The following is a 217963-nucleotide window of genomic DNA, read 5'->3' on the forward strand; positions in this document are numbered from 1 at the left end:
TAGAATTTCTACTACTCTTTCATTCATCTTCTCGTTTTAAATTGGCTGCAACAAAAGAATTACAATTCAAGAATTCAACCTGTCAATTTCTATAAGTTACATATGTATAAATAGTACTCAAAGCAACCATAAAGGGTTAAATCAGTATAAATACTATGACCTCATCGTACCATATAAGAGCTAATGTCTAAATACTGTAAATGACTAGCCCACAAATCAATACTACATAAAAGCCTGTGACGAAGTAAGTACTTCTTTCAGTTTCTTCACCATTTTCATCCTCTCAACATCCCACCGCACAAAATCAAAATCTCCACCTGACCCTTCGACCGAACTCCCTCAAGTCGTCTCCCGCGACGAAGAAAAATTTATCCAACCAATTGGCTGCTCGTCGAGGAGACAATGGCTCGATTAATCGCCTCCGCGGCGAAGTTGCGAGTCGGGGGTGAACAAAAGGCAGCGATTCGCGTTGATTCGCGAGGAAGCAATAAAGCTCCCTGTTCCGAATGACACGGTAGCAGGAAATGTTGGTCACCGATGGCTGCGGGGGAAAGGTCAGGACAGAAACGAAATGTAATTGCATTATAAACGCCTCGATACGCCCTTGGTATAAGAGGCGCGCTTTAATCGAGGACTCTTTATCTCCGGCGCGTAAATCATCGTGGCCCGTCAAATCGGGCCGCTGTTCGCGCAACGAACGCAACGCGCTTCCCTGGCAATTACGACAAATTAACCGTGAAATGGGCCGTTAATAAGAACATTATTCTCGTTTACAATTATTGCGTCGAACCGGAGACTCGTGCATGGGCTGGTTGGCACGTGATCGACTGACTATGGGATACTAGGGAACCTGGGGAAGTAGAATTTCGGGAAAAGGAACTAGAAATGTGTCAAGTATTTTCTTACAGTTTTTACTGTTGACATGGGTGATGTGATTGAATTATTTAAATTATTAGAACTGCTTTTGTTCAGTTTCGTGAAAGGGTAGGATGTAATGGTAACTTAAGGCTTTGGTAAACAATATTTAAGTATCACTAATAAAGTTTTGGTTTTCATAGGTTTTCAGAGAACATTAATATATTTCTTTTTCGTTCAAGCGGTTAAAATCTTGAATATCCTAAAGACTTTTACTTAAATTAAGTGTGGTACTTACCCTTTCCCTGGCAAACAAACGCATACAATAAGGACAAGGGAAATAACCCAAAATGTTTTGGGCAACTTAAAAATTCAATGACTCGCAATGATAGTAGAATCTGGGAATGTGGGGTATCGATCGGTGGTGGAAGTATAAGTAGAACTAGGAAAATAGGAAGAGGTTTTAGCGAGAGTTATGAAAGAGCAAAAGTAGGGAAACTTAAAATAAAGTAACAAACTATTTCGAGAATTAATACCTAGGCATGGATGTAGTTCTTCCTTTCCACGATTATTATCTTCAGAATTGCTCTCTTCTCTGCGGTTTTCATTCCCCTTTTTCATTTTGATAACAATGAAATAAGTGGGGTTTTTAACGTGTAACATGAACGATGCTTACAATTAGGGTCCAATAGATAATTGCGTAACTCTTTCCCTACATTTGGTAACTTAAACTATAATTTACTATAATTTAGACAATTTTAAAAAATGATCTAGGTTCTTTTACAGGCCTTAATGCATTGCTCTGAATTAAGAGTTTTTGAGAACTTGATATTATATTTTTCTAACAAATACGTACTGATGAAAATTGATCTTTATATACCCGTGTATTTCTATTTTTATTGGTTTTTCTACAAAATCACTTGTGCCTTTTATGTATTTTTTTAAATATTGTTTTTAATATTTTACATACAAGAAAGGTGTTCTTCATAAACAGAGAGTATAAAGTGGACCTTTACGTTATTCTCCATAAAATAAAAAATCCCCATTTCACATACGTTCACATACTTCATTGAACATATTAAGAAGAAAATGAAAAATCTACGTGCTTACAAATTTTACACAAAAAGAGCCTGAGTGTCATCAACCCAATCTCACATCCGAAACTATAATTGTATCGCTAGCTGGAAGAAGAGAATAAAGATGAAAAACGAAAATCGGGATACTATTTCTCATAATATATTAAAACCTTACCCTAACTTAGCAGTGACAAAAAGATAAAGAAAATGATAAAAGCAGTCTCCAAGAAACATACATCTTCACATAAAATTGTCCACGCTTTGGAAAACGAAACAAAATTGATAATTATTATATTCCCTTCTTCCGACTATTATCGTTCTTACGAACGATAATTTCGTTCGAACTTAATCTCTTCTTAAAAGTAGCAATTCAATTATCTCATTAATTTCCAACGATCGCATGAACGGAAATGTTGAAATAATAAAGAAGGGGACAAAGGTCCCGCGATAAGTATCCAGTGTAAGCGAACCCAACGACGATTACCATGCGACAGGGGAGCGCGAGTGGACAGTAGATCCGCGCTAATTTGGTTTTACGTTACAGAGTGATTATACATGCCCCGACGACGTAACGCAATACGGATTTAGGCGGTTTTTTAATCCGAAACAAAGCGTCGGTTTCGGTAGGCGAACGTGGGTGTGGGGCAGACCTCACACATCGTTCCAACGCGAGTTTCACTCCTTTCCTCTCGTCGGAAGCGCGAAACGGAACCACCTAGACGGAGAGGCCTCTTTCGAGAAACTGGACGCCACACAGTATAATTACGTGCAGCCGCTTACGCGGCCTTCCTCCTCCCCTCCTTGAATCAGAAATCGATTACACTTCGAGGCCAGGATTTTTCCCTGAATTCCTCTGCCTCCCTGGAATTGACGTCGTAACAGGAACGCCGCGATGCAGAACGTCCTCTCTGCTTTCTAGGCCAGTCTTGTGGACCCTAGGTTTACTGCCTATACGTAGCTTTTATGTAACATTTCAGAGGAACCTGGAACTTTTTCTTTACGTATCGAGCTGAGGTAGAGAGTTTGGTAATTGCTTTTGTTTAATGCTTGTCGTACCAAGGGATCATTTAGGGTTTGCGCAGAAGTCTAAATATTGCAATATTAGAGGAACTGAAGATTTGTGTTTTAATTTTTGAGTTCAATTCCTAGTGTATGTTCCCGATCCCTCTATGTCAGCCATTAGATATCATATCGTTATTAATGTCATGGATTTGATGAAATTATTGTTTACATGTTGCTCGGCGATGATTGATAGGTATGATATTACATAAACGAGATAAATAAAAGAGGTTGAAATAATAAGTTAAATATTCTGAAATTGTATTTATTATTATCGTGTGTGATAAAGACAAATCCATATTTTAAAGTTTGATGTTTATCATTAGAATGCTTTGAATTCCGAAAAACAAGAGAATATGTTGCTTAACTCTTCTAAAGATTTATTTACAATATGTACGATATCCCTATATCCCTATTTAAGCCTTATATCACATTGATTCAATTATCAGCGATTACAATAGCGATAAACTATTTATAACTTATGATAATTATTAGAAAGCTGCTTGCCAAGGATAACAGATAAAGAGTATGCATGTACCTTACACGAAGGAAGATATCCATGCGAGAAGCATAAATAATGAGAAATATTATAAATTAGTACTGCTATCGATATTGTATTATTGTATGCTTCTTTGAAGATAAAAGGTGGAGATATAAATTATTATTATTACGAGGCCAATATGCTCCTTTTAACCTTATTTTGTGAAACTAAAAAGATTCCTATAATTAATGAATTACTGATTGGAAGCATCTTGAAAAAAATTTGTGTTACATGAAATTTCACATTAAAATACAAAACTAACTATCTAATTTATTTCAATATTAATATACTTTATTAACTAATCTATTCTAGCGCTATATATTTAATCCCTCCGTGACTGACATCATATTTTGACATTATATTTCCATTCTTTTTTGCATCAATATCAAATGCACATGACATGCACCGCACTATGTGTCCATTTAGGAGATTGTTTCTAAATGAGTCTTCACTGCTCATAAAATAAGTATGAACCACTTAATTTAAACACAAGCTTTGGCATAGTTCAATATCCATTTCCATTTGCCTAGTCCTTTTATAGGCAAAAATACTGATGCTGAAAGGTTCTATATATTCTACAGAAATAGATTCCTTCCTATTGTATATCGCAAAATACACACATAAATAGTGTATAAAATGCACCTTGGAAAACTCGTCATCGCTGGAAGAAATTACAGCCACAAGCTGGATGGTATACAGTTCTTCAGAGGCATGGGTACATACGCAACAGCAAGATTTAGAGTTCTAAGTTCAAGTGGCCGAGCAATGTTTCACGCGTGCCACGGAGCCGTGTATCCGCTCGTGGATATTACACGCAGCACGCGCATCTCTAATAGCACGTTCAAATACAACGGTAAATTAGCGCTGCCTCGAATTGGCCTCGACTCGAAACGCGGGTTTTCATCGTAATTAATAGCGCAAACACCGCATTGTGGTCGGGATTGCTTTCATCTTGATAAAAAATGCCGTCACGTAGAGTATCTAATGTATCCTGCCTAATCGTAGGATACCTACCTATGCCAATTTTACTCTTGCTAAAAGTGTGATGTTAGGAAAGATTGTCTCAGCAAAAGTCGTTCGTAATTTTGTATGTATTAATTAGTACAAGTGACAGACGATAAATTATTAAGGAAAAATGCATCACACGGATATTTTGGGTGATACGGTTTATTCATTAGTCTAATTATGAATGTCTATATTTGATATTTTAATCTTTTATATGATATGGTCGATAGATATCGAGTTAATTGAATGAAGCAGGAATAATTAAATTAGTCGATAAATTAATGTCATACAATTAACTCTATAAGGCTCAAAATTGAACTTAAAGTGAACAAACAAAGTGATAATCTATAGTGTGTTGTTTAAGCAATGATTAGGTAGGTATTTTTTTTCCTGTGATAATGTGATAGGCTTTGAATTCTTGACTAAAAGTCTAAAATTCGTCAAAATGGCTTCAGAAATGAAATATTATTTAGAAACCATATATAATTTTATTACTTTGTGACAAAGGATATAACTGTGCATAGCTTTTCAGTTCATGAAAAGGTATTTATTAATCACAGCCTTGGATAATATAGTTGAAATTTATATAACAAGCAGAGTTGATAAGATTAGCTTTTAAAAACCCTAGATAATAGGGATTTACATATTTTGCATAGAACTTCTACAAACCATATCGCTGAACTTTAGGCTTTTAGATCTGCAGATACAATAATTCACAGATTCGATCACACCTATTCAAAATACTTAATTATCAAAGCTACTGTATTTTTCTGTTACATATTCCTACGCATCATAAATAAAAACATACAAACATCTTCCATAAATATAGTTCACACAAAACTTCAACGAATAAAATGACACTTCTATAATTCCCCAAATAAGGACTGATTTACAAAAGTAGCATCTCCATCGCGAAAGTTCTCAACAACCTTGCCCCTATTTACGTAGAAACTATTAAGAGATCGAACCGTGCCTCACGATCAGCATAAAAGAATGTCACTAATGCAAACGATAAACCGACCATCGTTTGCCATAAAATAACGTAGTACGATAAAAAGCACACGACTTGGAGATGCCACGTATACAATACAGGTTCAAGATACAGTAAGCTCGCGTGGGAAGGTGGCATCGCAGGTAGGACGATAGGATTGGTAGGTATCGATAGGACGAGATTCGAGACAAGATCGTGGCGTTGATACGGCCATGTGTACCGTACGCAGGACCCATTAATACGGTGCGATACCGTCTCATAAATACGGTGGCCGATACGAAAAATCACGATCGGCTAACGCTGAGACGCAACGCGGTAAATCAATCCCCTTTTCAGCCTCTGGTCTTGCTGCCTCCCTAGTACAAATAAAACAGCATTTGTCAGACTTCCCAGAGAAAGGGGCGCTTCCACCTTTATTGCTCACCGCGGAAACCCAATCGTGAGATCGAAAGCTTTGCATGATATGATGTACAGTCGTTTTCTTCGAGTACTCTATGTCATGGATGCTGAGAGACAAGGATGCTTTTTGGGGGAAACAGGACGAGCTTGGGGAGTTGTCAATAAATTGAAGTGATGATTGAAAGGGTTGAATGGGTGATGAATTTGTTCAAAAGAATTTTGGATTAACTTCTTGCGGTCGAAGTAATCCTCCCAGGTGTAGACTATATTTGGCGTTGTACTTGAGTTGTGCCTCTCAGGTATTTTGATATATTGCAGTAAGGAGAAAATCTAAGTTGCTGCAAGATTTGACCGAGAAAAAGCTCGAGTGTGAAAGGTTCAATTTTCATGATATTTTGTGCTTCAAGTCGGAATTAAAGAAACTGGACTAGAGGTAACTTTCATTAAATGTGAATAGTCTAGTGTGAATAGAAAATCGATTATTACTTTGAAAGCATTAATATGTTGACTGTCAATAGAATGTAAATTATTACACTAAATTATTATAGTAAAAATAAAATATTAGAAATAAACTCTTTCATTCTAATTATAGTAAATGTTACATACGATTTAGTACTATATTCTCTACTTTCATGCTTGTGCGAGTCTTCAATTTACATTAAAAATAAATTGATTTCATATTAAAGATTTAAAAAGATGGAGAAGTGGTTTAGAGGGATGAAGAAGTGATTCGAATCGAAGTAACTACTAGTGCTACTATAAACAAAATAGTGTAAAAATAAGTCTCATTCCTATTAAAGTTATTCCGTGGATATAATAAACTTCTATCTCAAACCTTTCTTAACACTTGAAAATGACCATTTATGTCACTTTATATTTGCGCATATGATTATAGTAAAAAACTACATGGCTATAACATTTCTTTTACGTCTTAACTTTCAAGCAGAATTATCCTTAAAAATATAAAATTCCTAGTCACGGAGCCTGTATATAGTCACAATAATAAATACAGTAGTTTCACGTTTATCATCCCTTTACGATCGTCGTTGCTTTTAGACAATGCAACTTACCAGCTTTCAGCCGGGATTATCCATTTTTTCCAGCGGCCAGTGACGAGTCCGCTGCATAACATGCATATTTTACCACTCTGAGGTTTATTACACCGCGGACCATTACCGCTAGCATTGCGTGCTCACGCCACGTGCGACGAAACAACGTCTTTATTAAGCACGTCACACTGCAAATTTACCATACTTATACTGATGATTTTGCTAAATACCTCTGGACCAGTTGCGACGTATTAATGAAAGGGACAACATTTTTCACAACCTTTCACATTCGATCGTTTGTTTTTCGTTATAAACTTCATTTTTAAATTTTTACTTTAGAAAATTCATAGTTTATATGTGTTTGAAATGCAAATTAGATTTAATAGACAGTACTGTTGGACTTATTTAATGAAAATTACCTATTATTTGTTATTAGTCGAATAGATATATGAATCAGCTATCTAATAGTTGTAAAAGGTCGTGAATGTTATTAGAATACTGATATCAAATTGATTTCTTCTTAACTCCTAGTTTTTTCTTTGAGTTTATTTTTCTGGGAATAATATACTGATCTCCAGAAGAAAGACAAGAACACATAATTAAAAAACTAAAAATAGAATTTCAAGTTAAAGGTGGTTTCAGATGTCAACAGACCACTCTTTTATCTCCTAATCATATTTAATCCCACAGCTTCACCTACAATCCCCACCACCTTTAACAACAGAGTTCCCTCTACGAGCCTTCGAACCGCAGAAAAAAAAGCAAAAATGAAAACAGAAAAGGAGATCAGCGTTACCAAGACGGCGGACCAAAAGGATTGACCCGAGTCAATTTGAACCAGTTTCAGTTCCTCCAATGATTTGTAATTACCGCCGCTAATATGATACACTTGGCCCCAGTGGCTCCCATCCGAAACTGTCGGTCGATCGAGACCGAGACAAAGGGCACGGCGATTGTCGAATTGGGGGATCGCTGGCTCATGCGAATAGGCCCATCACGAACCCTCCAGCTTTACGATCCTCCACGGCGCCGTAGGTTAGTCATTCCTGCCTTCCATTTTGGTCCTGCTGCACCAAAGCGTCCTCCCTCGCTTCTTTTCTCCCCGCTTCCGTTCGAGGAGAGAGCGCTTCTGTTTCTTCCTGGATACCCCAGCTCCCGCTGATAGCTACTGTCCTCCGATGATTCAAGGGCCAAACCGGCGAGATCGATGGATGGCGAGCGGTCTTTGCCTTTCGCTCGGCGGACGTCGCCCGAAATTCCAGGAGCCCCAGGACCAGCTGCATACCCCTGAATCACCACCTACAGCCTGGCCACGATGTCGTATTCTTAAATCACGTCCCCATGAGGGAGGCAATTATCAACGGCCCCGACGTGGCTGAGCTGTTCATCGGTCGGACCTACTGATGCTTGAACGATGACGTTGATCCGCGTTATTTTATCGAACTGGTTAAATATTTGCCGCGGTGCAATGTTGGTCACCAGTGACTCAACATCCTGTTCGGCCAGGGTTTCCCTGGGCTTACGAAACAGGTACTAGGAAGGGAGAGATCTTCTTGTGTAATGGTAGAATCAGATTGTGAAACCCAATTCACGGTCTGAAAATCGAGTGTGGTTCCAGTGCTTATGTAGGGCAATAATTACCTACATATGTAGTACTAATTGTGGACTAATAATGATTGTACAGGTCCAGAGAGTGAAATTTATGGATACACGTGAACTATTGATGCTGTTAGATGTTATTAAACTTTTTTTATTAACACTTTGGATACAGTTTCATAACTGTTCTTTTAAATAATACTGTTTTATATTACTGCTTAAATTTTTATTTGCCCAAATTTGCTTCATTAGGAAAAAGTTAAAAATGTAATTCCTTAAACAAAGCCAAAATTTTCAAGAATTTGAAAGAATTGTTTTTAATTCCTTAAAAAAGTCTTCTTTAAATTCTATTTGTAACTAACTGTAAATACCACATTTATTTACTGTGTGTAAAATAAAGTTAAATTGAAGTCTGTTGTATTCATTAAACGATGTACCATACAACTGATTAGTGTTAGTGTGTATATCCATTCTCCCTACTTAAAGGGCTACAAGCTACACACACTATTATCTAACATTTATGTAACAACATTCCTAAAAGTCTAAAGAATCTCGATCCTTCAAAAGTCTTCACAAAATAACAAAACCTGTAATGCGACTCCAAACAATTCATAAAATTGCGTTTATTCAGTTGTAAACTATAAACGAACATAAAAATCATTCCTTAAAGTTATTCGTCTGATTCCTTGTTCACAATTATCCCGAGACTCTGTAACTAAAAAAATAAATTAAGTATATTATATTCCTACTCCCTCTTTGTTCAACTACTTCCAAAACCTGCAATAACATCGCAAATAGAAAGAACATAGCTACAAATAAATACGAGTCGAAGGATCACTATACACACAATAAAAAGGCGCCCATATTTCTCTACCTCCCTTTATGATTGCTTCCACCCTCCACAACTTTCACCCAAAATTTGTCCCTCGTTCGACGAACCCGTCAGACGCAGCTTGTCCCACATTCGTCCTGGGGTATCGCTCCATTCATCCCCGGTGCTGTGATCGCGATGACAGCGCAGCCAGCGCGGTTCCATCTCCTAGTCGTCTGTTTCAATCTTGCGAGGAAACAACGTGACGAGCCGCGGGCACGGCAGCCCAGGGGGAGAGGGACGTGCAAATTGATTTGCGGTTCGTCGTGTGCCGATATACGGTTCTGGCGCCACAACGGCATTCCGGCATTTCCGGAATGGCATAACTGCCTTCTCCCTATCCGACCAGACATTAACGTGGGCCTGTTAACGAGAGAGGAGAATCGGCTACAGAGACGCGCCGCGCTCGGCATCGCGTCCCCCCCCTTCCGCCCCCTTTTTTTCTCTCTCGCCGTTCCGCTCCTTCAGATGATAAAACTGTGACATCGTGAAAGCGCTCGGCCGATTAAATTGAGTTAAACGCAAAAAGAGGATCGCACAGAAGGATGAGGGTTGTGATTTTTATGTCGGGCTTTTTATCGCCTCGAATGAAACAGAATTAGCGGACGGCTTGAGGCGGCTCTTTTAAAATAACGCGGTTATCGGGGGGAGAGAGATATCGGGATAATATTAAGGCCGTGGTGATGTTTTATGAGAGTTTGATTCCCAGTTTTTCTTGATTTGTTACGTGAATGAAATTAGCCGGCCGAGATAGGTGAATGAGATGGATACACTGCTGGGTATATTTGATGTATTGTTTTTAAATTCTATGTGGTGGCTGCGTGTAGCTTTTGTAGAGAGGCAAGGTATGATGGTGTTGCTGGAAAATTTATTATATATTTCTACGGGCACTGTACTCAATTTAATATGAATTTTAAAATTGAAACGCCCTGTTAGTGACTAGTCTTTAGGGTTCCTGCAGACTATTATTAAATTAGATTTGAGTTTCAAGAAAGGCTGTAGTGGGACTTTTATTATTAATGCAAAGAATATGTGAGAATATGGATTAGAGATAATATCATTGGAACTTGGTTAACCAAGGTCCTATTACGTCTAACTCATGTAACTATGATCTGTATTTAACTCTTTGACACTCAAGCAATAAAATGTGTGAAAAATTTCTATATTATTAATACAAAGATTTAATAGTATTTTTCTAACAGTAACATGTAATAATAAGCGCTGCCTAAGTTAGCAGTATTAAATATTGAAGTATTGCAATAGATAGTTTGATAGAAGCAGGTACTTACCCTCTATACATGTGTAAAATAGTAATATACGGAAAAAGATAGTTTAAACGCCTCATACGAATATCGATATTTAAACATTTTATGCAGTCGTAATGAGGACTTTTCAATATTTTTTTATTTATTTGGGAATTAATGTTTCAAAAAGTTAGGAAAGTTTGTTTTGTAATAGGCAATACATTTACACAATAATATTTATATTATGGATTACGAATCATTTATCCATTGATAAATGGACCACAAACATGCATTTCTATTATTGCGTTTATAGTAATAACAGTATTCAGTCACATATGTTACATAGCGGATGCGTAATGGAAGTTGTTAAAGGACTGAACACACTTTTATTTGCAATTATAATGTCGAGTTATATTCAATAGGTATACTATCTTCACCGCATGGTATTCGAGGTCATTTTCCATTATCTTTTACGTATCCATTCTTTATTTTATCTATTCACGCTGCTTAGTCGATAGCATATTGAAAAAGCGGCTATCAAACATGGAATGCCAATTTTTTAAAGGATTGTTTGTTACAGATATCTTAATAAATTCTTTCATTTCTTAATCACAGAAATAAAAAAAACTAATCCTAAAAAATCAGACTTTTATCTAAAGACAGCGCCTGTAAGTATTCTCCACAGACATACAGAAAGAATTAAAAAAGGTGCAATATTATCTTCTCGAACTTAATTACATAACTGCACATTACTTCATACGATAATTCTATGTATGAATAATATTTAAAAATGTAAGTCCTAAACAGTATCTGTTTTATTAATTTAGCATCTGTGGGGCTCAAATCTAATCTCGATTCCAAAAAGGAACTTGCATGTCACACTTCCCCACAAATTATCCATCTCCCACCTTTCCTCGCGCCGAAACAGGGGTGGCAATCGTACATAACGACGACGAGAAATATTTGTCTCGTCGTAAAATTCCGCGACGATCTAACTTCCTCTGGAGGGCGCGAAGCGGCGGGTGGCTGCGCAGCACGGTGAAGTTCCGTTTGCACCCGAAACGCGAGTGGCCGTAAGCGGGGCCGAAATAATCTGTGGGAACCAGAACCGCGCGGCACAATGGCAGGCTTATTAAAATTCCTGACTGTATTTTATGTTCGCGAGATGGTGGGCAACGTCGCGAGAAGATACCGAACACCGTGGCGGTAGTAGGAATAAAATGGTGTAAGAGAAAGAAAAGAAGAGGGACCCGGTCTCACCCGTGAGGGGGGCAGATGTGGCAGGAGGAGGAGGAGGAGGGGAAGGGACAGAGAGATAGGACGGGAGAAACTGTAAGACCGAGAGGAAAAAAGACGAAGAGGGAAGGGAGGGGACAGAAATGTGTGGAGGGAGAGAAATCGAGGGAGAGCGAGATATGTGCACTGAGAAATGGAAAGAGTAACGCGAGAAAGAAGGAAAGGGATACTTGTCAGATTAAAAGGGAGGAGAAGGGAGAGGGCCACGCGACTCAGAGTTCAGACGTAATCTCGCTACATGTACACCCACGCTTCCTAACCGACCGCTATACCGCCTCGGCTCCACTGGAGAGTATTTCGCTGTGACCACTTCGGGTTCCATCCTTCTTTCGGCCTCATTCCTTCGCCTTCTCGATTGTCTTTCCGTTGCTTTCTCTTATTTTTCTCGGTATGGAGAATTAGTGAGGGTCCTCAGATTCGAAAGACACGAGGGTATTTGATTTTATGTAATTCTTGGGTTTGTTACGGATGGACGGGTAAGAATCGTCAGAATTAGGGTGGAACTCAAGTGATACTGATTGACTGTCATAAGTTTGATGCATGAGATTCGTAAGTAACCTGGAATCTGAGATATAATCCATGGAAACACATGAAAATAGCAACAACCCTCATTTCTCTATAGATATAGAATAAGAAGACAGTTACTACACAAAATTTCTAACGATAGTATCCCAGTCTTAGTAATCCTCAAGGGAATGATTAGACAAGGTAGTGATGATTGTTAATTGGTTGAAAAGTATTTGCGCCTAAAGTTGAAATAGACAAAGAAAAAGAATACAAAAAAAGAAGAGTACAGTGTTCCCATGGACCTAAAGTGTTTCTTTAATTTAAACTGGTTGCTTAATCATTCCCTTGAGTATCACTACACAGACTGTACATGTCTAGATGTATCATAATGCAAATGTCAATATTGTGATCAGATTTATCTCCTGAAGCTATCACTACTATTTTATCCCCAAAGCAAGGAGAACATACACCTTCACAACCCTCTTATACTTCATAGGTGGTCAGAAATTAAATCACGCCAGATTCACCAATCGCCTGACAATGAAATTATTCAACGATATCAGATAACAGCCAGCAGACATACGCAGGATGATAACGAGGCAACTTGCGACAGGTATCAAGCATACAGATTATGGAAATCCTTTGCTACTTCATCGCACACGTGCATATCTATAGAATGCGACAATCTTGCACGGTTTACGTATATTTGCGTGAAAGTTTCGCGAATGAAGCGACCTGTAGCACGTCCGCGAACCGAGTGCGTTACCCTCCGTGAATCGTTCCCTCTTATCGCCCGACAACCGCTTATCAAGCGCCAGTCTGGCAGACTCCCTCCGCAGGTGAATACAGGTATACATCTACCTATACTCGCGCCTATCTTCTGCAGGTCTTAGGGGAGGGAGAATGCTCTTTTTGTAGTTTCGTCGTTATCGCGAATTCCGGAGCGTCGAGCTTCCATGCGGCACGTTAAGTCAACGGTAATTGAATTCTCGGTACTCTCTGATACGTTTGCACGTGTTGGAGCCCACCTGTCTCCTCTGTCGCGCGGTGCTTCATCTATAAATTTCCTGTTTCTAAGCAGTTAGTCACTGGGAAGATGCGAGCCTTTTATACGTAGGTTTGGTTCGTTTCTGATTGCAATAGGATGGCACCCTCCATTGTTGTGAGTAGAGAGTGGGGTGTAGGTTGAATGCAGTTTGGTGAATCTTGAAGAACTGGAAGCATGGAGAAGTGTTAAAGGGTACAAATGTTTACTGATCATTTGTACAGTTTTGGAAAGCTATAACATCTGGCACAATTATTTATTAAAAATATATCAAGTCACAAATTAAAAATATAGAAATAAGAAAATTTGGAGAACGATAAAAAATGTCTATTTACATTAAATAATTAAGGTGGGTTTTCATGTGACAGTAAAAATTACAACTTTTGCTGACATGACACTGTACAATAATTAAATAATATTAAGCTTCACTGTCACATCAAGTTTTCATGACGACAAAAATCATAACATTTATTGTCATGACCGTAAAGGTTACGATTTACCATCGCGTAAAAACGTACTCTTGTAAAATGACAAAACATATTTTAGCTATAATTCACTCAAAAACCTATTGTTTAAAATGTTATTAAACTATAAATCTACGTTTTATACGGAATTAACTATCTATAATTGTACATCCTATTTACAGAACTGAGTTGGGTATTAAACAGATTAACGTATTACATTGAAAGTATTACAACAATGCAAACAATTCTCTTCACAAGAATATAGCATCTCTAATGTTATTTCTGTCATTCTTTTCGTAGCAGTCATTGACAATGTTGAAGTGCCTTATCAACAGATAGAAGAAGATTACTGACGTGCTTCCAATAATAGCAACATTGTATTAACACAATTTCTGCGAAATCTGAAGATTATTGGAATATAGAAAACAGATTTTCGTCAATTTTCTAATTTACTTGTATAGGAAGTTCGAACGGAATAATAACTGACTCTGTTCATACTTAGCAATAACAAATAGAAACGTGCTACTTAAATTCATCTGCACGCAGTTTCTGTGCTATTTAGCAATAAAGCTAATTCTTGCTTCAAATATAATACACTACTTATTACAAAATTACACATTCAAATTCAACCCAAACCAGCAAATTAATCTTCATCTCTACAAAAACTATACTACTCTCACAAGTCCTTAAGAGATAAACTTAAAGATATCAAAACATTAGAACCATTCCATTAGGGTACTTTTCTCTATTCTTGTGCCTTTGAAGATAAAGAACTTCTATTAAAAGTGTCACACCTTCTCTTAATTTTACATGTTAGCAAGTAAACTGAAATAATATAAGACAATTCCCTAACATATCCCTTAAAGCTCTTGTTGTAAATGATTTTAATTTGAAAACAGAAATACGAACAAGTATCCCACTGCTGACAAATATGATCAACAAACACATATCTCTATTCACAATATCATAAATTAATCACATCAAGATTCACCGTCACTGTTAGACCACCGTGCACCCTTCGACTGCAGAAAGAGCAAGTAAACGAAGAAAGTAGACTGAAATTCCTTTATTGGAAGGCAGACTCTTAACTCAAGGGCCTTCGTGAGCGCGTCGCCGAGAAATTCCCTGGAGGAAGGTTCCCGTCCGGTTGGTCGGGTGCCAAAAGCAAATTAACTTAACGAGGAAAAGAGGGGCAGTTTTCACCGGAAATCACGCGGCACAGGAACAAGAAGGGATCGGACGGATCGTTGAAGGAGAGGTTTCCCCTTGGCAAGCGACGGCCCCTGGCAGTAGAGCACTTTCAAGACAGCTAGCGCGCACGCATGCGCACTCGGCGATAAGCGAGCATGGACCGTGGAGGACTATGAAGGGGGGACCGAATTCAGTGGGACACCATTGTTATTTATTCCTCCTAGGCGTGACTGGCCCCGGTCCAACGGCCCACGTGGCCCCGCAATTATTTATAAAATTGGTGCCGAATAGGACGGCGTGCTGCGCGTTAACGAGCGGCGTATCGCGCTGTTGCGCAATCGGCAGCGAAACATTTTCCATAAATAAGGGAAAAGAAAGGAGAAGGGAGCTAGCCGCGGCGCCTCGGCAGCGATCGAGGCTGCCTAATACGATAGCGGTTTTCACGTCGATCGCGCGATGATTTGTACTGCTGTGTTACGCGCCGCGTAATTGGATGGTACTTTAAGGTCATGGCAACTGGAAGACGCGCGGGATTTAACGAGTACGTCATCGAAATAAATTTTAGATAGATTTATTGCCAACACTCTTGACTTTTGATTTATGGACGTCGTTAAATTTAATAATGCCACAATAAATGTTCGATTCTAGGGGCGCGAGAGGTAACTAGAAGAGGGAACAGGGGAATGTGGCTAATTGTAGGTGGACCCATTTTTTGGTCAGGTGTGGCACCTTTATCGAATGGTCTACTATCTGCATGGTTCATAAGTACATAGTTTCAAGAGGATATGTTAATGATAATGAAAATATGCATATTACTGACCAAGTTTGAAATCACTTAATAATTTTCAAGGAAATTAATTTAAAATTAATATATTTTTAGAGGCGTTTGCAATATTTTTTATTTCAGTGGAACTGAACAAGATAAATGTATGTATTTGCTTATACTTTTTTAAATAATTAGTTCCTTGGTGAAAGTATGGCAAAGCTGTTGCTATTTAGAAATATTGGAAAATGTGTTCACTTATGAAGATGAAATCTAAAAGATCGTGTTACGAGATAGAATCCTTTTGACGATATAATTCATAAATAATAAGATTCCTACGTATTAGAGCGTGAATATTTAATATTCTTGTTAAGCTCATCATGGATTTGATTTTTAACATTATTTAAGCTTTTAAGATTTATGAGCACAATCAAATGAAAAATAGTACTTTATCCTAATAAGTATTGATTTCTACTTCATTTTACAACGAATAAAAGATCGTAATATTATTTTATGATAATAAATTATGAAGATTGGTCTAAAGAATTACAAAAACCAAAAAACTGTAATTACAATGATTTTCCACTCTTTACAGTTCAAAATATGTACTTAAAAATAAGTCCTTTTCTTTGTTCTAAAGTAAAAATTCGATTCTTTATCTAAATATTCATTATAATACCTATAAGTTTAAAAATAGTGCTCAATGATTTAGCTTCTTATCATCCCAAAAAGTAATTCAAACGCATATAAGCACTCTCTTCCCAATTTCCTTACACATACACACACATCCATAAGAGCTCATATTAGTCATCCGCACAGACAAGGAACCGAGACAAAAAGCACCTCGAGATTAAGGCACCAGAAAGGCCAAACAAGTGGTAAGAGGCTGAAGGTAAGAAAGCCAGAAGAAAGTGAAAGACGTGCTCGGTGGAAAACATGGGGTGGGGGTGCAGAAGATGGAAGAAAGAATAAGGGAGAATAAGATTGGAGTACGCGAGCCGGTGCTTGAATTATTCATCGAAAAAATATGCACTTAAAAGGTAGGCCAGAGATAAGCAGTAGGCCCCTCGCGTTGCCCACAAAAGTGCATTAAAACCGCCAATAAACTTCGCGCTCGCGCGGAATGCTAATAAATTATTCGATGGCAATCCCCTTCCTGCGAGATATTGCTGAACGAAAACGAACGCGCTCGCTCGGACGCGGCGAGATGGAAGAAACGACTCTCCGCGTACGTAGCCACCGTCTAACGAGTTTACGTCTTAATCACTTGATCGATCGATCATAATCGATGTCTCTTTCTTTACCATAAATCTCTCGAGATCGTCGGTCTTCTTCCACGATCATGGAGGTCTCGGCATGCGCTCGATTCTGTCTTCTCTATAGCCTTTGCCAGTGATACGGTCACTGGGATTCCATGCATTCCGTCTTTTGGCCCCACGCTTCACAGGTGACCCCTTTGGAATCATTGTACCTCATAGATGTAGATAATTCGAATGAGATAACTTCATAAGTTAAATAGGATAGCTTTATAATTCGGTGACGTTCGACCGTAAGGTAAATGAAAGAAATTTGTGTAATTAATAGGAAATTAGATGGTAACTGGAGATCATCTTTTTTGGTACAAAGCCTTGGCTTTATCTGTCGATCTTGAAATTAGTGTGATTGTGTTGTAGTTATATTTAGATTGTCAGTGTTCTTGTATTTATGGAACGTTTAATACTGCAAGAATTTTTGTAACAAAAAAGTAACTTTATTTTATGGGGAAAATATCAGAGGCAATGTTAATTTTTAAATCATCAAATATTTTGATATCTCATTACTTACAAAGAAGACTGATTTTGTAGCATAATAAATTGCAAGAACTGTAGTTATTACTTTAAAGAATTAAGTAAGCTTCATTTTTAGGAAAATACAATATAGAATCTTTGCCAGTAGAAATATTGACAAGTCCTTCATTACTATTATAACATTTCTTATTATATCTTACATCCAATAAATTCCCTTGTAACTGATTATGTCCCTACATTCCTCCTTTTACTCACAAAATTTTCCATAACGCTTAATTCACAAGTATTATAGTTTCGCCTGGTTAAGTGTTTACGTCCACGTACTCTAGCGCAAACGTGCTCACAATGCCACACGGTTAAACACGATAATGATGAAAATGAATAGGTACACGAATACCTTCTGCGCTCATTGTGCATAAAGCTTGCAGCAGCAATACGAGCCGAACGTGAGGGGACTGAATTGAATTCCACGCGACTTTCTGCTATAAGTACCTTTGCCGTGTGCGTCTTCGAGGGCGTTGCAGCGCTCTCAAACAAGCTTTCCGTACGAGCCTAACGGAGGGAAATCGTTCGTTGCGCCTTACTCGCTATTGTGCATTGCTGAAAAATAACGGAAGGGTAAATATAACGAGGGAGATGAATATTTATGATACCACTTTCAATCGACCTACCCGCGATGGGGGTTTCCCCGCGTGCAACATGCCGATGCATCTTGATACAGGCGGATGAGAAAAATGAGACGAAATACGCGTGCTGGGGATGAATATTCACGAGAGTTGTTTGAGTAGAGTACTTTGGTATCGATGTTAAAGGGTTAAGTTTATTTATCTGTCACGTAATTGTGTAGAGTTTTATATAGAGTTTATGTTGAGTTTAAGACTTTGTTAGAATGGATTTTCCTAATTCTAATTCGACAGAAACTATCAAGAGGAGTTCAAATTAAAACAATAAAAGTGTTATTTTTTAAGTGACATTTGTTTTATGTATAAATTGCGCATTTTTATGCAGTTATGGGAATTTCAATGTGTAAAGAGTTACAGAAGTCGTATAATATGATAAGGTACAAATTATAGTATTTGAAAAGTGAAACAAATTTTCACTTAAATTTTATTCCCTTGACTGTATTTATAGAAATATACGCATGCATCGAGGAAATTTTGCGATAAATAGGTTATCATTTTGTAAAGTCTGTTTTATGATTTGTTTAAAACTCGGTATTAAAATTATTGCGATGGAAAGCGTGTATAAAATAATATTTTACGCTATAGCATTAACAGAGAAACTATAATTTTGTAAAAAGTGGTGGAGAACCAAAATCCATATTTTTACTACGTAATAATTTTGTGCTTTCAACCTCGAAATTTGTGGATCTAATGGACATACTTGGACAACCTTTTCATCATAGTGTCTCATCTGGACCCCACGACAATGGGAATAAGATAATATTCTCTGAAGAAGGTTATGGATATTTTTCGGAAGAGAAGAACAAAGGAAACCGCCGCTCAAGATAAGAATCACAAGATTGTGTCATTATTCGTTTGGGGGGAGAATGTCTTTGAATAAGCCTTCTATCTTCGTTTCGGGTGACTGGCAAAAATATCCGAGAAATGGGGTGAGGCTAGCAGGAAATTTCTTGGTGCTTATTGAATTTCTTCGTCTGCTACGATTCTATCCCTGTAATTTCCCCCTTAGAATTTAATCAATACTTTTCTCCCAGTCAATTTTATTGTTTTTGTAAAAACAGATCGAACGAAAGTGACCATTACTAATTCAATCCTCTTAAGAGTCAAGATGAAATAAAATGTTTATTATAATACTTTATGGATATTATTATTTCTGCGAACATGAAATGAAGCGCTTGTCATGTCGATAAGCTTGTGTCAATTATGAGTCCTCTCGCTGCAATTTATTATTTATGATTATAAATATGGAGGAAACGTGCATTGATGATACTGAATACAGCATGTATCAATAATAGTATCTATTATTTTAATAAATCTATTAAATATGTATGACAGTTTCTTATAGTATGCTTTAATGGGATCTTTGTTTCAAGAATCTAGTGATTACTTCAAAGCTAGAATATTGTAATCCCTAAGTAATAAACCATGTGAGTACCTACACCTATATACGCTAATGTAGAACGAGATATTTTTTATTCAAATTTAAGTCCTACTGGACTGTCCTATACAAAAAAGCAGATATAATTTTAAAACTACGTTCAGATCTATGAAAATTAATTGCATAGCAGTTTTGTCTACCACAAAAAACGCAACTTAGGAAGTGGATGCAACTCAACTAAAAGATGACTTCATACTTCTACTAAGTTTTTAATAAAGCAACAAAACCGCCTTTCCTTTACGCCACTAAACCATCTCACACTGTTACTCTTTCTGCCAAGGTACTCTAATAATCCTTTATCTTTATATTAAATACTCATTTATGACTAATGAACCAACTCAGGACGTTCAAAGTGAACTGGAACGTTGAAAGATCCCTTTTCCTTTTAAGCGTTTCTGAATTTCCCTCCCTCATAGGGCAAGATAACTCGCGCGCACGCTAGCTGCCCTGAGCGTACGCGGATACGTGGTAGCCCGAAGGTGTAAAACGAGCGAATGCATATATCATATAGCCATAATGCAATATCGGCCTGGGTCCCTCCTTGGCCCAGGGGCCCGACAACGTGTCCGTACGCCCGTGTAAGTATAAGTAATGCCTGTTATTTGCCGGGTATTAGTTTTTGCACGGGGCTAACTTATCGTCCTCGTAAACTGGCGCACAATTACCTGTCTCTACTGTGCGAGCAGCCACGGTCTGGCTCGCAACGATATTCCCGTGTCACTTCCGAGGGACTGCCTCTGTGAAATTACATTTACGTTCTACTGACAATAAAACGACGATAAGACGAATGGGCGAAGCGGCAGAAGGAATTGCATCAAGACGCGGCGCGGTAATACGTTACCTAGCGTATGGATTTATTCTTGCTGTTTACTTTCTGACGCTGATTTCGTCAGTCATAATTGAACCTCTGAATTTTCCGCGATTCAGAGAATGGTGAGATTGTTACTATTTTATTGAATTCCATGACAGCGGGAAGGTTTTTGAATTTGAAATTAAATTTTAAAAAATGGAATTAAGAGGATGTACATATTATACTAATATGTATATATGTGTATATGTATATTGATGTTCCTTTATTTAGATAGGTAGTAATAGGTAGGAACCAATTTTGATTCTGTTTGTGGTGACATTGCATAAACACTCAAAGTTTATAGTAAAACCTTTAACGTTTATAATAAATTGTATTTTTAAGTTGGATATACTACGAAGAATCTGATAGTAAGAATCTCCTATTGTCAACAAATTTATGTTGTGTAACTGGTAAATACTTTTTGTTATAAAATTAGTATATATATTATTATTTACATTTCGAAATAGCTATTTTCTGAGTAAAGTAAAAATTGTGAAACATGCATAGTGAACGTTGAAGACTCGTCTAATTGATTTAAGTATCCTATATTAAACTAAAAATATTTTTGTAATTAAAAAAATATGAGCGTCAATAATAGCAAATAATAATTTGAACAAATGTAAAAACATAATAGACTTACTATATAAGACTATTCTAGTAATAAGTTGGATGAGTCTATCTCCTTTAGTATTCTCATAATTAACAAACATTTTTTATAAAAGTAAATTAAAAGGAAATCACAAGCCTATCTCCATTCCTTGATAAATCTGTGCAATATTCTAATTTTAGTTACAGCAGTTTGCTATCATACTATTTTGCTCAATGAATTCTTATTTAATGCAATTCAATTAAGGTAATAGAATCGCGAACTGTGGTTAAATGATTAAAATTCGCGTCAGATTCGGTGTATCGTAATTGATCCTTTGATACGTCTATCTTCGCAAGCAGTTCGCACGCGCGTGTTTTACGAATGTCAGGAATTACGCCATGCTAGTCCCTACCGCCTAGATTAATGACGCGCGGCACAGTGATTTACTGGTTTTCACATTATTGTGCCCTGTAAATGTCCATCGTGACAAATGTCGCCCTGTTAGATGCATTCCAGGCAACTTCTATGATAATAATCAACAAATTATGCGGACGTCGCGCGCAAGGAGTAACGAACAATTTGTGTTATCGGGACGGAAAGTATGCGCATTATGCGAAATGATCATAAATCTTCAACGGGTTCGCCAATAAATCGTTATCATCGTCCACGTGAATAACCGATTGCATTACGATCTTTCCGATTCCAACGTTAAATGTTGCTCCATGTGACACGTTCAAACGGATTTCAATTGCATTTTTCCCTCTCTGAATGCTGATCGCATTAAAATAACAAATCGCGAGATTGTAACAGAATGCTTTGACGACCCAGATGAAAGCAATGCGCGGCAGTAAATTACTGCGGAATTAGATTCGACATATTATGCCCTTGAATTTAATCGAAGAGAAATTGAGGATTAATGGGTTTGGAGCTACTATAAATACAATGATTTATGTTTTTTCTATTTTTTTTTCAATGTGGTAAATTTCGTTTCCTGTAAAACAAGAAATGGAAATAGTATTTAGTAGGTTTAACTACTAGGGTTTAATTTTGATTAGATACGATTAGTATAGTTCTTAATTCTTAAGAAGTCCTTAAATTATTATTCCTTTTGAAAAAGAAATTCTTAGGTATACTATTATGTATTCACATACATTTTTTAAAATTACCAAATTACATCTATTACAACACTTACAGGTGTCTTTTAAGAAAGTAACAATAATAAGTATTTATAGTATGTGCCTATGTGTATGTACATACTTGTTAAAAGACTTCCACATTTTAACTTTCTTATCGATATGTACCACATTCTTTTGTTTTAAAATAAAAACATAATTAATATTATTTTCATTCTAATCTTAACGTGTTCCCCATGTTCCTGAAATCTTAGTTTAAATTTTACATAATTTTGTAATGCTATACGCTCCTTAAAAGCATCACACAAAATCTATACATAACCAGCACAGATTACAAATCACATACGTACAACCTGGACATCAATTTCACCTTACCAAAATATGCAGTCGAAGGAAAAGTCGAGATTAGATCTGTCCATTTGCGACTCTCCAACTCATGCACGCATTTCGACTCCTACACTGGCAACGGAATCAAGCAAGATGTGCTCTCGCGGGCCACCATTGTGGTAACTTCTAGCCAGTTTGTAGACTCGATAGTGTTATCGAATTTAACGAATCAACGGTTCCCATCGTTGTGCTTCCCTCGAAGTTATCAGATTCTCCTTTCCTCCTCCCCCATCCCCATTTCTTCGTTCCTCTCCTTCACATTGATTTCATCCTACCTTCTCCGCCAGCTCCTTCGTTTCACGGCACGACCGTTTAAGATCGACGACATTTCCGGTTACGAAATAACGGCTCGATAAGGAGGATCGCCGAAAGAGCGGAGTTTATGTGCGTGTGTGTGTACTCACGGTTGGTCCAATTAAGACGATCCGGTAGCACAAGATCCCAACGATTCCTTCAAGATTTATCCGTACCCGCTCGACGACCACACGCAAAATCAATAAGCGTCTCGACGGCTCGTTCCCTCGGTTGGAAGCAGTTGACTCTCCTTGGGTTAATTCTCTCAAAGACCCCCCAAAAGAATTTTGCATGTAACTATGGTTGGTATCGGATAGCATATTAATATGTTAGACGAATGCAGATCAGAAATCTAATTTTGGGAAATGAAGAATATGAAGATATTGGGAATGATTTCTTGATATATTTATTTGGAGATTTTTGACAAGCTTGCGATCAAAAATTTTATGAATATTTTTCATAGAATTAAGCCAGGGGTATCATTCTGTTATACTTAAAGGTAATATTTAAGAATTCGTTAAGGGATAGGACCTACAGGTCTGGAAGTAGTCTAAGTACACTAAATCTTTCTTTATTGTATGCTATATTAGTTAGTTAGAACTTAGAACTTTGCAAATAATTTGATTAAATTAAGAAAGGGAAGGTCAATAAATCTATTGATGAGTAGCGATGGACACTTCACAATGAAGAGTGGAGACATATGTCTTCTATCATTAGTGACAGGTATCTTCTTTGATTATTAACAATTTTCAATGACTATATTTGAAAAGATAAATGTAGGATCACTCAGAACTCAACTATACATTTCCAGAAATTACATATTAATTATTCAGAGAGTTGAAGTAAATACAAAAAATTTAAAAATTCTTAAATTTAGTACAGTAGGACCTCGATCATCTGAAACACCACGAGGTTCAAAATCTAAAGCATCCTTTTGATAACTAGCTTTATTTTCTTCAGCAAACTATTATATTTCATTATTTAAGTCTTAATCAATATTCTACTATACTCTTATTAATATCTACTACACTCAGTATACACAATCATAAATAACAAAACTTTTGAATATTCAAAGCTCAATTAATCAAAATTCTACTGTACATAGTTTAAATATTCAAAAATTTGAATTTTATCGTATCAAAATCAAAGAAACAGTGTTAAGGTCTTTAAGTAATCCAACTTTGATGCGTTAAGGACTAAGAACTGAGTACTTAAATTCTTCAACATCTCATCTCATTCAAATTTGACCTTTTAGCTGCGATAAAGTGCCAACATCAAATATTAACGCTCTAAAAAGTCCAATTAATTCACTCACCCGACACCTCCAGCCACCTGGAGAGGATCTGTACCGATTCGGAGAAAATTCTCGCGAGCAGGAAACGGCCGTTTCTATTTGCCACGGAGAGAGGCGAGGTCGTTCGTGTGAAAATGACTCTGAGGGTGAAAACGGAGTGAAAGTGCACCTGGCGCTTCCGTTACACGTAACGCGGAGGGGTGTTTGCGCGGGGCGGGGTGGTGCGCGAAAAATCCACATGGAATTCCCTCGAATTTTTTCCGACTGAAATCGGTGGTCGTGCGACCACCCAGAATGTCCTGCACATAAATTTCACCCATGACGGAATTTGTAACGATTAAAGGAGAAGGCGGTGACCACAATGCCGCGCGGACTGCCCATTCGATGTTTACCGAGGTCAACCTCTCATTGTCGTGGATGGTGACCACGTTGGTCAAACCGTGCCGACTTCTTATTATATGGATTTTAGGAAAAGCTGCTGCGAACCTTCCGTGAGATGCATTCAGGAGTCGCTATTTGAAAATAACGACGCTCCTCTGATGTTAGTTTAAAGCTCATTTCGTTTGGAATATGAATTTGAGTGAGAATTGTTCCTGGGGATAAAATTCTTGTTTATGGAATTCGAATGATTGGTTAGCATTGCAAGTTTATGTAATTTATGTCTAATTTTATAGAAAAATGAAGCTCTAGTTTTAACATAAATATTGTATCTAATTTTAATCTCAGTCTTTTATTTTTTTCGATTTTAATTCGTATGTAACATTCTATTTCAGATATTTATTTTTTATCGATTTTCTCTAGTTCCTCGTCTTTCAAAATGTCTCTGTTTGCTCCTTTCACTGTGAATCTTTTCTTAATCCAGTTATGGGACCATAGTGTGGTTGGGCAAAAAATCCCATGAATCGTCGCTAAACCGTAACTAATTCACCGACAAATGGGTGTATTGTGGCTGCCCGTATTACGTATTGAAATACCACTGGAACCTACATTTTTAAAGGCTCGTAAATATGAAGAAGGCCTACAATGTGTGCCCACCTGTCGAATTGAAATGTTAATCCAATTCAAATTACAAACTAAAATATAAAAACTTGCTATAAACTCATCCTTAATCCTGAGTCTCCAATAAAAAGTATACATAATTATATCAACATATAAAGCTAAAAACTAATGCGAAAATATACAGGATGAGGTACATAAAACCTACAACCTGTTTTCTCCAACATCACTGTAAATATCGTTATGTAGTTTTTTAATGCAACAGAACATGAAATTAATTATCTAGAATGCAACAAATTCTTCAGAAACAGCCTTTAAGGGACATAAGAGATCTCCTTTTATGAATCTGAAAGTTTTTTGCCAAGGGTCGAATCTTTAAAATATTCTCTGTGTAAAAAGGGTACAATATTATAGAAATTAATATTTTATGAGATTTCATCAAGATCAGGTTTTCAAACATACTTGCATAAAAAAAAGTTCAAACAGCTCGTCACGCTTTACATACCTCACCCTCCCCCAAGATAACTAAGTAATTATAAAAAAATAAAGATCGATAAACGACGAACATATCTCAACAATGACTGACGTAAATCCCTCAAATAATAAAAGCAGCCAATAACTGTCCCAAGAGTACCTCTGAAACGACTCGCCCCTATCAGATAAGGCTATCGGCGTGAAGGGATTAATTGCACAGCTCCCTTCAAACGTCTCTCACGAAACGTTATAAGTCCCGCAGCTGGTAGCGAGCAAACGGGGGCGGAAAATCGGGATGAAATCTCCTCTAATGATCGCTGACTTAATACACTCTGGACGTCGGTGCTCGATTTAACGAGGGCGGCACCGCTGCGTGCCACAAAGCGCGCGTGTGCACGCAGGTGAAGCAACGGCCGAGAAATAGACCAGACGCTCACGATTCGACTTGGACCTCGATCCAGAAACGTGGATCGCTGACGCCAGAGAGTCACAGCCGCCAAACGGGAGAAACGCGCGGGAACCTGTCCCGGACAGGTCGGCAGATAAGCAACTGCAAGATAAGATACGCTAATTGAGAGATCTTAATTGGAGGCTGCACGACCAAACCCTCCTGTGCCTCTGTTTCTCTCTCTCTCTGAATGTGCATCGAAGGCAATGTGGTCATTCTTTTGAGGCTTTTGTAAATCCCCCAAATTCGTAACGATTTTCCGCTAATCTGTTATACAGAGAGTTATATAATAAACAAAGATCTGGATTTTTGAAGGTTTATGTAGAATCTTTCAATAAGGCCAACAGGGAATTGATGATTGATTGTAGCTACTACTGCAAATATCTTGCTGTCGTTTTGTGAGATTTGTTATGTAGTTGCAAAAACGTACTATGGTATTTTCTACAAAATTCAAAATTAATTTGTAATGTATTTTTACTGTAAATACTAATGTATAATAGTACACTGACTGAGATTTGAACCAGGATTTAATAGTAGTCCACCAAAATTAGTAAAAAGAGCTAACAAGAGGATATTTGAGCTACTTTATCGATGTCCTACTCCAATTTATGTTATTTTAACCAAACAGCTAAATATTGTATAGCTTCAACTTTATTAGAATATTCTCTCTCATTGGACCTACCTCTTATAGATCTACCCCTAAAATTCAGTACGCATTTTCCACCACCCCACATATTCCCATACGAAATCAGCGGTCCCAAAAGCCTTACATCTAGAAACCCAATCAATCCACCAGTTCACACCAAACGAAAATTCCATTTTCTCAACTAGTCAAATCTCAAACTAGTCAACACGCCCGCTCCGAAACGCTTAACAACGCAAAAGGGTTAATCCACCATCAAGGGCGCGGAGGCAGGTCTCAGACAGACAGTCTCACGACACAGATCTCGTATTCTTCCAAGTTGATACCATCTGGCCGCGTATACGTTTCACGTGGATCTGTTCCTCGGGCGAAGAGACACTAGAGTACGCCCGGACGAAAGCGGATCGCAAAGCAGGTATTATCCCGTAAGATAAAGTTTCCGGTGGCGGGAGCACGAAAACGGCCGTCGGCGGAGGTAATCTTGGAATCTTGATGCGGGAACGTAGGGTACACGGGGGAGAGCCCAGTTCTGAATCCAGTGGCGCGTGAATCTATACGAGGTTAAGGGGGCACGGAGGCTCGAGGCGGCTGAGAGGGAAAAAGGGGGACAGAGGCGGGAGGGAAAAGGGGGTGAAACTTAACGGCCTCGCTGAGTCCCAGACGACGCGTGATTTCTAGATCAAACACTCGAGAGCGTTAAGAAGGAAGTTGGAAGGGGTGCTTATTTGAGTCGGTCGGGTCCTTGCGAGAAAGAGGTGTCAACGAGCCACTATGAGGGATCGAAATTGGGGGACCCACTTCTTTTTTTCTTTTTTTTGGTAGGGGGGGCCATTCTCTGTCTCATTTTTTGCCCCCCATCCCCACTCTTCGGCTTCGTTGTATTTCGATCTTTCTCGCGGGGATCCCCCGAGGAGGAGGGTTGTGGTGGGAGGGGTGCAGAGCAGGGGGAATTTTTGACATTATATTTAAGGAGCCCTTCAAAGCCCACTACCGAAGAAATCAACGGTCGGAATTGGAGTGGCGGCGGGAGTGAGCCCTGTATCTACACCTTCCACCCTTTTTTCTGTGTATAGAAGAACGTAATACCTTCTGAACCATCGCGGTAAATAGAAAACCGAGCGGCCGCCCTTGTTCGATCCAATCGCGACGCGACTTGTTTGATTTTGGCTTTCGACCTCGAGAGTGATTTGAACGGATTTGCGCGCCGATGGGCACGTAAGTGCTTTTCGAGCTGGCAAGTCCATTCTCAGGAAGATTACCGCGTTTCGTCGAATTTTTGAAGACGAAGTGCGAGGAGTTAAACCTGATTTTGATAAATCTATACTAAATATTAAATTTGTGCGCAATGTAGTATCATGTAAATAAAATACTATCTGTGAAAACTTTTATTTTTTATCTGCATAAGTAGAATAATTTCCACATTTACTGTATCTATGTAAGGATATGTACTTTGTTGAAATCTTAGAGAAATAATTAGTTTAATGAATGATGCGAAGAGTAATTTTGTTAATGTATTATTTTAAAATATATTTAAAACTAGTGTTAAAGTTGGAGATTTTATACAAGTTTCCTGAAAGTATTTTTGTATAGATACATTTTTAGTGAAGAAGACTGAACTGTTACCAAATACATAATATTATTTAGTTATGTTTGGCTTTAGATTTCACTCTGAACACCATTAGTGTAGGTTCGATTATAAATCATGTTTCCTTTCTCTAAGAGTGAGACATTTACAGTAGATATTGCAAAGATTCTTTAATTACCAGTATCAACTTACTAAACAAATAAATCTTTGACGAATGTTATTTTGTAATAAATTTGATCGACATTGCATAATTCGTCTAAATAAATCACATGATAACAGTTTTATCACCGTATACTGGTTTGACTACTATTTCTATCTACTACTGTTTTACTATGGTGCGTATTCGAACTAAGGATTGGTAGCTATAAATTTATCATCGAGCGTAACAACTCGAATACAAATGCACTTTATCGTATTAATCACAGAAACGGTTAAGTTAAATTTTCTGCTTGAAACAAGAAAATGTATTACTACCTTCCAACGATCTGTCATAAGGCAAACTGCCAAAAGACATGTACAAAGACTTAAAATTTAAAAAGAATATGATAAATGTATCGCATACATTTCCTAAATGTCATTTTACGAAACTTCCTAAAAAGCTCATACATATTTTATCTTCTCGTTACGACATTCATTTACTCTACCTTAAAAATATACATTTATTTAGTAAACTAGATCAAAACACTAATTGCACAGCGAAAGAGTAAATACTTGTTAACTTTCTTCACCTATAAAAATTGTTAATTAATATACTTCAACCTTTTACTTCTAATACCTTTATTAGTAGTCTGTATTAGTCTCCTTCAATTCTGTATTAGCTTTAATATTAACCCTAGAACAAACTAGAGGGAACGGAGAGTTATCCAGTCTTTAAACCGAAAATTTTTAAACTTGAGCTACTTTCTTAGCGTCAAGAATCCTTAATAAATAATTTTTTGGATACATTTCAAAGTTTAATACTCAAAAGTCTCCATTGAAAGAACTCTTTTAGGGGTGTTAGTGGCAGCTAAGGACTCGGTACTCCTAGAGTGAAACTATAAGACTAATATCTTCACATGCACAGTTACCACATATCTACAAAACTACTCAAAATAGCCTCCACCTCACCCCTTCCAATCCCTCAGAAACAATACGAGTTCCTCGGCGGAACAACCTGTCATTCATAGAGAACCAATGAATCGTAGTATCTGTCTCATTCTATCTTCAGCGTGCATATATCTCGGTCTCCTCTGGGAATCAGTTAAAAAAAACTGAGAACACTTTTTCCGCGGAAGATGGTCTAGTAGAAAAAACTGGTTTAGCTAGTAGCCTCGGGCAAGGCAGATTGACAGCTCGCGTGGACGGCGCGGCGTCAACAGATTCCTGGTGAGTCGCCACTTTTTTCCCGCGGCCAGCAAAACCGGGATCGAGCCACACTGCTGACTCCACACGGTTCCCAGAAATGCGGCGAGACTTCAACGTATCGTGGAAAGAACACTACACAAAGTGTATGCTTTGTATTATATATGCAAAATGTAGGTATATTATTTATCCACGAATTGTTTTAAATGTGAATTGGCAAGCTGTAGTCACTGAAAGTTTAGAAAAGAAATGGAATTGAAGAAGAGCTTCTAAATGCTTTAAGTTTCACTTTATGTTGAATGTACTTATTATTCTTTTGCATATTATATGTATTCTGTACTTTTTTGTAAATTTATATTTCCTATAAATGCATAAATATCTGCAGTCTACTTACTACAAATAGTGAAAATAAGTAATGTATGAAACCACTTTATGTCAAAAAGGTACAGAAACAGCATACTGTACCTAATTCCAAAAGTAGTGCTCCTCAAACCCAGAATATGTAGGTAAATAGAAAATGCACCTACTACTGTATCACCATATGTACCTCCTTTACTAGCAGCAGTACCACTGATTTTTTATCACCTACCACCATTTCCACTAGGTACGTTCGACCCCAAAAACCTCCTCTACTAGCATAGACACGCCTCGTCAATTTTACGAATTACATACAGTACGATTCTTATATTTCTACCTACCGATTTTATTATTGTTTAAATTTCGACCAATATATATTAATCAAACTAGTAACTTATTTATCCTACCAATAGCGCAGAATATTTGTTATCTGATGTATTATCAAAATTGCCTACTCACCTACTACAGACGTCACATTAAAAATTTGATATGAATTTTTTAGAAATATACGTTATTATCAAAACTAGAAAACTTTTGGAATTTTAATAGATATTAATGACTCTGAATATTAGTTACTAATCGTTACGAAAAATTTAAAAATGCAAAAAAAGTAATTGATTCTGTGATTAGCACTGTCTCATCTCGAAAACCTAGAAATATTAATAGGTAGAACCAATTTAAAAAAACAAAAACTACTCTGATCGAAATACATAGCTTCACCTTTCAAGTTCTCTCGATCAACAAGGAGAATAAGGATCACAGATAAGAAGGGGAAGATTGAAATAAATATTCCAGAATGTAGCAGTGTATGAGCGTGTATTTGACAGTGTTTTTTTCTCTCTCGTACGGCGGCACACATTATTAGTATTCGCAGTACGTATGCGATTTAAAGTGGAATGTTATATTATTGCTAATTGCTGCCGGGCGTACGACGCTCGTTGTGACCTGCTGTTGCGCAATGGAACCAACAATACTCATAGTCCCGTATCAAGTACCAAAAATTATATATAAATAATCGAGAAAAAGATCTCATGTTCAATTTGGATAACAGACTTAGTCGACAATATTAACCCAATTGACAATTGTTGCTCCGATAGAAAAAGTCCAAGTTCCGACTTACTGACCAGCGTCCGTCGTGCGTGAAGACTTAATGATCGACTGTTGAAAACGCGTGAAACGAGCGGGGCACGTCCGGGATACATCGACACATCGATTTAATGGGTAACGAGTGGGCCTCTATGTTACAACGCGCATTATAATGTAGAATATCATTATCATCCTCATCGTCGTCGTTCGTTATATAACAATCATCGTAATAATTATTATCATCGTTTCAATCGCGATCAATCACCGTGAAGTGTGCCTAAGACTCATCGGTATTAAATATCTTACAATACACATCATCTTCCATATATTTATTTATTTATTTATTTTTTTTATATATATTTATATATATAATATTTATACTTTACCTTTTTTCTTTATTCATTATGTATAACTATCTATTTATAGGGTAGTCAGATTCATCTCTTGAGTGTTCCATTCATTTCTTTTCTGCCGTTCTCGTTCGTCGATAATGAGAAAATTAAAAAAAAAAGGGGGTGGGGGAGAAAAACGAAGGAGTTGTGTGGTGTCTATGTGTGTGTGCGCGTGATGGTGTTTGATGCTCGAAGTCAGGTCACGCGTCGACGGCAGGACTTTTGGCGAGTCCAGTTGCCTGCTATTTCCGCGTTGCTTAAAAACACGATCCTGGACCTTTAAAATGATTTACGAAACGCTAAACGTAACTATAGGACACTGTTTCAAAATGTGTCGAACGATCGTAGAAAAAACGTGGGAGATCGGTAATGTACAGACGAAAACTAAAACGCAAAGTGACTTGACGTCGAGCAGAAACTGATGGCTGCGAGCAATCACGATTGGGCCGGGAATCGGTGTGTGCTGACATAATTACTGTGTTCTCTCGCTATAAGCTCGCTGTCGTCTTCCATTATGTAGAATGACTTTCTTAAATTTCTTCCAATATCGCCTTTTGTAAGATGGAACAAATACTACCAGTGCCTGTATTGATGTTGAAAGTCTCTTACGCTTTATAAGTTTGCAGATTGTACAAAGTACGAGTTTATAGCGAGCGAACACTCTCCGCGCGTTCTAGGTGGCACCACTGTTTCTTAATTGTCGCGGTGATTCCCGACGCCACCGCTACGTGACGCTGTGCTTACACATACAAAAAACGAGTAGGGTTAATCGTATTTGTTTGCTCATGTTTTAGAGACGGTGTTATAATATCATATTACAATACAATACATTACACGTTTACATTAGTTCTTTGTGTTACTCGATTTATAAGCGTCGATTCTTTTAGTTTCTCTTCTTTTCCACGATGGTCAGGGCTGCTGACACGTTTAAATTTCGGTTTCTCGCGCGCGCGCGACATTTGACTTTAGCTTCATAGCTTTTGTGGTTTCTTCTTTTTTATTTCTGCGCAAACGCCACGTGCCGATAGACGAAGCTGCAAGAGAGACGAAAAACTAGCGATTTCGCGGCTCCTATCTCGCTCAGAGGTAGTATCACAGAACTCGAGATGAAAGTAATTTACGAAACGACGCGTTTTGTTTGGATCACTTTCGAAAAGGTAAAAAATCGAAATAGGAAAAGGGTATCAAAAGCTACGCACACGAGAATCGATAAAATCATCTTTTGTGCAATCCTCTGTAATAGTATCTCCGATTCGTCGAATGGAACGTGGCATTCTCTACAAGTTTATTTGCTGCCTACTATATCTTTTATTCTCTCTCTCTTTCGCTCTCTTAGCGACACGTACAAACATCGTTTCAACGTGGGAATAGGGCCTCTACGCACTGCCACTCGTACGAAAACGATATCAACTAATCAGGTATTGAGTATTTTTTCTCTCGGATTCCACTGAAGACGCTAGGAAACGAATAAGTACAACGTAAAAGGAATGATAATTCGCGAGCATGAATTTATTAAAAAACCTTACGCGTCGAAATGAAATTTGGAGCGCGGGGAATGATGTGAGAAGTGAAGGGAGGTAAGGCGTGAGTTCGCTCGACTAATGGGAGAATGGCGGGGGGATGAATGAAAAGGTTAGAGATGAGGTGAGTCGAGGATGAATAACATAAAAAGAGAGCAGCGCACATTTCCGTACACGTATGAGGAAAAGGGTATTTTCTTATCGGGCGGTTCGGTTTCCCATAGTATCTAAACATGATTTCAATAAATAAGCTACCTAGGGAGCGATTTCTTCTTTTTCTTTCTTCTTAGGGAGAACAAGGGCCAGGCGCTCCTTACATGGCGAGTCCACGGGAACGGACGATCCAGGGGTGGCCTCCGCGGCGGCCATCTTGGTGGTTCCCTTCCATCGGAAAGGAATTGCGAAATAAAGCTACGTGAAACGGGTTCTCGGCCTGGCCAGGAGAACACACCCCTGAATCCCCTTCGTCGAGTCGCCACCGCGTCATATATCCGTGTACCTAACCTAGTAATACAGTCTGCGATGGCGTCCTAAGGATTAAATTCATTAACGACCATAGTAATATATTACACACATTCACACGCGTTCAGAGGCAATTATACGTACGCACGCGACGAACGCACACACAAATACTTTTCTTTTTTTATTTTTAAGCTCGTACACGAACACGCAGTTTAAGCCGATGACTCTCACGACCAGTAAACCATCTCACTCTCATTCCTATCAGAAAATAGACTTCTGTGTGAAACTCCCCAACATACGAGCTCGCGCAACGAGCGCCGTGTTAGAAAGTGGTTCCGAAGTATATCTCGAGTATAAAATATTCCGAAATTCCCGTTTATCATTTAAGCCCGTCCTAAACACGTTTCCCATCTGAATATGTATACTAAAAATATATACGCTATCGTATCTTGCTTTTGTCTGAAAGTGTATACCGATTCATTGTCGAAAAAACATTTGTCTGTATATGTGTACATGTGTGTGTGTCTTCTGTGTATATATGTGTGTGTACACGCGAATGCTTGTTTATTTTTTTTCTTTTTATTATTCTTCTGAACACGACGTTACAATACGTCGTACAACCCCCCTCCCCTCCCACCCTCTCTTTCTCGTCTTTCTTTATACATGTATATATAAATAAGATCTATCAGAAGGATTAAAAAGTTAGTTTCCTTGTTGAATGGAGCAACCATCGGTAAAATAGCCACTTGGGGGGAGGCAAACCGCACCGCGAGCTTCAAAATCGACGCGACGGTGAGAACTGCGTGTACGTCGCGAGCACGCACGCAAGCACGCACGGAACGCACGCACACATTACTCATACACGCAGGCAGGCAAGCAGGCAGGCACGCATGCACGCACGCACGCTACACATTAGGCGGCGTAATTAGCAGAGCGAGCGAGTATTACGCGACGCGGGCTCTACTGCGCAGGCGCGCGGGAGAGTTGCGCCGAATCAGCGCCCCCGAAAGATATTCCCATCTTCGGACCGAAATTTCGGTAGCGACCGAGGCAGCGGAACCGAAGTGTCCCGCGCTGGCGACGGATCCAGGCGACACGCGGGATTTTAAAAGTTCCTCATCGAATTCATCATTTTCTAGTCTCAAACTCGATCGCCGCCGAGATCGTCACGATCCGAAGGAGATAACTCGGCGCGCGCTGTTCCCGGTCTCTCCCCGCATTTATTGCGGTCTGTGACAGCGCTCGAAGCACACACTGTCCGATCGCGCAACGATTTAGGCCGATCGCGCGCAACTATATCTCCTCCATCGCTAAACGATCGACTGGTTTCTAGCTTTTTTTTTTTTTTTTTACTAATCCGGCGTTCCCCCGATGCTGGCGACGAGAGCGACCGATGACTCGTGAAAATGAAGGGATTAACGATCGATGACGCTAATCGAACGCAACGAAAGAATTCAGCGACGGGTAGGGAAATTATGATACATCGTACGGTACTTGCCTGAAAAGGATTCAGTCGGGGCAAGTGTGACATAGAATTCAACGACGCGTTACACAGAAGCTCCACCTAGCGAGAACTGTACCGTCCCTGCGAGTTCGTACGCTCCTTCCCCTTTCTCTGCGATGACTTACTGATTTTCGTTGTGTTTCCATCTCGGCCGAGTGTCGCTGTCAGGCGGAAGGACGTACGATCAGGGGTAGGATACGAGGCGAGCCAGCTTTGTTCGTTGCGATCAATCGAGGCGCCGTGCTTCGAGCCGCGTTTCAGGTGGTGCCGCGTAGTGGGTTCCTGACATCTCGACCGTACGTTCAACCAGCGTATTTGGCAGTCTGATCTCAGGTTCTCACCGGTGTGGAGGAGGCAGTCTTGATCGGCGAGCCAGTACGCGGCTCAATACTTGCTGGCCTCGACGAAGTGACGGCTATCGTGTCGTCTCCGCGGCACCGAGACCTTCTCGTCCTGGCGCATCTTCCAGCGATTCGAGTGCCGATAACGATGCGTCGTGTGGATCATCTCCCTCGTACTGTCGGCCTGCAACAGGGAGTTCTTCGTGGCCCTCATCGCCGGCGAGAGCTTCTTCGACCCAAAGTACGGGTCTCGGGGATCCATGCCACCCATGCCCGCGTTCACCAGGCTGTTGTGATGATTGATGTCGGCATGGGGGTTGTACTTGATGAAGTTGAAGCACTCTTGTCGACCGCGCTGGTTCTTCATTGGCTTGCCGAACTTGTTGAAGCCTACGTACCGCGTGTCGTCTGCCACGCTTCTGTACCTCAGGTACGACCCGTTGTAGATCTCGTAGAACTGGCACATGGGACCCTTGTGCTTCTTTTGCTGGAAACAAAATTCAAGGGGTTTCTGTTAGGTTTTGGGGGCGAAAAGTTGGTAGCAATTTTAACCCTACAGAGCGTAGTGATGCAGGTATACACCATCTAAGTTTTTTCTTAATATTTTCCTATTATAAGTTTAAAATAATTGCGAGCTGCTTTATGTATGCTTTTCATAACAATTAATATTGCTCTATTCTCTTATTTTTTGGCACAGTTTAAAGTAAAAACAATTATTTTATTTCAAAATAGAAAATTGATCAAGTATATGAGATTGATGTAATTTATCTTAGGTTATAGTTTGGGTTCGTATTCTTTGGTTCAACACTGAACCAAATACCCATGCGTTTTCTGAACATTTGTCACTGTATTTGTACTTTAATGCAATAAAATCGATCTAAATTCGTAAATTAATTATATAATAATAAGGCAAAATTATGACTAACAATAGAGATTTATCCATCAATGTAGATAGAGAGCAAAAGTTTCCTCGATATAAATTGCCTTCTTAATCATGCACCCGAACGCATTACAGAATTAAATTATAATCGTTCCGCTAATAAATTACAGTTACACGTGGAGAATGTTTTCTGGTTATTTTACTAGCAAAAGCGATAATGTGAGCGATGAATATAAAACTTTGTGGCAGTGCATTTTCCGACACGTGTATAAATTCACCCGCTCGCCCAGTATGATGAAATATGTCTACTAATTGGTAGGCAAGTAATTACCAGGCCGACGAGTTTCCACTGCTTGTTGAAGCAAATGTATCGCTGGCTCTTTTCCGCGAAGATGTATAACTTCCTACTGAAATCTTCGGACTGCGTCGTAAGTTTTTCTGCAACATAAAAGCAAAGAGACCTAATTAAATGGGATGAATATATTAAACGTGTTGGATGCATTGCAAAGACGTATGATGTAACACGATTAAAATTAAGTTGCAAAAGGTTTTTTCGTGTAATTCCTATATATTCTTATTTATGAGCCTATTTTAATTATGTACTCGTTTAAGGTTCTAAAGAAGTAAATCATACCAACGTGACTATAACGTGACTATGAAGTTTATTTATTATAATCTTGTTGGATAGTATAATTAACAGCAGATGGGTTGAATTATACAATTGGTATTGACATAAATTTGATAGTATGAGAATCATCTACACATTTTGCCTTATTAGTAACTGAATATTGAAGGAAGTCTTTACGATTAGAATTCATGAAGTCGTTGACTCATAATTTTCTACAGCCAAGTAATAAATTTCATAAAATAATAATATAAGATTTCATTATCATATACACACTTATTGGATTCAACTTTAATAACAAAAGAAAAATACCAGTTTCCCGCTCACATCATTTTGTCAAATGAAATAAAAATTAGTCCTAAACCCTAATAAAAATTATGCTGCAATCTAATATGACTCAAGTTCAGTATATTAATATTTTAAAACCTGCTCAATTACATACAGTTTCAAGTTATGTATTTCTTTAAACATTTCAGAAGCTAACGAACTCCTCACTTCCTCAAACTTCCTGCTGCGCCATAAGAAGCATCACCCGCCCGATCCACGAAGAGGAAACACTTCTTACGAGCGATTGAACCCACCCAGCGTCAACGTATTTCCCTAATTAACATTTTTCCTCGACGCGAGCCGTGCTCGAGGCTGGAACCAGTTACCAAAAGGAAAAGAAACGCCAACGCGGTTTACAAAACTCTCGCAGCTGAAGTCAGTTGTCGCACGAGGACGACAGAACGGAGGAGGGAAAATCGTTTTGTGGTTCAGCGTGTGCGAGCTGGCATATTTCCGAGAAGAGACCTCGTCGAGGTTTATGACGCGACTTGTACCTACATCGATGCTCGAAGGCCCTCTTCCAGCCGCTGTTCGGCACCGAGAAAGGAAGAAAAGACTGGCTAAGCCTACCGCCGAGGCTAGGTGGTGCTAATGAAGGTGGTACAGACCGACCAGTGTGTACTTTGCCACTTAGCGGATCCTGTCGTGCCTCGACCCCGAGGTGCACGTTGCGCCTGTGTTCAGTGCAACGCCGTGTCTCCCCCCCTTTTTCCTTTCGCACCAGCTATTACGAAATTCTACCGACTGAGAAGCAGGCGTCTTTTGTTCCGGATATAACGAAAAAAAGGAGAAAAAGGACCGACGCTTACAGGTGCACCATTGAGGTTTCCGCACTCGCCATCGGGAAGGACGAGATGTTTATGGAGCGAGCATGCCGCGGATACCGTGCTCTTAGCGGGACCACTTTCCTCGAGGGGCTGCTCGACACGTGGACGCTTTGAAGGCTTCCATTTTTTGGTATCCCCAGTTCTGTTTTACTCTCTACGATATTGTTCTCTACGTGCAACAAAGGGAAAGTTGTATGATGGTGAAATAATAAACGGTGCTCGTTGCATAAGAGTTTATGATTAAGTTGTACTTTCGGGCGAGTTAATGTAGAATAAGGAGATGCATTCAATGGCTTGAGAATGTTGGACTCAGAAATTGTTTTGAAGTAAGTAGTATTACAGTATATGTGTAGAGTCTAGGGAACATGTTTCTGCACTAGTTTTCTATTTATACGGAAATAAGAATCCTTTTGGGATTTTTATTTGTAGATCCGAGAACAGTGGAGTCAAAGTACCAGAATATTAATTTCTTGTTTCAGAGGTATCGCCTGCTAAATCCATGATCGTGGTTTCCGTAAAACCACAAGTCAGTGGTTTCAAGTCAGTGGACATGATACCTCGAGAAACATTTGACCGATTTACTTGAAACTTTCGAACAATATTCTATGAAGATATTCCAAGTTAGCCAAGTTTGCGGTTCCTTAACAAGTCTTTTTACATCTTTTTTTCATAGAATAGAAGTGATTCTATTTTAACTGAAGAAACTAGGGTACTGAGATTCACACATTTGTTTGGTTTTCGTTTTCTAAATTTGTTAAAATTACCTACTTGAGGAATATCTATTATCAAAGACACATGATTTACAGTATCTATATAATAGCTACAGGTCTGACATTTCTAAACACATTCTTAATGGAAAGCGAGAAATCTAGCTTCCACCCCTCAATGATGTATTAGTATTTATTATTTAACAAGATTGTATTTGAACTTTAAATGCTAAACAGTACATGACCCACAAAACAATGAGAATTTTCAATTTCAGTACAAGATAAAAAGAAAGAATGATAAGAGTTTTATCTGATTCTCCAGTCGCAACGTTGTCGAAACGAGATCCAGAGGGGGAGTGAAAAAGAAGAAATTCCACGCGCCGTTTAGTCGCTTAAATTTCGTTCACCGACGTCGAAAAGTAGCACAAAGTAATTAATTTTCGTCCAGGTTGCGATAGACGGTTGACGGTAAAAGGTACGATGTCACGATCGTGAGTTTTTCTACCTTTGTTTGCCGGCCACACGAGCGTGGGTATACAGCGTCGCGCGTAGAGAAAAGGAAGGAGGTAAGTCTGCAGGGTGGCCCATTTGCTGGAGCCTCGTTAAATTCAAGTGGTTCTCGTCGGATGCCTTCACAACATCGAAATCAAGAATGTCCCCGAACTGCCTCGTAAAGTTCCCTCTCGCTCCCTCGTGGCTCGCCGCCTCTTTTCCTCCTTCGTTTTTCTTTTACGTTTCGTTTTCTCTTACCGCCTCCTACCAACCTTCGGCGACGAGAAAAAGCAAGAAAGGACTTAATCCGAGGCTGCTCTCTCTGACAAACTCACCGTGCTCTATACCCCGCGCCAATTAATCGCGCCACTTTCCTTAATTAATTGGATTCGCCTTTCAGCAGACGTCTATCGCAAGGACATCCCTCGCGGTCAACCGACTGATTCTTTTCTCTTCTCTAGCTAGTAGCTACCAACATTCGTCTTGTTCGTGGGCATCGGAATTAATCGATCTGAGATCCGATTCGATGGGTAATATCAATCGTACCACCGATCGGGTATTGATTAATTAGGAATTTAAGTTAATGATAGAATCTTTTAAAGTTAAGTCCCAAGGATAGATAAGTTAATGCGAATTATCTAATTCGTATGATACCAACGATTTATGTTAAGCAAAATTTTGCAAAATAACATCACGAATACTATACAAATACTATCACTAATTTTTGCTCTAAAAATGAGACAATATTCCTGCGTAGCCGTATAAATGTGTTACAGAATCGTACAGGTAATCAATTTTTTAAAACACTAGAACTTTGTATTCTGCAATTAACAAAAATTTTAATTACTTTCTTAAAAACAAACAACTAAAAGTACCTTCAGCTGTGTATTAAACTTCATTATCAATATACCAAACAAATTAAGATTAATAATTAATTATTAATTTCTTTTAATAATAAAATTAATAATAACACTCTCATTACAAGTTCTATTATCGTAAATATTGAACTCAATTAAAGTTCTTCATTCTCCAATAAACCTACCGAGCTTCACCCACGACACGTAAGTAATAAAGTTCGACATCATTTTTCTTGGTAAAATTTTATGGAATCGTCCCAAGCACCGTTTTAGCCGTCACCGAGTTAGAAGTCACATACGAGTTAGAAGCAGTTTTGGGATGGCCTCAGCGACTGAATAAGAAGATATAATGGACATTATCAACGACGAAGTTTCCGTCACTAATACCACAGCGCAAGTTCGAAACTATCGTCAGTGAATTTTTCCTTTTCCGCTCCGCGACGTTCACCCGACCAGCATGAGGCACGATGTACCTGCGAACCAAGGTCGATAGGAAAGTACGACGATAACAGCCCCGGCACACCGATACCACGAACGCATAGGACGATACGTAGACGCTGTTTGTTCGTTCCAGTTACCCATTACCGAACTCCTATACTTCCGATACTTAGTTGCCGTCGAGGCAATCGCGGCGAAACTTCGACGGTTCGCTCCGAAACGAGATGGTTATCGTTATCAAATAAGGGAAGCGAGCTCGTTCCGGCACGGCAATCGGAACAGTGACGGGTGCAGGTTTGCTCGGACGTAGGATACGCCTTTCGAGACAGGCGACACCGCTGTGGTGATTTCAATGTTTTGTCCGACTGACTGCTACTCGGTCTTCTTCATCAGTTAGCTGGAGGTTGAGGTAGTTGGGCACTTGTCACTGAGTACGGAGCGTGGAATTTCCCCCTATTGGGTGATATTCTATTATGAGAGAGTTACAGTGGCTAGATTGGGATGATTGTTGGAACGCTGTATGTACTTTCTTGTCTTATTGAAAGTTGGTCTACAGTTGTTTCGAGTTGCAGTTGGGGAAATTGGAGTGCCGAGGGGTTTGTAAAATTGGGGATAACGTAGAGTTGCTTGTGAAAGCATAGAAGACGTTTGTGAGTTTTTAATATTTTAGAGAATGGGTTCAGCCATTGATGTTTTCATCATATGTGTTTTTTGTTATTTTTTAGGATACTGCAAATTTGTAAGACCTAAATTCACCTAGTGGATAACTAATTCTATAATAGTAATACATTGAAGAAAGCCATTTTATTGTACATGGTTTTCAAATTATTTATAAGTGTAAAGAAGAATTAATGTTAGTGTTTAAGTATTTCACTATACAACAAATGCATTTTGTACTCAGAGATTGTAAAATGAACCAATTAAAACAAAATATTTGTATACATTATTTTTCTTTCATTTCTGCTATATATAAAGTTGTCTTGATATATATGAAAAGTGCAATTATTTCAGTACCCACCAATTTCCTTATTTCAGCAATTATTTCTTTTTGCTATCTAAGTACAATACATTGGAATAATAGTGGAGCCCTTTAAAATTCACAATAAAGTCTTTATACAGTTTGAAATGTTCATAATTTATGTTCTATAATTCTATATAAGACAACAGCGACATAGAAACAAATACAATATTCTTCTTCGCACGAAAACAACGAAATAATTATCAGAAGACTCCAAACTGCTATTCTGCTTTAAATTTGATGAACACATTCAAATTTAAAGACTTTGGGCGACCAAAAGACTAAAAATGACATAAATTACCATTTTGTATATCTAATCTAAAAAATTATTTCTACCTTCTGCAGAACAGTAATACTCTAAATTGGAGAATCACATTATTAAATTCTCCGTACGATGTTACAGCATTGTATCTACATATTACCGCAACAATGAACTGCAATAAACACTCAAACACACCCAACTCGAGTAATAAATAAAGTATAAACGCAACTCCGATCGTTCACTGGCAAATGAACCTTTTCACTGCAATAGAAAGGCGTTTATTCATGATATATTCTCATAATGGACGGCTGATCCCAGGGGGATGAAGAAGAAGCAACTAAATTTTTCGCCTCGTACCTCTGTCTTCCGTTCCCCAAATTTCTCCACCCCTTTCGCCCTCGTTCCCTCTGATCGAAGCCGCCACGAGATTAGAGGCTGCCAAATGAATTAAAAGCCAATTTTAATCAAAAGCGGGCACCGGCTTTTAGGCACGATTACCCCCGATAATAACTGGTAGGATGGGCCCGCGCGCAAGTAGGGAAGAGCGAGACAGAGGGAAAGAAGAATGGATCCCATATATTACTTCTACGTGCTCCTCGCGATACAGGAACCGATTCCTCGCTCGTTACAGGTTCGCAACTAATAGCTTTTTCTCTTCGACCCAACTAAATACTCTCAACTCTTCTCCTCGCCTCCTTTCTTCCATCATTTCAACGCAAGAAAACTCTCAGAGAATACTTTCTATCGAATGTCGAATCTCTGAAAATTACACGACAAAAAGAAAGTAGCTGAAATATATAAAAATCGAATATTGGTTTCAAATATGGTATCGATGCTTTTTATAATATCGCAAGGGACGCGTGAGAACCACTGGAGCGCCACAATTTCGCGGCGTCGGCGTTATGAAAGCTATAATACGACGCGAAAGCGAGCGAACCGGTGCCGACCACGTAAGCAGAGGAACAAGAGAAAAGAGGGCAAAAGAAGCAGGAAAAGACGCGTATAACCGCGGCTCTTGTTATAAGTCCGGCACCGTATAATAGCGATCCTGTTGTTAACACCTGAACGTACGATTGGCTGGTGCACCGGAGACGTCCTCCGTCCTGCAACAGATTACCGAGGAGAGCGAATGGCTGGAATGCACCCTGCTGTCCCAGGATCAAACCTGCGACGGCTGGGGCCCTGGTTTGCCCGTCTGACGCGATAATCACGGCCCTCTGCGAATAGAATAATTAAATTCCGAGGAGAATGGATATCTGGTGCTACAGATGCCATTTCTTTCTTCGTTTCTCGGTTATGAATTCCATTGTCCCTTTTTTGGTGGTTTCGATGCCTCGCACGGGGCAGCAGGATGTTACGTAGTGAGCGTATCGTGATTCACAGAGATACTTATTTGAAGATGAGACCCTATGAAGGATGATTAAGGGCGTTTAAGTAGATAAAAATGACTCGATCGAGGTATGTAATTGCTGGTGTGATGACGACTAGTTAGGCCTCTTCAGATGTCTTTTCTAAGATGGTAGGTTGCATGATTATGGTTTGGCTGGGTCACTGATAATAGTTATTGTTGGATTATAAATAATTGTAAATAAAGATGTATGTTATTCAGTTGAGAAGGATATTAATATTGTGAACATGTTGATTAATGAACAAAGTTACTACAATATTGCATTGCAAGATTCTACACCCTGGCTGTTTTGCAATAATTCACATGTAATAGTAAAATTGATTTTTCCTATGAATTCCGTAGATTGCTCTAATATTGTTTAAGATTAATATTTTGATATCTTCCGAAACAATTTTTTACTCGTTATATTATAAGTGGAAAAAGAATGTCTATTTATTATATTAATAAATATCTATTAATAATTATCGAATTTGTCTCAGCAGCCTTTTTAACTACATACACTGATTTTTCTTCAGTTTCATACATCAAAGTAATACAGGCAGAACAAAGTACCTAGTCATCAATAAATAAGTTTATGAATGAATAGATGTCCGAGAAGTTCTCCAAGGTCTTTTAATTCACTAAATTCAACGATATAACAGTGCTTACTTGAGGTATTCAGACTACGATTTATAGAACGAGTATGACTTGCCATTGTGAAGGATTAAATCGTAAAAGGGATTTACTGCATTGCGATCTATATCATCATTTTCGACATATAACCAAGATTACGTGAGAATGTAATTTACTGAATCCAATTAATTTGGCTAATCAAAGATATAGGCGAACTGAGCTATTTAAAACTTACGCATGTATTTTTATCTTGTATTGTGACTTGCGACCAAAAATTTGATAAAAATATTATACAATATCTATACCTATAGCTATAAGGAATAAAAGTGTTTCAGATAAGAATTGTCACTGTAGTAGATATGTATGTAGTGGACAATGTATCATAACATTCTTTACAGTCTTAGAATTTTGTAGTTTGCATTAGCTAGGTATTTCCTACAATTATAACATGATATAATGTAATAATAAATCCTATGATAACTGTAAAACTTAGATACAGAATATTAGAAACTTAATATAGCCTAGGTAAAAACCGAATTCTTAAAAAACACCAAACTACTCTTCAATTTGTAAAGCTAGTTTCTCAGAGCCGCTAATAGTTAATGTGACAGTACCCCCTCCCTCAAAAATATAAATATAAAATCTTATATTGGAATACTCAACATTAGTACCACCAGTTACCATCCACTCGAAAATTAAATCCTCTCTTTCCACTCATAAAAACAATATAATCAACAATTTGAAACGCGCCAAGAGAAACCACCGCAGCACCATCATCCCTTCATAAATTAGTCATCCGAATACCACACGCGCGAATCCTCCCGCCGAAACGATCGTAAACTCGCGGCGACTAATTAGCGGCGAGTAACCAAACAAACAATTTCCCTGGCGAGGCTAATTATCTGGCGGGGGCGGCGAAGAATTCACGGGGCCGCGTGCGCTCGAGAGGCAGAGAGCACGCCGAGTTAGAAATTCGAAAAGCTTCAAGGACGCTCTCACGGTGTCTGAAACCCTCGCGCAGAGTCGGTCCGTTTCGCGGATGGAGCTTGAGTAATCGCCGGTCAGAAGAGGCTTGTTGTCTGGAGTGAAACGCCGCCAAGAGAGGTAGGAGACGCGAGTGGCAGAAGGAAAAGGTGGAGGCAGTGGCGACGGCGGCGGCGGCGGCGGCACCGCGAGACGCCAGAGGAGGAGGAGGAGGTGGAAAAAGAGGAGGAAGAGGTGGACGAAGGTGATGGATCTCGGGGAGGTGCAGACGCGGCGCAGCGTGCGGCGCGAAAACTGGCTCCTCTGTTTGCACAAGCCTTCTTCCCTCCTTTCAGACCTTCCTTTTCTCCCCTTCCTCGCTCGCGGGAACCAGAAGAGGAGCCGCCTCGATCTCGCGCCGCGGATAGGGCGGACAGCTCGTTGCTGGCACTGACTCCGAACGCGGTCGAAAATTCGATGGTACCGCGGGGATCGGGATGGTGTGGCCAGTTCGCTTGATTATTATAGCTGCGTATTTCATATTTATTATCAAGACTCAGCTTGCACGTGGGAAAGTGACGTACAGAATCAATTTCGGATGCTTTCAGTAGAATACGGTCGGAATCGCTTAGGCAAAGCTGACCGTAGAATGTTACTTGAGAATCTTTGGCGAAAACAATTACATAGATTAGCAGTTAGGCGTTCTGAACGCAAATAAGGGTCTTTCAATCCTAGGACATTGCTGTAGGGGAGTTTAAGATGAATAGATATTCGAAAAAATAAGGTATTTAATTCGTTTCTACGAAACCATTAAACGTGATTACTCCATGAGACAGAAACTGATTATTCGAGTTATTTTATGATAGAAGGTTTTCTAAAAGTTTGTGGATATTTAATTCAGTTTGAGCTTCCTAGAATTAACGTAGTATCAATGAATTCCAAGTATATTTAAATATTAACAAGAACTTTACAGTGTTCTTAAAGTTAGCAATAAGGTATTTGTCGAAGTGAGAATCACAAATCATAGTTAGCTTAAGAAAGACCTGAAAATCGCTATAGAATTAATCAGACGTAATGAAAGTAGCAGTGATTGAATGTGACGATACGGAAATAAATGAAGTATGTAACTGATGATATTAGCAATGTTATCAAAAATAAATATGTAGAAGTATATAGATATAAAACTTTAGCCCAGATAAAATTGCATTAAAACAAACTAAAATCACGACTACTTAATAAGGATCCTTAAAACATACAAATACACTACCATTTTGTAAGATAGTAACTTTAATTGACTGTAGTTAATTTCCTTATCTGCACGTACACATAGTATACAATATCTAGTATGTAGCACTTTCGCATGTCCATATTTAAATATCCTTATCGTTTCATCAAAATTAACAAGACACTCAATCAACGGCTCACAAACTACTCTCATCTAAATTTCGATATGCAAATCCGCTAATCTGCATAATCTATGAATACATATTTCGCTACTTGTCACTTTCCCACTAAACCATTTGTACAATTCATTATGTTAATTCAACCCTCCCAATGTTCACGATAAATTTCCTAATATTTCGATTGAAATCGAAAAGATCCATGGGTAATTAACCATAGAGACAACCCACGAATCGCTAAAAAATGGGAATATATAGTAAGCTTTCTCCGCAACTCCCATTAATATCATAGATTCGATTTCTAGAGGAACGACCGTGAACCCAACTCGCGACGATCCTAATAAATAAAAATCAGCGCTAGGCTCGTTCGAGCAGAGCCGAATGGTGAGATAGACACTGTCTAGTCGAAAACAATCGCAACTGACGCTGTAATTCACTCCAACTCTTCGACGGTTGCTTTCTTCTGCTCCTCTTGTTCCTTTCTCTGCCAGCTCCGCGGAAATAGAGCTAGGTTATTAGTTCGTGAAGATAAAACTCCATGGGTCTCGGGAAAGTGGCCCACGGTGGCGCTTGGTAGCGAAAGGGAACAAGAGATAAGGCCCTGACCCTAGGTCAATCGATAAGGATCGCTATAAATTAAGATCTTTAGTGCCCTAGACCGGGACGTTTATATCTCTGTGGAGTGCGCCACCCTTTCGCCCAGAATCCTTATTAGTCTACGAAACTATCGATTGGGGAAGATAACGTCACGGTCGAGTGGCCTGTGTCGGCCGACTACCCGATGCGATTCAATTAACCAATCGACCTGTCCTGCACGATGACCGCACACGTTGCGTCCACAGACTTATTCGGAGGCTGTCTAAATGACGACGTCGCGTGGTTGACCTTATTTCCAGGCTGTATTGGTAAATTGGGCTTCAGAACTCTATTAATAATACTTCGTATATATTCTGAACGTGTACACTATCTTCCAGAAGTTTTGAGCATTTGGTGGAACCTGATTAAAACACTTGTAACTTTATTTCAATGGAAATCTCTGCAAGTGGATTGTCATCAACGAATATTATTGATGTCCAGAAGAATCAATGTGAGTTATATGCTCAATCCTACCAGCAATTGGAAAACTAACAGTGAACTTTACATTATGGAGTGATTACTATAATTACTTGAGTTCAATTGATATATTATTTACATAGCTTAAGATAAATATCTATATTTTAACACCTAGAGTTTTTAGTTATTTTCAGTCTATAATTTATAAATAGATCTTGAGATATTATAATTGTGAACGTTTGTTGACTGTTCTGAAAGTCACTATGAACTGACTTGCTTTTAAACAAACTTAAATAAAATTTTATAAATTGTAAAGAGATGTTACGTATATAATATTACAAATATGTTACACCATTTCTTGTTTTTAGTAACATTAGGAAGCCTTTCAAATATTCCATATGTTCCGCTACTCCAAACTTTCGATTTCTAATTGAAAGGAGCAAAGGCAGGCCTAACGATAAAGGATTTACTAGTTTCGACAACGTGATTGATTACAGTCTTACTTACGGTAGGGTGCATTGTGATCATCGCGTCCTATGGCCTTGATTGAGCGGCCAATTACGGTAACGTTCCCGCTGCTGCAAGTCGAGTAGAGACTCACGGAGCGCACCATTGCCGGCACCGCCCCGCACATCACCACCTGTAATCACAAGCAATTTCGTGTTGTACATGTTTCGTCAAAGCGAGCCGTAAACGTTTGTGAAACTGCTGTATTTTATATGGGATGTCCCGAAATCACAGAATGTGCTTGACTCTTGTATCTGTATGGTTCCTGAAATGATCAAAAGGACTCCAAGCAATGCTTCTTAGATAAAACTGGCACTGGTGCTACAGCTGAATTGAGAGCTATTTAAAGATTGTCATCACGAAAGATTACAGGTGTGAATTATACATCACAATAGATGCTGAAAAACTCATTTAGAGGTTGCAATTCGAAGTTGTGTTATGAAAATAGAAGTAACTAAACATTGGAAATTTTGTGATTCACAAAAGATGAGTTCCAACTAATGGAAGCTACAAACTCGATACACATTAAATCACTCAAAATATAAATTTTCCATTGCTATTAAGATCTTTAAAAACTTGTTTTAGAGAACAAGTATATTTCTTGTTTTTTAACTATAATTTACAATTTTTATATCTAGTATTTACACTTCCTCTCACATCTCGTTCCGCAATTACATCTTTCATTCAAAAATAACGTTACATACAAACCACAACACACATAAACAGCGTTCTACCTCAAACTTCATTAACGTTTACTACTTTCCAACAATCCCAGGATTTCCATGAAGCTAACGACATAACGTTCCCTATTTTACCACCGACAACTTAATTACTGTCCGCTTATTGTCAGGAGAAATCACTTAATACTCGGCATATTCGTGAAAGGACGAAAAGAAAAATAGGAATTTGCGAGGCAGGTATCCAGTTTGACGACCGAATTGTTAATGACAGTCACGTCTCTTTCACGACACCGGGCAAGAACATTTTTACGGTCGATTCGCATATCACAGCACCGAATTATTCGCGGAGTTGTTCGCGGTGATCCCTTTTTACCGAAGTGAAACCGAAAGACGTTGAAGAAGGACAGGGTTGACGTCGTTACAGCGAGGGCCACAAAGGACATACTGACGGCCAGATTTGTTAACGAGGGAACACGAGCTGTCCATTAATGGCCGTAGAATCTGACACTTCTTTTATTTCAGAAGTGACGCCGTAACAATGTTATGACTGCCAGACGGCTCTCTTTATATTACCAAATCAACTCGCTGCTTCGACGTTTAATGCGGCTAAGGTGTTGTAAAATATTCTTCTTGGTTTCTTTGTTCCAGACGCACTATAAAATAATTTCGGAGTTGATTAAGGGATAATATACATATCCAAGATATGTTCCGTCAGTTTCCGACGAATATCCTGTTCTTTTGAAAATTATTCTAAAAATCTTGAATTTTATTACACTTGATTGAAAGATATTTATGGGCCTCTAGTTATGGAACATGTGTTCCTTTGATCCAGAACTTTCTAAACTGGTTGTCATAAAGTAATTTGGAGGGTATTGTGAAAGTAATTTTCTACTTTTTTATTCTTTAGGATACAGTGCTTTATCTAATGTTAATATTAGATTTCTGAATAAAATTGGAAAACGATACTAACAACTCATGAGTCAGTGATACGTGTAGCAATTTCAAATATTGTCAAATATTTAGTTTCATTTAATTGGCATGTATAATTACTTTTACAAATCTGTGTAGAAAGTAAAATATAGTAGAATTATTCTACTTTAAGATACATATTATTAAGACATTAACAAAATAATCAAATTAAATTTTAAAAATTATGAAATATATAACCATTTCTGTGGATGACTTTAAGACAGATCAATATCAAAATTGAAACTTCTTCCTAATTGACGTAAGGAGTTCTGTAAATATTTTATATCACAGGCACATTTTTTATTCTCTAAATCATTTGTTCTCAAAGCTTCTGAAATCCAATTCTTTTAAAATTTTTCTATTCATTAATTCTATACAAATAATTACTCTTCACGTTATCAACAATACATTACCCTATTCTGTGGCTCAAATTGTGACAATTCCAAGTTACAATTTCCCTACTCTGACTAATAATCGATACTCACTTTGCTACAATTTCTCTCGGAAACCGAGCACGGTTGAAACTGCGGACAAATCTGACCGCTGCGCGAACCACCGCTTTCCTATCCTCTAAACACTAAATATACGAAGTTGCGGTTAACACTTTTCCAACCAACGAGGTTGCTGCACGCGACGCATTTTTCGCCTAGCCGCAATGCAGCGTTGCATATACATATATGCAACGGACGGAGTTTGATCTCTAATTAATTCCACGTCATCGTTACGACAGCCGCGTTTCGTCGCGATAAAAATCTGACAAGAAGGACACGAGCGACAACACAGACCTGCGACATAGTCAGCGAAACAGTTTTGCAATTTTATACGCGATGGCCATTCATTAAATTCTCGCTCGACCGTCGTACAATCAAGGTAATGGCTCTTCGTTTACGCTCGCCTTGCGGTTTATTCAGCGATCACGAGAAACGTCTAAATTCATCCTCTGCCGACCGTTTAATTATTTATTGGACCGTTTACTGCGCAACCGGTATTGAGAACGCGGGAGCTTCATTTGAATGCGATTCGAATCTGAATCTCGAATCTGAACACGGTAGTCCCGTCCCAGCAATCGCCGTTTATCTGATCGATCGTCGTGTGGTATCGATCGTTGATCTCAATCGAAATACATGAGGCTCGTCTCGTGATTGATGTTACGTGATGTTTGATACATTGTATTGAAATTACTATAATTTTTCGTCAGTTTTTTATTATATTCGTTTCTTGATCATTTCGAGGGGGAAATTAATGTTAAGAAATTTTAGCTTTGATATGAAAGGTATCCATGAATGATATACAGAAATTGGGTATTAAAATATAGTGATTGACCGAAAAATGTGAATCTGAACACTACAGAACTAATAGTGTAGAAGTAAAATATACATGTTTGTAAAAGTGATGAAAAACAAATGTAGTTGCAAGAATGTTCAAGTAGAATAATTTATTAGTTAACTGCATCATGTTCAAATAAAAGCTCACACGAATAATCGTCAACAATTATACATGGAGAAAAAATGTTTGAATTATTATTTGAATAGTAATGTATATGAATAATGATCAACCGCGTTCTAACGACATTAACATAGCGACATGTTCCCTGACATCATCGGAGAAGATATTTGCTTGCAGTAGTGCTTAAAAATTCGATGCTTTATGTAGTTACTAAATTTCAGTTTATGAACGATCAAATAATGATGAAAAAGAAATTCAATTTCTACTTCAAAAAGGGCAATTCAAGGAAATATTACAACCCAAAAACTTCGAACTTGAAGCACAGTTTTTCAAAAAAGTGAAACCATATGCCACTGGAATGAGGTAATGAATCCAAGAATCCTTTCCTTCTGGAAAAAGTATTTCATGCTGCGCATACCTAGCGCCAATAAGGCTACCTAGTGTTCTACTAACCAATCAATCTAAAAAAAGCAATGACCTGTGTTCACCGTGTCTTACAGCAAAACAGTTCGAGGAAAGGATCACGGCCCACTTGGTTAATCGTGTCCAGGAACTGATAATCGACTCGTGTATGTAGATAACTCGCTTTTATGTGGAACCCGAGAAAAATACATATCGCGACGCGGCGCCAACTGAAAAATGTGTTCACATTAAATTGCATAATTCCACGTCTGGTGCAAGACGGAGCATTAAATGTACAGGGGTAGGAGTCAAAGAGCTCGAAGCCAACGACGAATGGCATCGACCCTGTAAATTGTTGGCCCTATAAAACGTGTAGGAGTGGAAGCACCGATCATTAATCTACGACTAGCAGAGTGCAGGTCAGTATAAGGTAAATGTCCCAATACCTGAACGCTCCAGATTTCACTTATCCCAGTAAGTGAACAATCCTAAAGACGTACATCCTGACACTTGAATTGCGTCTCAGTAACTAAATATACTATTTCACGGTACTATCTTTTGTGCTTTAAAATAAATATCCCGATATCTGGACGCTTCAGATATCAAATGTTCCAATAAGTGGACAACCTAAAAATACATGTCCCGCTATTTGAATTGCGTCCCAGTGCTTATGCAATTTTTGTTCTTTATTATGTGCATCAGAATTTAAGCCTAAAACTAAATAAAATTAGCATTACTAGGTATCGGGACCTAGTCGACTACAGGAACATTTACCTTAATAGGTATATGAAAATTTATGCTTGAAATGAAATTGGTTTAGCGCTCAGGTACTGGGACATGGACGGCTACTGGGATATTTACCTTAATTGCCGATTCGCCAAGTCCTAGATCGACTTTCGGCACGCGATTCCGTCGAACCCTTCCCAACAAACTGCACACGGGAGTATCTTTGATCTGACCTAGTCACCGCTACTGCACGAAGAGATCTGGCACGTATTCACGCTCTCGCCCTATCCATCGAGTAAAGTATGCAAGTTTACGGATTCCGCACGAACGCGGCCAAAGCCCTCGTTCAAATCTTACACGGCTCGTTAAAGGCTACGTAACTGGGTCGCTAGTATTTCCTTTAACCTATGGCCGCGAAAACAATACAGATACGAGCGATTCTTTTTTCGGATGCGGTTCTGGGTAACTGGGGTGATACTATTTTTCGTGGCTATGTATGGCAAGTTGGAGGATATATTTAATATTCCTATTGTTAGCTCTCGTATACGAGAAAAGTCTGTACAAAAGTCGAATTCAACTCATCGGTTGAATTTTATGTTTCTATGCTGAGCACTGAAGTTTCGGGAAACTATCGTTGATAATTAGTGGGGTTGCATTTCGAAGAAAGTTAATTTCATGTAGAAAATTTAGAAATATATATGTAGGAATTTAAATGAGACTGAATTATGTTTATTTAGGAAATTTATTTCAATTTAATTGTACCCTATATTTGCAGTTTACCCTGATATTGATTAATAGGTTAGCTCTACTCAAACTTAATTATTGTTACTTGTTAATTTTTTTAATTAATATCTAATAAATAGATTTATGTGATCACTCACCATCAGGAGGCACAAAATCTTCGCTAAAACGGCAAGCTGTGGTAACCTGTAACAAACAAATACATGTATGTTAGTAACATTCGCCTAAAAAATTCTACATCTGGGAAAATATTAAAATATTTCATAAAACAGCAAGAATTCTTAACTAGTAGCAAGTGGATTTATCATAATCCACAAGAAATAAAATTCAATATCATATTATAAATCAATTCAAACCTTTTGCTGCATATTGTAATTAAAAATATATTTAATAGTTATTTTTTTTCAATATATAAAAAACTTTTCTATTCTATTATTTCTTATTGCCTCATCATACATTTGCAATATTATTTATTTTAATCAAGCATATGAATTCTGTATATCACTGTTCAAAATAATGTTTCTAATATCTCGATCAGAAATTTTCCCAGTCCTGCGCGTACCAAAGAAAGCATCCTAACTAGTATTTGCCGCTACATCCGCGGGATTTCAATTTGCGGCACGCAACCTAATCACTCGCGATCTCCGCATGATTTATGGTATGCAAATAAATTTCGCACGATTACGGAGTACGGCGGCACACGACGGAGGTTACTATTAGCAAGCGGCACAAAATGAAAGCACGAGACGCAGTGGATCCCTTCTGACAGATAAGGGAAACATATACAAGATAATTAGCGGTGGAAACAAATTACGAGGAACAGATTGTACCGTATAACTAGTTCACGATTCTATCTTCCTTCCGATACGGTAATAATATTCCTTTAAGTGATGCAACGTCAAAATATTGCCCCGTGTTATTATCTTTTTCGTCTCATGGATGAGAAAAAAGATATTGCACACTTTTTACTGTAAACCAGTTTGCTCGTGTAATTCCATTAGAGTTAACGAATAAGTAGTTGCGTTAGTATCTTCGGATCAAAGGTGAACAAATTGTGTGATGTGATTAAGGACAATTTTCATTAGACGATATTTAATTTTCTGTGGTGTAAGCAGTAAACTGCTTGCCTTGTTAACCTACACTAGGCTAAGAAGTGAAGATAAATGGGATTGAAGAGGGAGGGAGTTTTATACTAGCTTTGTATTTCTCACATAATGAAGTGTAGTTAATTTTTTAATAATTTTAATACTGTCACACTTCATAAATACACGCATAAGCTACACAGTACAACGATTATTTATAATAATCTTTTTAGAAATTTTAAGGGATGACTCTACGTGTCAAAATAGGATGAAAATCAAGACTGACATTATTTCATTCAAAGCTTCGTTTCAGAGTTATTAGTTGTTGAGGAAACGCCTAAAATTTGCATGAAATGTGACTAACTTGGGACTTATTCTACTGATTTCACCGTGTCTGACCTGGCTAATGCACGTCGGCAGTAGAACAAGTTGTGAATCAGACGAATTTCACACTTAGGCGGTTTTTCAATAATTAATAACTCAGAAACGAAGCCCCAAACACAATTTCATCTATCTTCATTTTCATCTTATTTTAGGATGTAAAATCACACCTTACAATTTCCAACAACTGTCGTCGAACAACCTGTATACATATGTACAAGTCTAGATACTATTTTGTTAATTTCTGACTTACTATTCTCCTTGCCAATACACAAAAACGTCCTCATTTAAACTAAAAATTGGCTTGAGAATATATATTTCATTTCCAACTTACTTCGTTTCTATTTACATACAGAATCACAAACTTCCTAATTACACCACCTGGTACGAGACAATCCAGAATAATTTCAAAGTTAAAGCAAATGAAATGTAACAAGTACCTAAGAATGACATGATTGATATACCTGCTCTGAAAATTACATAACCGTTATTCAAACAAATTCCAAGATCCCCATCACCATATATTAACTCAACCGTCTCCATGTTCCCCTTATCATCACGAAATATAAATGTTGATGTTAAAATCAAACTAAAATAATATCCCTACAAAATTCAGCTTCCTACTAAAAGCTATGATTACCAGCCCACTAAAAACCTCACTTTCTACCGTCTGCGTTCCAGGCTCCGCGGTCCCCTAGTGTCACTGTCTGCCGTGAGTCATTGATTCATGCTCCAGCTGAAAACGCAACTGTTCTTATCTTCCTCCATCAGTGTCGCAGATTTACGACGATGGAAGGAGGAAATCGGGAAACGGTGGAATTAAGAGCAACAACGACGGGGAGCACCGTGGCTTGTAAATAATAACCCAGTTGCGTAGGAGCTGCGTGCGGTGAGCCGCTGCAACGAGTTGCGTAATGCGAATGCATCTCGTGTTACAAGAACACAGGTGAACAGCGTACGGTGCTGCTGGCACCAATGACACGAGGAACGAACGTTCGTTGCTCGTTCACTTTAATTCGACTGGGTTATTGGCTCGCCGCTGGATCAGCGGGGTGGACCAAAGCTTTCCTTTCTTTCGCATCATCCCGCCTACCTCGTTCGAGTGCACTCCGATGTGCGTCGCAAGGAATCCCGTTGGCACAGCGATGCTCTTAAAACGTTCGCTTTATTTCGCCCGTGTCAACTGAATCTTTGTAGGAAATGATAGTAAAACCAGCTATCGAACTACCTCGCGACTGTTACTTTCGGATACAATGTAATTTAATTTTGCAACGCGGTCGTTCGATTTTCAAGTGTTCTTAGTTTGCAACCTGCTACCATCAGCGGTAAAATTTTGTGGGATAGTGACACCTGTGTATCGTCATTTTTAAGTGAAGACTTGGAATATTGTTGTTTGAAGGAAGCTTGCCAATTAGAGTTTTATAATTTGTTGTGATGATGGTACATGGGGTGGAGCTGTATAAGCAATTTTGTTTGAAATTTTTAAATTAAGGATACTTTCTGGTTTTTATCTTGGAATGCTATGGGATCTTTTATGAGGGGGTTTCTTGTTGCATCCCTACCAGAAACTGGGAATGCAAATCCTTTATTTTTACTGACACACATTGATGGTATGTAAATTTCACTATGGAGATATGACTACAAATATTCTGTTTTAAAATGGAGCTATCTATACTAAACAGAATTTTTTTAATTTGTTAGGTTTACTTAAATAGACTTATCGATTTTTGCATTGATACTATAAAGACGAAAAAAATAAGAAAATAGTTATACTCTATGTTGCAAGAACTTTTGTACATAGAAGTGAAATAAAAAATACAATTAGTTTATAAATATATTACAATTCCTTACGACATTTTTTCAAGTATCTTATACTACTATTAAACGTTTCTCATATAGAAAATCCTTGTGCATAGATTTAAAATTATATACGTTAACAGTCTATTAAATTCCCAAATATATTTCAATTTTAAGATGGCATAAATTACTTCTTTCTACTTACAGACTCAAATTGATCCGAAGAGTACTCAAGGGCTAAAATAACAGTACTTTCAAAGATATGCACAGTAGTGTAAAAGGGTGAGTGTCCTAGACGAATCATTTACCATTAAATATACGCATGTTTCACTCTAAAAGCGTGTTCGTGACCCAGGTTTCCACTGAACATAAGTATCTCATGAAAATGCTATCTGGCTATCGCCTTCGATTCACTGTACTACTCACGACTCGAATCTCGCGACGTACGTCATGGAAATCCTCGGAATAGCAGAGTTGCCCCCGAGGACCCACCTTCGCGTCCGTCCTCGAGGAGAACTCTCCTCATCGATAGTAGAAATACTGGAAATACTGGATTTTTCACGGAGATCGTACTGTCGTTTATTGCGACCGGGGCCACGTAGTCTACGCCGCTAGAGGTTTTTCTCGTCGCCCCTCCCTCCTCGCTTCGATACGAGCGAAACACTGGCAGTTTAACATTTTCTTAGTTGCGCAACGGGGATTGCCGAGAAATTCAAATTTTCACGTATCCCACGCCTCTCGACGCCATGAACGGCTTCGTATCGAAGGACGAAGCGTATTCCTCCGTCCGATTTGATACACGATCGTTAACGAGACGGCTGACAAGCGCTGTCAGCGAATCGTCTGTCTGACTAACTTTGCAATTATGTAAACTGACATTGCGGTGAATAAAATTCTCGTAAACGCGTTTACCGAGCTCGGTTGGAAGCCAATGGCCTGAGCCTCCCGCGACACTTGGAAATTACCTATTGTATATAGACGCGTATAAACAATGTGATTCACGGATAATTTTAGGTTTAGGATGAGACTAACGTGTCGAGTTAAGATAACGTATATTATAAATGCACTGACGTAACATGACTCTCGTACGCACGAATTGGGATGGAATTGACGTGTGAGATTCCTCTGAGAGTAAGTAGGCATGTACCTCCACAATCGATTGCTGTTTGATTCTGCAGTATGGTTCGTTTAAAGATAGTAAAAGCGCCAAGCACTCTTGTTTTCTTTTTTGTTATTAAATAAAAGTGTTTAGTATGAACAATTTTTTTTATAGGAGGTTATCAAGTGTACTATATAGTGTGTTAGAAGTACGTATAAATTGTTCATAAGCTTAAATGATTGACTCCACTATTTGAATTGTTTAAAATTGTTGTGTTAAAACGCTTGATTGATACTTAGTCCTTTATATTTAATGTAACTATGAATATTTCTGTTTTGTGCAGTTCGATTTGGCAAATGAGCGGCTCACATGTATCTCCTTGCTTTTTTGTAGTCAAGTTAGCTGTGTATCTAGTGATTCATCGTCGTAAGAGCCTGCATATAATTTAGGTCTGCATTCCAAATGGTGAACCAAATGAAACTGCAAGAACTAAAAACCGTAGTAACAACCTTTCTCGATACAACTCCTTACTTTTTTGAGTTTCCATAATTTTTTAACTTTTGGCATGAATAAAATTGTACAGTATTTTTATATTATACAGAGCTTAAAAATAACTATATTATAATATAAAAGCCCTGCTTAGAAGTATTACATTATACCGATAAACTAAAAAATTTCTTAGAAAAAATCGTCACAATTTTAATAAGTTACCAATAGCGTGAAAAGTAACGATCCAGTTAAAATAATTCTTCGTTACAAATCTATAGCACATTGCACAAAGGTGTCATTAACATCGGTAACTCACCAAAACGCCGTAAACATATCTGCACGTCACCGCCACTTTGAAGTGTCATCTCAATCCATGTATCGCACGTTGGAGAAATCGTGACACTGATCCGGCTTAACGACTGAAATATTTCGTTCTATTCACGCGTTCAACGCCTCGATTCCGACTGACTTTTCATTAGAATCACAAGGGGAGCGATACAAGAGGCAATAAATGTCACACAGTAGAACGCGTACGTTAGATCAATGGGATTTCGAGCAGCAACGCAGTCCAAACACTTCCAAACAACAAATATTTGATCGTGAACCCAAAGCACACGTATCGTTTGGCTAATTCGTGGGGAACTGATTGTCGTCGTGTAGGTGCGGCGATATCAGAGGTAAACGTATTGTCTACAGTCGACAAAACTCAAAGGGATTCCACTATGATTAGGTATCGGAAGTCCCCAAGAAATTTTGCCCTGATCACCTGGGATTATTATCGTATCGTTAATCACCGCGTAATGCTGACGTAAGGGACAAATTGGAACACGAGCAACGTCAGAAGTGGGTCCTGCTGACACTATCAGTCTCTGAGTGACCTCTCAATAATTCACGTCCACTGTCACGTTAGGACTGATATATTAGACACTATTCTACGAAAATGTAGTACAGGCTAGACATAGACTAAACTAAGTTAATTGCGCGAATAATCATGTATGAAAAAGTAATTTGATCCTCAAATCACTCCAATTTACACTCCGCGAAGTCGTGTGAAATGTTGGACTAGGTCGAGGTTAATCTCCGAAAGAGGATCTAATGAAAACTAGACTCACATCAACTTAACTACATACGTCAATAGGTCAACACGTAAAATATTCTCAACAACAAGTTGGTCCTCAAATTTGAATATTAGTATTCACTCAATTGGAGTCAAAGAACTTAGAGCTTAGAACTTCTTCCTTCATGGCAAGTGTCACGCGAAATGTTGGACTAGGTCATCACTCGAAATTCGAAGACATCCAAAAAAGACTAATCTCGTATTAAATGAATTATATCAAGAATTCACACGTGGAACGCTGTACCAAGTCGATCCTCGAATCACGATATTCTATATTCACTCTCGTTTGATCTGAACTTCGTCCCCTTGGCGAGTGTCGCGCAAAATGTTGACTAGGTCGCGGAGTCGAGGCTCGAAAAAGGAGCACGAGTCGCAAATGCGGCTTGTTGTCGCCGGTGCGAGATCAACACGGTGAATGCCGAGGATACAATCCGGCGTAACATCCCCAGCCACGTGGGGACTCATCTAAAGGGGATTTTAGTGGGGATATTTGTCGCCTGCCGCGTGAAAAACTGCCAACACTTGAATAGGTCCCGACACGCCAAAGAAAAACGCGGCTACCGATCCGACGCCGATGCCTCTCAGCTGGACACCGCCTGTCGGCCCGCGTGTATGTCGTGGACGACCATTTCTTCGTTTGATCTAATGAGTCACGTCGTTTTGGTCACCGTTCTTGGGACGATTAGGTTTCATGGCGCTTTGGTGTATAATCAATTTCAATTTTATTATAACTGGCTAGGGAATTCTTTTTATTTTAGTAGACATTTTGTTAATATACCGTATGCTGGTTTCAAAAGTGACACAACTTGAAAAAATAAGTTCACTATGATACATCTTATATCACAAGGCTTTAGAATCGTGATTTCGAAATCGTAATTAGTGATTTCTTGGTACCTATGTGTTGCTTGAGAGTAAGTATGCGATATAATGACTGAATCAGGGCTCTGGGATTAGGTCATGAGTAATGTAGGTTTTTGTTTAATGGTTTCGATTGAAGAAGTAGAGGTTTCAGTTTGAACAAGGGACTCAAACATATTTGAGAAATAAAAGGCGGCTTTAGAATGGATTAAGTAGGTAATTGTTATTGTTGTTTAGTTTGAATATTTGTCCAATTCAAATATGTATATTTAACCAGTTTAAATTTTCGATTATTCATTCACTATAAGAAAATGTTCATTGGCCTAAATCTTCAAGTTTATTTGCAGTTTACTTGAATTACCTTTCTTAAATAAACAACCTACATTTTATCAGCGACAAAATAGTATTACCAAATAACGCAACGCTAAATATTTTCCAACGAGGCAAACTGCTTGCACCATGAAAAGTCACGATGGTCACGGAGGAGGGAAGACGTGGACGTCTCTATTGAGGAAACCACGAAATTTACTACCTTTCTAGAGACCCAGAGCACGAGCCAACTGTCCCAGCGGAGCGTTCAGCCCACGAAAAAGTCACCTGGTGTTGCGTCGACAATGGCAAACCCCGAGATGTACCCTAAGTAAGCGTGGCAAATCGCGACAAATCACGCGTGTCAATGAGCCTCGAACGACAGTGGCAAATTGTCGTGTCCAATCGCGAGGGTGATGCACCGTATCGACATACAGCGGTGGGTTCGAGATTAACGAGCAACGTGTGCGATGAACCTCCTATAAATTTGACCGCGAAAAGCCCACAACAAATCATGCTACCGACTCAATTTACCACCAGATCGACGATCTCAGCAATGTGTTGGCGTGCGTGGAAAGCGTGACGGATAAGTTAATCCTGGATGCTGCGGCTTTTGCCGTATCCATCAATTACTGATTCAGCTGTGCATGCAATTGCGGACGATTGAAATTATTGAGTATACGAATGAATTGTTTTGAGTATTTGAATGAATTGTTTTTTTAATGTATTGATCGAAGTAAATTTTTATATCATTTAAGAAATTGTTGTGCTTCCTAATATCTATATGTATATAATTTTGAAATGTAATTGTATAATATCGTACTTGTGTATCTAATAACACTTTCGGATTTTTTTGTTATAGTAGATGCCAAGTGAACCTAAAATTTTAATAGAAATTTAAAAAAAGAATTAATTATCATATTTATTATAACTGCATCTTTATAAATATTTTCTCCAAATTGTCTTATAAATTATATTTAAAACATTCACGATTTACATTTTTGGATATTCTATTCTAAATCAAAGGGCTCAGACTTATTAGTAGAATATAATATTAGAAATAATTGTAAAGTATTTGATTATTCAATAGAAATAAGATTTAATTGGAAGAATGAATTTCGTTGGAAATGTAAATTTTGTATTAGTAATTTCAAATCATGAAGAATTTATTATTATGAAAAATAAAAACTTGCACGAAACTGTAATTTTATTTCAAATTTACGTTTATTTTTATCACTGTGATCTGTAATATTTTATAGCGTTTACACGTCTAAAGATACTGCCGGATTAAACGTTTATAGTTCATGACTCTCATCAGAAGCCATACTTGTCGAAGCGTAAAGGTAGCTTTACGTCAACAGAGAAGCACGTTATCGCGGCAACTTGTTGTGGTTGTCGTAAAACCCTAATCTCCTGCTTAAAGGAGCCTTACCGTATTCGAAGCTCGCATCTACCCCTACCATTTCACCATAAACCAGTCCATCTCATGATCGACTGGTCATTCCATCGGTTAGAGGTCAAATACGATAAGACCGAGGAGAAACAATATTTCCAGATTTAATTTGAAATTAGTGGATGGCAAAGCACTTATAAGATCACCTGACATTCCAGCTCGAATAGATAACAGTCTAAATTTGTATTCGTCGCAATTGCAAATAATCAGTGTTACAAAGTACATATGACCAAATAAGCACTTATCTTGGGCAAATACGAACTAGACGTTGCATCATTGCTATTTCCCTCACAAGAAGCTACTTTCAAGTACATCAATTCGTTTACCTTACGCTATGATTACGTTTCGTCACTGCATTTAGTCACTTCGTTTAGTCTAGTTAATTAGTTCCCCGAAATGGCAAAGTAATCTCGTCATAATCCTTCTGCGAATGCATCCACCGACTCATGCATTTTGGATTCCCATGTTCCGTGAAACCAGCAGTAACGGTAGCAGCATCACTGTATTCTCCAAATGTCTCATTTTTTACTCGAATCTGCAATTTGCCAGTAATGTGAGAGGCCTGGTTACGTCGAACCGAGTCGCTGAGCTTTTTTATGCTCGGCGCGTACGTGCGGCATGCAAATTATCTCGTTGATTGAGTCGACCATTTTTTCTGCGTGCACGACAAGTACACTCGTAACGGAAGGCTGGTGGCAAACGTGAAGTGTCAGATAGTAGTCGCCAGCGTGGTCCCCTTACCAGGAACGATTGAGGAGTAGAAATGAATGTTTCTTCCATTGACTCACAAAATTTTAATTGGTCTTAATTAGTTTTCTGCTGTATGCAACTTGAACATTTCGAATTGTGAGAGTGTGAAAATAATTGATTGCCTGGAAAATTTTGTAAGTCTTAACGCAGTCTTGATGAATTCTTTTTCATTCAAAGATGAACTTTTATGCATTCTATGTTTACTGAACTATGTTCAATTACAAAAATTGTAAATTTAATTGAAACTGAAATTGAAACAAATATTCCACTTTTAATATATCACTTTAAAAATGTTATCCATTCCCCAATTTCACAAAGTCGAAAACGTACGTAAACTTTTTTATTAACTTCACGTAGATATTAGCTTCAAGCTACTTCCAATTTGCATATTATTCGCGCATTACTATTAATACTAATCCATCATCATTTGTCAACATTTGATCTGTTAAATGACATACACGAGCCTCATCAGAAGTTCTAAGCTCGTCAAGATGTTTCAACGCTTTCAAGACCAATCGAAAACTTTGAATATTTTCCTGATTAGACTGGCATTTGAAGTAATCTAAGACTCACGTCACTTGTTCAATATGTCGCGAAGCTGGTCGCTACCAAGAAGAATAACGACTGAGCGCGTCCTGGAACGTTACATACATAGAGGACCGTCGTCGTGTGTCAAGTGTTCCACGGTTGAGAAGACAACCTGGGGCGGGTGGAAAGAAGAGCCAGAGATGAGGAAGAAGAAGAAGGCGCCCAAGAAAAGGAGCCACGCGAGAGGAGTACGCGACGACGTTTTTGCTTTGAAGCCGCGACGTTCCGCCGGCGTCACATTCATTCTGACACGCTCCTCGTCATTCCTTTCTTCTACCTCTTTAAATAAAAAAAACTGTAACTACTGAATGCTTATGATAACACAGGGAAACGAATGGTTCGCGTCTGTTAATGCAAAATTGATCGCGATGCGGATCTAATGGAGGTTTGGCTTTAATAAGGTATTAATTTGTTTGGAATGTCATGCAGATTCTGTGTACTCCAATGGTGACTTTATTTTTGAAATAAGTATAACTAATAGAAACTGACTGACACAATATTTTTACTATTTTTCTAATTTACTGTAAAATTTTAAAAAAAGGAGACTATTCATTTAGTAGAATATGTACAAACTTATTTTTAGTTTTTGCTGACTATTATTTGTTTAAGTTTGTGTAATAATTGATAATAGTAATTTATTTTCCGCTTGTAAAATACAGCTCCATTTTTTTTAAAATTATTATAACCTTCGTAATTATTTTCAAATTTAACTCAAACAAAGATTGTATTTTAATGTTTGCATATTTAGCTATATCCTTTGTTTCATTTCTGGAAAATTGTATTACGAGATTTTAGCGGTGAGATCTAGATATCAAGCCAAAGTTTAGAAGACAGGTTTTACGAACTTTTCCGAATGGAATACAAATGAATGTCATAATGCTGACACGAACAATATTGCTCCAAATAACAGTAAAAATGGAAAGTGTAAAACTTCCCTCGTTCATTTACATGCTCCGAATCCTTGGATTCTTTAGAAACTTCGTACTTAAGATGAAGTTGCAAGAATTTCCCTCCGTTGAAAGAAGTATAATTTCTTAGAAAAGTGCTTAAAAGAAGAAATGGGTGACAATAGTTTTCTGCTCCATTTCGGTTCAAAAAACTCGTATTATTTAAGTGATATTTTCTGTCTCAATAAATATACCTATTACCAAGCATGTAAATTTGGTTACGCAAACTACATCTGGTCTACAACATTAAATAAATAAGTGAATAAATCAACAGTTTGTAATCCAGAAGTCCTAATAAAAGTACATGTGAACAGAATTACCATATTGTACCTACCTACACAATATACTCATCGTTACCAAATATTAAAATATACCAACTTTCATATTAAACCACAACTGACTCGGTGAGTTCAAGAACAGTATAAGTTCAAAATTAGTAATTTTTAAATAATTTCAAAACTATATGTAAAATGTGATTGTTAGACTTGTACTGTTCAATTGTATAGATGGATTCAATTAGAGAAATATAATTATAATCCATGGATATCTGGACTCGAGTGACTCGATGGCCTAAAACATTAAATACCCCTTCTTATTTAGTCTTTCGCCTTCATTAACATATCCCGTCATTTACGTCGCGCCCAAGGTGTCTAAAAACAAAATGATCCGCGACTTTCACCACGCTGCATTTTTAACACCTGCGCCAATCGAGACCATACGCTCCTCCATTTCCCGGAACAATCGACCGAGCAAAGCCTTTAAAAGCAAGACTTTATTACTCACGAGGACCTCGCGCCGCTTCCTTTAATCTTGGCCGTATAGATTTTCATGCTCGGTGTCACCAGAAATAGCTGGCGATGAATCACCAGAGAAACGGATCTCTTCTACCCCGTCGATCGAGCACCATCGAGAGCTGTATCCCCGCATTCCTGGCGTTTTACTTAAGGTCTACTTAAAAGGGTTGGATCGCCTGGAGGCTCTTAGGGCGGATATCGGGTTCGAGCGAGAGAGTCCTCGGCCCGGGCCAAACTACTAAACAAGGCGCATCCTGCGGGACCATTCATTACTCGGCTCGTCCCGTTCGTTAAGCGAGCGTCAGTTAAGAAGGCCACAGTTAATTGAGTTTTAGGAATTCATTTCGTCGCCGATAACCCGCCCGGTGGCCTCTGCCCAAAAAACCACCGCGATCGAACGCCCCTCGCCCATCGAAATCCGAGCCTCGTTACCGTTTTATGTTGCTCTTCATCGAATGGCCACAATGTTGAAATCTGTCGATTAGATTTCGGAGAAAGCAGTGGTGTGGTCTTTCGCGTGGCGATCGATGACAGTGATGATAGGAGGATAGTTGAGTGAAATGTGTTAATGTATTTTCAGATAGGGTAGAAGCTGGAGTATTTGCTTTGGTACACCGATTTGTTGGAACAATCGTGTGATTGTGATTAGGGAGCACAATTCGTGTAGTATGCTACTAAATATCACATCCATAAATTAGAAAAGAAATGTATGGAGCTTTTGAAGTGGATCTTGAGCATTTGCCTTTTTTTGAAAGGAACGTCTCATAATGGTAGTTGTCTTTGTGGAATTTGTACTGACTTAAATCGTTACTGAAGACATGAAATTATTACTACTGAGAGCGTAGTCCCTTCTTAACATTTTTTAATGTATACTATTTATGTATTTTATAAATAGGTACTATTTTTCTGTATTAATGCTACCTTTACCATTTTCCAACAGGATTATTCATTGAAATGGCAAAAGAGTTATTAAAAATATAACTTGAAACCTTATTAACAATTTCGAAATTGTTTAAAATTTACAGCTAACCTTATATATTCAGGAAGATCCGAAATGTTTGAAAGTCCGCCTCTATCTTATTTATGTTTCATACGTATTTGCATAATATAACGAAGTTTTACAGAATTCTGAAGCCATCGTGAAGATCTCAAAATATTCCCCATAAATTCTCCAAAAAACTCCAGGCATGTCATAAACACATTCAAGAGATTCTACAGTATTTATTTTTTATAAGCTTGTACATGAAGACTGTACTTCAGACAAATGCTAACAGAACATCTGCACGTGACCTTATGAATCTTCGTGTTATTCACCCACAGGTGACGAAGCGCGGTCAGCATTACATAACTCAGTGTACCTAGAAAAAGTGGAGTAATTCGTGCAACAGCACATCGCTCGAATTCATTAGCTAGTTAGTAAGAACATGATTCATCTATCATCGCAATAAAAACATAAAGTGTCGCAAAGATGATATCAACGTTCAACTCAAATATTGTTTGATTATATAGGTATGGGACAATACAGATCTATATTGTATATAAAAGTATGTACAGTTTCACTAAGTAAATTATAATTTATGTATTTCGTTGATTATGTTTACTACAATTATACCAATTTTGCAGCAGAAAATAATGTGTACCATTTTCGAAAGACGTTGCTCCATTTTCGAGAATATTTTTTCATTAGTTCTGAAGAAGTTTTAGTGCTGGTTGTTTGGGTATTTATAAAGAAAGATCTAAAATTATACGAAGATCGTTAGCAAAGTAAGTGGTTCCTTAGTTTACTTGCTCAAAAAAATAATACATGCATATATCTTGGGACAAACGCGATTTATCTCGTTCGCCGACCCCACTGTTTGTTCTGAGCATCACGTAGAGTGTTTTCGGCGTGAATTATCGAATGCTGTATTTTTTCTTATCGTAAACAAATTAGACACGTTCCTGCATGAATCAATTCGCGAATATTACGACGGAATAAAAAAGTTCGATCTATCTTTTTGATATATGTACGCTTCAAAATTCATACTTTTGTATTTCAAAGCTCCAATTAGTCACATTTAATCAAATACTTCACATAAATAATTACTGTATATGATTGTGTCGAGTAAATCATTCGAATAAAGAGAATTTGCCACACTTAATTAATGATAAATACAAACGCATAAAAAATTTTTTAAATATTGAATATAAGCAGTTGGTGTAATATTAATCTCTGAATAAACAAAAAGAAAAGAAAAATGAGAAAAAATTAAAAAACTTTCGTCTTTCCACCTTTTTCACCGAAATTCCACGCTTTTAAAACTTTCTTCTCCTACTTCAGAATAAACGCCCTCTCCGTCCCCATTTTCCTTGTACATCGTTATTTATTGGTCTGCGTAACATTACCGGCATTATTCCCGCGAACAGCAACAATACTGAAGCAATCATTGGAACATTGTCCACGGATCAAAGTGGGAGCCGTTTGGCGTCGCTCGTGGCAAAAAGGAAAGTTTTATTTTGAAAGGTATCGCCGTTCGTTCTGGCTCATCCACGCGGACAGTTGTTGTTCGACCTGTAATCTCTAATGGATTCTATAGGCATTTAAATAACCATCTCGCCCACCCACCTTCACTTAACTCTCTCCGTCTTTTCCCCGAACCCTCGCGCTATCTGTGGACGGCGTACGCTCTCTGACGACAAGAAGACAACTGCTCTTCTCCCAGCCTTCTCCCATTTTTTTTACCGTTACGATCAGCCAAGCACCGTGTGGTTACCATTATTTGCCTTCGTCCTACGTGTCCACACGAACCGCTTCACGCAATTGGCGCGACAGTACCGCGTGTCGCTACGAGGAGGAATGCTTCAAGAGGGTAATGCGATGTGGACACCGAAAATAAGAATTATTTAGAATTTTGAGCCGAGAATTTAATGCATTGAAGTCGATGTTTATATGATTTACTTTAAGATCTACTAGATTTATTGACTAATACTTTACCAATTTAGACGAATTTTGTTTAGATTTGTATGAGGGTTGGGTTTAACTAGATTTGAGCTAGAAAATGGACCTTGCATCTTGTACTAACTTTGTTATATATTAATTGACTGAGAATTGATGCAGTGAAGGCGCCAGAATACTGAAAATATATAAAATGTATTTTTGGAAATGTAAGCTACTTCAAATTTATTAAATAATTTTAACATTATAATTTTGTAGGGTTTTGAAGTCCTAAAGAATGACTTCAACATGACTAAATATAACAAAGCATTAAAATAACTTGCTCTTATGTAAATTATTTTTTATTTTTCACGTATTTCAGAAACTTTAATTTCTTTTCAGTACCTTTTTACGATAGGTATGTTCATTATTTGAAAAAATAAAGAGGAATTCAACTACCTTTATTATCTTTGGTTACTCATGGCACTTTTGCCACCTTCTTGTTGTGTCCTTAACAAGTGACTTAAAATCTTCAATTTTTAAAATTTCCAAATAGGAAAATTAGTTGCTTTTCAAATATTCAATCTTTTAAAAAGTCAATATTTTTCATCATTCTGATTCTTAAATTCAATACAATTTCTTCCCACATTTTATTCCATAATCTCGAAATTGTAATGTTAAAGCTACACATTGCATTGTGTAAATATTTCTAATCTCTGGGATTGGTAAAATAATTTAGCAAACGCATGAAAATCGATTGAAAGAGACAGTCGTCCTGAAGCTGGAGACCGCGCAAGACTTCCGCGTTTCCATCAATCGTGCAATTCAATTTTCTTCTCGATGGGATTCCCTAAGTGTACGTAATCGGTGTGATCGTCCAGTGGATCGATCGTTCGACGAGGTTCGGTTTGTTGGCTCGGGTTGCCAGCCGAGTTCCCTAAAAGTGCAACGGCTCTTGTGCGGATTCGTCGGCTCCTGGTTTCGTGTGACTAACTTCGCTGACTCATCGTCAAACGTTACACACGAGGAGGAATCGCAACTTTCTCAGCTTGAACTTTATCGATTTGCTTGTTATCGATCGGCCTCGCATCGGTAACGCGATCGAGATCGAGACTGATAGTTGTCGATTTAATATCGTACTACCGAGGCTGTCAAAAATTGAAGCGGTATGATTACGTATCGTGCAGGGTTTCTTAAGAGTAAAGGTCAATATTCTGGGAAGTCATAAGCTATAGGTCTGCGTAACATGACACTTCGACAAGCACGGCTTATCTAGAATTTCGTAAGGTTGCAAATCATGGTTGTCTTTGTTTGTATTCATTTTATCTGAATGTGTTTCATTCAACTGCTAGAATATTTAGCTAAGCTTAGTGTTTCATGAAGATCTCATTGACGTCAATTTTGACCTCAGTTTAATTCGGAGATTAAATCTGTCTATGAAATCGAGAATAATCTAAGTCCTGAATTCTCAAAAATAATTAAAATTAGAGACTTCATAGAAAGTAATTATGTAGATATTATGTTGGGAATATTAAATTTGCTGCATTTTCCTGCATTTTACTTCTGTAACCTGTACCCCTTTCACCCTTTTACGTTCCTTGGTCCTACAATAAAACAAAATGAAAATAAGATACTACATGAAAGAACTCACCCCCGTTCACTCAGCAAGAAAACTCAATTTTAACAAAAATGCCACCTAAGCCCTTTATTCTTTGAAACCTCCACTCAAATTTTCCTCTCGCCCTAAAAATTCAATTACAACATACTCCTCTCTCATTTTCCCTCGCACCCTAATAGTCAAAGCTCCTCTCTGACAAAAAGTAACAACATCCTCTCGCAAACTCCGTAGCAGCGAAACTGCATCAAATTCACAGTAAGATCAAAATTCACGAGCCCATAAAACCGCATTAGTACTGAAGTAACATCCCATTGAAACAAAGCAGCGAAGAAAGTAACGACGAAGGCATCGACGCGGGACAAGCACCGGGGTGGTATCGCGATAAAAATTAATTCGCGTTGATGAAGCGCGTCATAAATCTCGTCCACCTGGCGAATATTATTTTCGGCACGGTTGCGCGTCAAGGAAGGTGCGCGTGTGTGGTAACGAGCGTTTACGAATCGGCCGATAACGAAAGCGTGGGAGTGTGCGGAGATAAGCGCGCAAAGTGGACTCGCTGGAATTTGTGTAATCGTTCTTAGGAATTTCGTGGAATCGGTCGCGTGGAGCGGGCCCGAAAAAAGAAATATTACGTCGACGACTTAACGTGCATCAGAGGCATGCCTGATGCTGACGTTGCTCAACGTGACCGGTGCAGATAATACCGTATTTACTTACCCCAGAAAAGGGACACGATACGAACGCGTTATCGACGCCAGTTGATGAACGATCGTGAATGATAATCCCCGTTAACGATTTCGCTGGGTGACAACTATGACCGTGTTTCTGGGCACGAGTAACTATGGTATTGATAGAGGCATGATCTCGCGTCACATGATGTCACTTACGGTGGTTATGTGTCATCATCGAAATTGGAAGTTGCGTGGCACCACTGACCGATCGAAGAGGTGGCGTTATCAAATTGGAGCAGGTTCGGACTTCTGCTGACAATTCGGAAGTAGTTGAAAGTGTTCTTTAGGGTACTTTTGTGTAACAGTTTTTGGCTTTAGGAATCGAGAGTTTGGAGAGATGTTTCTACGTTGAAGAATGAAGGGAATTTTTTTTGTGGATTTTTTAAATATGTCACATTGATGGCACGTTTAGATGGTAGAACTTCTGTTGCTCAATCAGTGTGGCTGTTGCACTGTCACGTTTTCTTAAGAAAATGTGAGCCTGAATATCGCCTTTTAGCGGGACTTAAATATTTATGCAGCTGTAGGAGAGAAAATGCTTGTCTGACTAAATACCCAACATGATTGCAAAGACACCACTAATGGTTTAAACATCATATGCGTATTATTCTAATTGTTAGTACTCAAATGCAAAGAATTTATACCTATTATAAATAAAAATGTGTAATTAATTATTTGGGAATTGCATTAAGTTGGTCAATTGTCGATATTCTTTACCATAAAAAAAGAATATTTGCTTTAGAGTCGGAAAAAGTTCCTGAACACAAGATTAAGAAATAAATTAGCTTTAATAATAGGAAATGACCAAAATGTCTATCAGAAACAGATATTCAAGATTTCTATAAGCATTACGGACAACAATAATTCAACATATTTTATATTCCTTCTTTGCATCATTAGATAACGTCTCGTATCTCCATTGGAAAAGTACCTCCTCGTAACAGAAAATAATGGATTAACGTATCTTTTTGACTAATTGGTACAGGTGTATGTATCTAGATTATTATTCAAACTGGTTATTAAATGTCGATTAGGTTTAATATCCGAAACGGTGAAAATGGAGCAGTCGTGCGTACGGAGAGAAGATTGACAAGAGCGTCAAAACAATTTACACGCACAGAGGCACGATGCACGATATCAACGCGAGGAATCGATTTCAGAGCACCGTGAAATGAAAGACAGAAGCCGCTCGGCTTTAATGACTTCTCCATCGAAAGAAGCCGCAACGATAATCGTGAATTCGTGGGTCACTTGTCCTTCCCTTCTATCTTCCCCTTCTTCGACCTAATTAAAATGTCGCCAAACGAGTAACAACGTCATACGTCGTAACAAGCACAGGTTGCACGTGCATGCTTGGCTCGAAGCGAAATCTTAATAACTACAGTTTGATGCAGCCAGTAAAATAAAAAAACCAGCTAATTATTACATTGTAGAATGATCATCAAAATATACAGAATCTATCAAGCAAAATAGTTTATGAAAGTGAAGAGTACACTGTATAGAGGATAGATGGTATCTATAGGTAATATATACATAGGATTTAGTAACTATTTCAGATAATCAGATAGTATGTTCTATAAAAATTCCAGGCTTGTTATTTTGACTGCTTCGATGCTATCAGTTTTGATGACCTTCCATGTAAGTGACAACTACATTTTCTCTATGATAACAGAACTATTGTCACTGATGACTGGCACCGCCAATTTTGTACGAAATGTTTATAATATATTATTACTTGCATTTGCGAAACTACTGTTATATCTGATAGTAAGAAGGCAATCTATCCAGTTATGCAATCTATTGTGTGGTTACGTAGGGCAACTTACGTTAGCAATGTAGGCGTCTACCATGGCAGTGGAAGAGTACTCTAAGCAGCTAGAGTAATCTTCCAATGGAATTCTAATTCTTTTTCAGACCTGTACAATTACTTCGGTTCTGCATAAAACTACTTCTAGTCAATTACTTTATTTTTTTTTAAGTGTGGAAATTAATATTTATAGGGACATTCAATCCACTTAGTTTGAACATCAGATAATTCATAACTTTCAAGAAATAAAGGGAAGTCACCTTTTTCGTGATAACGATCTACATTTATAGGTACTTTCATCAGTAGATAATTAGGTCATCGACATTCTGAACTCTAAATATTGTCATTGAAATAGCCAATGCAGCTTGCCTGTCTTCAACATTCCTCAAATTACGCGATAATCAAACGACCGTGTAACTCTGCTCCGATTAAATCGAGGATTTTAATTAAAAGGAACAAGTAACGTACCGTTAACTATTCTCTAGCTTCATTTAATTTTACATCAAACGAAGAAGCTGTTTTCGATGCAATTAGTAAGCCATTTGCACTGGTTAGTGATAACAGTGTTAAGAGGAGGGTGCAGAGGAGGAACTAGAAGGTTGCTAGAGCAAAACCTGTTCAGAGGCAGATGTATGTACATGCGCCGAGTGAAACGATCGGTCCTTTCTCGAGGCAGGAGGGACTTCGTCGTGGCCGAGTGATATCCAATCGGGAATACAGACAGCGAGAACGCAATATCCAATTGGCGGTATGCGCTGGAGCTAATTAGCTCGATAGCTCTGATAGTTCGACGACGAATTAACCACGTCTAGGTGGTCTGATGTTGCATCACTTCATTGGAGTGAATAGCAATTATAATTTGCAGGAGTAGGACTGTTAGGAATTGGGATTGGTCCTCTGAGCACAGTACCTATTCACGATTTAAGTATTTATGGTTTATTTAGGCTGCTTATTACTGTTTCCTGTGTCAGCGTCACTTTTATAATCGAAACTCCTTGAATAACCCAATGAAAGTTTCATAAGTTTACGATTTTACTTTGTCGTAAATATAATATTTTAGTTTTTATTCAGCAAGTATGCTGCTTCTGCTTTTTTGGTGTATTTTAAAAAGTGAATGATGTGGCGTTTTATATTTTGATTTTTATCTAGGATTTTGGACTTTCATGAATTGATCCTCAGTAGTTTCAGTAATTTATAAAAATTCTATAAATATTAAAGTTATAGGATAACGTAGGTACTTTATTTCTTGTCCTCTTTTAAAATGATCTCAGAAATAACGATTAAGTGTCTATATTAATGCTTCTGTTATTCTACATGACGATATCACGGCCAATAACTGTAATTTTTGGAAATACTTTTAATATTCAAAACAAAATATAGTAGAAGCCTCAAATAATTGATACTTTCAATATTTAGAATGAACATGTTAATAGCTCCATACATACAACAACGACAATGTTAATTTTTCTATGAATTACAGCCATTTAAATCCTACACTTTCGTTGCAATGTGATACTGCAACAACGATGTAACACTTTGTCTAATCTATGCGTTAGGGTACGGAGATTAGGTTACTATGTTGGTGGTCCCACTTACTTCTTAATTAGTCGAATTTGCCTCAGGCTGGGAGGGCTAACTAAATGAGAGAATTGTCTTGTTGTTTCTTTTTCATCGATTCGCAAACACCTTTATTCCTCAAGGGATCCTACGCATCATCGAATAACAAGACACCGTAATAGCAATTCATTTGCACTGTAATATTTTCCCACGTGTTCAACCTTTATCGATTTTTCTCTATTTTGTGACAGTCCTTACTATTTTGAATAATTTCAATGTTTTCTTTTACTCTTTTCTTCTAAAAACAGATGTGCTAAAACGCGGGGATTTTATGTCATCGTATTGATATTTCATTAGTGTGTCGAAAATATTTGTGAAAATCATCTCTCTTGAAAGCAGTCGTAAAGACGCTCGAGTACTTACTAATTGAAACACGTCGTCACCATCAAAAATGGGAATTCCGTCCAAATAAAGAGGAATTAAAAATTAAATAAAGTGTCGAAAATAATCTGTCTATGTATCTACCAGGGAGATTCGATTAAATTTTTCTGGGAAAGGATAAAATTTGCTTTTATGATATTACTTGTCAATCTAGCGAGCTTAAGAAACGTTTGTATATAGAGGCAAGAGTAAAATGAAGGCAAGTTTCTTAAATTGCAAAGAAATGCAGCTCGAACTACAGCATAGGCTTCGAAAAGGAGCACAAGTAGATAACGCCAGCACTAGTCAGACATGCCAGTCAGACACATGTATTCTCTTCTTTCATTAGAAGATCCCTTTCATACATGGAATCAAATTATGATGGTTAAAGAGTTAATTCTAAACTTGTTATGCTTGCTAAATTTAATAAAATATATTTTATTAATTAATATGTCTATCTATTTTAAATTCATACTTACAAAGGACATTATAATTTTCTATTACATAGGTTTAAGTTATGTCTCCATATCAATTTAGTAACTATTTGTAAATACTATAAAACTTCGTTAATTTGGTACTTTATTATTATGTAAAAACGAAATTAAAATAGTATCTAAATAAGTACATCTTTCGAACCATGCAAACGTAGAATTTTCAATGTAATTTCAAACTGAGATAGGAATATTCATTATAAGTATTTGTCACACCAAAATTAATGTTTCCCTCGACTGCCACCCTCTCCATAAAAAGAACCAACAGAATTATTCATCTCGTAATGGCAAAAGCCACAAGAACGTCAGTTTCAGTCTGCGAATACTCTTACTATCGCTAACCATTGTCCAAGATCCATCCATACGCCGAATACGTCCAGCTGTACCAACCGTCAACGCCTTTCGATGACGCGAGTTTGTTACGTAAACCCCAAGGGAAACAGGGATATTTTGGTTAGCACTGTCCACGGTCGCGTTTTTTCCTCGTATCCCCGAGGAGCTTGCAGTTAGGTGGACTTTTATTCGTGTTTGTTACCGCGACTGTACGCCGTGCGTGTTCGTACCCTCAAGGGGTAGTGTGTCGAGAAGTAGACACCCACACAAACGCCAGGAGCCGTTCAGTCGAGATACTTTTGTTTTTACGACTTTACGAGCCGTATCACCGATTGCTCCGTTTGTTCAGGTTCAACGATCCGCACCCGGATTCCAAAGGCGGTTCATCGTCATCCCCAAACTCCGCGAGAGATCCCCCGTCTCGCTTCAACCGCCGTTCTCCTCCCTTATCCCTCCGCGATCCCCTTTTTCTCCCTATGATTCTCATTTCTTCCCGTTGGAAGCTTCGGCGGCGTACGAGAAAACTTAAGCCATTAGGGTCCACGATAAAGTTCGATAAAACGGTCCGTCTTCGAAGCTTTCTTACGCAGTCGACGAATTTACGAATCGGCCGCTTTTCGAAGGAAGTCACGAGATCGGACAAGATATTAAATGGAAGTAACGGAAATCATCGACGTCGGTGTTTTGGAACGGAGTCGCTCGTTCTCGACGCATTTAAACGTTATCGTGCTTTCGAGACAGACAGGTCGTGGGGTAAGGGTGAACGCTGGCGTTAGATAGTGGGAATCTTTTATAAGGTTTACGGTTGCTCTGTCAAATGTGGAGTAGGGTTGGATAGTTTTTGTTGAAAATGATAATAAAGAACGTGGATGATGGTTGGATAACTTATGTTGGTCATATTTGTTGAAATTTTTATAGACATGTTGTATTTGACTGAATTCTAATGTGTCACTTGAAATGTGAATTGCCTTTTAAATTAATATTATTTCAAATAATTTTATGAATTTTAATTTTTGAATTACGCTACAGTAGAATGTAAGAACTGAATAAATAATTTAAAAAGGAAACACTCAACGTCTGTAATAAAATAAAATAATAGATTCTTACATACTAGGATATTTCCATTCAAAACTCTGATTGCTACGCTGTATTCACTAAAAATTATATAACAAATATAAAATTATACAATACAAATTGATATTTATTTTAAATAACATTGATTATTATAGTGTTATTAGTTAAAGAAATAACGTTAAATTCGATTTGCTTTTCTTGGATGTATTTTTTCATTTTTTTTTACTTTTATATGTGGCAGTACAAACATGTTATCAAAGCACAAATTAATTAGAATAAGATCTAAAATTATAAGTATTATCTTCTATTATTCATCAACTCATTACTTGAACCAAGTTGAGAATTTTAAGAAAGTACATACTGTAGTTGTCAATGATAAAAATATAGTAATGTGGCAAAATCTAAAATATTTATACAACTGTTCAAGAATTAAATATTGAACATACTGAGATCTATCATTATACATTTTTCTGTTTCCTTAGCGTGAGCAGTTTCAATTTTTCAAAATTTCATCTTTCCAAATTTCAAATCATCAATCATATTCAAATTTTCAAATTGTAAAAACCTCTAAATATTCAAATTTCTTAATTTTCAGATATTCAAAATTACAGATCTTCAAATACACAAGTTTTCAATTTTTAAAAATCCGTCTATTAGTTTCAAATCTGTCAGCGTTAATTCCAAGAACAAAATCCCCTACCTCCTCGCAAACAATTTCACTTACGTATTAGATACACGTAATTACACACAATTGCGCTACTTAATCCTTCATAACACCAAAATTGAAACACTTTCACTCCAAAAAGAACACGCGAGATGCTTCAACGCCGGCGTCCCCCAAAAATCGTCAACTCCTTCCACGCTAACTCCCCCGTCAGTCGATCTTAATCCGAGGATCCCCCATATCTCCTCCGCGAATTTGTACGTACACCGTTCAAGCTTTGTCCAAGCTTTCCCGTGTTATGTCCCGCGAACACAGACACAGGGTCGGCCGCGCGAGCGTATCGGCACACACCCTCCGGTAACCACAAACATTGTGTCATTGTCACGGGAGCACGCGTAGTATCGCGTGTAGGCAGACGCCAGCCAGTCCACACGATGAATTATACATCGTGAATGTTTTCGGGCTCGAATTTGCATCGGCCGAACGGCTACCGCCTGCTATTCTTAGCCACGGAACACCCTTTCTCCATCCCTCGCCATCGCGCTCGCCTCCTCTGTTATTGGATGTCGACAAAAGGAAGAGAGGCCCGATCCCGCGCGCTCCCCTTCCCTGCTTCGACGACGAAAAAGAACCGAGCAAGATGTACGACCTCAGGGATCGCCTCTATAGGAATCATTTCTAGCCTGTGCTGCTGTATACATGCACGCGGCGCTGGCGCTACGCGCGGACCCCGATGGGATCTCGCTGAAACTAGAAATTAATTATCCCGCGGTCGCGTGTCTACTAGCCTGAATTAACGAGCCGAATTTCCAGGGGGCCTAGCCCAAGGACGGACGCCGCGGCTCTGGTTGCCGCTCGCGAGAGAAGTGCCATGGTAAAATTAGAGCCGTACCGAATAGCACTCCGTGTGTGACGATACGGTGAATTATGGATACTGATGAAGGACGAACGCTGATTTATTTATGCCGCGGAGGTGATACTGACTGCTGGGGTGTCCTTCGTTCTCGAGTTGGGATTGGTGCTATTTTGGATGGGGGTGGCGAAAAGGCGATTGTAGTTGGGGGTTTTGAATGATCGATTGCGTTAGATTGATTTGTTAAATAGAGTTGGATTGTTTTGGGTTTTATTGTGGTGTATGGGGTTTGAAGGATGGTATTTTGTTTTTGTTGAATTGTGGTGGGGTATTTGGAAATATTGTTTCGATATTGTTAATCTTTTAAACAACAATTAAGTATTCTTAAATAAAATGGAAACATTTTTGTCCCCTTCTTATGTTTATATACATAATGACACATATGCAGGCATCTGTTATACATACAGTTCTCTCTTTTTGTCCTCGGAACGTATCTCAAAAAGTCAATAATTGAACGTGAAAAATATAAAATCTTTTCATTTGCACGCTCGTTATTTGGACACATTATTCATTGTGTATGAAGAGTTGTTTTTATGTAAACATTTACAAAATTACTACCTTTCTTATTCAAGTTTCTTCTAAAAGTTCAATATTATTGAAGTTCAGTCTACCAAAAAAAGAACGACTGAAGATACCTATAACGTCATACGACAATGACGCTTTCTACGCAGTAGAAAGTCCCATGATTTACACAGACACATCACAAAACATGATCTATTATTGGAAACAAGAATTTTTACGCCCTTTAACTTTTCCTATCAACCGAAATAAAAAATTTAACCAACAATTTCGTTGAGTAGGGTGTTTAATATCATACACATGAATGAGTAACAACGTGTATTATATGAAAATATTTTCTATAGTGAAATTGAGAAACTTACTCTCATCAGAACTTCTTCAAATTACAATTTATCTAGTTTTAATAATATACTTGTCAAATTCGCAAAACATATTCTAACTTTCATATATAATATTTGAAAACTTGAATATTTAAAAATTTTTAAATTTGAATATTTAAAAATAGAATATTTGAAAATTAGAATATTATAGAAATCTATAAATAAAAAATTTCTAAGTTCCAAATCACTCAAGGAAATAAAAGCACATAGCAATTTAAATGACTAATAACGACAAGGTCTAATTATCAAGTGAATATTACACTCGACAAACTTTCGTAACGTAAACTTACGAAAGTAAGTTCTCTGCTACTATTCACTACCAGCTCCCACACCCGTCGTAATCTATATTCCCTCTCTCCCTCAAATTCAATTGCCCGGTGGAACTCACGTAACAACTTGCCAACATTTTGCTGACGCGAATAGCGTCCGTACGAATGATAACGTTTATGACGCATTGTGCGGGGTTCTTGCGTGAAACCTCGCCACACCGAAGTGTCTGCACGCGCGCAGACGGGAGTTTTAGCAATGGGACTCCCTTGTTCTGGCGCGGTGCTCGTGGACAACGAACGGAGAGGAACTGGCATCAGGAGAGAGCGCGCTTATCGCAAGACACGCGCGATAATAAACGTCTGGTTTACGAGCGTGGAAGGTAGATACGTCGCGGCAACTGTATCGTGCAAACGAAGGGACCAACGCAGTCGAAGAGAAAAACGGGCTACGAGGGTTGGAGACGGAGGAGAGGCTGGGAGGAAAGGGAAAAGTGGAAGGAACAGAGAGAACTGGGAAAAGGGATCGTGGACAGGACCTCCCGTGCAACGAAACATCGCCGTTTGTTTTGCACGCGCCGGCGGAAACGGGGCTTCCCCGATAAAAGGCGGAGTTACGATCGAGCAGGACTGGAAAAGAGATCGCCAGCGTAATGGCAACCGCGTTCACTGGCTGTGTAACGCGATTCGGATCGATATCGCATTAATTGCATGCCTTACCGATTGTGCACTCGTGGTTTTAGTAGAGTCATTGATGACGCAAACCCTTCGCGCCAGTTCGATGGTTCTCTCAGTGAGATCCTTCGGCTTTGAGATTTACTACAATGTGATATTGAAGCGATTTATTGGTACAAATGGATGGATTCTTCAGTTTTTGAATGGGTTTTCAGTAGACTGTGGATGTTTATGCAAATGTTCCTTTTTCATACACAAAATTGAAGAAATGGTATTTAATTAAAGACTTCTTTCATTCTTTAAATGTTATAAACTGTTCACCTTACAATATTTGCTACACTTTTCCATGTTACATTGATTCTGACCTTTTCTGCATATTGAAATTTCCCAGAAATGCATAAAGATCTCCAGTCTAGGTACATGAATAAACTTCACACACACCTTTCTCCTGTACTTCTCTATTAAGTATATTCTTGGCAACAGGTAGATAACCAAATACCAATAAACTCCTAAAACACATATAGGTACAACAATCATCCTTAATGAATCACTAACAGAGTGGTTCATCGCAAAAACGGCATCCCTGGACCACTGAACAAAGAGCGAATAAAGAAAGTGGAAAAAAAGTAACAAAAAGTACATCGAAAGGCTGTGCGTCAAACACGCAATAACGACGCCCCCGTTGTAAATTACCTCGTAGAAGGTGAGCAGGACACGGGTAATTCATGCTACGCAAACAAACCGGAGAAAAGGAAGAATCGACGCGGCGGAGTGAGGCGCAAAAACGAGAAGATCAGAGAGAAGCACTGCGATCAGCGAGTGTAATTGTACGTGTGTCGTCTCCGTGGAGCCTGCCGAGCCGACTAATTAAGAGCTCAGCCTAATTTAATTATAATTTATATCTCTGAGGCGAGCCCCAGGAGAGGATCCTCTCTTCTCGCCAGGCCCTAGGTACCAGCAATCAATTATCCATTGCTAAACGCCACATGCTCGCGGGGCAATAATTTACAGCGATTTCGACCTTTCGTCGAAGTTGGCTGTTGCGCACGAACAAGTGGACGAGCGTTCACCACGGGGAAGGAACGATCGTAACCGAGGGAGGAGACAAGTCTGCTACTCGCCAGGATCGAGACGTCCTAGGTTATTTGTTTTGAGTGCAACGCGCTCCGCCCAGATCGTCTCAGAATCTTCTTTTGGCCTCGTCTCGCGTTTTCGTTTCCCGCTCCTCGACTTATCGCTTTCTTTTCAATCCACCGACGGCACGTTTTTGCCCTCGGCCCTGTTTTCACGAGAAAATAGCGAACAAGATCGTATACGCGAGCTAACCGCGTGTGGGCGATGCACTTAGGGTGACATGTCCTTGGGATACTGTAGGCTAGACAGCGGCTGCTAACAGAGATCGTTACAATGAGACGCAATGAAGATTCTGATAAAAGGATATTCTGATATTTTAACGTTTGGGTAGCTTTTATTGTTTATTAGCAAATTTATGTATCTTGTGTACATATAGGATGTTCAGATAGAGGTGACACGTTTCTTGGGATCGATTGCACTATTTGTGCAATGATGGTCTAGTAGTGCTTTTAGTGCTTTTATTGATTTATAAATTGAAACTTTTGTTTAGTACAGTAACGATGCTAATTCGTGTACAGTAGGACCTCGATTAGTCGAATCTCAGGTATTTGCAGCCTTGGTTAGTCAAAATTACACTTATTTGATGTAATGGCAATTAGAGTTAAGTAGAATATGGATTGAGGTCTGACTATGATTAAAAAGTGAACCGAAAATAAATCAAATTAATCATTAAGAAGGTACTTTTGGTTTCAATTTGCTCCTAAGTCGGTTCATCAAGCTTCAACTTATATGTATATAAAAATTAATTATAATTATATGAGTATATAAATTCGTCAATTGGATTGCTCAGATTTAGAATAACTTTAATTATCTCTTCATTCTGAAAGAATTAAATACAGAGTTTGAAAAATTTTTGTTAACACGTTACATAGTAAAATTCCTTGTAAGATAGGGTATCTTGTTATTGTGACGATAGTAGTCGTGAAACGCGTAAGACTTGTCTTCCAAAGATGGTTATCGTCGTCAAATAAAGAAAGTGAGCTGGTTCTGCCAATAGTCGAGAGAGTGTCAGTTGTACGCCAGACGCGCGATATGGTTGCGGTGGACGTCACTAACTCAACCATTTCAATATTTTGTCTGACCAACTGGTACGCCCAGTCTTCGTTTGAAAATACATATGTATTTTGGTACACAGGGAAAATCGTATAGAATCGATGACATCTTTACCGAAAACATCTTTTTTTCCCGTAAAGATTTTTATAATTATCGACAACTGAGAAATGGTGGAACGATCGTTAAATTAGCGAGGATGTATGGGTAGTAGAAAAGTTATTATTACTTACATTGAAAGTATCTTTATGAGTAGTTTTGAAGTACTTTTGCTATTAAAGAAGGAAGGTTTATGTTATATGAGTTACACGAAAAACGATACTTCAGCAGATTCTGCAACTAATTCTGAGTGAAATATGTGAATATGTATTCTATTCATATGGGACACTAAAATGAGCATATAGGTAACATAGGGATCTAATTCACAGAGCTGCAGAAGTACCATCGTACCATTAACTTCAGACAAAATTAAAGTGGAAGAAACGGTCTGTCATATGGTTGGCTCGTTCTCCTGAACTAAATGCACTGTTTCGTCGTCTGAAGTTACATCAAGAGTATAGTTTTCTGAAAACACAGTACCTAACTGCAAAAAAATGTTCCTAAGGCTCAGCTTATTTTTCATATGAGGTAATCATTTTGAGAAGATTCCCTGTCACTGTACATTGCCTCAACAAATTTCTTTCTTTAAATAAAATGAGCAATAATTTTAGAAGGCCCACGCAAAAATACTGGCTTCAATAATTACTAGAAATTGAGATAAATGAAATTAGTTAAAAATAATTTATCTGAAGATATCTTGTACAATAATAAATTAACCACTTTTCTGAAAACATAATGTACCACGTTATCAAAAATCTCTTACGAAGACATTCTCAATCAAAAATATGTCCACATCACCAATTGCCTTCATTTCGAAATAGAACATAACTATCACCTACAAGCTATATCTCACATCTAAAACTGCGTTAATTATTTATATCTATACATATCTACCCAAATGATTTTGTCCCCGGTATGAGAAACACCTCAATTAAAAACGACAGAAATCCAGCACGGCAGGCCAGCCGAATCATCCAATAAAAATTTTCCCGTGACGTCCCGAAAGAGTACCGTTTCGTAACAATCGATTAAAATTCCACGTTAAGAACAGTCGTCATTAGAGAATCAATCTCGAGTGTCAAGCCGCGTATCTAATTCTGCCACCTCTAACCTTCTCTCTCGCTCTCCCGACTCCTGTTATTTTTTATCGCCTTCACCCGCTAATTTAGCTAGCAGCCGCGGCGCAACGACCCAATCAATGTTTTCCTCGAACAGCTCGGGATGCCTTCCTAAAGAGACACAGGCAAACGATTGCCCGAGCTCTAATCGTCAGGGCAAATATCGGAGCGACCGCCACCGCAGTCGTCGCTGCCGACGCGACCGCGGCTCCCGTCCAAATGCAAATTAGGTGAAAGCTTTGCCCGTGCACGAAACAGGGATTTACCGAAATCCTCGTTCGCCTCGCGTGACGCACGTGCATCCATCAACGATTCCGGGTTCCTTTAAACGCGCCGCGGATAAATACGTTTGCTGTCCGTCGGGATCTGGATCCTCCCGCGACAGAGTGATCAATGTCTTTATAAACCCTAGCTATTGAGGTTTAAAGAGGATTTATTGCACTTTAGGTGAAGTGTAAGAGTATATTATGTTAATGAACATAGAAATTGATATGATTCGATGGGAATTGATTTGATGAGCAATACAAGAGTAATTCAGAATGTTAACTATAATAATAATAAATTTAGTGACGAATTTTAGTATGCTTATTTGGAAAGAAAATAAGTATGCTTATTTGGAAGAGTATATTATGGTAATGAACATAGAAATTGATATGACTCGATGGGAATTGATTTGATGAGCAATACAAGAGTAATTCAGAATGTTAACTATAATAATAATAAATTTAGTGGCGAGTTTTAGTATGCTTATTTGGAAAATTTTAAGCAGTTAACAATGAGACCTTTTGAGTTAATTAAGAATTTTGCATTACTTTAAGTACCTGTCTTAAATTATTGTATAGATAAATTACAAATTTGATGGCTTTAGAAAAATATTTGTAAAGAGAGAATATTGTCTTTGCACTGTACTATGTGAATTTTTTCAATTTTTGTGTACCTTTTTATGGAAATTTTTAACACTCATTGTATTTAACAACTTTAAAGCTGTGTCACCGTCTTAAGGTTTTTAATAAGAATTTTCTTCCTTCCTAACATTTTTGTCTGTCGATTAATTGTTTATTCATCTTTCGTTAATTCATAGCAATATAATGAAAATTTTGTTTTAATTATTATCTTACATAATGTGTATTACCATAATGTATACCATATTAATTAATCATCTCTGTTTCCCGAAACAAATGAATATGCTTCTTTGCTACTATCAAGGTTCAAGGCTTCAAATATAACAGAGAAAGATTAATGCACCGAGCAGTAAGTATTCAACAGATTAAATAATGTACGTTTCCATCGAATGGATTTCCATAAATTTACGATGCTGAAAGACTTGTTTGTATCGAATTCGTTCTTAAAAGAGAAGAGAAGAAGCTTAAGGATTCTGTCATATTTCCACCAAATTTATGTTTCATAAATACGTAACCATGGCAAACATAGTGGGAATGTTGTGTTATTATTGAAACAATTTCACGCATTCAAAAATATATTTAAAATATATGAATGTAGAAATGAAGTAGAAATATGTGGCGCTAGTTATAGTAGTAAAATACTAGCTAATCGAAAATTTGTTTAAATATTATTAATATATTATTTCGTGATTTCTAAATAAAAGAAAAATATCTCTTGCATGTTTCACCAAGCAAACTATGAAGTCCATAAATTAGAGAAACTCCTTTATGGACATTATTTAAAATAAAGAATAATTAATATTAAAAGAATGAAGATGTTATGAATTGTATCATTATATTTCATTGTTATTCTAACTTTCATTAATAATAGCTCTACTGCATTTTCAAAAATATGTACTTCACAATGGAAGTATCGAATCACGATTTTGATACGCCCAGAAGCCTCTCGGTTGCTGTAATTTTTCAGAGTCATCCCGTAATAAACCGTAGTGCTGAACTGTCGGCAGCTTTCCATCGAAATTATGCGATATACGCGAATGGCTATCTTTACGAGACTGTTTACCGACTGAAAGGAACATGACGATCAGTCTGATGCTCTTAGATCATTACGCTTGATTCGATGCGAGGGAAGCTTCAAGTGAAATGCATTTGCAAGCTTTACTTCCATAAATACTATCTTCGTTTCTTCAAAAAGAAAAATATGATATAAGACGAATACATAAGTTAATATCATTTTTACAGTATCTCAGTTTAGATAAATATGAAATAGTATATAAAAAGAATATTTTTAAATACATTACGATGTTATTAAAAATATTAAAATCCTGAAAATATTTACGAGAAAATTAAATTTATCTAAACTGTTTTTTAAGTGAAATTCTTATCACAATAGACCTCTTTAGTAAAGAATTATTCCTATTGAAAAAAGACATTTATGTAAAAGTTAGTTTCAAAGAAAGGTTGCTTTTCATTGACTAAACAGAATAGAATAATTATACTATTTTTAATAAGCTTCTCATTCAAAACATTGTTCAACAAATTTACTGATTCCTCTTCTCCATCGAGAGAATTCAAATAGAAGAATATTTCCCAAGAATAATAAATAAATTTCCGTACCAATTAGTCACTTCAGCAAGAGCGAGGCAGCAATATTCAATCGCAACATCTCAGTTGAAGACATGAATTCAAATCAGCTTAAAAGGAAGCCAATCATGCGGTGGCAGGGGAAGCGGAAATGCAACGATGAAACTGTCATCCTTTCGAAAGGATCAGTAAGTGACAAAGACTCCGAACTCGCGGTGATCGCGGGTCTAGACGTTGACAAGAGGAGAAGCAAAGAGAACGGGAAAGATGTGCTTTGTGTTCCCTCTATAAATACATTTACCTTGTTTGCGGAGCACTTGTAGTTGGCGGCCTGTATTCGTGGAATGCGACTCTCCTCCTGTTTCGATCGGTTTCCTCTGAGGGACACACGGTAAAATTCAGCCGAGAAGAACGTCAGTCAAGGGTCTGAGGACACAGGCGACGCTTGCGACATATCGCTCGCCGTCTCTCCGTTCGAAAGTTAACTCGATTCGAGGCTTCGTGCAGGGCGAGCATAAACGTTTGTCGCACCCTGTTGTGTTCGATTAATGTCACATTTTTACGTCTCAGGTTGCATGAATATACCGTGAGCAGAGGGAACTAGACGTGGCGGGGGTTGAGTTCTTGGCAAGTTGCATTTCCGAGAAAATATAACTTGAAAATTGAAGGACTCGTAAGAGAAATAACCCTTGCTAAGTTTTGCCTTTTTTGTAGAAGCACATTCTAGTAATTGGAAGCAAGACTCACTGTTATATAATAGAACCTGTATCATTAAAAACGATACATATTCTATATGCAATGTGATAAATATTTTGTTAAAAAAGATTGTACTCTATTTAACAAGAACTAAAAAGCCTAAAGTGTTATTTTTGCTCTGTTATAAAAAGAGAAAACTTGACAAGGGTCGTTTTTCTGAGCCCCTCGACTGGTACTTATGAATTGAGTGGCACTCAATCTGGAGTAGTAAAATAGCTTAGATCTATAAACAGAAAGATATAAAAAAGAGGATTTAATTTAGGAACTTCGATGTAGGTATAAAATATTTCAGAATTATAAGTGTTCGTAATGTTAATTTTAATTATTTATGAATTTATCTGTTATTCGACAAATTATGCATTTCTAGAGATAAAGCGTAACAGTGTCCAGTAAACAAATTTTATATTTTTATTTACTCGAGACAAGAGTGTCACAGAACGAATGCATATTTTACAGTACGTACTTATCTTTGTATTAAAAGTTGTGTCTACCTTTAATGCCCCATTTATCAATATGCTGATATTAATGTTTCCCAAAACGAAGTATAATTACTGTTTACACTGTCTTAGCAATATTTTTCCATTTGCCATGCGTCAATTGATTATCGGTAATATAAGATACCGATAGCCGTCTTTTTAATTATTAATATAATCTTAATCGTTACGTGGACGTTTAGATAACATCATGTGATAATGACTCTCTACTGTGCCATGGACAGACAAGATCGTGCTGTCTATTTCGTTCTCGAGTAACGTGACTATGCACGCTAGATCAGGGAACAGCGGTGCAACAGCATTAATTAGTACTGATTGATCGCGCAGTAGTACGACAAATTTTATCGGTTTGCGTATCTTTACGATCCATAAATGGCATGCTACATCCACGCTGGCAGAGTTTAAGGAACCTGTAAGTACGCGTCAGTGAGACGTTGTACTGGTTCACGATTGCAATCATTATTAAACTTGTCTTTATGGAATGGAATAATTATAATAAGTTTTTAACGTTTCGATGACAGGTAATTTAATGTTTACTGATTAAATTAGTCCCTTTTTCTACTGTGATATATTCTATTAATCCAAGTTAAATTACAATGGATGAATCTGATACACCATAATTTTATAGCATTGATTGCAATAAAATTAAATGTTTTAGATTTATAAATGTGTAATCGAGGTATTATGTTCCACGAGAGATCTGTTTTTAATAATCTTTCAGTGAATAAGAGTAGATATTTTTAACTCCTGTAGGAAGAAATGTATTAAACCGGTTTTTTTTCAAAATAGAGAACTGTGTAATATATATACATCAATTTGCTAGAATGATATTCGTACAATATTATAACATTAGTACAACAGGTTCTGAAGCAAATAAGTTATTATTTAATTCGTTGCCTATAAAATGTTCTTAAAAAGTGGACCAAATACCATTGCAATTTGATATACTTATCACTGATTTCGGTACAAATTATCAGTGTAATAAGGTTAAGATAAAACCAAAAAAATTGCAAGAATTTTTAAATAGTACTATATTACCAATAATTGGGAACGAAGTTTATGTGTTTATCACATTGTAATTCAAACAATAATTCACAATTTCTGTATAGAGCAATATAGGGCACTGACACTGCTCGAGTCTCGTGTTTACTCTGACTGATAATACCAGGAGACATCGAAACGATATGACCGACGTTGCAGCTAATAATACATAAAATTAAAACATTTTATCAGTACAACGTTTTAATGAGTCTAATTTTAAGAGTCATAGCAAGTGATACTCGGTTCTTCTGGCTAAACATATTTTTTTAAATTACAACATTATAATGTATAGGAAAAACACAATGTTCAAGCGAAATGATATCAACACCAAATATAATATAATATAATATAATTATATATATTATATAATATATATATTTATATGTATTAATATATTACTTTAATATATTTAGAATTATATTACTAATTATCATTGCTGCAACTTATTATTGTTTCCATAAATTTTAATTGTTTAACTTATTTAAATAATAAACAGACTTCTTTGCAATAAATTCTATTGCCGTGCTGTTCATCGTTAAAATCCTCTATTTAGTGGCATAGTGTCTAAATTTGTTAATTACTTTAAAATACAATAGTTTTTTACGAGTACCTCATCCTTTTTCCTTTAACGTTCGCAAAAAGAAACAAAAATATTAAAGACAATTTTATGCAAGCAAATTGATATACATTCGACAAAAGTTAAAGATCCCTATCTAATCTCGCTAATGCATATGTAGATACTAATACCTTATTTTATCAAACGTATCAAGCTTTACATTTTATCAAAATGTCATAACTAAGAAATACCTATCCTAAACTACATAAATATAAATTTTCATATTTTTTACTGTTATCAATGCTACTGTACCATAAAAATACATTGGCTGTGACTAATATTAAGATTAAAATTGTTAACTGACTCTTAGTATTTAGCTTTCGATCTTCTTAACAAAATTTCACGCCATTGTTTCTCAATTCACTACTTATATTTCTCGAACACGTTACAAGGTATCCAGGCGAGCAAATAATCGAACGCTTCTCGAATTTGTTCGATTGTCGTTAAGGGAACACGCGGGATCTTTTTTCGTTCACAAAGTTATATGAATAATTTATATTCAACAAACCATCTCTGTGCTGCAGCGACATATTATACGTTCTTCTGGCGATAATGCCTTTGGTCAATAGTCGTTAAGCTCGCGCGACACGCACGTAGACGCACTCAGGAGAGGGCATACGAGAGTCCGCAGCCTTCGCGCAATGCTAACAGGCCTTTGCGGAAAAAGTTGGCGCCAAAAATATTTACCATCCGACGGCCACTATGCGTGAAAGTACTTCGGCGCGGATAGACACGCAGAGTGCCATCGAAACTGCTGGTTACATCGATCTTTTTCGTTACACTGATAACGAGGAACAAGATCGATCACAGGTGATTTCTTGGTATGTTATCATCATTGTCACAATTTTTTGAATTTTTAATTTGAGACAGTTTCCCTCAGAAAAGTACGAGAAGAAGTTTCCCACGTTTAATGACACAAAAAGAAGCTAGCAATGTACGAATTGTTAGCAAAATGCACTTCCCAGCTTTTACTAGTTTCTTGCTGATAATGAATCGTGAATATGTATACTGTGTTCTCTCGATGGTACACTCACATTTTCTTGGAACTATTCCTTCACTTTACTCCTTTGCTCCTTTCATTTTGGTCCTCACCTTGGAGAAGGCAAATTCAAGTTGTTATTTAGCGTGCAAACTGATCTTAAAAACAAGTTTGTAACATCCTCTAGGCTCTTTACCTGTTTTACATTTTAAGTTTGAAACAAGAGTGAAAAGGTGATGAGATTATATGAAGAATTAAATCGAAAATGTTGCACAAAGTTTCTTGTGTGCTTCGATTTCAAGAAAGTAGGCTCTGAATTTTGGTCAATGTTTTCAATGCAAGCTCAGAATTTGGACTCAGGAGCTCAAAGACGAAGGTCACGTGAAATAAGAAAATAGTTCTAAGTAAACTTATGTGTCTTGTAGAACTTGTACTGAAACGACACTTTACAGTTTTAAATGTCTGAGGGCTGCGCGAAAGGAACGCATCTACTTTACAGTAGGTAGAGTCAATGGTCAGACTATGACTGTTCCTGTTACTCTGTATATCACTCAAATATCTCAAACTATACTTACACGTACAAAACGAAAACACAAATTTCCATAAAAATAAAAGGCGATATTATACATTTCAATCCACATTTTCAATTTCTATTTTCATATAAAATATCCAATTTTCCACTGTAAAATGGAACATCTTAAACACTCCATATAATGAGAGTATACTATCAATCGTAGATGATATTTTGTTACTACATCGAAATATTCGTGTTTACGAAGAAGGAGAGACATTTTATAGTCATCTTGCAATATATCGTAACGCTCGTGAGAAGTCTCTATACGATATTTATGCTCTGAAAGGTCAATACTTTATCGTGATATCTGCCAGTCTGTGCTTCACACTTGCAAAAATACCAATGAAGGAGTTTGATCGAGTGGTTTTGAATTTTTCTGAATTTTTCAACTTTTATGAATTCTAGAACAATAGTGCATGCAACGTAATTATAAGAGAAGAAGAGCAGATAAAACGTGTTACTCGATTGTATAAAATAAATTGCCACTGTCGGTAAATTTCCACGGATCTGATATAGTGGCTAGTCATGAACGGCATAATCTACTGAACATCATTTCCCTGTTCTTACTCTTTTCATTGAATTGAACCTTAACTACTACTTTTTAGCAGCTGCACAATGAAGTCACAAGTTTTCCACTTACAAAACGCTACACTTTATTATGATTCGTCGTTTTATTTAAAAACTTTATTATAATCATTAGTTAATGTCAAACTGCAAATTCATAAGTTAATGTATGGACAAAAAGTTAACCAGCTCGCCTAGAAAATGATTATAATTATCATGTATCAATATACTATTTTCTTGTCGTAGGTTTGCAGCTCAAGATTGCTGAGCTTACAGCATGCTATAGGCACTAAGTTTTCAATCGCTGGTGATCTGCCTACTTTTTTTAAAATACATTTTCAAAACGAGAAGCCAGTAAATAGGCATTGAAGCAGATGGTACTAAATTATTATTAAATTATATGAGCCTGCAGCAAGAAACTATAGTACAATTAGAAAAATTGCAAATAGTAGAAGGGAAGGTACAGCAACAAAAAACTAAATCCTCAAGAAATCCATCAAAATTATCAATACAAATCTCGAACCACGTGCAAGCTTTCCTAAAGCAAATACTGGACCACTAGAAAAAGAAAAAGTACATAGCAAATGTTTCGAGCAAAGCATTGTCGATCTCCGCATTATTTTCATTTTCCCCGACACGTAGACGCCATTATTCTCAGCGTCGATAATCTAATCTCGTGATAATACGTTGCCGTATGTTTTCACGTGGGTGTGGATCATACGCGCAGCGAGGAAACGAGGAGCAAAAGGGGGGCGACGGTAAATCCCGCGAAGCTGCAAACCCAACGAAAACAATGACGCCGAGTGGATTCAGAGTGGAACGAGAATAGACTGTAGGAAGATGGGACAGAATTTCGTCGGACGAAATCGTTACAGAATCACGCGGCTATCGATTAACAGTTATGTAAGCGCGACGTTATACTACATTCCAGATCTCGAAATATCTAAAGCTCGATCGAGATCGCTATCACCTTTGTTACGGATAAGTGTACCTATAGCTGCTTAGATGAGAGGGATCATTGCCCCCTTGAAATAAAATCTGCGACTTAGAAATTGCTAGCGAATATGTATTACAGGTTTTCTTGGCATTTTTTACTTTTATACCATCGTTTCATACAGATGAATTTATAATTAGAATTTAAATAATAATTTTAACACTTATTTTAAAAATGTTATTTCACGAAGAAACAATTTTGAGTTTCAAGAGAGAAAACGTACAAGGGTAATGATATAGGAACAAATTCTATATGCACCTCATGAATTTTGAAAATTTTAGAAAATGTAAAAGCTTTTCTTATAATATCTAATATATTTAAAATCAATTGATTATCCACTATTCATTATACTGTATAGTATCTTTTTAAAATCTGATTTGAAACACGTCCAACTATTTCATATTTTCTAAAATATTCCAATTCATAGAATTTTGCGATTGACTGTGTCAAACTTGTCGACTGTTCCAAAGTCACTACGTCATAAGTCACCCTTCTCACCAAAGATCTTAGACAGAAATGAATGTAAAAAGTTGTTTTATGAAATGTAGATCAATATTCGAAGGCCAATTGCGTCAGTTTGAGAATAATCTTAAAAATACTTCGAGTTTAATCGTTTACGGGTGCATTAGCAACGTATCTTGACGAGCAGTTATATCGAATATCGAGCAACGTTTGTTTACCCGCTGATCCGCAGATGAATCTGTTTCGGTAATATCGCGAAAGAGTGGCTTCTGCGTACACGTATACATATACACAGTCGGTTATGTTGGCACGAAAGGTATATCACCGTGCTTTATCACGGCCATTAAGGAGACATTAAGTTGGTCTGCCAAGGGGGAACCAGCTTGACGGAAAAGGGTAAAAATGGCTCGGTGGTTTCCGCTTCGAGCAACCCTCGATGCTCGTCTATTACATCAACGATATGATTCGATGGTACGCTTGACAACGAAGAAACTATTTCTTACGGCGGTATCTATCTTATCGTTATCGGCATTCTACCGAGAATCGTATTAATGTCGTGTGATTCTCCTCGAATAACAATCAGTTTCTAGGTATATACCTCTGTACGTGGATTTTAGAGAACACGAGTAAATTGTGGCAGGTACATTCGTTATATTTTTGTACTCTTTTTGTGTAGATAAATGAGCGAAGAAAAACATGTTTCATGAAAAAATGTTATAATATTAACAACAAGATAAGATGATCCATATGATTAGCAAATCAAGTACGAATAGTCCTGGAAACATTTAACAACTCTAATACTCTAAAGATGACTATTAAATGATGATTATTAAATTACAAATTGTTAAATTTTATAATGTTTATAAACAAAAGGAATATAAACATTTCTACTACACAGTGCAAGTACAATATATTTCAATGGTAATAATATTATTCCAAACAATTCTAAAAACTATTCATAAGTACTCCTAACAGTGTCAACTAACAGAAATATCAAACAAAGTTATCAATGAGAATATATAACTACAAAATTAAATCTAATATCCCAAGTGGGTCCTAATATTCATATAATCCAAATAAAAAGAAGATACAATACCCTATAGATATAGCTTAACAAACGAATAGCCTTTAAACCACCAGCACCAAACTAATATTTCCTTCCTCGCAGAAGTCAACTACAGCCCACAAAAATTGTCACCCACATACCCTAATTCAACCAGTAAAGCACCAGTATCTCCACTGGAACAGTTTCATCATCCGAATGACGACAATTCCAAGAAAACCGTTCGACTTTGCACCGACCGAGTGCAACGACGATGCGCCTGTATCCTTTCATACTGCAATTAACAAGGAATCGTAAAGTGTTCCGTCGCGCAAAGGAGACGTCCACGCGAGCGCGCATGAAAGAAGCTCGGATGGAGCCCGCCCGCTTCAAGGGTCCAGCTGGAAAAATTGAGCGGTAAGAGCGAGCCAAAAGAGAGAACGGGGATAGCCAAGGGGCGCATTAACATTCTCAGCGTAATTCTGACATAAATATCGGCTCGTAAGATATGCAAAGTGTGATCAGCAGAAAATATCCGGCAATTACATTTACTTCGGACGCCGCCTGTCCTCGGGGCGGTCGATGCAACCGCGTATCGATCCAGACTCTTCCGTTAAACGGATCGTTACGAACCGTGTCGCGAACACGTCATTTGCGAGACGCTGATCGTGTTCTATAGTATCGTCGCTGCTGTAAAAATAACTGTCGGCTTGGGTTTACGTAAGAATACAGTGGAAATGGGAAATACCTTCTGGCGAGGAAGTAACGAGGACGTTAAGCTACGTTTACATTAGGCAACTTTTGGCTGGACACTCGAGTTTATGGACCTAAAGTCGATCAAAGTTGACGTTTCAACTTGGTTCAAATTGAGTTTACATGGACAACTTTGATTAACTTCAGGTTGATCAACTCAGTTGCTTGACCAAAAGATATCTGATGTAAACGTAGCTTTAGTCTCGGCGCAGGTTGACTTCTAGTTACAATTAGATCGATTATCGTTTTCGGGCTGGCTATGTGTTAACTCGAAAACGTAGACAAGATAAATGATATTCCGAAGACAGGTGATTGATCGGGTAAACAAAATATCGGTAGAACGCTAATTCCACGTCAATTTTGACGTTATGTGGAAGCAGTTAGAACTTACAGTGACAGTTACGCAATATTTTTGATTGTTTGAATGATGTTAGATCGTACGAGGGATCGTTAGGTGCTGCGTGTGATGGAGTGGATATGAAAGTGAGTATGAATGTTAGGTATATTTTCTTGAGGAGCTTCTGTCTGTTATTGTTCAAGTTTGACTGAAGCCTTGTTTGAACTCAGCAGTCCTTACGTGCAATTGGTAATGTGGACTTTATATATTTCTAAATTTGATTCTGCTACTGTAGTATTTATTACTATTGAGAAATTGAAAACTAGAAATTCTACTGTGATTGAATGGGTGAGTTAAAGAACAGTTCAAAATTAGCTATTTTCATATAATCTATAACTAAAGTCTCTTAAGCCCACTTATTTTCTATGTGACTTAATGCACTTTAGCTAGGCTACAGTCCTGACATATAGAGTACACAGAACTACACATCAAGATGAAAAATCTCAAAACATGGTTTTTGGACTTGTGCTGCTCTTCAATTCACCGATTCAATTATAGAGTCTTTTCTCTTATAGGCCTATTCTTCCAATTTTGATCCAAGAATGCTATAACTTACTGTTAAATATAGTTAGAGCTTACAAAATGTAAGAAATTCGTTTCGAACATCAATTTATGCACTAACAACTTGAATTTCTCTTCTCAATCGTGAGAACCAGATAAAATGGAAGAAATTCCAAGTTCCAAGTACCATCGAGCTAATATTCAGACAACATTGTAATATCAATTACTAATATCATTCTTTGAATTTCATAATTTTATAATTTACTCCAAATTACTAATTCGCCAACAACGCACAATGATTCCTAAATACTATTGTGCCCAATGTAACTTAACGTTTGTGATTTGACGAGATCCAGTGTTTTCTGCATGGCAATAGTGGTTAGCGTTTATTTTCATGTTACTTAGTGAAAAGAAAAAATTATTGAGAATATCACACACGTGAATCGGTAACAAAGTTTCTATCTGAGTTTGACCCAGATTAAAACCATAAACAATCTAGCCGTAATGAGCACAGCCACTTTACACCAGAGGTATATGTTACGTCCACAATGTCTACGTTCAAGGAGTGTCGTAAGGTAGCCGATAATAGGAGAGGGTTTCTAGCTTTTCGCGTGTTAGAAATTATGTTGGGACTCGGGAGATTCTACTGTGAAATCGGATATTGGGACACGGAAGTTCCCCCAATAAGTAACCGTTATGTTATTAACATAGCTAATTATCATCTAGCTGCTACGAATACATTTATTTCGTTTTTGATCTTTCCGCAGAAACCTTACGTCCTTCTACCTTACCTATTTCTGTTTGTCAACTTTCCTCTTCTACCATTTCCTGAATATCCTTCCTTCATTATTCATATTACCGCTTTGGCTAGTAAGTGAATTATCCATTAAGAAAATTTATTTCTTAGAATGTACAGTAACTCAAATTCTGTATTTAAAAAATTAACAGACATACGATGACTTTAATTTTAACTACGGTTATTTTTAATCAGTTACTTCACTTGACAAGTCTTTCTTTGGTTTACGAGATTTCATTAAGAATTCTTGCTAATTTGACTCATACTTGTGTAAATATAAGACAGCCACGTGTCACTCTTATGAATGAATGGAGTAAAGCTAAGTAGAGGAAGGAAGAAGTAGAAAATTATTTTAATATTCTACGTGACTTCAATTTGTTACGTTTGGAAGAAGGAAGCAATTTAACGATAGGGAAGAGAAACGGAGAAGCTTGGACGTAGAAAAGGAAAGGCTGTATCGAGCGCATAAATAACGAACCGAATGTCACGCGTGACAATTCCAGTGGATGCTGCATCGTTCTCTGGACCACAGACGACGCAACAATTTTCACCGTCGATGTAACACTGTGATTATCAGTTATAGTACTGATATATCGTCGCGAGAGTTATTACTCTCTGATTGAATATGTAATTGCAAGCTGGTCGGCACGAAATAACAGCCCATTAAAGTCGATCCCAGGCGAGAAACTGGGCGACCATGTATGGGATGCGAGATCTTCTGTGCCGACTCTTTAGGCGATAGGATTATTAGATTTCACAAACAATGCATCACAGGAATACTTTTGCCCCGACAGACGACGCAAAATGATGGTCGGTGATTTCGTTAAATATTCATGGCTTCCTTGAGGTGAATAATTTGAATTTAAAATGCATTGCGAAGCGAATCAGTGAAACTGACAGAAAAATTTTAAGAATGCTTCTGTTATAGTTGCAATGTATACACAATGGCTTATAGAATTCTCAAACAATAAAGTACTGCTTTGTTTTTACTAAACTAAATACTTTAAGGCTTTTGTCTTTTCATTGACACAATAGATTATGTAAATAAATTGCATCAATTAGAGTAAACAAAATTCAGAAATTTGTAAGATGAACAACTTATAATATTTTTATATACTTATTTTCAAAATGCATAAAAATGATTGAAATGTATATTTTGTTCGTGCCAAAAACAATTGAAATCGATATGTACCTATACAATAGAGGTCAGTGTTCTTAAATGTTGGTTAGAACTAATGACTGAATCATTATTAAACAGGCAGGAAATATTGAAATGAAGTGTAACTAAAAAATAAATGGAATAAATACTGATATAGAAATAATAAATGCTCGATTTGAGACTAAAGGATTAGGACCAGAATGCTAAACCAGAAATAGAAAACGTACAGTGGTGGCATTATCTCTTGAGAGTTGATGGTGCACCTCGCGTCCTGGTCAATCTAAAATAACAGCCCATTAAAGTGATCGCGCACGAGGGGAAGGTGCGAGATCTGTTCCTCAGGCCTAATCGATCGAGCTATTAAACTTGCTGAACAACAGGTCCTCGAAAATCCCCGAAACGTAACCTCGAATTTACGGAGCATGTCGATGTAGAAGCGCGAACATAAGACCTCGACCTAGGTGGTCCTCGTAACGACATGTAGGTGATGCCACGAAATCATTTAAAAGACTTCTGCGACGACATGAGCCTAACAATGGTGCTGGTTAATGCTTCCTCGTTCTATTTTTTGCTTCTTCTGGCTCCACCCTATATTTATTTATCGACCGACTAATTGGTTTGGATATCACGTTTTACTCATTACAGTCGAGATAACTGTTAATTTATAAGCCGGGAAAACCATGTATGTACATGGCATGTTGACTGCTCACAAAAATAGTGTATTTATAACTTACAGTGTGTAATAAGATTATTATAGATATTTATAGAATATCAAAAAAAATATTGAAATTCTAGTCAGCACTTATGCATAACTTTCATAAATTCTATTCTTTATTAGGACTTGGAAGTTCGAATTATAGCATCTTTAGACTTTTAGAAAAATATTCTTTTAGACAATTTCAAATGGAAAGTCAATATAGAGAATGTTTCAAAGTTAAAAATATAAATTTGATTGTAAATAGAATTTAAAAAGAAAGATCAATAGAAACATAAGTTGTTCGTAAAATACAGTTTCAATTCGTTGTAGCCTCACAACTCAAGTTCAGTATCATGAACGAACTTACGGGGTATAAATCGCAGTCTCTGACTCACTTTGTATAGCATATACCATAACAAGTTGCAATCAACGAACATGTCGCATAAAAAGTATGTGCTCTACTATTCATCTGGTCAGTTCTCGATTGATATCTATTGATATGTACGAATATAACGGACGATATACCGTAAATACTTCACGAGGCATTCTGTAACTACAAGTCGAGGCCGCCCGCGTCGTGAACTCAAGATGTTTATTTGGTTTTCCCACGAAGAATGTCATGAAGCACACTCGAAACTCAGGCAACCGTGCACGTCAAGCATCTGAGAGTTTCCGAGACTGAATGCTTCGATCGTCATCGTCATCATTGTCAGCGACTCAGGACGAAGGTGCAACGGACAAGATGTAGAGCCCAGTACCGTAACCAGGTTTCCAACTTCGATGAGGAATGCAAGGTGTACGTTATCTATGAACAATATCTTGCCATTGCATTTTCTTGGAAATAATTGCACTTATTTCATTTCATATCAAATGTAAAACATCGTCATCTATGTACATAGGCACTTAGTGTAGTTCCTAGTTTCGTATGTACGTACATTTTTTCCTTAAAATGCTTATAAATTTATTATTTATTGTTATTGTATATCAGTTACTCATTGCACCTTTCTACTAGTAGAAAGTAGAATAACAAGAAGTATTTTTTAATTGATTTCAAGAAAAGATACCTAGTTTTTATAAAAGACAAAAATCGGAGAAAATGTGCTCAGTATACACTACCCCTTTTAAGGTCATTCAATTTTTATGACATCATTTATGTACATTATATTCTTAAGAATCCGTAGAATTTTGTTTAAGGTATGATATAACAGCACAAATCTCATATTTTCACGTATTATTTAGAGTTCCTATTGTTCAACCAATTAAACTATAACATGAGTATAGCTATCTTTAAAGTAAGTGCGAACTACATTAACATCATGACATATTCTGTCATATGGAGTTAACAGTACGTGATGAGGAAGTACGTATCAATGTTATCTTACGCCAAATAATTATAGCTACGCACTACTAACAAACTGAATAAATAATTATAGTTGGGTATTGAGTTACTTGAAAATAATACCCTTTATTAACAACTTGCGCTTACACCAAAATCATATCATTATTGTTTTCTAAACATGAAATCATGTCCCACCAGTAAATCATTAAATATACAAAGAAGCTTGTAAAATATAAGATACTTGGAAACCCAAGTTTAGACTGCACATGACGAACACGGTCAAGTTCCAAGTATTGCTCTGGTCACCCCATAATCGATAAGGGATCGTTAACAGAAACTAATCCGCATAGACGCAAACTCGTGCATTTTTTAAGACCCTGTAGGCCCTATGTAGGGGGTCGACGTCACCGTAAGTCGATATCTGCAGCTCAAATGTCTTGGTTTGATCCGTGTTTCGCGCTAGCTCTACTTCGAAGTGTGTACCTTGTGATTCCATATTGCAACAAAAATAAAACATTTCGTGCCTTTATTACTGTCACTTTCTCGTAAAACTCGAAGAATTACATTACACAACTTTTCTATTTTAAATTAAATTTGTATGAAGTAATTTGATTTTTAAAGAATATTATATTTATTTTAAAATAATACTGAATGAAAAGAAAAATGAAAACATGATAACCATTAGTAATTCTAACGTTGACAGATAACAAATCTAGCTCCAAGAATATCTGCTCTATCGAAAGTAAAACAGTATAAAAACAGAACAGATGTTCAAGTACTTTTTAATCCCTCATTTCATAATTTAAAGACACGTAGGATTATTCATTATTTTCCCCAAATCTTCGAAATAAGAGTAAAATATCACGATCATAAAGCAAAACGACAGCAGGTGCAAACGAAAGTCTGCAGACGAGTGTCCAGATGATAGTTCAACACTGCTGTCTGCTGAGATAACCGAAGTCAGGTCAATCGTCTCGCTGCCAATGTGACGCTGCACGATTCTCGATAATACTGATAGGACTGAATTCCGACATCGATCTTCCTTTAAATATTTAGCTTCCCGATCACTGACCCGTCTCAACCGAGCCGTCATTGTGAACGCGACATTCTGATCACGTGGGCTCAGCTCCAGCACCGCGATGCAATAGCTGCAGCAGCAACAACTGCAGCAGGAGCAGCGGTTCTGTGTAGCTGACTAAGTCATGCCTGGCTTTACCACCGAAAGAATACGATAACGTGTACGCCGCGTTATCGCGGCCATATCGCATTTCCAATCGAGACGATTCGTGATACCAGCGCGTGTCTGCGTGCGACGAAATTCCAGCTTCCCTTCTGGGTTATTTCGTCTCTGCGTTGGAGTTACAAGTTTACACTTCAGATAATGTTTCTGCATATTTGATAATACCTTTTGTTAGAGTATAGAAGACATTAGGCTTTTTCATTTATTTATTGGGGGTTTAAAACTGACGTTTCGTTTGATAGAGTTAATGATTGGTGACTTTAGTTTAGTGACTACTTTGATGAATTGTTGATTCTACCTTATTGAGTTGCGAAAAATATTTGATTATGGTGCTAACCAAATTATAGAATATTTCACTACTGTTTTTGAAGTAAGTCTCTTTTATTTCAGAAATAAATTTCCTTCTGATAAATTGGATAAGTACAATATACAATTTTCTTTATTATATTATTATAATATAGAATTCCACAACTCTCTAGCTTCCTTAATTTTCTCTAAACATTTAATTCATTAATCTTTATGTTTACTTAGAATCAATTTGACTTAACTCATAACTGCAATCTTTTATGTTTTTTCTTCATAAGAATTCAAATTATATAAAACTTGCTAACTTTTAGTAGTAATATTCAAAACAGATTTTCATATAAAAATTCACATGAATGGAATCATACTCACATGTAATAGTTACTTGAGCAGGACACAAATGTTAAAAATGTAAATTATTTTACCAACATAAATTTTCAATAAGCGAAAAATGTACAGAAAAAGTTATTCAGCTAGAACAAAAAGCAGTTACTAATTGAGATACTTCAGAGTCAGACACTTCAATTGAAGCACAATTTCTTCCTAGCACCCAATATTTACGACCAATCTCAAACGTCAATTCTCCTAACATGTCCACAGCACAAAAAAGAAAATTCCTTACACCAACATAACACTAAAAGTTACCAGAACGCATAGAAATTGCGATCAGCAGACAATTTTCCGCTTGCGTTGCAGAGTTGCGACAAGAGCCAGCATAAGTTTCGATTCCTCCAGCGTGCACGAGCCAGGAAGCACAGAACTAAAAGCACAACTTTCCACACGGCCGAAGTACCGCGCGGAATGCGCATTTACATGCGCGGTTAAAACTGTTCGGACGTAAGGGGTCTGTCTCGCGGCATTTTTCTCTTACACCAAGGAAGCGGTAGCAGTATCAACAACCGCGCCAACGACTGGAATCTCTCTCGGTAGGACCGTTCTACCACGAGTTACGTGACACGGCGACCAGAGTTCGACGCCCCGCTTTCGGGGGCGGCGATCGAAACGCGGACAAAACAAGATGCGAGGTGCTTGCGACAAGTCAGCAGAATAAAGTTTTCCCGGTGGCGGCGGTGGCGCCCGAAAACTTGGTGAAATTGTGAGTATACCCTGGATTCAGGTTGAGAAGGGGTTACTGCCACGATTGCCCAACGCGGGGGTGGCTCTGAGGGGGCGAGAGGTGGACATCAGCCGAAGCAATACTCTAAACTAAAGTCGATGGTTGCGCCCCATCCAGACAAGAGCACTTGGGAGGAAGGAAGAATAGCGAAAGGAGATCGATTCGGTAAGTTCAATTTGTAAACAGAACTCTCAATAATGGAAAATTGTTACACCCCGAAGAGCAACTTCTACCCATCTCCGGCAGAAGTGGAATGGACCAATGTGTCTGGCAAGTAGATATCTGATCACGAAGTATGACGACCTTCTACGAAGTAGTTACTGACACTATTACGTGGATGCTGCTTCTAAAGGGTGTTCATTGTGGATAAACCTGAGGAGTGGAAAAGTTTGTTGCTTACTCGTGAGGTTGAGTGAAGGATCGTTTATACTACAATGCTGGGGTTATTGAATTCTTGAAGTGATTATTTCTTGACTGTTTTTCCTTCGTGGGCGTGATTATTATATTTTAATATGGATATTTAGCATATTATGACAGTTATTATGAAATGGCTTAATTTGTTATAAGTTTTTAGCTACATCCCCTTAAAAGGGTTAATTGAAGTATTCAGCTCGATGAATTCTACAAATTACACAGATTTTTCAAAAATTAAAAATGATTTGTCAGTACATAGATGCGTATTTAACGATGGAGAAAGTGGCATGGATCACTTGCTATGATGAAAAGAAATGTCTACAACTTGTTCTGTAACACAGATTGTGTCTTATACTCTAACAAAGATCTATTACCAGTTCGATGAGTCCCTGACTTGAAAGAAGCATGTAGGCCCAATCGTTGGTTGTATTACTAACAATGCATCAGTGTTACAGTGCAAGGTACTTTTCACTTCTCTGTACTAATAATCCTTATTCACTTGCTTCGAAGAATCATACTGAAATATTCAGTAGTCAATTCTGAAACAGCTTGTAAAGCTTCTATTACTACAATTTGATATCATCCATCGTGTAGTAGACGCTTTAATTAGTCGACATGAAACGATTTTAATAATCAACGGTATAATTAAATATGGGAACGAAGAAAAAGGGCAAAATCATGGATAAAGAGTAGAGAGAGTTTTATGACATCATATATTACTAAATTAACCGCTAATCTCAGCTTATCTCGTCTTTCTTATTTTATCTTCGACGTGGCTGTCATCACTCTTGGCATCCCATTAAACTTTCACGACGTAAAAATTAATTGCCACCAGGGCAGTTTCTGCAGAAGACACTCGTTAGAGGGTCCCGAGATCACAGTGACGTCAGGCATAGTAACGAGGATATGGGGGCCGACTTTCATGTCCTGTCCTCTACCCTTATAGCACGCTGTCATGCATGGTGGTAGTCGATTCATCGAGCCTCTTCCACGACTCTTCCCGTCCCGTTCGTGTTACATGACCGTTCATTGTGATTTACACGATCATTAACGATACCGACCACCGGAGAATGAAAGATTTACGCCGTTTCGGGGGAAACACAGCTGTCTCTCCGAGGATTCTATCGGTCGCCTTGGTGAATGGGGCCCCGCGTATACGAATATTCACAGACCGAGCCATTTTACGATTTTGTCTAGCTCGTTATTCCCCAGGTCCAAAATGGAACTCAAGCTCATCACCGACTTTTTTACCTAGCTCGAATATCGGACGGTTTTCGGATAGTAATAAACCCGCTGCCTCCAACAATTTTATTCCCAGGCATAAATCTATCTTTATGATGGCCTTTCATATAACCTTAATTGAGATATCTTTACAAGAGACGCTTAGCACCAGAGGGAATCTGTAACAGCTGATCGCTGCTGGGACTTCTAGGAGGAGAACGTTTACCTAGGCAACTTAATTGAACTTTTCTCCTCGGGAGGCTTAGAGAGAATGTAATTACAGATGTTTCTACGCAACGAGGATAATTTCTGTCCGCGACGGAATAATAACTGTAAATCGAGAGGAAGACGAGGACGCCGACGGAAGGTGTAACGTGTCACCGTGGTACTCTCTCTTTTCCCACTCTGCGGGCCCACTCTTTTCACTGCTGTCCCTCTCAGTGGATCGTCTCGCGTCCATGGACCAGGCTGATTGACTTTTTAATTGAACCACCGCGCATGGCAATTACTTGCCTCCCCTCTGTCCCTCGAACGCGTGCTTTGCCCGCACGAAACATCGTTCGTTCTCTCCGTGGCATTATTCAATACGCTTTGCCACAATCATCCACTTTGCGCGTCTGATGCTACCAGAGAACTTGCTCGTTGGGATGTGTCGTAGAAGGAACGAACAAACGGTTCAGCTGAGAATTATTGGGGTCGATGGATGTCGAAAATTAAATAGTTTTGCGAAACTTTAACGACACAAGCAGATGAGAAATTTAGTGGATCCTTTGAGGATCCTAAAGAAGGCGAAAGTGGCGCTTTAGTTGGTTATTAAGGACTCGTGGCGTGCTGTGGATTATAATATACGGCTGAGAAGATAAATCATTTGGCTGTATACGATACCTTCTCGTAAGTATAATGAAATGTATAGAGCATAATTTTATACACAGTTAAACTATAATTATGTGATGTACCCTGGTATTAAAACTATTCGCTCTAAGGAATTCCTTTCGTTTTTTGCGTGCGTTGTTTTCATATTTTATGTGCTAATTTTATGTGTCAAATTTTTGCTTCCGAAGAAACATATATTGGTTTGGAAGCTTAATTTAAGGTTATTTAATGTTGATTTCGATTTCAATTAATTGTTTAAAAAATGGATATTAATTTTCAAGAAGACATCATTTCAGAATACTGATGGAAAAAATAGAGAATAATTAGTATTAAGTGTTAAACGAAAACTCGATTATTTAAACATTTTTATATTTGGATTTCCTGAATGTAACTCTCAACTCATACACTGCCAACATCATAACATAAATCATTTACAATAATATAGAATATTCACAACCTTTTAATTCATAAAGCTCTGTAAATTCATAGATATTTTTCATAGTAAACATTACAAATTAAATTAATATAAAAATAGTAAACTCACCCATACAGCAAATAGTGAATCACTAAAAATATATTTCAATTTGAGAACTAACTTGAAATTAAACAATCAACGACCTTATCGTCTTTAAATTTTTAATTACACTAATCTTCCTCTCTCGTCATATCCAAACTTAACACCACCGCTCTCAAAGCAACAGAGCAAAAGATCGATACCAAAGGCAGCGGCAAAACATGACGTACACGACACCGAGCCCCGTGCAAAAAGTTTGCATGAGAAGCACAGTGGCGACGGCAAACGAGCCATTCCACGATTCCGCTTTGGAAAAAAAAGGGGTGGTACATGATCGATTATAAGAAGAGGTTCACGTATTTCTCTGTCGTCTGTCGGGGGAACAATGAGCGGTGCCACGCGAGCGCGTGGGCAGAAAAGGCGAACACGAACGATCCCTATTATTTCGCGAGGGTGGGAACAACGCGGGAGCGTGCGTGCGTGCGAACCCAAGCGCCTCGCATCATCCCCGCTCTCCTGTGCATCCTTTATGCTTTATACGCGTGCAGCCCCCACCCACGCCTCTCCATATGTTTCTTTGCGGCGAAATCTTGGATATTTCCCAGGGAGGCGACATTAAAAGTGCAATAGCCCGATCTCAATGCGGCCTGGTCGCTCGGTTAACGACCGTCAGAAATGGCCGCGTCTTGGCTCGTTTATGCCGACTCGGGGCTAATAATACGAAAAAAAAAGAGACAAAAAAATGGGAAAAGATGCGAAATGGAGGCTGCCATACCGCGCGCGGCGTTCGTGGATCGTTCCGCCACTTCCGGAGCGTGCCACCGAGATCCATCACAATGTGGATCCTAGATGTCGTCGTTCTCTGGAAACCACATTGCAAGATCTGCGATGGTGGTTCATCCTTCCCTCGTACTTTGTGCCTACTGGCGATGCCACCGAATGCATCGATGCTAGCTGTATGGCTTCCGTTGCTCGAGATTTATTCCCCCAGGTTGATAATGTCCTTTACTCGATCCTATAGAATGTTGTTCGAAGTGCTTTGAGCTTTGAAATGTCTGTGGGTGGTTGCTGCTTAGGGGGTGATACTTATCTGTGGAACGTTGTAGAGGAAGTGTGTCTCTGCGTGGGAAGTTTAAATGATGTTGTATCAAATTATGTTTAAGCTATTTAAAAGCTGAGACATACCGTATGTATGGTACGCTATCTATCTAATGTAACCGATGACGCACCATGTGAGGCTTATGAAGAATTTGATATTATCGGACACCACTCAAAAAGCTGTGTCAGAGATAAGCCTGAGTAAAAGTAAAACAACAGAAAAGAAGTAGGTGAAAATAAGACTGTGTTGGGTTAAAGATGGCATAAAAATGTGTGATAATGTCTAGGATTATTTCTTATATTTTTTAGTATTTTTGGAAAATGAATTCGAGGTTCTGGTGATCATTTGACATGCGTGAAAGAACACAGAAGTAAAATGGAATCTTATTCATGGGCTATAAATAGTTCATAGTTTTAGTAGAATTAAGACATTCTATAGATCAGTGTTCATATATTTCACTTGTGACGTATTTTAGTAATAAAATACTGCATTTTTATGGCAGTCAGTGGCTATTCCTTTTTATACCATGCGAAAAGGATCAATTACATATTCACTTTTCACAGCGTGGGCACGAGCCGTTTCATATAGAGTCTATAAATAACAGGTATAATTGAGCGTGTGACACAAGACAAACTATAATTACGAACATTATGTAATAGTGCAAATAACCGATGAAAAAGTAAATATCGCATAGTGTTGAAGAATTTCTAGGGAAAATGTGAGAGGTGAGAAGTAGGTTCGGACAGTAACTTGCAAATTAATTAAAAAAATTGTACGAGTTCGTCGGAATGATTATCTCAAAATAGCCGTTTGTTGCAAGGACTCAGCTATGTCAGCGCAAAATCATATGTGAATGTTCTTTAATACATCACCCCAGAATTACTAAATTTAACACGAATCCATTTTGATTAACCACTAATTGTATTTGAAATTAATCACTTACATATTGCAATAAAAATCACAAACAGGTATATAGGTAACTGTAGTGTAGTATTTCCTACTCCAAAGTAGAATATCGCCTCAAGGCATACCTGATAGTTTCCCAATTAATTTTCCTCATTCAGCGAGGCCACCCTGTACAAGTTAATTACACTTTCCCCGTGAAAACGATAGATTCCGTGAAACGCGAATGCAGCGTCGACTTCCGTTCGAGGAACACCAGATGCAAATATCCCCCGAGCGAGCACATTACTTTATACACCGCTACCTGATAGCAGTGGAAGCATTCAGCCCGCTAGCACACGCCAAGCGCCTCCGACGTTTGCCTCGAGGTCAAAACTCAATCTGACTCGAGAGCCCTGGCGCCCGGCTGCCACGTACCAACGCGAATAAGTTAACTACCGTGAACAGCCAATTGCTCTCTTGCGTACTCCTCGACTACCACCACACGTCAGGCATGCTACCAGTCGCGAAATCGTCAGATAATATTGTCAAAATTATTTGCAGATGTTATCCCTTCGACTATGGTATGCGATTATAAATTTCGATAAAGCACGTAGTTAGGTTCAAGTAGTATTACTGGATTTCAAGATACAACTTTACAGCAATTTTTGACTCGTTCGGGAACTTTTTCCATTACGACACTTGTAGATTATTGGTTCACTGAATTATAGATTTTTGTTGCAGTAGGTAAATGGCATAGCTTCGATCATTAATTAAAAATCAATAGTTTTAACTATCAAAGCACTACATGATTAAGGTAAATTATAAAATAGTTAAGGTAAATAGATTCACATAAGTTAACCTTGGATAACTGTATTCTTCACCATGCCATGCAGTTTATTTAGGAGTTACTTTGATTAAATCATTCGATATGTAGAGAGGTACTCGTTAACTAAGACTGAATTTGGCTCAAGGTGTTGCACATGTTATTGTCGGCTGTATTGAAATCTACAACCTGAACCAACGCGTTCGATTGTGTCACTCTCTCGATTGCTCCCCCAAGCAGCTTGGAAACGGGTGTTTGTACGTATGAAGGGAGCACAAGTGAGTGATACGCAGTGTTAAGTTACTTCCATGCTGTGTTTGCTACGGAACCGTATTCTTTCAAACTGACTGGGATTTTTTCTTTGACATTAAGTCGTTGTTAGAACCATTTACTCCGAATTAATTGAAGAGGAAGAAGACTAATCATGGGGTAATATTATCACATTTATGAGCCAAAAATTCTTAAGTCAAATTGGTAGTTTGTAGTGGTTTGAAGAGGAAACGTGAGATCATTTTTAAAAAATATTTCAAAATTGTAGGACTCAAGTACCTAGCATACTTAATTTAAATAGGTAGGTATGTGCATACCTACATGGAATTCCTTAGAGTGTTTAGATCCACTGTACATAATGGACTCAGGAAAAGAAAGAAAATGCTGAAATACAATGAAAAAAGCGGATCTACTGGTATTAAAGATTCAAAACATTTCATGAGCAGTTTAAGTGAACTAGAGGAAGAAGGTAGACCAAGAGAGACCAACTTTGACCAACAATTTTCTAATACGTGATAAGCTTGGGAAAACACACCTGTGGAATGTTGTATCACTAAATGCTTAAAGATTCCACAGCTATAAACACGGAATATTCCATGGTCAGATGATAAATTATCACTGACTTAGACCAGAATCTTAGACTCGTATCGTGGAGTCCTAATAGAAGCCCTCCTCGATAGTCTTAAATCTCGAAGTCCTAGTTGGACGGATGTAGTTTAAAGCATTGAAGGATCGGGCATTTGGAATTCTGGGATCAGCAGCGAAAGAATAGCGGCAACGGAGGCTCTATCAGGCAATAGGTCGATCGGATGAGCACTTCTACACGTTTAATGTCCCCGAGCAGATAAGTCAGGTAAAGGCGCTCGTTTGTACACCTGCTACAGCCTCGAGAAATACCGATGTCTGTGAACGAGAGCCTTCACTTAGCACATTATCGAGTCTAGTAATTGACCAAATTACTGATAAGAAATTGCCGGTCGATTTCTACGAAAATCACTCCTGTACGCTCGTACCTTGCCTAAGCGAGAAGGCAGCGACAAAGTGCTCGACTACGGAGTCGAAGGCTCAGACGACGATAATGGTAATGGATCTTCTATTAGAACACCGAATATGCCCGAGAGCCTTCTACTCTCTCAGCACTTTCAGTCTAATCGGGGATTCAAGGGACAGTACTCCACGATATTTCCAGTTAAGTGACACCTAAGTGAATTAGGGGCTTATTAAATTGAGGAGATACACATTTCGAAAGAGTTGGTGGAATTTCCTCGTGTCTCACGTTCTCAGATTCGAGGAACGTTAGTGAATGAAGTTTGTCGAAGGGTTAAATTATTGTGAGCTTCTCGTAACTTTATTTTGATTTTTTCAATTGCGAAGTTTTAGTACTATAGAACTGAATCTGTAGTATCTAGTACTATAATTTGAAGTATCACACTTTTTCATCTGTTGTTGAGAAAGACATAGAAATAACTCATATTTATACTATTACATATTATAGGATATTATATTCATACTCATATTTAATACCTTTTCATTAGTTAGACAAATAATATTTGCGTGGAAAATCTGTTCCTTGAATTCAGCTATTTCCTTGAAATTCTAGTAATTCTGTGGGTATAAAGAGAGCATTTCAATGGCGTTTGATTTCAATGTTCTCGTACCAGCACAGTATTCGATATCAATCCGTGACACGAGGCGGATAGTATCGTTACCGCGACCTTGTTTCTCCGATTGGATTGCCCTCGTACTTCTATCGATACTACCTACAGTTTGATATTGTACTATGCTCCAAAAAGGAAATGCTAACATGCCAATTCACTTTTACTAAATATCTTAGAAATTTTTCCATATCTTGGAAAATTCAATCGTATTACAGTAGCAGACTACTACTACTCTCTGGTCGTGTCTGCTTCATTTACGACAATAATAATGCAATAATTAAATATTTTGCATATTCCTTAATATTCTTATGTTCCAATGTATTTCCTGTCAAAAATACTTTCGAGATGTTCGTTAAATCAGAGCTATCAGTATTTTTATAATTTTCTGACAAAAGAATGCAACGCTACTGTAAATTTGCATAACTAGATAAGTGGGCGTACGAAAATGTGAATGCGTATATAAAAACTCGATATCTATAGCAAAATCCAAGTAGCGTGTAGGCTGGCACCACTGAGAATTTCTTTCCTGGACCGGTCTTTCGTCCATCTATGCCAATGGCAATAATTGCACTCGTTTTCTAAAAATCGACCTACATGTATTACTAAAATGAAGACATTCAGCGTTCGTTGCACAGAGTTCCTTAATAAGAGAAATCAAACGACGATATTTATTATCACTGTTTTGTATTCGCCGTTTTGCGATGCTGTATTTTTATAGAAAACATACTGGAACCTTTTAAATATTTTTAATAATCATTTTTAGTTTTCAAAGGTTTCATATTCATGTGTAAACCCCAATTATCCTAAAAAGTAATTAGATTAGAAAGCTTCTGAGTGAAAAAATACTAGATTATCATAGAAGAATTTGAAGGATGTCTTCGTCAGTTTAAGATTTTACTATATGCTTTCAACACTTTCGTCGCTGGTATCGATTAGAAAATTTGTGAAACGGAAAAAAGAGATTCAACAGAAGCGCGAAAGGAGGTTCGGAGTGTTCTCTTTGCGCATTCCTGCAACGTATGTACGTCAATAATGGATCGAAGTGCATCATCGATCGGTACAACCGGATCCATGTCCGCTAAAATCTTTCCTGTGTTCGCTTGTTATTCATATTAGCACACGACGTCGTCGGGATTTGAAATGTTTACGCGCTTTGTAGCGTAGGCCGAGCTTCATCAAATTCATCGCGTCATATTCGAAGAACACTCGCTATCCAGGCCAGTACACAAAAGGAATTTCGTAAGAATTCCTCGGAAATAACGCGACTTCGATATGGGTTAGGATCCATTGAGCGCTTGCGAAGCTTTACTCTCGACCCCAGACAGCTTACTGACTGCTGAAAATTTCAATTACCTAGGAAATCGTTAAAAGTAATCAAGGATTACTCCAAGCGAATATAATTTTCCCATTTGTTATTATCGGTTTGAGCGAGGTAAAGACTGATTACATTATCAGAACATGTGTTTGATACGTATAAAAATAGCCATTGGCCACTCGCTGTCGGAAAACACAAAATCTGGTGACACGTGAAAGGTGGTCGCCCTTTTGTCACAACTGACCTTATTATAGAAAAAAGGGATGACAAAGGTGGACGAAATTTTCAGAAAACTTGAAGGCCTTATTTGTCCAGAAAAAAGATTATTATATAAACCGAAGATTATAAAAGTTAAAGAAGAGAAAAAGGAACCGAAATACTTTTCACTTGTAGTGAAAGTTTATCGACACCAATTTGTTCGACAGAGCACGCTTATCGTTGTCAGAAAAAAAATACAATTAATTCTTCTCGATAATTGATGGAGTATAAAAAATTATCAAGTATACGTAATGAAATAAAAATACAGTTCCATAAAGCTGTCCCAGATAAGTAGAAGGCGATCGAATCTCACTGTTTTTCTGCCATCATCGTCGGTGCTTCTTCGAGCAACCGAGATGAAATTAACCATGAAGAATCCGGAAATCGATAATAGATCGTGCACAAAGACGAGCACTCAGCTTACCCGGACAAAAGAAAGCAGTCACGGCAATTGTATCTCTGATTTATTATCATGGCAGGGGGGAAAGAAAGAAAGAAAGAGATCACAAACGCTTCGCGTCAATTAATTAAACGCTGTTTGGGCCCAAAGAAGGAGGATGACAACGAAAGGGACGAAAAGAAGAAACGAGGAAGAAAGTGGAACAGAAACAAGCGTGGGAGTGAAACGGTCTATGCGATCGTTGCTTAATCGAGCAACGCTCATCCAGAAAGTATTTTAATTGCGCGTTTCACTTATCTGAAATATGTCGGCTTATCGACGACGTATCATCTGATTTTCCATCGTTTCGATAACCACCAGAGCCACGGAAACTCTATCGGTCGGACGTTCCGCATCTCCTCGAGAATCTCTCGCGCTCGCTGACCGTCGCTCGCGTGAAAACGGTCTTATGTTCGTCCTACGTAAAAAAGAGCCGATTAGATCCGAATAAATCGAAAATCCATCCACGTGGCGAGACCATAATTTAGATACGAGCATCGTGCTCGAGTGACACCGTATCGATGCTTCGAAAGTCTGTAGATATATTTATACAACCTTGTCTAAAAATACGCGGGCGAATATTGCTGTTGGGAGGCTCTCATACTTGAGGTTCACTTTGTCACTGAATTTTTATACCTCGCGTTTCAGACAGTATGTAGAGCCTTACATGACCAGTTTTTGTTGCATACAGATTACTCAGTGATTTATTTAAAGAAGAATAAGCATTGGATATTGTCAACGGTGACGACTTCTTCGGCAATCTGAGAAGTGGGATTTAAAAGTGGCAGATTTTCAAAAAAATACGTGATTTGAGGACTAAATATAGTATTTCTCACAAAAGTCATATGTAATGAATGATATTACTATATAGTGATTGATAGTTTGGTACTTTGAATGTTGAAAAACAAGGCGAGTCTAATTTTATCTGAATATGATTATGTTGTGAGAAACACAACATTCTATATCGTATGTATAGATACTTGGAATTTTTATAGATGTATTTATATACAAATTTAATTTTCGCTATTCTAATGCGATAAATCGTTTTACAGCGAATCAATTCCTTTAGACTTTAGACCTATTTAAAAATTAAATAGCTCTTAGAAATAATATTTTTACCAAATTTCCAGTGCAGAGTCTAACAACGAATGTATCAATAGACATAACGAAGACACCAAGCATTGAGGAATAAATTTCAATCTTCATATTTTAGAACGTTTATACTTATTCCTCAATCGAAGCACAATCATTAGGTCGAAGGAAGGTTCTTTTGTCGAGCCATTGCGAAAGCACGATAACGACGCTTTCATCAGTTTCATTCACCAACACCGTAACCGTAAAAGCGTTCCAAGAAATACGAATTGCTCATAAAACATTGACTACAGAAACTACTAAGTATTTCTACTAAACGCAACAGAAATTCCTGTTTTACATAACGCGATTTCCTCGCGGCGTATGCAGCGAGCAACATTAATTTCACATTAAAACGTTTCTTTGCACGGTTTGTAGAATGTATTACCGTAGAGTCCCCAACACTTCACCCCCTGCTAGCTCGAGTACCGTTACCCAAGTATGTACAACTCGGCCGAGTTTTCTCTCGACTCGAACACGCTTTTCGTGTCAACGTTTCAAGGTGATTCCTCTTTTCCCGAGCCAAGGTAGCGTCACTATTTAACCGTGCAAAATTTCAGGTTAAGATAGACTCGGTGAGGACGCGATCGGAGTTGTCTAGAGTAGATCTGCGCGACTGGGCGCTCAAGAGCAAGAGCACTCGTAACCGCTCATGAGGAGAGCCAACACAAAGAATAAGTGACGTCGCGATGTCAGGGCCATGAAAGAGGGTGGTTGAATTGTTTCATGGATCCTACATAGTTCATTATATTCATGAGTTGCACTCATCCTAAAATCCTTACTTTTAAAGAAGCACAGGTGGAAGTAGATGAGTTTTGACTTGAGTACCATGAAACGAGGAAGGAGCTTCTCGATTTTAACTGTACCTGTTTCTACGTGATATATAATTACTCAAGTCTAAGCGTGATACTAGATGACACATTAACCAAAGAGTGACCAGAGTATGTATTTTGATGAGTACAGTACGTCCAAACTCAACTGCTTTCATCTGTAAATCCTGTGTTCCCGATCATTCTCGATACATCTCGATAGTTCTCTGCTCTCCATGAGCCCCCAGTCGCCCAGGACTGACCCAGAGTCTGCGACTACATGCGTGTAAGAGCACTTACATTTGGTTCCGCGTTAGACGATGTAGATAGACGAGATCGTGAAGGGAGCGCGTAATCCGAAGCGGACGTCATCCCAGTATTCGTATGCGAAAACTTTTGTCAACCCGGAGTCAGGATCATTCACCACCGGTCGTCGCGTGCGCACTCGCGACCACTACCACCAATAGCAGCACCGCTTCCACAGCACGGCTATCACCACCGACCGTGTAGAAGAGGCGATCGACAATGGATAACTCCGAGCGATCAACTGAGACGCGCACGTGTAGATCACGAGCCACACGAACGAACCATTCAAGTGTCCGAATATCGTGGCGGAGATGCCGACACCGTGCTCCTATCCGATCCCCTTCGGATCATTTTACTGGGATCGCCGGTTAAATGAACCGATCGAGAAGCAAACACCCTTTCGACGAACCCAAGCCGATCGAGGGACGAAGCTAAGACGGGGTCACTGAAACTTCGCGACTAGCCTCGAAATTAAGAGAAACAACACTCACGTGCTTAAAGTGAGACGCATCCAGGCGCGTTGCGTCAGCAGCGTCGACGCATTGCGTCGGGCTGGCCTTCCGAAGCTACTTTCAAAATCCTTGCATCTAGCGACCCCTCTTTGCGTTAGCGTGCAATTTCCCTCCGTCGAAGTCACTGTCTCACCCACTGATACTTCTCACGCGGATTTCACTCAGCAATTCTTTTATCCACTAATTCGCGTACACACAGCGAATGTTACTCCTCCGACAATGTACGAAACGTGTACTCAATTGAACGGGATCCGTGGAGTACGATTCGCGTCACATCTTTCGTCTAGACACCCTGGTCGATTGGATAACAGTTGGCGGGAGATGTTCGTGCACTAACCCGCGCACTGACAGACGTAAACACTGTGCTACGTTCGATTTCCTCAAACCCACCACCGATCGAGTACACCAGCACGCAATGGAACAGACTCCTCGTTTGCATCGAACACTCGAGCGCGTGGACACGGTCGTTCACCCCCCTAAAAACTTTTCGACGCACTCCCTCACTTGCACGTGATCAGATCCTAAACGGCGACAGTGAGAACGTTGGGGCAGCACAGGTAGTACGAAACCACTGGATGCACTTGGATTCGCGCCAGCATCGTTGCGACGAGCTGGTCGGTGCGTCGCTGGGGATCGTTGGCACCCGTCCAAAGTGGCGTGTCACGATGCTGCGCGAGGGTGAGTTTCGAAAAACAGTAGAAGCGGAGGGACAGAGCTGGGTGAAAGGCGATTTCCCTTGGGCTGGAGGTGAGACACGCACCTCTGGGTGCTTTGCCCGCTGGATTTCCTTCCTCCTCGACTCGAGACGGAGCAAGAGGGTCGCGATCGTTGGTGTGACCGCCTGCAGGCCGGAGCTTGGTGCAGCACGTTGTCGTTCGATCGTCGACGATCAACCACGTACGGGCGGCACGGCGTTGTCACTGCACGGGCACAACTACGACGTAGCCGCGATGGCAGCAGCACAACAACACAACCGTAGCACGACGATATACAATCGCTGCTTGTGAGAGTCCCGGAGGCTCGGAGTCGCGCGAGTCAGTCCCACTAGTGTTCGCTCCTCGCTTACCTGGCCGCTGCCCTGCTGCCGTTGCTTGCCTAGACCGTACCCCCACGCCTCTCATGCCACCCCTCCACTCGTTGCGTACACGAGGCTGCCCCTCCATCGCCGTTACTTTACCCCCCTCTCTTACTACCCCCTCCTCCTTCTCTTCTTTCTACCTCCTACCCCTTTTGTATCGTTTTCTCACTTGCTCTTCAAATCTTTCCTACCTCACCCTCGACCCCTCGCAGGCAAATACCCTCGCAACCCTACCGATAGTGTCTCCCGCTCGAAGGTGCTCGGCACCCGAGAACACGCCGAGGGGTTCGCATGCCTTCCCGATCGAGGTAGTTTTGTTCTAGCATTCTGCGAGTCCAAAAGTACCTGGGTAAAGGGTAGAGGAGAACAGCAACGTTTGGCAACTTTCTCGAAGCTGGTTCAATCCATCATTCCACTGTGACACGTTCGAGATCGAGAGTGTCGATGCTTCTTTTGTTTATGCGTTCATTGACGGTTGCACTTTAGACAGCAGAAGTAATGTGCTTCTGATATTTTCTGAGCGATAAATTGGATTTTTTTTTATCGTGATCAGATTTCCCGCGATAAGTGAGTTGAAAATAACTCTCTGAACGGCTGGATCATTTGTACTGGGATTTCTCCGCGGTCCGTAAAGTATACGATCGAGTTTAATAGTTTTAAGTTGCGATGGCTCAGTAGAATTCAATTTTCGCAACACCTTCATATTCCATCGAGCCCCACCATCGCCATTTTCTTATTGCTTCAGTTTGAACACTAATACATGATCACCCTCGCCAGTTTTCTCGCGATGCTCCGAAAATCGTCAGAGTTGACAGTCAGGCGCTTCGGGAGACCAAAGGCTGCGTCGACGTCATTATCGCGCATTACTTATTCTTGCGTTTGGATTTTTCTTCATCTCGCCGATGTTCGTTATTTTTTTCTTCCATAGAGGATGACGGGCACACGATATAAATTACAGTACACACCTATTGGACATACGCTTCTTCATCGTATTAACTCGAAGTATGACGTGTCAGCGTTACGCAAGTCCAGCCAGTCGAGGTTTATTTTCTCGGGAGAGTCAACCGCACAGTTATTTTAAATATATTTCAATAAATGTTAATGCTGCACCGTTCTCACGCGACAATTCGGCGGATCCGTCGTCGGAAGAGAAGACGGAGGAAAGGAGACGGCAACGAAGTGTTCCACGGAGAGCTGGCTCATCTCGCACGAGCGAGAATGAAACACTGGCTGAAAAAACGTGCCGCCGCCGAGAACGATCGTCGGCCCAACAACGAGATAATTAATTATCAATCGAACCGCGATTATGAGCGACGGGCGTGCGATCGCCAGAATGCCCCCCAGAATATCGCAGGTTTACGCTCGTTCCGTGCAGTCTGTCACTGCGTCGGCGTTGCCAGTGGTGGAGAATTACATTACGCGAGCGACCAGGCAATTCCCTTCTGGACGTGTTGGATTATCACAACGAGAGATTAATCCATTTGTATTGTCAGAGGATGTGAACATATATCTACACATATCTGATTGAATATTTTTTATTCTGGAATTTTTTCAATTTTGGATACTAAATCTGCTGGTGATAACAAAATGGTCCAAGTTTTTGTGTTCTATGTTTGGGAATATTTTGGCTTACGTTTATGCGTGTTAAAAATTATTTCGTTGCTACGTATTGAGAGATTGCAGATTGTGTATTTTATAATATCAATGTTTTTGTTTAAAGTTTTATAATTTTAATCGGTATGTATTATTAGAATAATGGTAATTCTTCAAAGTTATCGATTTCGTCATGCAATTGACATATAAAAAATGGAAGATTTTTATTTTTCCAAAATTAATCTTTTTAAAATAAGACAGAATATTTTAATTAAATTAATATTTTCACTTCTACTTAGATTAGAAACTCAACAAAACGTTGAATATTGATTTGTTAATATTTTCTATTATCAAAATTTTTATATTTTATTAACTTCAAAAATACTAGTTACGTAATCCTCCCCGTTCTCAGTTTGAATTTATAAAATTTTTAACTAACTTTATGAATTACGTATTTATTTAAGCATTATTTGAAAATACTAAATATTATATTATAGATATCGACGAAAAGATACATATTAATATTTTTTTGCGTACAACAGCTCATTTTACGAAAAATTTTCTTTCTCATGCAAGAAAATTTGTTCTTATACGTAAAAAGATTATAAAATCTGTAATAAAAATATATATATTTTTTAACAAGAACTCTTACATATTCAAAGCTTTCAGAAGTTTTAATATTCTTAGTATTTTGCAAGACTAAAAATATTCTTAAACATTTCTCCTACAAAATTTTCTTTTGTTATATAATGCATAGCTTATTTGTGACAGAATACGAAGCACATTCTTCATCATTTTAGTGAAAAAATCTATGGAATAGATACACTTTGCTTACATTAAAGAAATGTGATAGTACGCAAGGTAATGATAATACGCAATCTTGTATGCGATTTAAATTTACGTGCTGCATCAAATTTGAAATCTGATGCAAGTTATAGTTCAGGCAGCGTGATACAGTTTCATCAATTGAACTGAAATAAAGTAGTACGTACTTCTAGATAAAGAAATTGTTAGATAATAAGATATCGTTTATTGTGTTGATTACTGTATCACTCAGAAACTGTATTTATAACTTAAATATAAGAATGCCTTTAAAATAATGAGCTTCACTATTCTTACTTGATAGAAAATAACAATCTTCACAATAAAAAGGAAACTTTTGCTAATTATCAATAGTGTTATTAAATGGAGCTTTTGTATGCATTATACAAATATAGTATATTTAAATTAACTTCATACTGTTTTTATTGCATCGCAATGTTAACTGACTGAAAATTTAAATAGAAAAAAAGAAGTATTTTGTTCCACGGTTATCAATTAAATAAAGCAGATACAACTAATAGAAGTACCAATGTGTATAAGACCAGATACTTGCTAAATTCCACAAGTAGGTACCTATCCCTAAAAATTCTAAAAATCCCTCCTCCACTAAACACACTCCTTCAATCGATGCAAGATAATTGTATTCCAGGAAAGTCAATATTTACGCTTGTGTATCCTTAATTAGTCTCTGTCGGTGCCTCCAACAGCTTTGTCGCCAGACTCATGGAAATTGGCCGAGTCGAAGTTTCTCTCGTTCGAACCTTGTCAAAGATCCTACTGATCATCGCCAAATTCCACTCCAAATGGACTAATTTTTCCTTCGACTGAGGAAGGCTGTTGTGTGAGAAAAATAGAAGGCCTCACAGGATCGTATCTCACGAACACTCTTCTGTCTGCCTTCTCTATCCCATTTTGTGTAACTCACGTGAAATTTTGACATCTTCTCAATAAAATTCGTTTGCTCGAATGTCTATGATTTATTCATTGCCCTAGAGCTACATTAAATAAATAAATAAAAGCTTTGTTAAGTCGAACATGATCTGGCCGAACTTTTGCGAGTGTTCGTACATCCCTGAAGATCGGTACGTTTGATCATTACGAGACATGATTCGTTATCTAGGCTATCTGGCCCATTGGTGTCGAGCTACCTAACGACACGTTACACCGTTTCCGAGCTGCCTCGGAAGAAGCAGAACAAGCAGTTTAGTTTACTGCTGAAGACGGGAAGCCTGGCCGACAGAGAACTGGGCAGAGGTCTCGGCCAGACGGAGACTAAGGGTGAATTGGGGTGCACACTTAATTGCCGAAGGTGACAAGTACCGGTGCCCATAGCACAGGTCGAATTTAGGAAAGTATCTGGGAACCTGTGACGGTGTAAATCATCGAACAATGGGACAGGATCCTTTGTCTTACGTATCAGTTGGAGCCAAAACGCCTGGCAGCCCGGAAATCGTCGTTTTCGTTTTCGCTTTTACAAAGAAAAACCATCTCGATTGAATAGGAGCGTTGGTCCATGCCTTAACGTTGTGTGCAACACTACTACACGTTTAGCCTGCATCCAGTGAATTTTTTTCCTTTGACAGTTATGGTTTTGATTTTACTTGTATTTGCGACCTGCAGTAGTGTGATAAAGGAAGTTACGTAATGCAGAAGATAATTAAGACATAGTAGGTATAATATTTAGTACTAAAAATTTTGATGGTTCCAAGTTTTGGAAGGATTAGTTATAAAATTTAGTTATGAATATTGTAATAAGAAAAGGACATAATTTTTAGAATAATAGATACCTATATCAAGTAATTGTAAAATAGAATTAATTGTTGAATTTGAATAATTTCGTTTAGTACACTATCAAAACAAAATTGTGTAGGTAATTAAAGTTCTTCTTCGATTACCTCTCAGAGTCACAAACCAAGTCACTGTATCAACTTTCATGTTTTACCAAGAGTCTTTCCTACACGTGCTATTACATTGGTCACTCATATCACTGACTGATATCTTATACGACCTTCGACAAGGAGTATTCGAAACACGAAGAAAGACAATAGCTATTTTCAGGGTCCCTGATAATCGCTTGAAGTAGAGTCTTAAATATCACGAAGAGCGTTGATTAAACGTGTTATGTTGAAGAAAGGAACCGTGACTTTTGAATCGAGAAAAGGCTGCGAATTAAGTAGATTAATGATCGTAGGACAGAGCAGAGACTGACTGAATAACGAATCATTCTGCTCGTATTTTCTCTCTGCCACACTGACTAATCGACGACACATTTTTTCTTCTATTTTTGGTTACTAAATAACTAAATTCTGCCTCTGGTGTGGGTGACTCATTAGCGAGCTTCAGCTTCCTAAAGAGGCGCACATTGTCAATCTTATTAGAGGACGTTGAATGGAAAGTTACATTATCACCTCTCTGCCTAAGGGAATTTCTGTCGAGGGAGATACTAAAATTAAATGCATTTCCCTTCAAGAACAATTACTTATGAATTTATTATCGAACTTATAACAAATAATTCTAATAAATATAGGATAAATCATATTACCTTTCACAAAATCGCAAAGGAATCATGATTACCTTATATTAATATTCTGGATAGAATTTTACCTTGAACGTTATTTATCAAGAGCAACTCTTCAGATATTAACGTGTAACTAATATAAAAATGCTTGAGTTCAAAATATATAATACTAATTATGAATACGAGATTGCAACTTCCCAATTGAATTACTAGAGTACCTATGCACAAGCTTCATGACACCTGTAAGATAACAGACAGCTGCATGAAGACTCTTTTTGTCTGTTATTACTAACTTAACTTAATAATCCAAAATAGCCTGTATTGTTCTTACATAAAAACTATATTCTAAAATTGTTTCTGAATTATTCAAAAAATATCCTCATGTAAATGAAAACAAAGGAAACGTTTGTAAAACTACTTTCCAAGTAACAAGAATGCACGAAAGGGTTAATAAGGAAAAGTATAACGTACTGCAGGTGAAACTGTAAAGAATAGCGTATGTGCGTCGTAAGTGCATACGTCATACGGAGTCTCCTTCGAGTCGTGTAGCTTACACGGGTCCGGTACCGAGCCCTGTGGCGCACCGTCATAGCCTGGGCAGACCGCATTTAATCAGTTTGCGGTCGCGGTTCGCTCTCTTATATCCTTTTAATACGTTTTCTCCTTTCTTCTCTTCCTTTGCTCTCGCGCGACACCGCGACATAACTCAACTCCCGCACATAAGCTCGCTGCGCAATACCGCGGCATTGCGCGTTCCTTTCGCTAGATTGATCGCTAACATACCGTCAATATGGACCCCGCGCAATGTTTTTCAATATGTTTTCTTTTTTCATTTGAAGACGTTAACGCTTCCAGCGGTTTGGAGTGCAATACGCGACACCTCTCAGGAAGCCTAAAGCTTTTAAGGCTATATAGGTTTTACGAGTATTGAGATTTGATTGCATTTATTTTTTTTTGGCTAATAGTTTGTTTAATTTTGTGTTTTTTTGTAACAGTTGTTTAGTCTTTTGGGAATGATGCAGGGATTAATATAAAAATTTCATTGTTTCGATAAGACCATAGGTCATTCGATACTAAAGTTTAGCTATTTGATAGCCTGATAAAAAATTTTCTAAATTAGACTTTGACCATTCAGTGTAAGAAAAAGATACTGTCTCTGTTAACTTGTATGCCCTTTATCCGTATACATGTCTCAGTCGCAAGAAGTTAATATTCTGTACTGTGATCGAATTTCGTGTAGGCACCAATAATGTGTATATAAGAAATAAAATAAGTCTATGGATGTTTACCGAATACTCTAAACTTGTAAATAAAAAAAGAAGAATATAGGTACATATACACTGATATGATCTAGCCTACATTACCATTAAACAAAATTTTAAACTTCAAACATATTTATCTATACCACTTTAAGCAACATCCTCAGTATCTTAAAAAGATATCCACTTATAACCACTTCAAATATCAAAATTCAAGAATCTGTTACTTTATTACAACTCAATCCTCAGATCTTCAATTAACTTTTATGCTCCATTGACATTTATATCCTCTATTCCAGGGATTCACATTATTTCCCAAATATTCCTTTCATGTCCCCTAAAATAGAGAAATCAAGTTGTCGCGGATATCAACAAAAGAATGCGTTAATTATTCGACCGTTTCCATAAATTAATAAAATAGTTATCGTTATTGACGAAAAACGGAAACGGGTCGCGTTCTATCTTATTCTCTCGCCTACGTTTGCTTTTCGTAGAATTCGGGAGTAAGAAAGTCCCGCGGCGATTTTTAAGAGGTTTTACGCCTGTTTCGGGGGCCGAGCGGCAATTTAGTGGAATTAAATAATAGTCCGTCCCATTAACGGAACGACGCGGCCGAGGATGTCCCGCAGGATCCACGAGAGGATTTTGAAAGTGGATGGAGGCATGCCAGGTACGTTCACGTTTTATTTCATCGTAACGTGCCACGAGGTATATGTATACCTTCATCTCAGAAGTCAGGACCCTCCAAGGATATATCCTCGATCCTGTGTGGTCCCCGATGCCTCCTCGAATTATTACCAACGATTTCGGGGATTCCTACGTCAATCTTAAAATTTGTCAAGAATCCCTACCTCGCGATATCCCGCTCCCGTTGACATACTCCAGAACGAATCGTCTGAGTCATCAAGGTAGCCTACAAATTTTCGTTCTCACGATGTAATCGCTTCCAACTACTGTCCTTTTTTAATATTCACTTTTCGGTGGTTTTATAATGTAGTATATATAGAGACCCGAGTTAGACAATTGAATTCGAATTAAATCTTAATTTTTCAATTTCTAGTATTGGATTTTTCATGGAATTGTTTAAACTTAATATTTCAAATGCATACAAAATTGTATTTGAAAATAATATAATTGGTAAAATAAAAATGATAAAACATGATTAGATAAATGTAGATTTTAAAAATTTGTTTAAAAACTTTAATATAAATAGTTTGTAAAATTTATTAAACTGAATACTGTAATATTAATATTTATACGCAAATGGTCATTAATTTATGAAATATTAATAATTATTACAGTTGCTCTTTATGCTTAATCTCCTTTTAAAAATTTCAAAATTGGAACGCCCTGTGACTCACTTGTCTCTGTATGCCCATAAACAACAAAATTCATTAACAAACAATAAATTATTTCCCAAATATAACAATTTTAAACCGAATATAATAAAGCTACAAACACGAAATTGCTTATCTAAACAAAGGCTCTGCGACGATTCGACCCGAATGAAAATTCGATTCGATACCAATTTAAGCTCATCTCAACGTATCCATTTATCCTCTCGTGATCCCCGCCTAAGTGATAACTGAACATTTTCCTTCCTTAAAACTCATCAAAACACGTCTACGGATATTAACTAACGTCAACAATAAATTTCCGAAAACCGTGTCGATATCTTGCCCGCATTAAACGAATTAACTAAAACACACCCGTGACATACGTCACTTGATACTCAAGAGAGAAAATAAAAAGGCGAATGAGAAAGCGCAGTGAAGCTGATAAACAGCGCGAACTTTGATGCATGGTAGTGCACTTTAGGTGGATCGCTGGTGAAAATCGAGCCGTCACATCCGCGAGAATGCAACGTGAAACGTTGCAACTTGTCACATATTACGGCACCTCTCGCGGCAAATTTACAGACGGTTCGTTAATGATTTTTCAGGAACGTGAAAGAGACATATTTACCAGCGACGATACCTTTAGGTGATCCGCGCAACGGACGGAATGCCGCGGAGACCCACCGCAGCTTTGTGACACCACAACTTTCCGCTGCAATAACATTCGCGCCTGTACAACAACAGCTCGTCTTCTGAGACGAGAGATCCACTCTGCAACAATAATACTGCATGTGTGGCCGTCTCAGTGATGCTCAAACTTTTCGCGTGTCCCGTTGCTCGCTACGAAACAACGTTGGCATTAACAAATCGAAGGGTTCCTAACGAAAATGACCCTTGTCGATTTTTGCCTTTTTTCGGGAGAGCGAAAGATACTCTAGCATCTTTAGGTCTTGTTCAGTTGAGTACAATCTTTTTAATCAAATGTTTATCGTATTGCATATAGATGATGCAATAAGATTTTGGTGGTATAGATTTCAATGTGTTGTGAGTCTTGTTTATGAATACGAGAACTGTGTTTTTATAAAATAAAAAAATATGTATAAAAGTTTTACTTTTAATCTGATGACTAATTTGCTGAAAAATTGTTCTAATATAAAGTTAGTTAAGTTGCTTGGTTGAGAAGAGGAACATTCCACATTTTTGAGAATATTTTGTTCTTTGGGCTCGATACAGACGATTTTTACCTAATTCAGTTTAGAATAGTAGGTATACTGCAAATTTTCAATATGTTATATGCTCGAATTTGAACTACGTTTGGATCATATTTTCCAAAATTGTATTCATTATTCTGTGACGAGTGATAATATTAACAAAAAATTGACACACACAAAACGATGTGTACTTGTTTAATCATTTTCTATTCACGAATTATTGACTATATCATTAAATGTTTGAATAACTTAATTTTTTCTTTTAAAAATAATACAAAATTTATGATCTTCATATCCATACATATTATATTACAATGATGTTAAATTATAATATTTGCGACGAACTCTTTGAAACAATTAAACAGGCAAGAAGTTTGTGACGATTAAGGAATCCTGCATCGAAGCCCAATTCTTTGGAATAAATGTAGTTTGTTCTTAGCTCATTGTTCAGACTGCTGAGATAGTCAGAGGACAAAGCCCGTGCGATGCAAGACCTCCTAACGTTGACAGTGACTTTTCTCGCGCACAACAAATATTTGCCAAATCATATATTTTACGTGTTACCAACAATTAGTATCTTCAATACCACGTGTCACAAAAATCCTCCATTATGCATCGTACAACTCGCTTAATTGAATGAATCAAGACAAGATATATTATCAAAGTGTTTATACACAGCTACGACTTCTGATAAATTTATTTTTGTTTTCAAATCTGTAGGAATCCTCCAATCTCAAGTAATTTCCTTTTTATGTAAATACATTCAGCGTGCATTTATGAAAATGTTCGAAAGAATTCTAATAAATACCGAATATCACGGTTGTCGGATGGTTATCAATTGTGGAATGTTTAATTTAGTATGATGACGGTTTGAGTGTTCGTTGCAATAGTTAATACTGCCTATCGGTTAACGCATGGGAATTAGTTTCTATAATGGTGGACTAGCAATCACGCGTGCGATTTCGAAACTTCTATCGTGACCGATGTTAGAATATTTCTGTGAAATTGTATGAAGGAGCCATAATCTTGGGGGAATGCAGACGAAACGAGAGTCGGAAGAAACGATGCTGGAACGCCGTGTCAAGGAAACGTTCTAAACTACGAAGGTAATATTTGCAAACAGGTAATAGACGCGTTAGGACGGCGCCTCGATAAGTGGCGGACTGTCCCCTTGTTGTTCAAACAGACGCAAATGTGTGAATGGATTTTCTGTTCGCAGAAAGTCCCGAGAGTTCCATAAGATTTCCATTCACAGCAATTCCCGTCGCGCCCCCTTGGATCCTTTACCATCAATCACTCGAGGGGAATACCGTGAAACAGTTTAAAGTCACCACAGAATCCATTCGACACTAGTCTTCGAATACCTCGTTATTTCGAAGTGATGAGAGGATAAAAATCATGGCTGTTTGAATTTACTGTTACTTGTCCTGTTAACCATAAGAATGGTATTAAGAAAGTGAATATAAGGTAGAATTTTTGGAGGCTTCTCAATTTTTCAGATTCTGTTATCATAAAGTAGGAATAAATGGACAGAAGAGGTAGCAGAGAAGTCAAACGTCTGCGACTATAAAACTTGGAGGACTACAGAGTTATAGAGGACTGAAAAGTTTCTAAATTTGACTATCTTCCTAAGAATCCTTTTTTAATTTAATTATTTCCCAATATCAAAATTTTAAGATTTTATTAATTCTCTATCAAAATAATAAAGTAATAGTTAAAACCCTATTAAACTCATAAAATTGAAGCCACTTCTAATCTACTATCCTCTATTAAATTTTACGCTCAAATTTACTAAACTTTCAAAATTGAATTATTACCTCGACACTTTTAAGACGTATCATAAATCATAGCGTATAAATTCAACTAGAACTTTTTCGAATACCCTGCTCTTCACACTCATCGATCCAACAATTTCCTCATCGTTACAATTATTTTTTTATTTCATGTAGTACTAACGATGAACAAGCATGTTCACGAAAATGCATCCCACTTTCATAAGAACACGAACATGTAAGCTGTAATCGGCACGTATAATAGAAACACTGCCGCTGATTGGAAAATAAATTCGAGACATCGGTATGCCTTCGATAAGATTGCACTTCGCTCGCTATAGTTACTCTCTCGTTATCACGTCTTATTTATTGTCTGCAGATACACTTATGCCAGTACCGAACTTCGACTAGGCGATCGCGTGCCTCGTTTCTACTAGATCTACGCTAACATCGATTCATTTGACCAGTCCTGTGATTATAATATCTACTTCCTTTCCCTTTCTTTGCTGGGATGAATTTATGCTGCACGTTACACCGAGGAAACGGAAGGCGTGAATCCGATTATTAAAAATAAACCTCGTTCGAGGAATCAGACGCGAGAAGGTCGAGCTATACGACTTACTGTCTCGTCGTGTTCCGTGATATCAGCGGAAATAGCCGAAAGTGATGACTGATTATTGGTGAATTGTAAGCCCGAATGCAAGCGGAACATACCGGCTGATAATAAAAACAAAGCAGTTCGTGTGATAAGAGATACAGAATTTTTGCTCAATTTGTAATGTTAATGTATTTGCAATGTCGGATTAGTCCATTGTAATGCTTGCGATAATGAGAACGCTGTGGAAGTTTGTGTGTTGTTTATCGAGAGTAAGAATTTGTTGTATATATTTGTATGCATGTGTTTGTTGCATGTATTTTTGAGATACAGATTGAAACCTGAATGCAAAAATGTACATACAGGTTAATGAGAGTTTAACTTCGATGATTATATTATTAAATATGCGATTATTGGAAGAATTATATTGTACACAAACTGCCTACATTTATAACAATAAGTATCTTTCATTTCGAATCTAAAAGACAGTTTTTATCTTTATTTAAGCATTATATTTGTAATGTTCTCTTTATTCTTAAATTGTGTGTTGGCACCTGTTTTCGGCAAGAAATAATTAATAACTAAATGAAAATAATAAATACTGAAAGTATCAATTTAAAATAGCTTCGGTCACGATTGTCTTACCATCCATTTTCCTGGCGTTAAGATAGCTGAAAACTTGCGCAAGTGTCAAGGTTTCAAGCTATTTCAAAATTGAAATCTGCTTCACCCATTCTACCATTAGATTTTATGCGTTTCGTGTGTCCTTGCAATTTAGTACAGTTTTTATTCGCAGAAATACGCTTTTGACATCAATTTGAACATTGACAACATCTATTTACTTATCATTATTAGATCAAACTATAACAGAAAACAATAGATGCACTACTTTCAAGAAATAATGAAAATAATCATTTAATATAAAATACAGCCATTTATGCATTTGCAGGAAATTTAAATATGCGAAGAAAGAGTATAGCTTAGAGCATGTTATCGAAATAAGTGGTCTGAGTTTGGTAGCGTATTCTACTGCAAAGAAGACGTATAGACTTGGATCTGAAGAATCTTTCTTTTCGATAGACAGAGTGCTCGTCAACAGGTATCACAAAATTGAAGGGATGATTTTATGTGTCAAAATGAGACGAAAACCAAAATAAACTTCATTTGCAGTTTCGTTGTAAAGTTATTAATTATTGCAAAACCATCCTTTCGCGTAAAATGTGTCTGGCTAGGAACTTAGTCTACTAGTGGAGTGCATTAGTCAAGCCAGACACTGTCAGTAGAATAAGTCCCGAGTCAGACATATATCACGCGTATTTATAATTTCTCAACAATTAATAACTCGAAAATGAGGCCTAAACCACAATTTCGTCTATCTTCATTTTCATCTTATTTTAGCATGTAGAATCGCCCATTAAAATTTCTGATACTTGTCATCAAACATGTTGAACAAACAAGGTTTATGTTCATCGAAATATTTCACGAATAGCTGTTGCACATAGAATAACAAGTACTGTCAGCATTTCTATCTGGTAGAAATACCTAAATAATATAGTAGAGTAGACAATAGAGCATACCATCCTGACATTGAAGACAAGAATAGTAGTAAACTAAGGCAATCTATGCTTAAACGATTCATAGTTAGGACAGTCATAACCATTGTAACCATAAAATACGATCACGTCTCCTGTTTCTCAACTCTAATGTTGAAATATGCAATAAACGAAATTCACCCACAAACACTCATTTTCGACAGCACAGTGAATCCTGATCGGAGGACTACATAACTCTACAAATGCCTGATAATCGTCATCAAGGTGTCAAGAATGCTCGCGTCAGGAATAGCATGTTTGCAGCTATTCGTCCCAGTACCTCGCAGATTGAAATAAAACTGACGGCGTAGTAATAAAAGACAAGGCAAACAAACATTACGAATAACAGCGTCGCCGGCAAACATTTCCTCGAAATAACGCGCGAACGTTCATTATCGAAGGTAAGGGAATAACAATGATTCGACCGCGGGGAATACACGCACCGTACCAAGAACGAACGTGTCCGAGAGGATGGAACAAAAGACCCCCTGACTCTTTTCGTGGAGCGAACGGCCTCCTCGCTGACAAAGAGGAGGTGGCAGAACCACGTGGTCAGGCTGAACGAAGGTTACCAGGTCCACGTGTCGACGTGCCGTGGCCCACGTGTCGATGAGCCTGGCCCACGCGAATGCGTGCGCGGTTAATCGGGAAGACTTCACACGGCCCTTTACGCAAGCGCCAAGTACCCGTCGTACGGGCACAAAACCGCCTTATCGAACCGCCTCGCATAAGCCGTGCCTAAGAATCATTTAATTGAGGATCAGCCAGATCTTACTGCCCATAAAACTGAGCGGCCGAGTACACGTACTAAATGGAAGAAGCTGTCGGTTGACTTCCGACTTCGCTCGGAAGTGCATTCCCCCGCGACGCGTTAATGGAACGGCTGTGTTGCGGGGCTGCTGGGAGAATGGACGAAAATGGAAAGGTGGAAATGAATGACGTGTGAGGCCTGAAGAGTTGCGAGTAATTTGCATGGTAGTTGAGATTAAACCCTCGGCGGCTTCCAGGTTTTCTTGGAGGTAACATCATTGAGTACCATGGTTCGGTTTAGAAGTTCTTTAAAATAATTTTTCAGAAAATTGTTAGGTGTAAAGTGTGTCGTCGCGGAAGGGTTAATTGATGGGAGAGTGGTATTTGAAGCAGAGATCGATTCGACTCACGTTGATGGAATAAATGAATTGTTTATTGGGTTATTATGGGTACACGTTTTTGGACAGCTGGGACTCTTAAGAATGAAAGGAATAGAAAAAGACGTCAGTTTAATTTGGGTTACCTGTATGTATAAAGTGAAAGAATTGTATGTAGTCTGAGCACAGTAAGATAATAATTGAATATCTTAAATAGTTATGAACTCATTCGATTAAATAATTATTGATTAACTATCAGACACTAATGTACGAGCGAGGTAAAACTATCAACTTCTTACATTTCTTTGAGGTTTAAAATTTCAGAATTATGCTTTAAAATACTATCATACTTAATAATTAAATTCGTATAAAAGATACTTGGGAATCTTAACATTCTTTCGCATAATTTTATTGCAATTTTCTAAACAAGATCAGAACTTAAGTTATTCATTTTTCGTACTTTCTTCGCTAATTTTCGTAATAACTCTTGTCCTCAAAATAATTATCAATTTTGAAACAAAAAATGATTTGCGATATTAGCGACAATTATCGATACGCAATTGAACCAGGTCAAATAAATAATTATAATTGTCCTTATTTCAAAATAAAATAGCCTTCGGTTAAACAATAACAGCCCAGCAATGAATAATAATAATTCAAAGTTCAATGTTACACAGTGGCAAAGCGTTATCTAGATTGCACCGTATCAATAATGTCGTAGTAGTTTCACTTAATTATTTGTAACTAATTTTTAAAAACTGTAGAAAAGGAAGCGATGATAAATGATAAGGATTATGAATGAACAGTAGACACGTGATTCATTTATAACACCTATAGATACATAAATATCTATTCTTTCTTTAAAAACTCATTTATCGTTGTCTTTTCAACGCGCAAAAAGATATAAGTTTAAACTTGTAAATAAACACGTAATATTTGGTTTTTGTAAAACATTCTGTACTTAATCACATTTTATAAGTAATAATCAATCAAAATATTTCTTTACTTTTATTATTGTAGCTTTCTGTTCTTCAATTCTATAATATCTCAATTTAAAAAATCTATAACAAATTCATTGAATTATATTCCCAAAATTACATAAGAATCTTCAAAAAAAGAATTAAAAAAATTATTTGATAATTTCTTATTAATATAAAATCAGTTGCACGTGGTGTTGTTGAGCCTTTCAATGAATATTCAAGAGTTTCTAATTAATAACCACTTGATATATCATTATCTATTAACCTCTTTTGTCAGTTTTTCTAAAAATTATCGATACAGATTTGTTACAAATAAATCTGTATTATTAACTTCTTTGAAATACCCAATGGAAGTTAAATACACACATCTTAATCACTTGTAAGCTACACTGGAATTTTACAATAATAATTACATGTTAGATACAAGTGATTTATCGATGGACTTGCTTATCAGACAATTGAATTATTTTTATTATCTCCTATGTAAACGATTCAGCTGATTATTTTAAATGCCCTCCGAATATTTCACACAGTTGATAAATAACGTAATACCTACTTAGACAATATCGCCCATGTCTTATCACTGGTATTACTTCAAATTAATCCCTATGTTTTTTTTATTGATGAAATATCATCTTCACACAGAATCTACAATTATCGATTACAAAATAGTCACCTTTTATTTTCATTGTTACCACATAACGAAATATTTTCAAAATTGATAATTAACTTGAGAGCCATTACCCTATTTCATAAATTGCAGTATATGTGCAGGAAAATAAATATTTAGTGTATGTAAGACAATTTAATAATTCATAATCATACAATTGAGAGTGACTTCAGAAATCGAGAGCATACTACTCCATCCACTAAAAGCAATATTAACTGAAAAATATGAACTTCAATCTCTACATTCCTTTTTCATTAAACAAAACTGATTTAACAATAGTATACCAAAAAGAATTATTCTTTTACAAGCAGCTAGAAATTTCATTACCCTATTTCAATGACTGTAATTTTACTTATTTCATCCACTGCACCTACTATCTATTAATCACTACTAATAATTTAGGATACTACCTAACACAAGAATGAAATTCAAATTTATTATTATCACTCATTTAAATTCAAATAATTTATAAACTATCTAGTTTCCACAACTTTACAACTTCTTAATTCTTAAAGAGAGATCTTATATAAATGTTTCGTACATCAGTAAAAATTTGATTCAACATCTTCACTCCAAATCTAAGGACATATTTGACATTTTTCACAAAATCAAGGAGAAATGGTCCAATCACTCGAAAATAATTACAAGAGACCAAGAGTCTCGTGCATCCAACAAGTTGTTCGAAGGAGCAAAGCGTTTCGCAATACTGGGTGATCGAAGAAACGTCTGTATACAGTTTCGTCACCGATTGCACGTGTGTAAGGTTGTTTGGTAAAGTTTCCGGAACCGAAGGCAATCCGTCTTGCGAATATTATCGCGACTGAATGAATCGCGACAGTGACAAATCTCGGGACATCTTTCTTTTGGTCCTCGCACACACGCAAGCGGCGCTACGCCTTTTCACGCGCGTTGCCAACATTTGCGGCGTTGCTGCCTGATAAAGACGGTAGAGATCTTTGCTTTCCTTGACACTTGATCGATTACGTTTCTGATTTTTATTGCTGTTCAAGTGTACGAATTAATCAATGCGTGTATTATACTAAAAGACGGTGAAATGGTCATTTTCGCTGTCGAATATATAAGTGAACAGGTTTTCTGTTTGAGCAACACTTCAAGTGTTATGCTAGGTACTGGTTTTGGAGACTACTGTCGCAAGATGGGCGCTATTGTACTGTAGAAGGTGGGTGAGAGTGTTTAGAAGTAGGGTTTTGAAAGATATAGCTTTTAGTAAGATTGGCAAAGTTAAGAAAACAGGAATTAAACATTTCTTCTGAAGAAGTGTTTGTTTTTATACCTATTAGAAAATTTTATCTTGTTAGTTTCTGATTAAAGAACTAAAAATTCTGGAAATATATATCTATCAATTTTTTTTACATATTTATGTAAATATATTCATTTTATTTATCATTGGAGAAATTTCATAACTCGAAAACGAGTAATGTTTCTTTTGGAGCTTTTTGGAGAAAATAAAAATCTTCTCTAAATTTGTTACTATTTATCAAGTTTTCGCAATCAAATAGTTCGGTTATTTTTTCATATGATATTACCTCTTCAAAAGCTTTAACGTAACAGTTAATCCAAGCCTAGGAATATACAATTAAAAATACTATGTTACGATTTATAGATAGGCAATATCCTGTTTGATACTGTTTCAAATCAAAGAAAGAATAGAGATAAACACTATCTCGGACTGCAATTTACAGGAAGTAGCGACGAAAAAAAGACTCACTGTTCTTCCCCGATTGCATAAGACACGAGTGACAATTGATATCTCGCAAGAACGATGCTGCTTTTCCAGGATTCCTTGGCGGTTTAAATTTCAATCGAGCGAGTCAAGCGCCTACTTCAACTTGCTTGCTTTTCGATAAAGATGATGCACTCCCCCTTAGGTATTACTAATAACGAAATGCCACGTGACACGTCGGTATCTCTTCTCGAGGGGAAGTATTTTCATGGTCTGCACACAACTTTAAATTAGCAGCAAACGAATTCACCGAAAGTCAATCGCGACTCTTCGAACGTGGAATTTCGCTTTTCTAACTTACTAACTGCGACGACGCGATTCGAGCGATAGTGGAATGCGTCGGACAAATACAAGCGTAGACAAACACAAAGAGGCTACAACGAGGAGGTCGAGAGAAATGGTCTCCGCGGGGATACAGCTTGACTGGTCCCAGAATGTCCGGTTAAAAGTGTTTGCATAAGGGCCCCGTCGGACTTCTTCGCTGTAGCTCGGCACGAGAAGTCATCTGGCGAGGGAACATCCTCATCAATCGTTATCGATGCAGTTATCATCGATATCATACGTGGAAAATGCTTGAGTAAAACTGTTTCCATAGTTAGACATTTTTAAAGACTTTCTATCATGTGTGAAATTCTAGAATTTGGAACATTAAGTGATGAAGATACATAGAGTAGTTAACAGAAGTTTAGCTATTCGAGTAGTAGCGAGCACTAAGTTCTATTATGAAAATTAAAATTTTAAATTGTTTGCTATTTATTGCTATATGCATACACTAATGTTTCCCCCAAAAATTTGTAACAACTTAAGAAACGAGTAATTAAACAGCAAACCTATTATTTCCTTATTAAAATGTGTATACTAACTTGAGATTCACTGTACGTATTAAAAGTCTCGAGTAAAAGCCTGATCTCAATGATCATGGTCTCAAGTAAGTAACTTCTAAATAATATCGATTACTAAGAGTTACATAAAAGTGCATTCGATGCAACAGAGTATTTCTGTTCATTGACAACGGATCATTAGCTCACACGCGAAGAAATATGCAAGTACGAGAAATGCGCGAGACACGGACAAGTCGTCGACACAAGGCAGCTTCCGGTGGGGTGGCACCAATCGACATTCCATTCCCTCGTTTTCACGGAAAAAGAGCGCATTCCTATTTGCCGATCACAGATAACCATTGCAATCGTCGTGCCAATAAAACATTAATCCCTCAGTTATTTGCTAAACTCGCTCGCGCACTTATTTTTCCCCCACTTCACATTCTTTCCTTCAGCGCAGCCTTACGCCGCCATCGATAAAGATTGTATACTCCCAGATACGCATGATCTTTGCATCATTGAAACGATTTGAATGCTCTGCAATTGCAAATCCTTGCTGATCTCGATATCTTTTTGCTAGTTATTGTTACTGCTAATCCTCCGCTTTACTTTCGAGTAATATATTAAAGGATTTTGCGTTATGCCTTGGAGACCATAAAATTACTGTTTAATAGCAGGTGTTGTGTATGTGAGATACTAATATTTACTTATTAGTATTGCTAGTAAAATAATTGATACGTTTATATTTTTAGAGTCTTTCTTTCTCTTTTTGGAGTTTCGTGTTTATTTTATTTTATTTCGAATTTGAGATTCGTTCAATATTTAATTTAGATTATTTATCAAGTAACAATTTCCTGTTGATTCGCAAAATGATTTATATTAACCGATTATATGGACAACTGTACTTAAAAAATAACAATCGACAGTATTAGCAATTTTTAATTTTCCATTATTCAGAAGTTTATTTATAAATATATATTAAGACAGACTGTAAAATCCTGAGATATATTTTACATAACATTCTTTTATTACCGAAAAATACTTAAAATTGTGAATACATTTGAATCAAGGACTATACTTTTATTTCGTTTTATACCTAGATACTAAAACGAAGATATATTGAAACATTATACAATAAAACAATTTCCAAATTAATTCTTTCAGCCCAAAAAATAAACCAATCAGAGTATAGTAAGAAACCAGAACTCCAAATTTCATCTAAATTAAAAAAAATTAATGTATTAATCTGTTATTTCATTAAAATTAAATAAAAAATAATAAATACTCCCCACGAAAATCGACTAAACTAATCCGCCGAAGACAATAATTTCCCACAAAGAAAAAGATTATACAATTTATAGCCTATTACGAAAAAGGAGGAACGAAACAACGTTGCTACTATCGCAAAAATATTCACCGAAGTCGCGCTTTCGAGAAATCCACGCAAAGTTTATTTGTCGTAGCACAACCATCGTGCAACCAACGACCTATTATTCTGGGATTAACGTCCAAGCGCGAGCATGAACACGAAGACAGATTAAGATTGTGCAGGTCGAGCGTCGATAACGAACCACCACTCGGGGATGCGATCCAGGCGATCGAGGCGGCGAGAAATCGGAAAACAAGGAGCGGAGGAGGAAACAGGGGATCGATCGATCGGAGGAAGGCGTACGTTTTTCCGTCGGATGCTCGCCCACAAAGGTGGCCGCATTGTCGACGCTTGGCGCCGCGTGGCCGTCGCACCGAGTTCGGTAAACACGGACCAGAGTGAATAAGTCATAAAATCCGACACCTAAGCAGCAGCCACTCACGTATCCGCGCATCGTTCCGAGATCGATCTCCCTCGTTACACTAAAATTTATATTCGGCTGTTAGCACCGTCACACGACTGCATTAGAGGGAAATAAATGAGGATGCAATGGAGCTTAAAGAGGTACGGTCAGATATGCCAGGGCAGCGACATTACCGACAAAATTAGGCAAAAATATGGGTTTACGGGAATCGACTTTTCGTTCTTACATGAGACGATTTTGAGCTGGGAAAGGGTTCATTCGATAGAAGAGAATTCAATGCAGCGCTGATATTTAATCCTGCTGATATTTAATAATACAAGCGCTACAAGGTAGAGAAAAAATTGACCATTCATAGCTGCGGGATTTAAGCATTTTTATGTAATCTAGAAAACGTTCTAAACGAAATCATGAACAGACCTGCACTGAACTTTTTTCTCTCGAATGAACCCTTTCCCAGCTTGAAATATTCTCATATAAGGACGAAAAGTCGATTCGCGTAAATCCATGTCTCAGTATTGCTTTTTGCTGAGTTATCGATAAAACAGAATCAAAAATGTGACAAACTTAGTTGGGCTTTTGCGAACTAGGCGGTGCCTAATTTGGAAGGCCACCGAAATCTGTGATACCGATACACAAATTGGCGATGCGAGTTACTGAAAGTTACTGGCTACAACATCAGACATGCTATTTTAATTCTCTATCAATACATCTACATGTATATGCATACATATGTACATATGCAATATATACTTATTCCAGAGATAGTTCAAACATTTATCAGATATGTACTTACGAATGAAAATTTGTATACCAAAATTGCAGTATTTGTGAAGTAATGTTACATACTCTTTGAATATTTAAAAGAAAACAGAGAAGTTCTTTCCATATTGGGTATCGAATACAAGATCTGTCATTTAGAAAGAAATCATCATCCCCACCTACCCAACAGCCTTCCTTGAGACTATTTTTATTTTCTGAGTATATATATACCGACAATGTTTTAATTGTTCATAAAAAATGCACATAGAGATATTCCCCAGAAAGTTGTCACTTGTTCTCAATACTCATCCCTCAAAATTCCATAGAAATCTCTAGGAACAGCATCAGTAGCGGATTTACGCACAGACGCTACACAGACAGAATAGTATTAGCAACCACAGCCATAAATTTCAATTAAATCGGATAATTAATATTACGCCAGTTTACGGAGTTATTGTTAGCTTTTAACATCTAGGGTTTGGATTATATAGCTACATCATTATCGCGATAATGATAATTATACTATTCCTATAACGAAAACTGTCACAGCAGATACCGCCCTGTCAATCTCGAAAAGTCACGTAACTACCATACCTTATTAACTCTGTGATCATTTGCGATTTGTACACAGGGTGTTCGAGAAAGAAGAGTGTATGTATTATATAGCAAAAATATTAATAATCACGTCGAGCTAATCGTTAAATCAGTCTGCTTTGTTTCGAAATTTAAATCACGATAGAGAAGTTGTTTTAATTAAATAATTTTGATAACACTTTTCAAGAGGCAATAAATCATTTACTTCGAATATGATACCATCGGTTAAAAATTCGGTGGTCGATAGCGAAAGGGCTATGTTAGGTTAGACGTGTAACGATAGACGCTCAGTTTTACATCAAATATAAAGAATTTAATTTAAAACGTACAAACAGAAGCATATTAATTTTTCATTTCATTACTAAACCACTTATAGACATACTCCATTATCCTAATATAAAACAAGATAATTCGTATAAGATCTTTAATACAAGTGCCCCTTTCTTAAACCGATTTTCAAGTCAAGTAACACAAATATTAACAGCTCAGATAAGATAATAATTGAAAACATAAGGTATACCTTTTATGCGTTAATTATGTACTTGTGATGCAAATTTTGCGGATGTCGTCCTGTCGAAGCGTCTCAGACACAGTAGTCTCTCGGTAAAAAATTTTCCTTGTACACTACCTGCACACAGGTTATCCTTGCTACAAACTTTTTTCCTTCACGCGAGCAACCTATCAACTCGAAATCGACGACCGTTTGTCACGAGTAGCAATTTAAAACTGAAGAATTTTAAGCTAAAATAGTGCCACCTAAACTTCAAAATTCACCCTACTCTGACTCTGTCACCAAGTGTGCGTAGGATTATTCGACGCCACCTGTGTGCGCACGCTTCACTTAAAACAAAAGAGTGAAATTCCCGCGAAAAAAGGCGCGAAAGACGCTAATTGTGCTTGGAAAACACTGGCGCTAGTATTCTTGTTTTTATTCTATTATTCTGCGAGATTATTTAATGGATAATTGTTTTGTAAAAATAAAAAGATTAATGGACATACTGTATTTTCTTTCAATTAATATTTCCTTCGGAATGAGCTTAACGAATGCTGTCATGTCCTAAATACTTCTAACTTTTAATAGTAAATGATTTATTATCTCTATTAACGAAATTTCTATATTTTTGAAATAAATATAACCGTCTTTAGAGTGTACGTAAGCTTTGTAATTGAGTAGGTATGGTATAAAAAGAGTATTAGTGACTTATCTTTGGCGATTTTTGAATCATACGATTTCTTATACACAGCCACTTGCTTCTCATTAACCTAGTATCGTATGCTTTTTCCTCTTGCAGTTTAAAGGAATGATCTGTTACCGTTAGTGAACTGAATTCTTTTCGACGTTCGAAAACTTCGAACGAAATTCTACGTGAATGGAAATTCAAATTTACTGAAGCTATGTTTGGAAAAGTTCCGTTTATCTTACTCATGGATTCGGGGTAAATGATATGTCCAAGAAATGGAGTGCCTGCTCAAAGTTCAGAAATATCACAATTCTTTATCTAACAGAAGAATATCCTTTGAAAGATTCAGAGTATGAATGTCATTTCACATAGAACTCATACGTAAGTTATAACACAGAAAGCACTATTTCATTATTTGCGATTTTTGGGATTAAATTAGGTAGGTAACTTGTATACAAATTTATTTTCTCTTTTAACTTAGAAACATCTATTAATTCTAATAGAGAAAATAATTCTAATAATTTAGTCTCAAGTTGATACCTAAAAATTGCATTTGGGATATGTGAGCAATATTTTACCAAATAATATTTAATTATTCAAATTTTTTGTAAAAAGAAATAGGAGGATTTTAGAAGTGTATCCCAATAGAACAAACAAAAGTTAATCGATAGGATTTTGACAGGGAAAATGATGGGTCACGATACTTGATTCTCGAGAAAGCGTTGATTCTTTAGCAAATTGTGGACCACACACAAAAGGAACCCATGAAATTGGCTGATATCTCGCCGCAGGGAAATATTTAGCTTTCCTTTCATCCTGTATATTATTTCAGTTAAATCCTCTCTACCAGTGATCCTCGAGAAAAAGCAAAATCATCTCTCACCTGATACATGTTCCTTTCATCTTTTTTCTCTTCCAAAAATTCTCTGAATTCTTGCTCAGGAATTTAAAATTTAAATGAATCTCTCGGAAATCTAAATGAAAAATGATGCACACTAATAGCATTACTATGACGCGTTAAACTATAACAAAAATTCTGAATACTATTCTGTACGAATCTTTACCCTATAGCTTTTAAGTTTCAATCGTTGAAATTTAAACCTAGAAAAATAAAAATTTCAACAGACCCTTTTCTGAAATTTTGTCCTAAATTTGAAATGTCTAAAATCACAATTCCATTATATCAGTGGCGGATTTACGCACAGATTGTAGAAGCGATCGCCTCGGGCCCCATAAGACAGAAGGCGTCACACGACAATAAAAATATATATTATTCAATCAAAAATCTGAATCGTTAGTCATTATCTCATCCACTTGATCCAAAATATTAGAATTAATTTTAATAAGGTCCCAAGAATTTGTGATGCCTTGAGCATCTCGATAACTAAACCCGCCATTGCATTGCGTTACCCTAGAAACTCGAACCCCGCAAAATGATCTCATTTCATTAAAAACCAAAAACGTTGCTTCACTTAAAACTAAATACGTCACAGTTATTTTCACCGAAAACATTGAAAACATCGTAAAAATGACCGTTATAGAATTCGGCGAATGTGGAGTACATGAGCCATGTCGGGGGATGAACAACACATTAGTCAAAGGCAGTTTACGTGATCGTCGAGTGCGAGAGCGCGAGATAACCGACGCGTTGGTGTTTGTGAGCTGTCTACCAATTTGTTTCACCGTTTGACAAATGCATTCGGGACCAGGATGGGCAAGTAGTTCGGCAAACTCGTCTGACGGAACGAAACGGCGGAGGGAAAAGTGGGGAAAAATAAAGTGGCACGAGCACACGGGTGACGATGCTCGCGGCTCGATGGTGGTGGTGCTGGTTCCATGCACGGCCATGGATACCAGAGCCGACGTTGGTACTTGCGTCATCGTCGGTGTTGGTTTTACCTTCGGTGTGGTCGCCGTGTCTGTGACACTGGTGAACCCGCGACGATGGTAGTATCGAAGATGACGCTGGAGGAATGGAGGCGTTTGTGTTGGTCGGAGGCGACGCGACGATGGTTGGTCCGCCGATAGGGGAATGGGACGCGAAAGGGTGGAGGGATGGTAGAGGGTGGCGAACTGCCGCCGCTCTGATTTGGGTTACTAAACTGTAAACAAATTCCAACTTTTTGTTCCATCGATTATCGATCGGCGCAGAGTGCAGGGACCTCCTGAGTACACTGGCACGGTACGCGCGGCGTACACGCTATGAATAATACGAGAGTGGATGATAGCTGTTTCTAGGGTTCTTAGTTACCGAATCGATAGTATCGATGCAGTTTGAGGGATGATCTTGCTTGATCGACGGCGAACATATGAGATGTATCGAACCATTGGAAATTCTGTGAATAAAGTGGAGAAAATGTATTGTACTATAAATATGTATAGGGTTATCGATAGTTTTGTAGGAATTTGTAATGAAAATATAAACTACAATTTGAATATAAGCTGAATTTGTTATGAGCAAACTACGAATGAATCGGCTTTTAAGTTGTGAAAATAATATTGTTAGAGTAAAATAAAAATTAATAGACATTGTAACATAATTTCTTTGTTGTTAGATAAATTTGATTGACAATTTATTTGTAACTATAATAACCTGCATGTAATAGTTACTATTCTCTTAATTCGTATAGTTAAACCGAATTTTCTGCTGAAAATAGGTACCTTTTCTATGAAATTATAGTTTTTGTTCTGAAAAAGTTATGTATCTACAAATATGGTCATGATATAAATTTTCAATTTGGAGATGCGTACCCTGTATGATTACATATATTTTACAAAATTGAATTTCCTATGAAATATTTGGGAAATAAACTAGCACTGCTACGTCACTGATAACCAAGTGAGATAGTTCAGTTCAGAACACAAATTTCGACTGCAGAATCGTCTCCTTCATAAAGTTACTGATTTTCTTGTGAAAAATCGATGTATTACTCGAAATAAGTAGATAGTATTACCTAAACCTAAATGAACATACAAAGACTATTCCATTATACTGTAGAAAGTTATCAATTACTTTTTATTATTGAACCAAGAAAAAGTGAACTACTTAAAAGTAATGGAACACTAACATAGTAAACCGTGTAGAATGCACCTTTAAGCTTCAGAAAGAACTTAATTTTAACAGCATCAAATTAAAACATTAAAAAATTCAAAAATGAGATTTTTGCATCAACTTAATATTTGATTATATTTTTACGGATCATATCACAGAAATCTACTAAAAAATCAAGACCAGATACTTTCAATACAAAATCGACTAAATTCTTTTGCTATCTTCATGACTGCATTGCCTCCTTTATCAATTTCTTAGCAATTAACATGACTGTTCAGTTTTTCGACTTCCCGTCATCAAAGTTATTTTTATCACGACGCAGCGTATCATCACCATCGTGTAATCGATTACAATGTGCAAGACCGTGTGTACAAGGAAATGTTTCCCAAGATCCGTTTCCTTTTCTGAAATTCCCCGTCTGAAACTTTCTTGCGATATCGAGAAGAGACGAGGTGTTGCCGAGCGTCATCGCGGAAGAATTTTTATCGTGCACGAGACCTACGACGATTCATCGATGACAATCGAGAACGAGGAAGACCGAGACGTAGCCCTCTCGTTCGTGATAAATATAAAAATGCAAATGCGAATGGCAGAGGCGAGCTGGAGCGCAGAGGTGCCCGCGATCGTAAACCGCTGTGACGCCGGCGGAGACACGCGAGAATTGCAACTCAAACATAATACGACTCGAAGAAGGTCGAGAAACTGCTGCTCGGTTCCGCAAAATGCTTCACGCTACCGCGTAATCGAACTTCAAACTAAACTGAGGGCTTAAAGACAGCATTAAGCATACTTATGCCAAGGAATACTTTATGTGGTCGACAGGACATGCCTATACAAGGAAATGTTTTCTTTGTTAAGATGGTAAGAATATTCTTTTAAATCACACAATTTCATTACCTTATGTCGTTAGGTCTGCTTAAAGAAGTTACGAGAATGATAAACCAGAGAAGATTCTTAAAGTAAAATTTGTTAAAGCAATTCCTGGACAAATAGTATTATAGAGATCATCTTAGCATTACTATTTATTTAGATTCTTTTATTTCTAATAAAATAAAACAAGGTTAATCTTTAAACTCGTTTTTTAGAATATTTTTACTTTTTCGAATCAAAATGTAAATAAGTAATATGTACCTAAGTATTATGTCTAGGTATGTACTGTTAGGAGCAGAGTCTGAATAGAAATTTAATCTGAATCTATCAGGTGAAATACACAATTTGGATAATATTACTGTTTATTAAATAATGCATTATTTAAAATATATAAAATACTGCATGCAAGTAATAATGATATAGACATTGCTTGGAAATATTGTCTATAGCAATATTGAGAAACATTCCCCTCCTCCTATGACAGCCTGCAAGTTAAAACTCATCTACTCTTAAAAGTAGTTCTTTATCACATCATAGCATCTTCGTCATCGTTTAATTTTCGTACTCTCTTTCAACCAGAACTGATGTCTGTCTAGGTTAGATTACATCTCTCAAAAGTCTACAAATTTCAAATTTCTAATAAATTCCTGGTACTTTATACAAAAAAAGGATAAACAATAAAATTGTTTTCTGATGGTAGTTGGATAAAAAATTACACAGCATTTAAGCCACTTTATGATATATCTCGCAACGCAGTGGATATGGTGGCACGGAGCAAGGTTCCCATACAGTGGTTGCATCCTTTAACTCAGCATGAGGTACATTGTGATGCATTCGAGGTTCCATCGGTCACTTTCGCTCTCTTTGAGGGTTAACCCATTCTCGCGGCCCGAGAACTCTCAGCTCTTTCTCTCTCGTTGAATACGACGATGTCTAAATGACCATTCAAATGAGTCTCACGATCGCGCGACCATGACGTTTGTTTTTTATCCGGCTTAGATCAGAATGGCGGTCTCAGTCGAGCAAGGAGGATTAACGAGTGCCTCTTTTTCCAAATGGTGCGCGAGCAGGCGAAAAGAGAGGATGAAATGTCGTCAGTCTTTTCCTTCTGCATTGTACCATTTGCACGAAAATCCTTTCCCTTCGCGAGAGCCAATAGACCACAATTGCACGCCAGTCACTGTGAATGTGCCACTTGGACGTCTATTAGGATTCTGAGAAATTGCTTTTCTAATTCTACGACTCATTATTATAAGAACTTTCGAAAGCGAGGCATTCTATTTGGGATTGTGGAATCAGTTGAAAGAAGTCTTTGAGATTATGTTCTGCTTGTGAAATTAAACTGCAGAGAAATTTAATTATTTATTAGTCACTATAGCTGATAAGTATTCTATAATTTTCTACTAACAGTATACACTCTAGGAATATATTTTACTTTTAGTATTAAAATGAAGAAAAGTATCTACATTTATCTATTTATTGTTCCGTGGGACTTTGCTTCTTCTACAGAATGTATTTCATTTATTGTTAAAAAAACTGAAATGGTATAAGTATCGACTCGAATTTCTACAAATATCCAAACACTTTGAACTGCCTAATACAATTATAGAATTATTACTGCCCTCAGCTATACAAAGCAAATTAACCATGAAAAATTGCTTTATGGAAGGCGCGAGAAAGGAATCTCTGAATGCGACTTTAACCGACAACTGGCCCATTATTGCTAAATCCCCAACAAACGGTCATTGTCGGGAGCTTCAACGGCTTCTCGAACGCATAATCGGGCCAGGATGAACTGCAACGAGCAAGAAAGAAGGGAGGAGAGATTTCGTCGAGGTAAGCTGATTAACTCGACCGCCGTTTAGCAGCCGGTGATTGAGACTAGTCCTGGACACATATCTACGTTAACATAAAGGACCGTATGCCGTCTGGTTTGCGCAGCTGTGAACAAACCTGCACAAGCCACAACCGTCTCACTATTTTGCATTTTAATGTATTATTTTTCTATTATAATAGGACCTCTTCGAGTCACGCTAAAATGGTATTAAGTGTAACTATTTTGAAGTTATGTTTGAGGAATTTTCAGTAGTAACTATCTAGAGATGCAACAGTTTTTATTGAAATTTTGAAGAACTGTTTTAAAAAGACTAGTTTATTATAAATATACGATAATATTAGTTAGATATTACTTTCCTAAGAGATTTAATACATACATTGCTCTAGGAGAAGACCAATGTCATGGAAGACAAGACAACAATAATAAAAAGGGAATTTGTCAAAAAGAATATTTTACGAAAATTTGAGTTGATCTTTGTTAGAAATCTCGAAATTGACATATTTGGTAAAAAGCTTTAATGGGCGTTAATAGTACCTGCATGTACTGAATAACTGCAACTGAAAAAAGTAGTAAAGCAAGTGAAAAGGGAAACGCTTGACACTACATCCTGTTAATGCAATTTATCTACGAATTATATTTATTACTCATAGAAAATTTTATTTTATTTTTCAAAGAAATTTGCTTAAATCACGTAAGCTTACAACAATCAGTAAAATTCTGTCGACAACCATTTATTTTCCAATACTCCCCCAAAAGAACTGTTCTTAAATCTTCCTAATATCTATACCAAAACCACTTCAATTTTCTGCATCTCTTATTAAACATCCTTCCAAATATAAAATTTTTCTGAAAGAAAGAGCAAAAATGCAACTCCCCATTAACAAAATCAGTTTACTCCGAACATTAAACTCCCAAACAGTTTAATCCATAAATACTTTGTAGCGGTCTCGATAATTCCCCGAAAATTAATTATAAGTCGACTAGCAGGGTAATTATAATATCGTCCTCTATTATAGGTACCTACGCGCATGGGCGTCAGCCAATAAACGAGACTTCGAGACTGCTTGCTAGTCGAGAGCTATCAAATAGCCGATCCTCATGGAACCGAATCTCCGTTGCATTACGAGCGGGCATCAACAATCGTCCACGAGCAGCTAAATTGAAAATAAATACGTTCCCCGAGGAATTATAATTACTCGTTAAAAATCTTTCACCGCTCCCGTCGCCCCGAGCAGAAAAATATTTTTGTCGAGTTCGAAAGGGAGGGTAGGGGGAGCGTCGAAAGATATTAGCGAGCCATACGCCGCCCTTTTCTGCCTGCCTAATATACGAAGAGCTGCGAGGCGACGAATATAAAACCCGCCGCCTGCGGTCGTTTCTTCTTTCGGTCGGCACGACTAATGGCCGGCACGGTTTTGCAACTGAAAGGAACAGCGACGCGGTTGAATCCGCCAACGTCAGTCCGCGTAAATTGCCTAATTTAGTCGCGGGGCCAGATGGGTCACCATTTCTTAGCGTGGGCAATCAAGAAGTATGTGTGCCAAGGGGTTGCCTAGCTCATTAGGCTACCGCGGGACGACGGATCGTGTGGCTCCTGCCTTTTGGGAACTTTGCTCTCGGTTTTTAGCTCAAGGGGTACACGCGTCTAAACGTTTTAGAGAAATTAGTTCCACGTTTTTAATTAGGCTTTTAAGGTCTCTCGAAGGAGGCAGACATAAAGTTCTGGGAGATCTACTTAAATTACGGAATGACGCTCGTATTTAGTCTAGAATGGGAAATATAATTAAGTACTTATTATAGAATTTTTTACTTCGATTTGTAGAACAAACTTCTTTTAGTTTTAAAATGTGATCGCTAGATATCATAGAGTGGTATTTTATTATTCTGTATTCTAAACAAGTTTTTTTTAATATCATTGTTTTGCATGTAAGATTTCGGGGATCAGCATATGATACATTCTATTACATTTTATGTTTTGAAAAAAATGTTTGGAATTGTTATGAGATTATACAAATTTTCTGGGAGAAAGTTTCACATTTTTTTCATAGTGTGGAAAACTGAATATACTGCAAGATTCATGCAGAATGTAATACGTCGAGTGAAATGCAGAGTAAGTACTTACTTATTTTGATCTACTGCTATACATTTCTTTCAGACGTGATAAAGTGTTTTAAATTCTACATACACCGCTTTATACGAGAATTCTAGATTTATTTATGAGAAGAGAATCTTTACAAAAATATAAAGCACAAACTATATCTGAATTTAATGTAGTATATAGACATTTTAACTTAAATATGTTATACATTTTTCTACATTGTATGCGTTTTTGCAATCTTATAAATTATATTTTCTTAGACATTTAAATCACCCATAAATGCACAAGTATCTACTTACAACATTTAATGCTTTCAACAAACCATATTATTTCTATAAACTGAAAGACTAAAATCCCTATCAACTATTGCCTCCAGAATAATCAAAATTTTCACTAAACTTACACATATAGAGAATCTTACCTACGATTAAAAAATCTTTTATCCCATAAAAAAATACCTACAATGATGGACCCATTATCCATAACCCTAAACTCTAAACATATCTCTGTTCCAAAATCGTTTCATAAACCCCTTTCAAAGTCCAAGAAGACAGACAACAAAGTCTTATCATCGAAATAGATGCTCATGCAGCAAGAAGGGAAAGATACCTTGAAGCAGGAAGATCGTGGACAGTAAATTTGCTCCAAAGAAATACTGGTTTCTGTTATTACGTCGTGGTAGCGGGTAACAGGGCCCCGTGCCGGTAGTTGTGCACAGTGTAAAGTCGATGTATTACTACGTTCCAAAGCGAGCAAGTAAATAAGTAAGCGTGCGAATGCCTCTTGCTGCTGTACCTACTGAACGTCGACGAGGCAAAGCAATTTGTGACACGCGAGGCTTGCACCGTGCGCCTCGGGCCCTCGCCACGCGCCGCTCTTCTTCTATGTATATGGGACACCTTCGTGATTCAAATCGCCGAATCCTTATCGCTTCTATTAGGTAACTAAGAAGGTTCTGTCGCTTTTGAAATTAAAAGATTGATTATATTACAATAAAAACACAGTTTTAGGCAAATAAAATTTGTAAGCAATCTTCCCTGAGGAGGAAGGGGTAGTTCAATGTGAATTGGAAACCAGAATTATTTCATTTAAAAAATACATACGATCTTACTGTGAGTTCAAGAGCAGCAGAATTTTCTTATTTACCCGATAGTTCGCGCTATTTCTAATACCTTTGTTCCCATTTACCTTGGTACGCGATTAAACATTGTCCTGATAAGTCATTATAAAATCAGTGTCTTTCGGATGTTAATTTTTGTACTCCAGGAGAAGGATTGTAGCAAGATATGTTGTAAGTGCAGCGATTTTACTCTACGTTGGAACGAAATTGTGCTCCACGCTTGATTTGGTCGGTTTAATGCAAAGATCTTATTATCGGAACTATTGCCAAACGCTCCAGTTAAGTGGACACTTGCGTAACAAACAGTTGTGTAAATATTGCTCTGGGTTGTGCGATTGTTTTCGTTGTGAAATAAATAAATGACTTATTAATCGAAAATATGTTGCAATTCTTTCTGTAGATTGTTCTAATTTTCACTTTGTATTATGCACGTGTAAGTTGCTTGCGATTTTTCAGGAGTAAGAAGTTACACAGATAGTTATAAAATTCGAAGCTCTAAAAAAGGAGTAGATATTATTATTAGTCCTATGTCGAATATTTAAAATGAAAATAAGGAATTTTGTACACTAATTTGTACAAAAAAATTTTTTAAAGTTGAACCCCAAAGGAAAATATATATGTACTAATAAAATAAAAAATAATTTGAACTACCCCTCACAGTGCACAGCATTTTACAGAATTAATTATCTTTGGAAATAATCTAATTAAATGTTTCGTCCCTTTTTGTAAATACATGTCATCACGAAATCAATATTACCTATAAACACAGTAGATTATATGTCCTTAAATTCTCCAACCACCCTTCGAGATTATCCTACAGACCATAAATATTTATTGCTAAGCGGAAAAAGGATCTAATCCACGACAGTGTCAATGAAGCCTGGAATAAGGGGGACGTCGAAGCATAAGGCTTCTGTAAGTAAACAATTTGACAGAGTATTATGCTATTTTTATAAGAACCTCAAAGCAACTGAAAAGCTGCTGGCCAGTCGGCTACCTTATAAATATGTATTACAAGCGCCATGTGAGCGTTTATATCAAATGGAAAGGGTTGAAAGTCTGTCGGTCCTTTCGAAGGAAGCCCGATAAACCGTCTATCGATCAATGGACCTCGTAAATGCGGCTTTATTCATGTCTGTTTATTGCTTCATGGTATAAATAACTGTCATTCTTTCGTAAGCAGTGGTAGTGAACTGATTTAAATGCCAAATAAAATCTTTCACAAAACTAGGATTTTGCATGAAATGTCTATGAAATTTAAGAAAAATCATTTAGAGAAAAGCTTAATTTAGAATGAATTATTTATTTGTATGATTGTTAATAGTTTTTTTCTTAAGTTAATAATAAATAATACTACAAAAAATTTCTTGATATCCAGAATAACTGAATTATGAATAAACTTTGTAAACTCTAGTTGGATGGAAAATTATATTGTTTTACATTGCAGTCGTTTGAAATCAACTGAATTTTAAAGGCTCAATAGTAATTAACTCAATAATCCTTAATAATTGAATAAATTTACCTCCAATTGATGAAAATACTCTCCACCAATACTGTTATATTTCCCACTCATCTAAAGTGCAATAAAGGATTAATTGTGGAAGTCGAAAAATGCTTGATAATTTCACTGAATATATACAATTAATTAAAAACATTAAAAACAATCACTGAGTATGTAGTAACGAATTCATAATATTACACATAGTTCTAGTTGCTCAAGACATTTTAGATAACAGAACCGAACCACTCGAATGCTCAAACTAAACTGACCTTGTTTCCAAATAGTAACTAAATAATAAAGCTGAAGTGGAGATGGTCATGCCAGGTATAAAGGATTTTAACATTTAATTGGTGAAGGCGAATCTCAAACCGCAGGATAATACTCCGAAGCAGAATATTCTATAGTTAGAAATGACTATATAAATTAGTATATTATATAACTATATAGCATTGGATGGTGGTACATGGTGTTTACGAGTGGGGTGTGTAGTCGCTAACCCTCGTATATCCCTTTCCAGGTTACTTTATATTATGTGTGTACAATATCAGACAATAAAACTCTAAACGACAGATTATTAGACATGCTAACCCATTCAAGAATTCTTCACAAATGTTTTATACACATAAATTTAAGTTTGTGACTACGTACTCTAAAAATTGAATTTTTTTAGTTTAAGATAATTTCAATTATATGTATAATTCTTATTTTGAAGATTCAATAATTTTATGTTTAGGAATAAACTTGAAGTTCATAATTTTAGATTTACTAATAAAACCAGCAAACAAAGCCTAAATATTTTCAAGTGCAATTAAATATTGCTTTAATTTCCTTATTCATTTATCCATAGAATGCATAATAATAATATACCCTAAAGTACTCTTTGCATTTCAGAAACAGCAAACTTCCTCCCTAACAGTTTCGCAGTCCGTCAAAAAATATCGATCCTAAAGAAGTTCTAGACAGTTCACAACTATATAAAACCGGTTGACGTAAAGCGCCGAAGAACAATGTTTCCAAGTGGATACCAGGCTTAAAAGCTGGCACAATGTAACAATAGAAAAGGCTAAATGAGAACCGCTGGGCTTGGACGAGCCGCGTGGCCGCGTGGCCGCGAAAGATAACCAAGAGCTTAATTGTTCTGGTCTGGCAACTCTCTATGCAGTCTGCAATACGTAGCAGCCGAAGGTGCGCCTTTGTTCATCGGATCGAACGCAAAATTTGCATGCACGGCCGAACGTGAACCGCCCTCTGAACTTTGAACCATTTCAGACGCGAAAAACAGCCACCACACCTTCCTCCACCCCATATGCGGATTCATTTATGCATCGTACTTGATCTCTAGCCATTTTCCAACTATTGAAATTGAAGCTCGTCCGGAGTACACGCTTCCGATTTAGAGCGCATTTTTATCATCCTTGATATCACGATACTTGGATTTCTTTGGCTGTATTTCAAGAAGCAAACGAAGCTTGGAAGCAAGAATACTCGTTCTACGAGATCGAATCTCGATACAGCTAACACAGGGTTTATGGTATTTTTACTGAAAATTGGGGATCGTGAAAAGAATGATGATGTAAGGGGTAAGTTGTTCCGAGTAATTTTGAAAGAGAACACTATCTATACACGCAGTATTCCATTCAATATCCTTGGGATAAAGTATCTCAGGGATATAGCTCAATACTTAAATAACTGAGAGAAGTCGTAAGAAGAAATGAAATGGTTTTGATAAATATGCGTTCATAGTCTTGCCATTTTAAAGAAATTTATTTCTATTCACAATAAACCAATAATTTTGGCTATCGTTTCGTGTTTTATACAGTTAGATTAATGTAACAAGTGCTAATTGTCATTCAATGTCGAATTCATTTTTGTACATTATAAGAAAGGTGAAGGTTAAGATTTCTACTCAAAATAGTGGTGATTTTTCCTTTTTGTATTGAAAATAATTCTTTGCATATTGTTATGGATTTCTTCCACTTTTCTAGTCTCAGTGCCCAGATAACACCTTATGATTTTCCAAATGAGACATCATAAAAATTTCTTCCTTGCATAGATATGCAACATTTCAATAATATTTTCTGACCCTTTTCATATTTTTTTAGACCTATAATAGTAATATTTCATTGCTACAAGCTTCATCTGCTCAAACCCTTTCTTAATAAACAACGTAACATCCAATCATAATAAAAATCCATTAATATAATATTCGCGTCAAATAAATTACAGTATGCATTTACCTCAACAGCCTCGACCATCAGACTTAACGAACCAAGTGCACATTCCTCAAAAATATCTCCGCTCCAAACAGGCAGTCAAATTTAAATAACAATGCAATAAAAAATTCAGTGACAAGTAAATATTATACAGTTACACGCTGAAATTCCTGTAAAGACATCACTCGTGACAAGTCCCAAAAATGCATCACATTCCGTGCCCAAATTTTTACCCGAAACGTCCACTCGAACGGCGCAAAAAACGAAAGTAACATTTTATATTTACACTAACGCGCCGTTTTATTTACCATAAATTTCCGAATGAACATCGAGAACAGAGGCCCCAGTGGATAATCAGATGCGTGTACGCACGTATCAACTGATCTCCAAATGACGGGGAAAGTACCATCGCCAGGAACCATGAACGAGTAGAGTCTATTATAGGCGATTATCACCAGTAAATTCGTGGCGAACGTTATCATTACCTCGCGTTAATTCGCGACATAATAAAGACGTTTGACCGCGTATTATTTAGTTCCGCAGATCCTGGCCTAATTACTATATAAAACGCCGAAACACGGCTGTTACGAGGGAATAATAAAGAAAGAAAAAGGAAAGAAAAGAGCCAAAGACGAAACTGGCCGAACGTTTCGGCGTCTATAATGGCCAGCCGTATCCTTTTACGCCGCGTTCCATCGACTTTCCATCGCGCTATCGAGGCCGACCGTGTGGAGACCAAGGCGTGCAGTGAATTTCAGGAAATTTCTTTTTGGGAATACCGACGCCGTCTCCCGCCATATTTATCGATCGCCTTTAGCTTTACAGCGTCGATCTATCGATGCCTCCGAGTTTGTGTTTGACGTTTTATTATCGTGAAAAAAAAAACGAGGAAGAGGAGGAAAGAAACGACGGCATAAGAATGTACGCGCTTCATAAGTCCTCCATAAACATAGGCATAGTATAATATACGATGCGACGCTTTACGATTTCGCGCGTGCGTGTGTTTGTTTACGCGCGAGCGCGCAAAAAAGGAGAAAAAGCGCGTATATGTGTGTCAGCGCGTGTACGTGGCGCTTATTTAGTGGCGCGTCGGCGCCTTTTTTCCCCCATGGGCCCCGAGGTCGTGGGGTCAGTTGGGCGGGGATGGAGGAGTCCTCTTCGCCTGCCCTTCTGGTATATACCCTACCCAGATCGCGTGTCTTTAGGAGGAATGAATACGTATGGGCTCTTCCGAGTAAACCGACGCAAGCGCACCGACTCACCGCGGTTACGGTAAAAAATGATGAGTAAGCTCACGTGAGAAACTATTGCATGAGAAGTGACATGGGGATGGTGGATCAATGGTAGCGTGAAAGTGAAGAAGATGAGTATTGAGGCTGTGGGCAAGCTGAGTCACGGTTACTTCGAAGCGACGTTATTTTGAGAATATTTAGCATTTCTCGAATATTTTACAGAGTTTCAATGTTTTTTTTTTCTCATGAAGTAATAGTCTGGATAGACGTATGAATTATTTTATGTTGGGTAAGCAGAGGCGATGAAATTGTATTCTTTAGATAGAAAGAATGTTTTTTTTAGTAAACTTTTTATATCGTTAGAATTATAGTCCAGTTTGATCTGAAACAATTTTTTGGTAATGGTAATATTACCATGGAAATATTAATATTATATGATTGAAATTGCAGACACATATTATTGACATATTTTCACTAATATAATTCCTAAGATAAAACTTCATATTATGACAAACATTCTTCAACGTCCAACACAGGAAGAGCGATCGAACCTTCTATCTAAATTCACCATTTAACCAGTTTTACTGCGAGATCAATAAAACTATCGACACAAAACTCATAAAGGGACTTAAGAACTATTATATATCCAGTAAACAATAAATTCGTAGAAACTAAAAACTTTTACGTTCACGTGTCAAACACGTTTTATTTCGCAGTCGGGAAAGGCCATTGGACCGTTGAGGTATGAAAATCAAAAATACTGGAAAACATACGATAATGCAGCAGCTATGTTTAACAAAAATTCGAAACGGCCATTCTCTATCTTCGGTTATATCAACGCGATAAGACAATGTGTAGAACGTCAGTGAGGCTCGCGGGAGGGTTCATAAATCGGTACTTTGTTCAGCTGTATGGGAGGGCCGGTAGCCATGGAGATCCGACAATAATGTCGCAAATTTACAGTCGATAAAGTCGAAAGGAGTGCGCGAATGTGAAGGAGGACGACAATGCGTAAATGCTGAAGAACGGTGCGAAAAAGAGTACGCTACTATTGCCCATAAATAAAGAAGGAGTAAGGTAACCATGGTCCGTGAACGTGGCTTTCCTCGGGAGGAGCGTCCTTCTTTAGTTCACTCGTAACTAATCGGGGCCAGATATCTTCTTCTTCTTCTTCTTTTCTTGCACCCCTACCCCTTGCTTTGGTCCATTTCTACGTCTACTTTATTCTACGATAACGCTCGAGTTCTATATTTTACAACCACTCTCGATCTTGTGCTTTTTTCTACTCAGTACTCCTTAACGTTGTTTACTTGTTTCCTTTCTTCCTATTTCCTTCAACGTTTCTTCTTAAGTCTTCTCTGTATCTTCTAGCCTTTAGTCACCCACCTGCTTGGACTGTTTTTCACTCCATAAATCTCTTACAATTTGTATATTTTGTTGTTATTTAATTCGTAAATGATGATTTATTTTGTTTTTTCTTGTGGTAAGAAATAAAAAACATATAGATAATTCAACTATTTACAAGGTTATGTTTCCATTATCTTTGGCAATATTTCTCTTCATTGAATGGTACGATAAAACAGATAAGTAGAAACACCTGGTATGCGATCAGACACGCCGTAACAGCTCTAGTTACCATTAGGATTCATGTTAATTTTTTAGTTACTTTACAAATGTTAATTACTGTTAATAGAAAAGAACACTTTTATGCAAATCTGTTGCTTTTCTCCCCTAACAAAAGTGACTTTAATTAATTGTAAGTATTCTAACAGTGGGACCATTCGTATTATTCGAGCAATATATTTATTTCAGTTGTCAAGTAATGAATTAGAAATGCATACATTTGAAACAACTTGCTGCTATTGTTATAAGTTAATACCTTTTTCGACACTGAATCATTGTAAAAAAAGATAGTAAATATAAAGTGTATTTTAATATGTTTGACAAAGCTAGTTCTGCCGGTCACCTTGCTCAATTGTTGCAAATTTTTAACAGCTTATCAATTGTTTTATTTCGACACCCTCAAAAATATTCTACTGTGTAGCAGATACTTCATCTCTGAGAGTGTAAGAATAAAACAATTGATAAACCGTCAAAAATTAACAACAATCCACAAAGGTGACCGGTAAAACCAACAAAAATTTCTCATTTTCCCTGCAACTTTCCAAAGATCCTCTAAAACTTCACATTTATTACACGCCTAATAAAATATATTCACGTACTTTTACTCACCCAAAGCAATCGAAACTTTCGAACTTTAGTTCCGAAAACCACCAGCCAAACCACTTCTCAACTTCACCACGAATTCATACGGCTCAAGCCTTAGCACTCGTGTCTCTGCCCAGAGGATATACCGGCACGTATCGACTGAAAAATCCCACAACATTGCGCGAACAGTCACGCTACAAATGCGACACAAGTGTTCCAGAGCGCGTGCTAGGCTTTACAGTAAATATTAACCTCCTCGACCGTTTTTTCTCCTCTTTCCACGGGTCCCGTCCGCTCGGTCTGTAAGCATACCTTCCGCGCGCAAAGGCTGTAAACATTTTGGCACCGCGACACAAGAACAATAATTTAGTGTTCGCAAGGGGTCCGGCGAGTGCGGCGGGACCTTTTTTGCGGCACGCTCGGCCACGGCGGTATACGCACGGCGCGCTTGTAACACGGCACGAACGAGCGCCGCACGACGTCGAGTTGTCGATTTTTGCGAAACGCCGCGTATCCGTCTTCCCCGTGCTGCTTGGACCGTTCCACTTGCCGATTCTCGCTACGCGGCCACGAGCGGATTCACACGGGACGATAATTAGCAGTAAATCACCGAGGCCCAATATACAGAGCTTGGTTCGGTACTGCGTAAAGCACAGGGGTGACGAGTGATTATAATAATCGCACGCTCGGCTGTGGGAGTTGAATTCTTGGAAATATTGCCAAAGTCGCTGGATATGCGTTATTTCTTTCTGTGCTCCTGAAGGAAGGGGAATTTAATTGTATTAATTCTGCTGGATAGTTCTGTCTGAGTTTTGTAGTTTGTCTTTATCTACTTAAAGTGTGACTGAACATTTGTCTTCTTTCGTTCTTCACTCGGTACACTTTTTTTAAAATCGTTCTAAGAATATTTTCATCCTCACTTGCAGAAATTCTTGTTATTGATGTATTATTGTTTTGGTTATGGCTACATTAATTGTAAATAATGTAGTAATGGAGGGACAAGTGTTTGTAGAGTAGAATCTAAAAAGTTGGCTTCGAAAATGTATCTACATGTATCTATCTCGTCACAAGTTCATCTACGCAGCTTGAATCCATCACACAAAAGCAGGATAATTTCTCCCATTCCTAATAATTAAGATTCAAGCTTTCCTTTAGCCAGTACTATAAATTCTAATTCAAACACAATCGATTCGGCGACGCAACGGTTACGTGTTAATTGCAGCGCCGTAAATCGAAATGCATTTACTGAGCATAATCGACGGCGTGGAAGAGGAGGAAGACTGCTGGAAACCACAGAGATCAGACATACCTACACGCGCAGACGTACAGATACTCAGGATGGGTTATACCGTGTAGGCTAGCGCCACGTTATTATTTTTAAGACTGGTCGGATTGAATTTTTATAGGTCTGTTGGCATACTCGCGGCGGCTCAGTGGCACTCAAACTGGCGGATGAATTCCGATTTTTATGGTACCGTTAACGAGCCACGGCGACGCTTGAACACCATCGGTACGGTAACAAGGCCCACGGACAACACCATGAGTCGCGTTAGCATATGAATGCCAGGGTGGCGGAGCTACAAGGAACGAAATACAGCTAATAAAAGGAAGAAGTTTTGAAAGGGGCGCCGCGGTGGATCGGTTTCGTATAATAAGCCCCTTCCTCTGCTACCCGAAGGGTGTTAAGGTCCCCGCAAAAAAAGGGTTGAATCTGACCCCTTTGAACCCCGCTACCATTGTCAGGAATACAAACGACTTCGGAACTCATAATTTCGGATCGACTACCGGCCGAGGAAATATTTTATGTTCCCGAAGAAATCCTCGCATTTGTGTCCTCGCTCCGTGACTAATCGTAAACGAAGGCGTCTTTGTACGACGTTGAGATGAACTTGTCAGCAGAGATGTCGTAAATATTCGTCGCCTCTGAGCTCGTCTTTCTTGGAGAAACGTGGTGAATGACTCCACGACGACTGTTGAATGAGCGTCGAATTTATGCAGTCATATATGTATTGGTGAAATAATGATTTGTGTTTATAAGCGTGATAAATGTCTTTCTTTCAGCTCTTCAATCCTTTTCTTTCAAAACTATCGGACATTTATTCGAGTTTAAATACTTATTTTGTTAGTTTGTTTCTTCGCGGTTCTTATAGTTTTAAAAAGATTTACGTTCGGGAGTAAATAGTATGTATTACAAAAATTTTAGTGCAACTGTGATGTCGATTTTCGAGTTTAGGATACAATATTTATGTCTGCAGGTACTTTACTAAGTAACTAAACTTATTTAACTAAGTAATAAATTTAATGAAAAACTGTGAAGAAAGTCTCATAAAAATATCCGCTATGTAGTTAGTTTCTCAGCGATTTTACTATTTTTTGTGTAATAATTAGTTAGAATAGGCGAACTAAAGTAGTATTGCGAAAATTTGTTTATTTAGTTCCTATTATGTGTTAAAGCTTTTCATATTTCCTATAGTGTTCAGACTCACTTTCATAGAAAACTATAAATTCATATTTCAAATAGAAATTAATTTCTATTTATTAAGACTTCATTAGTTTATCTATAAAATGTCTTGTCTAACCTAGCTAAAAAGATTTCTGCAGACAGTGAGTCACAGACGATAATCCCCGCATTCTTCCACCCATCGTAGGTTAAAGTTCATATGGGTCACGGACGTCTTAATTGTCATATTTAGATATCAACTATCTTCAATACACTTGCTTGCCAATTTTAAGGCAAGTCCAGAAAATAGAGGTTATCTTGAGATTAAATGGGCTTAATGATCTTGAAGGAGTGTAACTCTTTAAAAATCTCAAATATACCAAAAATTTTAAAAATACTTCGAATAGATATTAAAAAAAAATACTTGCAAAATTTATACGTACAATCTATTAAATACTTTTATTGTGCATTTCTTATATCAAAACAGGCCAATATGTTTACAAAATAGAGCAACTGGAAAATAGGAAGATTAGTGATATTCTATTTCCTCCTAAACATGTCCTTCCTTAAATTGAATAATAATAATTTGAAGTTAAAGAATCAAAAAATAATTTTTGTCTGTATTTTATTTACTAACATTTTAAACTCGTTATTGGAAACATACTGACCCAGTCTTATATCTGAACTCCAGTGCCATAGTGAATTAAGTCATACTGAAAAACAGTAGACTCAATATACTCTGGCTCTGGGATTTTAGATATTAAGTTTCTTGTAGTATGTATCATTATTTCACCAAGACTTTTTATTTCAAAATACACAAATCCTTTGAAATCAAGATTCCAAAGAAAATTTCGTAAAATCTTTTAAAAATGTACCGAATCTCTGTCTGCATAGAAATAAATGAAACGCTGAAACATATAAATTTAATTTAATTAATCTACAATACTTCCAGTTTTCTCTTTCAATCTAGATGCTTCAGCTAATTTCCCAAGTCAAGTCGTGGCTCTACATACCTAATTGAAGTCTGGTGGAACACATCCTACTCCCGCCCAAGTGTCGCTGGCCCATAACGAAGAATCACAATAAAATAAATTACGCGACGGACACATGTCAATGAAATCTTCCTCCATTCTTATCGTTTTACGTCGCCGTAAATTGTCCGCGCAAGCAGCCGTTACGAAACACGGTGTTTCTCGCGTGGTTCGGACACGGACGCCCTGGATCGTTTCTCAGGAATCTCTGATTGATTTAAACCGTGAAAGGTTTAGCCCTCGCAGCCAGAAAAATGAAGAAAGAAATGGAGAAAGGGTGGCTGTGCTCGCCTCATCCCCGTTTCTGGAGCGGGTAGATACGTAGTCGTTGCAATGGGGGAAAAAAGAAAGGGAGAGTCGTTGCCGACGCTGTCGAGGCACGAAATATACACCAGGTACCGAGTCACGTCCTAGGACAAAAGGAAGAGGAAGGTGAACGGGACAGGGGAACTGGAAGGAAAAGAAGAAAAATAATGGAGAGCGAGTCTCGACAGTAATAACATCAGCGGGTCTTAATGGAGGCATCAGCCAATACTTGTGGCACAATTTCATGGGGTTTACGATGGCGTATATCAGGGGTCCCGCGGAGCGGATCAGCCCCCGGGGTACCCACCTATGTCCCACCAGGGCATTCGTACATTTGCTCCTCGTCTCGCACTTTCACCCCTTCAATCAATCGTCCTTTTCTTGCTCAAGTTTCGTTCACCGGTCCCGATCACCTCAGTTCCAATAGAAACGCCACTAAAGGTGCTCTTGATATCGCCATAAAAATACGTTTATGGCATACTACACGGTTTCAGAGAACAGCACTCGATTCTAGTTCAATACGTGTTGAATGAAGGACCTACAAATCTGTTCTCGCACTTTGGATTGATCTTTTTTTTAAAGCTCTTCGATGCTTATGGCTGAAAGAATTTTTCGTTGTTGGCAAGTGTTGCTTTCTTTATTATTTCTTGGTAGTCGGAGAAAATGAATTTTCCTTCTGTGATCTTTCACATTTTCGAATGCAAAGAAGTTTTCATTATGATTCAGTAGCGTATTAGTTGACTGTATAGGAAATCTATTTAAATTTCTAATTAGCAAAAATATTTTCGTTTCCCTTGTCTATGCTATTTCGCCAAATATATTTAGATCATACGTGATTTTATTAAAGCACGCGTACACAAGAATAACAGATCATATTGAGAATTCTGAAATCTCCATCACGACGTTCAGTCGAAGACAAGGTTTTACGAGTGAACTGGCGAATATTTCAACCTTCCACCCGATGACCTCTTTCCTTCAGCCTTTGACTGTCTTCAAGATAGTGAACCGAGCGTCATTTGGCAAGATCTATTCAGAAGCACTGAACCATGCAGCACACTCTTGCAAATTTCTCTCTCAGAATGATTATGATAGATGCTCACTTGAAGTTTCAAAACTGATAAGCGATAGGATTTTACGTGTATATTAGAAGTAATACGAGTATTGAATTCTTCTAACATATTCAAGAATTTATGACTGAAGCTTATGAAGTTCGAAATTATCTATTAATTTAATCATACAATACTAGATTAAAATATGGATACTTGGAAATAGAATTATAAAAATAAAATTATTCTAAATCATTCGTATCTTATGTATAAAATAATAAAGAACTTAAATCACAGTTTTTATAAATATTATTCAATAAATGTATATTCAAAATTAAGTTTGAACAAATTAGAAAAATTCTTGCTTTTGGTTGCGGCAAATAATTCTACTTCTGTTTGTTTCACGAAGCAATTATCTTCAACATTCTTGTACACTTCGATATCTGCAAAAGCATTCCACATGCCCTCATTTGATTTCTACCTTGATGTTATTCGAATCGCTTAACAGCTATTCTGGATTCGTAAATTATCTTTTGCAAACATAGAAGTAGGAAAGCTGAAGATAGATCTTTCTTTTCAAATCTACTTGATAAATACATATAGGCAAATAAATCACTTATGTTATTAATCTTAATAATCATTTCTAATTTTAAAGGATTATTTCGTAATAATCTGACGTCCTCTTTTCATAAGAATTTTCATCTTTCATCAAGAAATGTTTCATTAGTATTGTAGAATTATCTCCAGTAAATTTAAGAAGTTCTCCTTCATTTTATTCATAATTTATAACTCAATATTTTTCATAATTGCATAAGTAAAAGTGTAAATACAAATATTAGCACTAATTTATAATTAAGGAAGATTAATTGTATTGCGATGATTTTCCCAATAGCTAAGAATAGCCATAAAAAACGAACTGGCTCGCGATATGGGCTTGATTGACAGGCCGGCATATTGAAACACATTAAGTCAACACCAACCAATTAAGAGGAGCCGTCGAAGCTGATAGGAGAGATACGATCGAAGTCGAGTGGGAGAGCATACGCTCTCTGAGCTAGCAGGTGATAGACACCATTGTCTCGAGTCATTCTTGGCTCCAGCAGCGGCTTATAATTTCTTCGAGATGCCGGATAACATTGACGTAGCGCCGATTGAGATCGATACGTGAGCACGAGGACACAGCCGCTGACAGCTTGACCTGAGAGTCCAGTAGGGTCGAATTGGGAGAGGTCAAGATCTCCTGGACAAATGCCACGAAGTCTCATGACGAAGAATCTGAAGAGATTCGCTTTCGAGTATCATTACTTGGCCACTTGGAATTAAGTTCAAGGAAACTGTATTATTTAGTGGGCAATTTTTTATTGGCAATTATTGTTTCATTAATATTAGTAATAAATTTAAGAGGTCCTGTATTCACATCAATCCTTAAAGTGAGTATTTAGGTACAAGGATGTGGTGAAATGAAAAATAAATCTAGTTACTCCTTAATTTAGGAAGCATTTAAGTCTCTACATCACTCGCAAACACTAATGCTTTATCTATCACGCTAGTCAAATATGCGAAACAATTTTACTTACACAACTGTAGCAATCTTAATTGACATGATCACAAACACAAATAATAAAACTACCTCGCAGAATCCATGTACAAAATGAAGAAACCCGCTGTAATATCAACGAAAATAGATGACTCACATAGACCAGTTGCATTCTGAACATGGATCAGAGTCTGATAGAAATTCTGACGAATGTAGGGTATCAGTGAACATGTTGAAGGGAAAGCAATATTTCAAGTACATTGGAAAAGAAAGCAGGACGAGATATATGTTCGACGATGTAGGGACAGCATTGCTCGCGATATTTGTTTTCTGACATAGCTCGGATGTGTCGAGTAATTCTGACTGGGCTTAAAGGCTGGACGGACACCGGTGGACAGAGAATGGACTCTGATCGACCATGCCTGACATATTTTCGATGATCGATGCCCGGCGATCCGACGATTCCAGGGGAGGTTCGGGATGTCAGGTGCTTATGGGACACCATGTATGCCCACGGGACAGTAGAGAAGCAAGAATGAAGGAATCTTGTTTCTTAAGGACAGTCGGCGCTATCTCGCCGCCCTCTATTAATCATTGCTCGATGACGGGTACTCGCTCGGTTTCTCACGCACTCGATCCATCGAACTTACATTTCGTGCGCGTCAACAGCTCCCTTATCTGCTATCGAAAGCTCGAAGCTACCTTAATCCTCCTTTGACTCGATGGCGCTACCGCTGTCAAATTTCTCGCGGACAGTCTCGAGTGTGATTGCACATTCGTGATATAATTGGATGGATTATTAGATCGAAAGTTCGGTACTTTTAATACTATTGGGAACGTGATTGATTAAGTATCGGTAATTATATGTGCCCTAGCTGCACGTAGTGTGATAACTGAGATTGAGAGATCTTGAATAGACAGAGAGTGAGAATTACTTTTTCGAATGACAAATTGTTGAGTAGAAAGTTTCTCAGGTTTTGTCAACTTTGATTAAGGTTATGATACACTCAGAATAGCTGTATTTTGTATTTTAATATGATTTAAAAAATGAATATAGTTGTTTAGGATTGTTTAAAGTTCTTCGTTTAATAGTACCTCTGTATTAGGTATCTCTGTAATTGAATGAATTTATAATTCTATGTACAGTTTATTCAAGTTGTCTATTATTTCTTCAAAAGTAACTCATACTTATACCAAATCTCTCAACAATTAGTACCTAATTATTTCTACTTTTTGTTATATTTAAATAAATTATAGAAACATCTCCAAAAAGCAAGAAAAACAAGAAAATAAATTAGTGTAATTAATCCTATACAAACTGCTTCAAAAATACGAAAAGTGTCATTAAAAATTTGATATTATAAAATTCAGATTTTCTAACAAATATTTCAAAAAAGCATATCAACTCAACTTCTTTGAAATCTTCTAATTTTAATATTCTTAACAATATAAATTCTATTACATATTTCTGCCTGAAGAAGCTGATACATCAGAAGTCCCTACGCCTATGCCGCAACAAGTAGAAAAAGAAGAAACAGCAGGCACCAAAGGTCTCGCGATGACGAGTCCACGAAAATACGTAGATGAAGCTTAATTTACAACTTCAGAAGTGGCGTAAGAACAGGCTGTCGGGACGCGGCTGTGGGGTCTGGCCTGTCACCCCTCTGAACGAGCAACCCCCATGAAACACGCGACTCATACGATAAAACCAAGTGCCACGTGTACGTGCACGCGTGTGTACCCCCAAGCCAACCCATGTTCCGTCGGCTGGCAGCCATGGGAGTCTTCCAAGGGATCCGAATTCAATTTCACAGCTCGTGAACGGACGTCAGCTTTGTCGACGAACTAGACGCCGCCAACGTCTTCCTCTCTATGCTTGTTATGCGGAGGATGCTCACGGGCCTTCTTCTCACTGTCAGGGAAGTATATTAATTACGAGGAAACGCATCAGAAATGTAATCTTCCGTGGACGTTTATGGGAAGTGATTCTTTCAAATCATTGCGATCGCATGCTTTTGATGTTCTTTAGCGAGGGGAGGCTGCGATTGATTTCTTTTTTTTTAAATGTGTGGGATGCTTCGAAGTTCGGCCGTCTGCGTTTAATCACTCTTCCTTTCCATTTTATCTTGTTTGGTTGATGTTCCTTTATTTTGATGGAGAAATTATGAAGTACGGCGCTTTTGATTCCCTTGTTTCATGTAATCTATTTCGTAAAAGATGAGTACCTTGGTTTGAGTTGTAAGTTTATAGGAAAGACATAGTGTAATCAAATTTTCACAATATTTCTTCAAGATTGTCTATACTTATATAATTTTGTATATGCTAGCATTGAAATTTAAATTGTGTTGAGGAAAATTCACCTGAGTGATAAATTACGTCACGCAACAGACATGTTTCAATATTAGTTACTGTTCTACACTACTTTTGTCTGTTCACAGTCCCATCACTCTCATCCAATTAACGCAGAAGCCATTAATTAACATGAACCACTAAACATTCCGCAAACCACTTTCACCCACTCCTTATCATTTCCTCCCAAAACAAAGTCACCGAATGAAAGTAAATTGACCTCGGCTGAACCCAGAGAATCCTCAGAACCTTTTCGGTAAATGACCAGCTCATTACATTGTCTTAAGTTTCAAGTTCTACGAGATCTCGGACAGGAGGTGGGTCCGCGGCTGAATATGACGAGGGTGAGGGTGGGCAGGGTACCAGAAGGAGCTGATATACAAGAAGGAAAAGAGGAACCGACGAAAAGAAGAGAATATGGGAAAAGAGCGGCGGGGGAGGATCTCTGAGCAAAGGGGTCCGAGTGTCGTATTATTTCAGGTTTGCATACGTTTCGTGTTTCAGTCCATTATGTTCGCGAGAGGCTCTCTGACAATCAGCGCCGACGCGATCCAAAGGGGCACAGACACCGGGCTGCCCAAAAGGGACGGGAGAAAGCGAGTGAAGAGCGTTCGAAGACGACGCGAGGAATAAAAGGGGGGCAGGGCGAACCGAGTTTCATGGATAACTATCTGGAATCGTAATATCCTGTTATTATCGCATGCCGGGTATCAACTGGAAATATGCTACGGCTGTTACCGATAAAGTTGTCGTCGCGATGAAAAACCGGCGAGCATCGTCGTCGAACGCGTGCAAGCCCACACGCGAAAAGAATCCTTCACTCTGTCTCTCTTCCCCTCTACTCGTCGTTTCTCTCTCTCTCTCGTGTTTTCCTCGAAAGGAATTAAAGGTAAACGATCGAAAGGATTGCGACAGACGCCGCACGAACCCGCCTGTCGCCGAAGCGTGCGACCAGTTTGGCTGCCTATCGTACATTCCGATCGACAGAAAGCCCGACGGTGAAATACGCGAAACAATTTCGCGATCGTTTCCTTTTTCTTATTCGCCACGGTTATTCCTCCCCCTTTCGACCATTATTTTCTTCTTGCCGCGTCGACTCGTCGGCTTCCTTGCTCTTTTCTTTCCACCGTTAACGAGCGATATTCGATTTTCCAGCGACAACGAGCTTGGGAGACGGGCGATGAATATTCCTTACGGTTCCCCCTTTTTCTACCGGCATTTGTTTGCAAGGATAACGGGCCAGGAGACACTATATTACCGCGGCCAGAAGAAAGGAGTTTTACGACCGCGCTTTAAATAGTAACAAAGATCGTTGTGAGTGAAACGATCCCAAGAAGTTTTCTGGAAATCTTTCGTGTAGGTATGTGTAATCTTGTACAGCACAGAAATGTCTTAAAAATGTCTTAAAGATATCCAGTGAAGTTCTAAAAATGTCCAAAAGGCGTCTTTGAAATGTTCGAAATTAATCGGAAGTTCAGTATGTCTTCAAGACATCTTAAAGACATCCAAATTATGTCTACAAGACGTTCAGACAAAAAATAGACGTCTTTAAGATGTCCAAAAGCGTATGTTTTTAAGACGTACGTTGTCGTATGTTTTTAAGACATTCAAAGTATTTCGTAAGACGTTCAGATATAAAATAGACATACAAATTAAGTTTCATAATTAGTAGAGAAATAAAAATGTATAAAAATATTTAGTATTTAGTAAGATATCCGAAATAAGAAAGTAAGATGTTTGACAAATACGTCGAAGAGTAACTCTATTAACAAATTAAATGCCTGACGATTTTAGCAGCCTTAAAAATAGAGTTTTATTTATATCAAATTACTAAATGGCATTTTATCACACGACATATGTTATAGTAAAGATAATAATATAATCTTATCTAGAATATCAAGAAATCAATAAATTTCATAATTAGTTATATTTTTAGAAACCGAAATTGAGAATATAAAAAATGAATCAAAATTGCATAACAAAATTATTACCTAACAATATTAGTCCAAAATTAGGACTAGTATAGCACTTAAATAAAAATGTAAGAAAACATGATTCTTTACACGTAACACAGTAACTCAATAGTCTGTGCTACTAAAAGGATATTCTACTTCAACAAAGATTCTATCCACTTCAACAGAATCCACTTTCAACTTTACTTCTACATTTCTGTTTGTCCCTTTCTTTCTTCTTGAAACCTACTTTATAATACTAATAAACATTATTCCGAAGCTTACTTAGGATTATCTTCAATACAAACGATGACTTCAGTTTTTTATCAGCTCAGACTCTCACCTTGCACCACTGTCTTCGCACGTATCTTTCCATTTTTGTTTCATACACCATTATACAGTTGTAATAAAATCGTTTTATTATTATAATCTCATGTACCCAAAACTCCGCCTAACACAGATCCGTAATCCCCCCATTGCTTAGAATCAGACTCTCCTGCCCCAGTAATACCAACGAGATAAGTAGGGTTTAGTATTAAAGTTACTTATACGCCTGGATAAAAATATTATCTCTGAGCACTTCATCGGCCGTTGTCTGCCGCGTTTCAGCGAAATTCTGCGGTTTAGCTGATTAGAAAATATCGTTTGGCGGAAAGCGTTAGGATGATCAGCATATGTAAACTGATCAAAGTGCACGCTGCTTTAACGGAGGAGATAACGATAGAAGGGACGAGAATGGGGTGGCACCGTTACACGCTAACACGATTATCGGACACCAAACGTTTCCGATGCCTTGCTCTCCTATAACATGCTGCTCTACAAGCTCGTGTCCGAGGCTCAGCATGACATAGGGTTATTGCCATACCACAGGCTACTATCTGCTCTCAGGGATCAGCTCGTAATTGTTACAAATCGTTCGATGTCCTCGCAAACATTGATCCGATCCGCGAGCTCACGAGGAGCCTGGTCGAGCACGCCCACGCGTCCGAGCGATCGGTATTTTTTAATGTACCACCGCTGTTAACGGGGAGATTATTGTGGATATTATAGTCGCTGATGGACGGTAACAATGACAGAGAAATAAATGAAGCTGTGAAGGATTCGCTTGTTGTCGCGGTTAACTCCCTGGGAAGGTACCCGCGACGAAAGCAACAGGTGAGAAATTGTAATTGAGCGACGCTAGTTAATTATAACTCGGATCGATAAGTTTGCGTACGATGCGATGGAGCGATGGAGATGGCAAATTAAGATTTATTTATAAATTTTGCCTGTATTCAACTACACTTTAGGATTAATCGTTGGGAGAAAATAATTGAATTCAGTACCACTGAATGAAATTAAATTTTTGATATGATATAGATCATTCCCTTTTGACTTATTTCTTGTCTCTTTCAATGTTACATCACTTTATGTAATTCTGTACGCTTAAATTCCGAGTTTTTCGTTTACAAATATGAAAATAAATCATTTTATATCCGCGTAGGCAATTAAAATATTACGAGATGAAAGGTTGAAATTTTATTCCATTATTTCTCTTTATTCTTGCTTTTGCTTCCATTTCACTGTTGTCAAATGCAATAAGTATTCATAACTGTTATAAGTTATTGCAGGGAAGTGGAGGTAACTTTATACTATACTGTTTGCATAAACACATTTACACGTAACTGTAACGGGTTACTGTACACGCAAACGAGATACACTTCAATGTAACAGAGTATACTCTCCTGTTGAAAATATTGCATAGCAAACAACGTTGAACAGTAGCATACAAGAGAGTCTATTGGATGGAAGACTTGCTATTTTGAAAACAACAATTATATCAATTAATCGAATAACATTTAAGGAAACACAAAAATAAGAAGTCGATACTAAAGAAGTGGTTGATAAGAATTTCTGACATTTAATTTTGCTCACTATGTAGTCATTGCAAAATTTTTAATCTACGAATTTAATGTGAATTATATATTTTTATAAATATTTGAGTTACTTCTACTTGAAAAGAAAATGATGTGAAAAATGTATAAGTTACTATTTTAATTTTATTTGATAGTAAATTATTGTACAAAACCTCCAAATATTTTATATTTATTCTTCTTCAATCTTAAATATGTAGTTGACAATAATTAGCAATATTCCTAAAGTATTTTATTTATTTCTAAAGAAATAAAGTTATTAGAAGTGATTGAACAAATTTTTGAATACTTAAAGTATATAAAAAAAAAGAAAAAAGGAAAAGCCAAAACACCTTTTACAACACAAGAATAACTAAGATTTGCAAAGTTCGGTTGCTAAGCTGCGTAATCAGTAGCGCGTGTGATTATGTCAAACTTATTAAAATGACCGAGAGGAGAGCAGCAAAAGGGGACTCTAAAGCTATTACCGTGGCGTAGTAATAAGGAGGTGTCGTCGTTGTAGTTATTACTTGAGAACACGTAGGAGCTGGCGAAAGCAAGGAACGATTCCGCGTACAAAAGGGACGGGACGTGAAAGAGTTGAAAATCAACGCGCACCTAATTCCATTACGCGAAGCGGTTATAAAGATACTCTTCCCATTATAAATACTACTGACAAGTGGCAATAAACATGCATTATTATTATTACCACTGACTTGCTCTTCTAGTGTTTCATCTTGAGTCATGTTCGCGACTCTACGATTGGGCCTAATTTTACTTATACAGTTTTCAATGTAGGTATGTTTACAGATGTAAATGTTTAAAAAGCAAAAAGTGTATCTAATCTAATGCTCTTCACCAGATGAGGACTATGATGATCCAATTTATTATGAGCAAAGGGTTGGTATACAGATAATGGATATAAGTTAGAAGAAAAGTAAATTTCAATAAATGTATCCTAATTACAATGAATTGTGAAAAAAAAGAAATGATGCCTTTGAAGAATTACTTTCTATAATCTATAACTATAAACTATAAATTGATTATTTTCTAAATATCTATTTATTAGATCGTTGAGCAAGATTAAATTTTGTAATGCTTCGACGCTCTGGTGTTCTTTATTGATGCCTTGAAAGATGTTCACTGTTGATACTGATTCATGAACTAATTGCAAAGCACAGTAAAGATTCCCATGCTTAAAAACATTCAAATTGAGAAATTGTTTTTATACAATTTTTGCATCGAAATAGAAAAGTAAAATAAAATTACATTCTTCTTTAAATAGAACCATACGTTTTTATGTGCAGTAGTCCATGTAGCTTTCAATATTAAGAAAGGTTATTCAATATTTAAGAAAGGTTATTAAAAAGTTGCACTTGAACAGCGCTTAATTTTAAGTACAGTCATTTCAATTTTTCATTTGCATCGTAGCATTTTCTATCAGCAAATGTATTTCACCTTCCTCATCTGCAAAATCTCATGCATGCTTTCTAACAACTTCATTTTTCAACTTCCTCGCTTATATCGCCACTTTCAAGACATTCTACTATATAAATTACAAAATCTTCATTCCTCATCTCTGCGCAGGACAACTTAAAGGACACCCACCGCTCGTAATTGCCATTCCACATGAAAGACTCTGTACTGTACACGCGTCCATGTTAAGGATACTATTACTTTTACAACCGAAAACCTGGCGCATAGTAATATAATTTTTTGGAAGACGCCTTAAAGACCGCTATTTCGATACGATACGTTAACCACATTCTTTGACCACATCTCGCGGGAGAAATTGCAGGAGCTTGTGCCTGGGGTACCGGTTTCCGTCTTACAGATGTTATCGGGCGCCACTGCAGCGCACGCCACGTCTACCTTCGCGATTGTAAAGCAGATGCTTCTGGTTGTACTTCTGGTCTTAGGAGATCGGAAATGCTCGGCGCGTTTCTCCGCTGTCCCTTAAGGAAACCCAATCGAGCACTCCCATTCCACCTTACACACAGGGTGTTCGCAAATTTATGCTACTGTGCACTTGTGCAATATTTGTGGAAGGGAACAGAAAAATGTGTTCTGTGTTAGCAAAGGAGAGTCGAGTGTAATTGTTCATTAACATACGCTATATTAAGGGAGTACCAGGAATTCCTGGATATAATGTACAAAGGTATTCTTGTCAGATATTAGATAAAGTATCTTAAAATTTTGTAATTTTCAAATTCTTAAATTTTCCAATTGACAAAGTTTTAGTTTTTCATATCAGGAATTTTAATTTATCTCAATTGTTGGTTATTGTATTTAAGCACGTAACTATGATACAACTCATATCTATATATGAAACTATTATTTGAATGAAAAAATTTTGATGATAAAATCTGAATATTGTAATGTTTTTATTTTATTAAAATATTTAGATATATCTACGTTCTGGTAGGTACTACCCCATAAAAATTAACAGTGAACAGTAATATTATTAAAGAAAAGTTGGTGTTTCTAAATAAAAATAAAAATATATATATTTAGTATCTGAAGCAACTTATTATTATTATTATATTGGATAGTTCCTTAACCTACACGAATTTCTTATCTTTCCAACGCAAGATACTTAAATTTCCATAATCCTTTCTGACAAAAAAAGACCACGAAGGATTAAGGATACCCGTTTTTCCCCATGCCAAAGTAAAGAAAAGTCGAATCTGCTGGTTACCAGTGTACACGATCCCAGCGAGACCTAAAAACTCAAGAACCCCATCCCTCAAGCGTTCCCTAAACGTCACGGAAAAACCCATCATTTATTTTCCACGGCGCGGATGCACTTGCAAATCACGATTTTCTGCGTTGCACCGTGCATACAAATCGCGACGATGGCGCCTTGAAAGAGATTCCAACCGAAGATGCTGTCTGTGATCACGGGCCAGCCCTCGAAGAGGTCGCAATTTCTTCGTCGTCGCGAGGAAGGCGAGGCCCGACGGGAACGCGGAGATCACACGGATAATGATGATGACGGCGATTACGAGATGACGAGAGAACGATGAGGGCGCGAAATATGGCAAAACGGCTCGTAAAACAAATCGACGAGGTTCTCGTTCGATGTTGGCCAAGTTACAAAGGTGCGCCACGGCCGTTTACGATCCTCGGCCGCGATCGTATCTCGACAGGCCGTTGACAGACAGGCTTAATATCGTTAGACCGTTTCATTTGAGATTCGTTTAAAGCCCGGTTACAGGCATCGCCAGCGACGAACGATGCAAATAACATCGTCTCCGCTCCCGGGTGAACTGGATGACCATTTCGTCTGCGCGAGAGGAAACGGTCGCGAACGCTTTTCACCTGTCGCGCACTCGAATCTAATTGCGTTGGTTATACTTGGATTTCCACGTCGTCCGCGTGATCGGGGCACCCTAATTGGAAGCCAGAGGCGAAAGAGATTCTTTGTTATCGTGTTGGCGAAGATTGGGAGTTGAAAGTAAGAGTACACGTTCTACTTATTGTTAGTTCTGGCATCGTGCTGGTATGCACGAAATGCTTGTTATTTCCGTCTTGGTTTAGGATTGAGATCTCAACACGTTGATGACAGGTTGGTTTGAGTGTTATAATATATTTCTTATTTCTTGCCAGTTTTGTGTTAAATTTAATTAAGATTGAATTCGTAAAAATGAAACTTAATATAGATTCTACTTAGAAATAAGGTAGATTTACATATTTGTATGTGCCAAGTAGAGGAACGTTAAATAAATTGCAATTGGTCAATGATGCACTAATATTTTTTCAAGCTTAGAAAGGCTAATCTGATTTATCGTGTACATTATTTTCATAATATGTAAATTTTCCATTTTAGCAATATTTAATACACCTATATCCTTTCAACATGCTTCTGTTTCCCTTTTTCTTTCACTTCAAAGTGTTCCTGATCTTATTGACAACTTTACACTAAACTAAGCAAAAGCTTGAAGTTATCTATAATAAAATAAGAACCATAATGTTCTTTCTCCTCCCACAAATATTTACTATGAAAAGTACACACATAAGTATACAATAATTCACATGCTAATTAATAGTAGCTTGTACACGAAGTCTTCAAAAGTTCAACCAACATGAAACTAAATTACATACTACATACCGATTACTACAGCTTGCGCATCAAAGATAATTTAATACAGTTAAGCATGATTGATCAGCATTAAAGCTAGCCGTTTCACACTGATACATGTAAACACATTTTAATGCGTACTGGACCATTCAAAGAGTTTAACTCAATTTACACGACATTAACGCTTCAGTTAAAACCCCCATTCTTAATCGATCACTGTCACCAATAGTGTTTATTTACTCATCCATGCAGTAACCTCGAATATTGGAATATTGTAAGCTGAAAATAAACCCTCAGTTTGTTATCAAAGGTCGTAAGCGGTGCAATTTGGCTACCACCCGATCGTCGACTCTCGCGAAGATAAAGAGCCGAGACAACTCGTTCCTCTTTCCATCTCAATCGCTCATCCCGTGGAAGAGCGCGTACAAATCCCTCAGGTCCTTGATATTCGCGGCCCATTTTGTTCGTACACGCGTGCAGTCATATCGCGAAGTTGAAGACACGAGTCGGCTGACGTGTCGGCCTGCTTTTAATAAAAAGGAAGGCGACTCAAAGGGCTGGGGTCCGCCTCGAAAGCTTTCGAAACGCTTGTGTACGTGTAATGGCACGCGTAAAGGGCGTGGAAAGGTGAGAACGGAATGCGAAGACGTTGCTCATTAGCCATCGAGCGACTTCAATCTGATTATAGGAGCTGTCTCGGCAAGGCCGGTGGCAGGCTGTTCTGACTGGCCTGATTGGCCTACGTCGATACGTATTCCTCGCGGGACCGACCGCTTTCCTAAGTATTTCACCCAGGACCACGATCGCCGAGCGTCTTGACGAGGTGATTTTATCATTTGGCGCCTTCACCATCACAGCGTCATTATGCAACGGTTCTTAAGGATAATCAACCCTTCGTCAACTGCGCGATTACGTTCGATCGAGCTTCAAGTGCTTGCTCCAGCGTATTACTTGACTAGTTAATGCAGTTGTTACGTCTCGCCTCGTTTGCAGCAAAAGGAATATTTGCGAACTGTTTTGTAACGAGTCTTTGATGGGTGAAGTAGCCTGGCACCCTGTTTGTCGTTTTTAAAGTATTTCATCTATGTGTGAAAATTGGATATTAAGAAAGAGTATTTCAGAATCAACGATCGAGATTTAAGTAGCAAATGACGGATACTGTGGAAATAATATTGTGTCAGAAGATTCACAAAATCCTCAATGATTCCTACATTGTATAGTTTATTTTTAGTACCTTTTTAAATTCTAATATGGGATGTATGTATGGATATTCTGAAATGATTAGTTTTTCGCAATGTAATATTTATTAATGATAATATACAGTGGCAAAGGTCATTTTTGAAATAGTTGTGCCTTACTATATGAAATATCAGATTATTTCCTATTTTTTCGAACGAGATATACATACGCCTCTAGTACATTTCAATCGTTGGTAATTCCATATGAAATCTAATGGAATTCAGTTAGGGTAACGAAATGTAGTACTGTTACAGAAGTATATTATTTGTTTCGAATCTACTCGTTTCAGGAACCAAGCAAAGTGAGTTCTAATTATTGCAGTATCTTTCATTCTTCATCACGGATAACAATCAATTACAAAACCAAATACCCAATATATTTAATCACTCCAATAAGCTTTCAGAAACACCATCAGTTAACACCCCAAGAAGATCCCTCATTAATTGACTCCATTACAAGCAATAACAGAAGGGTCCAAATAAAGACGAGGTCACAAGTTTGTTTTAATACCCACAAATGAATATGGTCCGATATTTTACAAGCTAATTAACTCCTAGTTTCTATAGCAATCATCGAACGTTACTACAACAAGATTTACAAGGTGTTAGGTAGATTTAAGAGCGTCTTAATGTATCGACATCGTGACGCGGAGCATGATCATGGGGATTATCTCGCCTTTCGCTGTTCGCCCCTGGGCTTCGCCATAAACTGTCTCTCTTCGGCGCAAGTTTACGGTTCTGTCACGCTGCCAGAGTACCATAGCACCCGATAATCTGGACGCGTTGTCGCACCTACGCTTTTACCCATTGCCGCCAGACGCGAACCGCAGATCGAAGCCAACTTGCACAGGTACACCTGTAAATGATCCTGATCGTCGTTCTCACGGTCAAACGACAAAACGCCGCGCTTATCGACAGTGCGACATCAATATAAGTTCATTCCAAATTCAGTGTCGCTTTAAACAACAATTAAACTGGTTTATGGAGAACCTAAGCTGAGCTTGTGTCAGTCACCTGAAGAATAGACTTTTGTGAATGATAGCAAAGATATACGTATGTATACGTAGGTGCATGAGAAGCGTTGGAACACTTATCAATGGACTTTACGATGACATAGTAGCTAATAGCTATAGTGTGGTTATTACGCTGCATGGTCTACTGTTGTATGAATGCAGTACACATACGTATAAGGCAGATCATGTTAAATGTTAATTAAAGTACAGAATTAAAATACAGAATATTTAAAAATTTGAAAATTTGAATATTAGATTTAAAAATTGTAAATTTAAAATGGTACTGACGAAACAAGGTAAATAATTAGGGGGATTTCTACGTAATCATAGATCTATCAAATTATTGAACCATTAAACTTTTAATACCACTTTCATCTATCGTTACGAACACTTCACTAAAAATTTTTACTCCCACTCGTAACTTTCATTTATTCACCAGACACGAGACATTTTGTCCGTAATCCCTAACACCTAGCCTGTGCCCAAGACAAGGCGACAAGTTCCCCATCAGTTCGCTCGATTTCCATCGATACGTCTTCCAACGATCTAACCGAGCCAGCTCACAGTCACGCTTTAGGACGTTATAATTAAATCATTACGACACTTGACGCGCCGTGGAACCGTTACACTTACATACACCGAGCGTTACAGTGTACGCTGAAAGGTATAATTATATTGTTCAACCGAAATTGATCGTCCCCGAGTTAGGCAGCCTTTCGTATATCAAATTAGTGAATCAACACGGACGCGTCGGGTGCGGGACGCGTACGTGTGTAAGCGAAACGACGATAAAGGGTACAAGCACGACGAAGGCGGTGAGAATGCCTTCTTACGAAAGATAGACCACGGTGAGAGCGAGAGACGCGCGCGAGGAGAATGGAAAGGGAGAAGGAAGAGAGATCGGGACGCGAAGCGAGAACCGATCAATCGAGGCCGAGTGACAGGCGGTCGGTGGTATCGCAAGCATCGACATCACGACAAGTGCCTTGCACACCGTTCGGAGTTACCTACGGGCCTTGGAGCATATCTTCGCCTCGATGACGTAGGTATACCCGTAACAGTCGAACACCGAACATGCTCGACAAACGCAACGTTCCCGTCTTTCAATTCGATGATACTAACAAAAGGGAAGTAAGCTAATGAGCGGGTTATAAAAATATCCTCCTACCAATGGGTCACCACGTTGTATGTACTACATTTAATAATAATTCAGATGTACCTTGCTTTCTATGTATGTCAGTGGTTCTTTGATGGTCACCTCATTCAGGGCCATTGTGACCAAGTAATTCAATTTCGGTGATCTGGCGAGCATTTTTCAATACCTTTCTTGTCATCAATACAAACTAGCTCTTCCAAAATTTCCTAAACCTTTTGTACAGTACACTATTATTTTTCTAAGATATTAAGGAACTACGTTTGGTAGAAAAATGCTGTTAAGTGGCGGCAGCACTCGAGCGTGCCAAGAAACGATACTGGACAAAATATGAGTCTTGCTATTTAATGTGTTTACGAAGTTGTTGCCTAACACAGTAATAAGCAGAGGGAGTATTTATTTTAATGTGTATGATGGATGTAATGGAGAAACCAAATAAAAAGTAGCTCTAGAAAGCTTAAGTTGGGGAAACAAACATTCACTAACTTTTATGAAACCTTTTTGCTGGAAAATATCTTAGGCCTACAATCATTTCTTTTTTTGTCAGAAAATAATCACATATGTAGTGAAGGGTCTATGATATAGCAAATCAGTTATAGCACTTACGTTTTTTAAATTTCTTTTAATCTTTACAATAGATTGGACTCCCCGGGGTTAATCAAGTAATTGAATGTATAGTCACTGTCAGTTCTTCATTCTATGATTATTATCTATAAATCATTTCCAAAATCGAAGAGTTATCCAACGACCTCTTTCATTCCAGTTCAACGACTCCACAATAGCGCTATTTTCGTGTATTATACATGTCCCAGCATTGCTTCTAATGTTTTCCAGGAGACATGACTAGTACAAGTACTATCGAAATAAGCATCGAGGTTCCAGATTCAAATAAATCAATTTTAGCAAAGTTTATCATACACTTCATATCTCCCACTTGTTTCAAAAGCCTCTGTTCTTGTCAGCATAATTTATCACTCCAAAAGCAAGACATCTAGCAATCAAATATCTATCAAAATAATCCCCAAGATAGCACTGGCGGCTGCGCTCCTTAAAAAGTGATACTTCAAAGAAAATCTGTTAAGCTAACCATCTATAACTTTATTTACTACAAAATTTGGAAATACCTGATCAGGATTAAATTATCAGTCCTCCAAAGCAAAAGCACTCCACTTGCAGCCATCTCATAAACTCAACGCAAGTAGAGCGTTGTACTAAAACCGTGTGTCATTATTGCATCACAGAGCATGTTCATAAAATCAGGAAAAGAAGTCGTCGGAAGGCAAAGGAGCGGGAATAGATGTAACCGCGGCTAAATTGAGACTGCAATTTTTCGTCGGTGAGCGCGACGTCGCAAAGGACCCTCTGTCGTCGTACTCACGCGCAAAAGAGGCGGTTACAAGAAAGACTGGGAGTAGATGGATTAATGTAAAGGCGTACGACCCTAACAAGCGAATTATCTCCGAGATATATTGTGCCGCTTCACGGGTGGTTAACTCCGCGCGAGCAGCACCCAAGAGAAACAGTGAGATGAGAGAGAACGGCGTGAGAGGGGCAAGGGGGTGGCGCGCGAAGGGGACAGAGGTAGAAGTACCAAGGCGAGAGTACTGGGTAAAGAGACACGAGGAGGAGGAGGAAAGAAAGCGAAAGAGGAAGCGGCGGCTGCAACGAGGACGAAGGGGCGAAGAAGGAAAAAGATGAAGCGAGGTCAGTCGGCTTCCAAGTTAAGATGACTGTGGCCTGCCTTCTTCCGCCTCGTCCCGTCGTAATGCCTGGTAAGCTCTACTAATCTCCTTACGGGTCTTCTCTCCTGATTTACCGAGATGTTTTCATTGTCTCTGCTGACTTTAGCAACCAGCCATAAAAAGTCACGGCGCTCCTTTCGCCGAATCTTATCCGTATCTATGTGTTATCGGCCGAACGGTCCTCAGGAGAAGCTGATCTGATTCGCGAACACGCCTCGGCTTGGTGGTTCGCGTTTTCACTCCCTTCCCCTTAGATGCAAGGAGTTTCTGACGGTCTCGGGGAGAGTTTTCTCTCGAAATGGCTTGGAGGACCATTATGGTGGAGAATGGGGTGATCAAGGGAGTTACTTCATCGTAGCAAACTTTGGCGAAATGAGCAGAGTACTGCTTAGGAAAGGGTGATGTTAATACTGTATGGTATGGCTATTTTATATTGACACAAAGAATACTAATTTTATAATGTAAAAATATTGAATTCTTTGTAATTGATGTAATTAAGTTATTACTTTCTTAAGAGATATGTATTTAATTTTTAATGCAATAACCTATGCAAAATTATCTAGAAAATATAAAGTATACTTGGCTAACATATGTAACTTGTGTAGTATTTACCTTTTGTTTTATTTTCAACAAATTATTTACTATGTGCGTAAAAATAAATTTTGTTTTGGAATATTTTATAAAATAATGAAATCTAGTTTTAAAGTTTTTAATGGCAATAAAATTTTCAACCATTATCTCTACTTTCTTTCTATTACCTGTTAAGATTTCGGTATAATTTCATCATTAATTAAGGCATTTAATTATAAGTTAATAACATATTTCTAATTCCAGAAAAACTACTTGAGCCTCTCTCTAGTTCATAGATTAAAATCGTAATCCCATATAATTGAAAATGATTGTATCAGAAAATTCAAGTAGTTGAAGCGTGGAATTAGGCCCGATGCACACGAGCGATATTTTGACGCACGATTTCGTTACTGCGTGTGCTTGTCACGCAACCTATATTCCAAATAATGCAGTTTTACTTTATTTACACCCACATTGAAGTAAAAAATAACAAGTTTTAGAATTTTTGATCATGTAATAATTTTGTGTATTTATTTTACGGTAGATGGACATTTACCTACTAACTACTCCCAATTCTTAATTTATAAGTAGATATATGCATTTTCCATTTGTTTCAATTAGCTCTAATGCACTCAGCCTAAGAAAGATCGAAAGCCATAATGTTAAAAAGCTCAAAATAATTGTTAAGTTCACCTTTAGAAATATCATCCTTATCTCATGATAAATATATGATAACCTTCATAACAGTTACTACATCTATCCTGATAATGTATCGTCCAATAACCACAACACCATCCTTTCTTTAAGCACCACACCCTAGGCTAAAGCCTCATATAGCTCCTTCACCAATGAAGAATATCGATGCTCCACCACCCAGCGTCAACTCTTAGACGAAAGCAGAGCAACCGCCACAGTGATCGACGTGAACGATATCAGCGGTCCAATTACTGCCGGACCACTTTAGGAGGAGTTCAGTGATTCTTTCCTCTGCAGAAAATCTCCCGAAGGAGCTGTCTAGCATCGGCCGCGGGAGCTCAGAATCTCTCGGTGGAGCGGCGGACTTTTTCTTGGAAGAATAATATTTTCTTATGACGAGCGGAGAGAGGAAACAACTCTCTCCTCGTGTCCCAACCTACCGCGCCGATCAATGGGGGAAACCGAATCCGCCTCCGCGTCTCCACGATGAATTTTTCCACGGCACGCACCGACGAGCACAGAATATAATGGCGGTACATTGCACCCCGAACATAAATTCTGCGATCAAAGTGCATCGCGTCGCACCAGGGCGAGCTTTAAGGATTTTATGTGATTAAGTTCCTCCATGACTTTCACCCGCCCTCTCCCAACCCTTGAGCCGACGCGTTTTCTTCCTCACTTCTTCCTTCACTCGTTCCACGAATGATCCAACTGCTTCGCTTTTTCACCTCCTCGCATCCTCCATTTCTCTATCTTATTCTTCATCTCGAAACGTCCCCGTATCGATTGGTCACCTCGTCCCTCCTCGTGTCAGTTTCCCTCGAGTCTGTAACGCGTCGCGATGGATTCTAGCACTTTATCGACTTCGACTCGAACACTCCGACGACAAATCGTCGAAGTTTTAAGTATTTTCGAAAAGAATCCATCCTGCGAAAATATCCCAGACGCGGTCTGCACGACTCTGCCTCCGCTGTTGCTGATAACGTCGCGTCGCTGGGACGGGGTGGTTTTCGCGGAAAAAGGAAGCCACGGGGAGGAAGTCGACGAAACGAGCGAGAAAGAGGGAGTCGGGAGGGGAAGGGAGACGGAAAGCTGAGAAAGCTAGCCATAAAATACGTGTGCATGGATGCATTTACGAACTCTCGGGCCCGTGGCAACCGGGCCGAGCCGCGGAGGATGAGGGATGAGGGCGCAGCTAGAGGGGTGGCGGAGTTGTTGCCAGTTGTTTTCCCGAGGGATAAATTTATAACTTTGTCTTCGTCGAGAAGTTCCTCGAGTACAAACGAAAAATCGCCACACCGAGAGATCCAGTATTCGTTTTTCGTCCACGAATCTACGTGGAATGCTTATCCTGGGATACATACGGTCCGTTCAATTAGCACACGCGAAATGACTGCCATTTATCTCGACCTACTTCGAGCTATTTCGACTAAGTTCCTTGTCATTTGGGAGTTTTGGAAATTCTGTTTACGTTGGAGGAAATGGATACGATAAGTGGAGGTTTTCAGATGAAAATTTGTGGAAAAATGTCTAATTATTGGATGCACTTATGAGCTTGTAATACGGTAACATGATTCATAGAATTTTTACTGATTGATACAATTACTATTTTAATTAGAGTTTTGAACATCATTTCCCTATTTTCATCTATATCTACCGCGTAAATTATTTGAAATTTTTCTATGTACGTAAATTCATTATTTGTATGAATAAAATTTACAATAAAGTTACAGATGAAATTAAATTAAATCTGTGGAGCTTGATATACCTAATGGTTTTAACGTGCTTAAGACAATTGTTATTTGCATGAATAATGCAAGCGAAATACAGCTAAAATTCACATGAAAAAATTCATTTCTAGGTATAATTTTATTATATGCAAACTTATCATCCTATTTTAAATCCTATTTTAAATCATTCTGTATCATGGAGAACCTTCCGTGATTGTGTTCTTGCAAAATACAGTTTGCTACGCGGGCTAAGATGTGTATCCGCGAACAAATACTACTAATAATAAAATGTACATACATAGAATAAAAATATACATTTAAAAAACAATAAATAAATTCAAGAAAATGTATTTCTTTTCAGAAAACAATGTTAAAGTAATTAAATGCTTTCTGAAAAAATACAAAATGATACCTACAACATTTTTCAACAACCCCATAAGAAAATGGCTATTCGATAATTTTCTTTTTATGGAAAATAATATTCTAAAATGTTGTACTAAGTATACAGTTAGCAAAAGTACAAAATAAATAGAAATTAAAAGTAATACACCAACTGACAATCACTTGATTTCACTTTCATTAAAAAATTGTGGAATTATAACTTTTCTAAACAGTTTCAACTACTAACAACACTGTAAGTAGCATGTGTTGCGAATAAACATTAAAATTCATCTCGTCGTTACTGCCACGAGTTACACGCCATTTAACTGTAACCGATTGATCGGTTTAATCCCACTAGACGATAAATTGAATTGATACAGCGGTGAAAGGTTCGTGTAAACAGTCGACAATTCCACGGGATATAATTTAAAGCGTTTTCCCGATACTAAATATCCACCACTGTCACCCACTCTCTTTACCGACGATGTTATGCAAATGGAGACGGCGACAAAAAGCAATCTACATCGATCCTTTCGTATATCAATCTCCTTACATCTGCAAACAGCGTAGACCATCGATACCGCTTCCCGAGAAGACGGATGGCTGGTTCCACGTATACTGTTTTCGAACGTAACGTTTCAAGCGAAAAATTCGAGGGTCTGGAAATTAGTACGTCATCCATTCGGCGACTCGAGCGAGCCACGTCCGAGATTTTCTCGGGACACGGTCGGAGCCCTGTAATTTTCTCACGTTTGAAGACCGTGACGCGACGTTATTTTCACTTGGCCACGAGTGACTGGGCTTCACACGGGCGTCTGGAGTCCAAGTCGAAAATTGTGCTAATCCCTTTAAAGTGACCCGTGTCCCGAATGATCGGCCGCCGAGGCGCAAGTAACACACAACAGGTAGGTAGAGGAGCAGAGGGCCACCGGGACACACCAGAGAGGACGGGAGAAAGACAGAGGCTGAAAGAACAAAAGCAACGCCCGAGCTCCACAGGTGCTCTCGTGAGTGGCTTTCCGTTCGTTTGGATAACCGCGGACGAGTCGCCGAGGCATTAGAGCAAACACCGAGATGAACTTTCTAACGCTACGCGCTGACGCCGCTGGTTGGACCCCTTCCTTCTCCAAGCCCCTTCAAGGTCCTCAGCCTCTTAACCTACCTGTCCATTTCCCTAGTGCAAAACTGTCTGTTGTCTACAACAGCGCACTTTTGTTTGAGAAACGAACTCGCTTCGTGGAAACATTCGAGTATTCTTTGGAGGCTTAATAAAATTGATTTATACTTTCTTAATCTGTGGCAACGAATTTGTGTTGTGATTTTGTGAAAGAATGTGAACTTTCTATTATGTATGTGTGGATATGGAATGAAGTGCTGAGAATTGAAGTGCTTCAGAAATGACGTGCTTATTGATTCTTTTCTTCAATGGTAATTATTAGGACATTTTATTGGATTGTAATGATTAGTTTAACAAGCACTAAAGGAGAGAATTTTTTGGATATACAAGGTTTAATTTAAAATTTGACTTAAAAGAAAGAACTACAGAATTGTGAATGACTCCAAAGCTATGGAAATTTTGAGTGTCTTCGACCAGCTATACATAACTGACTTTACTATTTTCTGATCTTACTGATTTCGGAAAAAACCACTGTATCTATCAAATATTCCCTTATTTTTTATCCTTAACCTAATCGCCTTGGATTAAAATGCTTCGTAACTACTGATCTGAGTCAAAAGATGGTACTTGAAAATAATGCAGATATGATTGGTTCTAGGGACTATCGCATGAGCTTCGAGTAATACTCTGAAAATCGGAATTATTTATTTTATATGTGGACAGTTCAAGCTGTGGTTGTCATTGGAATTTATGGCCTCGCAACGACATAATGTTAGTTAATTTATAAGAACTTTATATTATGGAACTTTTTTAACTTCTTCAATGAACACTGACAAACTTAAATATTAAAAATCTGAAGATTTGAATACCTGAATATTCAAATAAGTATTTCAACCTCACCCAGTATGAAAATTGTACCTACTACGAAGCACCTTTCTAACACCAAAAACACAAATAAATTCTAAAACGAAACTGTCGTTCCACGTGAAAAACAATATCCAAAGTTAAATCTTTTTCTTGCACCACCGCACGTTTCAGCAGAGATCCTAAAAGCCCTCGAGCTGACAACTCGCGGCTCGATCTCCCAGAGTCAAGGAACTCCTCCAAGTCCCAGCGGGTCGTTTATGAAATATTATCGTCGCCTGGTCGCAAGGCGCGCTTCCTCTGAAGCGGCGCGAGGAAGGAAGCAATTACGTTCTTTCGCGTGAAAACGTCGAGAGAACTATTGGGGGCAAAGACGCAACGAGCCCCGTCGAGGGGGCACGCGGTGTTAGGCGAGCCATTGTGAACTCGATAGCGGAACGAGGCGAGCTCGGAGCCGCTGGGTCCATGGGGATCGTCGAGGGCCGTTTTACGATCGCCGATGAACACAGATCAACAATCGGCCGGGCGATACCCGTCTCAATGAGCCGCAGTAAACTGACTTTATTGTGGGATCTAAAGTGCGGAATAACCGACCTGCTCGAAGAAGTGCGAACGCGCCTCGGTAACGGCACCTGCCCGCCTCAGCTCCCGCTGGATGCACTTTAAATACTGGTACCGAACAATGCTCGGGACCGCGCGACGCCGGAATTTGATTTACAGCGCGATTCCTGCGACACGGGACGTAAACAGGTACAGGCAGAACGCGCGCGCGCCCGCGCCCACCGCCTCTCGCTCCCGTGTCGATATATAAATCGTGAGATGTCGCAAGTTTCGGAACGAAAATGGTAATGGCAGTTGCACAACCGCCGCACGGGGGAGACCCCCGTCGACGCGTGTACACGCGAATGCTATCGCGCCAGCTCCACTAGTTACCACGCCTTTGTAAGCGATCCACATGTTTTATGAGCTTAACCGTCCAATAAAAGCGGAGGATTCCGTGCGCTAGCTGACGAGGACCCCTTTGATGGAACGAACACGGCTGGCCAAAGGAGGTTAATAGTACGGAGCGATGAATGCACCGATCAAGCATTCACCCTTGCCTCTTGGGATATATAATTCCGCCGCTTCAGGATTTATTTTCTGGATGTCGGTCAACGACCATTTCGAATAATACCCGAGACGATGATAAATAAAGTACGAGATGCTTATTGTATTCCGATACTTATTATTGGGTTCATCTGCATGGTATTCGGGATGATGTTCAAGGGACGGGCTTTGTTTCGCTTTTGTGAAGAGGATCGCGATTGGTAGGATGAGAAATTGGATGGGAGGTAGCTGTGGAGGAAGGTAGTAGTGTAAGTGTATTATGTAGTAGGTCAGTCTAAGAGTTTATACCGTTTTGTGATATTTCGAGGCTATTACGGTAATGAGGCTTTTCATGAGAATTGTATTTATGAAATAATAAAATGGGGGAAGATTAGAAGAAGGAATATTAACTTTATGAACTAACACTTGCGATGTATCTGTGGCTGTAAGGTAAAATAACCTATGTGATAGTTTCAACAAATTTGAATCACGTTTTTAATTGAGTTCTAGACTATAGAATTTATATTTTTACCAAGAAAGAAAGGGTATCAAAAGAATGTTGTCAGTCAAAAACAGGAGTTCAAGAAGATACAAGTTCATAAGACAGTACCTATTTAAATTGAAAATTCTAAACGCCAATATCTCAAAAACAAAAACATGTGACTTATTTTGCCTTACAATCGCGCATGTCTGCCACTTAAAAAGTGTTTGTAGATGAATCCTCCGTACCAAATAACGTTTATATTAATCAGCAAACTAGCTGTTACATGAAAAGTATTGACTTCAATCAGAAGACCGACGGAAGGAATACGAACGTCATTGGTCAGCGATATAACTTCGAATGTTTCCTCTGTGACGAAGTCCATATACTTAAATAACGGGTCAGCGCGATTCTCCTTCCATTTGTTTTCCGTGGACTGGCATCCAGTCCCGAGTTTTAAATTCGGTGAACTTACTACCGTCAATGACGCGTGCTGTATGAACGTCGTACTGCGCCGAGCGCAAAGGGCGAACGTCACGATACTTTACATTCCTTGCCGAATTTTACGACGTGGCTACACGTTGTAAAAATCAATAGGGGGACCGCATGTGTGGCGGGGAAGCAACGGTGCAATAGCTTTCGTGAGCGTAAGATTCTGCTTAGGGAAACAGTTTTTTATTACTTTTTCTATTCATTTGATAGCGAATCGTGCTCAAGGTTGTTCTGGTAATTCAAATATTGTAATGAAATGGTTTTCGATCAGAAAATATTTCATGTTTTTTGGAATGCTTGAAACTTGAAATTATTCAAATACAATTTAACTAGAAGATACTGAAGCATGACGAACTTTTAATATTGATAATTGAGAAAATTATTTGGATGATGTGAATTTTTTAATATTCGAGTTACTTTAAAAAACATAATGCTCAGTAGCCGAACTCACTTCTAGAAATGATTCGTTTCTTAACTGTGTAAAGTTTAAGTCAGCTTGACGTAATACCCAGCTTCGATTTCTAATATCTTATCAAAACTTTCAGTTCACATAAAAAACGCTCATTTTTAATATCATTATTCCAAGAACATGAACACGTCCTGTATAGAAGCGCAAATATTGAAGTTCTACTAAAATTGAAAAATAACGACAGAATACATCGCATAAAATGTACAAACTACAACTATAAAATAATTGTAAAAATCTTTTTCCCACTTACCCCAAAATCCTAAAGTGACTATATAGGTATATTCCAGGAACATAAAATCGCTTTCCACAAACAATATCAATATTAAAATAGCACCTGAAGAATGCCAACTATACATATTTCACTCAATTCAATATGCACTATAACTCCGCAAACATTTGAACACCCTGTATGCCTTCGATCAAGACGACCGTGCATCGACGTGTCGAAAAACGCTTCTCGTGGTTACGAGCGTGTCAAGGAATCCACTTTATGCAAAGACACGATCTCAACGGTGCTCGAAGATTTCAGGGTGACCAAGTCAAGGCACCTGACACTTCCGCGCTGCCCTTTATCCTCCATGCTCTCGGCGCGGCGCCTTGTGGCTCCCAACGACCCACTTTTGCTCGTCCCCGATACACAGACATGATTACGAGCACAAATAGGAAGAGGAAGATAAAGGGAGCGGGGACGAGGGGGGCCAGAAAGAGAAGAAGAAAAAACGAAAAGGAGGATCCAGGAAACAGAGGGAGCGCAGGCAGGTAAGCGTGGAATCGCGACTGGATCGGTGCCAATTCCTCCCGGGAGATACGCCGATTTGAAATTCAACGCGATGAAAGGTTTGCCTCCTCTTCTCTTCTCTTTCCGCCCCTGCCTGCCCTCTTCTACAGCGTCTTCTAACGCGCGCTTTCGACTGCGTCCAACTCGCTAAGCTATATAGTTCGACCCTGTAATATACGCGGATTCTAAAGTATACATCTCGATTCGCTAACCCAGAGACCGGAAGCACTGGCAACCTTTCAAGTTTGGCAGGTTCGGAATCCTTTTAATTCAGATTGAACTTTTAATCGGGATAAGTATCCCTTTTTCTCCCTCTCGTGTTTGCTAATCTTGTCAACTCGGTGGTAATGGAGTTTCGGTAACGGCTCCTAGCGTTCCGTCGCGACGGATTTTATGGTGCAAACGTCACTTGTTGGCGGAAATTAATGCACGCTGGCGTAATTGCGATTTTGAAACTGGTGGACTGTGTTGAGAGAGTATGTTATGACGAGGATATGTCAAACAGCGGAATTCGAGGAACATCCAATACTTTGATATAGGAGAACTTTTATGGCTGAGTATTTGGAACACTGATGGAAACTGAACACTTGTACTTTCTGGTCTTGTTAAATGAGTTTGAGAAGATAAATTTGACGACGTAATTATGCTTCACCAATTGGTATATTTATTCTATATACGCCACTTCTAACAAATTTATGTACAGAAGTTATGTTAAGTGCCTATAAGATTCTTCCACTCTTTCGAAACACATTTTTTCTAATTTCCACATATGTGAAGTTTTTAATAGAGTAACAGTTCAAAGCACTTGCATTCTGGTGTAGGATTAAAAATCGCATACGAGTTTAAAACATATATCTGATGCTAAAACTACACAGAACTTTCAAAATTTGTTAACCTATCCGACCTCGTTTAGTAATGTGAATCTAGCAGGAATAGGTATGCTGTCCTATTTAAAAACCTGGAGATACTAGATATTGAAAACTCAACAATTTAGAATTTCACAAACAAAATTTCCTGTAATGTTAAATTAATTTTTTTAAATAAAACAGTTTTTACTTAAACAGAATTCTTCTGTCTTTAATAGTTTATGTTTGTTTACGTAAATGCTTAAATCAGATAAACGAACGTTCTGTCAATTAAAATTACAGAACGTATTAAAAAACATCTATGAAAAATTAAACTCTAAGATAAAGATTTAACATTGCTTAAAAGATCTTGCTAACACATATTACGTCATGTTTTCAGAAAATTTTCATTTTGAAAATGAGAACAATATTATACTAGGTCCGTCCTTGTAAAGATGTACAAAATCTACATACGCAGTCTACGAAACAATTTTACCACAGTAACTAAACACAATAGTTAATAAAGTTTTTTATTTTCGTCCCAGAAAGTCAAAAAAACTTATAAAGTATCCACTGTAGAAATTTGTATTAAAATATCACCGTAAAAAGAGACAACGAACATTACGTAAAATCCTCGAAAAAAGTACTTTCTCTCACAAAGACCTGTAAATCTCACTCCACCACATTCACTCAAAAAATCTCACCAAACGACTTAACCCCATAATAAAAAAAAAACAATTCTTCAAGTTACATAAAACGTCGAAAAAACCGAAGCGAGAGTAGAAGAAAAGATACTGTATATCAGTCTCTGCAAAAAGCAGCAAGTTCCAGCGGGTCTAGTGTAACGTATAGGGGTCATGGAACGGAAGCAGATTAACTTGGAGCGGGTCGTCGATCACGGATTCTTTTGGAAATTTGCCCCTCACAAAGTCGCGCGCTACACCGGCTCTTTGTGCCGGAGAACAACAAAATGAGGGGCAGCCGAGAACGTCGTTGACTCGGAAATATCGCGGAGGGTCTCGCTTTTGACGAATCTTCACTAACCGTAAGAGCCGTCATCGCGCGTAAGTGTGCGCCGCGGCTATTCGAGATGCTTTCGTCCGTACGAAAATTCCCTGTTCCGCCAACATTCACGACGACTACGCGAAACTATGTACTAAAAAGTATGACGCCATTTCCGCGAAAACAAGCTGGGAATTTGTTACGTCAACGGGTCGTTCCGCCTGGAACACTCATCCACTGCTATTCACGAATTAAGGTAAAGCGCTCATTGCGTTATTGCGTTTGTGCATTTTTGGAGCAGCGGACAACAGTACTTTTCCGATTTAATTCCATGCACTCTGGGTGTAATCGTTGTTGGTTTCGGATAGTTAGTCATGCGGAAAATAAAGCGATTACCGAGAGATAGAGGGACAGACGCGAGGGAAATACGGAAGTAGGAGAAAAGTACGATACGAGTCTATCTCTTTAATTCAGCCTTGGAACAAATAGTATCTGTATCTTCCGAGTCTCGCTCTTTTCCTTTTTATTTCGCGACGTCGCTACGACGGGAAGAGATTTTGTCTCTTTAGAGGGAGATTTTGCTGAGAACATGGGAACATTTGATTCTATGAATCATCGTCCAGCATTGGCACGCACTTTACTACAAAACTTATGATAGCAATAGCAACTCATGACTACTCACCAGCGTGTGCAGACGTTTTACGAAAAAATTGCATGATAGCAGGTTTAAATTAACAAGACGCGAATACTGAACGAGGCAAGCACAGAGTTTTTCAGAGTGACATAACCAACATAAATTGCAAGCAACCGCTACGAACCAGCGCGAACCAGCGGGTTTGTCGAGCAGAAGTTCGCGCAAGGAGCACAGACTCTTCGTCTCGCTGAGAGATTCACAACAGGCCGGACAACTAAAAATTCTCGACATCGAAAGCGTGAAGGTGAAATCCTTTTACCGTTTGAAAACAACATCGGCAGTCCTCGCTCGCGTCCACATTTTGTAATACAAGTGTCTTCCTCGTAGGGTCCGCTCGCGGTGTGTCGCGTGAGAAATTAAGACGAGAACTAAGGGAAGCAACGCCTGCCGCGGCAACTAAGAAGACACTATCAACAGATTTCTCGTGCACTGACCTTATAACGAACATGTGTCTCCCGTGGTCCCTGGATGGACAGTCATTGGGTCTCACACGGGGTGGCTCGTGGTAGTCAGAGGACGCCGGTTTAAGTATGTATTCACACACGCACGCACGGTGCCGGCACGACCTTGACGTGGCGGGTACTTGGCGACGGACACGCGTGCGAACGACACGCGTGCACGCAACGCGCCGCCGTGCGATCCTCGTGGCGCGATCCACCAGCGATCGAGCGCGATCGAGTCCTTCCCGCAGGACCACCACCTCGCCGGTATTTTATCCTCTCACGGCGACTAATTCCCTCGTGTCTCGAAATCCCTCGAGCTCGGTCTGTTGAAACCGACGGTCACGGTGCCGAAGACGCGAGAGAACACCAGGAAGGATGGCGAGGAAGACGATGACGAAGACGACGAGGACGACGACGGTGTCTCGTGGCGGTGGTCGATAGCGCGGCGCTCTACTGACGTCGCGACGCTTCGTCATGTCGTGGCTCGCGGCTCCTACACGCCCTCCCTCCGCCACCCCCCACGACGACCCACGACGCCCTCAACTCACTCCGGAACAACCCGGAAACTGACGAACCTCCGCCCCCACCTCTGAAAACTACCCTTATTTCGTGCCCCCACCGCCGCCGCCGATACCGCCACTACCGCCATCGACACCCCACCAACGCGCCGCCACCGCCACCGTCGCCTCCACCGCCGCCTCCATCGCCTCCCTCCCACCAAGGACGAAGGACGACGGTTCGACTCTATCACGCGGACAACTTTTGCTCCTAGACTACCCTCGTGCCTCCTCTTCTTTCGGTTTTCTCCCTCCTCGAAAGATGAGCTCTTGGTGTCCACTCGTTCCCTCTTGCCCTCACTGACACCGCGAACCTAGGGTCTACGTCACTGACGAGAGCTACTTTCAATCAGGAAATTTCTGGCTCGCTGGACACGTCACGTCCACTACGTCTTCGACTTCGCTGACGCAACTGGGATTAAGGAGGGAGGGGTTCTGGAGGTTTCCAAATACAGTAGTCCCTTGCTGTAGGCTCACTGAGCACTCACGTGGTTAGCGAGGGACACTTTTCAGAGGTTATACTGATGGTAACAGACTTCAATCTTGTGAAGGATGTGAGTGACAGAAAAAGGAATGCTGAGTCGAATATGACAGGATTTGTGAAATATATGAAATAGCGTGTAACAAGAGAGTATTACACAAATTAGAAAATAATTGTAATGTCAATGTTGATCTCGCATCTGTAATGATTTTAGTTCAGTTATGAGAGAAGGTTTCATATTTATTGGAGATATAATCGAGTTTCCTCCAGTCCGCGGAAGTAACTAGTTCCGTCTTGGCTGGCGAGAAAGAGCACGCGAGCAAAACCGACCACTGACGATATTTCTGGACCACAGGATGCGTGACATTTTAAATTTCATTGTTGGAGTGAACGTCGCGCCGGATAAGAGACGCCAGATTTTCATTGAGTGGGTTTCTACGATGTATAAATCTCCCAGCTATAGTCCTCGACCCGTTTACTCCGAAGACATAAAGACTTGGACGGTAGTAAGCGAAAGTCGGGGAATAGTTGGGATTCCGCGGCACCGTGGCTCGTTCTCTTATCACAGACGAATCGCCGTCTCATTCGTTCTCTTGTTTACAATTTGTCGAATTTATTCCTTCTTTCCTGTACGATCATTCCTGTTTAGTCATGTTTAATCTTATTTTCGCGTTCGTCGGGACCCCTACACGAACGGGTTTTATTTTTCACGCGAAACTGGCGAACTTCCCCCTTCCACCCCCTCAGCGCCCTTCCCTGTTCACCTCTTAGAATAATTCATCCGTGTCACTCTCAGACAATTCCGATTCAAATCCAGCTCCACGGGAGAAGGATGCGTGACGCAATCGACCGACTTCCTGCAACAATATCCTGAACTCGGCGCGATTTATGACATCACTGACGATTTGGATTTCGTTGCACCGGATGAGAGTCGCGAGCTTTTCAAGGAAAGAGAGCTTCGACGATGTATAAATCAGCGGGACGCAGTCCTCGACCCATTTATTTCGCGGAGTTAGAAAGCTTTCAGACAATAAGTGAGCATCAGAGACACTGTGCGTTCGAGCTATGCGATTCCTCTTTTTTAATCGTCGAAAGAAGCACTTAAAACGTTCGTCGAGAGGAAAATATGACGAGCTCTGGTGTGTAACAGTTTCGGTGAATGAGAAAGAATTGCTTTTCGCGGATTTCGTGGTATCGTGACAGGTAGCCTTTTCAGGGACATGGACCTCTCTCTGGTTCTCTCCTTCGGGCGTTTCGTTGCGTGCGCGCGAGTGGTACGCAGGGCACGCGACCACGTGTGAGAAGGATAGGAGTGAGAGAGGAAAGAGAGGCGAGGGACAGGAGGAGAGGAGAGAAGGAAAGGGACAGAGCAAATCCCGCGGGCAGTTGGCCGACCACGTGGGTGCCGCCCCCATTGCCCCCGGCGTGGCCACGTGCCAAATAACTCACTTGGCACGCGTAAACAATTACTCCGAAACTCATGTTATCGCGCTACATTACGCGTATATATCTCACGTTGCCCGTCCGCGAGGCGTGCGTTTCACGTCATCTTATGAGTACTCAAGCCTTGGACTCCCGCTTGCCCCACACAGGAATGTTTCCCACTGGGACTCAGCCCCGAGGGGAGCGACCGCTGTTTCGTGGATTCTATTAGCGAAATCAGAGGGTTTTTGTGGCAAGTCTATCCTTAAGAGGTTTACTCGCAGAGGAGATACATGCTTTAGAGTAGCAAACTTTGTATCTCTGTTGGAACATGTCACAAAGTGAAATTGGTGATATGTGTGTTTGTGTATCTATGTTGGTTCGTGAAGATTAAGAAGTTGAGAAAATACAGGGTTCTTTAGATACAGCAAAAGTAGTTGTACGTACTGATCAGTTTCATTGAACGCTAAAATTAAATTTAAACTAAACTCCAATTAAAAGATATCTATAAGATATAGATGTCACAATTTTATGAATCATACAAATAGAATTTAAATGTACATCAATATTATATGAGATAAGATCGTTTCAAACATTTCCTGAAAGCTCGTTTTAGTAATCAACCGAAATGTCTAGTGTCGAATCAATGTCTTACTATTTTATCTAATAACAATTGGAAGGTTCGAGGTAGTCCCCATTGCATTACATCTCCATGGGGAAGACAAGTGGTGAATTGTAACATGACAGCGATATGGGGTGGATACTTTACTGGGGGAAACTCGATTTAGGCCGTTCTTTTAGTGGAAATATCGAATTCCGAACATAGAACAGGCGTGTTACCACGGATCTCGACCCTCGATATCGGGAATCGACGTTGGCCAATGCCCAAAACGATCTGCAGATGCAGAACTCCAACCACTGATCCGCGAACACGGAGAAGAGGCTGCCCGAGAAACGTCCAGTTCCTGCTATAGGCCTGATTGAGTATCATAATACGGTACTCGTGTACACTGATATCGAAGTGACTTGCAGCCAAAATAATTAATCACGGGAATTATATAGAACGAATAAAAACAACGCGTGGTAACATTTTTTGTTAGTTTCCCTGACTGCAACCTAGAAAATTTCAAGTCACAAATGTTCAATTCAATACAATTAATTTTTAAGTTTAATTTCAATTATTGCAATATCAATTTAACTTAAGTTCGATGTTTTGAAACTTATAATTCCATTTTAATTAATATCACTTTTGAACTAATCCAAATTCAAATTTTTCGAATTTAAAAATTAATTTTCTACGTTAGTAGAGTGGATTATTTTGTCGCTGACATCTTTTACTTTTAATTTTTTTAGACTCGCCGTTTTATTTAGCTTTGACTACTTCAGTATTTATTTAAACTCTGTCAAAATATAGCAGTGACTTTAATTTTAAACAAAATTATTTAAACTCCAAATTTACTAAAAAAAATAGACTATATTAAGAACAACAATACATGTAAAATGTCAACTACAAAAGCATAGGAATGTTTACGACTCAGAAACCGTGTTCAGTCACATTAAATACAGAATCCCAAAGTAGTATTCTACTTTCAGTAGTCAAATTCTGTCATAATCAGACATCTGAGTTTACTCCGAATTTAATCTCCACTTCGAATGTCCCCCACCGTTTCAACTTTCAGTCACCCAAAATGCGTGCCGATTACATAATAAACAATTACTGGCTGGTCCAATGATTATGCAAATTGATGCCTCGGACAATTTAAATGACAAACTGGACCACCAAGGAGGCTCGCGCCTCTTCCTTGAAACTGTACGTCCCCCGAGCGAAACTGTTCCTCGAAGTAGATCCGTTCAACCGTTGGTCGATGATTTACGGATCCACCGATGATACGCCGTAAAGTCGATTAAAATCCACGCAGCAACCTTAAAACCAGAGATGCGACGATGCGGCATCGTGGTTCGATAAATTACAACGACCGCGCCAGCAATGGAAAAGCTTGTATAACGCAACGTCAAAGATAGAAACAAGCGTCGTAAAGGAATAAACGATGTTGCTGTATAAGTAATGTGGTTGGTTGTACCGGCAGTCTCAAATAAAACCACCCGCCGACAAGGATGCTGGGCTTGTTAGAGCCGCGAGAGCCACGGTTACGAGGGTCTTACAGTGGTGGTTTATGGGCCCAGGGAAAGTAGATTTGAAGAAGTTTCAGGTAAAATCGCTGTAAAGAGAACTTTGATTTTATATCTTGCTGCGAAAGAGCTGTCAAGGATCTGATTGTTTTACTGAAATTCGTCGTAAACGATGTTGGATCAAATAACGAACGATCTGTGGGTTTATAGACATTGAATGGTTACAGATTCTGAAGTGTAAAGCGACTGCTTAATTTGCTGAAACTGATCGAGATTATGAGTTTCATTGAAGAAATGTGTCTTTCTTGCTCGCAAACTCTATATGAGCAGGATTGTTCGAGGAAACGAAACTGATTTTTCTGTTGGATCGATGGGTCATTTCATAAAAGTGGGATATTGATAAAGAAAGGTATAGATGTATAGAGATAGTGGTTCCTGTTAGAAAATACTAACTTGTGTGGAAAATTGGATTTATTAATAGACTTGCAGCAAAAAAATGGCGTAAATGAAATCAAAAATATATTTTGAATAAATAATATATAATGACTAAACGAGTTTATCGAGTAAAATTTGCGAGGAATGAAACTGATAAAGTCATGATGTTCAAAGGAACTCAAAAATTGAAAATAAAAATTGCATTTAAAATGAAAGATTTCTATCTCGAATAAAATACGTAATAAATAAAATAAAAATGAATACGGGAACGTTCTACTCGAATCACTACATGCAATCCTAATATGCAAAGGTACTTGCTAAATACGAACCACAAGTGACAAACACGTCAGCATCTAACGTCTATGAAATATAAAATTCATTCAATTGCAGCATTAAACTGCACCAACGCCAAGTGATCGCGATCGTCTGAAAGCTATGAGAAGCATAAATCCCGTTCAACCCAAATTTTACGATCTCTCGGCCCACCAATCATAGCAGTATTCATTCAATGACTCGATGCGAAGGATTCTCGGAATTTTATACCATTCGAGCACATACTCGTCGAATTCTTTTTATTTCGATTCGCGTCGCGGCATTGTGATCAGCGGCTTATTTTCAGCCGGGGGAAGTCTAATTCTGGAAGGGCACCGGCTGCGATCGCGAAATGGGAACGATCGCGTGGGCAGCCGATTCCTTCGCTTTTGTTCGTCCTCCCTTTGTCCCCTTTTGGTCCTCGTTGCAAATTGACCGAGCGCGTGCAACGGGCACGGACACGAGCGACGTGGAGGCCCGCGGGCAAACTGGCTTCTCCACCTTCTTTGAATTTTGCGTGGATGAATACTGATTTGTTGACACGCGACGCGTTTAGGCGCCACGGCGGAGCGACCAAATTCCAAACGGCGCCATCGTGATATTTATTCAACGAGATTCCTGCAATTAAGACGCTCTAGACATATTCTTTATGCTTTTTAGCTTCCGATGCTCGCGCGCGGCTTTATTATTAACCCGCCCGTGTCAGCTCGTGCTAAATACCTTCGAAATATTCCTAGGGGAAAAATATGTTTATCCTATACCTATCATTTTTTACCCTAAGAATGTTTTGAAGGCTCGTCAATTGTAAAGACTGATAAATTAATCGATATTCCTCAGGTAAGCGGTATCACGTGTATTTTTTCAAGATTCCAATTTTTACATCTTTGACTTTTTCTGTCACCATTAAAAACCTATATAATATAAAGAATTGCTTTTTCAAACCTCAAATTACTTATGTATAAAATTATCGATTACCTTTTAAGTGACAATAACGACTTCAATTCGAGTAGGCAATAAGTAGGTGCATAAGTACACTCAATTACTAAATTCAATTATGGTATACCACATCGTACTACAATATAACATATTACAATTCAACATAAGCTATTTTATAAAAGAAAAAAACTAGATTTTTATATGTTCTGGATCTACATTGGTTCCATTAACCAAGATAATCTGTCAAATATAATTTCCAGAAAAAAGTTTGAATTATCAATTCCCAGAGCACAGTGTTCAGCACGAATTCCACTCGAAAGCCGAGGACCCCTATCCACGCTTCCCTCTTCTCTTCAAGAGACACTCTCGCGTGGGTTTCGTTGGCCGACGCTACGCCAAAAATTGCGTGGTCCGTGATATTTACTAGCATTACACTTTTTACCCTTATTTGCTATACGCTTCCATTAACCGTGAAGCTCGCCACGGCGACCTTCAACCTTCCCCCGTCGCCGTAGAACCGCACGAATTTCGACCGATTTCACGAACCGTCGACGACAGACGGCAGCAGGGATTCTGGTAGCAGCCCGCAGACGGAATTCCTATCTTGGTACTCCCATCATCGGGTCGACAATGCAAAGGTTATCGACAATGGCGCACGGCCAGAAATAGCAGACGGTGCATTGTGTTTAGCAGCGTATAGGATATCCGGATAGAGGACGTCCACGAGTGCCTCGGTGCTTCGGGAGAGAAAAAAAAGAAAAAAAAGAGAGGAGAACATTCGGCGGTTGCAAATCCACGACCGCGGAACAGAGTCTACCCAGCTCGCATCGTTTCGCGGTTCCAGCCCAAATATTTCTGGCTTATGCAACCCGCTAATTGCGATCAGAAAGTAGGACTCTCGTTAGGCCGATTTCGGTCACGATGTTTCGTCGATCTCTTCCACTGCTTTCTGCGGAAGTCGGTTTGGGTTCGTGGAACCCAGGAACGTGAAACGGAGCGAAAGAGATATGTTGATACGTTTTGGTTGGTAGAGGAATCTAGATTATCTAAATGTTTTACTGTAGATATAAATGGTCTTCTATTCGAAGGAATTACCTCCTTTCAAAACTGAAAATGATAGACTTATTCTAGTTTGGTGAAATTGAGAAGATGAATGAAATTCGAAAAGAAGAATTTGTGTGTTAAAATTCGAGCATCAGCATGGAATATAATGAAGAGGAAGTGAATTTAATGATAGAAAAGGAGAGTGATAGGGAGAATGTTATAAAATTGAGTAAAGTATCGTACAATTCTAGATGAAGATTTATGGTGTATTTAGTATACTAAAAGATTCTAATTCAAGTGACATAGATAGTTTAAAAACTTGACTTAATCCAATTCAAAAGAGGAATTCTCGAAGATATGGATGTATAATATTAGATACTAATATTTTTATCTGTTCCATGCTTTTATTTTCATCGATAGCTAAGATTTTATTACTTTCGGAAAAATACATAAGAACTTGTACGAAAATCGCTATATCTGTGATGCAATGATCCCTTAATAAAGAATGAGTCATAATTCAATCAAGTTACAATCCTCGCACGCGCGTCGTCGAAGTTGCGTCAGATGAAAAACAGATCGATGGAATTCGCTTGAAGAAGCGGTTTAGAAACGATCGTGCAACGACAAAGTCAGCATCTGTACCTTCCCAATGTTATTTGCACAAAATTGTTTTAGCATTGTGAATTTATTATATTAACCCCCAATTGTAATAGGTATTTGTAAAGACTTTCTGGCATTCTAACATATAAACTGATGCAAAGTGATTGCATACACTATGTAAATATACCATATTTCAGTAAATAACTTCATATCTCTCGTAAAAACCAATTTAAAATAATATTGTTACGTTTCAACATTTTTCTAAATATTACAGTCTTTAAAATGTAGATAAATTCCTTCAACGTGGCTTAAGACCCATTTTTTAATTAGTATAGCTTGTAACATCTAAAGAACTGTTACAAACACTCTACGCGTAATATTAAAGAAACGGAACTGAATTGTAGCAAATACCTCACAAAAAATGAATGAAGTTATTCCTGAATGAATAGCTAAACTATAAAGGTCGGTATAATTAAAGGAGAAAGCTACACTATCAAACATTACATTCATTTAAAGCAGATCCCACACGCTCCATTACTTCCCATACATTTTTCTATCAACGAGACAACTGGTCTCCCATTGTCCAAGTGTAATTTCAGCGACAGATCTACGCGCATCTTCTGATTTGCGACACTATTTCCGCGACCTACGCATCGACAACCCCGAAAAGTCACGTACGCGTCATCGAAAGAGGGAAGGAAGATACAGTAGCCCACACTGTCGAGGAAATTCCCTAAAACAGTCCCTCGGCATCGATCCGCTCGTGGATTGAGAGGGAAAGAGGCTGCTCCGTACGTAGAGAAGACAATACACGCCAGCGACGATAGCGGTTTCGTTCGACCCCTTGTACCCCTACGCCCACTCTCTTATGAATCAGTGGATGAATGAGCCGACTTTGCCCCACTTTTCCACGCGTGGGTGTACCGTATCAGCCGGCCAGTCTGACATTTTCGCGCCGCAGCCACCCCTGGCCAAGTCAGCACCGCGGCGACATCGTGGGCGTTGCTGACTCTATACCCTACCAACGTAGTAGACACCAGTCTGGGTATACGACCACGCAAAAATCCATTCCTACGATCGCTAGCTTTCGGTGGAAAAACAAAATCATATCGTCGCTGATGCCAAACCGCGGCAACCATCGCCGCCTGTGCACACATGCACTCATGCCAGCTCTGGTTCACCCTACGCCTTCGGGGACCCTCGATTACAATCGATCGGTGACTTCACCGTGACGTTGCACTCGGCGTTTCGGAGTTCGGGGTATCGGTCGGGAGTGTTGGTGAACTTGGATAAATGAAAAAGCTTATAAGGCCTTCATGGAAACCGAGAATGAAAGAATAGTAGAACTTTATGACTTTTTTAAGTTTGAATTGTAAGGTTGACGAGATTTTGTGATTGAAGATCGCTGTATGCAGTCTGTACTATTTATGAACTATTTGTGAATCGCCATGAGTTTAACTGTATAATATTTATTTACTAAACAGATCTTTCTATTTCTGTGAAATATTTGAACTTATCCTTCAATTATTCATAAATATATTAACTATTGCATTTTTCCTTACTACTTTGAAAATTTTATAATGCCTATCAACTATTACAAAATTTTTATAGATATTGCACTTAATATACATCTCTGAAGGTTACAAATTTTTTAAACTATCCTTGCAAGAGTTTATTCTTGAAGTCATATCTTTTTGTTATAGATGCTACTACCAATATAATTATGAGTATTAATGAATAGTACTACAATAAATAGTATCTTTACTAAACTGATCCTACATCTCATAGCAAGTGACTTCATTTTTTTAAATTACTGCTGGTACCATCTTTAGCTAGTATAAACAGTTTTAAAGCTAATAAATAACTAATAATATCTGTAAAAAAATAAGTGGAATGATAATAATCCTACATTAACATATGTATTTAAGCATATGATATTTAATTCATCAAATATTTAATTCATATTAAGCGCATTAAATAACCATGTTAAGATTGAAATAAGATACGTTCCATGTATTCAATCATTTCATTCATTTCGAGACGACTGTGCAATCCAATAGCAGTAAAATCGTATGTATGAGACCCTAGACAAACGAGAGTAAAATAAACTCACGAAACGCAATAATCCTCCGACTTTCTCGCATTTATGCAGCATCGATGGAGACTCACGCTCAGCGTAATGAAATTGAAAATAAAGTATACCACGAATCCACGATATAAGTACGATCGTTTTGATAGTCAGCATAAATTGAGCTGACGTCAATGGTGTCCTTGGTACCTCGAGTGCCCATTACCTTCCACAGACTGTCGAAAAATGTAAATCGAAATTTCCCAAGCGAAATTGCACTTACATACGGTGTCCTAACAAGCGCTGCTACTACAAATCTTCGCAAACTGACCGCTTCCATCCAATCTAGTTATCCACTGCTCCCTCATGTTCTGATATTACACATCACTATCCACTGCCACTCTTGCACAAATTAAAACATCACTGAATTTTTTCAACCTTTCCTCTTTGCATTGAAGCACCATGAAAAATCGTAACATCATACCGACAACATCATATGAAACAACATTGACATCTTTCACCTTTATAAAGATGTATTTATTATAGCTAATTGAAGTATGTCGAGCTATCGATAATGTTACGTAACAAGCGATTAAGCTCGCGGAGGTGATAAAATACGAGAAGACTAAAGCACCTTGGTACGTTTAAGAGAGGTTCGCGCAGGTCACAGTGTTTTCGCAGAGACTGAGACGACGTCCTCGTCTTGGGACACTTGCATCCTCCGCGTGAACGAATCGACCACGTGCGACGGGGAATTACCGTTTCATTATACAGCTTGCAAAGAGAAGTCAAAGAACAGCAACCGAGAACGTGGCGTTGAGGCAGGCTCGGGCATAGTAAGCATAAAATAAATTCGGAGACGCATGGGGTTCTACGTATGCCTCACGCACGTACCAGCTCGCGACGCGTGTAACTGCGAGTAAAAACACTGGTCGTACAACGCGTTTCAAAATCTGTCGAATATTCGTGGTACATTGCTCGGAGACCACTGCAATGGTGGGTTTTATTTCATTTGAGTGGAATGGGTCATTTGCGGCCTTCATATTGTACGAGAATTAATGATTACCAATCAATAAGAAGTTAAGTAATTAAGAATTGTGATATTGTAATATTTAAGAGAGTGGAATATGTTCAATTTATAGTGAAAGAAGATAGCGAAAGGGAGCTGTTTTGTGGATAACGCTTTCTGTGTTACGATTTGAGTAGATAAGATTAGTGCAAATCAGACTGCTACCCAAGTAGAAATAATATAAAGATGAAAGTGTTAGTACACAATATGATATTAAAACGAGGCATTAAATACTGCAAGAAAATCAATTTTTATAGCAAGAAATAAATAAATATTTCTTCTGCTTTTATTTCATGAATAATATTTTTCAACCGAAAGGATATTTCAGAATTCATATTTTAAAAGCTGATATGTAAAAATCATATAAATATAAAAATTCAATAACACTTAATCTCGTTATTAATATTCATAAAATTAATATTGTAACTATGAAATATATGTAGGTACACATATTTACCTATACAAGTATATGTATTGAATGTTGGATGCCCTTTATGTGTACAATAACGCAATGTGAAAATGCCAAACTCAGTGTATCTGACAAAACAGTTCGCATCAAAACGGAAGCAGAAGCATTACGGTTTAAAGTCAAAGGTTAAAATTTAAGAACACTCCGTGGGATGATTTCCTAATTCCCTTCCTACTGGTCGAAGGAGAAATGTCATATCGTAACCTTTTCATTTTTATTTATTATTCCGAGCGCAATTTACGGTCTTTGAAAAAATTGATAATAACATGAGATTTATGATGCACGCAGATTGCAAGGAACAATCCTTTGTCGGATGGGAACTCTGTTTAATGTCACTGCCAAATGTATTACTATTGTTATTGGGATATGGAGGGTAATAGCGCTTGCACATTCTTCGTATTGTGCAGAAACCATCCACATGTAGAAATGAGTTCTTCTACTCTTAATCAACGCGATAAATTTTTCTATTACATTTAATTTTTTAAAAAAGTTATATGCAAAAATTATGTAAGCCAATATTGTATTAATTATTTTTGAAGCGTTAACTTTGCCATGAGCGCATTTCTGTTTTGAAGTATAAAGGTACTTCAGCGATCTGAAACTTTAACACATGACCTTTAATTTATACATAAACTACAACTTTAGTTACGCAGCTTCTGGGTCATTTACATTTACAAAAATATTAATGAAATTAACAAAAATATACTAAAACTTAATGAAATGGAAAAAGGACTATATGTATAAAGCCTGGTAGAACTGATGAACACTATAGACTAATCAATCTCTTAATTATTTTTGTATCGTATCAATGTTTTCTTTTACATCAAATTTCTTAAACTAAAAATCAAGTACATACTCCATAAATTTAAAGATACTCCCTTTAAGATTGCAATCACTAACACTATAATTATTAAAATAAACCAACTGCTACGATCAGTTATTATACATGATTTATGTCTTTAAAATATATTCGTTCGATCCTATACAATTGAAGGCAAAAAAAAAAAAAAAAAGAAAAAATTTATCTACATAAAAAAATTCTTTGAATTACAAACTTTTCCAAATCCTGTAGGTACGCCTTAATAGTGTATGTAATTCTACTATAACTGTCACGGCAGTTACTTTTTATACATCTACAAAACATATACTAAAATGTTCTCCATAAGTGGAAAGACCAGTACTCTACCAAGGCGTCGCGGCAGTGTGCAATGACACCGTTTCCAACACGATTACGCCGTGAAACACTTAACCCTATCGGTAAGGCCAAGTGCGTTTCTAAGAAGAAAGAAGTCTAAAAAAAGCCAGGAGGGAAGTGGAGGAGGAGGCGCGCGCGTGGAAGGTATGCGATCGATAAACAAAATCGCGAGACCATTGCCAATGATTTACGTGGCTTTTAAATTCAAGTAAAACCGACAGGCGAGCCGCGTGCACGAAAAGGGGATCCGTATCATCGATCATAGTTATCACGATATCCACGCATAATACAGACGATAAACCGCAATCGTTTTCGATCCCCCGTTTGTTTGCCGGAATATTCGCAATATTTATCCCTGTAACGTCCTCGAAAATCGAAGGCGATATTACGAGGGGACGTAGGCGATGTACAGTTGCCGAACTATGAGGAGGATCTATTCAACAGTCGTATATATCCAGTTTCAAGCGTAATTCAAGGAACCCAAACTTCTACATTCTTAGATACTGTGCCATTCTCTTCGACGGTCGTACATACAACTACACCCTCCCCAGCCTCATCCCTCTTTTTGCCTGATGGCCCGCTACGTTGTCTCATTCTCGTCTGAAAGCTCGTTCATTCAACACGCGAAATCAATGAATGTTATTTTCGGTGGAGACGGAGCCGTCTAACCACTGACTGACGCATACTACGCGAGTATTTCGCACAGTCGTGTAACTAGAGGAATAATTTTAGTGCCGAATATTTTCTTAAGATAATAATTATTATCTTGATTTAATAATTTTTTCTGCATAATATTGTAGCTAATGTAAGGGTGTGAAAACAACTGGTACAACATGATCATTTTTACAGTTTATAAAATAACTTGAGATTTGATTTTGTTGAAAGTGTCTTACATTTATAAAAATGCAGATCAAGAATGAATAAATAGTAAAAGACATGTTTGCAAAAACATTGTTCCAAAGGAGAATTATTTCGTCATTGCCCACATTACGCGTGTAAAGAAATGCAAAATATTGTTACGAGCTTAACCACGATAGTCTTCAAGAAGGAGTAAAACATGAAACGCATCATTTGGCAGTTACTACTGCCCAGACGCTAGACGTAGGACGTAGCCTCTTGTCCATTTATATGCTCGTGACATTTATTTCCCTGATGGTCTTGATAATTTCTAGCAAGACACTGACTTTCTATTAAACCGTACTTATCTCAAAAAATGGAACCCTCTATCCTCATAATCTCGAAACTAATCTGACAATATTTTACGATTCAACTTTACCCACTATACCTTTCATCAAGTACAGTTTAATGGACTTTTAGTTTTAACTTTAATCTAAGAAAGTAGCTAAACAGCAGAATATTATGCGAGTTTAAATAATCTTTCTTTGTACCTATACAAATTGTCTTTCATTCCAAGAAATACTTTACTTCGTATGTGTTTAAATTGTATCAAAAATATTAAAGCATTTATGAAACATAATGACAACATCATTTCATATAAATCGTTTGGGTTTAATGAAAACATCTCATGCTTCACAATCACAGAAGACACTGGTCACGTAGATTATATTCGTCGGCCTAGTCATTTGGTAATTATTCAATTCAGTCTGTCAAGAGGCCCTACAAGGGGGAAGACAAATGTACCCCGTTTCGAGCACGCAGTACAGTAATTTAGTGGTGCGTGGCTTTCGACTGGATTAGGATTCACGGCGGTGTGGGGGCAGTCGTTATTTTTAGTCTTCAAGCGACGAGTTGGAACAACCAGGGACCTGTTGTCCTCCAAACAAACCTTGGGGGAGTACAAAGTACATAATACAGTATAATTTAAGCAACAAATATTTGCTAATTTTAGAATTAACTGTAAAACAATTTCAACTAAAAGATTTTGAAAAATAAGAAATAACTTAAGTGTAACAAAATTCGATACTTATATAACAACATCTCTGTAAATTATTTCATATTTTTAGTAGCAACGATTCTCATTACACATAGTTTCAAAATATTACAGGAAGAACAATTGCCTACTGGAACAAGTGAAATATGTCTGTCGAATACAGACAAAGAGCTCCTGAAAGAGTATAAAATTCTGTGACACGAAGACAAAAAATAACCGTTAAATTTAAGTCAAAATCTCTAATTGTCACTTTTTTAATATTCAGATTTATCTCTTCATGAACTTTACTTTCTTTTCATTAATATAAATTAACTATAAATTAACATATAATACTATATTATTTGCCAGACAAAGCAGTTTCAAAAAGGGTAGATGGAAGTAATCAACTTCACAAATAGCCAGTGAGCATATATAGTTCTCCAGTTCTATTGTATAAGCTATGTTGGATTCTTGGTATTGTTTCATCATCCCTCGCGGCGTCACATAGGAGGGTGTGCATCAGCTTATTCATTTCGCGGGAAAAAAAGATATTTATCAATGATTCTGCACATGATTAAACCGACACTGTTTATGTTCCACAACGACCCAAAAAATTTTCTTTACGACTTGTTAGAATTTCTTCGGCATTGTTTTTATCTGATTTATAATCTAATTTTATGATATGGCTCAATATATTTTTCCATTCTATATTTAAAATTCTCCAACAATGTAGAGAGACTTGACTCATTTGAGGAATTTTAGAATCCTTAAAAACCAGTTCCATTGATTTGTTCTATACGCCATGCTTTTTCTTTACAATACTACCTCTTCCTCAATTAAGCAAACTTACTCACTGGTCGAGAAAGAAAACGTGGTGGCTAATTAACGAGCAGTAAAATTCCCGACATTAATAATGACATTATTGTGTCGTTTCGATTTCGAGGCCGTGCCACCAGCAGGATATCGTACAGACTTAAAAGAGTAACGCCTGGGACGGCGTTCTTTGCAATTTTTAGCAACGCCGAGTACGCGACATAAAACGGATTGTCTGTACCGAATTACTGTCTCGTTTGCCTCGATCGTGCCAACGACTTTTAAGGCAGTCGCCTCTTTCCTGGTTAATTCTTTATTGCATAGGTTTTTCCTTATTGCGACTATCTGTGTGTCACATTCCTCGCCGTCTAAAAAATGCAAGGTCAAAGAAGGTCAAAGAATATCGAAGAAGTTTCGACCTTGTACATAATACAACGTGTATTTTAAATTAAAATTTACATAGACATCTCTCCACATTACTTCCTTCTACACTTAAAGTGTCCTTTCCCATACTTCAAAATATGAACAGCGGAAGAAAACCCTCAAAACCAGTGGTGTCTATTCGAAGAACAATCCTTATCCTTTCAGCCAAAACCTTAGACCCCAGCGCCTCTGTAAGGCTCAGCAGCCGGTGAATACCTTCCCAGCACGGCTGCGTCGAAAAAAGTGCAAATAGCAAAGGAAGAAAGTTGGGAAGCAGAATACAACGCGATAATGTCGCGAGACGATTCTGGAACCGGTTGGATGGAGCGCGTACGCTCGTCGCGCGCTCGCTCGCGTCGACGCGCGGCGGTGTGCGTGCGGCGCGTTGACAGAAAGGTGAGTGATGGCTCGTCAAGTTAGCCGCCGTTGACAGCCGATGACAGGCTCACGAACACGCCACGGACCACACACAATAGGACAAGGCACGGTGGGTTCGCGCGTGTGCGTGCCAGCGACACTGCGACCGCTCCTTTTCACGGTGCCCACCAATTCATATGGTAATCACGGGCCCCGGGACGTTATTCTACCTTTATTAAGTGCACCACGTCTGACCCATTTCGCCTGTCAGCCCGGCTCCAGGAATTCCAGAGTCCGCGCCGCACCACGCGACTAATGCGCCACGCTTCTTCCCATTCCAGGTCCCATCTGTCCTCGAGACTGGACTGTCTCGTCAGGAGAACTAGACAATGCTCCAGAAATTTGTGACTGACGATAACGAGAAATTTGTGACAAGAACGTTTAGCGGTTTAGCTTGTTGGGTAGTAAACGTTTTAAGACCGCGATGGGTAGAGATGATATGCGGGATGCGGGGAATTTATTTAGGTATCATGGTAGTGAAGTTAAGGAATGTAATAGAAAAATGTGTTGAGAAGAGGAATCATTGCTGTTGATTCTCAATTGGTTACAGCGTTGAAGTAAATGTTCTAAAATAGCTGGTCGCTTAAGACGTCAAATATCCTACTAAGTGGACAACTGAAAAATGTATATCCCAGCACTTGAATGAAGTCCCAGGAACTAAATGTACTATTTTATGATAATACTCTTTGTGTTTTATTAGTAGTAGCTACTTTTTATTAGAATTTCAGCTTGAAATTACTATTAGTGTTTAAATATCAGGACATGATCAGCTACAAGGAGATTTACCTTAACGTTGTAACAACATGTGATAGGGTTTTTGCAATTTCATTATGAAGAATCATTAATTTATATTGGTAATATTTGTAGAATATTGAATTGGTATAAATACTTTATATCTTTAAACGGGGTAAACAGCACAAACAAACATTCGATGTAACAAGTTCCAGAAACTGACAATGACTCATTCAAAAGTAAACATTACACTTTCAGAGCTTTCCTCATGAAATAGAAGCTACTCCAGTACACATGTACCAAAAGATGAGTAATTATATATCTTAACTATGGAGTTATGAGTACATTAGTACTATCTAATTCCTATAATCATAAATAAATTCAAAGAAAATTCCCACCAAAGTTTACTAGACCACCTTTTTCCTCCCATCCACAACTACCCTTTTCCTATCAAGCTCCCACAATAATATTCGCACAATGTCAACAATCCGAAGCACTATCATTTATCACGTACCGTGCAGAACGAAAGAAGCCGAATAGGTCATCCAAAGAACGTCGATAGGCCGCTATCGATTCAATAGCGCCGCTTTAATTCTGTCCCATAAACATCGTCGGGTGATCGCTGTGGGCATTGTCATCATTATCAGCCTAGCCGCGGCAAGTTCAAAGTTCCGCGCGAACGTGACAACAGGACGCCTCGCGTCGCCTCGACCCGGTTCGACCGCTAATTTCTCTCGGCCAGTGGTTAATCGTCGAGCTCGTTTCGAGGGATCGTCGGTTGAAGCTGCGGAATGAATGGCCGCGGTTATTTGGATGGAGAGGGTGGAACAGGTCGCTCAACGGCGGCGGAACGAAGATGCAGCGAGTCCCAGGGGGCGAGGTGGAGGGCGGACTGTCATAAATTTAAGCAACAATTAACATTCAGAGTCGGCGCAGGTTCCCACAGGCCGCGCGTATCTGTATCGTCATGAGAGGAGCGTGGAGCGAGCGCTGCACCAGGCTGCAAAAGTCGGTTTCGGCGGTGCAGCTTCGTGAAAAAGATGCATACCCCCTTTGCGAGCCTGCGAAAGCCCGCGGAGGAAAGAAACGGTGAACGACAGAGACGAAGGGTAGAAGGAGGAAGGAGGACGATGCATCGTTCAGGGGTTACAGGTTAAACTGTTCTCTCAACGCCGTCCCTGATTTATTAATCATCGGCGTAGCCGCAGGCTACCCATATTATTATCCCCTTTCCATCTGCCACTTCATTTTTCTCCTCGAAAATCGGCCCCGCGATTTTCAACTCGAGCGTGACGCCATTATGCCGTTCAAAGTCTCATTACAGGAATCATCGATACTCGGGTGTTTATGGGACTTTTTGCTGAGATACTATCGGGTTTCTCGGAGAGGTCTGATGCTCTGCACTTTCTATCACGTTTGTATGTGGAAGAATTAATGGGATCGGTTTGAAGTGTGAAACCTGTTATTTTTTAAAACTGGTTGTTCTTTGAGGGTATGCTGAAAATTGTCAGAAAATGTATTTAAGCAGTACAGTAACTGGAAATAGTTAAGAACCTCATTTAGGGTTTTTAACTTGTCGATTTCTTTATCAGTGTATGTGTTAATTCGAGATTACTTGTATCATTCGCAGTGGGTGTAATACCTGATTTAATACTATTATTAAATTTCTTCGATACAACAATTTGCGCCGAACCTTACCTGTTATACACTATCTACTAAACTATTATTAATTGTACCTATTTATTCATATGCGTAGTAAAACCATAATCATAGAGCTCTTATTTATGAATTAAATTACTGATGTTTTGTATAAATTACTTTCTTTTGCTAAAGAGTAGTACATTTAAATTGACTCATCTTTCTTATTTTGAACAAATTAAAATAATATTAGAAAATCAAGCTCGACTCGTTTTTGTTTTTTGTATTATTCTTTTTAGCCTTTGACTATGTTCTGACTATTTTGATGCTTTTAACAGACGGAATATCGTCGATTATTGGATCGAAGCTGACGCGACAGACTCTATATTAATGGGAAATATTAAATTCGGAAATGGATGCGACAGTCCTTCCGAATTGGATGGAACGAGGAGTTCGATGCAGCGAGGTGCTTTCGAACATCAAACTGCCTAATACAGACATCGATAAGAGGCTTCATTTTTAAGGCCCATAATATCCTACAGAGCGTACCATAACATATAGACGTAATTTTGGAATTTAGTTTACAAAATACCCAAAAGTAATAAATTACGTAGCTAAATGTTTGTCTTATTATTTCAATAACAATTTGTGAATTTTTACGTTTTAAAAAATGAAGCTATTAGTTACTAAACATGTTTCAAAAGTATTAATTATACTAAGTATAAATATTTTTAATTCCTATTTTCTGTGTTTGAGGAAACATTTTTATGAAGACACTTTTAATAATTCATTCTATTCCTTTTTACATAAATTCTATTCACTAAATTTAATTCTAAAGCTATGTCCATATGTTATGAAATATCCTGTAGTTATCATTTCAGAGACATTCATTCATTTTCTATTATTTGCTTTTTGTACTAGAATTTCCTAGTCCTCATTCTTAGATATAAGCTGAATGGCAGACGGAGTTATCAGTGTCTCGGTTACTAGAAAGAAAACTCGTTGATGGGATGAACTAGTTCACTTTACATTTAAATGACCTATTATACAAGATGCATTGTAATTAATGGTAGCTTTCACACGAAGTTACTGAGTGTACTTGATGATCGACGTTTGTATCTCACAGTTGCTTTCCCCTCTGCAGAGTTACTGGTTACGCGTGCGTCTCGTCAAATCAGTAGCACAAGTCTGTGACAGACCCACCGTCGACTTCCTCCGTACGATGAATTGATGTTGATTGCGCGTGGCAGTACAGAGTACGGTTATTGAATGAAAGCTTTATCGTAGGAAATTTCAGAACTTATTACAAGCATCATGTGTGTATGTGTGAGTGTGTGAATTTCAACTTTGACTAAGAATTACAAACATGAGTTCCCTAACTTTAAACATTATTCTAAAAATTTAATTGTTCTTGTAACATGATAAACACTTAATTGCTATGTAAATGGAAGAAAGTCAAAATTGTTTATATATTTTATTTTACTTCTATTTAAAAGGAATTATATTAAAACCAGCGTCTCTTTACTGTTATTTAAAACAAGAAATAAAAATAATAAGCTAAAAATCTTAGAATTTCACGTGAATTAATATCTTATCCCACCAAAAATAACCCAATTAAAAGCAGAAGGGCTACCATAATTTCAAAGTAGTATTTCTTATTTCTATCTTAAATAAAATTCACACACCACCAATCAATCATTTAAGAACCTTACAAGTGTGCTTGAACCACATTCAAGAAAAATACGCTCCAGACAGAATAAATGACATCGCACGCAATCGAGCATGCGACGACAAGTACAATTGGTAACGACTTTAATTAAAACGAACAAAGTGCGAATCCCGCGTAATGAGAAAGTGTACGAAGGAACAAACGACGGTGAGAATCGCGATCCTGAAATCGAGACCAGTCCCCGAGATTCCTCCGCTCTCACCTCCTACGACATCGTTGAACGTTCTTATTATCCTCGAGCCCTTTGATCGATACAAACAGATATCGATAACAGCACGATCTTATCGGGCGGGTAGGCTCGGTTAAACGTGGATGGTGTTGCATTACACAAAGCCGTGATACATAGCCGGCGATGCTATCGCCAAGCACAGAAAGGGTAGAGGGAAACAGAGTGAGATGTTTATTATACGTACTCGACTGTGATACCACTCTGGGCAATTAATGTGAATAGCGGGTACTAATAAAATTGTTATCAATCGTGGCTCTGCTCTTCCTCCTTTGCCACATATATCACGGTGTATTGTTAATGTGAAGAATGAACTGCTTTTGAAGATTTAACGGTTAAATAAATATATGCTATAATGTTGTGAGTATAGTATAGGAGTACTGCAATAGTGAAATTTCATATAAAATGTAGATTTAGATTTTTTAGAAATATTCAGCGATTCAGTTCTGTGATACAGGATTAATATTATATACAAATAGAAACAGAACATAATTTAGCAAATTTATTGGATTTCTAATGGAATGTGATGGAATAATAATGAACACCTTCCACGCACGCTATACAAGTATTTAACAAGTATTTAGTATTTGATACATTTTTGTAAAGTAGTTTAAAGTTAAATTAGACTGGGTATTTTTGAAAATTCTTGAAAATGCTTAATTGCAAATGCTTGAAAATGCTAAAAGTTTAATTATGCACATGTGTGAAATATTACTGTGAAATAGTATTAGAATGCTACTTGATCAAAATTTATGATTTCAAATACTACTTAACAAATAAAATTGATCAAATTTAGCATCCCTATAAATAAAAAATTCCTCATTCCTTACTGAAATAGAGATTAAATATGAATTTGTTACATGGTAAAAAAATTTCAATTTATACTGATCCTTCGCTTAACAGGTACTCCAAACATGCAAAAAATTAATTTCACGAAGAACTGATAAATCTATAAAAACCCTCCACTACACTCTACCAACGTAGACAATCTCATCTATTTCCCACAACTCTGCTGAACAATCATACTGCTCATGTTACACATTCCAATTCCTTTTCGCAGAGGTCGAGCGAAAAGAATCACTAAACTGATTCCCATGGAGTTGCCTTTATACCGAAAACCTTGAAAAGATGCGCACGTGGCTCATGACCAAATCGGAATCTCGCTACGAGAACGCAAGTAAAACTCTATCCACGTGCCAGCATAGGGTAGCCAGAGAAATGGCGCCAAGAGAATTTGCTTTCAATTGAATCACTCTTAAGAATATACTTGCCATACGAAACTCAGCCTCGAAGTCAGCCGCTCAGACGCGAATATTGTCGGCGATCTTTTTGTGCTCCCCCAGGCAAGTCATCCTCGGTTGACCTTATCCCCTGAGCAAGTTGCACGCTGAAATACGGACTTCACACCGGCAGAAGCCAGAAACGCGATCACTTGTCAGAACTATTTTCCGAATGGTGTCACAGCACGGGGACGGGGCGCATTAGCTCGTATTAAAGCGGAGATATCGCGGCTACTTTCATCAGTGAATTATTCAACGATAGCGGGGGATTGGAAGTGCCGTGGATCGTGCGTCGCGTCGCCGCCAGCCTTCCATGTGACGCGCACGGCTGCCTCGCCAACAGCTGACTGCGCTCTTTAACGGCCCACGGTAATCGCTAATTACACAGCGTCTTAATTATCGGCGTATTGTTCTCGTGCCGCGTGTGCAAATAAACTACGCGGACCGCGCGTTGACGCGCTGCGGCTCTATCTGGCTGGCTCTGCCTACGAGCTCTGCCTCCGGTTACGCCTCGACATGTTGACTGTGCAATCGTAAATTACGATCCCTATCGAGGATGGTACATCGGCTTGATGCAAAGGGATGAGGTCTTTTTGTGCTGGACGATAAAGAACGAGGACGATTGATTATTGTTCTTGGAGGACAGTATCTAAGCCTGCGTGATGTTTGAACTTTGTAGAGGATAGTGTGTTATTGAGGTGGAGGTCATGGGATCTATGCAGAACGCATAAGTTTTTGAATGTAACTGCTCGAGTATTTTGGAAGGAATTTTTTTGGTTATGTGGTAATCTTGTGATATTGTAAGGATTTTAATGAATTTTGAGTAAATGATTTGGTAAGGTTAATGCTGTGCAATGTTTAGTAAAGTTACTGCTACAGGAGCTGCGTAACTGTGCTTTTTTAGAGGAATCTAATAAATAGATATAATTCTATGGAGCTTATGATTATTATAAGTAATTGATTTCTTACTTTGTACATTAGGGAAGTAGTGCTGAAATATCAGTGAAAACATACTCTGTTCCATTTGGAGATCAAAGTTTACAAACACGTTGAGAAATACCACAAACGATTGTCTGAACGGGTCACGGAAAGTATTAATCAAGAGTGCTAGTCACAAGTCAGAGGGTAAAGATAATTCGTTCGAAGAACTTGGCATATTGGTCATCCCATCTACTGTCTCTTAAAGATTCTTTTTTATTTCAATATCCGTGACAAACTACATTTAACCAACTAGTGTCAATGGAATGCTATAACTCAAGCTTTGTAAAGAAGCATCAGGGAAAATATGATTTTGTTAATTGCCCTGAGGACAATTAAGACAGTTTGTCAGGCCTAAAAAGAAGCGTAACGAATTCGTTTAAGAATGTCAACAAATTTCTATCAACCTGTTTTTTTATTTTGAAATGAAGGGATCGGATGAAGTAGTTGCGCTTCGGAACGAAGGTAATCGCAAAACGTCGGAATTGGAATTGTAAACAGAGCTTAAAGTCTCGACAGACGAATGCGGCGCCAACGTAACGCTGACGCAACACGTGGAGAAGAGAGTAAACGCGAGACGTATCGTCTCGCGACGAAAGGCTACGTCATATCATCCCGCTCGAAAGGACTGAATGTCTCTTCACCTTTTTGAAATGGATCCAACTTTCACGAAAAATTGAATATTTTCGAACAAAGAAAACTGTACCGTTTTCCTTCAAAATGTGATAGAATACAACTTCTATAGTGGAAGTGACAGACAAGACACAGACACCAAAAGTTAAAATGGGACTTCAATAAAAGGAAGATAGGTTGTATGAAGCTCATTCATTCGAATTTGATATGTAAAACTAGCATATTTTAATGATGCCTAATGCATGTTTAATTAAATGCACTCTGGTTATTTTATGAATTAAGTTCAAACGAAAATCTTTTCTCACTATTGCTAGGTTTTTCTATGGATATTAACAAATAACAATTTAAATTATCGAAAAAGAATATGCTTTTGGAGGATTACAACCATGTACAAAATTAGAAAAGTAAACCAAAAGAAAAAGTAGATTGACATCAAAATAATTTTATTTCCAAAGGTTGGAAATAAAATTTCTCCCTCAAGGCAAAGTGGTTTTCAAACAGAGTGAAAATCATATAAAGTTCTTTTACGATCTGGAAGCTCACATACAAATCACATCAAAAATTTATAGACTACTGATAAAAAAGAACACTAAAAGTTGATTGTCAAGGTTCCAGGAAAAATTCAAATTTTTTATCAACATCTAATACAATAATACAAAAACTGGAACAAATTGCAGGAATTTGCTAGAATAAAGTAGTACAAAATTTGCTAAAAAACGAGATAAGATGTTATTTTCTAAAAAGTTCTTGTTTCTATTTCTTTTATAGTTCGTTTTTACATTAATTTACACACCCCTTCACGTGAAAAAAACTTATCATTTATTATGAATATTAATGATACAGCCAGTAAATCCTATCGCTCCTATGACGCACGTGATATCAATCAACCTCTAGAGTGGTTGTAACGCCCAGTGATTGGGATTATTTTTAGCCGAATGTTTTTTGTTAAAATTTCGCGATCGATATGTGTGACGTAGCTACCAACGTTGTGTCCGAAACAGTCGTTATCTGCTGTACTCGTGATATTTTAAACGTGTCATATCTCACTTTCCATACAATACGTTTGTCTATAGCGTTCCTTCACAGTCATCCAACCAGAGTGACACAATTGTTGGCATGAACAGAAACAATAAGTTTGGAATCAGAGACCAATAAAAGTATTTCTACAATATTTGTCTTTTAAATCGTAAAAAACATATACTATAAAAAATATTGTAATCATGAAAACCTTGAAAAATAGAAACAATTATTCTAAATAAATTACCCATGTTATTCGGTCTTCTGGCATGGAACAAATAATACTACAAGAGGATCATGGCAAAGAAATTTCTAACAGAAAATATAAAAGACCTGGCATACAGTTGCATTTGTAGGGAGCGGTATCCCGTATGCGACAACGAGTAACTTGATCCAGCCTAATCGAGCAAAAAATGCAAAAGGACTGTATACCACTGGGCAGAAGTGTAGAGACAGAGAAGGAAGATTTGTGCACTCGATGCAAAATAAACGACACCAAACGCAAGAGAAAAATGAGAAAAGAGAAAGGGCTGGGGGTGGGTCAGAGAGACTCGAAGAATAGGGAAGAAACGAGAGAGAAAGAGAATTCGCAAAATCGGCGTGGCGAGGCTTTCGAGGTGGACGATGCGTAGGGCAATAAATATCGTGCGATTAGATCTTCGAAGCAGCCGCTGTTGGGGTTGCTTGCGAACAGAGGGAGTGTCTATTAATCACTCGACGTTAATCAAGCCGACCGCTAAGTAGGCCGCGCCACGGCATTAAAGTGCATTGCCACGTAAGCTGCTGATCAAGAATATGCGAGCCCTTAAATGTTTTTAAATACAGTGTTCTTTGGGTACTATTATTAGCAAATTATTGTTAATAACTTTTTAATGCAAGACAGTGACTCAGAATGTTGTGCAAATGTTTGTAAGAATCGCGTAGATAAAAATGAAAATGCACGGAAGACTTGTAGCAAAGCTAGATAATAAAAAATAACTGAACTGACAAGATCTATCTAACTATAGGAGCGAGACTTTGTTAGCTAAATTATTATTACTAATAATTAATAGTAATACTAATAAAATATTGTCAGTAATAATAAGCCAATGTTGTCTACACCCTTTTACTGATCCTGCTAAACAGATAGATCGAAGAAGAAGATTAAAAATGGTAGACCAAACTATATGAGCTCACCCTGAACCATCGTGTGGTTAGCCTTTAGGTTCCTATTATTTGAACACAGGTTCTCTACCTACCGCAGGCCACGCGCGTTTCTCTCCCTATTTGTGAAAAATTAATCAGGGCTAATTGCCAATCTGTACGAAGGACCCCAATCCCTTCTACCAAGTTTAACTTCTTTAAAATCATTTCCATTTAACGATTTCTATCGATTTGGAGATCTTCCTTCCACGAATTTTCAACTCTTCAATTTTAGAATTAGCCAAAAAATAGCAGTTCTTATCAAATATTTATAACTATAGTGTATGATATTTTGACATGTAAGTACCATATATTATAGTCGTTAATATTCTCAGAAATTCAATATGTAAATTAAGCCGCTAGTTTTAGATTTACGCATTTTCATGATCTATTTTAAAGTATTTTGCCTTATTATAAGTATCTCGTAGTAAATAATTACACTAGGTACACTAGGTACACTATCAAGTAAAAATAAATATAAAGTTTCAAAAGAGTGTATTTTAATCATTTTATGCTTATCGACATAAATTGTTTCATTACTTTTCATCATAGTTTTACTATCTAAAATTACTATTATCTTGAATGTATCACCATTTTATTTCATTCCACACACTTGTGTCCAATACTACTGCACGAAAAACAAGTATTATTCCAATATCGAGAAATATCATCTTAGACCGTTATTTTTCATATATCGACGTCGAATGAAGTTTGTCTACCTTTGCTGTGACATCTAAACGACATCCCGCATATTTAGAGACTCAACTTACTATCGAAAAAGAAATTCACCGAACTGAAAAGTTGCAAGTATCTGTTGCAAAATATTTGACAGTAATAGCTGGTCGATATCTATCGAGGCTGAGCTCGAGTTGCGTCGTTACACGCACACATTTTGAATGCATCGCAACTCGATAGAATGTGAAACTTCCGCTAAACGGCTGACCGAAAGGAGAAACTGGAAAAGCGGCGAAAGAAGGGAGAAAAAAGAAAGAAAGAGGAAGCTGGCGCTTTATGGTCTTGTTTGTTGCTCCGCGGCTTTTTAAGAATTATGCGAAAACTTCGAATCCCGCGACGGAACGCATCCACGAGATCGTTTTAGACGATCTCGCGACAGTTAAATGAGACGATTTCCGCCTTCATAATAATCAAATATCGCGCATGAGCATTTTTATAAACAAAAGTTCGAGTTACCAGTTTCAGGACCAATTCATAAATCTTATATAGGTCACTCCTTTGTTTATTGTGCTCGACTTTTCTCGAGTTTGATAAATATTTTATTTCGATTTGTGAGGATCACTGGGAAATACCATCAAAATTTAAGAATTGTACGGTGATCATACGATACCGTGAATAATAGTTAGAAGATTCTTTAATAATAGTCCTTGTGTGTCGTACAAATATGTACAAAATGTTTGAAAATAGATCGTACATAATTAATTCCTGCAATTATTATAATTTTATATGACTCTTTTATTATTTTGAAAGTAATAAAGCGAAGCCAGGTTAAATGAGAAAGGAAAACGAAATTAACATACTGTTAACATACTCATATAATAGCTGAGCTATTATTGAAAAAGAATATTATTTGGTTTATTCTACTTATTCTCTAATTATACTTTATTTCGTTGTTTTTCTACTTCCCTTGTGTTTACTAAATTTAGAAATGTAACAATGTTCCTTCCAATGGTTCTCAGGTAATATTCTTGTCACAGACGTAACTTATTATTACTACTGACTATTATCATATGTCTAGTTGATAACGGGTAATCATATCAGCATGTATTCAAATATTCTTCAATGAATAACTTTGCATAGTGATAGTGCATTAGTTGAAATTTGTTGTAGTGTGAATAATATGATGCGATACCTATTAAGTTTTGGTCAGCGAATAGTTTGACAGTCAATTATATTATCAAAAAAGAATTCATGTGTTTGTCCATAACGTATGAATGATGTTGATAAATATTTAATAACTGAAAGATGAGGTAAATAGACTTGATACATATGATACATGTTATTATCATTTAGCTAGTAGTACACTAACAACTTATTATCATTTAACAAGTACTTAGTGTACTACTAACCTTTGCAACTTCATAGAAATTGTTAAGCCAAGTACATCATTACCATCATTAAGAGTATATGGCCAGTAGTTTACAAAATACTAGTAATTTTTGCCTCATGTCGTTCAAGGAGTTACAGATTTAAATATTTAAGAATTGAAATTGTTTAGAAGATTTAAAATTTTGATAATTTGGTACCTTTACAATTTAATAACTTGGAAATTCGAATAATTCAAAATTTGAATATTTGAAAACTCGAAAAATTCAAAATTTGAGTATTTGAAAATTCGAAAGATTCAAAATTTGAATATTTAAAATTTTGAAAATTTAGAAATTTCAATATTCGAAAATTAAGAAATCTTTATTCTTCGAATCTTTTAAGAAGATATAGTTCATAGAGGACGTATAGACGTCTCCCAGAAACTGACAAAAATTCATAAAGAAGTAAGCGTTGCAACGTATAAACCTTTCTCATAAAAATCGCTTCAGAAACAAGAGATTAACCCTTTCGCGGCGGAGCACTCAGATATGTATTGCGCTCCAAGCAGCCGGATCCACACTATCGCAGCTCATATTCGTCGTCCATGTATCCATGATCGAGGCAAAATTTATGGATAATTGTAATTGATTATATAAAAAAATCTCTGCACAAGAAACGTGTGCTGCTAGCGTATCGAAAACAAACGACTTAATGGACATTATTGGGCAGCTACTGATAAAAGCGGACGGCGCCAAAAGGCGCTGTTCGCTCGGAGAGAGCATGTATAGCTGAGCGCCAAAAGGCGCTGTTCGCCGTGAAAGGGTTAAGATTCCGAAAACATCATAAAATCCTCAACATCTTCACTCACAGCAACTTCCCGAAGCGATTCACGATTCCTCTAAATTCACTTCCCTACTTAGCGCATCCCGAGGCCCTCTCTAACCCCCATCGCCACATATCTCTGCGAGCTCTCTTCATTTGGCATGCATTTCGCGATTTCATCAACCAATTCGATAAACCTGAAACAAGATGAACGCGAAGAGAAACGAGGAACGGAATACGATCGCGCGCGAAGTGAAATTTGTTGCACAAAAATAAATGAAGTCTCAAAAGACTGAGAAAATATGTCGATAAATCTAATGTCTAGTTGAGATAGGTGGGCAACGAATGGCTGCTGGAAAACAACTGTCCCCGATGTAGGGGAGCATAAAGCACGCCAAGTGGACTATTATTTCTCGTGATTCTCATCGCTCTGAACGAAAAGTTGCTTTCAGATTGTCTCCAGGGATCGGGATCGCGGCAAGGAGGGCAAGGACCTCTCCACCGCGGGGAAAGTTTTCGAATTCCTGCTATCAGCTTCGACCGCCTTTGGCCCTCCCCCCAACCCTTCTTTTTCTCTTGTTCGCTTACGAACTATGATTGCCTCCGAAGCTCTGTGTACCCTTTCGAGTCGTCCCGCCATTCGTGACAAATTATACGTGCCTGTACGTGTGATCTACTTTCATCGTAACGCACTCCATCCAGACGCGATATTTACGGTCCTTCTGCGCGCGGAATCGAATTCGGCTTCAAAAATCTTTCGCGTCCCAATGACTCGCAAACTCGCGTACTTCCTCAGGAATGTTATTCATACAGATTGCATTCGCAAAATCAACGAAAACTCTTGGCTCGATTGATCACTCGTTTCCCCGTGAACAGACCATCGCGATGTTTTGATTCCTGTTATTGTTCGCGACAACGTCCCGCTATTACTTCGTTCGGAGACAGTATGGGATCTTTCGGGTCACCGATGCTCGACGAAAATTAAGTTCTGTGTTTTTGGCTAATAGCGTCATACTTGATGCTCTGATTCAGATATGTGCTATTGCATTACAGATATAAGAGACACAATGTTACTTTAGCTGCGGAGAAACGTTTAAAATACGATTAGAATTAATTCTGAGAAATGTCTTTTGAGTAAAAAGCAGTGTTAGCTTGCGACTTTTCTACTAGTACACGAAAAATTTTGTTAGAATCACGAAAGATCCTAATATAAAGAGTTATCAAAGGATGTGATGTGATTGAACGTACCTCAATCAGGTATGTTCGACAACAGGTACATGTCGAAATAGAACAAAAATTAAGAATGACGAAATTGCGTTTGGAGCTTCGTTTCAGAGTGATTAATTACAAGAGAAACTTCTGTGGCCGGTTTGGGATTTATTCTACTGCCGACTTGTAAATTATTCAGGTCAGACACAGCGCAATCAGTAGAATAAGGCCCAAGTCAGACTCGTTCCGCGCGTATTTTAAAAGTTTTCTCAACAATTAGTAATTTGAAGTCAAAGTTCAATTTCGTCCTCCCATTTTAACACACGTAATTACGCCATAAGATTTCTAACATCTATCATCGAACACTTTATATAACTTTCTTTTGTTTTCAACTATTACAAAGCTACAATACCTATCACAGCTCAATGTTTTCGTGGACACATTTTTAACCTCTTGAACCACATCGTGAGGGGCAAAATTGCTACCTTTTGCTTAAAAGTTTGGCTTGTAATCCATATCAGGAGTCTCACTTATCATTATAGGTAAGGTGGCTAGTGAACAATTGATTCATTAAAAACCTATTCTTCTCCCACCTTCAAAAACTACTGATCTATCCGCGGACCATCTTCCCCTGCCACTCTCCAATTACTAATTACGACAAATAAAAACAGCAGAGACAGCTCTTTACTATTGTACAATGTTTCACCTGGGCAGGATACATTCCACAGGCAGATACAATATGCTAAACTTGATTTATACCCCCCTTGTTTCAAGCCGCGTATCGAAGGCCGCTGGCATGAGATTGCCAAGAGTCCAGGGCGTTACTTGCGTATGACGCGTGCAATTTCTCGTGGAATTATTCCACGCACGCCAACGGCAGGTCGTGATATATGGTCAGGCGCATAAGAGACGTGTGCCTCCTACACGCGTGACCCATGGCCGGGGCCCGAATATTGAATCACTTTAATATCTCCGAACGAGACACGCGACGTACGACGAACCATGGCCCTGTCGACCTTCTCCCTTGAGTACGCTTAATTGCGTGTGCACCGCGCGCGACACATCTGCCCACATAACAATACCAATGTCAAATGTCGAATATCTGGCGATGTACATTTAGCTCGATTGATTCTGGTCACGTCTAGGACTGGTTTTACATGCCCTTTTCTGGGCATGATTGATTAGATTGACGATACATTTGATGTGGCGGTAAAATTAGGAAAAATTAAGTTTGAACTTGATTGTATTTGAGATTTGAAGAATTACCACTTATACTCAAATGCTGATGAACTGAAGCTATGCGCGTAGAAACTCATTATGGTGTTTGGATTTATCTTTGGATTGGGACTTATCTGTTACAACTAGGAGAAAGAAGTTTCAGTGGACTCATTATGGCCTTGATATTGATTCTTAAAAAATATAGCCTTTAACAAAGTAAGAGTACATGTATCAAAACTATGATTGAAATTTTCATTGAGTATTCGTTAAAAATAATTTAGATTATCATTCATCTAAATAGCTCCAAATTTCAATGCTATTTGGTATAATTGTACTATTATAATAAGAAATTTGATACTATTTTCGCACAAGCAGAGTTTGCCTTTTTCTTGTTCATTAAATAACTATTTTACTATTTAACTATTTTAAAATAATTTGTAAAATTATAGGAACAGTGCTACATTGAAAATAAGGCATCCTTATAAATTGTGAACAAAACATAATGTCATACATGATAACAGTGATTTATTACTATTAGTTCAAACCATTCTTCTTCATTAGCTTTATACATTATAATAACTTAATTATTCTTGATAGACATGGGACTTATTTCTACGATACCATACAAAAATATTTCATGTAATGTTAGAACAAGAGTTAGGAACTGTATACAGAATAAAATACAGTTTCGATTAATAGAATTTCAGATTATTTGAAATAATCTGATAATTCGTTCGGCTGTATGAGCTAAGTGCCGTTCAGATCACGACGCGTTAATAAAATAGTATTGATTCTATATAAATTTCAATAGAAATATGTCGCCTTACAGAAGAGTCTTTCTATCAAATTG

The 217963-nt window shown here is 38.0% G+C and overlaps 1 protein-coding gene across 2 annotated transcripts; it reads right to left on the reverse strand.

Moving 5' to 3' along the window:
• Window positions 1-35578: 35578 nt before the first annotated feature.
• LOC143185708 (fibroblast growth factor 18) lies at window positions 35579-186426 on the reverse strand. Of its 2 annotated transcripts, none has more exons than XM_076388915.1 (5): window positions 186157-186426; window positions 53037-53082; window positions 47933-48065; window positions 36768-36874; window positions 35579-36043 (listed from the first exon to the last, which is right to left on the reverse strand). In XM_076388915.1, exons 1-5 carry the CDS (start codon window positions 186168-186170, stop codon window positions 35600-35602), a joined length of 744 nt encoding a protein of 247 aa, XP_076245030.1. In that variant the 5' UTR covers window positions 186171-186426; the 3' UTR covers window positions 35579-35599. The 2 variants fall into 2 exon arrangements, with proteins under 2 accessions (XP_076245030.1, XP_076245031.1); XM_076388916.1 differs by lacking the exon at window positions 186157-186426 and adding an exon at window positions 112643-112775.
• Window positions 186427-217963: the final 31537 nt, after the last annotated feature.

This window comes from Calliopsis andreniformis, chromosome 12, assembly GCF_051401765.1.
Source record: "Calliopsis andreniformis isolate RMS-2024a chromosome 12, iyCalAndr_principal, whole genome shotgun sequence".
Taxonomy (NCBI): domain Eukaryota; kingdom Metazoa; phylum Arthropoda; class Insecta; order Hymenoptera; family Andrenidae; genus Calliopsis; species Calliopsis andreniformis.

What these genes read in the sequence shown, in the direction of transcription:
- LOC143185708 (XM_076388915.1), bottom strand. An exon ending in AGATTTTGTGCCTCCTGATG is followed by an intron (nt 48,066 to 53,036) that starts GTGAGTGATCAC and finishes TTGTGATTACAG; the next exon opens with GTGGTGATGTGCGGGGCGGT. An exon ending in AGTGGAAACTCGTCGGCCTG is followed by an intron (nt 36,044 to 36,767) that starts GTAATTACTTGC and finishes TTTTGTTTCCAG; the next exon opens with CAAAAGAAGCACAAGGGTCC.